Here is a 288,358-nt window from a genome sequence, read left to right as displayed (position 1 = left end):
CTCTGTGTTAATTTAAAAAGAAATCCTGCAATTCTCCCCCCTGATGAATGAGATTTTCAGTCGGTGTTGAACTATCACTGCTGAATGATAGCTTGTCTGTGCTTGCTTGACATAAGGAATTCTTCCAGTTCCAGAGGTGGAAGTCATGTTTAGGCTGAAGAGCACCTTAGAAAATAAGCTGCTTCATGTTACCAGTCAGTAGGAGGAGTCATTTGGATTTGATGTGGAGGTGGGTTCTAGATGAACCTGCTTTAGCAGGGGTGTTGCATTTGATGATCTTCAGAGGTACTTTACAACCACAACCATTCTGTGAAAAGAACCTGCTTGCCTCAGTTTCTTGTGGTGCTACTAGATTCTTTTATTGTTGTCAGTTATAACTAAAGGCAGGAAAAAGAAACCTTTTCCCTTCCCTTCCCTTCCCTTCCCTTCCCTTCCTTCCCTTCCCTTCCCTTCCCTTCCTTCCCTTCCCTTCCCACTGGTTTTTGTACTCTAAAATACTGAATTATAACATAGAAAGGATCACCAGTGACTTCTGAAAACTGACAGGTCTTAGTTTTCCTCCAGCCAAGTTAGCATATGCCTTACTGCAGCAGGCAAACCTTAATTCAGTTGGCAGTAGGATTATAGCAGGTATATTTACCCTCAAGAACACTAATTTTCTATTTATAATTATCTTCTCTGCTGAGTAAGGATGAAAACCAAAGTTATCCCCTGTTTTATATTATGTTTTCCTTGGACTGATGTGAAAATTCTGGGTGACATTGTCAAAAGCATCCAATTTATGTAGGATCAAAAGACTGGGGCTTTCAAGATCATCTGCTCCTCAGATGTAAAAGGAACATGAGAAAACAGTTCCCTTGGTTTCTAATGTTGAAGATGGAGACATAGATAGAAGGTTGCTGCTTCTGTTGCTGTTAGTATGGGATAAGATCATAATTTATGTTTTCAGATGAGGCTTTGAATATGATGACCTTATGTGTTCTAACTAGAAGCCAAGTTGTCCCTGGGGCAGGTTTCAAAAGTGTACGAATATGCACTAATAGTTCCACTGTATTTTTTTTCTTTGTCCCTCTGCAATATGTATTTCTGGCAGCCACAATCCACTCCAGAGGATGAAGAAGACGGTAGGAGGCTTTGTGGATGCATGTGAGAAAAAGTATTTTTTCTGGGAGAAGTTGAAGTTTGGGCTTTTGGTTTTTTTTTTTTTTGGTTTTTTTTTTTTTTTTTTTTTTTTTTTTTTTTTTTCTGTAACGTTCTTCTCATCTGCAAATTACTACTTCCTGTTTGAAAACTGTGTGTAAACAAGATGCTTTTATGCCTCCTTCATCATTGTGTTTCACTTCCCCTACAAGCAGATTCAGACAGAGGATGTCCCTCATTCCAAGGAGTTTGTATGCCATCAATATCCATGCCTCAGTGACCGAGAAATATTATGCTAACCCACTCAAAAGCCAAAGCTGTTTAGAGCAGTTGTACCTACAGACATGCAGTAGAGGTCCTTTTCTTTTCCAGTTCTGTTCCCTCATCCCTATTTAAGAAAAGCAGAATTCTGTGAACAACTATGACAGCCAGCAACCTGTCTCATCATCTGACTGCATGAAGCTATATCAGCAATTTGTCCCAGCATCTAACCCAACACCTCATGAATCTCACCAAAATAGAAGATAGCAATACAGATGGAGTAAAATAACAATACAGATGGAAGCAGTATATGTATGTAATTTGGGTTGATAAATGTTGCAAAAGTTTGGAGCACTATTTAGTCTCACGCTCACATAAATGTACATTCCTTGGCTTTGTGTTTTGTTGTGTGGATTAAGTTATAGCAGATCTGTCTGGAACACCCGTTGAGGCTAAACAGTGGTGCTTCATTGTTTAATATCAGCTGCTTTATTATGGGAATTCAAATAAAATTTGACCTAAACACAGCAGGCCTTCCCACTATTTTTAGAATGTTATGCCATATCCTATGTCCATGTTTCACAGGCCTGTGTGTAATTAATGATGTGTGTCCTTCCTTCTCTCATTAATTGATGCACAGGCTTTTAGGAGGTTTAAAATCATGCAGAAATGTGAAAAGTGGAGAAGGGAAGAAAAGAAGAAAAAAATCTGCTTGTCTTGATACCACAGTTGAAATGGGAGCAGGGGTGGGTTGCTCTAGGCAAGTTCAAAACTGCACTGCCTCACAGCATTGCTGGGATCCATGACTTTGAACATTGTCTGGTTCCAATGCCTCCATGATTCTGTTCAGAGAAGTTGCTTCAAATGTGTCTTTTCCTTCTGTTGCCCCTTGCCCTGGCGTCTGGCAAGAGGGCAGAGGAGCCTCTCCTTCAATTTTCTCCTGAGTGATCTCTGTCTCACCGTTCGCTTTCAGGTTGGAGGCAGGTGTGCAGGAGACCATAGGTTCCTTTAATCCCTATTAAGAACAGCAGATCACAGTTGCCCCTCTGGCCTTGTTCCCTATGACTATGAAACTAGCTTTAGCAGCAGAGAGATTTAATCTTTCTAGTGGAAATGTAGTGCTGGTCAAAGGTCTGCACTGCATCTTTTAGGACAGTTTCTTAGCTGTGTGAAGTTAATTGTGAGGCAGTGTCCATTCCAAGGCACAGATTTTGGCAGAAGACTTGAGCTACACTCTTGCCTTTCTGCAGCTCCGCTCCCTTCCCTGGGTGAGATCTCAAAGAGGAAAGCCACAAACTATGCTAGACGTGCAAAGAGGCCTCCAGCCCCTCTTAGAGGTTCCTTTATTTGCCTGCATCCTCTTCCATTACCTGTCTGGTGAGCAGAGGGAGGGAATGAGCAGTTCAGGATGCACCGCAATGAGCAGCATGAGGATGATATGCAGCTCTGTTTTTCTTTGTTATCTCTAAAACCTACCTGGTGCAGTCTGTCAGCTGCTTCAGGTGCTCTCTGAGAGCATGGACGAGGATGAGCCAAGGTGTCTATGCTACATAGTACTCTGGCTGTACCCTTGCTAGTGCCTGCAGCAGATAGGACAGGCTGATACAAAGCAGCCAGTCACTCCTTCAGCAGTTGCTGCCCAGTTTTGTTCCGCCATCTCCAGTTAATTTAGATCATACCTTAAGTGCGTCCACAACTATGTTTAAGCAAAAGCTGTTACCATAGTAACACTGGAGATTTTCTAAATGCAGTCTATGATGTAAACAACTAAAATGACTGTCACCTCAAATAGTTTATTTCTTCTGTGTAGTTTATCGAATATTTAAATATGTTTTGGCACACACAGATTTACCACTTCTAAGTATAACTTGGAGGAGTAACACATCTTTTCTTACTGCTTCCATTTCAGCAGATCTGTTTCCATGTCAACAGCTCACATTGATAAAGAATTGACATTCTGACTGCATTTGGCAGTGTAGGCTAGAAGGTGACAATTAAAATAAATCAATGTTTCTAATGATGCTGATGTTAAAACCATGCCAAAATACTGAGATTCCCATGCACAGTAGGCAGAGATTGCTTCTTTTAATCTGCAGAGAGTGAGGCAGGAATTCTCATGGGAACAGACTTTCTTTGCAAGGTTTTTAAGCCTTCCTGCTTACAGATGCAGAAAGTCTGTAAAAGCAAACTCTCTCTCATACACAGAAAAATGCACCTAGCACTCTGTGTGTATGTGCACATGTGTTTGATTTGGCTCATCCACTTCTAATCCAGGTGAGGTCTAGGAATGCATAAAGCATGTAATAAAAAATAGAATGCAATTCTTGGATTAGAAACCTGTTTTGAGCCGAGTTTCTTGCAAAAACTGTGGAGCAGGTGCCCCTTCTTTCCACTCCTGATTTCCTTGTAGTGTATATATGTGTTGAAATTACTAAGGGACAAGAAGAATGAGGGCCCAGAGGGGCATTTCTTAAGCTTCCATGCCTGTTCAACAGACTGGCACTTGAAACTGTGTATTTTGGGGAGGTTTTTCTCTGTCTGTGTGAGTAGCATGTAGATACATAGTAGTCACTGTTGAGGTGTCCTCACTGTGCTTGTTCTCCCTTCATTCATAAGGGCTGAGATTAGTGTCCCAATGCATTAAGCACCCCAATTATATATGATATGAGAGACAGAAACATGACCCCCATTTTACAGGGGCAGAGAGGGATTGAAAGAAGTTTTTCAAAGCTGCAGGTTGGATTGGATGCTTCCAGGTGGTGCACGCTCCCTACCTGTGGTTGGGATGCCAGAAAATCCTTTATATGGTATTGGCTTGGGGTCATACTGAAGTGTCATGGCAGATGAGACTTGGAAGATGGAAATCCAGCTTAGCTCTCCTGATTTATAATGTACTTGCCTTCAAGGGTGAGCAGAATTTGGGAAACTATTTCCATGGAGGCATTCAACTTGTCTGAAGGTACTCTGTCTAGTTTGAAGTAGGTTTAAATCTATAACTTCTGTTGCATCTGGGGACTATAAATGCCTTCTAATGTTAAGCATGTAGGTGATGTGCCTAGTGATCTTAGTTGCTGTGGATTCTCCTGCAATCCAATGAAAAGAAATAGTTGTGTCCAAGCAACAATATCACCTTCAACACGTGTCTAGCAGTGCCTGATACTGCTTTGTGAATGTGTAAATTCACTTGTTACATCTTTCATATTATGGAGTTATATAATTTTTGTGGGTTTGACAAGTGCACAAATTTACTTTGCCTAGTGAGGCAAATAGATTTATGAATGAAATTCTTAGGTGTTGTTTTAAAGAAAAGAATATAAAAGCAGAAATACTGGTTAGAGTAATGTGGTTCCTGATATTATGGAAGTATACCAAAAGCTGGTGAAATTTGCTCTCATACACAGAATCAGTCATTTGCGTAATGGAGAATATAGATGAATATAATAAATCTCTCACGTGTACTAATGACAATTTTATTTTCAAATTGCATTCTTTGGAGGATCTCTGGGCACTTCAGAAGAATTAGTTGAATATGTATCACAGCAGCCCATAAGATGGTAAGTATTATTACTGTATTTTGTAAATGTGAAAGAATTGTGTTTTATTAATAAACAGAGAACTTGCAAAATTAGTCAAGTCCGTGGCAAATAACTTTTCCCTATAGAAAAATCCCACTCTTCCAAGTACAAGACATGCAATGTTTATATTTCAGCAAACAAGCCATTGCTGAATGACTTTAATTTGATTGTGCAGGAGAGAGACACTTTTAGGACATATCCTGTGAATGTCACTGAAGTGCTGTAGCATCAAAAATAGATTGCAGCCGAGATAGGATGTGTAATCTCTGTTCTTTGGTCTTGACTATTGGCTGTAGCTGACAGCAGAATAACAGCTGGTTAGATGGGGCTGCACAATAATTAGGGCTAAGAAGATCCAGCACTCTCTGTTGAACTGCTGTTGGCCTTCCTTACTGTATGACCTCATTTCCTGGCTGCAGGGATTGGCAATCCTTCAAGGGGGTGTGCACAATATTGTTTTTCCCCACCTTGAGTTAGAGGTATAAAAGTAGCACAAGGCTGTATGTGCTGCTTCTCAGAGATTGGGCTGAATGAGAGGTCTTGTGAGGGGGTAACCTCCAACACCTGTGGGAATTGGTTTTGAAGGGCACCAGGGTCAGGCAGGTGTCCCTCCTGGTGCCACAGCATTCCATAACTGGCTCTGCCTGAGTTCTGATGTCTCTGGATGCTGGAAGACTTTACCACACACTTGCGGCTGTTCATTCTCAAGCTAAGTTTCAGTACCTATAGCCATTGTTCCATAGAGACATGACTAGCCATATGGTAGTGCTGCCTCTACCCATTTTATTACCTAAATTTAATTAACAGGCAATTATAATATCTAGACAGACAAATATAATAATGTACTGTCATGCTTCATTGTAAATAATGTCTGTAGTAGCCAAAGGAATGTTATTTGATTTAATATGAATGTGCTTGACATATGCCATCTAGAGTGAGATGAACAGGATGCCTAAGACAAACTCTGAAGTAACATGTGGTCCCTATTGTTCAAAAGCTCTGGAAACCTGTCCATAATCAATAACAGTAAAATTCTAAAGAATGAAAGGGTGGCCATAATCATTTATATATCTGAGTTAATGCAAACCAGAAGAAATGCATAACCAAACACAGACTGGAATTGAAGAACAGCTATAACTTAGTCCAAGAAATTCTGTACTAAAGACCCTGACTTTAACAAGACTGTAATGCCTAAGACACAGCTGAGAAACCTTTGTGCAAAACAGAAGGAATATATGAATTAAAGATGTTAAATGGTGCTTGCCTGTAATTAGATACAGCATAAAAACCCTGAAAATGTTAACCTAATTCTGTCAAAATCTGAAAATAAAGTTTGTTCTTTCCACCCAAAATTTCTTCTAATTTTGCAGAGGTGCATTTGTGGACCACTAATTGAAAAAAAGCTATAATTCTAATAGTTGAGCAAACCCTGTTCCAATCCAACTCTAGAAAGTGGAGGAGGAAAGAAATTAGTTACAACCCCTCATGTAAGAAAAAAAAAAGGTGGGAAATAATAAAGAAAATTTGTTTTCCTAATAAATCAAATATATTACACTTTTGGCTTCTGCCCTTCTAAAATAAAAGAAAGCAAGAAGTTGTCAATGGCAAAATACTACATTACTGGATTTTAATAGAATTGTAAAACCCATTCCTCAGCCTTTGTGAGGATGTAGTGGAAATGCAAGATGCTACTCACAGTTCTGCTTGGTTTCATTCAGTGTCAGACTTGCCTTTTGTTGTCAGTGGGGTGCAGTTCCTATGGAGTGAAAGAGCGCATACAGCATGGACTAAAGTGCCTCAAAACAGCTGTGTGCTGCCTTAGGCAGTACCTCAGTGGTTAACAGGGATAATGAATGTGCACACTAACAACAGTGAACATAGCCAGTTTAAGGATCAAGACCAAAGATTATTTTTGGATAAAAGAGAGAAGAAGGTGAAAATACACAGGTGTGCAGGAATAGTGTTGTAAGCAGATTTAGGGCCTTGGTAAAAACCAAAAACTTCTTACTCTGCTGTTACTTTGCAACAAAGATTTTTAACCTGAAACATAGATAGCTAAAATATTGCTTCAAGCTGCCTTAAGCTTCACAGAGGCTCTCTTCTGCTGAGGGCTGGGCAGAGCAGAAGGGAAGGGTAGTAACTAGGGCTTACTGAGACCTAGTGGGGCTTTCTGCTGGGGCACACATTCCTGAGCAGTCACTTTGCTACCTTCTGAAAGGATAGGGATGTTCCTCCTAGACTCTTCATGCTGGTGCTGGTAGGTGTGCTGGCACAGAAACCTCATACCGGAGAGAATGCTGCAGTTTCAGTAGTAATAGTGTTTTGGCCAAAAAGAGAATGGAAGAGCATACAGTGATACATGCAATACCCCTATGTACTTCTGCTGTCCTGGGTGTGCCAAATCTTCCTTCTCTTTTTCTAGTCCACAGCAGAGGAGCAATACAGCAAATTGACTGCTTGCTCTGTTCTCTCACCTGTAGCTGTAAGATGACGAGCTGTTGCTACCACTGGAAGAGTGGCACTGGGTCTCTGATGACAAAGTAAGCAGGTACCAGTGACTGGCAAGTGCACACTGCAGCAAAAGGTAGATTCCAGGGTGTCAGAAATGTCTCACCTTGGCTCTGTGTTTGCATGTTTAAACACTGAGTCAGCATCCCAATGTACCATGTTATTCTAAAAGAAAGTTACTCCATTTACTCCTCAGGTTCCTAATTGCTGGGGTCAGAGACTGGCCTATAATTGCAGCTGTCAGCTCACTGTTAAATAGAGAGATGTAAAATACCTCCTTGCACATCATTTATTAACATTAAAACCCATCAGGGGACATATAAAGCATTCCTTTTTTTGTAACATTTATAAACTACTGAGGAGTGCAGAAATATTCCCCTGTATTAATTATGGTAATTTAGGCACTGTCCATGGATGGCTGGTGAGCACAGCAGCTATGATTCTCCCCTACAGTTCTTTTATTTCCAGGCACTGGGGTTCCCCTGAGCCCCTTCCAGCTGCAAATTCTCATGGCATGAAGCAGGGTAATGCTGGAGAGTGAATGTATTTTCAGAGCATGTGTACATGAGGGAGTTGCACAAAGATTACTGGTAAGCCTGCTTAGTTAAACCAATGGAAAATGTGGCATGGACAGTCTTATTTCACCTGGTCACTTTTAGATTTGGATTAGGTTTGAAATCAAGTAAACTCCTCTTTAACATCTTTAAATAAAGATGTATGAAGGCATTCATATCCATTTAACTTGAATTGTTTCAGTCAGATTTAAATGAAACTGGTGAAGCTTTCTTGTACTGAGGTGACCTCAGTAAACACAAATTTCTGTCTCTATTCTACGGAACAAAGGAGCTGCATCTCTTCTGGGTTTTCTCAAGGTATAATTTTAGTCACCTATGCCAGTAGCCAGTGGGAATTATAAGCTTTGCTGGATGAGGGTAAATCAAGTGAGGGACATTTAGTGGTCAGGAAAGGAACATGAAGGAAGGCAGCTCTACTTGTCACTCAATGAAAATGAGCACAGCAGCTTATTTGAACTTCTCCAGGTCTAGTGCTGTGAATGGTTGGACCTGTCATAGGCCCTCTGTGTCCTGTATTGTTGGAGTATTGTTGGTGGGGCTAGCACAGGCACACCTGGGGTAATCCAAGTGATGCATCTGACTGGGGAAGGGTCAGCCTGGAACATGTGTAGATGGCAAATTCCCTTTAGATCATTCACTCATCTGCTGGGACAATACAGAGCTCTTGGTATCTGTGTCTGAGGGCAAGACAATGGGCAGGTACCTATTCCCATTGGGTTATTTCAGCCAGCTGATGGAAAGTAAGAAATGCAGTTACTTTCAGCTCATGAAACCTTGGTGGTGGGCATGTTTTCCTGCAGTAGTGTGACATTTGGAAAATAGAGTATGTTATGCTGAATGTAATCTTGAGTTTCCCCCATGAAATAATTTGAAGAATGTTCCCCAGCTGCACATGCTGAACTGTGAGAATTGTTGCTGAAAGCACATAATGTGGTGTATTCTTAATTTTAAATGACTCCATCATGGAGAAGCATTAAAGAATTGCTGGTTTTGAAGGGTACAGGTGCGTGATTTTCTTCATCAGAGGTGAGGCCATATAAACACTGCTTGTCACTTTCTTGTTATGCACTTGCTGTGTCACCTGTGTTTCAGTGGGTGTCCCAAAACAGTGATGGAAAAGCACTGGATCTAAAATAGTAGGGTTCTTGAGCCAGAGGGAAGCTGATTAGATCCAGTGTCTGAAGGGGAATTCTTCTGCAGAGGTATTCTTCTCATTCCTGTGCCACTAGGCCATATATCATTGGAGGGCTGAAATTTGTTTTTATCAATTCAGGAACAAGATCCTACATCTGTTCCTAATTACAGGTAGGTGTCTCAGAGGAGGTCTGAGTTACCGTGTATGGGGATATCAAAATGCCTAGCTCTCATTACTTGAATAGGTAAATAATTTTATTCATCATCTGTGCAGGGACATAGGAAGCGTAGCCGAGGAGATGTTAACAATTAACAGCAATCTCATCTGCATTACTGGCTATCAATATCTTCAGCTCTTCTGCTCAGTAGTTTAATATTGACCGTGTAAACCCTCTGAAAAGGGATAATTTTCTTTTTTTCATGTGAATTGGATATTTACAAATTTATTTCTGGCTTTGTTCAGATTGAATTTACATTGTATTTTTCTACAGAGGATATGATTTATGGGTTTTGTTCTCTGTGGAGGAATGAGGGACCAAGTGTCTTCTGTAAAATGTGTGCTACCACAGCTTGTGACTGGCTTCCATTCAGGTAATAGTGCTTAACTGTCGTGCAGGACTGCTTCCTGTGCCTGAAGTGGATAATTTCTCTAGACCCAAAATTTTACTTTTGACAGAGCTCATATTGTTGCTTTTCATTTTGAAGGCATCTGTCCTGCTCCATACAGTGTACAGTTTTTCCTTCCAGTAAGTGCAAGGATTTGTTGTAAGTTTTTAAAAGGCCTTGTCCTCACTGTACAGTTACTCTGGTTGCTTGCAAAAAGGTCATGTGTAAGAAATGTACCAGCCTGTATTGATACAATTTACTGCTATAGATTCAAACAGACATGAGAGAAAAATAACAAAAAAAAATGTAGTGATTTGCAAGTAAATACACTACTATTAATATTTTTAATTTGACATGGCTTACCTGAAGCACACTGGTGCCTTTTACTGAAGTCATCCGCATAGCCAGAGAGTATGGGCAAGAAATAGAGTTGGTACTACATACCAAATGCTGTTATGACTCGTCTGTATAGTTTTACCATGACACTACAAGGTGGCTCTCCTCCCTGTAGAAACTGTAACTCAAGGGTTGTTAACTCAACCCCTGTAAAACTGTAACTGCTGGGAAACTTTTTTTTCTGTTAGAAATTCAACTGTAATCCAGGCAGTACGAAATACTGCTGACAGATTTGTTCTGCCCTCTGCTAATTGTGGTAGCAAAAACGCTTTGATGGTTTCTATGTATGAGGCTGGGAAATCCCTCTGAGAAACTTAACACATGCAGTAATGTAAAATACACTGACGCTGTTAGTTGAATTTTTCAGTTTGTTGAGGTGAACATCAGTTACCTACCAATGGGATCAGGAGACAATCTGGTGATTTCAAATCGATGCATTTAATTTGAATTCAGTACCAAGCACATTCCTGGAGTTATTAGTAAAGCAATCAGTTTGGAAGCAACTACAGCAATATGGGTGGTAAATAGATGGCAGCATGGATTTATTAAAAGTAAGTCATACAAACTAATTTCTTTCTCTGATATGATAAAAAGCTTAATTAATAAGGTAAATCCATCAGAATTATATATCTCCATTTCATGGACATTTTTCTTACAGTTCCATACAACAGTCTCATAAGAAAATTAGAAGCATGGATAAGATACAGTATGTTATAAGATATGATGGATTGTGAGTCATTTTGAGTGACAGTAAATATATATGTCATGGTATATCTGAAATGCTTGTCACATTAGTACTTATATATGTATTAATAACTCACTTTTGAGAGAGGAGAGTGCTATCTTCTAGGAATCAATTCTGACTCAAATACTAAGTTAATGTGCTTTATTTCCATTAATTGCTTTGATGGTAGGATTAAGACTTCATTGTTTCTATGTGTGAATGATATTAGTCTTCTTGGGACTGCAAATACCATGCAGAGAGTAGTCATTAAAATATCCCCTTCTCTGTATGTGTTCCTGGCATACACACTAGCATCTTGGACAGGAAATATGTGCATAGTTGCCACTTTGCCTATAAAGAAAAACTCCTTCTGTCCTACCTGTGATAAAGAAATTGACTTCCTATCTGCAATTACTCTAAAAAACCCAAACCCCAAAAAAAACTCACATTGAAAACTTACATTAAAAGAACACTGAGGTTGTAAAGCCAACCACTGAGTAATTAGGAAATAATAGAATTCAAGTGGCCTGTATAATTTTATTTCAGCTTCCTAATGCATATTTATTATGAAGCAGTCTTTAATTCCAGGAATTCACACTATTTTTGACTCAGGATTCTCCCTTGGTAGCTGTCTACAAAGGGAGGAATTTCATCTGGACAGCTTTTGGCTTCATGCAATTTCATGAAAAATTCCTCAGAACTTTATTGCAGGCCAGTTTGCAGCCCACCATTCCTAATTATATTCTTGCAAAATGGAGATGTGCAGGCAGACATTGAAGCACTTCAGAAAAATGTTTCAGAAGCGCTACAAAGAAACATGTAGTTCTGAAGAGCAACAATGATTTAAGAAATTGGTGAAATCTGACTTTAAAAAAAAAACTTCAAAAATCCTTCGAAATTCAAGTTTCAGTGCAGATATTTTGTAAGGTCTGTAATTAAAGTCATAATATGATCTCTATGTACACTGAATCTTTGTGTCTGAAGGTTTGCACTGTTGCCTTAGATGCATGACAAGTAGGTATTTTCTGTTGGATGCTCTGGATAATACCATTAGATGCACAATAATTAGGTATTTTCATCTCATTAATATTCATTTTCATACATTTAAATGCCTCTCTTATAGCATTTGTTAATTAAGATACATTTACAATGGTATATTCCTCTTCCCCATTCACCCATTCTAACTAATTTAATGAGCTGACATATCAGATGACTTCTCATACAGGATTCTGCTGTTGTATCTTTGGTGGGAACAAAGGAGTGGCTATTGTGCTGCTTGCAAGCAGTATTAGCACAGCTATTTTTTTCTCATAAGGAATCTGGGCCATGGAGAGTTTGTTCTCAGTAATGCTATTGCAAAATAGAGGGCTCCTTACTGTCTATTTCCTTTTATTTATATTGTTAAAACCTGCATTGCAGAAGCAAAGTTTGTGCCGTAATGAATTATTCAAATTGAAAGCAAATACAGTTTGTACCCTTAAAAGTTTATGTTTTGTGCATCTCAGAGAGTAGGGTGCAGCCTGTGAGACTGTAGTGAGGGACACATCAACATTAACAGCAGAAAGCCCTTTAAACATTCTTGTAAGTAGGGCTAATTTGAAAGGTAAACTAAAACATTCAGAGAGTTGAAGGAAATCCCCATTTCCTGATATTGTCTGTAAGGAGGTGAAATAGTAACTGAAATGCTGCTGTATAATTACACCTGCTGGGGATATTCATTATGATTCTTTGGTTTCTCTGGAGTCTGACTATTAGTAGTAAGTTAGACAGCTTGCCTGTGTATCATACAAATATTTTAACAGACCATGCCCAGCACCTCCCACAATGAAGTCTGTGGTTTCTGTTCCTGTGTTGCTGCTGAAGGAAATAATAATAATAATAATAATAATAATAATAATAATAATAATAATAATAATAGCAGCAGCAAAACACAGACAGAAAATAAACATAGTTCCTTCTGTAGGTTTAGCAGATAAAGTTTTTGTGACACTACAGTTTTTTGAGTCTCATTTCACCAAAAATTAAGGTGAAAAACTCCTGTAAAATTCTTCATACTGATACATCAAAAAGCAATCTCAGCAGTTAAGAGATTATTCAAATTCAAAGGGAGAAAACACACCTGGAGGGGAATTTTCAAAAAGGCTCAATGTCAACTTAATTCTGTTCCCACTGAAGTCAATGGGAGTTAAGCCAGTACAGAGCATTTTTCAAAATCTTAACCCTGGGATCTGCATACCCATCTAAGTTCATTGAGGTTTACTCTTTAGGAGATTCCAAGTTATTAAGGGAGAGATTTTCAGTAGCACCTGAGGGATTTAGAAACACAGTTCAATTAGTCTTTCAGTGCAATTTGTGCTTCTAAATACCTGAGACAGGTTTGAAAATCTCACGCTAAAACCCTGTCTCAGCTGTTGGTTAAAGCCTCAGTGCACATGTCTATTCTGATAAAAATAGGATTGCAGTGTGAGGCACATGCGGAATTTTGCGTGTGGTTGGATAGTACGCAGGGAGAATAGGCTGTCACATCCTCGTTAACTATAAATGAAGGGCACTGTCAAGTGAGGAGCGTTTGAACAACACTGCAAACACTGCTGCCGCCGTCCTGTGCTGGGTTCTGCTAATACCGAGGAGTCACGTTCCGTGACCTGTGTTAAACTGAGAGGCACAAAACTCCCTGAAGAGGCAAGGAGGGTAAGTTAGTATTCATTTTGAGCATGGTAGAAGGATCTAGTGCCCCACTTTTTGGATTGGCATATCACTTAGGAGTGATGGATGTGGTTATACGTCAGTGAACATGATTTACATGGGTTTAAATGGCTCCTTTTGACATGGTTTTTATACTGCAGCCACCCAACAAAACCTTGCCCTGCTAGTGCACTTGAAGCTGATCAGATTTAGGTGTCTTGACAGTCCTCACTTTTTCTGCTGGCAAGAAGAGACATACCCCTCCTTTCCCAAATTTCATGGAAGAGAAAACACACTTCCTTTTAAATGTCTGAAAGAGAAAAGAGTAGACAATTCTGTCAGTGTGTTAGAAGCTGGGAGATTCAGCTGTGGCTTTTAGGAGAAAGGTTTCAAAGTCCAGTGTTCCTTCATTTTAAGGGCAGCTTGGCTGGTAATGCCAAGTTAACTCCCTCACTGTTTGGAAGGTATGAGATGCCAGTGGTTCTAAGATTAGTCTGTCTTCTTCTTCTTTGCTCATAGGATGCATTGTATGTTTCACACAGAAATGGGCAGTATGCCTTTTTCAGAGGTCAAATTCTCCTTGAGATACATCTAAACACTCCCACTGATGGGAAGTAGCTGGATGGCTACTGAACAACATTACTGCCAGAATGATGTTTTGAACCATACAGTCCTCCTCAAGACCTCTTGTGTAAGTGCCTTGATTTACATTTTAACTCTGCTGTGGTATACTTGAACAGGAATTTGGGGATCAGGAAGGAAGAAATGGGAGTAATAAGCTGATAAAGAAGTTGTTTTCCTTTAAAAATGATGGCTAAAAGGAAGATACTAAATTTGAATTAGTTCAGTGTGCAGTACACCACACAAAAATGAAGAGGAAACTTGTAATTTTTTGCAGGGGCTGTCCTAGTCACTCTGAAATTGAGCTTAATAGAAAAATCAGTCTTAGTCTTTACTTGGGTAGGCAGATGGGTGAAAGAAAGTAAGTCTGTTTTTGTACCATCTCTTCTTCTCAGCAAGCCTTGTACTCATGTCATAGGGAGGAGCAGCAGGAACATTACAGCAGCAGACCTAGAGAAATGCCAGATGCTCTTCTGTGAGCAAAGGGGGATGAAGCAGCAGGAAATGAAAGGAGCCTCATCCTGATGAATGCATAGAGGTAGCAAGCTCTGCAAAGCAGGGTGAAATAGCTCCCCACTCTGTAAAAGGAAGGAGTCTGGGAGGTGAAGTAGCGGTAATTCACACAACCCATGCCAGCCTATTCAAGGGACTACTGTGTAATTCAATACAGAATGAAGAATTACCATCTTTATACCTAAACCAAGCCCACAGACAAACTATTTCAAGGGAAAGCATTTGCACTTGTACTGGAAATAACAGTTAATGAATGGCTGTAGAAGCTTCAGATTACATTAAGAGTTGAGATTTACTGTCTGAGTAGGATATCTCTTATGACAGTACTTTTGTTTAAATATAGCTCTTTGGAGCTGCTTGATAAAGGAAAATACGACCAACAGTGTTATGGAGCTCACATTTCAGGGAGAAGAATTCTGCAGAGAACTGCTGCTTCTGAGGCCTTCTGAGTACACTAAAATAGGAAAGCTCTGAATGTCAGAAGGGTGGAAGAGGATTTGTAATAGGCAGTTCCTAAACTGAATAAGGCAAGGCAGCGTGTGGCTGGCTTATCATCAGGACAAAAAAATGGTTGCATTATGGGGAGGCTAATCTCATGCAACCTAGGATAGGTCAGGAAGCAACTGAATTAGAGGTGAGAAAAGTGAATCACAGAACGGTTTGGATTTGAAGGCCGTATAGATCAACACCCCTGTAGTAAGCAGGTGCATTTTCAACTGTACCAAGTTGCTCAGAGCCCTGTCTAACCTGACCTTCAATAGTTCCACAGATGAGGGATCTACAGCTTCTCTGGGCAGCAAGAGAAGTCCAGTGTTTCACCACCCTCACAGTAAAAAATTTCTTCTGATATATCTAGTCTGAATCTACCCTTTTTTGGTTTAAACCCATTCCCCTTGGTCCTATTACTACTATAAAAATTTGAAAGGCTCTATTAAAAATTCTGTCCCTACCTTTCTTATAAGACCCTTTCACACACTCTAAGGCTGCTGGAAGGTCTCCCCAGAGCCTTTTCTTTTCCAAGCTGAACAACCCCAAGTCATGCAGCATGTATTCATAAGAGAGGTGCTCCAACCCTCTGATCATTTTGATGGCCCTACTCCACACTCACATCAGGGATGTGTCTTTCCTGTACTCACCTGGATGGACTTCAGGTAGGATCTCACCAGAGAGAGTGATGGGGAGAATCAGCCCCCTTGACCTGCTAGCCATGCTCCTTTTGGTGCAGCCCAGGATATGGTTGTCTTCCTGGCCTGCCAGCACTCATTCCCATGTCGAGGTTCTCATCAACCAACACTCTCAAGTGTTTCTCCTCAGGATTGCTCTCAATCCATTCTCTCCCCAGTCTGTATTTGTGTTTGGTATCACTTGAAACCACATGCAGGATTTTACATTAAGCCTTGTTAAACTCTATGAGATTCCTATGGGCCCATTTCTCAAGTGTGTCCAGTTCCCTCTGGATGGCATCCCATCCCTCAGGTGTTTCAGCTGCACCACATAGCTTGGGTGTCACATGCAAACTTGCTGAGGGTGCACTGTCTCTTTTTCTCTGTCATTGCTGAAGGTATTAAACAGTACTGGTCCCGGTACAGACCCCTGAGGGACACGACTTTTCACCAGTCTTCATTCAGACACCAAATCCTCTTTGAGTGTGACCCTTCAGCTAATTCCTTATCCATAGAATAGTCCATCATCAAATCTGTATGTCTCCAATTTAGAGAGGAGGATGTTGTGGGGGACTGTCAAAGGCCTTGCAGAGTTCCAGATGGATGACATCTGTAGCTCTTGCCTTGTCCACTGAATGGATGAGCTGTTGGAGTAGTCACAGGAAAATGCAGCATGAAGAAAAGGATGTAAAGAAGTGAGGAGAAGACAAAAGTATCCCCTCGACCCAGATAAAAGACTGAAGAGCTCTGGGTAACTTTTCTGATTTAGTCTGCAAAAGTGTCTGATACACAGAGACTCCTATGTGGTGGTAAGTTGCTGAACTCTCTTAATGCAGTCTTATTTTAGTTTCAATTTTGTGAAAAACTGCAGCTCCTGATAATCAAACACTGGAGATATCCTTTTGATTCTGCATGGCTTGCCCAGCCTGGAGGCTAGACCCAGAGTGATGGGGAATGGGAGCTTTGACAGGAGCGCTGCACAGATTGGTGATTTGGACAGCAGCATTTTCTTCACTCGTGGTCTAATCTTGGAGGAAGTGAGTCACTGCTATCCTTTTTCCATTTGCTTGGAAGTTGTGCTGGTAGCAAGAACACATTATAGAAGAGTCAAATTTGCTATCCTTCCTTCCTATACTTGTGTCTCTCTTGCACTAACTTATCCCACTTAATGCAGAAGAAACCACTCATCTTGAACTAGGGTCCATAAACAAGTGGCTCTAAAAGGGACAGACAAGCTATTTAATTAATGGCTTCTATTCATCCCTGCCACCCAGCCTAGCCTACTCCTGCCTTTACATGGCTCAAGGGGAACAGATGACAGGGCAGTAGTGCTGCAGTGTTCCCTTCCTCGCAGAGCCTGAGACCTGTTCAGCTTCATGGGGAAACAGTGACCCTGCAGCAGGAAGCCCTCTGCAAGATGTTCATCCTGCTGTGAGGATGATAGTGGCGCAAAGCTGTCGTAATGGCAGCATTACCAGGATGGACAGGTGAGATGTAGAAAGAGCTGATACAAGAATTTTGAGAGATTCCTTGAGGCCATCCATAAGATTGTGCAAATCCATGTTCTCTAAAGATGCTTCTCCTCCCTGGCCCTCAGATGAGCTGTTCTCATGATGCTGAGGCTGAAGGTTGGGACAGAGTGCATATCCTAAGGTAAAGTGGAAATAGAAACATATAACCACAATTTGTGCCACGCTCCTTGCTGAGTAATCAAGTACTGTAAGTTTTACACACCAGTGCACAGATTAGTGGCATTTACTAGGAAGAATGAGGAGCAGGCTGGCAACTGCTTGGAGGCACATGGAATATACAGGCAATTGCTCTGGAGCATGGGGAACACACAGGCAATTCAATTCCCAACTGGTTTCTAGGCAGGAGCTACCAATTAAAATTAAAAGAATAAAAGACCGCAAGCTTGGGACTGATGATATGCTCTGGAGAGTGGAGTTGCCAACAGCTTGTGCTACAAAGATGCCTCTCTTTCAATGGATTTCAAATGGTGAAAGAAACTCAGGTAACAGATCATTCTTTTCTTCTGGCTTTCCTGATTTTCATGTACTCAGTCATACAGCCAAAATTCCTATAAAGACAGACGGGGCTGCTCCCCATGAATTCCAAACAGCGAGCCAGCCATTTGAGAGCTGATGCAGTGAATATGCCAGCAGTCAGCTATGCCTAGGAAGTGAGATCTTAAAACCGGGCATCAGGTACCTGAGCAGAGAATGTTGAATGATGAGGCTCAGGTAATCCACTAATGATAGTGTGCTATATCTATCTATCTATCTATCTATCTATCTATGGAATTATTTAGGAATAAAAAAAATCCATCTGACATATCTTTCACATTAATTGTTCATGAGTCTCTGAAGCAAACCTCCCCTTCTGATGAAGGGAACTGAAGCCTGACTAGATGAGGTTATTAGACATATGTAGGATCTGCAAAGCTGGGATTTATGCTGTGTCCACCACAGTAGTCTCTGAGGATCTTGTGGAAAGTGTGTAAGTTTTAACTGTAATTACCAAACTGCAGCTATCATGGGGCAGATGAAGTTGTGAATTATAATCTTTCATTGGTTAAGAAGTCAAAACATGTTTTCCTTGCCTCTCTGAGAAATCATGGGAATGTTGATTAACTAGTCAGGTAGGTAGCTGGATAAGAGAATTTTCACAAAAAGCAGTGAGTTTACTCAATTTTTAAAATGTTTTGCATGAAAAATGATAACACAAAGACTATTAAGACTATTAGTGCTTCAGGATATGGAAGTCCTCATGGTGGTGCAAGGCAAGACTTGTGCTCTTACCTGAACTCCCTGCCAGCCAGAGAAAAAGCTGTGCCCACCAGCCACTGAAAAATGGTGGCAACTAATCCAGTCTAAATGTCTGGAGGAAGTGTATGCATTGTTTAAAGATGCATTTTGTCACAGGTGGCCTTTGCTTGGGAATCAGAGTAAGAAAGTGAAAACCTCTCTGGCACTTCACCTCTGTTGGGTAACTTAGGAATGACCAGACTCCACAGCACAGTACTTCAAAGTCATTGTGGTTCCTCATGTCAACACAATTCTGCTATAGTGAGGTTTGCTTTCTGAAGGATAAACTCAGTTGCTTTTGGATTTCTCTTTCGGAGAGCTTAATGCAGAAACTGATCCACCAGCAGGTGCAGGATGGAATCATTAATTATTGCTTAGCTTAACAAACTGCATCTTAAATTATGATATCGATTACAATGCTGGATGAAAAGGCTGAGCTGGCATTACAGTATTTGACACAAGCAGCATTTTAAAGTGTTCACACTGATTGCATGATGCACCAGTATTGTTTTTGGGAAGCAATAGACTTAAAATATGGCATTGCATAAAGTGCTAGGTGCTTCTGAATTCATTTACTTAAAGTTTGATTAAAAAAAATTGTATGGCAAAAGGTGCTCACCCAGAGTTCTTGTTCTCCTTAACAAGTACAAGCCAATGTTTGCTGTATCAATTCACCAAATAAATGACATTAAAGCACAGCAAATATACATTTGCAGCATCCCTAGTAAGTTCTGTAGGATCTCCTGGCAGGATAAACATGTCTTTTCTGCCCTCCTTTTTTTCCCTCCCCCCAAAACAAGCAATAAAAACATTTTGCATAAACAAATTCCAAATTACAACTAATCATAGGAAAGCTGACAAATGTATGCTATGCTAGTCTGTGAAAATACTAATCAAAGCAGTCTGTCAATTGTTAAAGTTAATGATTTAGATATGCAAAACTCTGACTAAATTTTTGTGGATAATTACATAATTACGCCTGGGTTAACACAATCAGAAATAGCAATTGCATGCTCCATCTTGAAACCACCACAGCAGTTTCCTACTATCTTTTAAAGGCCTCTTTACCCTTGTTCACCCTGCACACAAAGTGCAGTAGGAAAATAAAATACTGGGAATCAGCCGGCAAGGAAAAGGAACTGTGGTAGGTGTCTCCTGCCTATTCCAGTCACTCTTTGCCCTCTGCAAAAACAATCCACTGGAGAACAAAGAGCCTCCTAGCGTGGGTGGAGGTGTGGGAAAAGACAGGCACATAATGGAGGATTGGAAACAGGAGAGTTATCTGCTGTAACAAGCTGAAAGAGCAGCACCTCCACCCATGGATTAAAATGTGTGTGACAGTGAGCTTTTCCTGTGGGAGGCATTGCAGATTGAAGGGGAGGGAGTTTATACTTCGTTTTAAAGGTCTTGTGGTCACGCAGGACCTTAGGACTGGCGAGGCTTACCTAGGTCATTCATTTTTTCATTTAATTATCAAATCACTCCAAGGTTCCTTTTGAACCCAGACAGTCCCCTGACAGGTGTTTTCCCTAGAAGGTTCTATCAAGCTCTTCCATCCAAACCCCACCCCCTTGAGCTATGAAATGACCCCTCCACCTGAGCACGTGCTTAAAGGCCTTGCTGAGGTGCTAGAGGAAGGGAGACTTTTGGAGAAGGGGAAACAAAAGCAGGTAAGCAGACCAGGTCTTTGTGGGCGCTGGTCTTTCTTTGTCGCCTTTGAAAACAGCTCTGAATTTATTCTAGGTACCTTTGAAAAGCCTAGTCCTTGGAAATCTTTAAATTCTCATGTTTCTTTTTCCTTCTTATGTGGGCTTCTTGCTCTCTTTTTATACTAGGTCTAACTAATACTGCATAGAGATCCCAGTTGTCTGGAATCTCAGGAAGGTGACAGAGTATAAATAAAAGTAATATTGGGCTCTTTGCTGAATGTCACATTGGCTGGGATGGGGTAATGATAGTGATGGGCATTTAAAAAGTAATCTATCTCTTGTGTGATTTTTTGTCATAATTTTTCTATAGAGTTTCCATTAAATAGATGAATGACCTAAATGAAAAAGAGAAATAAAGCGAAAGTATAAAATCAGTTCTTGTCAAGAGCTACATAAAAAGAGCCAGCCTTCTGAAACTGGCTGCCTAAACTCCAGAATCTGCAATTAGGTGTTCAGGTGAATTGACTGGCTTTTTACTAGTGGCTTATTACTAACAGGGATCCAACATATAAGGGAAGCAAATGCTTATTGACACAGATGTATTCACAGCACCAGCCCTCTGCCCAGAATATGCTATCAAAGTCAGCTTTAGGTCATTGATGTTATGGAGCACATTACTGGTTTTGTTATGTTCTCAAGTGTAACTATTAGAAAAGCACTCAGTGAGTTGCTCAGTCTGGATTAAGGGTGTGAAGTTAAATAGTAGTGCAATTGGATGTCTGAATGAAACCCAAAATGTTGTTTTGGAAATCTCGCAAGCACCTGGAGCAATATCAGAACTCTGAGGCACTATTCACCAGTCTTACACTGCTTACTTCTGCTGCACTGATGAGGCAAAAATAAACTTCCTGTACTCAGACAGATTTTAAACATTTTTCTACAAGACAGAAACCAGATGGAATATTTTCACAGCTGACACCAAAATTCACAGCTTTCGTGACTTCTGTAATATTGTGATTTATACAGGGACTTTCTGTATCAGCAGCCCTGAGCAGACAGCGCCTTGCCATTCAAGCTTTTAAACGCTATTTGGATTGGTAGGTCAAAGGATTGTATTAGCTGTGTGAAACATGAAGTATCAGTGGATTTAAATGATAGTTCTGTGAGCTGTTCTGTTTTCACATCTTGACTATAAGTCATAATAATAAAATATGTTGAAAGTACACTGCTCCAAAATGGATAGCAAACCCTTAAGCTATTTCTAGAAGCAAATAAGAAATTCTTATGTCAGGGCATGAGCACAAGGCAGGCAATTGCTTTAAGCATTTGTTAGATCTTTTCAAGGGGGCCATGAGTGGCAGAAGGTTTTCTGCATGGGTCTGCATGTTTCAAAGGTAATATTTTCAGATAAACCTGACAAAAAAAGTGTTGAACGTTGTTTCGGCATTTTGAGGAGGTGGATTTTTTGTTTGATTGATTTTTTTCCCCTGCTGGGAATTAGGAAGCAAAGTCAAAATTCCTGATAGACCAGTTGGAAGGAACAGGTAGTTTATGTGCCAGAGCTTAATGCAGGCAGGGATTTTTCTCCACGTCCTATTTCATTTGCTCTCCATTTGTGTCTGGATTAGCTTCTTGTTCTTTGCAGTCCAGATTTTTCCCATCTTTGTTGGAATTCATGGTTTCATGGGAAACTTGTCTTGACCTGTACCTGAAAAAAAATTCAGAAATGCATTAGTTTTTCTGGTTTTACAAGACTTTCTCTACACATGAGAGCAATAGTTTGGCAAACCTGGTGGCTTCCTGGCTGTTTCCAGATGCAGTTCCAGATTTTATGTTTTCCTTTCACAGTTGTAGCTGATGTGACTTTTGGCTGTGTGGTATCCTTCCTAATCTGGAGCAGCGTGTTGGTGGTTTTAGTTCTAACCATACTCAAAGAATTCAGTCTGCTGAAGGAGGCAGTACGTATTTATAGGATCTGATACTCTGAAAATCCACTTAGCCACTTTTCTCCCGATGCAAGAGAGCTGGTTTGCATAGGGCTCCAGAAGTCAGAGAATTGTCTTTTCTTTAATCAGGTGTTTGTTTAGGAAGGGTTGTGTTATTGCTAAGGAATGTAATTTCATAGAATCATAGAATGGCTTGGGTTGGAAGGGACCTTAAAGACCATCTTATTCCAACCCCCACTATGGACCGGGACACCTTCAACTAGACCAGGTTACTCAAAGCCCCAGCCAACCTGGCCTTGAACACTTCCAGGGATGAGTCATCCACAGCTTCTCTGGGCACCTTCTGGTGGGCACCTGTTCCAGTGCCTCACCACCCTCATAGTGAAGAATTTCTTCCTAATATCTACTCTAAACCTGCCCTCCATCAGTTTGAGGCCATTCCCCCTTGTCCTATCCTTACATGGCTGGGAGCTCCAGAGCTGGATGCAGTGTTCCAGGTGGGGTCTCATGAGAGTAGAAGGGCTGGACTCCCTCCCTTGCCTTGATGGCTGCACTGCTTTTGATGCAGCCCAGGATGGAGTTGGCTTTCTGGGCTGCAGGTACACATTGATGGTTCATGTTGAATTTCTCATCAACCAACATCCTCAAACCTTTGTCCTCAGGGCTGCTCTCAATCCATTCTCCACCCAGCCTGTACACCCAGTGGGTGTTGCACTGACCCTGGTGCAGGACATGGCACCTGGCCTTGTTGAACTTCATGAGGTCTGCACAGGCCACCTCTAAAGCCTGTCCGAGACCCTCTGCATGGCATCCCTTCCCAGTGATTCCAAACAGCACTGCTTCCAATACCAAATCCGGCGAACACTGCTCATCACTGCTCTCCACTTGGACATCAAATCATGGACCACAACTCTTTGAGTGTGATCATCCATCCAGTTCCTTATCCATCAAGTGGTCCATCCATCAAATCCATGTCTTTACAGTTTAGAGACAAGGATATCAAACAGGACAGCACCAAGTTTTGTACAAGCTGAGGTAGATGGTGTAAGTCCCTCTTCTGTCATCTACCAATGCTGTAACCCTATTATGGAAGGTCACCAAATTTGTCAGCCATGATTTGCCCTTAGTGAAGCCATGTTGGTTGTCACTAATCACCTCCTTATTTTCCATGTGCCTTAGCATAGTTTCCAGAAGGATCTGCTCCATGATGTATTGGACACAGTTGTGAAACTGACCAGCCTGTAGTTCCCTAGGTCTTACTTTCCTTTTTAATAATGGGGTAATGTTTCCCTTTTTCCATTTTCTAGTTTCTCGACAACTCTGAGAAAGATGGAGCTACATATAATTGTAGGTGCTTCTAATAAGTGTACATTATAGAAGGATTTATTGTGTAAATAAAGGGCAAAATAAATGGTTAGCAGGTAATATGCAGCAAGAGTAAGGCTAAGGCTCAGTCTCCAATGTGTTTTTCCTGCCCAACCAGTTCTTAAGACATGCCCAAGTATCCTTCAGTCTTCTGGAATGAATGTGCCAGTCTCAACTCCAATGCAATGGTGAAATGAAGTAGCATTGAACCACACTTATCTCTGTGGTGAAATGGCACTTGATTTTGTTGGACTCTTGCACACCATCCTCCCCCCAGAAAAAAGATACAAATATGGTAGAGACAGAGGGAGAGGATGGTTAATAATTTACAGCAGATCTTACTGAATTTTGTGCAAAGTAAATATTGTTTCCAATGATGTCTGCTGAAAATTGGCATACAATAAAACATTTGGTGATAACATATGGAAGGAGGTGTGAGAGACAGTTGAAGAAGCTTTTCTCTTTTCTATACATGTTTATAATCTAGTGTCCTCAACATTATAGATACTACATATTGAAACTGTCTGTATGCAACCTGGCTTATCAAAAAAAAAAAAAAAAAAAAAGCACTGTTATGAGCAGAAAATACTGGCATTCTCAACATGTTATTTCCCTGTTTGGACCTTTTATGCCTGTTTCTTTTCTTTTTTCACTGCCATCCATCTTCAATGAATATAGACACTGTTTAACAAGGTTCATGCTAACGAACAATTTTTTAAAAGGCTGTAGCACAAATCCATGGTGTTCTTCTATAGACAGTGTGTGAAATCCAGGAAACCACATTTTAAATATAATGCTGATATATATCTAGGGCAGTTTAAACAAATGCAGTCACTTTTGCAAGATACTTCCTTTGGCAACTCTCATCTGGCAAGTTATGCATATATATATATATATGTATGTATGTGTATATATATATATGCTTAAATCCCATGTGTACTTGCTTTGAAGTCAGTGGGATTACTTATGTGTTTATATACTCTGGTGGTTTGAGGCTTTAAAACATAGGAGGACATTTGACATTTAGAAAAGTCGGGCTGGAAGGAGCCTCAAGAAGTCATCCTTCTGTAGAATTGGTTATATTTATGTAATTCCTTAAAAATTGATGTGTTTTTTCTAGGCTGTTCTTAAAAACATCTGGTGATAGAGATTCCAGATTTCATAGTTTTTCCAGGCTCCATCCCAGTACTTCACTATCTTTGTTATTATAAATGTTTTTCTCTAATGTCTGACCTGCATCTGTCTTACTGGAAATTAAAGCTGCTATTCGTCAAACTTTGTAACATGCAAGAACAAGTTTGTGTGTAACAAACTCTTGCACAAAGTCTTAAAATTGCCTTCCCAAAAAATTTCTTCTCTGAAGACTCTAGAATTTTCAAATCTTTTCACCTGGATACATTTTCTAGACCTCTGGTTGCTTCCACTGCTTTTCTTCTAGGGCTTTCCAATTAGATCATCTCTGCCTTGCAGACTCTTCTTTCCCATGTCCCATTAAGTGTTACTGCTTTTCTTGACACCATGGTTATTCCTCAGCATCTCTTTAAACTCTGAGCTTCTGCACTTGTAGTTGTCCTGTGTGTGACATTTGTATAGACAGTAAGTATGCTGTGTCATGGCCAGATGATTTATGGAAGTACTAAAACACAATAATATCCACAGCAGAGTTTTTTAATCCTCCTGTCCCCCGAGATGGCTTTGACTACGGGCAAATGATCGCTTTCTCCACACATTATGCCCAACCACTTTCGTACCTGTCTTGCAATTTTGTTCAGACCATGTTTTGTTAGTGTGCGTGAGAGTGACATTTGAGACAGCACCGCAAGCTTTACTAAATCAGGAAACGTGACGTCTCCTGCTCTGCTTCTGCCACAAGGCTTGTTCCCATATGGCAGAAGGAAATTACATTGATTTGACAGGATTTATGCTCTAGAAATCCATACTAGCTGCTATTCATTTCCATGTTATCTTCTAGGAACTTAAAAGTTGTTTGAATACTTGTTCTGGTGTTTTTCTGAGGATTGAAGACAAATTGGCTGGCTTGCAACTGCTTAGTTCTGCTTCCCCTGCTTTGTAAAGCTGGATATTCTGTTTACTTTTTCCCAGTCTTTTACTACCTCATCTTCTATTCTTGCATTCCCAGAGGTGACTGTCCAGTGATTCAGAGTGCTCTTAAAGTGGCCATGTAAGATTCCTGATACATTGCACCCAATCAATTTGAAGATCTCTGATTTATTTAAGGGCATATTAATTTGCTCTTTTTAGGCCATTATCTTCCTGCTACTATGTCTTCTGTTCCTTGTCTTCATTGGCATCTGTGTGTCCTGTAGAAGTTTCTCAGCAGCACTATCAATTCTCCTAAATTGCTTATTTTGCCCTGTATGAAATCTCTTGAGTTTAGATCCTGCTGATATCAATGATTGTGTTGCTTTTGGATCTAGGCTTAATTGTAGACCATGGAAAGAACCTTGCTTTTTGGTTCCTTCTTGTACAGTAGTCTTGCTGAAGACTGAATGGAACTAACTGCAATAATGGGACCTGAGGTGGACTGTGATTTGGGATCCTTGCTGACCAACTTCTGTACAGGAGGGTTTGAGCTGTTGTATTGACTTGTTTTCAACCAGAACAATTGGCTCAGCTGTCACTCTGGGGGCTTAATGAACATTTATGCCACAGCATCTGCTCCTCTTTGTTAGATCTGAAAATTTATTTAAGCAAATATATAGTATGTTTAGAGAATAAATTGACCACATTGTATTTACCTCCTGAAGTTTCTTGTTTGTGGTGGCACTTCCTCATTTGCTGTTCTTCACTGCCGCTGGTCAGAATATTGCAGTTTCTTCTTGCAGCAGTACCAGAATGGTCACTTCATCCTTTATCTGCTTCCCTAAAAAAAGTAAAGTAGGGAGCACGCTACTTTAGTTAGAAACTTGAGTACATTTCTGTACATAACAGTTTCTGTAATGTCAATTTTTCCATAGTCAAAAGAGGAATGTTCAGTTGAGGTTGCTCTTGAGCTGGTAAGAATTCACTGTATATAAATTAAAACTTCCAGTGATAATTATAATACATTTATGAGGGCTTCTGGTTTCCTTCCTATAGGAGGATATTTTCATACCTATTATATTTTGGCATAATCTGTTTTTCTGAAAGGGAGAAATGTAAAAAGTCAGTAGCTAAGGTTGTAATTTTAAGAGGTACAATGAGAGACTAGGCTAAAAGAAACTGCAATATTCTATATAAATTCATGGAGTGTTTTAAGAAAATGTGTCAATTTTATGAGGGCTCTTATGGAAAAATTCTGATTTTGTGTGGATTCAGGTGAAAAGGTAAATTTCATGGGATTTCTGAAAATGGCTGGATGTCACTGGTTCCATGAAATCTCTGACAGCCATGGAAAAATGCACAGTTCTTGTCATGGAGGAAATTTTTATTGCAGTTTGCAGAACTTTTATTTTCTGTGTACATCTGTTCCTCTGACACATTATGCATTCTGGACCTCTTCCTCATCTTGTAGTCTCTTCCTGTGAATATTTTACCCTTCTTGATGGATGCACAGTGCTCTGATCCTCAGATGATAGAAATCCATGACTGCCTATAAAGGAGGTTCAGTGTGCGAATGTGGGTGGGGGAAGGGCATGAAAAGTATGAAATACTAAATACAGTCCTGGGGATTTTGTATTTTATGGTAATGCCAGCTTATTTCATGCAATATAGGACAGAAAATAATCAGGACTAAGGAATAGGAATGATTTATCATATTCAACATGAGATCTAAGCAATGTAGCATCAAAAGCCACCTACCTGCAATCTGTAAAATCTGGGCTTGTGTGGAGGGTCCAGCACAAGACCACCCGAGGAGCATCTAAAACTTCAGAGGAGAACAAGTGTATTGTGGCATCTCAATTTATCCTCTAAGCAATGCCCTCGTTGGCTAGGACACAAGTGTGACTCTAGCATGCTCATGTTGTTCCCTGTCTTCATAGAGGCAGCAGAGCTGAAATAGAACTTGCTTTTCAAGGAAAGAAATTAAGACAGAGGAGAAAAGGAGTGCATCCTCAGACAGGGCTTGAAAATCAATGGTGAGGTGAGGTGAAAACTTACATGAAGGCTGTGTCAGAAGGGCATGGGAAATGACAAGGAAAAAGCGATATTAGATAAGTAGAGGAATTAGAAAAGAAAGAGTTGTGAAGCAGATTGAGTTGAATCTATGAAGGGTTTTAAATGAAGAAGTCTGAACAGTGTCTTGAGACAAAGAGAGAGCCATCTGATTAGCTTTGATTTAATGATATTTTTTAACATCTTTGTGTGCCTGAGCAGCCAGAACTGAGAACATTCCTGAGAGAAGCCTCTTCTGGGGAATGCCTTCCCCTTAGCTGAGGGAAGATGTGGAGTGTCCTGGTTTTGGCTGGGATAGACCTAATTTTCTTCTTAGTAGCTGCTGCAGTGCTGTGTTTTGGATTTAGTGTGAGAATATTTAGTGTGTTGATGGAAACAGGCATGTTTTTGTTACTGTTGAGCAGTGCTTATATAGAGTCTCAAGGCCTTTTCTGTGCCTCAACCTACCCCACCAGCGAGGAGGCTGAGGCTGCACAAGGAGTTAGGAAGGGACACAGCCAGGATAGCTGACCCCAACTGACCCAAGGGATATCGCACACCAAAGGGTGTCATCATGGTCAGCATATAGAGCTGTGGGAATAAGGAGGAAGATGGGGTCATTTGGAGTGATGATGTTTGTCTTCCCCAATAACTGCCATGTTTGAAGGAGCGCTGCTCTCCTGGGGTGGCCGAACACCTGCCTGCGCAATGGAAGTGATGAGTTAATTCCTTGCTTTGCTTTCTGGCACATGGCTTTTGCTTTGGCTCTTAAACATCATCACCTTTTGCTATATTCTTTTCAAGGAGATTTTGGTCTGCTGAGACCTAGAATGGTTTTTCCCACTTGACCATCAAAAAACCTACAGTCCAGCTCTTCTTCGCATTTGTGCTGCATGTTCAAGGCCAGGTTGGATGGGGCTTTGAGCAACCTGGTCTAGTGAAAGTGTCCTTGCCCATGGCAGGGGGGTTGCAGTAGGTGATACTTAGGGTTCCTTCCAACACAAAGCATTCTATAAATGGGTGAATACTCCATGAATTTTCTCGCTTTTATCTTTTGATTCTCTTTCCCCATTGCTGCCAGTGGGGAGAAAACTACTGGCTGCATGGGGCTTAGTTGCCATGACAGGGAGAACCATAACAAAACACAGCAGAGGTGATGGTACTATGGGTTATTACTCATACAGGAAACAGAGAGGACATGAATATTGGGGTCCTGGATGATGTCATGTACCACTCCCACACTGCCATGAGAAATGGGAAGGAGAAAGCTGACCCTAACACTGGCTATTGATTCACACAAAGAATTACCTATATTTAGCAAAGCCAAGGGGAGGTTCTGAGGGGTAAAAGGAACAAATGGAAAGCAATGGCTGAGGTATGAGAGAGTTGTTTGTATTTGTGGACAGAGGTATTTGTGCTGCATGTACACTGTTGATTATTGACTGCTATCCACTCTCTCCACTGAACCTAATAAGTTCCTAGGACCTGTATTCCCTTTTTCTCAGTTTCTGTAAACTGCTAAATAGATTTTTGCCATGTATAATGCTTTCCAGAGAAAACATCATCACCTATTGTTATATTATTTTGAAGGAGTTTTTGGTCTGCTGGGACCGAGAACTGCTTTTCCCACTTGCCCATCAAACAACTTGCAATCCATCTCTCCTTTGCATAATCCTATTTCAAATATGAATAATATGAATCCTCCAGTTTATACTAGCAAGGAAATTTGCGTGGTTATATTTCATCATTGCCTTAGAGAAGAAGGGCAGGGCAGCTGCCAGGCTGTCTGTACAGATTTTCTCTGCTCAAATCTAGTGAATAAGCTGTAGTTGTCTTGTTCACATATTCAAGATCTTTTCCCCCCTCTTTTGCTAGCTCACAATGCCAGGAAGGTGTGGCTGTTCACTTTTCACTTGCAGTAGATAACAGCCTGCCCACCTCATCCTCAAAGTGTACAGGTCAGACAAGGTCCTACTGTCTCTTTTTCTGGCTGAAACATCTTGACATAGCTGGCTCTGTCTTGGTGACACTCAGATCTCTCAAGTGATGCCTAAGTCATCTCTAGTTTTAGTGAGCTTTTCAACATAAAAAAGGGGCGTTCAGCTCCAAGACAGCAAAGCCTGGAAGCAGATGTTTGCAGCAGTATTGACCAAGACAAGCCTGTAGTTCAGGGAGTCTGCACAAGGAGCTGTGGAAGGTTGGAGTAAAGTGGTTTGCATCGGGCCTGTGTTGTGGTGCCCTCTCTTTTGCCAGGAAGCTAACACATGCTCTGCAGGTCTGATTACCAGCAGAGCTTCTCCACTTCCACTCTTTATGTATGGCAGGGCAGGGTTGGAGTTTGTAGCTCACTGGGATGCCTGTCCTGCACCTGGTCCCTGTGGTGTAGCAATCAAAGCCCAGTGTGATGTCTTGTGGGGTCAGAACAGGATGCGTTGGTCTTCTAGTTAAGAAGACAAATCAGTTTTGTTTTCTGAAACTTCCCAGTTGCTCCTTTTCCTTACACCTAGTGTCTGCTTGTATGTTTTGTCAAGTCAGGTAGGAAGAAAATGTCCACTTGGTATAATATGTTTTGGCAGACTTTTTCCCCAGAAACAACTTGTGCCAGTATTCTATCTATTCTATCAACTAAATATACATGGCTAACATCTACAAATTTATTCATGCTGATGGGCCCCATTTGTTAAAAGTGTGCTGTTCACAGCAGATGCTGCTACCTTGACCACTTGTGGATTGGTACACTTGATATGAGTACAGAACTGGAGGTCACAGTGCAAGGGTATGGGCTATCTCAGCCTTTAATCACAAATGTACCCTATGGTAAGGTAGATGGATTAGTACCTTCACAGGTAATCATATAATTTTACCTCTCAACCTCATTGGTTGTCTCCACCTTGGGAATCTCCAAAGACCCATGGGGAGATGTGACACCTGCATTCACATAAGCAGAGATCCACATTGCCTGTGGTGGTTTCTTTCCACCAAGGAAGAACTAGAGGACAACCCAGATATTTCCGTTTGAGTGTTTCCTTTCAAAACAGAGGCAGTGGGACTGGGAGTGCCTGACACCCTGCTTTTTGCATGTATCTGACATAATAATGTATTCCCCAGAGTAAGCTGGTTAAATTGATTTGATTTTAAAAAGTGAAGCACTGAGACTGTGCCTGACATTTTCAGAATTCCAGGACTCTGTGTTCCCAAATCAGTATGCTGATTTAGTAACATAACTTATGCTCAAGAAGGCCATGTGACTCTCTCAGACCCATCTATCTCAGCTGAGCATTTCTATTAGAGCTATGCAAATCCTTTCCAGGACTGCAAGTGAGATTTTACAAGTTTCCCAGTAGAAGGGGGTTGTGTGGAATTACAAACCTCACGCTATCCCCTGCACCAAACACCAGATTTGAATATACCCCTTTTCTTGTTTGAGTCTCAAGCAGGTCCTGACATGGGACCATCTCTGCATTGCTAGCAGTCAAATAGACAGGTGCACACACCCATAGATGTGCAGATATAGCAGCAGTAGCCTACTCCCATAAAATATGCACTTTCATATGCAGATAAAGATCCATTTTTAAGTGGGCACTTTAGGGAATCAAAAGATGCACTTGAAAAGGTAACAGGGTACCTCAAGAGACATTTAAGTTTTTCACAGATTTAAATAGAATCAGAATAGTGTGCAAATGTAGTCTGTGTCTGTCTATGTGGAAACAAACCCAATACAATTTGGCCATGCAGCTTATTTAGTATATATCAAAAGTGTTTGGCTGTAGGCCATTCATGTTTATGATACCCCTGGAAACAACATGCTAGAAGCTGCAATGGCTGAGTCACTCAAAAAGTGACTTTAGGACAAGGATAATGTGAGTGAGCTTCTTATTCTGGCAAAAGTGTTGATAAAAGTATATCAGAAAAAATGCTACTTTCCTTTTCTTTGTTAAACATCAGATGGTGCAGCCTTCTTACATGACACAATGCAAGGTACTGGCAGCTGAATCTCCTAATAGTGCTAGAAAAATCTTTATGTGTTATTTCAAGGTGCACAGAAACTCTGTGTTTTAAATTGTGAGACTGTAGCAGTGAACTTGCCTACCTTCTAAACTGATACCACTTGTTTCTGTGTAGGCCCAGCTTTGACTGAGGGTATTTCAGTACCAACCTGTTTACCTGTAGGGACATTTGTCTGACTACAACTTTTAAGAACAGGCTTAAATTTATGCTGGAAAGTGTCTGCACCTTACCAAAAGACAAAAATTTTCTTCTCAGTGCCTTTTCTTACTCCAAGAAGCCCAAATACTCCTGAACGCATCACATCTTTTATGCCCTATGCTGTGGCTGGCAGAGCCCAGCACATCAGAATCCTTTGTGCTCACCAGGGAACCAGGATTTGAAGGATCACTAAACTTAACCATTTTGTATATCAATCCACGAGGCAACACTTTAATAATGTATTTTCAAGGTTAGAGTGTTCATTTTGGCCTCATACTTGCCAAGTGGTACAGAGATGTTATGCACGGTACATGGTAATGCTATAATTTATTGCTTTCTAAAAGCCAGCCAAAGTACTGCACTGTAATCAAATAGCACTTCCTGATGACATTGTGTGCTCCAAATATAGCCTGAAACAGACTGACACAAATAAGTCATTTAAAGGTGCACAGCCAATCAGAAATTCTTGCCAAATTGAAGATTTGTGAATAAGCAGTTTCCTGGTTTTAAATTATGGCTTTGTATTAATGAGACATTTGCTAACAATGAACCTATGTACACGCAGTTGGTCTGTCCCTGCTACTCTAAACAAGGTAACTGACGCGGCCATATTCTGATCTGCAATGTGGGACCAAACTGAGCTTAGTTTGTCTTTATGAGACGAAAATATTTCTGTCATTCCTATTCCTTACTTGACTTTGGTTACTGACCAAAAAACCACAGTTTTCATACTGGGGAAGAAATCAGAAGTCTTGGACAGAAGATGAAAGTTGCACTCAAAGTGGCTTTTTATAAGTAGGCATGCTTTTTTTTTTTTTTTTTTTTTTTTTAACTGTAGAACTGTGAATCTCCCACAATCTAATTTCTGCTTCATTTGGTTCTTACAAACATTTTCAGGATACTTTAGATAGTATGGAAGGCATTAGTTTTTATCAGGCGTGTATAATTTAAAATCTCTGTCTTTTGTTACACTTTGAAAGTCACTGTAGACAGTCTTCCTCCTGAATTCCCCTTTTTTTTGCTGAGGACCATCCAGTGACCACTTCCTCCCATGTTTCTCCAGGAAGCCTGGAGGAGCAAGCTCACATTTTGTAATGCTTCACCTCTTACCTTTGCAGAGGTGCTTCTGACTCTTTGAGTGGCCAGGCTTCTGCCTGTGCTACTTTCTTGGCTCTACCAGACATCTGTGCTCATGTCTGCATGTTTACTGGGCTGTTGTGGAGCCCAGGGCAGGCATCATTTCTGCCACACTGTCATGCTGTCATTTGCCCACCAGTTACAGGAGCTGCTTTTCCCTGCCTCAAGGTACCTTGTCCAGCACCTTCAGATACAGAAAACAGCCTCAATTTCTAGTGACTGGGGGAGATGGGTAGCCCACCTCTTTACTGTATTTTTGAGACTGTTGAAGAGCTATTTATAGGGGTAGGTCAGCTACCACATCTGTGTGAGGCCAGATAACATTTACGAAATGTCTGCTGGATTTTTAGAGCTCTCAGGGACAGGCATCATTACTTCATTGCCAATCATTATTGACAACAAGTAAACAAAGTTCATAGTATGTTCAATATTAAATCTAATTCTCAGTATAATGTTGCTCTGTGTCTTTGTGGAAAATGTAACCTGTATCCCAGGAAACAATGGACCACATTTGACATCGGGAATGTGTGCAACAACATAAATACATTTTGGCACCTTAATTTGCAGAAATGTAATATTTAGCTAATGTAATATTTAGCTGGTATATTTTTAAATGCTTTTCAGCACAATTCACCTGAAGATAATTTGTTCTGTAAGACAACTTCGTCAACACTGTGGTTCTTGGAGTCCTGTGTTCTATAGCAGAAAGAGAACCTGGTGTATTTATGCCTTGTGAAGACAGTGGAAGTCTGTCTGTTGACTTTCATGGGGCTCTGGATTAGATCTTTAATGAACATCTCCTGATATCATTATGGGAGCAAGTATTGGAGCAGCATAATGAAAACTTCAGATTTAGTCAATAGGAAGGATTTATTAAATTTTTTTTGAACATACAGTAGTTTGAAAATTGTTTCTTCACCTGCTGCTTTGTTCATGGTTATCCCACAGTGACCTGAGCCACCCAAAAGATTATTTTTTCAGAAAGAAGCTAAGGCCAAGATTAGGGCAAATTAAGAAACTATGCAAAATCAAAGCAACTGGTTGTTTTGAAACAAATAGACAAGGTGCAAATCCAAAAATCAAATGCACCCAGAGAGATGTGGAGAGAACTTTTTGAACCTGTTAATTTCAGAAATGTGGCATTTGGGTTGCAGAGAACCTAGTAGGTTTGAAATGTGAACACATGGTATGTAAAACATAAACCACAGAATTAATGAATCATGTTAATTTCACACTGCCCCTGCTTTGGACTAATTAGTGCAAATTAAATGTTGCACTTGTCAAGCAGAACAGTTTGTGCACCATGTATTGCACTAAGAATTATTTTTGGATCCATTTGCACAATGTGAAAATAGTGTGAAAATATTTTTATTTCAATGAGTGGTAGTTTTACAGTCATTAGAAGATTTCTTTAATAGGCTTAGACTCCCATGGCCTCACAGCTGCATGAGGTCTGGTTTGCATTTAAAGGTGGGAAAAGATGTAGTGGGAAGGAGGACGTTTAGCTGACTGGATTTACTTAATTACCCCCCACCCCATTCTAAAATGCCAGACCAGGCTGGTCAATTATCTATCCCTTCATCAGAGGCCAATTGCTTAATTGCAAATTATCCGTAATAATTACACAGCCAAATAACTACTGGATTTATTTTTAATGATTGTGGAAGCCCTTAACAAGGATTTAAATGTACCCACCAGGATTAGTCAAAATCGACAGCTATCAAAGGGCTGGAATCTGCCACTCTCACTTCTGTGGAGGAGAGCATCACTCTGCTAATTTTCTGTTCATTTTCCGTAAGATTCAGAGAAGTGAGGATGTTGTGTCCCTCCTCTGTAATGTTTTCCGGGTCTAATATTTCCATTGTTTCAGTGAGACAGACTGAAAAAGAGGGATTACTGAAAATGGAAAAGGCTGTCAGAACGTGGGATGTTGTGAAGCCAGGGCAGAATATAGGACAGAGCGGAAATACTGCCTTTGCTGAAATGAGATGGAGCTCTGCCAGGCAGCAAAAAAAGGGATTGTCAAAACAGCAGCGCACTCCCCCTCGGAGGCATTCCTGGTGCGGGAGAGGAGGGTCTGCCCACTGCAGGGAGATGGAGGCCTTCCCTCTCGGTGGGATGCAGCGCTCGGAACTGGCCGGCAGCAGCAGGGATGTAATTAGTGCTGACACAAAACACAAGGCAAGGCTTTTGACGCTTGTTTTTCAGTTTTGACAGAGAGGAAAATCATAAGAAAGGTGGCTTTTTTTTTTTTGTTTTGGTTTGGTTTTTTGCCTTTTGCTTTTTCCTTTCTCTCCCTCTCCCCCCTTAAATAGCTTTCTCTCTTCAAATTACCTGAAATCACTGGGTGCGTGGGCCACGTTCCATGGTGCTGCCCACTCCTCCACACTTGTCAGCCTGGAAAAAAAAAAAAAAGGTGTACTTTATTGAGATACTAAACGAAATGACAACAGGAATTTAAATATAATGTTCTGTCTGCTCACAGGCAAACGAAGAAGATTCAGTAGTTGAAGATGTAACAGAAAATTTGGAGTGTGAAAGAGGAAATAAACTGAAGGCAAAGGAGCATGCAGAGGGGAACAAAACTATATAACATGGTGCAGGTGAATTAAAGAGGCTGAACTGTTTTTGAAATAGAAACTTGGCATCTGTCTGTTCTCCATCTTGCCTATATTGGTGTCCAGAGGTCCAGCTCAGAAATCTGTGCCCCACTGTGCTAACCTCAGTAAAAACGCTGTAACTCAGTGTCTCCCACCACTATTGCCCAGCATCTAAGCAAAAGCATTCTCTCAGTTCTAATTTACTTTTTCACTTTTATGTTGCCTGCTCTTTGTAGGTCATGTGTAAGCAATTTTTTCTGCTGCTTTTTCTGGGAGGTTAAGTAATTAACTTGGAGGAGAATGGGAAGCTGTGATCTTGCCTCACTTTGAAAGGCCATTTCCTGGGATTTCTGCAGCATGCTTCTTCTTCCTCTGAAATTTCTTACACTGAATTCTTGCATGGCAAGTTGATATTCTCGACATAAAAGCCCCAGCTGGGATCTCTTTTTGATTGTGAAGCATCCTATGGAATATTATACTTCTAAAGGGATTTAACAATGATAGAGTGAGGCATGATAAAATATTGGACTGTTTTTTTTCAAGGCTTGGTTTTTTTAATGACTGAGCCCTGTCTACTTGTACCCTGCTGTGATGGGTGTCAAAGTTTGCTAATGCAAACACAGCCTGAAAATTTCAGATTCTGCTTAATGGCTCAGTGGTTAGAGGATGTAGTCCTGAAGTTCCTGAAATGTGTCTGGATCTTCTGGATGTTACCACATGAAATAGTGACCCCATAACTGGAAGAAACTTGACTTGTCATCTAAAATCTGGATTTACTTAAGATGTAGTTGATCCCCCAAACATAAATTCAGTACCATTCATCATTTTCATCTATGACTTTGAATAGCTTCTCTAGTCTGTCTCTGCTGTTGTCAGTCTGACAGGTTTGTTCCTTACAGGGTTAATTAAAAATACACTCTGGTTCCTACACATGGAATCTATGTTAAAATCAGTGTGGGTTTCTACCTACACTTCTTGTTCACAGAAAGGAAACAAAGACCCTACACTATGAAAACAGTTGCTGCATTTATTCTTTGTACCAGATGCCAGTAATGAGGTGGGGAGGAGGAATCATCCATCCATTCTTTTAAATTGAGCAGGTATTTTCTTTCCTATTTTTCTAATTGATATACCTAGCCCTTCAATGTCTTTATTATCATTTTATCATTCCATCCTCCTTGGTTTCTTTTCACCTTAAATATGCATCCCAGTCTGTACTGCTGTTTGCTCTTCTTAAGTCATGGTGTAGTTTTGACTCTTAGTCACATGAAGAATATCTGTTTCCAGTATTTCCAGCCCTGAAATAAATGCCTGTAATCATTAGGGGTGGGTGCCAGAAAATTACAGCGCTGTTGTTTTTTCTTATATTTTTATTTTTAATCTGGAAGCAGTGCATCTTGCAGCTTTCTCAATTCCTTTGTAATTTGTTTAACATGAACACTTTTCTGAGAGCAATACTAGGTACAGGCACCTTGTGCCTCTTTTTTTTTTTTTTTTTTTTTTTAAGATTTCTCTTTTCCATCTCTAATGTGGATTTTTATGCACCAGAAATTATTGCAAAGCAACCTTTTCCTCAGCCCGTGTTTCTCAATTAATCTTCCCTTCCCATGTTCTTTGTCTTGTCACAGTAAACAATCAACAGTTCCAAATAATGTTGTAATTAAAATTTCCTCAATGAGTAGTTGTTCAGTATACTGAGAACTGTCGGGGGGTTACTGGGAAAGAGGAAATAGAGGAATTAGAAGCAATAGACGGTAATAACCTAGCCCGCCGCCCCCGGGAGGGCGGGTCCTTGTGACGCGGCCCGGCGGAGCGCGGCCCTGGGCTCCGCCCGCAGCGTGGCCGGAGAAGTGCGGCTCCGCGGGCTCCCCGCGTCCGCTCTCGCCGTCTGCATCGGTTCGTGCTCCAGCCTGCCAGTGCCGGCCGGCCCGGGCTCCTTGGCTTGCCGGGGTGGCAGTCTGTGTGTGCTAGGGTGTTCTCTGCTTGCCCTGCCTGGCAGCCTCATAGGGGACTGGCAGATCAGAGTGGAGCTCCCCCTTCCCTTCCCCACAGCCCGAGCTTCAACTGCTATTGCCTGTGATAAAGTAAGGCTCTGCGGGCACTCTTATAAATTTACTTTAGCATGTTTGTTTTGTAAAAAAAGTAATGAAAATTTGGTAAAAAATAATGTATTTATGTCTGCTTTAACTCCTTAATGCCTCTTTTTTTAATTTTTTTTTTATTTTTTATTTTTAGTATCATTTAATCCAACCCATCCACTTCATTAATTTGGCCTGGTACCCTGTGTTTTTCCTCCTCCTAAATGAAAAGTAAAGCATGGCACAACAGCAGTCTCTGTTGTGAGTATACATTCAGGGAATTCAGAGAATCTCTTTGGAAAATAGATGCTAGCTCACCCAAGATAGAAACTGTGGCTTTGCTTCAACACCCTATTGCAACAATGCCAGTGCTGCTGGCATTGCCCACTAGGAAGGACAGTGGTCTGCCCCAAGAGCTCTTTAAAATGCATAAAATCAGTTTGGAGGGAAAAGAGCAAGTTACCCTTGGTCATCCTGGCAAGCCCTGGAAAGTCCTACAAACAAAAGTAAGGAAGATCTAGAATGAGCTAAAGGAAAGATGAAACTTAAGAGAGGGAAAGCACAGAATGGCCTCTCAAGTGATGGGAAGGCCTCTTGTATTTGAATACCTCATTAGGAAGTTGCGTGGGAACAAGGCACCTTAATATCTTAAAATATGGTCCCAAACAAGTAAGATTTTAAGCTGTCTGAATAGGAAGGTGATCTTCTGTTTCAGGATATGAAAATGTGGGATGAACAGTTTCCACTCCATGTGTTTAAGATTTGTCTCATCAATCACAAACCTAGGAAATAATAGTAAAGATTTATATTCTGTATGGCTCTCTACTGGTTTATTCTGAGAAATACATAATGAGAAGGGATGTTAGAGGTCCTACTTTATGAATTAAATGTCTTGTAAGTGGAAGTTGTATCCTGTGAAGTGATTGACCCTGAACGTGTGTAGTGCTCTATATGGGACTACCCCAATGCTTGAATGGGTGGATATGTGTGTGTCCCTTGTGAAGTCAAGGCACATCCTAGTTCAGCCTGAAAAGCTCAGAGGCTGGGGCAGAAGCATTCAAGGTGTACAGAAATACTCTTTCCTGGTGCAGATATTTCAATCTTTTGTTCCTTTAAAAAGACAAACCCAAGCTTTTTCATTCCATCTTAGGCATGACAAATTTGAAGTTTTAGAAGAAAATGGCTTTTGATTTATGATGCTGAGCTAAATTCCTCCCCACCTAAAATGGTGGGGAAGAAAAAAAGGCATTCCAAAGGTAAAATTTGGAGTTAATGCTAAAAAAATTCAGTATCTAGACAAAATTATAAGTAGCTAAGAATAGGAATTCAAAAACTACTCTGCCCTCTCGGTACGTTGCTACCATGACACTACAGTAATTTATTGCTGCAGAACATTCCCTTCTAGAACTCTAAATATTTTAAGGAATTTCAATTACATATTGCACGGGAAGATCTTTAAAAGCGTTCAGGTTTGCTAGCTTTAAGGACCTTAGAGGAATCCATATGCAGAAAAGCAAACAAACCAGTGAGAAATGTACACTGTTTAATTAAAATACTAGGGTTTGGTACATTCTTTTTCTTACTATGACTTATTAAGGAAAAATTCCCTGCATAAAATCCCTTAAGTGTAGAGAAAGATTTTTTTTTCTTTTGAGCTTTGTACAAATGGCTTGTATTGTCGCCAAAAAAGTCATAGACTTGGGTGTATATTTTGTACTTTTCATATGGATTTATGGACTGTTGCACCATTTACACAATCAACAGTTAGCTAAATGCTCATTGTCCTGAGAAGTGTTGAATTCATTATGAGGGAGATGAGTAACAGATTCCCTATCTGCATCTCAGTAATCAGTTGTTATGATAGATGCTCAGTTGCTGTGGATGCAGGCAGACAGAAGAGCTGCTCAGGAAGAGAATTGCCACCCTCAGTGCCAGTCAGAACTCACTGGCTCTCAAGTTTCTTACAGAAACATGCATTTTTGCTACACAAATGTATGTAACGAGGAGGTGTAGTTTCCAGGCTGTTACAATTACACAGTAGGTATTTTCAACACAAAACAGCTCTCCTCCTTGGTTTTCATCTTTAAAAGAGTATGATGAAGAAGGGGAGGAAGGCTTGGATGCTTCAGTAACTTGGTACGGGCTCAGTTATAGCTATCAGTCCTGTACTGCCTGTTTCTGCAGTGCAATGCATGGTACCTCACTGCTGTGTAAAGCTATGTAAGGCATAGCATTCAAAATTTTCGTTTGGGAGGCAGTAAATAATGTTTCTAACTGGCATTTACTTGGGAGTTGGACTTTTCCTGTGCTATTCTGCACTTCACTTTGATGCTGGACTCTGCTTTTGCCTGCTTTGCGAAGCTACATAATGTAAGTAGGATCAATCTTTAGAAATAGATATTTTCTTCCTTTCAAAGTCTAAACTGAGCCTACTGCTGGTAGATTAAGGTTAAAAGGAGTTGTGAGAGGGTTAAGCCTCTACCATGATGATAAGTAACAGAGCCCTTTTTGGGAATAATGCAGAAGTCTTGGTGCATCAGGAAGTTCATTCCTTCTCATGTCAGGAATCAGCACTGCAAAGGAAGGAAAATCCTGGGCATGATTCTGAGCCTTGTGGACTAGACTTGCCCATACAGCTCAGTGAAGTACTCCATCTCTGCTTGAACCAACCTAGCTTCTTCCAGTAAGGACAGTGAGGGATATGCACTGCAGGAGCTGGTGAGGAGCTGTGCCTATCTCTTACATAGGTATGATCACTATTAAAAATGTGTTCCAAGTTTTGGTCTTGCTGGTATCAGTGCTCTCCTAAAATCAGCGAGCAAAGAAAATGTAACTGAGAGGAGTGTGGCTATTTATTTTTACAATCTCTTGTTTTTGTGGTCTCAGTGGTGGGACCTGATGGTATCAGTACCCTAACTCAGAACAACTCTCAGCAGGCACTCAGCTCACCAGCCCAGCCTGGCTGTATGGTACTAATTAATTTTAAAGAAGGCTAGGTGGATTTCAGGTATGATAATATTGGTACTGAGGTAACTGAATGACATACCAAAAGAATTTCAAATTGCTAGCTCAGTTGTGAGCATAAAGGACTTTGGCTTGTTCTTGCTTAAATACGCTCTTTCTATATTCCCTTGGCTGCAACTAAACTGCAGAATATTTACCTGGTTGATTGTTGTTTGTAAATCTAGGCTCTTCCCTCCCCCCCATCCCCTAAATCTTCCTTAGATGCCGAGAGGAAAAAATAGCATACAAGAAAGTGGCTGTAAAGCATTTCTTTTCTGTTCTGCCGCTCTGTGTAGAGCTTTTTGTGGGGCTCAGGGGTGCAGTAGGGCTTGAACAGTCCAGACAGTGTGCCAAGGCATATTCCTGTAGGACATTGCTAGAGATCCCTGCTCGTAAATGCTGCCTGCAGAGCTGTAACTGGAGAGAGAAAGAGAGAGAGAGGGAAAGAGAAAGGGAAAGAGGTGAAACAGGGAGGACACAGAGGTGTGATTAAGGACTTACATAGAAGACAGAGAGAGAAAACTGAGAGAGAGTACATAGTGAACAGATTAGTAAATGGAGAACAACCACCCAGGGCCAGGCTGAAGACAGAGAGTAAAGGAAAAAAGGTAATTGCAATTTTGGGGTATTATATTAAGATGAAAAGCTGGGCCAGTCCCAACCAACCTATGTGGAAAGTCCAAGAGCTGGCTGGAAATCAGGAGGCAGAGGCTGTTAAAAAAATTGAGAGGTGGTAGAAAGGAAGGTTGGTCTTGAGAGCAATAAAATGTGCTGTGCTTTGTGCAGGATTGAAAATTGTTCAGCTGGGAAGATGCGTTTGGTTGTGGACAAAATGCTCAAAAATCTACAGGGAGAGATGGAAAAGGCCTTTTGCAAAGAGGCAGTGTGAAGAGCTTTGCATAGAGATAATTTTTAACAAAGTAAAAAGGGTGGTGACTACATTAAAAAGTGTTTGATGGTTACCACAGTTTAATCTCAGGCCACTTGTCTGGGTATCTAAACACAGATTCAAGGGCACAATTTTACATGTGTGAAAGAAAAAGAAGTGGAGTAGAGGGCTTGGTCTACCTTCTTAGCTGGTGTAAATGTCTGGAAATCAGACTTACCTGGATGTCAGATTACTGCTGTTATAGCAGATTGTTACTAACTCAGGTTTTCACTCTTAAAACCAGGAGAGTCTGAGGAAATGGAAAGAGAAGTCAGTGGAGCTCTTGCAAGCCTTGCTAGTGCAAAATCTTCCTGGATGTTTTTAGCTATGAATCAGCTTCATCTTGGTTTCTAATGAGTGATTTGGAAGCTGGTGCCCATTTGTGAGAAGCACTTTTATAACAGTAATATTGTCATGTGTTGTTAGTCTCATCATTTATTTCTGTGTTTGGCTAGCTATTCTCAGACATGTACAGTCTAAAATTGAACATAAATTCCATACCACCTATGGTGTTAAATACCAATTTTAATGCAGATTTTTATTGTATTTGGCTGTGACTGAACAGAAACTAAAGAATACAGGCAACATTAAGAGACTCTCTAGAATTTCAGCCAGTCCCCTCATTCTGACTAGGGACACCATGAGAAACTGGAATTGGGATAAGTGAATGGGGCTGGTTAGGGGAGTTCAAGAGTTCCTTTTCTTCCCTTCTTCAATTCCTTGAAACTTTCATTGAATTATGGATAAACGTTCAATAAGAACAAAAGAGTAAAAGAATGACATCTGAATTTTTAGACTCTGACCTAAATAATTGCTTTGCAGACATAAAGAAACATAAAGGATTGAAATGTATGACTGTAAACATCCAGACATTGTACTGTCTTTTTTCAGATTCAGCTTCTGATATTCATGTTCATGAATAGCCTGTTTCAGTGACATTACTGGGACAAAATCCCTGTGGGTATAATTCCTGTTACTTCACTAACATCAGTTAAAGTCAGCATCTCTACACAGATTTGAACGTGCTTGATGAATTTGGTGAGGTTTGTGTTGTACATGCAACAAGATGTGTCTGTTGTCACTGTGTGTATTGGAATACACACAGTGTATTCCAATACGCACAGTGTATTGGATATATATTGGAATCTGGCGGCAAGTCCCGTCAGCTCTGTGGGGAGATAGCTGCAAAGGGCAGAGTAGAGCTGGACCAAGTAGCAAAGGACTCTATGAGGTGTCCTCTGTGGGGAGCAGTGGGGAGGGAGTTTGTGAGTAGAGATGTTGCAGAACAGCAGCTAAGGACTCCCAAGGAACAGGTACTTTGAAGAGCACTGTATGCCTAAAAGCAGTTCAGCAAATAGTCTTCTATGAATTTGAAAGGGACTGTGAGCACCAGACAGGTAGCTTTATTTAATATGGCTTGTTCAGCAAACTAATTTAAGTGAGGGAGTAAGAAACAGTTAACAAACTGCTGCAAAAATGAGAGATTTATTACAGTTGGAAAGCATGAAACTCTGCAACTACAGTATCAGTTTTCTATTTAAAATGTTAAGATTTAAAATTTAGGAGTTGCACAGGTAATTTGGAATCTTTCCTTCAGAACCAGATTGTAATGGGCATCAGAGACCCAAACTGTGAACAAAGATGTTTGAATATCCTGAGTTAACCTTAGAAAAACAGTAAGGACGGAGGAGGCCACAGCACAGAGGCAGACCAGACTGCAGGTGCTGGAAGAAAAACCAAGGTGATGATCTCTGATTCAGGGCCACAACCTATCACAAGCCCGTGGGAGCACAGGAGGCAGAGCAAAACCGATGACTCCAAGGGGAAATGTGCCAACCTGCACAGAGCTCTCTTTAAATGCTGCCCCAGCACACCATGCTATCTGCATGTGATGGCTTTCAGCAGCTGTGTGAAATGATTTGGTAGCCTTAGCTGAGTCCCACCACAGAAATGCCAAGCTTCTTAAGCTGCTTAACAGGCTTGGCGAAGAGGATAATGATTAACCGTTTATTAAAGTCAGCCCCTCCAGGTCAGAATGAGGGATATTGGTAGTGAGAAAGCTCGTGCTGCTCTTGCCTTCCCAGTGCCTTTTATGCAGATAGAGGACTTTAGCCTTTGGGGATACAGTCAGTGGTATTAAATTTACTTAAAAGTATGAAGTGCCTTCATTTCAGTGCTGAATACCACTGTGGGCCATTGTAAACTTCCCCCGTGCAGTGTGAATCTCCTTAGAGGCAGACATGCACTGGTTTCTCAGGAAAGCTCTACTGAGAGCATGCAGTGTACATGTCAACTTAATTAAATGAATTTGTTTAAAATATGATCAATGGTGTGTGAAATTATATAATTATTCCATAAATAGACGTTGTTAATTAATTAATATTTTAATTAAAGACTAATTGGAAACTCATTGCAATGCTACCTTTTTTGAAAGACATGAATGTGTCTTTACCTCATATTCACTGATTAGACCAAAAACTACCTTTTTAAAAAGAGGGTATTGAGCTGGAAGCCCAGGAGATTAAAAAAAAAGGAAAGAAAAAAATGGCACACTGTGACAGCTATGTCCCAGTTTGCCATAGGAAGGAATTTGGCTGCCCTTTAAAATCTTCACTTTCAATCAGCCTTCAGTTTTTCTAATATCCTTCATGTCTCTTATTCTGAGAGAGTGATTGTCTCTCTGGGAGTTTTGCCTTGAAATGTCTCTCTGGAAAAAGAACTTGGAATAAAGTGCTGTGGACTAGTTGTTGGTTGAGAGAGGTTGGTATTAGCAGTTTGTCAGAGCAAGACATAAATCCCTCTTTTCCCCTCATAATAATTTTCCTCCTTCAGTTTACCTGTTTATTTTGAAGACTATCCATATTAACAAACCCAGACTCCCTATTACTCACTGCCAGAACAGCACACCAATCCCCAGACCACTTTTTGTAACTGCTGGTGTGGAATAAATGAAAAGAAATGACTGGAAACCAAGAGAGAAATGACTGTGGCCCTTATCTTGCCCCTGGAAATTCATATATAATTCATACTGAAGCCAATAGGCTAGGAAGGACAAATTTGAGGCCTGCCTGTGAAAAATGATCAAGGGCTCACAAATTAAGGCCCTAATTTTGCCAACTTGCACAATTAAATGCGAATGCCTTCTGTGAAGGCAGTGGAAAGGGTGCTGCTTACAGGTCTAAACTGAGCTCATGCTCTTGTTTGAAGCTTTGGGATGTAGACAAATATGAACCAGGGAATTCTGGACAGTAGATAGTAATTCTGCATATTTAGATTGTCTGCTTACCTGGCAAAGTTAAACTGGTAAGTTTCTGCAGCTGTTAACTACTCTGCAGCTGCCCTCTGCTGCAGATACATCAAGAGCTAGTAAGTGTTGTTCGGCTGTGACTGGTCTGAAATGTTGGTGGTTTTTGATTTCTAACCTGTCCTGCAGTACTGTACCACTGTAGACTGTAAGAGAAATCATAAGTTCATCACAGGGACTGCTCTTTAGTGTGTGACATAAGATTGTATGAGGTTAGCATAGAAAGAGCAAGGAATACCATAATTAGCAGAGGGACAAGTAAAATCTAAGTCACTCAGGAGTAGATTACAGCACATTGAGGAATGGTAAAGGACCCATTGTGCATCTGTTTGCACAGGAAAACGTACACAGCTTTTCAGTGATTCATAGATTTTTTTAATACAAAATCTGAGATTTAAAATATTTTTTTAAATTCCTAATTGCAAAACTGAGCTCCCTGTGTTGCATTCTCATAAAAAAGCTACCCTTATTTGTCTTTAAACCCAACAGTGAATCACAAGGCATGCCTGACTTATTCATGTGTGACATGTCAGGTGCATGAGAGCTTACATCACATGCTATGCCGATGCATAAAAATTTTAAGCCTGTCCTTGACAACTGAACAATTCAGCAACCTGGACAGAAGCTGCAAGGATCAAAAAGTAGGACAAAATTACAACTGTTTATACAGCTTTGCACAATGCCATGGCAATGCGGTTTGCAAGAAGAAATATTTACTGAGAGCAAACACAGTTTAGAATGAGACTTAGTGTCTGTGTCTTCTCTGTGGAGGTGCTCACACAGAATGCTGGGTTTAATGCTGCTTGAAGAGCCTGAACTTTTTCCTTGGTGAATCCTCTGTTTTTCAAAGGTACAGGAACATTTGGGGTAAGAGGAAGTGTCCATGACATGAAGAAATACTTGCATAAGCAAAAGGGAAATTTAATGTAAGTTCTACTTCTTTTTTTGCCATACTGCAGATTGTTTGACAAGAGTGATACCAATTAGTGCCAACGATAGCATACTTTATGATACCGACATCTGTCCAAGAGAAACTGGCCCAAAAACATCAAACTTATTTTGCAGATGTCACTGAATAATCATTAGGTGGTGATAATTTTCAGTTGCCCAGTGGGGAAAGGTTCCAGCATATTAAATGGTTGAAGTTTCTGAATTTCAAAAATATTGCAGTGAGAATTTTCGCTTGAGACAGCAGGCTGAGGGTTTGCAATCCATCTTTTGCTGCCTTGCAAAGCATAGAAGCAGAGGGAATGGTTTTTTTCAGCAAGGCTGAAGAAAGTCTGAAATATTTGTAGGGTTCTGTGTTCTGACTGGATTTACAGGTCGAAATTTTTCTTGGGGCTAGTTACACTGGCATCTCTGAAGTTGTGTTTGTTTATCTCCACGCTGAATTTGCATCAACAAAAAATGATCACTGAGTAATGGACATATTTATTACATTCAGCAGCTAGGTAAATGCTGGGGTGATTTTAGCTGTTATCTGTTTCACATATTTTTATACCATCTGCAAATGTTCAAACTTGCAAAACTGAAAATACAAACATCCATTTATAAGGAGTTACCTAAATAAATGGCTTGATTTTTTTCTGCTCCCAGGAATGTTGTCAACAGACAGGGCTCAGTGGAAGCTGTAGCCACACGGCAGCTCTGGTCATTGAGCTTCAAATTTAAGTGAATAAAAAATGAAGTTAGGTGTCCCTGGACATTCATGTGGCTTGCATTTAAAGATCCAAGGATATCCTAAGTTATACTGGGGGCTGTATGTCTTTATATATCCTTTTGTGTTTTTTGTTTAATTCCAGAATTATCTCCCTAAGAGAGAACATCTCTCACAATTTCCAGACAAAGCATTAAATTTGGAAGGGACAAGTCTGTGCAATACTCATATCAGACTCAAACTAAGAAATGAGTCTGAATAAATCTAAGCTGCTATTTTGTGTATTTCTAGCTTCCTCAGCCTCTTCCTGGCAGTGATAAAGGGATTGGGATTCCTTCCTCTGTAAATCCAGGAGGAGGACAAAGCCTTGAGGGAAAATCTTGTCCCTTCTCACACCCCAGTGTAGAATTTACACCTTCTTACACATCCGCTCTGAAATTAATCCTCTTGGTCTAACTGAATCTGCAATAATCTAACATGGAATAATTTACCTGGATGAGGGTCTGAAAAGAGATGTGTACCAAGAAAGACAGCAATCAGAAGGATATAAGAAGATAGAAACTAAAGTAAGGGGTAGTTTATTTATAATTCAGATTCACTTAGATTTGTATGTGAATTTGGCCCTTACTCTGTGAGGGAGAAAGCAAGACCTCATTGTTATTTCCTGTTGCTAGATGAGACAGTTGTAACAATATCAATATTTTTAAATTCACATGTACCTGGTTTTAGAAGGGAATTATTAAATGGATATGATTCTTCCTTTATTTTTGAGTTGCATGCTGGGAAAACAATGCAGTCGTGTAGATATGAACAGAAATCATTGCTGCCTGTTAAAACAAATTAGGAAACATGCTTTCAAATCTTAATGTAATTTCTAGAGGAAGGAGCCTCTTGACTTGAATGGTAAAGGTCTGAAAATGGTCAGAAAGAGTTACAGAGCTAAGTGGGGATCCCAATTACAGATTAACAGTAATGCAAATGTTGCTGCAGAGGGACCACTCAGCTTCTGCAGCTCAGGATCTGTGTCTGTGCCTAGAGTGCAGGCACAGAAAACCTCCCTTTCATTATTGTTTTTAATTATCTGCGCACTGACAGAGCTGGAATAATACCTGCTGCACACTGAGGCCCTTTGTGCAAACCAATCAGCAGAGACTCTGTAGCCAAAACCCATATTTTTTGCCTTTTGCAGGTCTTTCAGCTGAATTTTGCTTTCATGCAGATGCCTTTCTTTCCCATTTACTCCTTATCCTCACTGGCTATTTCCCCTGCTCCACTGAACATACGCAACACATGCAGCTTTATATGATGACACCAGGTTTTGGCTACCCAGCTATGATCCTGAAGTTCTCATGTGCAACTGTAAGACTCTGGTGGTACTGTGAGGAAGTGAGGGTGTGCTGCACAAGTGTGGCCCTGGGGCACAGATGCCTTGGTGGTGAGCAGTGTGTGTCTAGCTCCCTCCCCCTTTCTAAAGGAGCTTGCAGGTTTGGACAAAGAGCAAGAAGCTGACAAGCTCTTTCTTAAACTCAGAAAAGAGGTGTTAGTCTATTCTCTGGTCTTCTCATGTTAGACTTATATTCAGCGTCCCCTTGTTCTTGTTGCTTATCCCTGTGTTTTTCCTGTGTACTTAGCAGGCATGATACACCTTCCAGGGAGGGCAAAGCATCCAGGAAAACAAAGAGGAAGAGCTGGCAAAGGGCAGTTCACTTTTTTGTAGACAGTCATAGAAACTAATCGCCTCTGAGAAAATACTGCCAAAGTTATATTTCGAGTTGTGTTTCCAACTAGAGGCTGCATAGTTTGAGACCATGTGAAAACATAAAAGACTGCTGGTGTACCTTTGATTTGGACCCACTTGGTCATGTATGGGACATGCTGTGCCTGTAGCACTGGGAGAATAAAAGGAACTTGCTGAGCAATCTCTGTGTTCTGGGGCAGAAGAGTCCAGGCCAAAGCATAGGGACAGGTGAGCACAGGCAAAATGAATACTCACTGAGCAAGAGTAAGGAGTGTTAACTGGAACTAGTCAGAAACAGGGAAGTGCAAGGAAACTTTGCCCAGGTTTTTGGCCTCTTGGCAGTGCTGAGCTGTTCTAACATGACAGGAAAGAGGCAAAAACAAGGTAGCTCAGCCCCTCTTCACATGAGAACCTTCTCCCCATTGCAGAGCCCTTGCCTCCAACTCAGCCTCATTGTGAGGAGTCTCAGGAATGATTAATAGCAAAGGATGCAGGCAACTTCTGATGGATGCTCTTGAGGTATCAGGGGTTGTGATAATGCAGATCCTTGTTCACCTTACCTGCTTTCCTGATGGCTCTGTGCCAAAGATTCATGTGGCAGCAAATTTCTACCTGTTGTAGACACATGAAGGATGACTTGTGTATATGAGGGCATAAGGTACCCTTTTGTCAACAGAGAAGCAGGCAAGAGTACAGCCTGGAAAAAGCTGTGTGAGTGAGGATGGAGGGAAGCAGCAAAGTTGGTTAAAGCTGGTCTGGGAAATGAGAACTGACTGCACAAATGCATCAGCAGGAAGATAAATGCTTACAGAGAGCATGTCCATTAATAAGTGAGGAGAAGGAGAAAAGGAATGATGAGGAAAGTCATAGCAACACTATACTTCTTTTAAAATAAAGGAAGATTGGAAAGTAATACAGATCTCAGGAAGATAGCTCTTTGAAAGCATCGAGGGGATAGAGGGAATAAATGCAAATCAGCTGGCCTACATCATGTGTACCCACACAAAGGCACGTAGATACATACAATTCAGCATCATAAAGTCACTCCAGGACAGCAATAAAGGGACAAACTTAGTGAATTGCTAATCGCTGTTCCCCAGAAATCACCGAGAGCTGTGGCAGCTCCAGAGGGCAAGGGAGGGGGAGAAGAGAAGGTGAAATTCCACCCTGAGCCTGGCAGGGCTGAGCAATTAAAGCCCAGTCAATCCAGGAGCAGTCCTCTGGGAAATAATGCAGCAAGTGAACGGAGCAAAGAAAAATCTTTCAGAAAAAAGGAAATGATGAATGGTGGCAGGTGGCCTGGTGCAGCTCTTCTCAAGGTGATAGGAGCAGTGCAAAGTGAATTCCTGGAAGTTAAGCTTTGAACCCTGTGTTGTTATTTGGGTCTCCATGTTGTTCTCTGGGCAATTCAGAAGGGCAGTGTAGGGGGAAGCTTTACATGGCTATATCTGCAAGGCACTTCTAGTTTTTGTTGTGGGAAGGGAGTCCAGCAGGGGGAAGGCAAATTCTACTTGAGGGTTAATAAGATGTTTAAACATTAATAGTACTAAATACCATAATGACATATACTGTGTAAACTCATACCAGTAGCACTGTGCCATTTAGGATCTAAATGAATACAGGAAAAAAAGGAACACGGAATTCAGGGGACAAAGCATGTGGTAAGGGTTTAAAATGTACTTTAATTTCCTATTGCAGTTAGCCCATTTTTCAAGTGTTACTTCCTCCCAAATCGTCTGCTTTACACAGCAAGGACTATGTTTTCAATTGGAGTCTTTCTCTAAGTGACCTAAGATTTCTTCCCTGAACCCCAGAAACCTTAGCAGCTTAAACACTGCCAAAATCTGGAATATCTCTGCAGGGCTTCTAAGCTTTGTCAAGGTTTCCCCAGGTTTTTTTTTTTTACTGAAATGCTGATTCCTGGTTATCTATGACTGAGAATACATTTATAGTTAGACCTATAGCACAGTAAGAATTGGATTATGGCTGGAAATAGGTGGCAGGTTTGGTTGTAGTCAGGTTTGGTTTTAAGCTTAATCCAGTTCTGGAACAGGATTTGGGCTTATTTGTACCACTGCATGCATGTTGGTCCCAGAGAGAGGGATCAAGAAGGTACCATGGATGGGACAGGGTATTATTGCCCCGATGGCAGCAGCAAGGACCCCCAGTTACCACTGTGGGATGTGCTTTCAGGATTCATCATGTTGATAAGTCAGACAGGCCAGACAACAATTTCAGTTTGCTTGTCTTTCACTGTTTGCTCTTGCAGGGTTTTAGCATTTTATTTTTTTCTGGGAAGCAAGGGGATGGAGGGAAAAAGGAAGAAGAACTGGGATTTTTTAGGCATTTTTAAAATTTTTGTCCATCAATGTGGCTCTGAATGGCTATGATTCATATGCAGTGATACAGCAAACGTAACAAAGAAAGAGATACCAGGAAAGCTGGATAGCTGGAAAGTGAGAGTGGAGTAAGTAATAAAATGAGGATCAGATTGGAAAAAGAATGCAAAATACTTGATGTGAGGACAGAGTGCTTGGAAAGGGTGGAAAGGCACAGAGAGCTCAGAGATTTCTAGCAGGTGTTGAGCCTGATGTGCACATCCTTTGCACAACAGCAAGTAGCTAGGCAGGGAGAATACAAAGAAGCATGACTGACATAAGCACAGTCACCATGCCAATGAGCAGAAGTGGCTGTATATATTAATAGGCCAGAAGGAAGATGTGAATGCAACAGGAGTGCAAGCTACTGAAGGTGAGCTCTATCATCAGCAATATGTGGAAGTAGGGTGAGAATTTGACATCTGGTTGCACTGCTCGCTCTCTCTGAGGAAAGAGAGCTGTTTAGGTATTTTGGAAATGTGCCTCCTAAAGACAGCCCAGGTATTCTGAGGTTGGAGCAGGGGATGGTGATGATGGGACTAGGTAACATGCAGCTAACAGTGCAAAATTACCCAGTGGAGCTGTGCCTCTGCAGCAACTGGGGACAGATGTTATATCATCAGGATGGCCTTTATTGGCTGGGGTTAGAAAGCAGCCTGCAGCCAGTGACCCCAGTGCTCCAGCTGCTCTCCAGGGCACCATAGCAAGGAGTTACCCCTGCCTCTGGTGAACAAACCTGGGCTGCTGTGGCCCCTGGAGGGGCTGAGCCCAGACAGCTAGTCTCAGCTCATATGACACAGCTCAGGCTTCCAGAATTTAAATTCCCTGCTTTGTGCTTTTCCTTATTTCTAAAACATAGGGACAGACAGGAAGGCACTCCCTATTTCCTGTCCTGATCTGAGCACCTTGGTACCCTTCCCCATCTCTCTGGCAGTGTAGCTGTTCTCTTTCTGTGGATTATCCTGGCTCTGTCACCCTTTCAGTGTGTTAATCACTGAGCACAGTAAACATGCAAATGGCCTGGGATGTTTTAACACTGGGGACAGCTATTCTCCGTGCTGATTGACAGCCGGGCCTCCACTGGCACATTGGTTTTTGTCGTGAGAGGGTGAATGGATATGTAGATAAACAGTGGAGCTTTCATCAATATTTCGGGAGCTATTGTGTGTCTCTGTATATGTACCCACACATGGACTTCTTGCTCCATGTGAGAGACCACTTTGCCCTCTGAAAGAGGATGTTTTCTTCTTTCACCGTGGCTCTTTGTTTTTTGCTGTGGCTTCTCATCACTTCCCTCCAGCATTAGAGCCACCTTCCACAGAATTTGCTCTTGCTCAGTAAGCAGATCCCCAGTTTTGTGCTACACACCTGTGCCATTTCTTTGCTTTGTGGACAATTGGCAAGCCATTTGCCTATTGTGTTTGTATTTGAAGCATCTCACCTAATTTCATCTTTTTTATTCAGTTCTTCTACCTGCCAGTGGCTGCTCCTTGTTGAGAGACATCTGCCTTCTAGGTTTTTTTTCTCCCCAGTCAGGTTTCTAGCCCTTTTATTTCCTTGCAAATGGCTCTCTTATGTTTGCACACATATTACATAGCACTTGGTGGTTGTAACCAATCTAACAGATGCAAATGTGCAAACAAAATAGTTTCTGAGGTATTTAAGAGCAAACCCAGTAATTTTGTCCACTTTTAATATTTGTGTTTCTTTGAGGGAATTCCTTTCTTTTGTTACAAACACCTGAAGACATCCTTGGCTGAATTTTTAGTTGTTCATTTTTTAGCAGGTTTCTACAGGTCTCTGTGATTCCTATCTTCATTCTCTTTTCCATGTAGAGATGGATAAGGAAAACTTGCAGGAATGTGCTAACATGCATGCCAAAAAAAAAAAAAAAAAAGTTATATATGCTAGCATAATAGCAAGTAGTGAAGAGGGTATTTAGTAGGCTGGAGGAGTTTTCTAAAGCCCTACTCCACATTTAATTTTATGATTCTTAATGACAAATGGTGATTGTGAATATTCATGAATTTTTCCCTGGGTTAATGTCATAACCTTTGCAGTAAAAAGGCTGTTTTCACTGGTAATAACTACCTTTCAATTTATTTATGCTCGTTTTTTTTTCTTTTTTTACAGAAATAGATCCCAAATTAACATTCAAAATGCAGGAAAGTAATTTTGCATGTTTGTTTGCTGGGGGGAGGGGACAGTGTATTTTATAAATCTTATCATGTTGTGTCTTTATTGAGACAATGCAGTTCTTTACTTTCAAACTCTTGAATTTTTATCTCAGCATTATTAGAGTGCTGGAAAAGATGTCTCAATTCAGCTTTACTGAAGAGACAACTCAGTGTGTAGTATGAAGAATTTGTTTGTCTTTTTAAGCATGAAGAATTTGCCTGTCTTTTTTTTTTTTTCCTCCCAGTTATTCTAAGCATTCATTTACTATTTGATCAGTAATTGCCTTATATGCTTTCCCCTGGACAGTATTCCCTCTTCTCCTTCCTTTTTCCTGCCTATGATTATATTTGGTGCCTTGCAGTCATTATGTCTTATTCTGCTGCACTGAACTGGATGTGCCCTTTATCTGTCCATAAGCCTAATTTATTCAAATCATTTTATATTTGCTTGCTCTGTGCATGATTTTACACTTACGTGCTATCAGCAAAAAAATTCCACTTTAAAAATTATATCCCCTGTGGGTCATTTATATAAAAGTTGAATAAAAATGGGTCGGGTGCTTAAATCTGGGAGTACTGCCTTGTTCCTGTCCCTCTAGTCACCCTGAACTGTGCTGTTTTGCTGACACCTTGCTTCTTGTCCCACAGATAATTTGGAAGGCATTTGCTGTTGTGCTTTTTCTGTGCTGTGCTTTACTGATTCTACCGAACAATCTCACTATGTCGGATGCAGCACCAAATGAATCTCTTCCATCTGGATAAATTTTGCCCATCACTTCACTTTTGACTCTCTGTTGAGAAATGTATTGAAAGAACTTACAGCACATTTGAGAGACATGACATGAATCCAGCTGCCTCTCCTTTCCTGGCTGGCCATTTCTACATGTTGCATAACCCCATCCTGTATTAATGTTTCCAATATCCGTTCTGTGGCTGCAGCTGGGATTACTGGTGAATGGACTCCTAAATCCTCCCTTGACTTAAAAAAGAAAAAATCTTTTCTGTTTTGTTTTGGTTTTAGATAGTATTATTTTTAAAAGGTAAAGCTGGAGTAGTTACTTTCTAGGCATCTCCAGATACACCATCCTCAGGAAGCTATCAAGCAGTATTACTAAAGGTTTGCCAATTTCCCTTGCTATTTCCTTCCAAATTCAGAGATGCAGTTAATCTAAGTCTCAGGTCCTGTCAACTTTTAATAGTTCTAATTAACTAACTACCTGTCCAGATTGGATGATAAAGCCTTTTAACATTTCATTTTTTCCCTGTTTCCGGGATGTGACCTTCAACTTCTTCTGTAAATACTCAGGCAAAGGATATTAATTCAGGCTCAGTGCAGCATCAGTCTCATCTGTCACTGACTTCTCACTCATTCCCTTTCATGGCCTCACTGATTCCACCCCAGTCATCTGCTTTTCATATATCAGATGAAAGATCTCCATTGAGTTTCTTCACATCCTTGCCATTTTTAAAAAAAACATTTACTACTCCAGCATTTCCTGCCAGTGTTTATAATTGCTCCATTTTGAATGCAATGTCATTGGCAGACCTGCTAAGTAATATAATAACAGTGCAGTAGAGGAAACTGAAAGCGTGGTTGGGGTCTGGGTGGCCAACTTCTCTGGATCTGGATATATTGAAGTGGAAGTGGCGCTACTTTTACAGTGTGTAGTGCAAGACCAGAATCTGGCCGTGTACGTGAAATAGCTCATAAATTACCCAAGGCTTTTTAGCACGGCAAAGTGGTGATGCTGCCTCATGTTAAGGGCTCTAAACAATGTTTTTTAGGGTAATCACATAGAAATGTGGAACTCACCAGAACACCTTTTGGAAGAAAGCTTATATTTCCTCATGAAGAAAAATATCTGACCTGGTTCTGAAGTAAATCCCTTTTTCTTCCCAGAAGGTTATAACTGCCGTATGTCTATGCTAGGTTTTTTTTTTTTTGTTTTTTTTTTTTTTTGTGGTACCTCTGTACATTTTTGTGTTTGATTACATGGCTGTGTTTGATTTACTGTGTTGTGTTCCATCCCACTGTCATTACAAGCTCAAGTCCCCTTCTGATAAACTTCTTCCTTTTCACACATGAATATGTTACACACCAGAGACCTGCTGTGAGGTTCTCCATATGCAGAGAGGGATGTTTCTGGTGTGAAACTGAGGTGACTCCTGACAGCTCTGTGACCCAGAAAGCACCTTCGAGAGGCAGCTAAAACATAAGCAGGCCCCCAAGCCTGCAGGCATCGCTCACCTGCTTTTGCAGATTATTAAGCAGACCATGAGAGGGCAGAGGTGATGTAAAACGACCATAGTTTATCTAGGAGGTCTCTGTAGCCTGCTTGAGAGATGGCAGGTTTGCCAGTGGGCTGTGGAGGGCACACTGCTTGTACCAGCACTTTGCACTGGAGCAGAGCTGTGTAGTGGGGTGAGGGTGTTTTTTTTTGTAGGACCTACTATTGCTCCAGCAAGGATGTGTAGCCACAGCAGCCTGTACCTCTGCCCTCCATTTTGGAGGGTATGTAAACCTTGTAGCTGGCATAGAGAATGCTGCTGCAGAAGCTCTTTTAGCTCAGCAGTCACTGCACCTTCTACCTTTCTTTATTTGGTTTTGTACCTTTGTCCTAAATCATATTCCCTGTGTTGCTTAATACCACATCTGGCATTCTTCCCTTCCTTGCTGGTTTATGTACACATTAAATTAGAAAGCAGTCCTCTACCAGATCAAGCTTTGCTTCCTCCCCTTAATCTACTCTGAGGTGTAGATAATTAAACTCTCCCACTATCACTGCCAATGGTCTTTCACATGTTTTGCTTCTTATATGCCATGCTTCACACCTCCTTCCCAGTCAAACTGTGAACGACACATTCATTTTAGTACATCTCCAGTGTAGGTAGAATCCTTAGTGCTCTGCTACAACCTAGTTTATTCCAGGCTTCAATTTTCAAGATGGGCCAGACTCTCTTTTGGAAACATTAGAAGCCTCAAGAGATGAAAAAGGAAGGGAGGGAAAACCAGAAATATTTCTTTGATTCTTTGTGCACAAGGCACAGTCAGCTCTAGCCAAGCCTTCAGTAATTTAAATTCAAAATAGTTCCAACTTTTTTTCGAAATACAAATAAGGTGTTGTACTTCTGTACACGGTTGTTTTCCCAGTTAAACTTTTTCAGTCAGCAAAAGCATAAATAATGTAAAATGTGACATCATTGGAGGGAAAAAATTCTTGTGCTCTTTGTCATGTTCTGTAGTGGAAATACCACTGGATAGCATTATAGATTTAAATATGTTGGTGTATCCCAGGATATGACCCGCTTGCTACTTTTTCTGAAGAAGACAAACAGAAATTCTCATTTCAGTTGTTTTCATTTTACTGTCTGTGTTTTTCTCTGATTTGATATGTGATCATCAAAAGTCTTTCTGCCAACCAGTGTAGGTAGTTTTTAGTGCTTACAGGGTACTAAATATTGGTATTTATGTTAAAGTTCAAGCAGTACATGGCTGTACTTTTGCACAGCACTTGCTGTTTCTTTCCCACATGGGAAGACATACAACTTCATTGGTGGTTTGGTTTGATGAAGGTGGGTAAGGGGCCTGTGTAAGCAATAGCAGTGCCTTCAGACCTGATAGTATTTAGAGGCTAAAATAGCAAGACAAATTCCCTGAGATCTGAACATATTGTGTTTGGTCAGGATTACCAAGGAAGGCAGTACTTTGAATGTTTGTGTAGAAATGACATTGGAAATTTGCATGCAGCAGACTCACACTGAAATCCTAGGTAGAGGAGAGATCCACACCACTGCCTGCCCATGTACCTGCCACCACCATAGCCAGAAAGACTCCTGAGGGTCATGGATGTCTTTTACTACTCAGCTCAACACTGAGGTTGGAAGAGGTGGCTTTTTCTTTTTTTATTTCCAGCTGAAGGGCCTTCTCAAGGAGTCCTCTTTGTTGTTCTCCAGCAGCAGCCAGCGCATCAAATCACAGCCTGCATCTTTCCACCCCTCTCTTGTTGCAGAAGAGGGCCAGCTGCCTCCATACCCTTTCCTCCCCAGGCAGGGAAGTGACTGTTACTGTTACATTTGCCAGCCCCCCTGGGACACCAACAAATGAGGCTGAGCTCCTGAGACCTGAACATATAATTTGCAACACGCAATTTATGTCACATCATACCTAGCTGGAGTTCTAGTGCCTGGAGTACCCAAAATACATCTACAAATAGATCATGTCATGTCAAAAAAGAAATGGAAGGTGATAGTAATTGTGGACTATATAATTAGAAAGCGAGAGTGTCTAACTAATGGCAACACCTGGAATACCTGCACAAAAAGCTAATCAAAAGTCAACTTGAAATCCAGGGAAAGCCTATATATGGTTGTTTTTGCCCCTTAAAAAAAAAAACAAAAAACTGTTCAGAACATTGAAAATTACACTCTGATCACACTTTTGCTGGTGTGAACAACATGGAAATAAAGCCTTAAACAATAATCTGACTTTTCAAGACAATTACATCCACATAAATGTACAAAGCTGGACATGGTAAGTTTTTCTAGATGTAGAATCTATCTAGAAAATCATGGTGATTCCAAATCTAATAAAGTTTCCTTGATGTTATGGAGTGTAAAATTCTGTTAGAAGTACAGGGTAGGAGGAGAAGGAGGAGGGGGAAGCAGCTTTAGGGCCATGTGAAAACAAAGCCTTTCTTCTCCTTTTAAATATTTCTGCTGAGCCTGATTGAACACAGGATGAAAAGCTGCTGTCTTGAGATTTGAGGAAAGCAAAGGATTTCTGTTTCCACTATTACATTGAAAAGTTCTTTACTGCATGAAAGGTCATCTCTTCTAAACGTCCTCAGACTTGAGGCTTAAGTTTTGGGGGAACAGAGCTGCTGATACCACAGAAGTCTATTATCAATAGGATGTGATATCTCTGAGTAGTCCACATGGTCAGGAACATTAGCTCTCTATTCTTTATATTAATTTTACATTGAGCCTTAGCTTAGGTACTTTGAGAATGAGGTTTTTACTAGTAAAAGTGGCATAGAGAGGTGGTTTGTTTTGACAAAAACTCTCTGTTGTACCATGGTAAGAATGGCAGAGTAATGATCTGAGGTGTCGTACTGAGACTGGCAATCACAGTGTCAGTATGAGTAGTGGGGTCTTACAGAATTGGGCCTAAATATTTGATGTTGTATTTGAGCTGATGTTTCTCTCTGTTATCTAGATTGTCAAAACCACACCTAGAATGCATTAGAGCCTTGTCATGACAATTGTTTGGGAAAAAAAAAAACAAAATCCTTCTAGAAAACATTCTCCTGTCAAAATACAGCATTTTACAGAAATACAAAATGTTTCATGGAAGTGTTTGTTTCAATGAAAATTTCTTGGGGAAAACTTTCCAGGGCTAGACTGAAATTCTTAGGGGAAAAAAAGAAAAGAGAAGAAAAAATTACTCCCTGGGAAATAGTGTGACCACCTGGGTCGTGATGACCTCGTATTTGTCCAGCCTGGGTGCAGAAGTGATTTGTACTGCATGTCTGCCTATTTATCTGCCTCTCCAATTTCTCTGAGCCTTGTCAGAGGTATTTTGTGGTGTGAATGGTTCACCGTTCTCTGGTCCAAAGAGTTACTCTGAAAGTCAGGAGTTAGATTCCTGGTATCCACCACAGTGGCCAGAGTTCCTGTAGGGATAAAGCAGGACAAAAATTTAAACTCAACTTTTCCACTTCTAAGCAAGTTGGTCACCTTGTTATTACTCCTGTGGTGGATGTGGGTCCAAATGTCCCTATTAACTTTTCCACTTTTAAAAAGGTTTTCCTTCAAAGCTGAAGTAAAAGTCAGCTCTGAAACTGAGCTTTCCCTCCTGTCCCTGAAATAAATTTGTTACATTCCTGTTTGCCTCTCAAGTACGTTGTCCACCAGATAAACCCACCATGAAACAGGCTGTAGTCCAGTAGATGCTAGACCAGTCATGTGTGGTTGATATGCAGGCCTTACTAGCAGTCAGGGGGAAGGTTTTACGTGTTTGGGTGAGCAGAAGGGGAAATCCTGCCTTCCAACCAGTCTTCATCTGTGCTCACGTAATCTCCACAGTTTGAATATGGTGCAGGCTCTCCTACGAGCAGTAGCTGCTATTGTGATGTTTGTAGTACAAGCCAAAAGTTAGCTTCACTTTGAAGACAGGAGAGGATTGAAGTCAGGTTCTGGTTGCTGCTATGTCTGAGTTGTGTAGTATGCTAATGAAAATAGAGTTGGCATGAACAATGCACAGTTGTGCTTTCAGCCGTATTTTCAGGTCAAGAGCACCCTCCTGCATTCTCAATCAGTTAGGTATCAAAGTGGGGGGAAGCACGATTGTAGTCTGCTTCCTTCTTGCCTCATTTCATGCTATTTATTGTTTGAAGCAGGTGGGAAGAGGCAAGCAGGCTCATCTTGGACCCTGCTGTTGTAAGAGACTGGTTCGGGTACAGCTCAAACAAGAGCTATGATCTCATTTTTTTCTTCTTCTTCCTCGCTTCATGACCAACCACAGCCTATCCCATAGGAAGTATTTCCAAGAGAATCGTGTATCACTGACATCTTCATCATAAACCACTTAAACACAGAATCAAAGACTCACCTTTAGACATTTCCACTGAAGTTGTTTTCAAAGAAAAATGTGAAGAGGAAAACTCTGCTCTCCCTGATACGCTTATAAATCTGGTGCAACTCTACTGAAATCAAGAGCTAAAACTGAAATAAGGCCTGGAAATTTTATCTTCTGGCTCAGAAAACAAGATTCTACAATGGGCCTCATTCATTGTGGAGGAAAGCCAAGTCCACACCAAATGTTCATATTAATTGGATTATTTGATTTAGGACTTGACTGGTGAGGCAAGGTGACCCCCTAAAGCATTGAGTTCAGTCAACTTGAGCTATTCTTAAAATGTTGTAAGATATTATTGAAGACAGGCACTGCTCTTAACTGCAGAGGGGCACAAGTTTGAAATGTATTATTATCAAGTGACTGTGCAGCCTAGTCCCAGACTGTGATGCAAGAATGATGGGTGCTGAAAAAAATGGACATTAAGGACAGTAAGTCCCACATACTTTTCCAAGTGCAGGGGAGACATATAATATTCACTATTACAATACTTGTAGGAGATCTTTGTTCTGTGTCTTGTTGTCCATGCCCAGTAACATGCAGATCTTCCAAGTATCTAGTCTCGGAAAACTGACCCTCAAAAAAGGCACTCTTTCAAATGTCCTGCTGTGAATGGCAGCCTGGCCCCAAACCCAGTTGATCTGATCCACATGAAGAAGTGATTGGAATTATATGCACAGGTTAGTTGCTTGAATGGCTTTGGAATACAAGTGAAAATTGCAGTCTTGCATATTGTGTGCTTTAAGCTACAGGGGAACTAATGTCACATTTCCTATTATAACTTCACATTGCAGATATAGCCTTATTTGTAGGAAAAATATGGGAGATACTGGTTTTTATTTACAAATTATTTCTTTGTAGTAATTATATGAATTCCAACACAATGATACAGGGTTTTTATCTATTTGAAATTTTAAAAAAGAATAAATAGAATTGTTGTGTTCCATCCAACTCAAAATTTCCAATAATCTATTATTAAATCATTAAAATATTTTAAACTAAATTGGCTGTAATATTTTTACAAGCAGTTAGCTTATGAAGGTGGTAGTTTCCTTCCATATGCAATAAAAAGCATTTCACATGCATGAAAAACTAGTGCACCAAATTCCAGGCTATAAATAAGGCAATTGTAAAATGTAAATGCTTAGAAACACTAGCAAACTTCAGCCAACAAAGCAGGGATCAGAAATTTATACCCTCGTTACTGGTAATTACAGTCGCATTCTTTACTGATCTGTATTCCCAGCCAAAACATAAAAGTGTCCTGGTGCATTACCTGCTTGGAACTAAGTCACCCCGAGCACACATGTTCCAGAAAGCCAATCTGTGGCCAGGCTAGCACATGGAGCTCTGCGTGTGCTGCTGTAAATGTACCTGTCTACCTTTTAAGCAAAATAACTGAAAGCCCCTCAGGGTGTTCTTACGAAATGTAAATTCACTGACTTGGAGACCTCAGCATAAAATCGCTGCTTTTAGTGGATGGCAGTTTAACCCCCTCCTTCCCCTAATAAAATGAGGAAAAAGAAATTCAGTCCCATGGTTATTTTTACACACATGCAGCATTTGTCTTTTTTCTTATTATTATTTGACAAAATAAGTAATTTAGGCATCTAAAAGTAGCTGGTTTTTTTTTTTTTAACAGCAATCAGCAATAAATTCTTAATGCTCTTGTGACAGATTAATCTCAACCTGTCAATAATTCATATTTGAAGCTTCTGCTATTCAAGAATGAATTGTGAGGAAAGATGAGCCTTCTTTTGGGTTCATACTGACGTCTCCTGCCAAATATTATTAATATGCTTAAGAAAAAAACCACATGGGAACTTAAATTCATTAGCAGTCATCTTGTAAATATTTTGACAATGCTGCATGAATCACAGAGTTTTCTTTGAATGATGCGCAAACACACATGATTAATGTGTCTTAAACAGTCCAACTAACTAGTCTTGGTTACGTAAAATTACCCATCCAGAGTGGCAGGCACCTACATATTTGACTTCAGGGGAACTGTTGCAGTTCCTTCGTAGCTGATAACTGGGCCCTTTTCTGTGTGAAGTGGGGTGCCAAGCACTGCCTGTCCAGTTCTAAGGCCACTAAACTGTAGCCATGAAGCAGAGCAAAACACAGGGGATGCACTAGGGATGTGAGCTTGTTGCCTGGAAGGCTGCTGTGACTTGAGCACGTTCAAGAGTCAGTCATTCAAATCTAAAAGTAATTTTGTAGTAAGATGGCTTTCTGGACAGGACAGAAATTTCAGGACATGTTAGAGAAGTCCTTAGTACTGTTAGCCAAATTCTGATCCTCTTAATTTGAAAAAGGGGGATCTAAGAAATTATGGAAGTCAGAACCAAAATTTCTCACTGAATGACAGAATGGTTTGGGTTGGAAGGAACTTGAAAAATCATGTAGTTACAATACCAGATCCCCATCCAACCTGGCCTTGAACACTTCCAGGGATGGGGCATCCACAGCTTCTTCAAGCAATCTTTTCTCGTGCCTTGCCACCCTCACGGTAAGGAATTTCTTCGTACTATCTAATCTAAACCTACTCTCTTTCAGCTGGAGAATTCCCCATTGTCCTGTCACTACATGCCTCTGTAAATAGTGTCTCCCCATCTTTCTTGTAGACTCCCTAATTCTTGTGGGTACTGGGAGGCCGCAATGAGGCCTCCCCGTAGCCTTCTCTAGGCTGAACAGACACAATTGTCTCAGCCCTTCCTTGTAGGAGAGGTTCTCCATCCATTTCATCATTTTGGTGACCTCCTCTGGACTCACTCCAGCAGGTCCTTGCCCTTACTGTGCTGGGCACCCCAGAGCTGGATGTAGCCCTGCAGGTGGGGTCTCACCAGAGCAGAGCAGAGGAGCAGAGGAGCAGAATCCCCTCGCTGTCCCTGCTGCCCACGCTGCTCTGGATGCAGCCCAGGACAGGTTTGGCTCCCTGGGCTGTGAGTGCCCATTGCTGGGTGATGTCCATCCTGTCACCACCAGCAGCCCCACGTCCTTCGCCTGTTCATCTCCCAGCCTGTACTGATAAGGTGTAAACTTCCTCACAAAAGGCTTCTTTTTTTCTGTTACTTTTTCATCCTATTGAAGCAGTTAATGGAAAGTCACCAGTCTTAGTGCATTTCAATAAGCTGAATCGCTTTGGGATCTTTCAAAGGCAATGATAAAACAACCTTGAGTTTTAAAGCATAGTGACACTTTATGTAAAAATGTTCTCCAGGAGATTTTCTGTATGTTGCTAATGATGTAAACAATAAGCTTTCTTCCATTTAAAAGTTAAAATGCTAGTTTTCCTTGTCCGGTTCTCCAAATTTCTTTGGGCTTTAGTCATCGTGTCTCTGTTCTTTTTGTTTTCATCGCCATCTTTTTTTTTTCTTCTTTTTCAGATGAAGTAAACTTATTTCAAAGACTTGCGAATTAATACTGGTTGTCTCCTGTCCTAAGTGCTATACAAACATAGAGAAAGCAACGGTCCCTTCCCTGAAGGTCTTCCCTGATGATCTGAAACAAGGAGCTGATGGAGATGTACTAAAATAGGCCTTGCAGGTCAGCGATGTTGGCTGGTAGGCTTGATTGAACAAGCTAGAAAAAAATGTCATTGGCAGTACACAAATTGCAGAGTTCTTTTCAGTGCCAGATCAGAGCCAGATCAGAGATGTGTGCAGAAGCCAGGGAGACCTTTATCATGATATACTAAGGGAACAGGTCTCACTCATTCTGTTCTCAGGGCTATGTATGAGCTGCTAGACAAAGCCTAAAGGGTACCTCATAGGGGCTACAAGAAAGGGTGCAGGCAGGACTGCACCCCAGGGAATAAGTAAGAGGAAAGCCACCTGAGCCCTCCTGTTATATCATGCATTGTTCCTGATGTGCTTAATTTATTTCTCTGAGCCAGTGTGGTTCTGCCACTGTCTCTGAATTAATCACAGCTGGTTTCTCAACCCAAGCAAATTCTTACAGAAACTTGTTTCTGTCTCCTGTGCATGCATGCAAGAAAGAAAATGCTATTTTTTAAATGTAGTCACACTTTAGATTAGAACTCGATGATATAAGCACAAGACACATCATTAACTACAGCAATCTGTTAATACTCATAATCAATAAATGGCTACAGGACTGTTTCTTGTATTACAGACACAAAGCGATGCATAGTGTTTGCTAACTGCTGTTCACTTCTAAATACTGCATGTTACTCACTCATTAATTACTGCCACAATTTTCAGGAATTATCCCATAATTAATTGGCCTCTAAAACACTCCACTATATCTCTTCCACATTTGGGAAGTGCTATTCAACATCCGGTTTTTCATACAAGTTCTCCGTACAAGCTTTGCTAAAGCTCTTTGAACATGTCATCTTGGCAGATAAAAACATGACATGGGAATGGCTGCAAGAAATGGGAATGACTACAAGAAATGAGATAGTGTGAAAAGTTTGGAAACAGTGAAATGTCACCATTAAATGTAAAATTATTGTGGCATTCCTACATTGTGAAATTCTTCCTTCAAACTGTGAACCAGGCAATACTGTAAAAAGTTTGAATGCAGAGTACTTAAGAATTTATCTAATTCAGGAATTGGTTCAAATTTTAGAAAAACTAATTTATTTGAATGTATTTGAGCAATATGAGTGACATAATGGCATAAATAATAACCTATACAGACTCGGCATCCTTCACTAGCATGGATCCCAAAGTAAAGCATCAGTTGTGGAAATGAAGCCACTGCTTCAAGCATCTCTGCCAGCTGTGTTATAGATCCAGTCTTCCCCACTACCTCTGGTGAGCCCTTTATGAGTTGCAGGGATTCAGCATCACAGATGAGTGAGCCAGTCTCTGTTAGGAAAGAAGTATCTTCTGTACAGAGAGTTGCAGAGCGAGAGGGGCAGGCAGAGATGTAATTATTTATGTGGCATATAGCTCCTTATGATCTCTAATGACTGAAAATACTGGGAATGATTTTAAGTCTCATTTTAAAAAGCACCATAAATAGTAAGTAGCACAATCCCCACTTCACAGGACTCTTTCAAGAGCCAATCTCATAGTGCCAGTCCACACAGCACTGAACATGTAGAGCTCTGGGAAAATCTTGACATTTATTTAGGTGCTTACAAGGGAGAAGAAATCTTCTGAAAATTTAGTCCCAGCTGCAGGGGGTGCAAGGCCTTCGGTAAATTCCTATCAATAGTCAGATTGTAAAGCTGGAGATCACACAACAGCCTTGGAGTAAATCAGTATTATGCACTGTTAATCCACACCCACTCTCCAGCCAAAACAAATAAAATAAAAGCTCTTAGTGCATTACAGTAATGCAAAGCCCAAGATAATACAGGGAACGTTCTCCCATGAGCCAGAATGCCTGTTCAGCTGAGGTTCTGAGCAGTGGTGATCACAGCATGGCCAAGCACACCCAGGAAGAAGTGTCGGGGACAGAAAGGGAGGCAGAACAGGAAAAGTACCCTACCAGGGACTGGAGGACGGTGTCACTCCATCTGTCACACCACATATGCCAAAACCTAGTAACTTCTGCCTGCTCTGTACTGGTTGCAGCATTCATGGTATCCTGACCATTGCCTGCTCTGGCAAATACGGTCTCATCCAGACAAAACAACTAAATGACATTTCATCTTCCTGTGCTGCTCTCCCTAAAAGCCTTTATTATGAAGCTTTTGGGCTGCTCCTCTTTGGCTCTGGTTAGATCAAATGGCAATTTGAGATATTTGCTGTTCTATTAAACCCTTTTGCATTTATCACCTCTGTTTCCTTATCACAGTCTGTTTTGTCTGTGCGCTGAAGCCATACTCAGAAGAAAAACTCTTAAAGGAGAACAAAATCTTCCCAGGCACAAATTTCTACAGTGCATAGTGAGGAGGGTTGCAAAGTGCTTCAGTGAAATGAGCTCTTAAGCTATGTAGTAGATGAAGTTGTGGGTTTTTATAAGAGAAAAATTATTCTGATCTATATATTAATTTAAAAAGCAGATGGTGGTTGTGAAGATGGAGGAGGTCAGTATTGTCGTGGCTCCCTTTAGTAGTAACTGAAGATTGATACAGTTTGATGTGGTTTGGGTGCATTGATAGGGGTTGAAGATGAATAGGTATATACAAAATGAAACAAAATCATAACCATAGCTAGCACATGATCTGCTATCTGGACTGAAAAGGACTAAATGGGTACTGGCACTGAAGGACTGACCTGCAAAAGAGGGCTTCCAGAATAAAAAGTTATACACATTACACAGCTAAATATGGTCAAAGATTGTACGGTTTCATGTTCAGCTTCTGTAAATACATTAGTGTACTTTGATCTCCAGGGCTGCCAAGCCAGCTTCCACTTTTGTTAAATCAGATGGGTTTTTTGATGAATCTGCAGTGGATGTGGTGGTTTGTTGAGTATTACATGGAGCTAAAACTACTGAGACAAGCAATTGGGGACCATCTAAGATGAAGAGTATTAACAATTAAGCTTTGGTGGCAGTATTTGATAAAAGAAAGATACATTACCTTAACTTTGCTGAAAGGACTGTTAATGTTGTGAAGTGTTGGACATGACTCTTGAGGAGGGTATGAATGTGAACTTGGACTAAATGAGTAAAATATGAAGAAGGTTAGTTTTCAATTAAATATGAAAACGGTTCAACTGTAGATTTAGCCTGAAAGTTACTTAGAAAACTTAGCCTGTTTTTTTGCATAGTAACAGAAATGTTAGCAGCTATTTGATGAATGTATCATTGCATATGAAAATATTTGATTAGAAACCAGTGACCAACAATGATACAGAGAGCAAGAGATTACACAGAAATGTACTGAGGAATGCAGAAACAACTGGCTTGTATTAATACTGTGACAGCAAATACAGCTAAGCTATCAAGATAGTAGAAAGGCTTTCTAGCTTTAATACAAATTCCCAAATTGTTTTGGCACTGAACTCAGAATTGCACAGGCAGACACATAGGATGACTCTGAACATCATAGGAACGCAAATAGCTGCTTTTGCTGAAACATGGAAATGCTAACCTTAGTACTAAATGGAAAAACACATGATTTGGGGAGACATCAGTAAAAAAGCCAAGTGTTGTCAGGTGAGAAAATGAGGTCAAAGAAAAAGAAATGTACTTTCTTCTAATGTTTAAGGAGGCAGAACCAAAGCTGAGTTTCAAACTGGCACAAAAAAATTGAGGGAGATAAAATGATGCAGGAATCTGACTGAGAGGGCCACTAAATCAAAGAGGTAAGAATTAATGATCTACCCTGAGGTATAATACACATGGCACAGTTTAGGTAGCCCAACAGAAGCAGCAAATCAAGCTTAGTGAGAGGTTTGGCATCAAAAAAAACTGAAAAGAAAAAAAAAAGAATCAATTTATTGCAGAGGGAGAGAAATTTATAATAAATGGGAAGCAAGGTATAATGCAAAGTGAATACGTGGGATTAGCTAGGTGTATTGTTTTCTTCTTGAGCAATATGACTGAACATTAATACAGCTTCTATATGTGGAAAAAGTAGCTAGGTTTTGCAGGGAAAGCTTTAATGTCTTATTAAGATATGGTTCTCAACCGAGAACTTAAGGAGAAACACTGCACTTGTCACCCCCCTGACCAAAATGATACCAGGGAGACTGAGTTAGACGGGCTGATAGACTGCACACACAACACACAAACACCTAAATCAAAACCTTTATCTGTCTAATTATCTGCTATGGCTGGTCTAAATGCTACCCCAAACCATAGCTGTACAATAATGTCACTAGATCCTCCTAGTCCTTAGTCTGCCATATGCATATGGCACTTGAGGGCAAAAATGAGTTTAGGTTGAATGGGGAAGTAATCCGTTCCCTTTACTGATGTATGCTAAGGCTGTTAGAGTGTACACAGACAATACCATATTCTGCTTATCTACCTGACTTCATCTCAAGTGCTTTAAAGGATGGTCAGAGTGAAAAAAAACATCAAACAAGAAGCTTTAACTGAGATGAGAGTATGACTGAAGGGGAAAATGCAGATTAAAATTGTTGATGCTTTTTACAAATTACAGCAACTGAATCATCTATTCCCTTTCCTACTACTGCCAAGTCAAACAATGTACAGCTGGAACTGAGAGAACTGTCCTTGTGAGAGAAACAGACTGTGATCATTAATACATAGCTTATGTTTTCTATACTGTGTCAAGCCTTATATCCACTTTTCCTGGGTCATAACCAGCCACAACTAGGAGATAGATAGCTTCCTAATGAAATGGAAGCATTATGATATCTAACTTTTATTGCTGTTATTGAGCCAGCAGACTTCTCTGCTTGCTAGGTCTATTTCACAGCCTACAAGATAAATCCTTTTGGGTAAAAAAGACCAGAGGAATTAGTGTTATTAGAGACATGTGTGTATATGCATATTCCTGTGTATTCTAAGACTCTTCCTAGCAATTTAAAAAGCCCTTTTAAAAGATATACCCAGTGTACAACAATGATCTCCATAAATCCCTTATTGAGCAGTCTTTAATAGTACCTCTTAAGGCAATTCCCCTTCCAAGATGGAGACTGCAGTGGGTGCTCAAAACTTGATTGTCTTTGACTTAAATGTGTTTGGACTTTCCAGCAATGCAAGAGGTAACACTCTTTCCTTCCTACAACACACATACAGTACTAGATGCTTCTGTTCTGAGAGCTCTGAATAGATTATCCTTAACAAAGAGAGAAAAGGTGAGAGCTTCAGCCCTTTTGCTCCTTTACACTAGATAAAAGGGCAAGAGTAAATTAGAGCCACCCTCAGTATCCTTTGTCCAGCTAACAGAGATTTCTGGGAGCACAGCAGAAACCATCTGTGAGGGTTCCATTTTCCCTGTGGCATTTACGGGCAAGTACAGGGCTTGGAGTGGAAAGGCAAGGAAAAAAACACCAGTCTGGGGAGAATAACCTTGGAATGCTTATGAAGACTGCAGGACCTTCTTAATTATATCATTGACTTCTCCAGCACCTCAAATCAGGGTGATGTAAAGCTCTAGAACAGCTTCTCACTCTGGAATAACTGTGATTTTTGTCTTTTTAATTACATTATTGGCAAAGTATATAATCAATTAAAATCACATAAAACAGGGAGGAAACATCCTGTCATTTAAGTTACTTGGAGACAAGAGAGATTTCCTAAATATAATGGTACATATGAAATTTAAAGTATAATATTTATTTTTAGTTCAGTAAGTGGAAACATAGTAGAGGAACTCTTGACTTGTTGAATGACCTGAACTGCGAAAACCAAAAAGCTACGGAGAAAATAAACAGCAAACAGAAAAAATGCAATTGGACCAGAGGAAACTGTTACAGTAGGAAAACTATCTCTTTGAGTTATTTTTCTGGAGCCTATCTGCTTTTTATGACCAACATATATTTCTGCATGTTCCCTCTTTCCATTTCTTTCTTCCTTCTAAATATTGTGAGTGAGGAACATGTGAGTGTTGGTGGAAAATACAACATACTGTGGCTGTCCATGAATGGACTGTGAAACTTCCTGAAGTGTCCAGGCTAGGCTGGAGTACTTGCAAGAACAATACATTACTCAATATATTTATTCACGTTAGTGACAAGATTTACTTTGAGGGAAATGTTAACAGGTGTTTGATGGAGGAAGAGAGTAAGATTGAAATTAGAAATTCCTGGAAATGGCTAATATGGTCAAATCTCACAACTGGAGCAGGCTCTTCTAAAGTGACAGATGTGATGTCTCCACTAGACAGAAGGAAGACCAGTGAGTCAAATCATGTCCACCTTTCCTTCCCATGACAAGATTAATTTTCTTTCTTTCCATAAGGATCTCTAATCCATGCCAGCTGCGTCTACCTTTTAAATTCCTCTTCAAAACAAACTTTTCACTGCAATGCCTGAAGGAAACACCTTGCCAAAGGAACCTAGCTTGATAGGTAATTTGAGAGATGACCTTATTTATAGTTAAAGAGATCATACATGAACCAGACCTAGTAGTAACCTTGATTTGATCAAAGTAGTAGTAGTAGTAGTAGTAACTTTGATTTGCTACTTCCCCACTGAGCATAGTTGCTGTTAACATATGATTGTCCTGCTAATGCTCATATCTTCTTCTCTCTTCCTGTTATCATTGCTTGCCACCTTAATAATTGTATTGCTTCTTAAATTAAATCTGCCAGAAATCTGATCAGTATTTTAGTTTTGGGTCTTCTCTGAATCAGTCTTAGATTGCACTTTGGAAACCTGTTGTTTCCCTGCACATCTTACAGCACTTGATGTTTGAGCCGTATTATTGCAAATGGACATTTCAGCAGTATGGGTTGGACTCATCTCACCTGTCTTCACCTCCTAAAATATAAATCTGAGTCGAGAGAGAGAGATAAAAATCATTAAGATGCCAGTCAGACTTATCTGTGACTTGTACTCTAAAGTAGGTTACATTATTGATAGCTCAGGTCTGGTCTTCCCAAGGATCATAGCACAAGCAAATGGCCATTGTATATATGTAAATGTACATACATACATACGGACATTTGTTGCAAGCAAAAATAATTCATAAACTTCCAGTGTTTTGTTAGGAAGAATAGATGGGTTTGTTGAGTTGGATCAAAATCAGAGGAAATTCAGGTGAACTGGTGGTGCTGAAGGAATTGCTGTGGGGTGCAGTGGTCAAGGAAGAATATCAGACAAAGAGAACAGTGAACTCAATTCTGGATGCTTCTATGGGTTTAAGCATGGGGTGCATATATTATCTGTAGATTCATACATCACACTGGAATGAGCAGGATGCAGACAGATATTTGAAATACAGATTTGATAACAGAAATGAAAGATGAATGACCCTAAAATTCCTAAATATTAAAGGACATTTGTCATGGCTGCAGCAGGAAGTGAACCACAGGAATGTAGATAGAATTATACACAGTGACAAATTTCATATGGTAGGAAAACATGGGAGTTTAGTACCCCTGTCAATGTGTGAAAACATATATTTCTTAAAGATTCATTTCTTTTACATACTCTACATGTATGCTGCAACTCCATTGTTTTACAGACACAGCATGGCACAAACAGAAAGCTCAAGTGTTCCTGTTTCATTGAACTTTCTCTTTTGTCCACAGTTTGCAGCAGATTTGGCAGTGGTGGCTTTTAGCAGCTGAGAATCTCCAGAAAGGAGAAGGAATTATGTGGGGGAGGGGGAGCAACAGAAAGCTAATTCTGAGGCTGACTTCAAGAAAAAGAAAGGCTAAAATGTTCCAGTCATTAAAGTCAAGATATTTAGAAGCCTTCCTGAATGACACATTTAATTCCTGATTCAGAACAAGACTATTCTACCATTTAACCTACAGGTTTACACGAGACTTAAATGATGCACAGTATGTCCAAAGAGTTACAACTTGCAGCATGCATTGAATGGTGCATAAAGACATTGATATTTCTGAGGTAAACAAATAATTGGCTTTCTCAGTATCTTGCTTTTATGGATGCAAAATCAATACCTATTTTAGGCATACTGCTACTTTTACAATAACAGACATTTAAAGAATCATAAGATAACACTTGCAGTATGCCTAGAAGGACTAAAGGAAAATAATGTATTGTTAAACAAAATTATCAGGGTTTGAGACATTTGACAACTGTAAAAACAACACTCTTTCACAGGCAGAACCTGTGTAAATTAAATAATTTTAATCTGCAATAATAGTGGGGTTCGGGTTCTCTAATGTGAAACATTAGAGACCTGTGAAAACATCTACAAAAATATCAAGAGAACATTTATTTTGTGGCAATACTAATCCTAGGTGACAGACAGTGTTCTCAAGGCTTTTTTGATGACAAAGACAGCAATAATGCTTCTTCATAAATAGCTGTATAATGACAACAATCTGCAAAATCCAAAGTCATTTGGAAAAATCTACATTCAGAGAACACAGTCCTCACCTTTTTTGAAAGATAGTTTCTTTATTGTGACTTCTTCTGTTTTGATTGAGCCAGATGCCAACAAATTTTTTGGGGGGATCTATTCTTTAAAACCCGAGAACAAATTATTAGCAGAAGCCAGCAGCAAAATCACAACAGTGTACAGTTTGCCATAACAAACTTGAGAAATAATTACCAGACCCCCTACGCATCTTTATTTTCTCCATGTTTTTTCTCCTGAAGAGCAGGATCATCACTTCCATGTAGATGCCAGGGCACAGCTCCTTTCTCATAGCAGGACTCAGTTCAGCACAGCTGCAATAGAGAACATGGATTTACACTGTCTTAATGGGCCAACCAGCAATCCCTGGAACCGGAGAAGACCAACACAGCCTCTATATTAATCTTGAATAGCATCATCTTGCCCTCAGGACATCAAATACTGCTGACCTCACATAAGTCTGACCCACATCATGTGATCAGGGCCAAGAAATACACATCAGTCTCAAATTAGCATTTTTCAGTGTCACAACCCCATTAGAACTGGCATAAACAAAAGCAAGGAGCACTACTTTCCCCTTCCCACCTCCTGGCTTCCTCCTAGGATGGCTGTGGGCATAAAATTAAGATCATTAAAAAGGACTTTTTTATTAATGATTGAGTGTATGTTACAGTAATCAGATAATGGCTATATCAGCTTTCATTAGAAGTCTCAAGAAACCCATCTTTGCTATGCATGATAAACTAATTTTTTCTAGATACTTTGAAAACATTGTTGATTAAAGCCTTAATGTTCACTTTATATCTATAAGGCCAGTTGTTTTTTGGTCAGTTTATTGCTTTGTGTAACAGCAAACCTGAATAGTAAATGGGCTTGAGAAGTGTTAAGGAAAACTCAGTATGTGTACTGAGTATGTGGAGTTCTACCCTAAAGTATTTGCATGGGTGTTACAGATCAATAGACAGACTTACATACAAAAATATTGAGAGAACATTTATTTTGTGGCAAAATACAGTCCAGGTATAAAAGAAATAACCCTGTTACTTGATTTCAATTATCACCCAAAATGTCTTGGGCCATTAAAAACCAAGAGTAGTAAAATAATAACATTAATCAACAATGGGCATTTCTGTCATCTGCCTAGAGTAATGCTTTTACAACTTGGAATCAAGCAGATTCAGCAGAGCAGTGATAACAAACAAATGTTCAAGAGTGAAGGTATATTGGTCCTTGTTCAATTGGCTGATAAAATCTCCTGGTCTGCCTATAGCATGTTTTAACAAGATTTCTGGGCTCAGGGCTTTGTTTCTTCTGTTCTGCAGATGCAGTGTAAAGCAGGTATGTGACTCCTCAAGGGGGCTAAAGTTACACCCAGAAAGGGTTGGAGCACTCAGTGAAACGTGCCCGCCATTCCGAGCACGTAGGACGGTGTGCCAGGAGTCGCAGGGAATCACACCGGCACACCAGCGCGGGAGTGAGAGGCGAGAGGGCTTTCTCTGGGGGCTCATCTCAGCAGCACAGCACTGGCTGCCATGATAACAACTCTTGCTGGCAGGAGAGAGCAGCTTAAAATATTTGTGTGACAGCACATTTGGACAGGATTGCACATGCGTGAGAAAGGATAGCTATCTTGTTGAAACAAGAAAGTTTGCTCATATCCCTTGTGGTGCCTTCTGTGTTTTGTTCTGCCCTGATTTTCCTGTTAAATCATCACAATACTTTTTAATCCATATTTCTTTGACTCTTACCAGTTTGTGGGGGGGGGGTTTGTGTTTGCTTTTCAATGTGCTCATTCTTGTTCTTCCCAAGTCCAGTAGCTTACATTTTGTTGCCATTTTTGGGATTGTAGTTTATTCTTCTGACCACGAACTGGCATCTGGAATATCATTTCCCTTTCCCAGCATCCTCTTTCTTGAACCTCTGGGTCCACAGCTGTAAGTAGGTGACTATTCAAAAGCACTCAGGGAATTGGGGTAACAGTGGTAAAATTATGGAAACTGGTATTATCTAAACTTCAGCAATGACTTTCTCTGTGAGACAATGCCTGCTGCTGAATGTCCTGCCTTACAAAGGAGGTGCTTAGTTGTGGTCATCTAAATGCCAGACACTGTGCTGTCAGCATCCAGCTACTTGCAGCACCTTCAAAACCACCTGATGTGTGGAGAAGCCAGCTGGTCTCTGCACCCCTATTCATTTGTAGAATACCTCTGAAATCAGAGAAAGAAGCAGGTTCTGGGGACATCAACAGTACTCTCTGGGGTCGTCTGTCAGTCCTACACTGTGCAGCAGTGGAGTCCCATTTTTATGCCTTCTGACAGTAAAACTGAAGGATGATTAACATGACCTCAGGGAACAGTAAGGAAAATGGCCATCCACTGCCTGCTGGTGCCTATTGTAAGTCAGAATGATGGCCTATAGAAGGATACAAAGTGCTTCTGGCACTGAGACCATCTTTGAGTCATGAGTGATTATCATTCTTCCCAAGGAAGCCTTCACCATAAATAGTAGCAGTATGTGAAATCAAGTATTTAAAAACATAAGCTTATTTCAGACTAGTCTTAACAGTGAAAGTGTGACAACAGATGAGGGGAGCTAAGCATTAACAAAACTGGATAGTAAAATATACATGTCTTTTGTCAGAGTGTGAGAACTGAGATGAAAGCAGAATCTTGGGCTATTTCAATTAGAAGGTAGCCAAACCTGTGGAACATCACAACTACAGAGAAAATACTTTTCTCTAAAGAAAAACCCTACTCAAATTTCCCTTCCTATAGAAATTACCTGAAGCAGACACTGCTTTTTCTTTTGTTGTTTTATGAGATACTGAAAAAGTTTGAGGTACTTACTACTTTGCTTTCAGATGCCCTTCCAGACCAGCAGAACCTGGAATATTTTGATGTAGCTATCCTGGGCATCCCAGGGCCAAAGTCACAGCTCAATGATATGAGCTTGATTTTTCATTGCTGTATTTTACCAGAGTTGTTTGATCACAGTGATATTAAAACCTGACATGAGATGGCTGTCATTCATCTGAAGATGGTGAAGATGGTCTGTAAAACCAGACAAAACTCTGCTTTTTAATTAATTCTTTACTCTCCCTGATTTATTAAATGTGAAAGTGGAACTAGCTCATCAAAAACTTATGCACAAGGGTAAAGCAAAACCTGTCACTTCCAAGACAGGTACCAAAATTTAAAAGGCAGCCAAGCCAAGGAGGTAGAACCTCCAGAATATTTGCAAAGGTCACAGACTAAAGTGCTGGAAATCTAGAAGATGGCTGAGTTGAGCTTATCCATTAAATCCTTACTGTACCAGTTCTGTACATATGTCTGATTGCATACTAGTCTCCCCCCAGGATTGTTTCTAGGATTTAGTCTCTAGTCCATTCTCAGCGTCAGTCTTTTCTTCCTTCACACATTTGCCCCAGTTCCACACAACCATATTCCAAACCTGGAATTGCAAATTCCCCATTTGTACAGGTTCTCTCTGTGATACCTATGTGCTTCTCAAGCATCAATGAGTTGGTCTCCATTTTCTGGGATATCTTCCTTGCTTTGATAATCTGATAAAAGAGATCACTAAATTTGAATACTCTATGGGTGATGCTGACCTTTTGCTACTGTCACACCACTTAGCACTTCCAGTGCAGGTAATGTATCTACAGAAGGACTCTTATTCAAAGATCAGCCAGAATTAGACACTTCAGAGAATTTTTCCCTATTGCACTTCTAGCAATTTTCTTGTGTGTGAACTAAGATTTCTTTCTTAAAACTCAGAAATATGTGCAATTTGGCCAAATGAGGTATGTTCATGATGACCAAATTTCAAACTTTTTCCTTCTAAGTGCAAAGGCATTACAGCTCCTTAGAAAAGTAGTTCTTAGATAGCTATTATTTTAGGACAGAAATGTGTTAGTTAAGAATTAACTCTGGAAACCAGCTGAATGGTTTTATAGACTGCATACTTCTCAAACAGGAAACTTTTAGATCAAAGAGGTAAAACTTGACAAATGGAGAAGTATCTGAAAATAGGGTCCAAAAGGAAAGAAAAACTGTCAGGCATCCTGAACTAGCAGCAGTGATTCAAACCTTTCTCACAGGGTTTTTTTTTGTTTTTTTTGTTGGGTTTTTTTTGTTTGTTTGTTTTTGTTTTGTTGTTTTTTGGTTTGTTTTTGGTTTTTTTTGGTTGTTTTTTTTTTTGTTTGGTTTGGTTTTTTTGGGGTTTGTTTTTTTTTTTTTGGGGGGGACATGCAAACCCTGAAAGAACAAATACACTAACAAATACACTTTCTGAGTAGCTGCCCCAGAAGAGTGTTGGTGCAATGCCATTTGAAAAAACCAGAATGCAGCCTTAGCACTGAAGAGCCCAAAAGCTGATTAGGTGAATGAGCCCATGCTTACGATGCGCTCACCAGGGAATTCTTATTCTAAAGCTCCTTGTTAGTTGCTGGCATGACATCTCTGGCTTGACATTTAGATTCATACAGCATCCACAGGGTAAAAGTCACTCAAGTTCCCCTCCAATAATGGGTGGTTCTTAAGGACCATAAAGAAATTAAACTGTAGGACTGACATGGACTGTCGGTCACAGGGGAGAGACACCTGGAGGTACTGAGTTGATCTAAGCAAATCCAGGTTGTTCTAGTAGCCGGCTCTTTGGACACAGGTTTCAGAGCTCTCCATCTCTGTCCTGTCAGAGTCCCAGTACTGAGACAATAAGGATCCCTGTGTGCTTTCTTTTTCCTGGGCACTGCTGTTTCTCATCTGGCAGCATCCTATCAAATGCAGAGCTGCATTGTTGACTTGCATCAGTGATGGATCAAGCCCTCTGGGAGTTGGCATAATTGGGGATCAGCAATCTGGATTCCTGCCTAGGAAGCATCAGGAAAATGTCTGTACCTGAAGCAGAATCAAACCATATTCAAAGTAATGGGTATGTTTAAGCTGTGATAACTTTCAAAAAAATCCCACTGCTACATTATTTTAGTAAATATTTGTAGGTGTCTATTATAGGGGGTAATCACTGCATTTCCTTTCAAACTAAAGGAGAGTAGTTTTCAGTAATATTGGATGAAAGCAAGGAACTTTAATGGATGGATTTACTCTGATTTTTGCTGGCAGATAGCGCTTTTCAGCAGTTCTCAGGTGTCTTTTCTTGCAGCACAAAAAAAAAAAAAAAACTAGTTTGTGCCTGGTCTTTCCCTTTACTGATACAAGAATTCCACAGTAGCTGGCAAGCAGTGAAGCATCCCCCTTTGTCAGGGAGCTGTGATGAGTCACATGTGTGGAAATCAAGAGGGGCAGGTATGAGGGAGGTGAATAGGATGTGTCTGGCTGTAACTATGAGAAGGAGGAATGGAACATAGGTGCCAGCAGTAAGGTGAGCATCTACAGAGGAAGGAAGGAAGGAGAGTGCCTAACACTGCTGTGAGTCACAGAGATGGCCCCAGCAGAAGGGAACCCAAACACAGCAACATGGTCAGAGTCTAGCCCTGACAGTGGATCCATGAGCTTTAAGAGGCCTAGGAAAAGAGCACAAGAAATGAAAGAGTAATGATATTAGAAAAAAAAAAAAAAAACAAAACTCCAGCTCGCAGTCTAATGAACTGCTGAATTCCCCAAGGGCTTGCTTCACCTCCTTTTTCTGTTTCTGGTACAATGCTTATAATACTTGATGGATCTGGGTAGATTTATAGTGGTCACTTTGTAGATACACACTGGAGTCAGTAACAAAATGAACAAGAACTGAATGTGATTTTGTTTCTCTTTTTTTGCAACTTTCTTTCAGAACAACGTCAATATTTACAAAGGCAGGGCAGCACCCATGTTTCCATGTCACGACATACTGCTCTAGCTGCATTCCTGCTAAAAAGGAAATAGGAATGGTTTCTGAAAAATCAGGGCCTGTGATTTTTAACTTTCTGTCCCTCCCATGAAAGCACAGATTATTGTGAAAAGGATAATCTGGAATAGCTTTCCTGGGACTCCATCATGAGACAGTTGTAGCTACCTCATCAATAGACTCCTGAACATAACAGTCCTCCTCAACTCCCCGGCTGAGGGCAAGATGCAAGATAAAACAGATTTGTGTCCAAAACCAAAACAAAAACCAGAAATTCCCCTCTTCCCCAACCCCTACCCCCCCCCAAAACAAAACAAAACAAAACAAAAAAAACCCAAAACAAACAAACAAAAACCCCCACATTCTACTAAACAAAAGGTTTCAGAAAAAAAAAATCTGAACTGGATACCACACTTCTTCCCCAGCACCAAAAAAGTGTACAACTTTACAGGCTGGAGTAGAAAGGTTATATATAGCACGGCAATTTAATTCACATGACAATTAAAAAATACATGAAATGGTCTTCCTTATGCATGAGAAAAGATTATCAGAGTTTTCCCCTTTTCCTCTTTTAGCTTATTAAAAATGTAACTCCTTCAAGAGTAATAAATTAACTCGGAAAGGATTGCTTAAGTGAGACACAAGTTGTGATTAAAGGAAGTTTGGAGTTCAGGAGAAGTCTCTGTTTGAAAAACGTCCTCAGTGTTTGGAGTATTGCATATGGCTTTTGACACTAATTTGGGAGAAAAGTGGTAGGGAATGAACCTCAACAGGAAAAGCTCTTGTTTTTTGTCACTTTGTGACATTACTGAAACACCGTTTCCCCTCATTTGTATTTCCCCCCCCCCCGCCCTAGAAGTTTGTGTTAAAATGTATCAAAACAGAAAAAGACTTTGAAAAAGGTGGCAGAACTGTCATAAAGGATGATGCCAGCTTGTTGGGAGGTTATGCTTTATTATGTAAATCCATGTTTGGGGGTATTTTAAAATGCATATCATATGGTTAGAGGCAGCTAATTACCTAGATAAACTATACTGCTTCCAAATAAAGTGTACAAATCCATAACATAAGTGCCAGGGGCACGACTTCTTGCAGATCTGCAACCTACCTGATTGACCAAAACTGTCCCTCATCTGTACCAGTCAGTCTCACTTGATGGAGAACTGACCACGAGGCTGCTGGTCCTTGCCAAACCCCACTGCTCAAATCCACCTTGTCTTGCTGCTCCTGGGAAAAGGTTCCTGCAGCTCTCCCTTGGGTAATTCTGTAGAGTTGAATACCCCGAGCTTGAATTCAGCTTGGAGCAGAAGGAAATAAAAGTTCAGTTTGCACATAAATCCTTCATTTACTTACATATAGAACCAAAGAAACAGTGCAATTTTCCTTTCTTTTTCTGTAATTTACAAACAGTTAAAAGTATTTTCTTGGCAGAAACATCCATTTCTTAACTGCTTAGTGCCCACGCTGGCAGCACCAAGCTGCAGCAATGGCTCTGTAAGTACCAGCGCTCACTCTGGAAGTACCAAGAGGGGCTGGATGAAGAACTTGCAATGCATAATTTATTCAGTGAATATAGGCCCTTTTTGTGCTTTCAAGAACTCCGGGGAAGGCAGGTGGGCTTGGCTGGCTTTTTTTCATAGTTTGCTGAAATTCTTGAAGGAACTGTACTGTGCATGCCGTACCTGTATGTCAGCGGCTTGTTAAGAGATGCATTTTAATGTTGGCATTTCAGGTGTGGGGTTCACATGGACTGCCCGGACAGGTACCATGCACCTCCTGGGCTCTGGCACCTGCAAAGGGCAAATGTTGGGGAAGAACTTCTAGTGAGTGCCGAGACACTTTGTGTAACATCCACGGTTCAGCTGGCACAATTTCGCCTAAATATGCCTGAAATCTGCAGCACCTCACGCGTCTGAAAAAAAAAAAAATCATAGCGTACGCGGGGGTTGGTAGTCATTAGAGATCTGCGAACGCGTGTGAAAAATGACAGGCTGCGTGGCCGTGCGCTGACCGGGGCACCGGCTTGCCGCTCCAGCCGGGCGGGGCCAGGCCGGGCGGGGGTACCGCCGCTCCCCTCCGCAAACTTCCCGGAGCACAAAGTTTGCCGGCAGTTCCGCGCCCGCCCGCGGGGAGGGAGACAGGGCGCAGCGCGGGGGGCGCGCCCTCCCCGCCGCCCCCTCCCCTCCCCTCTGCGGCGCGGCGCGGCCCCGCCCCGCCGGCAGCCCCGCACCGGGCGGCCGCGGCCGCAGCGCCCCCGCCGCGGGAGGGGAGCGCAGGGGGCGGCGGCGGGGGCGGCCCCGGCGCTGCGCCGCGGCCCGTGCGCGCCGCTCGGTGGCGGCCCCGCCAGCGCTCGGCGGCGGCAGCGGCGGGTGTCCGCATCCCTGCGTCCTCCCGGCGCGCTCCCTCACCTCGGCGGCGATCGCCTCCCGCCCGCCCCCGCCCTCCCCTCCCCCGCACCGCCACACGCACACGCACTCCCGGCGCTGTGTGCGAGGGCGGGCGCCGGGAGACGGGCGGCGAGCAGCGCGCCGGCAGAGGAGACCACCGCGCACACGCACACACACACTCCCTCCCGCCCGCCCTCCCTCTGTGCCTGCTCCTTCCTCGCCCCCCGCCGCCTCCCCTGCTCCCCCCTCCTCCTCCTTTCTCTGCAACGAGCTAGAGAGAGAGAGAGGGGGGAAAAAAGCCACTTACAGGTATTTGTTTAGTGGATCGGCGGCTTAATTTATCCCCCCCGCCCCCCCCCCCACCTTCCCCACCGCCCCTCGCAGTTTGTTTACAAGTATCAAAGTTGTAATTGAGGAGCTGCCAAGGCACATCTGGATATTTTTCTTCTTCTTCTTCTTCTTCTTCTTTGTGTTAGGGACTGATGTGCAACTAATTAAAGGCAGGCAGGCTGGTAGCGTCTGCACACTCAAGCCCCCCCAAATAAAGAGCCTGGTAAGTGACTGGTTTGCTTTCCCCCCTCATCTTTTCCCCCCTTATTCTTCGCCGTTTTTTTTTTTTCTTTTGTTGGTTTTTTTTTTTGTTTTTTTTTTTTTTTTTTTGGTTTTTTTTTTTTTTTTGTGTGTGTGGTTTCGGGTTTTAGTTGTTGGGTTTTTTTTAGAGGGGTGGGTTGTTTGGTTTTTTTTTTTAATATTGTGGGTTTGTCGGGGGATCTTTTTTTTCTGTTGTTCTTGTTATCTGGGATCGTAAAAGTAGATTAATGCTAGACTTGGGCAATAAAAGGCGTCGCTATATTAATTTATTAATTAATCTGCACCCGCCCCTCCTCCTGAATCTTAAATATGACCTTTGATCTCTCTGTCTTTGGCAGAGCAGACATGCAATATTGAACATGCACGGTCACGTTTAGCTTAAGCAGGGACAGAATCGCAAAGCCCGGCTAGCAATTTCTATTTATTTATTTCATTCGTGGAAAAGAGGGCGATAGTTCGAGGGGGAGGGAAATCAATAACTGCGTCTCGGGTACCCTTTTCATGCTCCGGAGATGCATCGATTAAACAATAATGACCCGGTTGGTGGGCACCATCATTTTCTCGCTGCTGGTGGCAATAAAGCCTGAGAGGGGATCGCGGGGAGAGAAAAGGTAGCCAGCGAGGGAAGGTTTTGTGGAGAGAAGCCAGTTTAATGCTGGGGGAAATAGGGCAAGAAAATGCATATGACTTCTGGCATAAAGGGCTGAACGCTAACATTTCATTCCTTACCAGATGCGTGGCTTTTGTACACATGGCTGGCAAACTAGTTTCATTGAGTAGTTGTTATCGAGGACATGCAGCTAGGTTTTCCTTTCTGGAAACGGGAGAGGTTTTTGGTTTTTTTTGCTGTAAGCAAATCCTTTGCATCCCTCCACAAGACGACGCTTAGCCTAGAGCTTTCCGGGGCAGCCTTTGTATTGCCACGAGACCTCTGAAGGCAGTGAGAGTCTGGGTTTTTCCCTGACGTGGAAACACAGAGGTGGCTCCTGCGAGCTCGGGGTCTTTTTTTTTTTTTTTTTTTTTTTCCCCGACGGAAGGACGCCCGCCAGTCCCCAATACAGCCGGGGGTGAGGTTCCTTCTGTAGATTTGCGCTCTCTTCATCTGGATTTGTTTACATAAAGCCCGCTTTCAGTGCACGACGTTGGGAGAAGACGAAGTTTTTGCACTCGGTAGGTTGGGCTGCAAATGGTTCATTAATCTAATTATGATCGTAATTACCGTAATTGATAACCATTTTGAACTAAACATACCAGAGTCTGGAAACTAGACGTAGCCCCACGAGTGCCTCACGAGTGAGCGTTTCTGATAGCCCTGCATGAGAAAAGATGCTGGAAATATCTGAACTATTCAGGTAGAGCATCTGGAAAACAAAGAGGCAGTGTTCATAAACTGAGGGCTTTTTAAGTTATGTTTTGCTTTAGTTCGCGCAGGCTGCCATAATATACTTTCCTCATTGCCATGAACTAAAATACCCCCATTCACCTCCCTGGGGGAGAAAGGGGGCGGTAGGAAATAAAACGGATCCCGTGTCCTTAGCCCCCTCCTAAAGTTTCCTAGCCTGGAGCAGAAAGCCATCTTTCCCCGATGAGGGCTAGTTCAGCAGGTACAGCGACGTGCCCTCCCGAGCGTTCCCGGGCTGTCTCTCGATGAAGCCCCCTGCCCCGCGGCGCCCACAGAGGGGCTGTCCCCGTCTCGCTGTGTGTGTCCCCAGCCCTCCCTGCGCAGCCCCCGGCGGCGGTGACGGGGAATCCTCCCCGAGAGGCTGGGATAAATACTCCGTCGTTAGTACAGCTGCAGGCGCCGGGATCACAAGCTGTGAAATTGCTTAAGTTTTTTTGTTTGGGTTTTTTTTTTTTTGTTGTTTTTTTTTTTTTTTTTTTACTAGCCCCGTGCCCCCCGCAGCCTGCGGGCAGCCCCCCCCCCCCCCCCCCCCCTGTACCCAGAGGCGGCCGGGGAAGCCGGTGCCGCCGCAACCAGCGCCCGGCGGAGCCAGCTGTGCCGGCAGGCAGCTAATGACCGCCGGGCTCAGAAGGACACCGTGGCAGCTGGCGTCTCCCTCCCCCACCTCCCTCTTTTTTCTTTTTTTCTAATTCCTTTTATTTATTCCCCCCCCCCCCCCCCCCGCTCTTTCTCCCTGCCTTTTCATTTTTCCCGGTGCTGGTAGGTGGGCAGCTCCCGGCCCCCGTGTCGTGTCCCCCGCCCCCCACCTTGTCCCGGGACCGGGCTTGCTCCACCCGGGCCGGCGCTTCGAGCCCTCTGCCCGCGGGTACGGCGACGTGTGCCCCCCACCCGTGTGTGCTCTCCCCTCCCCCGGGGTGGCCGTGGGCGGCCGTCAGCGCCCCCCGCGCGCGCGCACCCCCTCGGAAATGACTTTTTGTGTTTCAGCTGCGGCAGCTCCCGTGAGGATGCCGGAGGAACGGCTGCCCGGCCAAGCACCGACCGCGGGGATGCGTCCGGAGGAGGAAGAGGATTAAGCGACCCCCCCCGCCCCGTCCCTCTCCCCCCGGCCCCCAGCCCCCCCGTCCCGTCCCTTCCCGCCGCCCCCCCCGCCCCGGCCATCATGAACACCAACGTGTGCGTGGAGAGCGGCCCCAACCCCGAGGCGCCGGGGCTGCCCAAGGACAGCCACCTGCCCGAGGGGGCCCTCAACAGCCTTGTGGATTACAACTCGGAGATGGAGAGATACCGCTCCTTCGCCACCTTCTACAAGACCAACGGCGGCGCCTTCCCCCAGGCGGCCAAGATCGCCCGCATCACCACCCCCATCTTCCCCAGTGCGGCCGCCGCCGCCGCCGCCCGCATCGGCATGTCCCCCTGGAACTGCGACACCGCCACGGCCGCCGCCGCCACCGCCATGCTCTGGGGCAGCGGCGGCGGCGGCGGCGCGGCGGGCGGCGCGAGGAAACCCTCCTCCTCCTCCTCCGCCGCCGCCGCCGCCGCCGCCTCCGCGGCCGCCGCCGCCGCCTCCTCGCTGCACGCCGGCAGGGGCGGCATGCACCACCGGAGCGACTCGCAGCGGCTGGGCAAGCCCGGCTGCCCGCCGGCCGAGCAGCCCGCCCTGCCCATGGCCAACGGCAACTTCCTGTCCACCCTCGCCCCCGAGCACTGCCGGCCGCTGGCCGGCGAGTGCATGAACAAGCTCAAGTGCGGCGCCGCCGAAGCCGAGATCATGAACCTCCCCGACCGCGTCGGCACCTTCTCGGCCATCCCGGCGCTGGGCGGCCTCTCCCTGCCCCCCGGTGTCATCGTCATGACGGCCCTGCACTCCCCCGCCGCGGCCTCGGCCGCCGTCACAGACAGCGCCTTCCAGATCGCCAACCTGGCGGACTGCCCGCAGAGCCACGCCTCGGCCTCGCCCGCCTCCGCCCTGGGCGCCGCCGCCGGCGCGGGGGGCGGCGGAGGCGGCGGCGGTGGCGGCGGAGGCGGAGGGGGGGCCGGCGGCACCGGCGGCGGGGCCGGGGCCGGGGCGGGCAACCCCGCCAAGAAGAAGCGGAAACGCTGCGGGGTGTGCGTGCCCTGCAAGCGGCTCATCAACTGTGGAGTCTGCAGCAGTTGCAGGAACCGCAAAACGGGACACCAGATCTGCAAATTTAGGAAATGTGAAGAGCTTAAGAAAAAACCGGGCACTTCGTTAGAGGTCAGAGGAGATGATTTCTTTTTCCCCAGCCTCCCGCCGTCCCTCCTCAACCCCCTGCCCCCGCCCCTCCAGTGCTTCTTGTCTAGCTTCAAGATGCAGCATCCCTTCTCCGAGGCCTCCTTCAGGCTCTGAGGGAGCCCCCGCCGCGGGCGCGGCTCCCCGCGGCGCGGCCCCGCCGCCCGCCCCTCTCCGCCCCGCAGGAAAGAGAAACGCCGCCTCCCGCGGCGCCCCGCCGAGCCGGCCGCTGGCCCCCGGCCCCGGGCCGAGGAGGGACGGCCGGGAGGCGCTGGCCCCCGCCCCGCCAGCTCGTGGCCGTTACGGAACGATGCTAACCTGGTTTACCTGCCGTGCTGTTTCCATAAGACTTCTGGCTCTTTGGGTCCTTTTTCTTTTTCTTCTTCCTTTTTTTTTTTTTTTTTTTAATTTCTCTCTCTCCCTTTTTTTTTTTTTTTTTTTGTTTTTCTTTTTTAATTAATGGCAATCATGACGATTCGGGGTGGTTTGTAGGAGCAGGGAGGTGGGAAAGGGAAAATTTTAGCTGAACACCAGGCTCTCACTGTCAGAAGTTCAGGGAAAGCAATGGCAAGTTCATCTCCAGGTTGGCTGGTAGCAGTGTGTCCCAGACAGACAATGGGCCACGGAGCCCAGTAGTAGGTGAAATGCACCCAAGTGATCTCTTTGGCAATGTCTTTAATGAAATAACCTGCTCATGGTGTATTAAACCCAATGGAAGAATAGCACAGGTATGACTGAACTGATTTCTTACTGAACTGTATGTACGGTTATTTTTACAACATTTCCTCGGAACTGACAATGTATTGTGTTCCCCAAAGCTGTAACAACAGGTTTTCAGATTTGCTAGACGTGCGAGAGACAGGCAGATCCCGTGTCGCAGACATTTCAGTTATTGTATTGGGTACGACAGACAATGGGAACCAAAATACACAACCGCAAGGAAAATGGCAATTGGATGATATCGTTAGGGGAAGGAAACAAGTGAGAGGAAAGACTAGTAATCATACTTAATTCCTTGTCATTATAAAAATTACAGTGTTGCTGGTTTGACACACGTCTCAGATGCGTCTGAAGGTGTCGAGGATGATGGATTTAGTACAGAGGAGTAGTGTGTGAAGGGTGACACCAAGATTTGTAGTCACAGAAATCAGCAACTAAGTGAGAAATTGCAACTTCCCTCTCTGTGTGTGTGTGTGTGCCTGTGTGTGTTTGCATAGCAGTTTATTCCCTTGCTCATTGCTCACAGGAGCTCTCTCCAAGAAGAGATGGGATGAGGGATTCCAGGGAAAAAGCAACACTTAGAGCCAATTAATTTGTTCTGTGTTAAATAAATTGAGATAATAGTGTTGGTATTGACACTGTCATGGGACGAAAGCAACATTTGGGGGTTCACTGACATTTGGCTGATAGCATTAACTCTTTCCTAACCAGCCTCATCAAAACAACTAATTAATTTCTTCTTGCAAGAGTGAACTGTCCTTGCTGAAAGTTTAATTCGTAGCTCTGCATCCTTTTAGCTCTTTTTTTGTGAATGGTGACCCAGCATTGCTAACACAAAAATCAGGATGGACTTTCCGGGGGATAGAAACTAGACTGGGCTTTCAGCTCTTGCTTTTCTCAATAATATGCCTTTGTTGGTTTTGTGGCAAGTTTGCAAAAAGGATAGTTAACACCCTGGTCTGTTAGGCTGAGTACAGCCTAAAAGAGACTCCCTGAACCAGAGGCATGGAGAATTCCCCTCACACTACCCAGCACTGAGAGTGCCTTTGTGTGCCAAGTTCCCTCATTAGGCTTGCAAACCAGGGTGCTGCTGGGATTTAATGTTTGTGATAAATGATAGGTTCTGATGGTTTATCGATTTGTGCAGAAAGTGAGCTATCTCTGGAAGAAACACATTTGTACGTTATCAGATCTTCCTATAGGTTTGTGTGCATCTCTGAGCACATTTCCAGAAGTTCCTTGCTCCTGACAAAGGTGTTCAGTAGTGTTAAAAACTTTTCAGGTGTGCTAAGAGAATGCCTCCCGTTAAAATCATTTAACCACTGTGACTAATAAACCCCATGGTTTAATTAGCCACTTGTGTGCTCTCATAACCACCTGCCTTCACTTCTTTTCTTTATTCTCTCTTTCCCCCACTTGCTCTCTCCTGTTTGTGCTCCGTCAGATACGTAAACACAACAGCTCCTCTGCTGCTGTACTGTGACTCGAAGGAAACGGGTTTCTCTTTCCAGCTGTGGAGATGTCAGTAATGCATCACTTCTCTGCAGGTCATGGCCCATCACAAAGTTTTGTCACAGGATGTGGCTAATTTCTTTACAGAAGTGTGGTTTTTAAGTAGGAGAGGAAGAATAACTTATTTACATGGTTGTTTTCTGTATATCTTCTTTCTTCTTTATAAAAAAATAAAACTAATACAGTGACAGAAGGGCTGCCTACAGCACAGGTGCAGCAGCAGTGCTCTGGCTGTTCGGCCACCAGCTGGAAGGGTGGCAGAGGGTGACAGGGCCTCCACAAGGGCCCTGCAGCAGCGGTATTAGTGTTGGGAGTGGGCAAGCGCAGCCTCCCTGCAGAGTGAGTGGCTGGAGTGACTCATTTGGCCTGTGCTCCTGGGGAATCCACCACTCTGTGTGGATGGTCCCCTGGCACCTCGCTTGGCACCCTCCCATGGATATGCATCAGGGATGAGGGGCTCATATTCCACTACACACTTAGATGATTCGTGAGTTGTGCTCGACAGTGGCTGCAAAGTGCAGGGGTGATTTACAGCAGGGGGGTTGGAACCATGTTTAAAAATAAATGAAAACTTAGAAAAATACCAATAAACCATAAACTGGCTGACCCCACAGAAACCATTTCTCTCGTTTTGCTTTAAATCTCTTCTACTGATGCAATGAAGGCATAGGATATAACTCTCAAAGATAGTATATGGAGTTGAAGACAGATTCACGTGAATGCTTTCCAGTTTCTGACCCTTGCATTTTTCATGGAATGCTTCTCACCCAGCATTTTTTTTAAAACACTTGAATTATTTTTTCCTATTTGTACTGTTTTCACATTAAAAGTGTCCCAATACTCTAGTATTTTTCATAGAATGTTATTATTACTAGGAAATTTTATGTACGGCAAAAATAAATCTATAAAAATCAGATTGTCGTCACGTTGCACGCTGTCCTACTTGTGTATGTATATTCTGTGTTCATTCAGATTTACAATTGGTTTAAAGAGACATAATCTTTATTTACCCATAGAGACTACTTATTTTCCTCTGATTGGGGCACATGTCTGTAACTTCTGCTGCAGGTTATGAAGATTAGGTGCCTGATGGTAGTTCACATCCTTCTCTCTTTTAAACAAACCCCATTCAGTGTATGAATCTCAGTTGCCCCCAGTGCTCACTTTCATTAGCATGACAGCAAGTTCAGGCAGAGAGGCTGACTTGCATTGGCAGGGGCTGAAGGGTCCTGCCAAATGTGAAATATCAGCTGTTTAGGCATGCTGTCATCGTAGCGGGCACCACTTGCTCCCTTTGTAACAGCCCAGCTAATTGATATGTGCGCTATTAAAGTGAGCGTTTGCATACCAACCTGATTGAGTCAATACCAGCCTCCAAATCCGAGGCACTTGGCTGAGCTGCGCTTCAAGGCAGTGGGATTTTGAGATGGCCTTCTCCAGGGATAGGTTGTGATGATTGATTTCAGCAGGAGCGGCGTCTGATCCTGGAAGTCTTAACACCATATGGCATTGCCACGGGGGAGAGAGGCTGCACTGGCAACCTCCGAACTTGCACTTCGTGTTGCGGTAGCGCGTGCGAGCGCTGTTAAGGGAAGACTGCTGAGCTCTGTGGATAGGGGTCAATTAGTAGGGGCCTCAGAGGAAGCAATTTCCCCGCTGTCTATCTGGCTTTAAATTACATGCACAAGTTAAGTGACGGCATGATGGAATTGAGCAGTGGTGAGGGGGAGCTGTAAAGTCTGATAAGAAGCAGGCGGCTAACACGATCCAGCGGGCTAACTGGAAGGTGGAAAGAAAGACCACCTTGTAGCTCGTGTTGCCGTTCATCCCTAAACATCAGCAGTGCTGCTGTATGACAGGCTTTCTCTCCTGCGTGCCACTGTCTCGTAGCCCTCCATCTGGCCGAGGCTCCCTGTGTGCAGGTGTTAAACACTTTGCAAAAGGGAAAAAAAGCAGTCCTTGTTCCTGGGCGTTTACAGCTGGAGCAAGGACTGCCATCTGCCCCGAGCACAATTTACATTGGCGTTGGCTGCAAAGCCCTGATCAGCCCTGAGAGCTGTTTTTATCCCTTTTTCCTCCTTGTTTGTGACCCTGGTGGTCTGCCAGAGTTCTCTTGTTCTGTTCCCAGGCCTGAGCCTGCAGGGAGTGTGGCTGGTGCTGGAACTGGCTGCTAGCACCATAAGAGAGCCCTCACTGGGTGACTGTGATGCTCATGCCAGGGGCTTCCAACATGGTGCATGATCCTGCTGTGACAGTGTGAGCAGGGAGGGGAGGAAGTAAGAGGCAGGGCTAAATCTGACCTTTGTTAAACATTTTACCATGAGGTTTTGTCACTTTCATTCAGATACTCCATGTCTGGGATAAACATGCATTCAATGATGAGTTTTCCTTTTGACCTCTGGAGGTTCTTGGGGACAGCACCAGGCCTCCTACTGCCACATCCAGCAGAGACCAGAGCAGCTACATCTTTGCTCACCAGTGCCTGATTGCTGCTCAGAAATCTCCTTGAAGGGAGTTGACCTTCTGTGTTAGGTTCATGTCTTGCAGGGGAAGGAATGTGCTGCAGTTGGTGGGAGTCATGGGGTGGAGGGATATGTTTGGAGCCTAGAGGTGACAAACTTTTTTGTCACCTTGCAGTTCTGGCAGATGACTGAGTGCAAGTGATTTCCTCTGAAATGTGGTTGGATGGTGCCTGGTTTACCATTTCATATGTTGTTGTTTCCCTTTCCTCGTGTGATGCTTGCAAAGCAGAGGAAGTGCCCAAACCCCATGACATTACTGTTCAGTTTAGAGTATAAATGGCCGCTTGATACACTGTGCAGACTGTCGTTAAGGGGGGTGGGGGGGGTGGGGCAAAAATGAAGTTACTCCTGCCTAAGGAAATCTCTTAGTGGTGGGATTTGGTACTGAACTGAACAGAATTTCAAGAAATTCTGCAAAATTGTAGGCTAGTCAGGGACTTCAGCTTCTTTCATACAAACACTGCTTTCTACTTGCATTAAATCATTTGCTTTAAATCATTGAACTATGATTGTTTGCCAGTGAAATTGTCTGTACGGTAAGAGAGGTTAACTGGTTGTGGTGGTTGTGAATTTTGACTGCACTCAGTAGTTCTTTGCATGGTTTCCTAAATACTAGTATAGTTTATGCACTTGGAACATCAAGATTCTGTGCCAGACTCTGGATTTCAGTGTTGTGACTGTTTAATCTATTTTTTAAGCTGACATAATGAAATCTCTATGTACTGTTTAGGCTGGGCAAGCTACATGTGTCTTGAGAAAGATGATGAATGAGGGTGGTTTGAGATTTTTTTTCAGCAGTAATTAGCATAAGTGTCTTTTTTTTTTTTTTTCCCCTTTTTTTCCCCCCAAATCATCTAGGTCACTTTGAACAAGATATTTCAGTTAGAGGTACATAAAACCATCATGACTTGGAGTCTTATGCCAGCTACAGGATGTTTGGAAAACCTTTTCCAATTCTGTGTTTGTACAAATTGTTGTAGACTATACACATCATGCCTGATTCATATAAGGAGACTTTGTTTAACTTGGTAGATATGTGAATGTCATGCTTCATACCACTGATTAGGGGTGGGTAACCATAAGGAACAGTCTCAATTTTTGTCTGCTTATTCATGTTTGTTCATATTATTGGATATTGGGGTCACTTTCCATGCAATTCTCTTTGTTAAGTGCACACCTAACACCTTTACAGAAGTCAGAGAAGACCTTGCTCACTTGAAGAATGGATTAGGATGTCAGCAAGCAATCCCTTGGTACTGGGGAAAGAAAAGGAACAGAATCTTTTTTTTTTTTTTGTCAGAAAACAACATCCTGGTACTGCTTTTTGGTTTTTTTTTTTTTAAAGTTCCCTAAATAATTGAAAAAAAGGTTGATATTAATTTCTGTATGCTGTGTCATGCATTTATGCATGGCAATGAATAAGAACACGTATTTTCCAAATATCCTAAAAATTTGTATTGTTAAAAAGAAAAATAGTTGTCTTACAACTCTTAACATGCATATATTTTAAGGGTTAGGCTTGGTGAAATAATTCTAAGTAGGCAAACCTAGAATGTACACCTTAAGACTCATCAAATACAGCATAATCCTTTTGATCACTGGTTGCAATGGGAAATGGCTGCTGCTTGCATAGGGATAAGCTTTTTGGATGTACCAAGCAAGCTGGGAGCAGTAAGTAACTTGTGTCACTGTAGCATTGGTGGCTAATAATTCCTAAGCCACCAACTACGGGCTTAAAAACTGGCAGCAGACACCATGTCCCCTGAGGAGTGCCACCACCCAGGGAAAGCATTTCTCTGCTTCTGTAGTGTCTGTGTTTTTGATAGCTCGTCTGGATGATTGTACTGAACCACAATGTCTTCAAGCATGCAGCTTCCTTTGACACCTTTTTTGCTATTTGAGAGCCCTGACTACATGTCTGCCTTCTCTCTTCTTTTGGGTACTTTTGTTGTTTTCCACAGTTGTATCTTGTTCAGTCACATGCAAACACCTGTCCTGAAATTGAATTAGTCTGTGGTGTAATCTAAAGTCATCCCCCATTTCAGCATCCTGTGCTTTCTGTTGTGTCTTGAGTTATGTTGCACTGTACTTTGGATGCGACAGCCATTTAATAATGTTGAAGCCTTAGCTCTGCAGGGGCTAAAAAGATCCCAGCAGGCTTGTTAACTTCTACTCTCAGACATTATGGGAAATATTTTCTCCTCCCTGGAACTCTTTGGCATCCTCTTAATTAACACTATAAAAATCCATAGCCAGGTATGCTTGAAGCCTGTTTAATTCTTTTGCAGTTTTCCAGAGTTTCTCTGTTCCTTCCTATTTAACCAGACAGTGGTGCCAAGTGAGGTACGAGAACATAAAAGGAATATAGGCAGCCTGGGTCATGCCAGATACTGTGTTCTTGTCAGGCAGCATACTCATCAAGTGCCTTTCCCATACTCACCATAGGATCTTATTTTTCCCTGCTCTACTCAGTATTTTTCTTTATCTCAATCTCTGAAGTGTTGAGCATTTTAAAACTTTGCACCTCTCCTTTCTCAGGACAGGATTCTTTTCGGCTTCAGACTGCTGTGGTCATGTAGGATTCCCACTAGCTGGTATCAGACTTCATTTGACTAGAAGTTATCTTTCTATGTATTTGACTAAGAAGCTGTCTGTGACAGAGATGAGAGAGATTATTCACGGGTGTAGGAAGTGGAGAAGCAGTATTAAAATTTAAGGTGGAGAGAAGAACTTAATAAATACTAGAAAATGGGGTAAATCCAAGGGTGTTCAGGATGGATATAATTTAAGATGAGGGCAGAGGAGGAGAAAAGAAAAGCTGCAAAGTGCTCAAACAGAGGAGAATTCCAGAGTGGCTGAGTTTTGGTTATACTGGTCTGAAGCCTCAGTGAGGAGGTGCCTGCTCCTCCACAGGGGTGATTCGGTTACCTTGGGACAGATTGAGCACTGAAGGGTGCAGTGGTAGGGCTGAGATACAGTGACATTTCCCTCGCTGAGAAGAGCATGAGGTGTATTTGCTGCTATGAGTAATAAGTTAGTATTCAGGTGAGGCAGTTGAAGAGCTCACCAGTAACCATCTTCCTGAAACTTCTGTAGGGGAAGGCCAAGATTTCACAGAGCTGAAGGGTACCTTGATGAGAGTAACCAGGGCTTTCCCCATGTCCTTGTTGATATCATAAACCAGTTTTTAAAATTAATTCTTAAAAATTGACTGGAGTTTGTGGAAAGAATTTTGATATCAGGGTGAGCATTTGATATGCGTGGAGTCTTGTCATCCAAACAAGTTATTCAAGGGGTAAGAAAATGATAAAGGCATACATACAGAAAAGCCAACAGATGTGAAAGAGAGAGGGGAAGCTTGCAAAGGAGAGGCTGAAAATGATTTCTTGCACGAGGACTTCTTGGTCTTAAAGGTTTCTTTGGTGGTGTGTACTGTGTTTCCTAGGAAAGCTGGAGCAAGCTGACAGCATATCAGTCTGGCACTGTGTTAACCCAAAGAATTTGCCCCATTGTCATGAAAAAAATACCCCAAAACAACTGCAGTTCAGTGACATCTGTCCTACACATCTGACTGTGATGGGGGATTGGAGATTGGGTGCAGCAGCCTTGGCAGTTACAGGCTTGGAAGAGAACTGAAGAGCTCTCAGAGTCTGTGTAGAAGCTACAAGGAGGACAGAGCGAGAGTAATTAAAGATGTTGGAAACAGAAAAGGAGAGGCAAGGAATACACATTCTTAAATATGTGATTTCCAAAGTGAGTAGTATTAGTAAAAAAAGACTTTTAGTTTTAGAGCGAACAAAACAAATTTGGAAGGGTTGTGGGACCCACATGGCAGGGGGTGAGAGAGGACTCGATCACACCATTTTAGTAATGATGTAAAACCCATTCCCTCTACATCACCATTTCCTCTACATCACCAGTTCATCTGAGCTCTGGGAGGTGGTGAAATGGTTGGCTGGTTGCTTGGAAGCTGATGTAGAGTATATTGGAGGTCAAAGTCCAGTGGAGGTCACAGTGTCATGAAAATAATTACTAAGATGGGTCTTAATTGTCATCCTTGCAAATTTCAGAAGACACACCTGGGAAAAATGGAATTCAAAACCATTTACAATGTATTAACATTTCCCTCACCAGTCAGGAATTGTGGTGACCTGTTGTATGAGAGCGTGTTGCTGCTCCTCTTCCTGCATTGAGTTAGACAATACATGGTGCTCACCTTGATACTTGGCTACAAGAGAGCCAAACTGGCACCTGTGATGGGTCTTAGGCATTGGCTGGTTATAATCCCTCAGCTCAGATATCAAGTGCTGCATTTGAGTGATGTATTTTTTTTTTTTTTTTTTTTTTTTGCAAGCTTTGCAGAAAAAGAAACAAGCAGAGACCAAGAATTTAATGGATATATTTTTCACTGGCTCTTTTATCAACAGCATATGAAAAATCCCAAAGGACAGAAGCAGTTAGCTAACCAATGAGGCATCATAGCTGATTTTAGGTTCCATGCAGGAGAAAAAGATACTGAAACCCCAGCAACTCAAGGGGAAAGAGATTTAAATTTAGGTTTGGTACTAAGAAACGTGCCTCTCCTCTGCTTGGAGACCAGTCTGTAAGAGATTACTGTACCCCAAGGCAGCAGTTTGGAGGATGATAAAGATGTCAGCCTGTGAGTGCAAAGACTTGTACCACTGGATGATGAACCAGCAGGGATTTCTCATTAATGGAATGAATGTTAACAAGAATAATTCTGTTTTGTGAGCTGGTGTGTGTGGGAAGGATAAATGATAGGGGCTGATGGATGGTCTTCACAGAGATTTGATTAGGGAGAAGGTGAATGGCAGCGTGTGAGAGAGGGGGAGGTGTATGCACATGGTATATCCATTGCAGTAGGCAGACACACTTCCACAGAAGTCAGCAGAAGTAACCAGACAGGTCCTAGGCAAAAGCAGAAGCTGAGCATTGGTGTGGATATTTGATTTTTGGTGTCTTGTGCATTGTAGAGTCTTGGGTTTTATGTTGCATGGTGGTAACAAACCTGTATCCAAGAAATTCTCTATAAAACTTTAGTCAGTACAAGAGCTTTCTGCTTTCTGCTAATAAAGCACTTGACTACTGATATTAATTCCTATAGTCAGTATGGGAGCACCGAATTACCCCTTTTCTGACCTGCTTAGCATCATCTTTGGCTCTGAAGTAACACTCCTAAAGCTTATATGAGCCCTTCCTGAAAAACAGGAGACAGGCCAGACCTATTGGTTGAGAGGCCAGGCAGGCAGATCCAACAGAAACAATCTCTCATCCTGCCTGAGGCCTTCATATGCTGCTGGAATGCAAATAATAAATGAAAAAAGGCAAAATAGTCACATAAGCTGAGTAGGCACTCCAGCAGACTTAGCAGCTCCACCCTCAGCTACAGGGGCAGCTGAAAAGTGAAGGAACTTTCGCATGAACTGCTCGAGAGAGATGCAGAAATAGGGAAAGAAACGTGAATCCCTTTGACAGTGAGATGTGGGAGACCCCTAACCCGAAAAGCCAAACCTCTGATATCTTCCCCGCTGCCTTTGGCAGGAAGGCATTAGGAGCCCCGGCTGAGGCCGGAGTGTGGCCAGCTGGAGCTCAGCGGCAGGGTGCAGGTGGCAGGAGGAGTCCCGGCCCGGCTGCGCGCCGCTGCCAGCCCCGCGTGCGGGATGCCAGGCTCGGGGAAGCCGGCGGCCAAGCCGTGCTCCCTCGGGAGCGACAGAGACGGCAGAGGTGGAGACTTGGCTCCGTCCCTCCTCTCGCTGGCCAAAAGGGCTGCACTGGCACAAGGGAGGGAGCGTGCTAGAAGGCGTCCCCGCCTGGGAGGGGATGGGCAGAGGAGGTGTGTTCCTTCCCAGGGCTCTGCCTGCATCCGTGTGCCGGTACCCTCTGCGCGCTGCTGCGGTGCTTTAGTGACTCGAGCTGGCCCCTGGGGCTGTTGAGGCCGATGGCGGAGCATAGGAGCTGCTCTCCTCAGACCTGAAGGAGATGCTCACCGGCACAGAGTGGGGCTCCAGGGGCTCCGTCACTAACATTTCCTGGGACTGAGCTGTTCTTTCTTTGACAGCATTAGTCTGGATTCCTTATGATTTCTGATCTGTAGTTGCCGTCTGTTTTCCCCAGTGGCATTACGCATTTTTTCAGATCAGGACCCCATTCCCCCAAATTTGATCTCATCTATATAGTGAAAAAAAAGTTAATATATCAAATAAACTGTGGTGTGCAGTGAATGTAAATGAGGGATACCTTTGCTCCTTTTTTCTCCTGTGGAGAAACACATTATTTCTCTGACTAATCCTATTGATTTGGCTGAGGAGCTATGGCCTGCTGCTGATGTCAAGTCCAAGTGGCAGGATCCGGCTGTACAGTGGCAGGTCTCCATGACCGTTGGCACAAATGCTTTATTCCCCAGCTGACTCCTCTGAAATCTCCTGAGGTTACCTCTGAGCTATTTGAGAAGAGCTGGGTTTTCAAACCATGACCCTGACTTAGGAGTACATTTTAAAAATTTCTACTTGCAATGTCCTGTGGCAAAGGTTTACTTTTCACTCGGTGGAGCTGGCGGCAGAGAAAGTCAAATGAGTTGTCCTAATCTGGTATGTTCTAAATCTGGTTTGTCTCAAATACAGCCTGAGAGATATACAGCGCAAGTGGAAAAATAACTGCCAGCGCGCAGATACGTGTCCTCTAGGAGCAAATAAAGCTGACTTTTAAAATAAGTGTTAAATCTCATCCTTGGTATGAAGGGAGACAGGCCTGTAGCTCAGGTATGGGGAGAGATATTTTAAGGTGGGCTGTGGAAGAAAGCTTACCACCAAACTTCTGACCCAGTGTACATATCCCTTTTATCTGCTAAGTCCAATAATAAGCTTGTTATTAGAGGGCATCTGTTACTGCCTGATAACTCGTACAGAAAGCAGGAGCACAGCATTGGTGGGCAGCCAGGGATTTTGGCAGCTGTGGGGAGCGGCAGCTTCGTGGACTGTTTCACACCTCACCCAGAGCTGGGGCAGCACATCCCTCCCGTGGGCCTGCGGCTGGGTGGGAAGATGCCAGGAGTTTGAGGCGAGGGCTATTCCTGCACGGAGGTCCCCTGTGCCAGCTGGTGTGCACGTATGCCAAAGCCTCATCCACTCATCCTCCTGCAGCCACAGCTGGCCCCCTCGGTGCTGGGTCAGCGAGGTGGGTCTCCTGGCATACCTCCAGGGCAGGCAGCAGAGCAGCTGGGAGAAACATGCCACACACTGGGTTCTGCTTTTTCCTTCTGCATTTCCAGGGGATGCAGTTCACACACTAGTTTCTTGCCCCCAAGCCTCCTTGCTTGAAGAAAAACATTCAAGGAGACTGTGTGAGCTGAATCTGAGCGTCATGAGGTTTTCCCCAATGTCATTGCTGTAGGTAATGTATATTTATGAGCGGAACAAAGTGGGCTGCAGATACTTTTGAAAGGCTGCTTTCCTCTCAGGATGGCTTAGCATTTAGGTAAGTAAGGAGATGCTGTCCAGGCTGCTGCTGCCAGTGTCAGAACAGGCTGGTGCAGGACACATGGCATCTTCCACCCACCTTCCTGTGTGTCAGGAGATGCTGGTGCTCCGTGGTTCAGGAGATGGTTATCCTTCTAGTACCTAGAGGGAGCCTATAAGAAAACTGGAGAGGGACTTTCTACAGGGGCACGTAGTGGTAGGAAAAGGAGAAATGGCTTTAGACTGAAAGAGGATAGGTTTAGATTACACATTAGGAAGAAATGCCTTATACTCAGCGTGGTGGGGCACTGGAACAGGCTGCCCAGGGAAGCTATGGATGCCTCATCCCTGGCAATGTTCAAAGCTGAGCTGGATGGGGATCTGAGCAACCTGGTGCAGGGTGTGGTGACCCTGCCCATGGCAGGTGAGTTGGAGGTGATCTATAAGGGCCCTTCCAATCCAAATCATTCTATGATCTTACAGTGCTCTGCAGGTCAGGAGACTGCATCCCTGTGCTGGGCTTTAGCCCATCACAGTGTAATGAGACTGTGCCTGTACCACCCTGTATGCCCTGAGCCCAGCTCTTGTCTGGGGAAGGGTCTTTCCAGAGAGGGAAATTGGGGATGGAAAGTGAGTTTTGAACTTGCACCAGAGTCTGCACTGTTTATGTATGAACAATGCTGATGTCATTTCCAGGGTGACTGTTGGACACCTGAATTAGCTTGTGGCACTAGAAATACAAGGTGTGGCATAAAGTAAAGGCTGGTTTGCTTTCCTGCTGGCGATCATGTGGGCTCTGTGAGACTGATGAGGTGCATAGCCTGCATTCACACAGTGTAGGGAAAGCAAACAGGCACTGGTTTATGGCCAGTGGTGGTCAGTATTTGCTGGGCTGGGCTGCTGATTGATTCAAATTGCATTTCATGCAGAGGCCAGGACTTTCCAGCTGAATTGTTTTGGCCACCATAAAGCACCAGATTTCTCTATATGTGACCATATATCTCCTTCTCAATATATATAGATATATTGAGATATATGTAGATACACACACACACACACACATATATATGTATATAACTTACTGGGCCAAACTGCTCCTCTTATGCAAGGCATTTCAAGGAGGGATTCTTCTCCAACTTGAGAAGTTCATGTTGGATTATCTGCAGATCTTGATACGCTCAGTTTTTTCTGTGTTGCTAGCACCAGTCCCACTGCTTTGGGAAATCCACCAGATTCATGTCATTTGCCATGTGAATTTGAGATTCATTAATGCATTGTCTATTTCTGTGGTTGTATAGGTCTCTATAAAGACCACCAGGTAGCCCAGGTTTTGTTGGACATAGCTCAGTTGCCGTATACTTCCCAAAGAGTCTCTGTTGAGCTGGATTGATTCCAGGGCTCCTCAAGAGGAATGAGGAGTGCCACATCTGGCTAATAATTTGCTGTAGCCAACATATGAGTTTACTTCAATGAGAGCAGGATTTTTGCTCATGGATCAAACATCAAAGGATTCTTACATAATGCAATATCTTTTAACATTGGTAAAGTATTAGGTCATAATCATGTAGTGCTCTGATATATTTTATTATTCTATTTTATTTCTGAATGCAGTTCACCTCAACTCAAACGATTCCCTAGCCTTGTAGAAAACAGTAATACAGGTGACTTACAGTGAGTCTTGTTTGGATAGCTCTGAATTTTTCCTGCACCCTAAGCAGCAGCAGCATCCCAAGAAGGTGCAGCCAACTTTCTTGATTCCTTGTCTCTGTATCACATCTTTCATGTGGCTGTGAGACTCTGAGAGCCAAGGAGAGACGATTCTCTGGCAGGTGGGGTAGGCTTGAGCTTGCCAAGGGCTGGGCTGGGCAAGCAGGCGGGCCTTGGATGAGCAAATCCCACTGTCTGGCATCCCATGCCTCCTTCTGTCGGTCACCCCAAAGGGCAGTGGGAGGCATCATTCTTTACTGAGTGCTTTTGCTGTGAAAATGCAAGTGTTGAAACAGACTTTGGTGAGAAATTTACAGCTCCTGCCAGCATGCCATTTTTCAGTGTTGTGTACAGCAAGGGTCTGCTTTTACATTTCCCTGTGGGGCGTCCAGGACAGATACATAGGTATCATTTTTCTGCTTAATTGAGGAGATTTTCTATTGGTTTCTGTTGCCTGCTTTTTACCTCCTTCTCCAAAAATGTAGCATGCTTGGTTCCCTATATGAAGCTAATTTTTCTAGGCAATAATTAGATTTTTGGATTTCAAATATTTGAGCTACTTTTTCTACAGTGAAAGCTGGCATATAGGGAGCAGAATAGAAAGTTTGAAAGTCTGGAGGACATTTCATCCTGGGTTTATGTAGGGATAAATCCTCTCCAGCTCCATGCTTTATGGCATTACCCGCTTGGAGAAGCCAGGGCTGCAGGTTTCTGAGCATCCTCCTGAGAGCAAGGCTGCCATTTGTCAGCATTTGCACCAGCACGAGCAGTGAAGGCTTTTACAGCAAAAACGCACTGATCAGCTCTGGTTCTGCTCCTCACCACCCCTCCCTAGGCTTCCAGGGGGATCTGTCTTTCCTGTCACTCAGGATAACCATTCCCCACTGGCAGCACAGAGATCCACAAATGCGCTGTAATCTCAACGAGAGTTTGATTCCCTAGCTGGGAGTGCTGGGTTTATACAGCCAAGTAGTAGATGGTCATTGCACTTAAAACTTGTGTGTTGGTCTGCTAAACCTCTAAATGGGCTGAAGGGTCTCTCTTTGTCTGGAAATAACCTTGATTCTTGGAGTGGTGAAATCTATAGATTTCATTGCATATACTGGTTAAGATTTAACTTGATCTAGCTGTACAGTTGTAAAAGATTTTTTTGTTTGTTTGTTTAAGAGTGGATTAATAATTCATTCCCAAATTGGTAGCTCATGCAATGGATATTTAATTGTAATTGTATATCTTTAATTAGAACTTGGTACACAGATGCAAAAATTCCTTATCTTGCAATTTTTCAAAAGCACACATATTAAACCATAGCCTTGCCCTTCAAAATTACTGTTCTGTGTATTTAAAGGTCTGAATGACCTTTTAATCAGACGATACACCTTTACTTCCAGCTGATATGACAACGTCTGACAGTAACTCAGCCTGATGTGGCAAGAAAATAAATAAAAGCCGTCTCAGTCACTACGTCTTTAAATCTCTCTGTCTAGCTGTGATTTTGTATTCAGGCAGATGGACCCACAGCAGAATATTACATTTAGTTTTCAAGTGAAGAGAATGTATTGAGTTTAATATGTTTGCATGTTTGACTGTTCTTTTGAGGTCAATTTAGTCATGTGATTGTTTCCTGCCATTCCGAACTCCAGCCTCTTCTGCAGCCAAGCTCTTTATAAATTATAAATCTGTAAACCTCGCTCTCAGCAGCCATCTTACAGCCCACACAGACCGCTGTGGATGGTCTAGAAATTGCAATAGCTCTCCTCAGCGTACCTGGGTGCGAGGGCTGCCGTGCTCTGTCACTATTTGTGCTCATGCTCACCTCATGTAAATGGGCAGAACAGGGACTGGTAAAGGTGGATATGAGCAATTCCTACTTTTGCACCACCAACACAAAGAGAACTCACATTAGTCAGGGTGATTGTATTCAACACACCAGCTCATTGTCCTTGGAGGTTAATTTTCAGATGATTTACTGAAGTGTAACATTTGTGGAGGGGGAGTAGATATTGAATTGACAACAGGTCAGAGTTCTGATAATACAGCAGAATTATTTTGATCTCTGGTATTTCCAAGTGCTGAAGCAATAAACATAACAATAACAGCTCCCCTTTCATATGGCTGTGAGAGAAGAGAAGCTGTGTACTGCTTGAGCCTGTTTATCACAAACTGGGCTAATTATTCAACAAAAAATACATGCCATACTAATGAGCAGTTCCCTGGAATTCAGAAAGTAATATTGTGACACCAAGTACAATGCACGTGTACACTGCAGGGTCCATGGTTTGTTGGGTTTTTATGGAAAAACTAGGAAAACATTAAAAGGGTCTTCCCTGAAATAAAAATGAAATAATTCTTTCAAAAAGAGACATGTGAATGAGACATGAGACATTTAAATGTGGCACCAGCAACATCCATGAGAACTTCTTTGTTACAAGTATTTATTTGCAAATTTCCAGAGTTTTGATTTTAGGAGAATTTTTTTCAGAGATAACACTACTGTTTTGTGGGTAGTGCTTAATGAAACAAGTACTTGTGAACTGGGACAGACTGATAGAGTGTCATATTTGGGCTCACTCTCCCTTCCCTGGACAGTGCAGTCATTAATTCTGGAGGTTGCATGAGTTCAAGGGCACTTTCATCATCTTTTGACTGAAGGAAATTGAGGACAAGAAGTACCTGACAGAAATGGCACAGCCCTTGCAGGCTAAGCCCCTTCAGCTTCTCATGTAGATTGTACTATAAAGCTGTGAAGGGAATTTGCTGCTACTCAAATGTGTATGGAGGCACCTGGATGCAAGTGGATATCATTTTCAGGTTGCGGCAGATGGGGGAAAGAGGGGGTAGTAGCTCTGTTTACACAGGACTGTTTCTTTGTAAGCCAAGGTCCTGCATGTGTGTGAAAGAAAGGACAGGGGCAGTCTGGGCAGCACCCCTAAGTCAGCAGGGTGATTCGCTCACTGGAACAAAGTCATGGATGTGTTTTCAGTTCTTTCTGCATTGCAACCTAAATGTGGAACAAGGTGAGGTTTGAAAATGCCAGCCTCTCCTCCTAAGGTGTCTGAAGACACAGCACGCTTTCCGAGTGACAGAGCAGGGCCTTTGCTACTCCCTGTCATGAGCATGGTCTTGCCAAAGTGCCTGTTTAACCCACAACCCCACCAAGCCATAACTGCATGCCCAGTATGCCGGGTCAAGGCATAAACCATTGTACAACCATGTGGTTATTCTAAAAGCACTGTCTGTTTTCCAGATATTTTTCTAGCAATGTTTACATTTCCATGACTACCTTGTTAACAAACTAAGGAGAAGACAGCGTGTTAGGTGTGTTACATACTGAGTACAATGTATTGCGTGTGATCCTAAAAGGGTGTGTGTTTGGAGAAGGATGTTTCTATTAATTGTCAAGCAATGGGAGGCATCGTGTTGTTCCTAGATAACTGAAAGTATGCCTAAAATGTAAAGGAAAAGAACAACTAGAACTCGAGTATGCCAATGCCACAAAAGAAAGCTTAACTTGTTTTCTTGCTTTTTTTTTAGAGAACACCTGTTCCCAGCGCTGAAGCATTCCGATGGTTCTTTTAAGCAGTAGTGTATCTTATTTTCGAGGCAGTCCGAAGTGAATGGCAAGCTAAAGTCTTGTTTTAAGAAACTGCTTAGTCCACCATTGAAGAATATACTCAGATACTATTTTCCTTTATGTATAGGGGTTTCCTCAAAAGCAAAAGACAAAAATCTGTGAGCCTGGGGAATTGGCCAGCTTCTTCACATTCAGTACACCAATTCTTTCTTTGATGTAACTTAGCTATACTAGTGAAGTTGTTGTCTATTTTTAAAGTGGCTGTAAAAAAAAAAAAAGTTTGGGTAAACCCCTGCTATAAAGTCATGTATCTTTGAAAAGTAACATATCTATACTTCATTTTCAAATATATGTGTTTCAGTACTGTAAACTGTACAGATAGCCGCTTGTATTTTGTGTGTTTAGACACAAGGAGACAATCATGTCTGAGCATCAATGGAGATAAACGGTTTATACACAACAGTGTGGTTCTGCAAATTAAATCTGGAGCAATAAATTCTAGCTTTAACTATTATTTTGCTAGTTGTTTAGCAGCAGCAGCAACAGCAGCACTGTTTTACCATGCATCCTTCCATAGAAACTTGATGCCAAGTTTTCCAAGATAAAAAGATTGTGATGCATCTAGCAATTACCTTCTGTTGTGGTGTTGTGAGAGGGGAAGACGTAACACTTAAAATTAGTCTTTCAAGCACTATATTAGAATAGTGGTTTGTGCACTTGCATTGCTTCCAAAGGAGCTTTACAGAGGAGTATCTCTCCAAAAATGCTGTCTGGTGTCTCGCTTATTTTTCACTGTGCCCAGCATAGACAAATGTGCAAAACTAGTCATTTAAATAAAGTCTGTTCTAGGATACAAACCAGAGTATGAGACCTTCGGAAAAATGGTGACTCAGCTTAATTACCCTTCACCTACAAGATCTTATGTAACATTTTCAGTCAACGGAGTAAATATTTTATAAAGTAGAATGCCATATTTTTGGTTCAGGTGGAGCTCTTCACAGTTAAGTGAGTTTTGACAGTTGGACTGGTTTAGGTCTCACTTGCACTTGTGCTCATTTGAGAGCCTGGATATTTTTGCGGTATAAAACTATTTTTTTTTAAATGCTTTTAGGAAAAGACCATTTCTCCCCACATGTTTCTTGGTCCACTGATCTCGGCTTTGCCGAATTACTGATCCCTTAAGCCCTTACAAAAATGCTTTGCTGTTCTTCTTCCTGTTTTAGCTGTATGGAAGAAATTTCTGCTCCATGGAAAGGCGGCACACAGAGGGATATAGCTGACATGCCATAAAAAATATGGAGGATTCTTAACTTAGGGATACTTATTATCAGTTGATCATCACTTTTTATCACTTGGCTTTGTCATACCACTCACGAGTGAGAAGGCCATGCCACCAAAGTAAGTGAATGCTGTTGTGCCATGTATTTGATAGATTTATGATTTTATACAAAATATGCCTACCAACTGTTTGTAGTTTCACAAACAAGGTGCTGGACATGGAAATAACCAGTTAATGTTGCACAGCACATGTAAATCTCTTACTGTTTCAGCACTTTCTTCCAGTTTTTGCTAAGTACTTCAGCCTTTGGCACCTGGTCACACTTACTTGGTGAAGCATGAGGGATAGGTTGGGAATGCTCCAGTGTGGGACCTGTGCAAGCGGGGAAGATGCCAGCTTTGGCAAGTGAGGGCTGGCAGGTGTTGGGAACAGCCCAGAAAGTAAAGACCAAGGAATGGAGGCAGAGAAACCTCCTGAAGTCACATGTGTGTGTCAGCTGGACCAGGCAGAGCGTGGGTGACCCAGGGTAACTGGAGGGCACAGTTGGGCTGGGCTTACACCTGCATCCTCAGCTCAGGGTCAGTGCATGTGTCTGTGTCCTTGTGTTGTATGACATCACATACATGCCTTCAGAGATGGAATGTCACACTTAAAATGCTTCTATTGTGGTGCCCCTCTTACAGTTTGTGAGATCCAATGCCCATTCAATGAGCTTTGTGTCTGTTTGTAGGGCAGCCGTGTATGGATTTCTTTTGTGTTGGAGACTTTTTGGTTAGGGGCCTCTGTTACTGATTGCTAGACCAATACGAGCTCTGCAAGGTCTTCTCTACCAAAGTGCTGATTGACTTACAAACTGAAGCCTTATTTGCACATCTCGCTGGTAAGCTTGCCTTGCTCTTCAGAAAACTCATTGCTCTTACAGAAGCAGAGGCAAAGTTAAGTTCAGGCTACATTAGGTGTACAAAGATACTCATAGCAATGTACTTACTGTCTAATACCCTAATGTTGCATGTCTTGTTGTGGTTCCTCTTTTTGTTTTGTTGTTTTGTTTTAAAGAACTGATGGATCTGTATATTGTAATTGTGGTGTTTTACATGTCAATCCAAAATTGTTAAACACACAAACAAGCATACCTGTTAATTATTGAAAATGAAGAAGAAGTGATTTTTCTTTGATTTACCCTTATGATTTTCATTTCAGATGTTGTTCCTTTGCACCATCAGGCTGCTGAAACAGTATTTAATATGATGTAGTGTGCATAGAGCATTTTAATTAGTGGTGTTTGAAGAAGGAAATCCATTTTTTGGCCTGTCTCTCCCCACTGCCCTCCCCACCCCTCCCCATTTATATACATATTTGTCAGTCAGATTATTGTCAAGTTCTAATTAACAAATTTGTGCTTTTCACAAGGTCCAAGACTGTTTTCCAGTGTGAAAATTTGTATTCTTCTCCGTTCTTCATTCTCACAATGAAAAGTAAAAAAAAAAAAAAAAAAAAAAAAAGGGGGTGTGGGCAAAAAAAAAAAAAAAAAGCAGAACTCTTTCTGTCTTCTAGGTGTGAGCGCTAAGCCTAGTGGAAGCATTTTTGGCATACCCCAGATAAACTTATGAAAAATGGTAAGCTTGAAAGGGAGGCACACATACCCATTCTGTCAATTAATAACAGACCCTCCCTATGAGGGAAATACTCCCTTTTGTACAGACCCCCTGGTATGTAACTCCTACAATTAATGTTGAAGAATGTAAAGTCTTTAAACGGGCTATATCTGTAATCAAATAATGAAGAAAGAAAGTAGTTAAATGAACATACCATTCAGGGTCGAATGCATTCAGCAAAAAGCAGTAGTGGGTCTTTGATCATGGTTAGATGCATAGTGATATCAAACAGTGGGTTCTCATGTAACAGCTAAATGTTTCAGATTTTGTTTTTATTAAATTTGGCAGTTTCACGCTGAGCTCTACTGTATTCTTAGTGAACAAAAGACAGCTCCTATGTTAGAAAGTACTCCATTTTCACAATTGCAGGGAACTAGGAGGGTATTTTCAGAAACATGGGCCACAGAAATGTACTCCTTTCACAGTGTTCTCCTATTTCTGAACTGTGCAGTTATCTATTAAATTTTCTAATAGATATTTGTGTAAGGTGTATGTATGCTTGTGCAATTATGGAAAAAAAAAACAGTTTTGGAAAACAGTGTATTTATGAAAAAATAATCACTTATGGGGCATGTACAAAACTGTATAAAAACATTCAATTTGCCCAGTAAAGTTGTTTTTGTGATATTTCTGTGTTGTTGAATAAAGGACTTTAGTATTCAAAATATCTCTCTTTTTCCATAAACAGGTCCTGTTTGTGGGATCTTAAACAAAGAAAACCTTGTACAAAAGAACCCTCAAAATAAGCGAGAAGGTCCAAATGCTGACCTCAGTGTTGCGTATGGGAATGAATGCTTATGAAGTGATGGTACAATAGCCACGGAGCTTATTCCTTCTCAATTGGCAGTTGATGTTTGATGAACCCCATAAGTTGTATAACTGAAGGTAACATTGTACTCTGGATTTTTTTAAATAGCAGAAAAAATACTGCCTTTTCTTCTACTAGGAACGTTACTTTGAGATTTTGAGGCTATGAAAGGTTAGCGAAGTAAGAGCAAGACTGATTACAGAACAGCCTTAAACCCATTCATGCAGACCTGTGTTGTATAAAAAGAGTGGACTAGTGAGGGTGATGTGATAAATTAGCAGTTAGCTTTGTATGAAGAAGTATGCAAAGGTGAAATCCCATCTGTAGCTCTTGCAACAAACAGTAGTCCTGAGGATAGATCATCCCGTTGCTGTTGAAGTACTTGGAATTACAAATATGGTTTGTGAGAGAACGACAACATTGTCTTCCTTTGTGTTTTACTGCTTCTCAGTTCAAAGTTCAGCTCTCTACCTGTCTCAAAAAGTATACATAGCTAAGGAAATGTTTTCTTCTTGACATTTTGTTTCCCCATACTACTTGCCGGCATTGAAGCAACTTCAGATAGGTGGGAAGGTTCATGACGGGCACGTCGTCTGATTTTGGTGAAATTTGGAATGTCATTTTTCTGCGAATATTCCTTTAATCAACAGAAAGTCTGCTCTTAGGTGCCAAAAGAGAATTTTGAACGAGTTTGAAAAATGAGGTAGGTCCTTTAGTCTGTGAGATGCCTTCAATGCCAGCTGATTTTCCAGGGGGAGTCTTGGTGTATCCTTTTGTTTTTTCAAGAAAGCAACAAAAGGAAAAGGAACAGAAGTGGATTTTCCACTGATCCTGTCTGCTCTCATCAAAATCCATAAGGATATATGTTCTTGGGAGACGTAGACCGCTCATTAGACAAGAGTGAATCTTGAGGTCTCTTTGAAGAGGAGGAAAAGGGCTGCCAGGTTGCTCAGGCATACTCAATGATCTCTCTGGATTAAATATAGAATTCACAGGGAGGAAACACACTCATTTCATGAGACGGTCGATTTGGAAGCAGGAAGAGGTCTCTGAGTTCCTATTCTTTTAATGCTTTCTCTTTCAACATTTTTTTCCCCTCAAGTATTGTTTTATACTGGTCTGAATGAAAAATGTCCCTCAGCTCTGAAGAAATACTTGCCCCAGATATGAACCTTACAGTTTAAAACTATCTCTAGTTTTTTATAGCTTTTATTTTTTAATTAAAAAAAGCAAAACAACAAAACCAAGCAACTAAAAGTAAAAACCCAGTCAAGAAGCAGGTAATTCTTCAAAGCCAAAACTGACAAACTTATTACTCAGCCTATTAAAGGAAGGAAAAATACCCTTTTGTGTGCAAACTCAATTCTTCTAGGCTGTGTTGGGCTCAATTTGGTATTGCCACTAGCCATGTCAATGCTGTCTTATATATTTCCAAGGAACAAGTCTGAAATTACGAACAGTCTAGTGATACAGGGCAGTGTGCCTTCTGGGAGGCTCCAGTCTTCCCCACGTTCCCATGGGTTTTACCAGATAGCTCATGGAATTGGAGGATATTATATAGGTGGCTTGGTTATAAGTTTGATCTTACTTCACTGTACGGATCTATTCAGTTACCAGTGTGCACTGAGCATGGATAGATGGCCCCAAAATCTATAAAGGAAAGAAATTCTTCTTCTCAGTAATAACTGCAGAACATACAATGATCTTTGAAACAACTGTATCTATCTGAGGAAAGAAAGATGAAGTGCTGCAGGATCTGCTCCCCCTGTGGGTTTGTCTTGGTTTGCCTTTTGGTTTTTAGGGTGGATACACTCAGCTGGGTTGCTGGGTGCTTCAGCAGAGCCATTTTACCCAAGGCAGGCAGAATGAAGGAAACGCAGGTAGCAAAATGTTATTCTTGCAAGACAAGGATCTAGATTGCCTAAAGAAGCTGTGATGTTCTGGAAGATTTCCACGGCTCTTCTAAGTTCTCAGATGATATTAAAGGATTGTTACATTATTAGTGATGTAATAATCAGGAAGAATTTGTCATGCTACCACCCATTCCTGAAAAACAGGTTTTAGAAGTCCGCCTTAATGGGTTAATTTCCCAACCAACTCTGAAGGTGCTTCTTAGTGTAATGTGACTTCCCTATAACAGAAGATGCTGTGACAGTGGGTTGATTGGCCTATATAGGGCCTTGACTTGCAGAGTCAAGGATCTTTGATAGAAAATAATTCAGAATTCTGGTAGAAGGATCTGCAGGTGTCATGATGTCAGCCAGAGCCTGGATTAATTATTCGGTGCAGTTCTCCCCAGCTTGGTTTATGATGTGTATAAGCATCCTACATTTGAGATGAAAGCACCTTTCTTCCTTTGCTCCTTTAAGTCTGCTCTCTTTACAGAGTTAATAAGACTAACCCTCTGCACTTCTTCAGGAAAGCCCAAAGCATTAAAAGAAATACATCTCTTTTTGGCTAGACATTTTCCTTTGGGAAGAGACAGAAGTGTTAGTCTAGGTCAGAAGCTCCTGGTGCTTACTCAAATCTCCTAACAGGGGTTTCTCTGCTTTGGATGTGCAGAGTCCATACATCAGCTTGGCAATTGGTCACAATCCTACAGAACATCAGCACTAAAGCAGACAGGAGCCAGTGGGGGATGTTCCCACTGCCCTCTCCCTGGTACATGTGACACACAAGCTTATGCACCCTTTCTGTGCAGGGGGTCAGGTTTGCTGTGCCCAGCAGAGAGGTGAACTTCCCCAGAACTGAGCAGCCTGTAGCATGCTGGAGGCTTTTAAGAAGAGAGAAGGTTTTTACATGTCCAGACAGGGACTAGAAAAAACATCTCAACCCACTTGTCTCACGTTAGGTTTTGATTTATAGCTGTGAATGTTGGTGGCTACCAGTCTGTAGGAGAAGGAGCTGGGTTATTGAGTATACCTAGTCTCTTACATGCCTACATTTTAATGGTCATACCTAGAGATAGGTAGTGAATTTGAGCAGCTGATATGTTGACCGAGATTAATGCAAAATTATTACAACTGGTTTTCCACCTTTTGTTGGAGAATTAGTGAGTAAATAACATGATCTAGCAAAATTTGTCATCCACATTAGGAACTGTGAACTAATTATTGCTTTCTGATACTCTGCTCTTACTTGTTTTGCCTTTTTGTCCTGATTGTTTGCATTCCTAGGACTGATTTGCCTTTCTGATGCAATGCCATGTGATCTGCTGATTAATTTTTGTGAGCAATCATAAATTCCAACCTATGGCTGACTCCATATATTTTTATGCTATGCTCCATAAACATTCATTCATTTATTATGATGACTGTGTGGAAACAGACTTTTACAGGCTAATAAACTTGGATTTGAACTGGATGAAGCGTTTTCTGGCGTAACTTCTTTCCTCTTTTTTCAAGAAAAAAACCCAAAACCACACACAACAAAACAGAAGAAATAAAGGTGCAAACCTTGGCTTGATTTAACCAGGTCTCTGTAACGATCTCCACAAATGCTGTCAGTACTAGACATGGAAATACCAACAGCAAAACCTTATTCTCAAGTTGATTTCATTAACAGTGAGAAACACTTCTTCTTAAAAATAAAACAAACTTCCAGGGCTTAGGGCTGGGAAAGAGGGGGAAGGGAAACAGTTTTTTTTTTTCTTTAATTGGTAACTCTGGTGTCTTCTCTTCTGTAGACCTGCTTTCTTAAACACGCTGACATGCACAGGGCAGCTTCCAGCTGAGACCAATTAAGCAGAGCATTTGCCTCCAGTGTGGCTCACTGGCTGTGGCCGGGTGATGCTCATTGCAGGCTGTGTGTCAGCCCAGGCACAGCTGGAGCACGCGCGGGCAGGCGACCTCTCAGCACACACAGGTCCAGGGCCAGCATCTTCTCACGCTCCTGGGGTCTGATGCTCCCTGACCTGCTGTGCCTGGCAAATGTCTGGTCAGAAATGACTCTGCAGGTGGTGGAGTGTTTTCTTTTTTAGGTGGCTAGTTCAAACTCAACAGCTTGGCAATACTAAGTGTAGTACACAGAAGGAGCATGAATTCTCATGTCGTAGCTGTTTAAGACATCTCAGTAGATGAAGAAGCTGGCAGTAATTGATAACCCTTTACATGGTCTCTGCAAGGAGGCTGTTTGGATGGAATGGCACTTTGTGCAAAGAGCTAAAATAGGTTGGCCTGATGTCTGTACACAAGTACATGTAGTCCTCTGTGTAAAGAAGTTGTCATCCTTTCCATATGTTCATCTGAAGTGTGTCACAAACATTATGCATAAAAATGGTATTTTTCAGTCCTCTGGAGGCCCAGTCACATAGGTAATCTTAATCTCATCAAAGAGGAAAAGGGAATTTAAGAGCAGAAGGATGGCTCATGTTTTGTCAGCTTTCAGGCCTTGAATGCAAGCAGTGAGATCAAGTGTCACTGAATGGTGCAGCTGGACTGGACAGGACCCAGCCTCCGTGTACGGTGACCCTGCCGGTGGCACAGCTGTCCTAGACAGGGATCTTTGGGGACCCCTGCTCTGGTCCCTGCCTTTCCTAGTTCTGCTGGAAAGTGTGACTTTTAGAAGATGGGGATGATCCTGAGGCAGTCTCACCACAGAGATGAAGCACAGGCAGGATTATTAGCTGATGATTTTCTTTTTCCTGTTGTGACCCAGCACATCTTACTTCAATAACATTGGCTAGAATTGCAGCAGCCAGAGAAAACTGCAGCTCCCCAGCAAGGCAGAGGAAGAAGCTCATTTGCTCACTCTCGCTTTCTCATTCTTTATTCCCCTTTCCCCTGTATTTCCTTCCTTTAACTCCTCTCTTCCCTAGAGGAAGGCAGATATGGCAGATGCTGTGTCTCCTGCCAGCAGTCCCCAGCTCCATGCTTTGTGTCCTGGGAAGGTACTGTGGCTGCAGCTGCACAGAGGCTTGAGCTTCTGGAGGCTGGAGCACCTGCAAGGTAGGTGCTTGGTGTGTGGAGTGGTGCCCCAGCAAGTGTGTGGGCTGCTGCTCTTCTGCTTGTGCCACTGGGTTCCATGGGGAAATGGTGGCAGATACTGGGCTGAAGCAGTCAATGTTGGACTTTTAACATCCCCAGCGTGGCAGGATCAGGAAGCTGATGCAGATTGCAATGATAGCAGTGAATGTGTAGGTTACATGTGCCCTAAAATGCTGGTGCTGAGAAAATCTAGGGGGACTCCTGAGGGGCAGAGAGTAAGACATGTGCTTGATCCATCACTGGCATGTCCTAAACTTTCTCTGGCCACAGCGAGGGTTCTGGAAAAGTGGTTAAAGAAAGCCAGGTCTTAGCCTTTTTTTTTTTTTCTGTAGTAATTTTCTTGGAAACAGCTGAGTTGGTTTTGCTAGGAATTTGAAAGCACACCTAGCTCAAGGCAGGCACTGAGCTGGAGGCAGATGTCTTGCCTGAAAGGTTTCAGCCTGCAGGATTAAAGGTCTGAGTAAAGCTACGAACTGCCAAAAATGGGATCTTGTAATAGGCACTTTAGGTGATGTAAACTGCAGATGTTGCCACCAGCTTTGCTAGGAGTAAAGGAGGGAGTGAGAAGGCCGTTAATTCTGCAGCGCTGTGTGGGGAGACTCAGTCTGCTTTTCTACCAGCAAGGCTGGAAGCAGCTGGAGTGCGTCAGGGATTTTTGGGTGGGCATCCCCTCAGTATAAAATGCCACTAGTATGATGGCAAGGAAAAGCTGGGCAAGGAAAGCAGATGGCTGTGGCACTGCCAGCCAAAATGCTTCCCAGAGATGCCAAACTGTGCCCCAAGGAGCAGGCAGAAGAGATGCTCCCCTGGCACAAGCACTGCAAGGGCTGCAATTTCTGTCTCTGGCTCCACTGAAAAGAACAAGCAACTCAGCTTGTCAGCTTCCTGGCCCGGTGTGCTGAGCACAGAGGCAGGTTATATCCAGGGTGGTTGTTCACAGGAATGTGCTGGGAGTGACAGTTGTGCCCTGGCAGTGCCACTCCGGGGGGTGGGGTGGCCCCCTCCCTGCTCCCTGCTGATGGGGTGCGAGCCTCCGCTGTGTTTTGATCCAACACTCCACGCTGCTGTACTGACACTTCGCCGCTCCCACTGCGATTGCTGCATTTCTCTTCTGCTTTATGTTAAAACAAGGGAGGTGTTTAAATATTTATTATCGCTAGAAACTCCAGAAGCCAACGTTCATTTGTATAAGCCACTGGGATTTTTTTTTTCCAATTGTCAGTAATAATTCATTAATTATTATTTTAAAGTTGTTGTTCTGCCTGGGATGTGTCACCTTCCCACCAATTTGGCAGCAATCTGCACAAGATGTGGGATGTACAGCACCGTGGTTCTTCCTCCTGTGGGTTGTTGCTGCTCCTTCGAATATCTTCCCCTTAAACAAAGTGGGTGTTGGAGTTCCTGGTGTCTGTTCAACTAAAGGGAGATTTTTTTCCTCACTGTTCCTCCACATTATTTTTTGGGGGGGTCAAGTGCCTTCTGTTACCATTACCACACCTGTGGAACTGGGGTCTGCTCCTGCCCCTCTGCAGGTGCAGGAGACAAAACTCGTGGCACCAGGGGATGCTGCATTTGGCTGGACAAGCATTTCTGCGTGCTGCAGTGGCTGCACTGAGCTGTGCCAAGCCTCAGTGGTCCTTCAGGCTCTGAGCATCGAATTGGCACAGTCTGGAATCCAGAGCCATGAAAAAGCAACCGTGGCAGGTTGGCATTTTTCTTAGATTACTCTAAAGGCAGAGTGTTGCTTGCTTTCCCCTGCTTCTGCCTGCAAATGAGTGGGGAGGTGGCTGGGAAGTGGCAGACTTCATCTGTGGGGAGATGGGAATGGGGAACTTGCACTGGGAACTGCTTTTTGTTTTCAACCCAGAACATGATATTTGTCTTCTGAATTCCCTTTTTGCAACACCTTTCCCTCGAACACAAGTGGTAACTTTTGTTACCACTTGTGTGTTTGCCACTTTTGCAGGAGAGGACAGTCTCAGGGAGCAAAGCCATTCCCCATCTGAGCCTACCAGGGACGTGTCTGAGCCTAATAGCATCACTGCCACATTCCCATAGCTCACGGCTGAGCTGGGTACCAGAGCTGTCAATAGCCATGGAAAACAGCAGCAGGCTGCTCAAGGCTGTGTCCTAACTGGGCTGCCCAAAACCTCTTACGGGAACTGGGGAGGAGATGGGGGAAAAGTTGCTGGGGTTGGTAATTTTGCTTTCACCTGAGATAACCACAGAAGCTGAGCATCCCTGGTGCAGCCCATGGGGCTGAAAGGAGAAACTGCCCCTCTGGGCTGAGACATGCCCAGGAGGACTGCCTTAGGGTGTCACCAAATGCAGCTGGCTGGCTCCTGGCGTGCCTGGGAAGGGCAGCAGCTGCTCTGCTGGGCTGTTCTGGTCTGTACAGATGGGACTTCTCTGCTTCTGGGGCTTGGGGCCAGGGACACCTCCAAGCAGAGAATCAGGGGTGGGACTGTGGGCATGTGTTGTTGCACACGACTGCAGGTACGCCTGCAGCTGCCTCTGTGTCCCAGCCCAGCCAAAGCACACCAGGCATAGCCCAAAGACTATCTCTGCTGTTGGACCTAGGCAGTGCTGGCCTGGAAATTAGGTTTGTTAGTCTTTTTACTACTTTTTACTTCTTTAAAGACATGCCATGCGATTTGGCTCTGTTCCCACTCCTCTTTTTCTCCCCTCCTTCCCCTTCCTTTCTGCCCTTGCCACTGAATAGTTCCATAACCCCCATTTCCTTATGGGGAGAAAAAGAAGGAAAACAGACCTTGATTAGTGCAGCTCCATGAGATCTGGCCTCGCTCTTCCTGGAAACCCATGCACCAATAGGGCAGCAATGCAGGGAGTCCCTTCCTGGGGTATTTCAGCTGGCACCTCCAGCTTGCAGCTGGAGCAGCTGGGAGTGAATGCAAGCGTGGCAGCACCTGCGCTCATAATTTTTTGGGGGAGTTGGGAGATGTAAAGCTTTGCCTGCTTTCCACTGGATGGAGTTTCGCCTTTGCCACAGTAGCAGCTCTTGGGAGCTGCCTTCTGGGAGGCAAGGCGAGCTGCGGGAGCGCGGCTGAGATGCCAGGCTCAGCGGGATTCACCGTCTCGATAATGCACGGCCAGGGTTCAGCCTGAATGGCCGGCTCGCGTTGTGTGGTCACAAGAGTAATTTGCCGAGAAGGGCTGAAATGAATTGCTTTGGCTCCCGAGAGGCCCAGGAGCAGGGGGAGCCCAGCCCCGGCGCAGCGGTGCCTGCGGCTCCCGCCAGGGTTCTGCCCTGGGAGGAGCTGCTCCCAGGAGGTTTTGAATGGGAAACCACGTTCGGGTCAGGATCGCCAGCGCTGCCAGAGCTGTGACAGGGATAGAGAGCTTTTGGTGAGGGTGCTTTAGTCAGAGAAGGAGTGCTGAAACACTGTTTAAAACACGCACTTCCACAAATAAAGGTGCTACAGCTCTGGAGGGGTAGACAGATATTAAAAAAAATTAACCCTGAGAACATCCCTTATCAAATGCATGCATCACTTGCGGTGCTGGGAAATGTGCTGTCAGTCAGTCCCCCACCCCTTCATTGGAGGAAGGTGGCAGCACTGCAAGGAGAGGAAATAGGAGAGGGAAAAAGCCCAACAGGTGCTCTGTGTGCTTGTGTAGAGGAAGCAAGCATGGCTGTGACCCCGTAGGTGCACCTGGGCTCTTGGCCTTGCCCGTGGCCCCTGCTGGTCTCTCCTCCAGTGCTGCATCAGAGCATTTGCCTCTCCCTGGCCCCTCAAGAGAGGAACTCGTTCCTCATAGCCCTTCCCAGTGTCTGAGGAGCCTGGAAGTGTAAGGCACGTGGCCACATTTCCAGGAAATGCCCTGCAGGGACACCCTGCTCTGGCTGTGGGCCTGGCACAGGAGAGATGCGGTGTGACACAATGCCTGCGCTGACCCCAAGGCTCTGCACTATCTGGTGCTGCTCTGGGCTCTTTGTTTCAAGTTTGGATGAGACTTCTGTTTCATTCGTACTCTAATGGACACCTGTCACAAGCAGCTTTCAAGCCCGTTTTTACTCTGGCTCTTACTTGGCCCACAGAGGTGTAGGCAGCACCTTGGTAGGACACCAGAGGAGGAATTCAGGGAGCTGCCGTGGTGTTTAAGTGATGTGGTGGGAACTCCCTGGAACAGGGTGGAAAAGGGGATCTCAGCATTCACCAGGAAGTGGTAGCTTTTATCCCCAGGACATGCAAGGAAAGCCCAAAGCTGTGCCACAATAAATGGGGGTTGCTCTGGGTAGTGGCAGCCTCCTACACTGATGCCTCATCTACAACATGGGCTTGACTTCCAGCTTCATTGCCAGATCAGGATCCAAACAGGAATTGCTATCTTTGCACAGGCCACGGTCACAGACCAGCACACCTCTCCTGCTCCCTTCCCAGACCCTTGGGCACTGGTTGCTGTGGTTGCCAGCTGAGCTGCAGGTGGCAGTGTGCCTGTGTCCCTCTCTGCAGTGGAAGGGGCCATAAACACTCCTGGTGTGGAACTATCAACACATGTGGAGAGAGAGCACCAGTGGGCTGATCTGCCTGCACTGGTGTGACTTTCCTTACAGCCACCAGCTGGTTTCTACCAAGCTGATTTAACTGTGTTTCCCTTCACAGCATGGCTGTGGAATGCCCACCTTCAAAAAGGTCGTGCTTACTGCAAAAGTGATTTTTTTACTTGGGTGCTGACGGTATTTTGCATGGATCATTGCATAAGAGTATAGCACAGTGGACCTGTAGTCTGGGTTTTCTGCTGGTTCTGCCTTTATTCAGAGTGTCTCCAAACCAACTGCATTGACGATGCTGGCAGCAACTAGGGTAGGAGTAATTTGCTGGGCTGAGGTGTCACTCAGCCGTGAGTGGCATGTGACAGCATGATCGAAAGGGACGTTTATTTGCCTTTAGGATGGAAGAGACATGACACTTCTTGTCCAATCCCATCTTTGCAGATGTGGTTTGTGAGGCAATAAGGCAGAGGTCGTGGCAAAAGGTCAGACAAAGCAGCACTCTGCCTCAGCGGGCGTTTGTCCTGGTGTTGCAATGGTGTGAACACGGCACGGGATAGTGGCAAGTGTGAGGAGCAGCTGGTCCACCTTCTGCAGGCTGCTGCCCCTAACAGCTCCACTGGTTTTGTCAGTAATGGCTCACTTGCTGTTTTGATATGTGCACACGTGATTTTACATGTTGATGTTATTTTACACTACGAGAGTTACTCAGAAGACCAAGGGGTGCTTCATGTGTCACTTGCTGGCTTGGTGGAGCCTCACAGGGATTTCTGCTGCTTAGGAGGCCTCTTTGAGAACTGGAGGTGTGCAACCTCTCTGAAGTATAGGTGTAAGTGTGGATTTAAAAAATGTATTAAAGGAATCCTTTTGTTTAAATATGGACTCAGGTCTGTAGTTGAGTTCTGGTGGTCAGCATGGACTAAAGCAAAGCAAACTAGAAGTGACCATCAGCTGTGCACCATAATGGACTCCCATGGCCTACTCTGCTGCCATGAATATAAAGACAGGAGACTAAATGGATCAGGAAAACAGCGATGAGGGATTTCCACACCCAGGGAGGGGAATTTTTATGGGCTACAGCCTGATGCCTGCTACATCTGGGGCATCAGGGTTATGTTCTGGATCTCATCCCACCATTCCTGCTATTGGCAACACCATGGCCACTCTGCAAAGCTGTGGCATGCATGCAATCCCTGCTTTTTCCTTCTCCAGCACTGCCTGTGCTGCTGAAAGCTGCTCTTTTGCAGCATTCATGGAAAAACCAAACCTACCATTTACAAAGATCCTCTCTGCTCCCCTTTTCCCATTAGTAAATGCACATAACCAGCACTTTGCACCATTACACCTCCTTAGAGATGCAGAAAGCACATAGGTTGTTTGTTTTCACATATACCTACCTAATTGATGGGTTGGGAAAGGGGAGGCGGGAAGGGAACTTCAGCCCTATTAAACTGCTGGGAATTGTGTTCCTTAGATTAGAAGTGTTTGTATTATAAATACTGTGAGAAGCTGAGGCAGTGTGAGCTGGATCTCAGCATCTGGGATAAAACCACCAGCCATGGTGGAGATGGTGCATTTTCCCAGATGCAAGGGATAGTTAATCCAAACTACACACCTGGAATTCAGTTCCCGTGGCTGTCAACAGTGTTGCCTCCATGCTGGACCGGGACCTTAGGCAGCAGAGCCAAGATCTGCACACATCCCTGCCTGGTCCTGTTTTCCAGAGGAGCTGCTGGAAAGCCATTCCCTGGGTGTAAATACCTGCAATCTTTGCAGGTGGATTTTTAAATCTAGAATTGAGCTTTGCTACTCTGATCTATTTATATACAGTGTGTGGGGCAGAAGTATATTCGGGTGAAATTTTTCAGAAACTAGAGAGATTTGTGGCTCATCTATGGCTGAGCATAAGAAAAGAAAACAAACAAAACAATAAGCTCCAAAAACCACCTTGAGTATTTTTTTTTGGTTGGTTGTTGTTTTTTTTTTTTTTTTACTTTGTATCTGTGCACCACACTAATGCTTAACCAGAAACTGAAGCAGACCCAGAAAAGTGTCAGAAAAGCCGTGTTCATATTTCTCAGGTAACACTGATGGTTTTGTGTTTCTGGGAGCAAGGCTGCATCCTGCAGGGTCATGGCGCCTGTGGAGAAAAGCACAGTTATTACGTAAAACAGAACGAAACGGATCCAATTCCATCTTCCTCTCATTTCAAGGGGTTGCTGTGAAATTTGAATGCGTAAAACCTCCTTTTGGAGCCTTTTGCTTTTATCCTGATGGACAGGTCTGACACAGTGTGAGCACTCCTAGGTTAGAGATTTCTCCCTATGCTTCTCCCCAGACCCACATCCTTAATGGTGGGCTGCTGCCCTGCCCCCCGTTGCCTCCAGCTCAAGCCAGACAAGCAGTCGAGGGCACTTTGGAGAGTTGTCAGGTGGATTGGGCCATGCTAAGTGAAGTGTGCAAGGAGGAGAGAGGGGGAAAGAAAAATACCAGGGCTGTGTGCCAGTTCTTCAACCTCTGGTAGGGTGACAACCTCGCAAGGGCAGCAGAGCTAAACATGACTAAAACGGATCCTCTGGGGTGGTGACTCTCCACTTGTCATCTCCAGCACAGAGCTGAACTCAGCCTGGCCACATGTAAAGCTGGGGGAGCAGATGCATGGATTAATGATTACCTCTCCCCTAATAAAAAGGGAAAAAAGGGGAGAGTGAGCGGTCCTTTAGCAAGTTATTGCTTTTATAGCCGCACCTCTGTGCACTGAGCTGAGACAGCTTCCTCTGTGCATTCAACTGAAAACAAAGAGTGAGAAGGAGAATGAAAGAGCAGGATGCAGCCTTCCCCTCAGCTGGCTCCCGGACCTGAGCCTCACTCTGCTGCCTGCTTGCACCGGGGGACACCCTGCCCTGGGTGTGGGGGCTGCGGGGGGCACCCCTCAACCTGTGCACTCCTGCCCACCTTCAGCATCCTCAGAAGACTCAGGGAAAACCACAGCCTGGGGCAAGAATGCAAGTAATTGAGAAAGGCTCCCCCCCCATCATCAAAAAAAACCCCAACCCCCCAAAAACCCACGCAGGATCACTCAGGCAACAACTGCACTGTGCACAAACCAGTCTAAAATGGAGAGCATTGCAGAGCCACAGCCTGGTGTCGCTTAGGTAAAATGGGTGCATTATCTGCAGTAATACAGCGATCTCGCTCTTTCACCTCCACGGCTCCGCCGGCATGGAGGCAATTGCACAGACAATGTGCCATCCCTTATTCCCTCCACTTTTAATTCCTGCCCCCTCCTCCCGTGAATCTATGCAATTTTCCGTTAATAAAAAAATAAGAAAGAAACTAAAGCTTTTCCTCAGAAATCTAGACATTAGCATACTCGCCCGAATACTTTAATCCCCATCATTGTTTATAATCGGGCAACACACAAGGTTACGCACAATGCTGACTGATTTATCTAAATATATATTTTTTTGTTTTGTTTTAATTGAAACGGCAACATTTAGGTTCCACCTTAACAGTGCACCTTAAAAGATTATCTCGGTTATTTCACAGGCACCGAGCCGGCACTAATAGTCCAAGGCAGATATTGAAAAGCAGCACAGGGCCAGGCAGATCTATTAGAAATTCCCATCCACGCGCCTCATACATATTGATTTCTGACACCAAGCAGCAGTGAAAGCCCCCGTGGGAATAATATATTTAGCAGGGTTCGCTGCGAGGAGGTCACAGAGTGCATACAGATTAGCTACAGAGGACCAAGGCACTAGTGTTGGAGCCAAATGCTAGATTTTATATCATTTTAATCTGAACTTTTATAATCCTTTTAGTTCTTCTTTCTCTGGATGGCAGAGGAAAGGCTTCTCCGCATGTATCATGCATCTTTTTTCTTTTCCTTCTTTACTCCTCCTATAAATGTGCAAATGCTGTTGTAATGGGGAGGAATGTACCCTTAGCATTAGCAGGAATAGGCACAAACAGATTTAGGGTTTATATATAGGTATGTGTGCATGTGTATATATGCATTTGTATATGTGTGTGTGTGCGTATATATCTACATATGCCTGCTTGTGGATAATAATGGTCATTTCAGCTGGAGACATCTTTATTTGAAGATTTATTTGAAGGTTTCCTTCAATGAGGGTGGTGGGAGGGGGTCTCAGTAAATCCCAGGCTCCAGTTTTAATGTGCAGAAATAAAAAACTGCTCTAAGACCTTCTTTTCTTTTATTTTTATACCAGACCTTAATTGAGCAGAAGTCACATTTACATTGTTGAGCCTCAGAAAGCAAGAGAAAAAACAACAACAAAAATACCTAAACAGTTTTAATTACCTTTCTGCCTGTGCTGAGGGGGAGGAGGTGCCTGCTCGCCGTGGGGGGGTGTTGTGGCTGGCTGAGGCAGCGGGGTCGGGGGGCTGGAGGGGCGCCAGCATTGCGGAGGGAAAGGTTAGAGTTGACACACTTTGACACGAGAGTGAAATGCGCTCCGACAACAAAGAAACCAGGAGATTGCATCTAAACAGACACAAAAGCTCACAGGCATTTTGCAGGTGAGAGAAACACACTGACTCCCATGTTTTTCCTTTTTTTTTTTTTAATTCATTTTAAAAAAATTTCTCAATTCTTCCCAATAAGCAGTATTCCCATACTGATCAAGCCCACCTGTCTCTGACAGGAAAGTCATTCCTAAAAGCTGCATGACATGCAGACCCACTGCTTTCAATGTTCTTGATCCTGGCATGGGGCAATGAGAGTCGCCCACCCACTCAGACCCTAACCTGCCAGTTCTAGATGCTGCAGGATGAGTATGGGTCACTGAGTATGGGTCACTTCCTGCCTGGGAGGCAAAAAAATAATTTGAGTCTTGTTTTCTAATTTTTAAAATGAAAGGGAAGAGCAGCTTTTGGCACTTCTTTTTTCCCTCAAGCCAATGAGGTGCTCAACTTTAGGCTAGGAGAGGCTGTGAGAACTGCTTGAGAGACATGAGTTGTCTTTTCCTCACTCTTTAGCTCTCTGAATGATGGTTTCCCTGCCAGAGGTGCCCCCCTGTACCTCAGACAGTAGCAGCAGTCAAGTTGTCATGAGAGAGGAAACCCATAAGCCTGCAAGAGGTGCTGGGGAAACGAGAGAAGGAAACTGGCTCACCGTGCTTGGGGGTGGGGTCCCTGCTGTCCTTGACCACGCTGGGGCAGGGTGGGGTGGCTCTGCATGGCCCCAGGCTCTCAGTTACCTGTGGGGGCTGCCTGGCTGGGTCCCAGACCTCCACTGGGGGATCTGTGGTGGCACAGTCAGGGTGTCCTTGGGACATCCCAGATAAGGGGAGAGGTGGTTGGTGCTGCAGAGGGGTCAGGTGTGGGTTTGGTGCAGGGCCAGGCACCACTTTCCAGCTCGTGCGCTGTCTCCATGGGCTCTCTGCCGGTGTCATCATGCCCGGCCATCCAGTCATGGCTCCAGTGCGAATGGCCAGAGCTGGCTGGGCATCCTCCCAGCTTCAGCACAAAGAGCAGATCAGTCTTTCCCACCCACAACCTGAACTTACATACACGTCAGTCATCCACATGAATTTGGACACTCTTTGCAAAGCATTTCTAATTTGAAAAGCAAGTAGCAGTACAGTCCTACCTACCTTCAGAGCTGACTGCTTGAACATAGGATTTATTTCCAAGATCTGAGTGTCTGCTCTATTCTTGATAGGTGGCACTATTCACCCCTTTGTTGCCCTCCTGCAGTCTCCACAGGCACCCGGCTACAAACTCTTTGGCAATGGGTGCTCCTGATTCCAGTGGGTGCTCACTGTGGACTCCTTGCTGGCTCACTTTCTGTTGGTCTTGTCTTTGGGTGCCTCCTAAAAGCAAAGATAAAACTGCTTCTTCCTTCATTTCTGCAGTCAGAAGAATCATACGCTACAAGGAATGTGCAGTGTCACTAGAGAGAGCAAGGCTCTTTGCTTGCCTTTCAAAAGTGCAATGGTCTTGAGCATCACAGCACCAGGCTTTTGTCTTCTTCCCGTACATCAGCCTTATGGCCCTCCCAGGGACTGATGGCTATCACCTCTGTTGGCACAAGCACCCATTCCAAAGTGTGGGCTGTGCTGAGCCTGGCTTTCACCAGAGGTGTGAAGGTACAGTGGCACACATCTCCCAGCTTGCACAGGTGCACTCTCTTGAAAAATCCCTTTCCATCACACTTGTGCTTTCCAGGGGCACAAATCCTGTCACAAACTCTGTGGCAATGGGTACTCCCAGTCCCAAGGCTGCTGTGCTTCAGTTAATGCACCTACCTGTCCTAAAGGCAAGCCTTAAAAAAATTACATCAATGGTCAGGCCAAGAAGGTTGTCCACTTAATCATCAGGTTATGAACTTGAGGCTGCTTTCCAAAGGCTATGGATAATGTCTCATATCAGTGTTGCTCTGTGATCCCAGACCAGGGCTTAGGCTGATGCCAATGCTTCTTGGGGAATATGGGACCCATCTTCCCACCAATGCACTTCATGGGCTGCTGGTGGTGGCCACTTGCAGCTCACCACCTTCTTGTGAGAGCTTTGGGGGCATTAATAATTGCTTTGCTGTGGCTCTAGTAAAACACTGAAGTACTGCACAGAAAAGAGGTCTCTTCATAACTCTCAGCCTTCCATTCCATAAACATCAGCATTTCTCACGGCTTGTGCTGGCTGGGCCAAGTGCTGGCATTTCGCAGAAGGGTTTGGTGGGAGCTGTCCAGCCCAGTCCTCTGACATTTGAAAAATGGTAGGTCCATGTTACATCTGCACTGCTGGTGAGGTTATTCAATTGAGCAGCTGCCTGGAGTCAAGTCCCACCCACAAATTCTTTGTCTGAGTGGGAATTCAATGCTCGGGCACAATGCAGGTCTTGCCAAGGACCTCACTTGTCAACTGAAATATTTACAAACCCCTTATTATTTTTGCCAAGATAAAAGGTTGGTGTTTATACTCTGTTGTTCATTACTCTATACTTTAAATTAAATTGAGTTATAGGTGAAAAAACTCCATGTTTGTTGACCTTAAAAATACAGGGTAAAGAGTGCCTGATGCAAAGCTTTACAGCAACCAGAGCTTGATCTGTATCAATAATGACACTGAACAGAAAAACATATTTTAGGTTTATATGGTTTATATGCCACCTCAAGTACCTGGCTGCACTTCTTGTTTTACCCAGGATTCTAGTCCAACACTCAGCATTTAAATAAGTTTGCTACTGAGAACATGAGACCTACCTTTTCAGATTTTGATTTTTTTTCTTTGTTCATATTTGAAGATCTCCATCTCAGTGATAAATACACCCAATATACCGAAGTGAGGTCATTGCTGGCCCTTGGCCAGTCTCTTCCACACAAGTGCCCTGTTTCCTTCTGTGTCTGGAGGAAACGGCTTTGTTCCTATGTTTTGGTTGACAGCCTCCATGCTTTATCCTCCTGCCTTGATGCTCTCTTGGAGCACTCTTTGTGGCTCCTTAGAAAGAACCACACAAATCCTTGAGGGTGGCAGCTGTCTCATCTCCTGCAAACTTTCTGCCTCTCTGAGGGCACAAGTCCTATGCAATACCTCCCCAAGGCTGCTCTGTAACTAGCAGCACACATGGAGAGGTTCCTCAGGAATGCAGGTGAAAGGTAAAGGCTGATGGTGGTGGGTATGATCTGGAAGCCCCTGCTACTGTGGCTGGGAATAGGTCCTTGTCAGAAATGAGAAAATCTGTATTCAGACCCATTATGAGATCTGATTTGGGAACTGAAGGCTGCCAAGGAAAAGAGACTGCTGAGGTCTAAGCACGGTGGGAAGGCTGTGTACATGCAGGGTGTTTGGAGAGAAATGGGCAATTTGGATGATGTTTATTCTTGTTGTGTCACTGGTGCCTGCACAGCTGGTGGGTCAGAGGCAGGCACTGGCTTTGGTATGTGCTGGTGCAGCCAGTTCTGCTGTGGGGGCTGATAAGTCACCAAAGGAGCCAGAACTGCTGGGCTCAAGGCCAGGTTAGATGGGGCTTTGAGCAAATTAGTCAAGTGGAAGGTGTCCCTGTCTATAGCAGGGGACCTGGAAACAAAGTCTTTGAGGTCCCATCTGATACAAACCATTCTCTGATTCTATGAACTGGAGTATGTGGTTTTGAGATAATTTCTGTCAGCAGCCTTCACACAGCTGTGCCACGTGACGTGAGGTCACTTTTCCCCTGATTGCCAGCAGCAGACCAAGGACCAGAATACGTGGTTCTGAGGTACCTTCTGTCGGAGCAGCTCGTGGGACACCTGATGGCAGGGTGTGAGCTGTGAAGTTGGGAAGTCACTCTTCCCCAAGTCTTCCTCACTGGCACGTGCCTGGAGTTCATGACCTTACTCGTGACAGCAGCACCAGTGGACTGCCAGCTGCAGCACTGTAGGTCCCAGGGTCTGCACTGGCTGCCTGCAGTTGTAGAGGGTCATTTCTGGCACTGCAGTTGCTCTTGACGTGCAGGCCAGTTTGGGACGATTGTCTGTCCTCTGTCCCTTGCCAGGGCCTCTCTGTGAACCCAGACATGCCAGCAGCAAAGAGGTCACTCTGAAATTCGGCTTTTTGATGCTGCTATGCTTGGGGTGTGTCCATAGGCTGCAATACGTCTCTTCTTCCTCTCTCCTGTTCTCTTCTCCTTCCCCCCAGTTGCTAGAACCCAGAGGCCTGTGGGCTGTGCTGAGTGATGGATGGTTATGAGTGACACTTCAGGATGTACCCAGGCCCTGGCGATGCAAAACAGGGACCAGATGTGGCATTGCCCTTTGGAGAGCAAGGCCAAGAGAAAATGGCAATAATTGGCAGATGCAAACTAAACTTATGCTCTCAGAGGTCTTTTCCCAGTGAGGGAATTAATAAATCCTTCTTCATCTTTTCTGACATGGCGGGAGTTTAATGGCTACTTCCTTAGACCAGTTTTTGGGGGACTGGTTTCAACTAAGATGGACAAAATTGCCTCCACACTTGCACCGAGGCAACATTTATTTCCTATCCAGTACTGTAATTGATCTCAGACACAAGGGGCCTAAGCTTTTCTGACATATAGATAGGATCTTTTAAGCACCACATTCCTGAAAGATGCTTTTAATTATCAGGGATATCCAATATTATCTAACAAAACCAGTCAGGTCACGGCTCAGGTCTTTGAGGGGCTGCATGGTTTTTGTTGGAGTTTTGTGGGGTTTGAGGGTTTTATTTTTGTATTTTTGATTTTTATAGTGCAGAATACTGCTTGTATTATTTCCAACTAAACAAAATATTTTATTTTTCAAAAGAGTAGTCTCCACTTGCAATTTCCCCCTCTTGGAGAGGAAGTCTCCAGCAAATACCATCAAAGTCTGTCAAACTGATTTTTAATTTCAAAGTCTTAGGATAATGGAGAGATGCTCCTTCTTAATGCAGAGCAGTGTTAGTTGACAGGAGCACAGCAGCCCGAGTTTCTGTGTTGAAACATACAGGGCATACAGGGCTGTGTAAGTCCCTGCTCCTCAGATCCTGGCTTTGGAAGGGATGCACCACGGCTGGATTCACATCTGGCTTACACTTAAAAGACTGCTCACACGCCAGCTTCCTCCTGTTTATACAGCTGAGTTTTAAGACACTAAGTTTGTTCTGGGCTTTTGTTTCATCATGTGGTAAAAAGCAGCAGCTTGGTGGTATTTCTTTTGGCAAGCTACCTCACAGGCTGGGATATTTGAAAATGAGCAGCATTGGTGCTGGGGGAATGCCCTGTCCACATGGCCATCCTGCCCCTTCTGGTAGCAAAGCAGCAGCTTGTTTTATACCCATACTTTTATATTTGTTATGTATTTATATACAACCATACATTTTTATACATCCATATATATATATCTTCTAAGAGAGGACAAGGAGACATCTCATTCTGATGCAGATATGTTCCACAGGTATCTTAGTTCTCATGATGACCAGGAAAGGGTTACCCACTGTTAAATGAGGTGGGAAAGCCAGCAATAGGTGATGTCAGGAAGACAAAAGCACTCCATACCTTTCTTATTTTTTCTCCAGCTTTACCCATTTATTCGCCAATGAACTTTTTTTAGGTTGACAGTGTTCATCTTAGCAACAAGGAGGTAGAATTTAGGGTGGAAGAAGAATAGAGCAGGATATTTTCCACAAGAACAGATCCAAGAGAGCTCACAGAAAGAGTCATTTAGTAGTTGGCAATTTTATTTTTTTAGAACTGGTGGCAACAAGGGGAGGTTTCTGTAGCCTGGGAGAGGGTAACAGGAATGCCCATCTTGGAAAAAGGCAAAGCAAGGGGACTAAGGAGCCATAGACCAGTCAGCCTACTTAGTACATGGAAAAGTGTTGGAAGAAGTAATCAAGCAAATTATTTATGAGCCTATAGAATATAGCATGGAGATAAGTAACAGCCAACAGGGATTTGTCAGGAACAAATCATGTCAAACTCACCTTATTTCCTCCTATGACAGGGCAATAAGCCATGTGGAGAGGCAATGAATATCATATATCTTCACTCTGCAAGGCTTCTGATGTCTCAAGCCACACTCTTCTGTAGATGCCACAGGGATGTAGACCATGGAGTGGGAAAAAACCACTGACAATGAACCATCACATCTGTGCCCCATCCCTATGGTGGGACACATGGCAACAGGGACATGTGGAGAAAAAGTGAGATGCTTCAATAAGGACAAGTGCAAAGGGCTGGTTTTAGGTAAGATTAAATGGTGCACATCCCTGGTCAGGAACGTTTAGCAAAACAGCAGATCAACAGGCAGAAAGGATCTGCTGGGGGTGGAGAGCATCACAAGCTAAGCATGAAGCACAGCTGTAGAAAAGCAGATGCCTCACTGGGTGAAACAAGGGGCAAATCTCAGGTGAGAGAGACTTTCTGCACCCAGTGTTAGTAAGGGCTCAGGTGGCATTGTCTGCTCCAGTTTGAGCACTGCTGTTGGAGAAAAATATGGATTAATTGGCAAGAGTTCACCCGAGAGCTCTGAGGATGGTGTGTGCATGTCCTGCACAGGAGAGTGGAAAGAGCAGGATTTATGCTTAAGCATAATGGTAGGTGCAGGAAGGTGAGGGGCAAGGTGGACACAGCTACATGCTGTGTAGCAGAAAGGGACAGGAGGTTGGAAGCGAGTGAGATTGGTGGTAAAGGTGGAAAAGCACTGGGAAGAAAGTGTGTGACCTGGACGGTGGTGGGCTTGCTGCCGCAGGGAAAAGTTTGGGCACAGCTGATCCCACAAGTGAGCAGACAGGGTGGTCCCTCTGGCTCCTTCCAGCCCTCATTTCAGAGGGAGGGAGCTAGGGAGGGGTGTGGTTTTGTTTTCCTGGGCTTTGTGCCTGCACGGGGATGCTCTCCTGAAATCAGAGCAGGCTACTGCTGCCTCGTCAGCATTCGGGATATTCGCCGAAACGAGACCTGAGTTAATCAGCACAACGGGGACATAATTAATTATTCTCTGCACCTTCTCAATGGAAACGTTAGAAAGGAGGGCTAAGCTGTCCCCGCTGCCCCCCTGTAATCCTGTGCCACGGCTGGCTTTATTGGCTCTAAGGGGAAAAGAGGCACATTTGCTTTCCCGCTGATACGGCGTTAAGCATGCTCACTTCACAGGCGCGTGCAGATGAAAGTGTAATTGCATGGAAGGTGAATTGATTGCAATTAACCTCGGGACTTGGCCTCGGGCTGGGGTGTCCCACCTTCCTCCCTGGGAAAGTGCCATCAGGGGCAGAGTGCGCGGCTGATGAATACGTATATCATGGCACGAAACGCACACGTTACAGGTGAAAGTACATAAATCATCTAGGAAAACACGTATTATACCGAAATGATCAAATTATAAATGAAGCACATAAATCATGAGATTACACCATTGGATTTTACCAGAGACCATAAATTATATAGTGAAGCCTGAGGTTCACCGAGAGGTTCACGGAATAATGAAATGGGACTCGTATAACTTAAGGAAAATATCGTTATCTCCATGAAATGGAAACGCAAATATCCAGCCCGACCTCCATGTATTTTTACAACATCTTCTATCAGGAAGGCTCACAACAATAGGGCCAGTTAAGCACAATAAGCCCCAAGGAAGCCTCCCCTGCCGAAGAAAACAACGATTATACATTAAAAAGCATGTTCGAAAGATAAGTTTGTAAGGAAGATAAAAAGTCTCCAGCAGGGCTGATAGTTGGGCGGCGAAGCTGCTCCGAGGGTTGGTGACATGCGAGCAGGCTGAAAAAGCTTGGCTGCTAAGTGCGAAAAGTAGGAAGGGTTATTCTGTGAGCAGCCGCTTGATTTACTATTGATGGAGAGCGCGGAGTCCTGGGGATGGTGGGGAGCTCAGGATGGCGGCTGGAAATGGGCTCAGCAAGGCACTGCCTGGCAGCTGTAGCAAGGCAATTAAAAGTTAACATGAAAAAAAATTCAAATCGATATGCTCTACAATTGGAAACCAATGGTGTTCAGGGGAAGAAAGGGGGAAAGGATATTGAGTGCAGTCATTTCATACCTGATCTTCTGCTGGTTTGTGCTTTTATTGGTCTATTTTTCCTTCCTTGCTCCCTCCAAAAAGCAATTTGCTTTTTTGCCCCCCTCCCCTAGATTGGTTTTTCAAACAGATACAATTCAGCAGAGGAAAGGCCAGTCCAATAAAATAGAAACCCCTCATTTATATTTTTCAAAGCACAGCTTTGTTGTTAATCAAGCCAGCCATCGAGAAAGAGTCCGGCTGTCCTTTGGCTGCTGCCGGGATTCCATGTAACGGAATGGGTCAGGTATTTTCCCAGTCGGTCAAAGTGTCAGTGATGTCAGTGCCATAGTGTAACTCTGGGATTTACATCCATTCCCAGCATTGCTGAGCTGGGGATATGGGTGGCACATGTATACCCGGGGATTCCTTAGTTGTAAACAAAGTGTTTGACCTGTTTCATTCCTCGGGGCACGAGCTGGAGCCAACTGAATTTATGTACTGGGAATGGCTGGCTTATGGCCAACCCTGGAGGGGCACTGACTCAACCTATTTCTGGCTGAAGATGTTAATAAGGATGCAGAAGATGTCTCAAATCGGCAGCAAAACTAACATTTAAGGGAGAATGCCTAAAATGTTTTGTAGAACACAGACATAATTTTTAATTAGCAGGCACACCAGATACGGTATCCACTAATACTCAGTAGTAAAATCCATCTTCAATAGCAAAACTGTCTTCAGCTTGGATGCTCAGCTCCTGTAAGAGAGGGCTCCACTCTAATTTATTTTTCAGTGAGCTTGGGATGGAAACCTGGGTTTGTATGATGGGAAAATAAATACACTTCTGAAGAAAAAAATGGGGTTTGGGCTGCTAATCCCTGGGAGGGGGAGGCCCATGCTGAGCCTCCTAACCAAAATAAGTTGGTTAAAAATAAATAAATGGTTGAGCCTGCTAGGTGTGAGCATAATCATTTTACTATATGATCTATGCGTTTCATTAGTTGAGGTACACATTTTGCTATAATAAATGTGCTTCAGCAAATGATCTATGCATTTCTTTCTGGAATGTATGTGTTTCACTGGGAAAGGTATGTGTTCATCAGCTGTGAGTAATGCTCCTGATGGTGCTGCATTACATTGCCCAGCTGGTATCAGCTCAGCACTGCACATCCATTCCCCCACAGCCGCAGATGCCGATCCAGCAGGACGGCACCGGCCGGGCCTGGGCTGGAGGGCCCCGGGTGGGGGGAGCAGAGGAGGGAATCTGGAGGGTCTGTATGCGATGCCCGCCTGCTGGGCACACAGTAGAGGTGCGAAAAGCAAGGGAGGTTGTTGGTGCGGGCAGGCCAGGCTTTGGCAGTGCACGCAAGGGCCCATCGGGAATGCAGCGGGGGATGCAGCCGGAGGTTTGCCCATCCACTCTGTCCTCAAGTCCTCAGCCGTCCTTTCTAGTCACCTAGCTAAGAGTTGGGTGATTCTTTTGCTTCCAAAGATCACCCAACGCGGAAACATCCCCCCAGATTTCAGTGGGCCAGCCCTGCAGAGGCATCCCCATCACCACTCCAAATGTTGAATTTCCTCCTTGTCTTCCTTGGCATTGCCACTGTGTTTTGGAAATTGCCCCTGCCAGCACCTGAGGCAACTAAAGCTAAGTGGGCAATTGAGAAAAGGTTTCCTAACTGCTTGATAATCAGTCCCCTCCCCCAGCAAGGCTCCTTGCCCATTACAGCATTGTTATTCACTTGTAATGACATCGCTTATTACCACAGAATACATATTAGTCTTGGCCACGGGACTAATGATTTGTATCTGAGCCTTCATTTTAAAATCACTTTTCATCAATACATCCATTTTTATAGATACAGCTTTATATAATTCATTACACATATTTCCCTTTACTGACCTATTTTGCTGTACCCTGCATCTATCACTGTAGATGCTATTCTGCTCTTCTGAAAAATTCCTGCCTTTTCTACATTTCTCTTCATTAATATGCTCAGGAGCTGTGGTCACATGTATTTTTGTATTATCTTATAGTTTCCTCCCCTCTGTCAGAACAAAAATGGTGATTCTGAAAAGGGCTGTAAAATCTGAATGAATCTGAATTAATTAGGAACTCTATTGATGTTACATAATGCCCATTTCAGTTTACCCAGTATATATTTTCTGATTAGTTCCACTCGCTTTCTCTTTCTCTCTTTCTCAAAAAAAAAAAAAAAAAAAAAAATCTAAACATTTTCAGTGTGTCATTTGGTGGAGGCAGTTTTAAAGGAAGCCATTTCTGAAGGAACTAGCTCAGTGCTGAAATAGGGCTGAGTGTAGCTCAGGCTCCAAACTGGGTCAGCCAGGAACACTGGAGACCATTAGGAGACCTGAAGTATCTGTTTTCCACGAGGGAATAAATATTTTGGGTCAGGTCCTCAGCAAGTCTAAGTTGGAATAGGTCGCAGATTTATAAGCAGCTCTGGCTGTGTGTTGTTATATGCACCTGTCGGTAATGCGCCAGTCACTGAGCAACAGGATCATCATTAAGGGCCTCGTTAAGAGTGGATAATGATAGTCCCTTTTGCCTGTGAGTTTGAGAAGTGGAAATGTCATGGATGAGCCCACTGCTCAGGATGCTTTCATCACTCCTTGGTGTCTGTGTTGGTGTAGTGCCTGCAGGCTCATGGGAGGGAAAGAATGCCACATGCTGGGCTCTGTGTATGGTTCTGAAGGACCCAAACGAGCCATCCTTCAGGGCTTACAGGGGGTTGGGAGCGTGTGCCCAGGGCTGGAGCAATGAGCTTGGAGGCACAGTGGGGTGTCCCACAGGGTCTTCCATCACTTTTGCCCATCAGCTCATGCCGATGCAGCTGCCCCAGCAGGAATTTCTCCAGGCTCTGCAGGTCTGTGCTGGTCTCCCTGGTGGAGTGGACCCAGCTGGAGCAGAGCAGGCTTCCTCCATGCCACTGTAGTTTCTGAATGGTGCCTGAGGGTAGGACATGGCCATGCCTAGGGGTGTCCTCAGGTCCCACACAACAGATTTGGGCCCGTGGCTGCAGAGCTCACTTTGGGTGTGAGGGGAGAGCAGGGCTGAAGGTGCTGCTGCTGCTGCTGAACATTGCAGTGATGGACATGCAACAGGATGCTGCTAGTGTGCAGCACCCACCTTCCCGCTCAAAAAAATGGTGCACGATGCCCTTGCTTCCTCCTCAACACCACAACTCCTGTCTTATCTCTTCCTTCAGCTTTTTTCTCGGTCCTATTTTATTCTGGGCTTGTGGGGCACGTCAGGATACCTGCCAAATATTTGCTGAATCAAGGCTATGATTAGTCTGTGATTCTCCATACTCATTTGCTGACTGTAAATTTTTGCTTGGACTCTGGGACACACTTTTTAATTTGCTGCGAATTGCTGTGTCCTTTTCGGATGTTTTTGCTACCATAGCATTATGGTTATGAAATGAAGTTCAAAAAATGCCGGTGGGAGGAAGATAGACTGAAGCATTACTTTGGCTTGTAAAATAAGGGGGGAAAGAATGCGGTTATACAGACGACCACAAATCTTAAATTACTCTGATGTTTTGGTCATCACCGGCAGCCCCGGTGGGGAGATAAATCAATTTTCGGCAGCTGCCGACAGCAATCTGACTCAGGGCCAGAACAGCCTGAGTGGAGAAACACAGTACAAGTTAGTGGGCTGCTATCACAGGAGGTTTCATGAAGGTGCGGAGGGATGAGGAAGGACAGGGAGGAAAATAATCCATAAAACAATATTCCAGGTTAGCCTGTCATTTTCATGAATTCAAACATATATGCAGAGTCTGATATTTGCAAACTTGATGTGATCCTGCCTGTTTCCGATCTCTAAAATAAACATAGCATGAAGGAGGTTGTAGTAGTCTGAATCCACTGTTTGTTGCAGTCAGCTGCTTTTTATTAGAAAATGATTTAATGTGCATGGCAGGAGTAAAAACTGCTAGTTTCATATTCTTTTAATCTCAACTGGAAGCTAAACTTGGTTTTCTAAAATGCTAAAAGCAGCAGTGGTCGAATACAAGATTCTTTAAGGCTGTAATGTTGGGTTCTTGTCAAGGTAGAAAATCTTTGGTAATGGTATCCCAGATTGTCAGGCTAAAGTGTTTATAATGACAATTTATTTTGCTTTTTAAATCATGGTAAAAATATTGTGCAAACTATAGCTCATCTGCTTCTTTCTGCAGTTTCTTTTTTACCTTATATGCTGTTAATTTTGGAACATATCGTCAGTGATTATCAAAATAGTCTGAATTACTAGTGTGTTGCTCTTACCTTTGTTTCTTTGAATCTGCAAGGAACTGCCTCAAATGGTGAATGATTATATAATATGTGTCACAGGCCATCTTTCCTGCAAATCCATTTTCCATGTGTGATAATCACAGCCCGTCGCAGACCTATAGCCACAAAAGTGTTGAACATACTCAACACATCCATGTAATGGGTGATATTCTCATGCCAAACAATTTCAGACTACTGTCCTGCCAAATATATTCCTGGCCTTAAATGCTGTTTCCCACCTTGTTGCACATATAATCTCTGCTTTCCCTGCCATAACTCCCTGCCACACTTGGAGTGGCTAATGACAGCTGATGATGGTGATGATGCATTTTAATATTGTCTAGCAGGCCAGTACATGTAAAAGATTCTGCCTGCTTCCTATTCTTTCCTCCACATCAAACAGAGTGTAGGCAAAGTCAGTGCTGCATTTTTATATTTTTTTATCTCAGGATCAGTGACACAATATCAGACATTGATGGGGTTAATTGCAGTAAACCTGTTGGGAGAATTTGTTTCTTGTGGAAATGTCAACGGAGCTCCTTTCCAGATACTTATTTCCAGGCATTCCCAGTGGGTTGATGTGTCTCAGCAGAATTTTGGATCTTGAATCCTGTAAAACAAAAACCAAGTGAAAATCTTGGAAATAGCATCAGCTGTAGGACAGTTTCCATGTGGTATTTTTGAAACACAAGTACAGGCTGACCGTCCTATACTTCAGTCATATGGGAGTGAGTGGAGGGAGGAAGGGAGATGAAGAGACTAGAACAGTTCACCAGTCAAATCCACCATATCCCTGCTGATATTACTGGTTTCTCTATTTTCTTTTACACTTAATATTATGGAAAATACGAGGTATTTCAGACCTCCTTTGTGAACTGTTCTAATGCATCATTTATAAGGACTGCTTAGTAAAACGTTATTGATTGCACCTCAGATTTTGATAGACTAATATCACAGCTGAAAACTGTGATTTATGAAAATTTTTGAATAGTAAGTAATACTAATAGGACAGGGGACTGGGGGAACAAGCCCACAGAGGAGTAGGGGAAAAAAAAAATTTTTTTGGCCTGAATCAAGAATATGTAGGAAAAACATGCAGTTGTGATCTTTGTCACCAGAAGAGATTTGGCAGAGATTTGACAAGCACACATCCTGGGCTATTGTAAGTGCTCATTTGGGCTTCTCCACTACAGAAAAAGCCTCCATGTACAAACTCTCTGCTTGCTGTTAGAGCGCAACAGTGTCTGAACAAGGAAGCACCTGTGCGGGGGAACTGCGCCCCTTTGAACTCCAGAGAGGGGTCCTATTGGGAAACCAGTCTATGCCCTCTCCTGGTAGTCTGCTGGATGGCTTCCCAAAGGAAAAATTGCTGGCAGATCACACAAGTTTGGGGGCAAATGTCTGGAAACAGGTCATCCTGACAAAGAGTATTCCAGAAGTTCATGTTTTCTGGAGGGCAATGATGATTCCAGAGGGCTGAAGTGGGGGAGCTAAAGGGATTCAGAGAGCAGCAGTTATGTCTTCACAGCTTAAGTTTCACCATTATCCTAATTATCATCACTAAGGGATTACTCAAGCAAAACTTTATTATTATTATTATTATCATCATCATCATTAATTTTGAGGCAGGAATTGTAGACATTATGTGTATGTACCCTGCAATTAGGATTTTTATAAGATTTAAGCCCTCATCAAGAGGACAAAGCAGAAAAATGTATTGGGTTGCTAATCTATAAACCCTTTGGGACCTCATATTTGAAAGTTCTCTTGCACGTGATAACCAAGAGTCTTTAATTTCACAGATTTTTTTAGCGGTAGAAAAAAATCCCAACACTCCACAAAGTCTGGTCAAAACCTTCAGGCTGCATATTCATGCCAGCACAAGAGAGTTCTTACAACACCCCACTTGGTGTCTGAAATACTCTTTGGAGCATGGAGCTGCTTCAAAAACATATGGTTATGTCATAGTAATCAAGTACAATGAAATCCAAGCTTCTACCTGCAGTTTGCCATTGCATTTGGATGGGGTTTTGTATAAGCAATTGTGTCATACCAGTAACGTGGATTGATTAATTCAGGGAACAACATGATGCTTCCTTAGCCTTACAGCACTGTTGCTGCCTAGGTTTGCTCCAAGAGAAACCCCACATAATTAAATGACTCTCACCCTTTCACTTTTAACATGCTTCCTAATTAAGCTCTCCAGGATCTGAACTTCACCTTCTGGCTGCAGTGGCTGCAAAATGATTTATCCCCCATGATGGTCACTAGCGCCAACCTTGCTGTCAGGAAAGCATGCCAAAGCATTTAACACTTTGAATTATTTTATTCCTTCTCCTCTCCTCTTTCAGTAGGGAGGGCTGGTGCAAAACCTTGCATTTCAAAGCCAGCTCATCAATGTGCAAATATATCCATAGGGCATCTCCTGCCGGTTTTTGTATAATGGACATATATACATAAGGGATGATAAGGGTGCATATAAAAAGCCTTTGACCTGTAATTAGCCTATCTTGCTTTTTAAAAAAAAAATCTTTATGTCACTCCATTTGCAGATTAATTAAACCTAATAGATGTAATGAAACGCAAAGGGAGCCGATCGCTTTGTAGAGATTTAATATTGATTTGTACGCTAAACTGGCTTTAGTGTATTTTAAACAATTATTGCCAATAGATAAATTTCTGCAACAACTCTGTTATGTAGAAACAGGTCCTGTTGAGGTACAAAGTCTACCTATGCTTATAGTTGATATCTACCCCCCCACCCCTATTTGTATTTGCACAGCACCTCCAGCTCCTTAGCTGAAAGGTGCTGTTTACACAATATTATTTTAATTTCACATGACAAATGTGCTACCATGAAGCTAAACATTCATCATTACCCAGGCGTGCTTTCCCCCTCTGTGGGGAGAAGCAGTGTCAACTGCTGGCGCAGCCTCTCAGCAGATAACACCAGCTGGGGAATAGCAGTCGTGTTCCACAGAAATCCCATTGCTGAAAAAAATTCATAGTGGATGTGCCCAGGGGCCAGAGGGACCTCAGGTACCATAGCTCCTGAATTGGGCTGGGATTCTGCCTTCCAAAGCCGCGATTCCCTGACTGGTTCAAATCTCCGTCGCAGTGCCAAAATGGGAAGGACGTGGAGCCGGCAATGATGATGAGAGCTCACATGAATCCCCCGGGCCTGCAAGCAGGGTTTCCTAATTGTCAGCTGTGCTGCGCCAGGCTTGTTTAAAATAATTAGAGTGCAGCGGCTTAAACAGACCGGGGAGGGTCGGGGTGGGCTTTTTTTTTTTTTTTTTTTTTTTAATCCCTCCATATGGGTTTTTATCAGTTGCTATCAGCTCCCTGCTCATTTCTGACACCATCACTCTGTCAGGCAGGCGGATGGGGAGGGGGGAGGGGGAAGCAAGGTATTATATTTTAAGTATACGAACGCATTCAGAAAGAAAGAGGACGAACCAGCCCCAATGTATGCGATGGATGGAAACAATGCAGCCAGCACACCCAAACTATATTATTAAAAAAAGGGGGGGGAGGGAGGGGAAGAAAAATCTGTTTGCTCCCCTTCCTCCTCTCTTTCCTCCAAGAGGGCTAGCTGAAATCTTTCTTAATTACCGCTTATTTCAATGACAGAATTGTAATTTATCATTTAGTTGTAATTTGACATATGTTCACACCTTTGCCATTTCCAATTTCCTCCTTCACTCTAATTGTCTGCCTGGCTCGCCTGTCACGCGCGCCTCCCGGGATTAATTCGAGCTGTCTGTCTGCGGCGGGCTGGCGGCGCGCTCGGGGCTGGCGGCGCGGTGACAGTGTCACTGCGCGCACCGTTTAGCCCAGGCACTGCCCGCCCGTCACGCTCCCGCCCCGCCCCAGCCCACGGTGTTTATTGTTTAGCCCGCTCTCGCATTTCTGACTTTTCGGGGTTTTATGAGACGCTAATTACGCTCCCCGGCTGTCAGCTGAAAGGAGAGGAAACCGTGCCGTAATTAGTGGGAGGGGGCCCCGGCGGCGGGGATGCGGGAGCCGGTAGATGTCTCTCGCTCTGCCTCGAAAATGCACACCGGCTTTAAATGCTCTGCCTTCATTTTCCTCCGCGGCTGTTTACGCACCCCTGTCTCGCTGATGTGGCCTCAATAGAGCAATTGTAGCCTCCTTCCCCGGCTTTTGGGCTCCCCGACCCTGCTCTTCCCCTTTAACACGCCGCATTCAGCTTCAGCATCCTCTTGAAATGTCCTTCCCACGGCCAGGTGCTGCTCCACCCGGGTGCAACTCCACGCACGGGGATGGATTTGGCTCAGGGTGTGTTTGCTTGCCGAGGATGGCAAATAGCGGGAAGGGCCCTGTGTGCCCAACATGAGTGTACACCGTGGCTAACAATTAACCTGCCAGAGGCTGCTTTGGCCAGCAAGGAGATGTTTGGGCTCCTTTCCCCATGGCTGGTCCCACTGTGCTTATGCTGACCCTATCCCCTTGTCCATGTACATCCGGAACCGTGAGGCTGCCGCTGCCAGGCCAGAGAGGCTGCTTCTTTTCATCATAGAAGAGATATTTCACCAGTGTTGTGAAGTAACACCTAGACTTAGATTCTCAGCCACGCTTTTCATGGGCAACAGCTGAATTCACGCTGTGACTTGTTACCTGGCCCCCTTTTCTCTGTCCCACCCAGATTCCTCCCAGAGGCTGTCCTGGGGCCTCCAAAGCACATGTGGATGCTCTTTGCATCCATACATGGATGTGACATGCATCTTGCTCTGGCAGAGGATCTGATGCAGCAGCAGCACCTAAGGGGGACCACCCTCAGAGTTCCTCTTACAGATAAAAATGACTGGAGAAAGCCGTTTGGTGTACTGCTGCTATGGGGGTTTTTAAAATTCTTTCAGCCTTTGCCTGAAGGGACAGAAAACATCCATTTTTTCCCCATTTTCCTAGGAGATTTTTTGCTTTCTTCTTTCCTTCTTCTTATTTTTTCCTAGAAGAAACATATGTGCATGGTCTGGTTTTGCAGATGTTTCACTTACTCCTGACCCCTGTCGGGATTGTCTATAGAATTGGATGGGTAAAAGTGAGACAACTCATGGGTTGGGATAAAGACAGATTAATAGGGAAAGCAAAAGCTGTGCATGCAAGGAAGGCAAAACAAGGAACTCATTCACCACTTCCCACTGGAAGTTCAGCCATCCCCAGGAAAGCAGGACTCCCTCACATGTAATGGTTACTTGGGTAGACAAATGTCATCACTCCAAATGTCCCCCAATACTCCTTCTTCCCTCTGTTTAGGTGCCAACACTGACACCATTTGGTGTGGGATATCCCCTGGGTCAGTTGGGGTCAGCTGTCCCAGCTGTGTCCCCTCCCAGATCCTTGAGCACCCTTCGCCTCCTCGCTGGTGGGGTGGAGTGAGGAGCAGAAAAGAGCTTAACTCTGTGCAAGTTCTGCTCAGGAGTAGCAAAAATATTGCTGTGCTACCAAGACTCTTTCCAGCACTAACCCAAAATGCAGCCCCATACCAGCTACCGTGAAGACAACTAACTCCAAGCCAAAACCAGTATGCCATCCACTGTTTCATCCACATTTCCTTTTCCTCCACGTGCAACTCCAGTAAAGATACATAAATCAAGGCAAAGAGATAAACAGCCTATTCCAGCTGTTAGACGAAGCCTAAAAATGCTGAATAAAACTGTTTCAGACAGAAAAAAACCCCTCGCATATTTATTAATTTAATAATTTTTGAATTATTTTAAATGTCCCACCCATCAGTATCTGCATGAAAGAGAAACCCACAGAAGCGAGAGTAAGTTGGCCACCATTGTCCCCTGCATTGGAAGTGTGGATGCTGATGGAGGTAAATTTTGGAGCAGGCTCCTCTGCACTACATCCTGCATGCCCTGTCCCCACACACAGCCTCTAAGAATAGTGAGCTCCATCACAACCTTTATTTCTACCTGCTCCTGTCAATGGTGTAGCCTTAGGTAAGTGCTTTCAGCCCAGTCTTGATAGTTCAGGTGCCTTAGCAGATCCTTTAAGTGTTTAAAATTGAGCTAATGCCCTGAAAACACAAAGCTATCCAACTGACACAGTTCCTCCCTCCCTAAAATTAGCCTGAACCCCTTGCTCTGAGCCTTTCCAGGCACCAGCTTGGCAACACACCACTAAAACCAACCCAAGCAGAGAGTGCAAGCTAGAGGTCAGTGCATGTTGGCACTTTCATATCCCAAAGGAATTAATTTCAGAGCCAAGGGACACTGGGGAAAAACCCAATCTAAACCACCACTCCAGTTTAGCTGGGGGCAAAAAAAGCAGTGGTTGGCAGCCCTGTGAGAGGCTGGCAAAATGCTGCTGTTTGGAAATCCCTGGCTCAGGGCCATTTGCCTTCCCACAGTGGCGTGAGCGGGCAGAAATGCTCCTCCAAGCCCAAGTACACAGAGCAGCTAGCACAGCACTGCTGGGAAATATTTAATGACTTGTAGGAGGCAAGACTGAATGGATTTACATTTATTTAGTTTTTTTTTCTCCCTTTCGATGTCTGCTTCCAACACCACTGACCTTTTAAAATTATTTCACTACTTACTGACTTGGTTTTCTGTGTATTGCCATTTTTACCTTCCAGCTTCCTGCCTTTTGCCATCTAGGATGACCAGCATTCTCCTGCAGTGTTGTTTGAATACCAGGATTTTTCTGATGTGCCTGCAAACTTTTAAGAGACAGCATTTCTGGCTGCCTTAGCTGCCAAATTGTGAGAAAACACAAAGTGCCTCAAGCTGAATCCTAAAAAAGATTTTCCAAATACTTATTCACATGCCCCAGCCTTGGTCTGAAGACCAGGGTATGAGGTACTTATGATTTAGTATTAGAGCTTCTCCATATTTATGGCCTATTTCATATATCAGAGCTATTTAACTGGAAATGGTGTTGGAAATCAATGTACTCATTAGAAGTCAATGCTAAGTGCTTTTGAAAATTCACTTTCTTTTGCATTTCTCCTAGATATCAATTTTGCTGTTGTTTTAAACCTGACTTCCTGAGGCCTTATTCATTAATAGATAAGCAGTCATAAGTAGATTATGAGCATATAGGAGGCTCATCTTCCACACTGGCATACCCAGTGCACTTCCCACCTAGAAATACATCTGATTTTTCAAGGATGGCCATCTCCTTCAGCTCACAGAGGGTCTCTGGAAACAGCACACTTTTGCTGTATCAGTGGTGAGAATGTCAGAGTCCAAGAGGAGAGGAAGGAGTCAGTTCAGACCCCAGCTGGAAAACAACCTTACAAGTAGTTGTCCTCTACAGTACAGGCTGCAGTGCTCTGTACTGTCAGTGGGGAGGGTTAAGGGGATAAAACAGACAGGCTGAAACATGAAATTCCGGGGGAGCAGAAGGAGTAGCTGGCTTTTGTAGATGGATTTTTTTCTTTTTTAATTATTACCCTACTCTTTGGGCATGTATTGTCTCAGCAGTGCTAGTCGCTCCCTTGTGTCCCAGAAACACGTGGAAGCTGCAGCACTGATTGGTCCTACATGGTCTGTCCCACACACTCACTGCTAATTCAGGCCCCAAACCTTGCTGGTCATTTACAGTTCCTGTATGGCTGAGAGTGTAGTTATATCTGCTACACCCCATAAACATTCCCAGAGCTGGCAGGAGCAGGCTGTGCTTGAGCAGTGCTCCCCAAGTGCATGGGGTGGCACCAGGTCCCCTGGTCTCTCAGGACCAGTTCAGGTGCCATCTGAAGGACTTCCCCAGAACTGTGCAGGAAGTTTAGTAGCAGTGGAGGGCTACTGAAACAGTAGTGGCTGGCTTTTCTTTGGTGCTCCCTCAAGCTTCTCTTTAGATTTCAACAAAAACCTCTGCAAATCCTGATGCTACTAATGAAACAAAAGAAAGAGGAGGAGACCCCAATAATGCTTGCCTGAGAGGCCTTACAAGCCCTTTGCTGTACCCTTCCTGAGCTGGTAGTAGTTTAGTATTGCTCTAGCTCCTACTTGAACATGTTATAGTGCTCTTCTTATAGATGCTTTATCAATTAGAGATGAGGAAACTCCTTGTCTGTCCTCAGTATGCAGGTTTAACTTGTTGCATCTCTAAAAATCAAATCTGCTTCTGTTTAAAAATAAAATCTTCAACTCAAGCAAACATAATAGCTGTCTGCAAAAGTATGAAATACTTGCAAATAACAGAGAAAAGAGTTCATTCATTCATTTATGGAAAAAGAGATGAATTAATTTTTCTTTGAAGAAAGCACTCTTGTCTGTCCCTTAACTTTCATATAGAGAACATATATCAATATCTTGACCCCTAAATGTAATGCTCTGGGAAACTGTAAGTGGGAAAAATCAAGGCGGTGCCCTCATGTAAATTTTTTTTGTGCAGTAAAATACAGTGGTTGCCACTAGTGCCTGCTATAATATTTTTATATGTAGAAAGTGGCAGGCTATGACACTTTTAATATATGCATATATAAAAGCGGCTGGCAGAGGAATAGGATGCCTGAAGGTGTAAGATATGAGTGTCATAGGCCACAATCCTTTTATTTTTATTGTTTTTATCTCAGTAGGAAAAGTCTTCTGACATTAACTTAAAAATGCAATACAGATGTTCTCTTGAGGCCTGAACACACAGAGGAAGCTTTCTGCTTTCACATCCAGGTATTTAGCACTGCTGCTTTCTGCTTGTTAGCATTTCAGGGGGAGTTATGGCAAGCTGTGGGACTGGTTCTAGCTGCTGGGGCCACATGTTCCTGCTGTACGGCTCAAGCACCACAGGCAGGAGGGTGGTCACAAGAACGTGCCAGGTAAAGCTCTGCAATATTTGAGAGCTGGCTGGAATGCTGTTTCTAGCTTTGTAGTTTCTGTTCCTCGGCATCTTTCAAAACTTTGAGAAGGAATGAAGAAATAGAGGAGGTAAAAGGAAGCAATACACCGAGGGAAGCAGAAGCAGCACCAGCTGTCCTTCTTGTCCAGAACAGTATCTCTGGCAGCAGAAGCATTGGACGCTTTGGGAGAATGAATGGAAATGCCTCACATAGGGAAACCTGCTGTACAAGTTCACCACCCGCCTTCAAAGACAGCCATATTCCCAGCCACCTTAAATCTAGCATTTGCCCATGGCTAACGTGATGGTTGAAATTTCTGTGGCAGTCCTCATATCCAAAAGGTCTTTGCTCCTGTTCACCTCAGAGCTTGCAAGTGACTGTGGCTGTTACAATCATAAACTCATTTATGTTGGAAGAGACTTCTAAGATCATCAAGTCCAACCACAAACCTAACACTGCCAAGCCCACCACTAAACCTCATCCCTCAGTGCCACATCTACACCACCTTATAAATAGCTCCAGGGCTGGTGACCACACCACTGCCCTGGGCAGCCTGTCAGCGTGCTGCAACACGTTTCCCTGGTGTGGCAGTGACGGACTGCCATGTGCTGTCAGGGTACGATGTCACGGGGAGAAGGAGGTATTTCCCGATGTAGAGCTACTGAGCTTTGTCCGATTTGTCCTTTGGACCTGGAAATTATACCTGCATGGAAATTGAGTATTGCAGGCCAGAGGCAAAGGGGTTTAGGTTAGAGGAGACATCCCAGGGGTCCCACAGCCCAGCTGCAAACATTTTACTGATGTTTCTGGGATGTGCTGGATTTGCTTTTGTGTGTTGTTCATACATTTCCTTGTCTGGGATACCCTAGTTAGAAATATGGGGGGTCTGCATGTGTGTTCCTGTCTGAGAGCATGGAAATAAATATCCCTTTACACACACACTCAAATTGAAATGGTTTCCAGCCACCCTCAAATGCTGTGAGCTGCAGCTCCACATCTCACCTTAGACAGCCACTCATGACCTGCATCAGTTCATCCCCTGTCTGACAGGACCCTGCCCTCGAGCCCACCATGGGACAGATTCTGCTGGATGGGAAAAGCCTGCCAGGTCAACAAAGGAAAGAAATGTCTGGGGGACAAACAAGGAAAGAAACTCTGCACGTTTCCTTCAAGGGGGATCAAACATGGAGGATCTGCAAGGAGCATTCAGTTCCTCTGACATCTGTCACTGTAAGCGCTGGATTTACATCTTGGAATTTGTTTGGGGAAAAAAAGTTAGGGAGCAATAAAATAATAACCTAAGCAGAAAAAGAATTGTTATCAGAAAATTATTTGTAATGCTGCCCTTAAAATAAATATCACAGCTATTCCTGTACTTTACAGTGTCACTTCTAACTCTAAAAAATCAGTGTGTAAATCTAATGGAGTAGCTATTCATAAAAGTTCAGCTTGAGTAATAAAAGTAACAATTTTCTGTAATGGTATTTTATAGATTTGAATAAGATGTAGAAAATATTTTTGCTTTTACAGCATATATAAACAGCATATATAAACATGCCTATAAAACAGGGATTACTTTTAAATTCTTAAAATATTTCTAGAACAAAGTAAATAATACTCATAATTTTTTCCTGAAAGACTGGTGAAAAGCCACATAGCAAACTTTCCAAATATTTTATATGGAAACAATTCCCCTGCAGCTTCAGAGAAGACATAACACACTTAACTCTCATCTTTTAATAAAGAAAATTCACAGGCGCTTTCCCCTTCCTATTGCATATCCTTTCCTCTGAGCCCTTCAGCCCAGTTCTTTGCCAGTGTGAGTATGTTACACATGAAGAGAAGGTGGGATTTTATCCCTGTGGTGTAGTTTTCACAAATGCCAATGAACATTGCAAAAAAGAGATATTTCATCGAAGTGTGGAGGAGGAGGAAAAACACAAGTCTGAAAGGTAGGAGGCCTGAACTTGTGCTTTACTTTGTACAGAGTCTGGGAGGAAAAATACCAGGTTTTAATGTGGTACTGTGGATTGTACACAAAGGTAGGTGAGATCAGAGCTTACCCCTCAGACCTGACAGTCCATCAGAGCAGGGCAGTGTTCAGAGGAACAGCGGTGGGTGTTGCCATCCTGCATCCTCCAGGATCCACACTGGCACGGGCCCCTGGCACCCCGCAGTGGCAGTGTCTCGAGGCAGTTCTGTTACGTTCAGTGGTGGGGCCATGTAGCACCACTGTGGTCAGTGTCCAGTCAAGCCACACGTCCGGCAGGGTGGGACACTGGGAAGATGGGATTTGCAAAGCGAGGGTGCCCATGCAAGGGGAATGGGTGGGCAGCAGGGCACACCACTGCTTGACAGCGAAGGGGGAGTCATGCCCAGCATAGAGCTGAAAGTGTAACCTGTAATCCTGGGAAAATGCAAAGCCTAGTTAATGCAAATATCTCTAGTTAGAAAAGCCTTATGAAAGAGACCAGAAAATGTGTGGCATGCATGTGATTATTCCTAAACCTACTTCTATTGGGCTTCTCTCAATAAAATATGTTTCCAAATTATGTTTTGAAATTGCTTTGTCTAAATGTGATTTGGGCTACCTTCAGTGAAAAGCTGAGGACTGCAATTTGATGAAGTGGTTAAAATAAGCCACAAAAGGATGGCCCCGTGTGGGGCTGCAGCCTCATGGCCTGGGTTGATGCTGGCTCCCAGGTGCTGCCCAGCACACAGGTGCACAGCCAGCCACATCCCCTGCCGCTCCAGCCTCACCACAGGGAACCACGTCCTGTGTGCTTTCAATCACACCCAGCAGGAGCTGAACAAGGCAGCCAGCAGGCTTGGCCTCGCCACCCACCAGTGCCTACCCCGACAGCCTCTCTGCTGCGTTGATTTGCCCATTCCCTGCCCAGTCGCTGCCTGTGGAGCCAGCAGCTCCAGGCACAGCTCAGAATGGCACCCAGCTGCACGGACACACCCTTGCTGTTACCATCCAAAATGTGGAATTGTGTGTTGTCTGCTCCCCTGCTCCGACATCCCTGTGTGCACACTGTTGGGTGTGCCAGCGGGAACGCACAAACACCCCTGTGGCCACACACACACACACACTTTCAGATCTATTTGCTTCCTACAAGTCCTTGTAGAGCATGTTTAAAAAGAAGACCTAAGAAAAACTAACATATATATCTTTTCATTCATCTGCTAACATAGATATGCCCAGTGGAGATGGTGTGCAGCTATGTCCATTTGCACACATCCACTTGATAGTAAATCTTTGGGTGCACAGTACATAGTACAGACATAAATACATATATCTATAGGAAAATGAAACATAATATGACTCAACACAGAGAGTTTACACATATTTCTGTTGACTTGTCAATGTATCTACATTTATAGCTTGGCTTCTATCACAAGCACAAAATAGAGTCCTTCCTGCTGGATGTCTCTATACATATGGCCAGGTCATTATACAACCAAAGCTATGATTTTTGAAAGCTTTTTGAATATGAGAACCTATAAAAACCTTATATAGGACCCATTCAAGGACTGCTGGAGTGTATCAGCAGTAGGCTGGCAACAGACAATAACAAAAAGCAAACCATCTTTTGGGTTAAGCACCAGGACATATTTTTGGGGTAAATTGTGAATAGTAAATACTGGGCAAGCTTCTGTGCTGTGACAGAGGCTTCAGTTCAGAGTTGGTGCTATTGAGGACTTCATGGCCTAAATATTGGCTAGGTCTGATTTTTAATTTTATTTTTTTATTTGACAGTTGGCATATTTCTGAAAAGTCAGTGCACATTTTGGAAATTTCATTGCACATCCATGCATCATTACCTGTTTTCTTAGAGCTCGAGGGAGACGATATTATTGGGGGTTTTATCTCATGTGGGGAGGCGAGACAACGAGGCATAACAGAAGTAAAGGATGGCCTTTGGGAGAGCAGCATTGCTTTTCTAAAGCACAAGTCTTTGGTCCAACTGAAAGTTCAAAACAAAGGAGAATCTGTGTCTCCTTTCCAGCTGTACCTTGGTAATGAAAAGGAAACAGCAAGGAAAGGGGGAAAAAAAGCTAAAAAAAAAAAAAGTTAAAAAATAAAAAGTAAAAAAAAAAAAAAGTTTAAGCTTACTATTTTTAAAATCTGGTCCAAAGTTGAAGATTCTGCTGAACTGAAGCAAATACTTTTCAGAAATGCCTGACTGCAGAGCCAAGCTGAAATGTTCCAGGAAAACAAGATAGAGGAATATTTTTACCAGTAAATACTGGAGTTAAATGAGACTGGCTCATCTCAAAGAAAATGATGGACAAATGCTGCAGGGCATGCTTAAGAAAATAAAATACTTATCCTTTTTCCCAAACCCATTCAGCTAGGGACCATTTTGTGAGCTGATGGCAGTTCTCTGAGGTTTTTCCTTTGCCCTTGTTCTTTCTTCTTTTCAATAGCAAACCAAAAACATGTTAGTGTCTCTGTTGATGGCTCTTTCTTGCACTGAGAACTGTAGGTCTGGAAGACATCAGCTTTTCTCTTTTTTCTTAAGACTGAGCTTTATTATGTCAAGGAGTGAAGATGGTACCAAGCTTGAGCTTTCATCAGTGATGGGCCTTAAAAGGTCATCAGTGACTGGGCCTAAAGGTGGGGAGACAGGGGAAAGCCCACTAAGCTGGGACCTGCAGGCAACTCTTGCAATTCCTTCTCCCAAGGCAGCTATTCCTGAAAACTGGTTCTAATTTAGTTGAGAGTTTGGCAGTATTCTTTCTCTTTAGGCAAGACTGCGTTAGGTATGGGAGGTCTGGGTACAGGTTCAGACTCTAAACCAGGGTGGAGTTTTGAGGGGGCAGGGGAGTGTCATGTTAGCCAGCTTTTCTCTAACCTATTTTCTTGTTCTGTGGTCTGGCCCCACATCCCCTACTCCTGACAAGGACAAAAGGCACAATGGTAGATGATAAAAGACATCCTGCAGTATTTTACAACTAGGAAATACTTTTGCCACATTCTTCTGAGTTCTCCAGACTTCAGGAAAGCTTAGCATACCTTTTTTTTTTTTCCTTTTGCACATCTGGGCTGAGAAGACACCATTGACCCTTTGAGATCTCCCCTTGCTGCCAATTGAGGGGAAAACAAATGATTCCTTCCCACCTGCTCCTGCATCCAGGTGTTTCCACTTGTGCATTGCAGGCAGAAAGCGGAGCAGGCATCAGGTGGGGTGGTTCTCACCTGCTCCTCGCGGCTTTCCCGAGGACATGGCAGACAGGTGGCAGATGCCCGGCAGCTTGGGAGGCCGCTGCTGCTGCCCTGCTGAGGGAGGCTCAGAGAGCGCAGGCTCCACGTGCCGCTGCCTACGTGAAGGTTAGCACAAAGCCGCGAGGTGCCCGAGCGCATCTGGCCCTCGTGTGCGCACATCTGTCTTGCCAGCCTCCGATTTCCCTGCCGGTGGCAGGAGCAGCCGCCCTGACGTGCCCGCGCTCCCCCGGGGCACGGAGGTGCTGCAGGAGTTATGTCGCGCACATGCCGAAAGCCATTAATTAAATTAGAGCTCTCCGGCAGGGGTTGCAGAAGCAGCTGTGTCATCAATCATCGCGCCGCGGGCTGACACGCACGCAACATCACATGGAGGGACATTTTTTCTTTCTAAAGGCAGCTGAGGGCTGTAACCAGGGGTCCCGTGCAGGAAGGTGGCACCATGGGGACCAAAGACCCGCCTCATGGACCCCCACCAGCGGCCCTGATAGCGTGCTATGAAATGGAGATTGGTGGATCCCAACCACGTGCAGAAAAAGCAAATTCCTGTTATTTACAGACTCTGGGCCACCCAATGAGGAACTTCCCACCTGCCCCCAAAGAGCTGGCTTTTAGACAGTTAATCAAATGAGAATGGCTAAGGGTACTCACTGCACCCTTTGCAAATAGCAGTCCAGACACAAGAGCAAATAATTTGTGTCAGCGTGACAAGAGAAAATGGAATGTAAACTTGCTAAACAGCCAACATATACTGGCTTTTATTTATATGTGTATATACACACACACACACACACACATGTATGTTCTTCTGCCTCAGACCAAAGAAAGAACTCCAGCAGGCTTAAATTTGGGATCCATTTATAATACCAAGTGCTCCCCCCTTTCTTGCCCCATACTGGTGGGGAGAAACAGCCTTGCAATATCAATATTCCCCATGCCAGCTTTTCCACATCCACCTCTCAGAATGCTACCTATAGAGGAAAGACAAAGCTTCAGCAATTTTATTCAGGCCTGTTTCACAGTGTAGGTCATCTCAGCAGAGTGTGGAAACAATAGCACATGCCAATCTCACAGCACAAATACTGACCCACGAATAATGAACGCTCCTAGCAACCGTGTACAGAAACAGCAGAACTTGTAACAAATTTTTGTAAAAAATAATAATAAAAATAATTCATTTTTCCCCAGAGAAGGAATTCTGCATGTCGATTATCTGCAAAGAGAAAATTGTTAGATAAATTATTTGCATTGAGTAATTTGATCGTCTCTCCTTGGAAGCCTAATGAATAGGTTATTTTCTGCAACAGCTGCTGTTCAAACTCTCAAGCTTGAGCCCACGTGGTCTGGCTGTTCAAAGGGTATTACTGTGCTGGCTTTTTAAAAGTAACTTTTAAAAAAGGAAAACTAGGCACAATCCATTTGTTGACAGGGAGGAAAGATGGACAGGAGAAGATTTAAGCAGGTGGTAAAACTATTGTGAAGGCCTGAAAATTATTAGCAGAAAGGATAATTGTGTGAAGCTGCAAATAACCCGCCTGTCACTGGGACTGTGAGAGACCAAACCTTCATGGCTGTAATTCAGACACATCATCTGCATTTTACATATGCTGCTGTGGAGAGGAAATGCCTCCCAGATGGGCTGTGAGGCTGGATGGCCCCCGGAACTCTGATGCTGGGTGGGCTACGGCCATGGAGGCACCTTGGTCTGGGGCTACTCCTCTCTGGTTGCCTACTTCATTTATACAGGTCCAAACACAACAGGCAGACATGTGCCAGTGGAGGAGTCTTGGAAAAGTAAAAGATCTTGAAATGGCTTTTGGGGCTGTTTGGAAAGGGTTAAATGCATTTTGCACTCATGCAGCAATTTGCCAGGCATGACATTTATTCCACGGTCCGAATTTGTCCAGAGGGAGCCAGATTTCCTTCTGCATTTGTTAGTGCATACTTGTCTGCAGTAGGCAAAGGCTGACCTGAACCTCTTATATGGGTGATATTTGCTTGCGTTTTCCTCTGACTAGGTCTAAGCAGGGTCCAGTGGGATCTGCCAACTATAAAACCTGAATTCTTCCACCAGCGGAGTGAAATAAAGGCAGAGCTCTGTGTGCCTCCCTTGCTCCTTTGCCCTGTCCTTCTGTTGCCTGGGTCTGCCTTGCCCCATTCCTTTGGGGCACTTTGCTGAGATAATCTTGCAGTTCAGCACTCAGCTTCCACACACTGCACCTTTTTACACTCGAAAACTTAGACTGGAGTTTATTTCATTGTTGTCTGAATAATCTATTCAGAAACTCAGCGTTTTGCTCTTTTTTCCCCTCTTCTTGCCAATGTAATCAAAAAGGGACTTGTTAGGCGTTATGTTAACAATGATAAGTATGGAGCACATGTTGAGGTGAAGTGAATGGTGCCTTAGGTAGGATTTCGCTGTGAGTTGTCTTTGCCTTGTGTTCCGTAGAAGTATATTTAAGCAAGCTGCTGCAATTGAAGAGACTGAGGGTGGATGCATGCAGGCATGCATAGTTAAGGGAAAGAAATCTATACTGAAAAACCAGAGAAAGCAGCCAAGGACACATTTTATAATGAAGGATTTGCTGGCTAGCCCTCTGAGCGGTGCTCAGTGCTGTGAAGACCAGCTCGGGTAGGATGCTTCAGCACTGAGTCCAAGGCGGATGCTGCCCCTTTGCCAGGTCATCTCAATTTCCGCAGGTGGTTGAAGGAGCTGGCGGGGTTAGGAGTGCAGGGAGGGAGCCTGTTGGAACAATGAAGTCCTCCCTCGTGTCCCAGGCTGTAATCCTAGACTGTGGTGTCACCTTTCTTTTGGGACAGCGGCCAGGTCCCTGGCACTGTGCAAACGGAGGTGAACACGCCGGCTTTGTGCCTGCTGCCACTGAGTACCGGCTCTGACCTCTCGTGGCTCAGTGTGCTTAGATAATAACTCCTATTCTGTGGGACATGACAAGTCCATCCCTCTTCTCACCTGCCCTGTGGGGACAAGCCCCCAAACAGCTGCCAAATGGAGCTTACATGTATTTTGCTTTTGTGGCTTCTTGTATTGTTTAGGCTGAGCTGTGGAGAAAGCCGTGTGTTTCCCAACTAACTGGCTGTAGAGTGAAACCCTGTAATTTTGGGGGCAGAATCTACTTTGTTTCTCATGAAGGTAATCTGGCATTTTGCAGGAGTGTACAGAATAGTTCATGTTTCATCTGAATTAATGAAGCGTGCCCATTGATTTCATGTATATTTCTACTGAAAGCTTTCTTAATTATGAAAAACCCTAAATCTTTCATTTTTTTCTAAAAAGACATGAATGCTAAGGGTTTTTAATGATGAATTTTGAGAACCTTAATCTCAAGAAAAATGCATTTTTTGATGTCACTTGCAATTGTCTTCCTGCCAGTATCAGTGAGTGCATTTTGGTTGAGCACAGCCTGCCATCAACAGCCGAGGCTCTCCAAAGTCAGTGAGGAGCACAAGTCCTGCCCTACCTTTCCACTACATTATTTCCAGAAATAATATTTTTGGAAAAACAAACTCGCAACCGATTTTTTTTTTTTTGGTGCTTCTTCTGTTAAGTTGCTGCAGAAAGATAGCAAGGAAGGGCTTTGTGACCAGCAAACCAAGTCTCGATACCACCCCACCAGTCTGTGTAGGTTAACCATGAGCCACAGCACAGAAAATACTGCAGCAGTGGCTTGGCTTTTTAATGAGGTTAATACAAGCTCAGAAACCATCCTTAAAGATGCTCCATGCTCAGATGGCTCTGCTGTGACACACTGCCAATCCAGGTATCGGTAAATCTTAAGGCTGAAGGCACAGGTGCTTAAAATTTGAAGCAGGGCACCATTGTGTCCCTTGAGAGCAGATGTTGCCACAGATAGTGGTCCTTGTCACCACCACCAATTGATGTATCTAGCCATGAAAAGGTGAGCTTCTGGGCAGCAGGCTAGGATAGGCAGTTGTAATCAATGTCAGGTGGCATCCTTGGTTCCTGTTTGGAACCAAACAGGATGCATGAGGTGCCCTCACAGATGGTGTATTTAAATGGGTATTCATAAACAGGCTTCAACATGGATTTTGGAGCTACTGTCCCTATTTGCTATCCACTAATACCTGCCCTCCAACTGACTGCAAGTGTAACGTGCTGAATTTGAGATTCACATGACTGAGTCACCAGTTGTGGGTTGAAACAATATTCAGATCCAGAGGTCATTTATCCAAAATGAGCACCTGGATATTAAAGCATCATATGCATGTTATATTTATCATCACCGTTGGCACACGTGTGTGACACATCATAATAGCCAAAGCAGGTTGTAACAGCAGGTGGCACCTGGCATACTCTGTCACATCAGTCACATTTTTGTTTTTTCTGTGCATTTGGATTGATAGATATATTTTCTAAGTAATTGGCACACTCTTTTTCAGAGAGGAAGCAATTTTTGTAATACCTTTCCTAACCTGGTCTCTCTACAGTTCCTCTCTTTATCTAGGATGATTAAGATTCATGTTTCCTTCTTCCAAAAGTGCTTTCTAAGGTCCCTATTTACACATGATACAAGATCAATGGGCTAATAATTAAGGCAATTGGTGTGATGTTATTTCAGGTCTGTTACCTATTTATTTGAAGCAGCTGTCTACAAATGTGGGCTGCATGGTACAGAGGTTGCCATGGTTAAAAACCATGTTTACTGATTGCTCAGTAAATAGTTACACAACTTTCTGTGCAAATGCCAGATAGCACACCAGAATTTCCATGAGCAGTTTCACTTAGGCACAAGCCTTCTCCCCAATTCCTGTAACTGTACTGATCTTGTTTGCTTGCACACACCTTTATGGAGTGAGGCGTGAAGAGAAGGAAATGTGCCACCAAGAAAGGACTGAGTTTGTGTTTAGTCCAGAGAGATGAGGACTGAGAGGAGGTGTGAAGCCAATCTCTGCAGAGATGAAAGGCCACTGCAAGGTAGCTGGGAATAATCTCCGTCTCCCTCTCGTCTCCGATGGCTAGGAGAGGAGCACCGGTCTTCAATCGCTGCCAGGAAGAATCAAGTTAGGCGTCAAAGAGAGACTTTGTAATGGTAATGATGGCGAGGCTACAGCCTTCACAGGCTGTCAAATCCCCATTGCTGAAGATCTTGAAGAGCAGATTAGATCTAGCTTTGGCAGGAATGATATACTGTAACTAATCCAGCTTTAAATCAAGGAAATGGGCTGGATGAACTCTTGAAGTACTTTGTAGCCCATAAGTCTCTTTATGCCATTAATACTTGGAGGCAGAGTCTGATTAAACTGCGGTATACACCAAATGCTGGAGCAGCTGCTGTTTCTTCCACTTCTAACATTGTGAGAGGACCTAGCAGGCCTCTGTGGGAAACAGGTTGCTCTGAAGGAGGGTGGTGCCTATGCTACACAAATCTCAGCTTGGCTCTTCAGAGATGGCCAACAAGTCAGCAAGGAATGGCTTGGCTTTCCTAAAGTTGTATCCAAGTGTCCACTGGAAAACCCCTCTCCTGTCATCTACAGCAAGTCTACACTTCTTTGCAGAGCACTGGGTACCTGGCCAGTGCCAGCAGCACATTCATATCCTCGTCCTCCCCAGGGGACTGCAGGTGCCCTGCATCCTGCTTTGTGTTCCTTGTCCTGCACATCTCATCAAGAAGCAGGGAGAGTCTGGTCCTTAGCATGGCCATTCTTTGTTTTCCATGAACCCACTGAATAATTTATTAAGAAATGTAAAAGTGTTAACGTGAAAAAAGGTGTCTTTTTTTCCACTTTCTTCCAAATGACATACGCTTCCATTTTCAGACGTGTCTTATTTGTGTTTGGATCTCCAGATGTAAAACAGATCCAATGGGTCAGGCAGTAGAGGTTTTCTATTTTTCACATCACTGCACCCACAGAAGGACAGAATTTGGTATCACTCACATTATGTGGGAGAAGAGCCTTCCTATTCATGCTGTTTTCAAGAGTGTAGACTTTTCTTGCAGGAATACTAAGAAACCCCTCTCATTTTTTTCTGGAAAGAGCTGCTGCAAGCTGGGGTAAAGCCGCAGACTGTGAATGGACACACTTCGCCATAACACGTTCTTCTCTTAAAAACGAGAAAGCTGTGAAAAGCAAAAGTAACCAGTCAAGATTGCACACTGTAAAATGAATTAGCAGATAGCTGACTTCTTGAAATGGAAAGGGCTTGCTTTTCACAGGGCCTAGATTTACTTATCTGCCATGCAAGTACTTGCATAATAATAGCCAATCTGCATATGATAAATGAATAAAATGCATCTAAGTGTTGAGGGTGCAAAGAAAAACACTAAGCACTAGATATTTGGCTCTCTTTTATTTATCTCAATTGAAAACACCAGTGGAGGATCTGTGAGGAAATTAGTAACACTTACTGCAAGAGAAGTTTTTGCATGTGTGATGGCTTCCCAGATCCTTCCTGTGGCAGCCACATTCTAGCGTTATGTCTCCTGAAATGAGAGCCTGTCCTGCTTCCAGTACTTTGCAGAGCTGGCTTTATATGCAGCCACCTTCCTTTCAAAATAATAATCCAAAGCTTACAGAGCTGCAAATAAAACAGCAACCTGTGTAAGCCAGCATAGAATTTTTTTCCTGAGTCCACAGATGATCAAAATGATATTATTTAAGCTCCTTCCTGTCAGCAGTTACTGTAATACTCAGGAGCTGTGGTGTAAAATAGTTTGGGTAGATGTGTGGGCCATGGCACCGATGAGCTCATTTGTGTGGCATGGGGAGAAGGGCAGCAGGGCAGCCAGGCGAGTCTGGGGAAAAATCCATGCCCATTCCTATCTCTGTGTTTCCCAGCTTCCCACAGCAAAGATTTTGATATTGCAGTCAGTGCTGGGCCACCAGATCTGACATCTCAGCTGGCTATTTTTGCAGTTGCACTCATTATGGCAGTGACTAGAGGCTTGTGGTTGGTTATATTCCCTGTTTTTACTAAGTCTCTGTTGGGTTTTGGAATCTTTTTTTAAGTCCTTGCTACAAAGTGTGGCCGAGCTGCTCTCTGCATCGCAGCCACATAGATTGGATAGATCCATCTCTAACACTGCAGCCACTGCAGAGAAAGCTGAGCAGGAAAACACTGGGTCTTTGTTTCTGTCATGGTGAGAGCCTCACCACCGGCTGGCTGCCCATTTCTAATCAAGCAGTAGACATGACAACATGACATTTTTTGCCTTACTTAACTCCAGCTCTCATTCCACTCAGAAAACACCTCAAAATGTGGATTATTCATACACTGATCTTGAAAGATGCAGCAATAATTATGTAAACTTCGTATCAGCTGTACATGGTATTGACTTTGTAGCAAAACAAAAGCAGAAAGGAGGTAGATTTGTGGGATTCTTTCCCCTCATGTCACTAGCCAATATCACAGGCTGGCCTGATAGTCCTAACTGAGGATGGTGTTTTGTTTTGAGAGGCTATGAAATTCTGGCTCTGAAGATCATAAAGAAGAGCAGATAGAGGCAAGTGAAGGACAGAAAAGAAAATCTTAGCAATGAACTCTTGTAAATATGGTACCTGAAAAAGCTGTGCTCTCCCAGTCAGGGAACTGACAAACCAGGTGAGCTATGGGCCCAAGGAAAATCAGTTCAATATTTAGTATCAAATACTTGAAGTAGTAAATTAATAGTTTACCAGCAACTCAGTCTGGAATATGTTTGCATTGCTTTTTAGATAATTTTGAACTGTGGATGTATTAATGGAAGTTGTGATCTGTTTCAGGGCAATTTACAAGCAGGCAAAAAGACTAAATTCAACAAATTGATTCTTCATTACAAACAGTCCAACCAGAACTAGTTCTTCAAGATAAGGTTTTCAGCATTTCTCATTTCTGACTTAAATAAATGTGCTAGTGCACTACCACATTGTTTATCACCAGAAAGTTTGACTTCATAAATACTGAATCACAAAACTGAGATTGCATAAAATTTTATGCATGTGCAAAAAAGAAGCACGCATCACCTGGACCCCCTCCTGTACTGCTCTTACAGGGTGCCACACTCTTCCCTGGGAAGGGAACAAGGCTAGGTGAGCTCATCATAATTGAAACTATATTCCACTTGGACTTCTTGCCAATAACGTAAATACTGACATTCATTGTATGTCCCCTACTTTAATACTATGACAAAATTATTTTTTAAAATTCTGATTACTTTGAGAAGCCTGGGGGGTTGGATTTTTGCCCTACATGCACACTGAACCCTGCTGTACCACTGCTGGCACCCAAGGGGTAATAGATTAACCAAACGCTTATTCTGGGCTCACTGTCTCACAAGTCTGTAAGGACAGATGGCTTTTGCAGAAGGGGTTCCATGTGTGGTGTCACTCACCTAGTCTGTGATGACTTGCACCACACTGGATCCATTGTTTTTTTCTGCTCAGCAGGCAGTTTTGCCTTGAAGCTTTAAGGAATAAGATCATTTATTGGAGGGCAGTTGAGTAGTATTTGCTTGAGGTGAAAGCCTGGTTTGGGGAAATGTAGCTGGTTTGGTCAAAAGCGTGAAGAATTGTTCTTCCCTGCAGTGGAGAGAAATGAGCATTTAGAGCCTGAAAGGGACAAAAGGTGCAGCCACTGAAGCCATGTATTTGTGCATCTAGAACAGTCACAAAGTCATAGATTCAGGTCCCAAGTTCAGGAATCAAAACATGGATGGTATGTCCATGACACATCCTTTTTTATCATATAATGTCAAAATTTCAACCCCCTTCAGACAATTTCAGCTTGATGGCAACATACTGTCTGACTTCTGTTGAACTGGATTTTAATCAAGGAACATTATGTTTAGATAGAACAATGACAATAATTGTCTTGGCTGGGTTGGTAGTTACATATACATGCATTCTCTCATGCTCCTGTAATATTTGCATGTCTCTGCACTGCTGGCTGTGTTCAAAGAGACCTTAGGGCTGCAGTACTGTGGGGAGGAATAGACCAGCCAGTTCTTACTCAAAGGTCAAGCTTAAGTCATGAAGGACTATGATTTTCACTAACTTTATCCCACTTGCTGTTCCTTTTTAGAAGCCTGTGCCCAGAACCAGGCCTGCTGATGTTCTGTGGGCCTGCTCTCAGCCCCAGAATCAGTTTTGGAAATAGTTCACCTCCCTACAGAAGTGTCATTTGGTGTTGGTTTGGGTTTTTTTCCCGTAGGCTCTCCAAACATTAACTAAAGTGTCATTAAGACAAATGGCAAACATTTCTCCTTTTCTCACATCTGTCAAAACTTCAAAATCTTCTTTCATGACATTTCACATAGCATTTTTTTACATACCACTCAAAGGACATGGAATCCTAATGAATCTTGCTTCCATCATTTTCATCTGCCATGTTCTGCTGTCCCAGTATAATAAATTAACAAAAGCAGGGTGGGGGTGGGGGGGTGGTATGCAACAAGTGATATAAACAGTTGTGGAGTGGAAGGAGAGGGAAACAGAATTAGGCTGGTATCCACATACTGTTTGAAGATGCTTCTTGGAGGAAATAACTATACATTCCTACCAGGAGGGCATGGACCTGAGCCCCTGAGCAGAGTCTTTCCTCAACCCACCACTGAGGAGGTTGAGTTGCTCAATAGTAGAGAAACCATGTAAGACTGAGGAGAAGCTTTGCATTTCCAGTGTTAGGAATTGAAAGGGGACTTTGTTTTTGGTCATTAATTTAAAAAGTAATTTGTTGCTTCTGCAGTTACAGACTTGGTTTGCAAATGTTAACTGATGCGCTTGCTTTCACTATTCGTAAATGTGTTAATGGGAGATTGAGGGTACTGCTTTTTCACATTAAACACAAAAGGAAAAATATACCAAAATTAGCTTAAGTGCCTCCTTTATGGAGGAAAAAAAGTAGACAGTCATTTTTTTTAAATTCAAGGCTATGAAGTCAGTAGTGCTGGCAGCTCAAATTCTTCCTTGTTAACCACTACAATGCAACAAATAGTAGTCACCTCCTCCCCCATCTTCTGGACTGGGGAAGGACATCTTCAGATGGACTGGCTGACCTGAAATAGCTTGGATAACAGCAATGTAGTTAACAAGGCTCTGAGCAAATCTCTATCAGTTTGCTAAAAGCCACCCATGAGCAAACGACTGAATTTCAATATGAAGCTCTCCTAGCAGCATTCTAAAGCACTCAGGAATTATATGGGATTTCTGTTGCCAGGAATTTTATCTTGGTTACAGGATACCAGCACCAGCAGCTATAGTTGTTGTACAATGGTTGTGTTTCCATCTTCAGGATACAAATTAGTCCATTTGGATACAGACTGCATTGTTAATTTTGCAGAAAACATGAACTCAGGGTTGGTACTACCCAAATTAACAGAAATAAACTGATAGTGTTTGTATCCAGGATAGAACACACAATCATTGAAATGCCCAGGGAATGGCATTTAGGCACTGGTCAGTTGTGTAGTGTTTCTGCTTTAGACCAGAAGTATTATCAGAAAAAATCAGAACTACCACTACTGTCCATGCTACCAAACCAGCCAATAAGGAAGACTACATCTTTTTAGGTCCTTGTAAACTTGTTTCAGTTTTAACCTGGTGTGTCAGGACCTTTACACACACACGCACACACACACTTCTATACACTCGTTTGTTATAGTTCTAATGCATCATGTCCACCTGAGCAGTGCAATGTGCTGAGTGGCAACAAGGCACTTCCCCTTTGTGCTCCTTCACAGTAGGGCAGGAGGCCATCACCTCCAGTGACTTCCAGCCTTGTGGGACTGCTGCTGCCTCACAGTCCCTGCCTGAACCACCAGAGCCATTGTACATGGCCTCACAGGTCTGCTTTATATGAGACCTGCAGCCTTCTTCCTGCTTGAGATTTGATACATAGACCAAATTACCTTTCACTGCCTACCCTGAAGTCAAAGTTCAGCCTTCTCCCGCAGCATCAGCCAGCGGGAAGCCTGGATAATAGTTTGACATGGTAGGTGTCAGCACAGAGAAATGTGCTTCTGCCTCAGTACAGAGCCTTATACAGGTTTTCTAATATATTTTCAGAAAGTTTCCAGATGAAGCAGATATGGCAAAAACTGATGAAAATTTTATTCCACTTGCAGGAGGGGAACAGGAAGAGGAAGATGGGTTAATGTGCTTCAGAGAAGAAGATTGTCCAGGAGGAATGCTGATGGGTAGTCACCTGCCCTACTTTTACCTTTCATGTTGGATGCTATCTTTTACTAGATTGCCAAAATCTTCATTCATGAAAATAGGAGCCTCAGAGCACTCAGACTTCAGCAAATCAGTGTCTATTTGGGGAGCCTAAATCTGAACTAAGAAGAATAATTCTGTGCTTTTCATACCACTGGCAAAATGTAAATTTCATTGGTGCAACGTTCACTCATTATCGCTGAATCAAAGAGCAGTCTCAGTTCCTGCTGGCATCCTATTTAGCAGAAAAATAAAAGTCTCTTCTGTAGCAGACATACATTGCTGTGTGAATGGATGATGCTGCCTCAGTCTTCATGTCTCATGTTCGTGTTGATTAGCTGCCCTATTTTAGGACTGTTTGCATTATGCAATAGGCTAGTAAAATCATTAGTGTGCAAATAAAAGTAGGTTTTTACCTTAAGAATTAAACACGTAAAACACATGATTAAAGTGACAGAGGTTTATAGGAAAGGGGAAAACTGCATGAACTAGGTGAGACACCAGGCTTTGAGGTAGATGAGCTACACTGGCAATAAATGACAGGCTGAAGCACACAAATGAAAATAATCAGAACTCCTGTGTAAAGTGACGCTGATATATTCTGAATGTCACATTGCACTGCACAGTGCTACACTCATTCCAAAAAGGCTCTTTAATTATAGTTGCTCAAGCCTTACAATCACAAAACTCAAGTATAGAGGTGGGCACTGTTTAAGCTACATAAATCTTGTTACTGAAGATGCAAATGGGAAGTTCAGCTCCTAGATAATTAGCAAGACTCACCTCTGATATTTAATTATCTATGCATCTATGTAAGGCTAAGAGTTTATTAAACAATTATCCTTTTAAAATACTACTTTCTGTTTTTTCTTGCCTTTCCAATGCTTGTAATATCAAATTGCTTTTGGTTGCTTTTTAGCTTATAAGCCAGTTACCTGTTCTTCCCATGTTGCTGTCAAGGGTGGCAACCTGTTCTAGAAATCTCCTCCTAATTATCAGCCCTTCCCAAGGATCTGCAAATGAGGGCAACACCTGCTAAATGAGTTCAGCAGTCCCGGTGGAGTGGGAGCACCTCACATGGGGTCGAGGAGGCAGGAATGAGGGCACTTCGGAGGTTTTGCCACAGGGGTTGGGATGGCAGCATATCAGCTGTCCATTGTAATTTGGCTGGCAAAAATGACTTTGGCAGCTTCGGCCTCTCCTTCCTGTTGCCTGTCAGAAAGGGGACCCATCCCCTCAGGCATCACTAGAGAAATTCCTTATTTGGATATGGATAAACAGGGGAAATGTTCAAGGCAAAACTCAGTTCCTGAATTAAATGAGGGAACTCTGCCTATGGTAGTTTGAGTGTCCTGAAGAGTGCAACCTGGGCCTTTCTTGGTTTTGTAAACTGCTGGCCTAGCCTCTTTAGCTAAAAGTAAATCTTTCCTTGAGAGCCTTTCTCCCACACCTTTCTTTTCAGTGAATAATTATTCACTGAATAAAGTAAGAAAGAAAACAAACCAAAATGGGGCAGAGTTTCAAGCGGAAAAACTGAAAAGCCCTCTTGAGCTTTTGTGGCCACACACAGTCACACGCTCTCAGCTGTCCTGGGATCCTGCCCCTGCCAAGTCTGCTGCCCACTTTGCTGTGGATGTTTTCTTTATTTTAGACAATATTGATGCATTCATTAGTAGACCCCTGAAGAATGATTTTTAGATCTGATATCACTTCAGTCGCCAGTTTTCTTTCACACCCTCCTACGCTTTTTCTATGCCAGGCATTCCCAAAGGAAATGGGTTAGTTGGTGTAGGGCTGCAGAGACTTTGCTGTGCTGCCAAAAGTGCTTTGGTACTTTGCAGACAGAATCTCCAGGACCATCTGTCTAGGCTGCTCTCCCAGGATGCCTCCTTGGTCATTCTGCAATTCCCTGTTTTTCCACCATTCTTCAAAAGGCAACTCACCTCTGTGCAGTCGAGTTCTAAAAATCCGTTGCCATTTTGACGAATGGCCAAATTACTGTTGTCTTCAGCAAAACTCATCATCTGCTTAGGAAAGTTCAAGGGATGAGTATGTTGATTTAGAGGCATTGTGGTTTTACAAAACATGTTTTGCAGTTATGAAGAAATTAATAGCTGCCACAAGTGATGACTTGGCCAACAAAAAGGTCCAATTTCCTTAAATAAACTATGAGCAACAAAAATCTGTGATTGGCTCAATTCTGTGGTTTCCCTCAATATTTACTGAGGGAAAAGCATGAATTAAAAATGAAAATAATTTAGTGCTAAATGAAACTAAACTAAACTATTTTCTTGGCAGATCAATGTGAACAGATTTAAAAAATGGCAAAAATTGAAGTGGCAAGTTAGTATTAGGAATTAGTAATTTTTCCTAAACACAAATAAGATATTGAATAGTATGTGAAATGTGAGGAAAGAAATGTTTCTTTAGTATTTTGGTACCCTACCACCTTAGAAACATTCCTACCATACCCTACCATTCCTTAGAAACAGGATGGGGTTGTCAAAGGCCTTCAGACTTACATTCTCAAGAACAGCTTAATGTGTATGCTATAGTTTACTATTAATGAGCAAAAATGTGGTATTTGAGATGTATTATGTTACAGAGAGGTAGATGTTTTGAAAAGTGTGTGGTAGCTATTCAAAAGTGGATGGCTGTCCCCCTGCACAAGGTATAGTAACTGAACGGCTTGCTCCCATATTCCTTTACAGTGACATCCACTTCTTTGTGGCTTCTGACTTTTAGATGAGACAGTTCTTTCATGTAGAGGGAAAAAAACGAAAAACTCTTCTTTGAATGTCTGCTTTGGTAAAGTATTGGCTTTACTTGTCACCAGTGATAGGTGTTAAAAATTCAGGGGAATCATTTCGGATGATCAGCATCCCAGGATTCGTCCACATTTCTGGCTCTGTGACCAATGCATGGTATTTTTTAAAATTATTTTTATTTAATTTTATTTAGCTAAAAACCTTCTCTGCACCCACACTTGGAGTACTGTGCAGCAGAGTAACACAAGAAATGGCTTTTCTCCTGGATAACCAACAATTCCTTTTAGCTGAGAAACCTGCAGCCATGCATGAGCTTATGTTCTCTCCGTCTCACTTCCTCTTTTTAAAATTTAAATACCTTTCTTCTCTTATAGTGCCAAAAGAAAAATTCAGTCAGAGCTGAGTCTCCACACAAAATACAAGAGGTTTGCTGGAGTCTCCTACTGTGCAGGGAAGAAGCATCAGCTGATTGATCCGCCACGTCATTTTACCTTCTCCCAAGATTTCACAACATTAAATGTCTTTTGTCTGTAAAGATCCTAAAGCAGGGGTAAATATGATGGAAGAGAGAAGAAAAAATAAGCTTTAACAGAAAGCTGTGTGTGTGTGAAGGAACCATTAGCTGGATTCATAGGTGTCATTTTTGGATTTGAGAACATACTAGCAATTCTGGAGGCCTGGGGGTGAGAGGATTTGCATGTCTTCCCCCTTCTTTCCGATGAGTCTCAATTTACCACGTTTATGTCCTTTTTATTTGGAAAATGCTTGCTGCTGTGTATGTTGCACATGCCACGCTGCATCCTTGCAGCCACGGTTCTTTGTGCTCGGCGTTTGCAGATGGATGGCTTTTTCCATCATATATCATGGCTGTGACAGCAGACTGATGATCTACAACTCCAAGTGCTGTAGCTCTGATGATGTGGCTGTGGCTGTAGTAATAATGTGGGCCCACTCCTGGGACAGCAATGCTGCATGGGTTTTTTTTAAAGGTGAGGCAAAAGGCTTAAATCCCTTCTTGTTTCCTATCTATCTCCCTCCCTAAAGCTGTTTCAAGTCCCATATCAATGGGAAAAAAAATAAAATTAATCTATCTTCCACGGAAATATCACTGGTATGATATTTCCAGTGATATGATATCACTGGTATGAGAGAGCTCACTGATTCAGATGCGGGAGAGGATATCACAAAAGCAAGCTTTGTAAATACAGATTTGGGCAGAAACGCAAAGGAAAGCCTGACTTTCGGATTTCTTACCATGGCAGGTAAATATTGTCATATTTGAAACAGAACAAACTGTTCTTTTATGTAGCTGCAGTTTGATTGACCCTTGCAGCTTTTCCATAGGCTCATATCTCTAGTGTTCATTAAAACTCCAGCTCCTGGAAGCCAGTGAGTTCCACATCTTCCCTAAGTAAATAAACATTATTTCTTCAAAAGGAAAAGTAAATTCTTCAAATTGTGACATCAGTTACTCATGGAGGTTCAGAAATAAAAAGGTCATAGAAAAAAAGCACATTTTATTATTACAATATTTCCTGGGTTTTAAACAATTCTGTGATTTAGGTTTGAGTCATGATGCTTGATCGCTTGGGGGTAGCAATAAAACTGAATTTAAATCCTCACCTGGCACTGGCTCTCTGTCTCATTGTGGGCTGGCACCTGGTGGTGCCAAACTGGAAGCCAAACTCCTTTCTCTCCATCTCCCAAGTGCATTAACCTGTTTTTAGCAGGCTGGATGGCCCCAGCTCTAGGTCTGCCTGTGTGCATACAGACCCCTGTCCCCACTGCTCTCCCTGCCAGCCAGGCTACATGTGCCTGTCAAAAACTCCACCTTCATCCATAGTTCAGAGAAGTGAAAGAAGACATATATTGACTTCAGCAAGGTTCAATTCAAACCCAAGCTTCATCCATCACATGAAAGTTGAGAGTACTGCCTGTGCACACTGATCGAAACAGTGCAATGTGCTTTTCTGTTTAGTTGTTATTATTGTTTTATTTGTTATTATTTATGCTTTATAAAGCATAGATTTCAGCTAACGCTGAAAAAAAAAAGTGGATTTTAAAAAGTGAGTTTTAAAAAGTGAATTAATAATTGATCTCTGAATCAGTAAAGTTATTTCATCTTCTCCCTGGGATATGAAACAAAAACTGCACTGGTAGATATATTTGCTAGTGTTAATCAAGTGACAACTGTTTGCAGAGGACCTTATGCACATGTGGCACTGAAAAGGAAAAATCATCTCTGATGATGTGGCACTGAAAAGGAAAGATCACAGGTGATCTGACTCCCAGCTCTGGCTGAAGGAGAGGGGAACTCCTGGCATGTCCTATACACAAGCTCCTTCCTTTGGGAAGTTCCTGTCCTAATAACCATAGCAGGAGTACAGAAAAGATAAAAGATGGAGTTTATTTGCCAATGAAGCAAATTGCATCTTGTGATAACTTACTTCAATAAACAGGGAGAGTTCACTGAACACCATTGCATTGGTTGCCTATGGTCAAGATGAAATCTGCTGTGTTGTGTGTCTGCTCCAGAGGAGTCAGATTTCTTCTGATCTATCTGGTTTACAGCCCCAAGGCTACCTCCCTGTTGCCCACAGCTGGTGCAGGTTAAGCCTTGTCCAAAATGTCCATGCACAGCCTCCGAGAGTAATTTGGGATGCATAGCAGCCATATTATTTCCATGTGTCATCTGAGGACTGGGCAGAAAGACTATAAACTTCCCAAGTCTGGCAATGGTCCCCAAGTGCATGGCACAGCCAGACATGAGGGGGACCAGCTGCAAGGCTGTCACTTTCCATCCCTGGTGAGAAAATGCAGTTGGGAACCAAGTTCAGAGTGCTTGGCAATACCCATCAACACTGACCTTGCTGCAGCAAAAACTCTGCCCTATCACTGAGATACTCATGCCTGAATAGTTTCTAGCCCTCCCATGTAGTCTGTTCTTTCTGGGGTGCCTTGTTGTACCCATGAACCTTTCAGGAGAGAGGAGATCCCCACTGGGTTATCCATGGTCTCTAGCCTGGCTACCAGAGGATTTCTTGGGTGGTTTCCCCACTGCCTCTGGGGGCCTGGTCACTCCTGGCATCTCTGCAGTGGTGGCCACTGTCTGTGCTTCTTTGGCAGATTGCTCCATTTCCTGTTTTATCGTGGTGAGTTTTCCTTAATCTTTGACTACTGGACTTAAAATCCATTCCTTAACATTCTGTCCTCTCTGACTAATGAGAATTAGTCCCAGTCTTCTTTATAATGTCCTTTAACATGATTCTGGACAGTTATGTGTCCCCTCAGCCCTCTCTTCTGCATCCTGGACATGCCTTTCTCTCACAGGTCTTATTTTCCAAATCCTTTATCACCTCTGTTACTTTCCTGTGAGCTCTTTTGGATTATTCTTTAAAAATAAAATGCTCCCTGCAGCAAAGGCAGTGCTCTATTGCTGTGTGCCATTGCCTCTGTTGCTGAAGGAGAGCAGCACAAGCAGCATTACCATCTCACCTGGTTTTCCCACAGCTCTGCTATTAACCATTTTATTGCTGGGGCAGTTTGTCCAGCTGGCAGCTTGTTCCACATGCAGGTTCCTGTAGTGTTTGGCTGGCTGGGTGTTCAGCCAGGAGTCATATTTATGAGTTCCTGCAAGGCAGATACTGCTTTGCAGGCAGAGCCCAGTCCCTGCCTTCAGGCTTTGGAGAGCACTAGGGAAAGTACTGCAATCCAGGAAAAGCACTGCCCCAAAGAGGCTCAAGGCAGCAGGTGGCTCCAGGAGCTGGTGGCCCTGCTCCTGCAGGGGGGATGCTGGCCACATTGGATGCTAGCCAGGGCAAACCTGGCAGCTGTGCCAATGCCTCCCTGGCACGTCTCCAAGGTGGCAGGGCTGCAAGGCATGACAAAACTTTCTGCCTGTGGCTGCTGGCAGGGAAGTTGGCTCCAAAAAAGCAGCGCCTGCAAGGAGAGTTCCCATGCTTCACAAAGCACTGCCACCCAGTCGCGGACGTGATGCCCAGCAAAGCCCATCTTGGCTGCCTGGATGTTGTGTCTGTCAAAGAGCAGTGCTGCTGGCACCTCTCTCAGGGGCTTACTGGTGACCTCTGGATACCAGAGCAAAACAACACTCTTCCCAGAATTTTCTATTGCCATGCTACAGTGGTGCATTTCATTATTCCCTGTGCAGAACATTGACTTTGTTGACTCTCAGCATATTTCTTCAATTTATCTCCTAAACAGTATTGTTATACTTTAATCCTGCCCTTACTGATATTTGCATATCTTCCTTGGTTTGAAGGATACCTAAATGGGAGCTTGCTCTTAAAAACACAGACAGATTTGCATGTCTGAATATGCCAAGAGCTGCTAATGAAAAGACCATGAGCATGGGGGAATAAACTTGCCACCTGTGGAGTCTTGTTTGGCATCCTCATTCAGCCTAATAAAGAATCATTCATGTTTAATTGCTACATTTGATTGTTTAATTACAGTTATTTTACATGCCATCATGTAGTTTTGTCTTGGCTTGAGACACTATCTGCCACCTTACTCTTTTTAAATAGTGAATTATACTATAATAGAAAATTGTTTTGGTCAAATAATTAGAACTAGGCCTTTAAATTTAATCAGGATGTTTTAAAAAAATATGTTCATAAAATTCTTTCTGGTTGATGTTGTAGTATAGATTCAAATTCGGGGGTTTTTTATGTGCAGCAGGAATTATATTAATAACTCTCTCAAATGCTCTTGCATGGCCACAATATGAGTAGTCTCATCTTCTCACTGAAGTTTTATCAAATTATGTTTACTTTGTTTAAATGCCAATTCATTTTAACCACTGCAAGATGTTTCTGTACAGGCTTAACTTGGCATAAAATTAGTTTATTGCAGGTTCACTTAGCTGGACAAAGTTCTGACTTCAAATCAATACAAATCTGTCTGAAACTTCAATAAGATGTTCTGCTTGCAAACCTGGTACCTGTATAACTAAATGAATGGAAAGAAAACCAGGAAAGCTCTTCTGCTTCTTCAGCTGTGCCTTTTTGATGCTCTCATCCTGTAATTAAACAGAAAGGAGGTACCTCCCATTGCAGAACCTCAGGGCAGACCCTTGCCTTGGTGGCTGGTGGGTTTCTTTCTGCAAGACAGCCTCCCTGAACTTTGTTGCCAGAGTTGATGACTTTTTTGGGTTAACTCGTCCTGGGCAAACCTTCTTCATGCACTTCCCAAAGGCAGTCAGGAAACCACCTACCCCTGCCTTTCTCTTACCTTTGAATAGGATGAGCTCCATTTTAACTAATGTGCTTAAGGACTTCTTTCAGGAGCAAACACCTCCAGTTTATTTCTTTTGTTTCTGCAAACTGTACTGTGTTCCCCACAGGGCAGACATGACCAAATGGTGAGCAACCCCCAGCTCCCCTCTTTGCTATCCAAGCAGGGAGAGGTGCTACTACCCTGCCCTGAGCTCCTCAGGTTTTCTTTCTGATCTTGTGCCTTGGCACGTGTAGGCTACCTGCTCTCAGACCACCACCCATCTTGCTGGTACATACACAGTTGTCCTTTTTGGTCTTTTTATGCTAAACTGCCTGGCATTTAGTCAGTCACCCCTCCCACTGGTCTCTGAAAACTTTCTGTAGAAGTAGCTGAAGAGATGCCCAGGCTATTTGAAGGTCTATGTTTTCTATTACCTTCGTCTTGAACCTTATGCTCTTTCCAAATCTTCACCCCAGCAGCTGACATCCTCACACTTTCCAGACTCTCTTGCCTTGGGCAGCAGCATTCCTCTGTGTGGCACCATCTTGTGTGCCACAGAATGTAACCACACAGTGCTCCTCCCCTCCCACATTCAAAAATAAAAGACCAGGTGACTGCAAGTACCACACATTGTGTCTTGTTCACCAGACAGCGATTTCCTCAATGCTTAAACTCCCCTCTTGCACAAGTAAAGAAAAGTGGCTCTTTGTATGCCCAAGCAGCAGCAATGGCAAAGGCTGCACTGATCCCTCTTGGATTGAGCTACAATGAAACATGGCAGCTTGGGGAAAGCTGCCCATCACAGTACTCTGCCTTTTGATGCTTATGTCTCTTAATTTAAGGCACCAGTGTGAATTCTTTTTACCTTGGCCATTTCTATGTGACCAATATAGGCACAAGAGGAGGGAAGTTTCCCTTTTACCCTGCTTTTATTCCTGTTTTTCTGTTGCTTGAATCTGTCTTTGTGCTGGTTGCCCAGGTGCTATGCCCATCAAGAAGGGAGGCAACTTTCTCAGACTGGCCTTTGAATGTATTGCTTAATATGAGAGAACTTTAGAATGACAACATTGGTGCCCAGAACTTAGTGGAAAAAAAATGGAAAAGTCAACTATCAAAATGCATAAAGAATGAATAAATTCAAGGCACTGCACTGTCTGAGGGTTCTCCAGAAGAAAGAAAGAAAATAAATAAAAAGGAAGGTAAGGGAGCCAAAGAACTGCAGGATGGTTTAATGATAGTTGTTTACCTCCTTGGAGGCCCTAAGGGATTTCCCTTTGGACACATCTTGAGCTTGTTCCCAAGAAATTCTTCCCCTACTTTTTTTCACCACTGTCTTGCCTTTCCCCTTCTCACCTCATACAGTTAAGAAATGATGAGCCACCTGAGTGCCTTTTTTCAGGATAATTTCAGCTACTTCTTTCTCAGTTAAGATTTTTGAAAAGATCAGGCTCATGTACTCAAATCAGTTTGAAGTGCTTCGCAAGGATGTGGCACAGGAATACTAAATCATTATTCAACATTTGACCAGACATGAAAATAATCCGCATTTATAACTAGTTTCTTAAAACGGCCAGTGTAATTGCTGAAATACAGAATAAGAAGGTAGGAAACAACTGCTATTTCCACAGACAAGAAGCATCTTTACTGAGACAAAGCTACACTGAAACAGGCAATTTTCAGTTTTTTTCAGCAAGCTTTCTACATCCTTTCTTGCCTTTGCACACACAGAAAGCCAATTTTCCATGTCCCTACTACAGGCAAAATGGGGCAAGATTTTAAAGATACAGCTCTACTCCATTTGACTGCAGCAGACGAAAAGAAAAATGAAGTTCAGCACTTAACTGATCCCTCCGCAATATTTCAGAGTAAATTAAAAATCAAAATGTCAAGAGGTTCAATATGTCAGTGGGCCTTTTGACAGAGCAGCCACTTTGAAGCCTAAATGCGAAATGTGCTCTTTTTGAAAACTAAAACCAAATGTGTAAAGCTGCTGCTCTGTTTCAAAATTTGTGGCCTTCATCTTTGTATTTCTCTTGCACTAATATCAGCAAAATATTCTGGCTGCTATTTTACTTATTCTCAGAGCAGAAAGACTCCATTTCAAAGAACTGCTGTTTATTAGGATGGCCATTCTTCATTATCTGCATTAAGGTAAAATCTGGGAATCTCACAGTCTGCCTTCTTTCACTTTCACTATATTTACTGCCCACGATGTGTTTATCTTTGCCTGGCCATCAGCAAATCATTTTTTTGTTTTGCCATCTCGGTTTGTATTTGTAGAACAGGAAAGATAATAAATGATAATACTTACCTTCTTCACAAAGATGTGGTGAAGATTAATTAGCTCTTGTTCATACAAAGATTGGCAATAGTGATCTGCAGGTTTGCAAAACCTGAAGTGATTGCTATCGCTGCTGTGCTTGACAAAGAAGCACAGTCAAGGACAGAAGCTAGTGCAACTGCAATCATTTACAGGACAGATGATATATGTGGCCTTGAAGAAAACTCCCCAAAAACATCTGCATCTGTACCTAAAACTGGAAGGAAATGCATATGAGGACATGCAGAAGTTGGGTTTGCAGCACGACGCTTGCAGGATAGCAACGTGGCAGCCCTATCCCTTTGCATCGCAACAAGAGCAGCATTACCATCTAGTTGTAAGGTCTCCTTAGAGCCTGCTAGTGCAGTTAGCTGACACAAGCAAGGGTGTCTGGGTGTCATGAAGACATTTGCCATCCTGCAGAGCTCCCAGCCCCATCACTGAGGCCAAAGACATGGGGCTCAGCCCAGCATTAGGCTGGTGCTCTGCCCTGAGGCAGAATTTGGTGAAGCTCAGAACTTGCTCAGAACAATGCTGGGAGCAAAAAGCTGAATTTGAAGATGCTTCCTCCTGCCCAACAGTCTGCTCCTCACCTGGCCACATGCCCTCTGCTCTCAGCCAGGCAGTGTGGGCTGACATGGACCTCACACTGGAACCCACCTCAAGCAAGGTGCTCCTTTGCCAATTTGACCATGGCAGTCCATACTGGGTCTCCATTACCCAGCAGCTGGAACCCACTGCCCCTCACTGCAAACACTTCAGTCTGCTAGAAAAGACATGTGGGCAAGCAATCCAAATTGTACATTCAGTAACCTCCTGGAGTGCATTAAACTCCTCCCTCCTGAACTTTGCATTGGAGGCAGTGATGGACTCAACTTCTCCCACTCACAAACATCTTCCCTGCTGGTCTCTGCGTACATGTGCTGTGCTCTGGTAAACTAACACCTTTGTTGCTCAGCCTGCTGCATTAGTGAGATCTGGGCAGGCTGTCCAGTCAGCAGGTTGGGCTATTTTTATAGTGATGTATCTGCTGTGGAAAGCATTTTTCTCCACAGCTGCCCATTTGGTTCTCTAGGTGCTGTGGAGCACGGCAGGCTTTCAGTCTGAGCTTGCTGCAGAAGGGGCTGTCTCTCTACGAAGTGGCTGAAGGCCTTGTCCCCCCATTCCCTACAGCTTTCCATAGGCTCCAGCTGTCACTTTTTGCTTTCCTCAGCTGTTCTTTGCCACCCTGATAGCTGCCTCTGCCCTTCTGGGCCACTGCAGTACCTGTGGCAAGGAGACGTGTCCAAAATGCAATGAGATTATGCAAAAAATCTGGAATTCCCCCTAGTCAAAGTGTGGGCTGTGGCTGCTGATGGCAGTGACCAGCAGCTAGTGATGGCCAGGTTTAGGCACTGCAGGTTTCTGACAATCCCAGCAGATGGGATTTCTGTGGCTGAAGCTTCATTCCTTCTGCAGTCAAAGTGGCATAAGCCATCAGTTAGAGACAGCTGTGGAAGATGCTGGGCCTTGCATAACTGGTCACTGCTTTTGTCAAGTCATCTGGTGACACCTAGGTAAGTTTTGGAGGGTAATTTTTCTGATTTGCCTGAGATCAGAGCATTCTGTTCAGGAGAGGCGAATTTAGCAGAACATGTGTGAGATCTGGGATAATGATACCACAGTTACCAATGCTGACCAACAGGTCCCCAGAGCAGATGGCTGGCCCATCCCTGAACGACTGGGTATTACAGAGCCCCTCAAATCCCAAGACTTTGCTCTGTGCTTCTTTACTTACAGCCCTTACTGCATAGCTATGTCAGCAGTGCACTTGGTCCTCTGTCAGCCCTGCACAGACTACAGCCACCTGAAAAAAAAAATGCAGCCAATACTGACTGGTTAGCAATTCCTTCCAGATGGTAACAAAAGCAGCACTGATAAAACTTCCATGTTCTGTAAATACATAATTCCTAGCAAGGTTTTTTCAACAGCAGAGATTCAGCTACTATGGTGGACTTGAGGTCAAACTCTACAGGTTAGATTCTGCAAAGCCAAAAAATTCAAGCTGTAGGATTTTACCTCCATTTAGTGGTGTGGGCTGAAAAGAGGGATGTGTTTTGGGCAATTTGCATTGTAAAGTATATGCAAGTGGCAGTGCAATATGTTATTACTGAGATTAGAATTTACACTTATACCCCAAATTGAGATTGTATTTGTCTGAGAAGTGATGGTACCCTGGAAAAAAATGCTAAACATCTGCTAATTTAATATAGACTGCGTCCAGTAAATAGCCTTTTGGTTTCCTATTTCCAACTAAGATTCATTTTCTGATCAAAGAAAATTTGATCAGAACTGCATAGACAGCGCAATAGCAGTGATATTACATGGCTTGAGGATATGTGTTGTACCTTTGAATCTCTACAGGAAAGGCAGCCAGGAGGGGATGATGATGGCTTCTGGTAGAAGCTCTGCAAGAAATAATAACTCCTCTTTGGTTTTGGAAAGGAGTTATTTTAAAGTATTTCTTTCCTGCTGTCAATCAGAGAAATCCTTTCCTCACTTTGAAAGCACAGACAGTTTTATGCCTGTAAAACTCTTGGGATGCCTTGGTTGAACCCTGTGCTAGTTACAATTATTACTATTTTGGTTTCTTTTGTAAGGTCCAATAGGGATGAGCAGTACCACACCATCATTTTGGTGTTAACAAGATTAATCTCCATTCTCCCATGTTTCTGCCAAAGGATAGTCTCCTTCTCCTTCCCCTCCCACTTTCACCTATTCCTGATGGATCAGCTTTTGCCATCACAGGTAGCATCCCACCCACATAAGTTCTGAGTGGTTTCTGGTTAGCCTTTACCAGTCATTTTACAGTATTGCCTTCCTCGCTCTTCTACTACCATACATTAAATATTCACTGCTCCACAATGCTTGTTAACTCCATGGTTTGTTACTAATATCTGTGTCTGAATGGAGATATCTTACTCTGAGTATTCCCAGTACCATCTGCTGCCTTTCTTTATTTCCATTTCTAGAAAGGGTTTTTTTGCTGATATCTGAGAAGCAGGGGAGGAATCTGGACACGGTTGACATAAATCCCAGAAAACATTTGTCTGTTTGTCTTGTGCACTAATTAGCGCAGACTTGGTCAAAAGCGTTCTGGACTTTTAAAATTTTTTTTACTCATTTCTATAGCATCTATCACCATGACAGCAATGTGCTTCAATGGCAGGAAATTAAAACACATAATGCAGGCAGCTAATCAAATGCAGAAGCAAACAGAAGAATTTTGCACAGAGTCCTCAGTGTCACTACGGTCCTGCTTTGACAGACAGTTTCTCTTTCTGCAGGGAAAAAAAAGATGTTTTGTTTGTTTCAAATCCCCTTTTCCCTTGCAAGCATAAACATGAAATTATCTTCTTCTGTTGGGATGTCTTATTTATTGTCCTGCTAGTGGCTGCTAAAGTAGATGATGTTTAATTATTTGGAGGTTTTCATTCATGGCTTGGACAGTTCAGCATGGGGATTATCGGAGGACTGGTGCAGACTGACCTGTGCTCTTGAGGTGCAGCCTAGTCTTAGTAGGTCAGTGCCCCCATGGCCAGACTCTGCCCCCCCACAGCTTCCCAGGCTCCGCCAGATCTCCCGTGCTGTGTCAACAGCATCTTGATTCATCTTGATTCGCTTTGTCCTCTGGGGCTGTGCTGGAGTTAGGAGGTCTCTGCACATGGGCAAGGGGCACAATGCCATCTCAAGGCTCCTGGGGTGCAGTACACTTCTCTGGCAGGAGCAGGTGGAAGGGCAGCTGTCCAGCTTGTTCCCATGCACCAGGCTGCCTGCTCGGTCAGGCAGGAGGGCTGGTAAGAGGTTTCAGCAGCCAGGAAAACCTGCTGAGCAGAGAAGCTAAACCTGCCCAGTTAAAGGGGGATGCCAAGCTGGCAAGGCTGTGCTTTATTGCTTTGCCTTTGGGGCAGCAGGCACCAGCAGGGAAGGACTGGAAGCTTGTTTTGCTGGATAGGAGTCACTGAGCTGGTGAGCTCTTAAGATTAAATAATTCACTTGATGAGGAAAGACTGAGGGACTGAACCAGGACAAAAACAGGAGGGTTGTGCAATGGGACCCAATTGAATGGATGGATGATTGGCACACCTTGTGGGGTGGGGTGAGGACAGGTGCAAGGAAAAGCCCAATAGGTAAACAATTCCATGCAAATCTCTCAAGTCTTGGGAAAATGGGGTCTTTTTTCAGGATCCAAACTAGATCTCTTGTCTGAGCTTCATTAAGCTTTTTTATTTTAGCAGTGTTTGAACACAAGTGTTATTGTAGTTCACAGCCTCTCATGATTTTTCTCTGCTTCTCCCTTTTCAGGCTGCAGCCAATTCATGACTCTGCATGTTGCAACCCTTTGCCATGGGCATCGTTCACATGCAAACCTAAATCCCTCCAACCCAAGCTTGTGGCACCAATGAGTCCGGAATCATCAGCTCAGGTGGTCAATGGCAACATGTGAGTAGCAGAATTAGGGATAAAACTCTGCTCATCTGATGTTCTTCATTCTGGATGTTGGGCTGTGTGGTGTGATGCTCACCTCTCTCTTCAGCACATGAGGTTTTCCTGGTGCAAAGTAGCTAGCCTGTAGTTAGGGCATATGTTTATGACTACCTACATGCTGGGGTGAGAAGCACAGTCATGTGATGGGAGTAGTGTTTTGGGCTTCAGGTGATCAGATAATGGCCACACTTAAAATTATTGTTTAAAAAAAAAGCTTTTTAAGAAAAACATGAAAAAGAATGTATTTCAAGTAAGTGTAACATGGTTTATTTGTAGTAACAAATAAAATTATTTTGGGCTGGTTTTAACTTTGACAGGAAACCTTTGAGCTGTTCACATTAGGTATTGCATGTGTCAATCACAGCCTGGCTGCTAGGGGAGACTTCAATTTGAACTCTGCTCACTTCTCTTTTACACTTCCATCAAATCATCATCTATACTGGAGTTTACAGATGATTTATTTTGGGGGTAACAGAATTTTACCAAATCCAATATTTGTATTATTCCCCTTGCACCTAAATTAGTTTTTATTGTATTCTTTTGAGTCAAAAGTTCAAACAGCTACCAAACCTACAAAGGAGCATCCTAATGGAAAGCTTTTCTAATAAAATTTCTTTAGTGTTAAAAATTGAAATGTATTTTTTTTCTTGACCAGCACAGATAAAATGTCTGCCACATTATTTGCATGTATCATGCAAAGCTTGAGTTCTTCCCTGAACCTAGTTTATTTGTTTTGCTCCTGCAAGCTAAGTCTGGATTTCATGGAGCTATTGAGAAACTCATCTCTTAAATCCACATACTAGCATTAGCAGTCTAACTTACCTCAAAATAATTACCTTGCTTCTACCTCAGGTTGTAAACTTGGGTGTATTGTTAAACAGCTGTTGGGTTTCATTGTTCAAATTAACAGAATGATGCAATGTGCACAGCAATCAGGTCTTTTCCCCGGTGTGAGATGCTCCACAAATCTAAGAGACTCATTATTTGCCCATCCATTCAGATACATATAGAAGAAAATAATTTACCATACTAATGAATACATCAGTCTCTTTTCTACTTCTCCATCCAGCTTTTTTGAGTTATTTACTTGATACTAATTACTGGAAAACACTCATGATTTTGTGGAGCTGTTTTACCCAAGTAGCATTATTTCCTGCTGTAAAGGGCACATCAAGGTTAAATACCAAATGCCACTTGATTGATTTTTGCAGAGATTTTGGGCATATGGAGCCACGAAAGTGCCTGAGGCCATCATCAGCTCCTCTTGGCATCTATAACCAGGAGGAGTGAGCTGATTGTCTTTCCTTTCCATAGCCCTGTGTTTGAGTAGGAACTCTCCAAACTATTTTATGCAATAATGTCTTGGTGAAACTTTCATTTTGTGTACATAGCCAGACAGTGTCTCCTTGTTTTGAAAACTGATTTTATATCATAGCATTTTTCTCTTGTCTCTGTTTCATATTTCAAGTGTCAGTCTAGAGGCTGCTATTTTAGAGTTTTTTCTTTTCTTTGCATGCTTGCTTTAAAACAATTTGTGGATATTGAGTATTATGTGGTTTAAATGGCTAAAAACAGAGTACATTGATGTAGATTAAACAGAAATGGATTTGAGACTGCAGCAACCATGGTAGCTTCACATGCTAACATTGGAAGGTATCATAGTTTCTGAAGCAGCCAATGTTAGCACCCGAGTAGTACTCACTATCGGTCAGGTCCAGACTAAATTCTGCTTTAGTTTTCTTCTTCATTCTCTTGGCTGCAGATACATACAATTTTCCGTTCTTGGAAACAAATCAAAGTTTGTCTTCCAGTTATCCGAGGAGAATAGCTTTATGAACCCTACAGTAAACCTGTATGAACATAATCACACAGCACTTTTTAAAAATTAAAGCAATCCCCAAAAGCTTTTTGCTTCATAAGGAATGGGTGGAGCTCACAAGTGCCTACTAAGGGTAATGGGCTCTAAATTTCATCTCTATTCTTTGATCCACAGGGGCAATTCCTCTCAACCTGATCCCAAACTCTGCAGCAAACTGTTGTATTTCAAAGCCCTTGGGAGAGTATTTCATGGAATGGAGATTAGAAAGCAAGAACTGAAAACTGGAAAGTGCTTCGTGGTGTCTCTTTAACAGCTTAGGATTGATTCATTTTAGCATTTGTGTCTGGGTTGTATTCACTGCTGCCTCATAGATCAATGGCACGACGAAGTCCCAGCTCTTGTTGATGCAGCATATGGGAATGGGATCCATTATCTTTAGTTCCCAAGACTATAAAACGTCTAATAAACTCAGCAGCCAGAGTGCCAGATTTGTGCAACACTGCCAGCTGCTCTAGCCTTGTTGTCTATTAAGCTATGTCTTTGGTTTCATTATTGATGGGGAATGCTGATTGTCAAGCAAATTATGTCACTTGCAGATTTGAGGCACTTCACCAATGCATCAATGATATTGGAGGGTTGAACAAGGTTAAAGGTAAGGGAAAACAAGTCAGAAAAGAGTCCCTGTCACTTATAGGGTGAATTCATGGTTCACCTGGCTTCTCCTTTGGAAACTAGGAGGCCTTCAAAGTTGTGCCTGTGAGAATTTTAAATTAATGCTTGCTGCAGCAGAGGGGGTGAAATAAAAACTGTGCATATTAGAGCAAGAAGGCGACCCAGCTGTGAGAGACTAGAGCGCATAGCAGCCGCCACTTGGAATCCCATTCACCCTAGTGCTCTCCTTCCCCATCCAAGTCCTGCCTCCTTCTTTCTCTTCTGCCAGCCATGATCTGGAGCAGAAAACAGGAGAAACACTCAGTTCACCACTAATTAAAAAATATTTGCTCATTATCCCATAAGCCTCTTTCTCCCATTTAGCTTCTTTCTCCCATGTCACCATGCCTTGTAAAGTGATTTCAGCTGCTGTACCTTCTCTTGCAGGGAGGAAGGGAAGGAGGGACGGATTCATGCTGAAATGAGAAATCAATTTAAATTCACATGGGCACAGTCAATCCTTAATCAAATCAGCAAACTCAGGCTGGCTGCAGGAATCTGAGTAGGAAGTTCAAATATCTCAGTCCCAAATGTTCATTCTCTACCACAGAACTCACGTCAGGGTGTCCCTGAGCATTAATCTGCTGCTCCAGCACTTTTCTCAGTCTTTTCCCTAGCTACATTATAATTTGTTCCCTAGTTTACATTATAATTTGTCTCTCCCCTATTTTTCACACTCACCATTCTGTAGCGCTTGCTATATCTTTAGAATAAATTCCATAGTCACTCTAAAAATGGTGCAAAACATGATATTGCACATGAACATTACTATGGTGGGCTGGGGGAACAGCTTCCTACTCTGCTTTTCTTGCTCCCTGTGCATTGTCACTAGGGGCATGTTGCAGTTCCTGACAGAATTAGTTTTCATTGCTTTCTTTACTCCTCTAGGACATGGAGATCAAGCATAGCTAGGCAACATTTTCAGTCTCTAGTGTCTTTAGTTTAGGCACTTCAAAATCAGCAGCAGACACTCAATTGGAACTTAATACAAGCCAGCATCCACAGCTCCCATTTAATCCACTGACTATGGATGCCTTTGATCATTGTCTAGATATTATTTCTTGAAAAGAGAATCCTGTATCCCACAGGCAGGATCAGTTACTGTATCTTGGATATCTTGGACAAGGGAAACCAAAAGTTGTTGTATTAATGCTAGCATAAAAGCAGAAGGAAATGTTCCTTTGAGTCTTACCTGGGCTAAGGTCTGTAGGAGTGGTGATTAGAGCAGCTATCACACAAGTTGGCAGGGAGGCTGTTCTTGGCTTGTAAGTCTGCTGTCACTGCCCAATGCCCACTGGCTCCTGACAGCCTTCCTAGGGCATTTCCAAAGCCTCAGTCTTTGCCATCAAGAGCTGCAGCACTGGAAAAAACCTGCTAAACGCTGTTGTGTTCCTGCCAATGATTCTGCAAGGAGCAGAAAGAAAGAAGCTTGTGAGCCAGGAATTTCTTTTAAGGAATGCAGATCAGAGGTTTTGTGCAAACTACTCTCTTCAATTATTTAATACTTCCTGTAATTACTGAGTACTTTAAAATATTCTGGGGAATAATTTCTGGGCCCTTCTGTTGCTCCCTTCTGAGACAAAAGGTCTCAGCCATTAGAAATGCTAAAGGATGACTTTCATAAAAATGAGGGACATAGCAATGGTGTGTTTGACAAAAACATGAATTCTGCTTGAAGTGCAGCTGTATGTCCTGATCAGAAGACAATAAGAGGTGGAGGATTCGTTACTTCCATTGATACCTTGATCACAGCTTTAGACCCTTCTTCTTAAAAATGTATTCTTACCATGTCATTTTGTCTTCCCTGAGATTCCAGTTACTCGGTCTTGTTACCTCTCATGCTAAAACCCAGAATGGGTTTTGCAAAGGTAATAGCACATTGTAATCAAGTCACCTTTCAATCTTTTTTTTTTTTTTTTTAGATAGGCTAAACAGGTTGTGCTCCTTTTTTTACTCTAGAGCACTTTCTTCAGCTCTTAAACCATTTTTGTGGCACTTGCTGTGATTTTTTTTTTTTCCTGTGCAGTCACCAATTTTGCTACACCCTTATTAAAAAAAGATAAATTCTGGAGCTGAGCACTATCAGGAACTGGTCTCATCTCAACTATATACAATCTAAGAAGCCCATGCCTGAATCTGCTCATGTTCTTTTTATATAGAAATTATTTTACCTCCTTTTAGTGCAGCTTTGCCCTCACAACCCATGTTCAGCTGCTTCTCCGTTATGACCTTAAAGCCTTTGCTGTTATTGTGGGATTACCCTGCTAGCCCATTTCCAGGAGTGGCTTCCACTCTGCATCCTTACCCTTCACACAGGCCTGTATTTAGATACAATTTGTTTGAGTGAGCCTACCTTACCAAATGTTGCACCATCTTCTACGTGATTCACAGTTTCTCTGAAGCACTTTTTTTCACTATCACCAAATACAGGATGCTGATCTAGTGCCTCTTGTTCTGGCTCCACAGCAGATCTGCTCTGGGAAGGGACTGTTGTCTGTGGGAAATCAGAGAGTGAATCCTCAGGGCCTGTGGCTTTCAGCCAATAAAATGGGGAAACATTTACTCCTCAGCTTCATCAGCATATTTGGTGCTGTTTGCCCCCTTTAGGCAGACCTGTTGCTACCTGTCACATCATTTAGGTGCATCTTGGGTAGAAAATGCTTTCGATGTCTTGGTCACTTCTGACTTGTAGTGGAAACATCTCGGTTTGAATCCTACTAAAAACACCTCACTTCTTAATTTAATGCAATTTTTACTGATATTGTGGAGTGCTTATTTTTTAACTACCTTGCTGTACAGTATTAAGTGAAGCACCTGACAAGGAAAGGAAGATTGTTGTATCACCAAATCCATCATCAAAAAGAGGAATACTTTTTGAGACAGGATTTCTATTTATAAGAATGCTGACTGATATAAATTATAATTTAAAATCTGTGTCAGCATTTCCATTTGGCATAAGAATTATGCCAGACATCACCTTCAGCAGTAAGAAAAATGCAATGCAATCTCCATGTTAGCTCCCCAGTGGTTGCTCAGGTGTTATCCACAACCATACGTGGGTGTTGGCCTGTGACAGAAATGGAAGGTATTGCCCTCCCTGTTAGAATCCCTTGATTTTCCAATTGGGTTTGCATGCTCAGGCCTTTGCTTTGCTGCTCAACTCCACTTTATGAGCATGGCAGGATGATTTATTAGGGACTTCAAGAGGGAGACACAAGGGTCACAAGCCTGGGGTAGGGCTGGCCAAGCCCCCTCCCCGTCTGCTCTGAAGCCACGAAGCCGCAATTTGTACAACACGTGGTGGTGGTGCAGGAAGGCACTCACCCATTAAAATGCTTTCAGTGCTTGTCCCTGTGACTTAAATACAGGCTTTTCATTTTCCAGGCAAGGGGTTTAGAGATGTCCCTCTCTTCCTCTGTTGGTTTGGTTTGGTTTTTCCTCCTTTGTGCATTGTTATTCCTTACATTTCTTAAAGCTCCACAAATTGTAAGCTTACAGTGAAGGCATGCTGGTAAATGATTTATAGAGGGTCCTACAAATCATGTCATAGAGAGTGCAACCCCTTCCCCCACAGCAACAGTCATCATTTCAGAGCAGCACAGTCTTCAAGGGAGCTAAGCTGTCCTTTCCCTGCTGAGATTTAGGAAGCCAAACAGTAAAATGCTGCTAGAAGTGAGAATAAACAAGCCACAATAACAACCTGGCATTTAAATTTCAGCAGGGTTTAAGGTGGCCTCAGAGAAGCTCTTGGTTATCACTGGGATTCTATTATATCACTGGGATTCTATATATAATATTCTATTATATTCTATTCTAACCTATCTGTAGGTTGTTTTACTGTTTTTACGGATACATAAATATATAAATCCCCAATATGGATATATATCAGCAAGGAGTTAAAGTTACTTCAAGGATTAAAAGGCAAGCAGAAATTTCTACCAGTTAAATAAACTGCAAAAATCCTCATTTTTAATTGTGGTCTTGGCTATATCCACCCAGTCAAACCTCAGAATGGTTGGAGCAGACCTGAGAGAACAGTTTGGCTCTGTGATACCAACCTCAAGACTTTTCAGCCAGAGAGCTCTCAGCATCACTCCACAAAGACATCATATATGAGGCCCCAAAGGCCATGTGGCAATGCCCACGGGTACAAAAAATGTTTAAAAAAGCCCTCAACCCCCTGGCTCCCAAACATGGAGAAAGAATGCTCTTACCCCGCTGCCCCCTTCAACAGCTGGTGCAGCTCCCAGGCATCCACATGTGCTTTGGTAGAGGCCATCAGTGTAGGAAGGTTGAGGATCCAGCTTGATCTTCTCTGGCTCTAGAGTGTGGTGAATATTAAGAGCTTGTAAAATTGCCTCTGCTGCTATCCCCTTTCCTTTGTTCTCTGTGTTGATGACAAAATCACAGAATAATTCAGGCTGGGAGGTACTTAAGGATCATGTAGGGCAACACCTGCACAAAGCAGCACCAATTAAATGAGGCTGTGCCTAGCCTCGTCCATATGGAGTCCTTACACTGCTGAGGATGGAAACCACAGGTTCTGTGGGCTCTTGATCCAGTGTTTTGACTTCCCTTCCTGTGGAAAAAAAAAAAATTCAAATATCTAATTCAAATTTCCTGCATACCAAATTGTATCAATTGTTGCTTCTCTTACCCCCCTGTACCTCTCAGAAGAGTCCAGTTCAGACTTTATTTTGGCCACCTTCAGACAGTGCTCCAGGTGAAAAAAAGCAAAGACCCATACCTTGACAGCTCTGTTGATTTGGGGGCTCTCAAAGTGTTAATGCAATAAAGCCTCACAAGGAAACCAGTTCTGGTGCCTAGAAAGGAACAATTTTTGTGCACTGAAATGACTGGATTAACACTGTGATTTAGACAAAATATTTTACCAAGGCAGTTGCCAAACAGTAGAAATGAAAGGTTTTTTTGTTTTTTTACTAAATTAAAAGTTCCTCTGGAGCTGGGAGAGTGAATGTTTGTCACCAAGCTCTGCCCTCTTTAAAAAATCAGAACATTGCTGAGCTACAGACTAATGTCTTAGCAAGATGCACAATCTCCCTAATGGAAAAGTGAATTCTAGCCACTGTGATGCTCCATCTGATGAGGATACTTAGCTGTGATGGTGTGGAATAAAGTGCTTTATTATACTACAGTGAACCACACTGCTAGTGCTGGGGATATGGTTAATGCAAGTACAGAGAAATTACACAGTGTCTGTTTTGACTTTGTGATTTCCTCTAATGGACACACAGCCTCCAGGCCAAGCGCTTGGAGAGTTTTGGGTCATGCCATTTTCTCCAATTATTAGCTACGCTTTTCTTCCAAAGTACCTGGTGGCAGTGGCTCATTCACAAACCCAGCATTTGCAGCAAGGAATTCAAGGGGCTTGCCTCCCCCATCCAGAATCCTTCATTTCAATCCCATTTTCCTTTAATGACACATTAGCCATTTTAACACATTAACTGATGTCACCAGCAAATGCAGGAAACCGCAAAGTCAACACCTCCCGGCACGGGATTGCCTCTGGGTTTTGTTAGCTCAGCGTTCATCCTCCAGCCGTGGCTCCTTTTCCCTGGTTAAGGTCCTCCTCAGCTCCTTGTGCAGACGCTTTGCCAGTGAAGGCAGGGCATGGTGCCGCAGAGGGCAGGGCAGCACGGGCAGGGCCAGGCTGCTCCTGCTTTCCCCGTGTCAAAGGCTGCTGCGGGAGGAGCGGGAGAGGCAAATTCCCCAGGGAAGCACACAGCGCAGCCCCATGCATTCAATTACAGGGCCCTTGAACGGCAGTTTATAAGAAAGCCTTGCTGTTTCTGTACTGCTGATGCTGACTTGGGGTTGGCGTGCCTTTTTGCTTGTTTTTGCAGTGGGACTGCCTGGGACAAAGGTATCTGAGGGAGCAGAGGGACTGTCAGGGGTAAAGTCTTGGATTCCAGTTATACACCTGTGCATTTTACACATTGAATAAGAGGGGTTAATCTAAATATTCAACATACATTCGTATGTACATACATATGTATGTACATACATATGGGTATGTACATACGCACATACCCATAGAAAGGGACTGCTTTGTGCCACAGCCCCTCCTCCTGCTACGTTGAAAACCCACTGAAGGCCCAGACAGAGTACAATGCTCTACTTCACCATTTAAATCTCTCCTCCTGTCAATCCACAGTCTGTTTGTTTTCCCCACCCTTACTGCACCTGGCTTGTTATGTGGAGCTGAGTTATTGCAACGGTCTGACTTCAAATCTGTCTTGGTTTTGTCCAGGCAATGAGGAAATGCATGCAAAAATAGTGTCCTAGGAAAACTGACCATGGAAAATTCAGCTTAAGGAGCATTAAAAGAATTTACTGCTGTCACATGGAAACCAACAGGAGAAATTACATCTCCCACAGCAAGCTCCTTCTGGAGGCATTTCCATTCTGGTGAAGGGAAGGAGTGTCCACCCGAGTGAGACCACCTCAGAAGCCAGGAGCTCCCTGCAGCATGTGGCCATCCTTGCCCATCCATCCAGCCTTTGCTGAGCCCACTTGAGCACTGTGGAAATTCAGTTGAGGCAATCCAGCTTTGGGAGGAAAGTCAGCAGCTGCTCTTTGCTAGCAGCTGTCATCTCCCAGCTGGTGTGAGGGACATTTCCCTGGAAGGTAGGGTGTTTTGCCCTGACCCCACCCCTGTGTCTCCTGCAGCCACAAGCACTCTGCCTCCAGGGCTTTCTCAGTGTCCCCTCTGCCTCCTGGTAGTTTTCTGGTTGTTGCCCTTGGTCAGGCAGAACACAGGATTCACACTCCTCATTGACCCAGAGAAGGTCTCAGGGGGCTATTTTGTCTTCTTTCATCCAGGCACTTCTGTTCCCTAGCTCCCAGCCCAAAACTCAAGGGTAAACCAACGCTCAGGAACACTGCCTTTGAGAACTGCCTGAGAGACCTGATCTGGCCTGCTCTGTGTTGGCAAGGGGTCTGGGCAGGATGGTGGGCAGGCAGCCTCTGCCAGCTGCAGCCTCTCATGGCTGTGTCCATGCTCTTTGAGCTGAGGTGGGGGGAAGACAGATTGGTATTCCTACAAGGGTTTTTTTGGCAGGGTTTTCCTAAGAAGGTTATTCCGGTATGCATGATTCTGGGACTGTGCATTTGCTCCTTGCAGAGCTGGCCAGGGGCAGAGAGTGGTACACAGCCCTGAACACTTACTGCTCCCTCTGGCTGGCATATATAGGTACCCTGAAGACTTGACAAGTTTGGATGCAGCCATCTTTTCCTGCTCCCCATTTCCCCAAAATCAGTCTTTGCAATTTTCATTTTGACTTTTTTCAGTCTCGAGCTCTTTTTCTAGCTTTACGTCATGCTTTCCATTTTGGAGATGTCAGATGATCTGTGATAAACTGACAGTATGTGCAGGAGCAGTGAGGAGATGAGGTCCATTTTAATGAGACTAACTCTACTGGGGAGTGAAAACAGTGCCTCAACAAGCCTCTAGATCTTGTTTCTCTTTGCAAAGTGTCTTAATGGCACAAAAGGATTTTTATACAAGTAAGGAAAGGCAATTCCCAAAACAGATTTTTTTCAGTAGCCATTGAAATGGAAAGTTACCACAGAGATTTGCATGCTCCCCTTTAAGAGGTAAGCACAATCAGAAATCAGTACTCTCTTGGCTCCTGCAAACAGCCTGAAATATTTCTGAATAAACAGTGTGTTTGCTTGGGGTTCATTTACCCAGCAGATCCTGCATGCACTCTCCATTTCCTCTGTGGTCATCTGTAAGAGTCTGAACCACCAAACGCAGGGGGGTGAGAAGGGAGCAAAAAGAGATAGAGCCGGTGAGGGAGGACTAAACAGTGGCTGGACTTCAGTAAACAGAACACCAGTAATAAATACAGAATTAAATTCTCAATATTATCATGCCGGTTCCCTGACTTAGTTACTGTGCTTTTACTATCTCTTGAGAAGGCTATTGGTACAAACCCTGCCCACTGGCACTGAGATTTAATCCCATGAGCACTCCTCCGGTGGCAAGGGCAGAGTTTGGATGCTCATGAGGCAGGATGTGTGGGGACACAGCACGGCTCAAGGCAAAGCCTGAGCACCACAGTGCTTTCCAGCCCACTGTCATTTCATGAAAGGACTAAGGTGCCTTTCATCAACTATGTAGCATCGTTACTCCCCACAGATGAAGAGGTCAAGTTGAAACAAAGTTTTTGGTACTGTTACCATCCTGTATCTAGCATATAGGTAGCTAACTAAGTGCAAAGGCTATTTGGTGTGCATTTCAAGGCTGTATTAATTTTCTAACTCCCTGTGGAAATCACTGGTCATTTTTAACTTCAAGAGAGACTCGATTAACATGGCACGTGAAGCCAATCTTCATGGCTAAGTTATTAGTCTTTAGGACAGACTGGGCTCATACTTCATGCTGGTTGCCAATACAATCTGGGTGAATTCTGGAGAAGTAATCACAGTTCAAGCAGGGGCAGCTGTACAAGGCCAAGGCTATTGATGGCTATTTTCTGAGGCTTGCTGTGGTCAGGAATGCCAGTGATACCTATTTCAGTTCAGAATCCTGCAGAAATCAGAAAGACATCCTCACTTAGGTCTTTACTTAAGGAATTTCCTACCATAGGATAGAATCATGAACTGCAAAATGATTATGTACAAACCTTCAGCAATTAAGCAATACACAAAATAATTTATGCATACTGGCTAAATGCAAAAAATCAGCTAGTCCTGCTCCAAGTGGCAGATAAAAGCACTCTTTCAATGGTTTATTTTTGACCTAGACACCACTAACTTAATATGTTCTGCAGCATCTACAGAGAAAAATTCTTATGGAATATTTTTTAAATCTTGCTTTCCAGGGAAGTACTTTTTTTTTTTTTTTATCTAGTACTCTTTCCTAAGCTCTTTTTGGACCCCAGTGCATGAATTCTAAGATAGCTGGGCAACATTGGAAAAGAGTGAATAGATGAATAGGAGATGTAAAATATCCCAGCCTGCATAAGAGTTACCCAGTCTAGTTTTCCTGTTCTCTGTTGAATTGTGGATTTGGTGATTATTTGTTCAAGCCTGCGGGAAAGCTTATTTAGTTATGTATTAAAAAAATAAAATCAAATGTTCTAATCTTAAGTCATATTTCTGACTACAAATGACTCCTGTATTTTTTCAGCTTTGTCTGGAATATCTCTCCAAGGTAACTATGGTCTGTTCCTGAGCTTGCTTTTTATTTGTAAAAGTTTGGTTTGTTTAAATAGCTGTAGGAAATTTCATGTAATCAGTGGTGAGAGGATATTCACAAAGTTTTAAAGGCCTGATTAGAATAACACCAGGAAAATGGTCAACATAATTTGATGGTCATTCCAAGTATTAATTTTGACTTCAGCAGTAGTAGATACTACCAGAAAAACATTGTAAATCTTTCATTTAAGAAAAAGAAAGCATGTCCCTAGAAAACAGAAGCAGATTTCTCCACATCTCTGCGAGTGTCCAATGTTTACACATCTGATTGATAGCTTTAGCAGTGGCACACATGCGTGATTTATTCACTTTCAGATCTTTAAGTAAGACCACAAAACAACACTAAAATCTCCTGTTTCTCATCAGTGAGTAGGTGGTATCCATCATGGTGAGGGTGGCCTGCAAAGGCACAGACAGCTGTAGGGACAGGTACCTTTTCAGACTGAGGTGAATGGAGTAAGGTGACAACAAAAGCTTATATTTCCATCCATTTGGACAGCAGACAAACAGAGCAGGTGGGCACACACAATGATACCAAGACAGGCCAGGGCAGTATCAGATCAGTGCCTCACCAAAGCAATTGCACGGTAGCAGCAGTGGGATGGATGTGTTCCTTCAGCGCTCTGCGGTGAGACCTCACACTCCTCTCCAGACAGCTCACACAGAAAGCTGCAACAAGGGCTTCTTCTGCACTACGGAGCCCCCTTGTTGCTCCTTTAACGACCCTAACTGTTGCTAGTAGCAGCTTGAGGGCAAAAAAGCCCAAGGCCTTTGGGTGCCATAGATTTTCTCTTCATCCGTGAAACAGACAGAAAATGCTAGAGGCCATATGGAGTACAGCCAGTGAGAGCTACTGCCAAGGCCCCTAAAAACAGCTGGGTAAATGAGTTAACAGCATCACAGCAAACACCTGCTTGTGCTTTCTGTGTCTCAGTGTGGGCACTGCATCTACGTTTGTGCCACCTTGTACAATCAGGCACCAGAGACTGCAGTATAACCAGCTATTTGTCACCTCTTGCCTTACCTTGTTTGCCTCACCAAAGCAGCAGAGCAGCCTGGACTGGCTCCCCAGCCCCCACTTCCAGGGGGGAGCCTCTGCCATTTGCCCCCACACCAATAGCCAACAAGAAATGCAAAAAAGCACCAGCAGCACAGAGATTAGAAAGAGGTGTCAAAAAAAGCTTCCCTGTCTGTCTCCCGCACAGTGGACCCGGCAGATCTTTGCTGGGTTTGAAACCCTAAAAGGAGTTCTCTGTGTTCTGGTACTGCTTGAGCCTCCAACAAAGGAGATGAAAAGGAGGAATAAAACATCTGAACAGCCCAATCTTGTCTGAACTGCATGCATTCATTACAGCAAAGACAGATTTCTTCTGGTTCCTCCTCCGTATCCTCCTCCTCAGTGGTGGCAGCGAGAAGCTTGACACTCCAATTACAGGATATTCAGATTAAACAGAAAAGAGGGACAGCTAGATGGTGGCAGACATTTAGGATATGCCATCCAAGGCTCCATGCAGCCAGCAGAACCCTGAAGGAACAGATTGAAACTACTCTAATGGCCCAGCTCCTCACAATGGTTTGTTATAGATTTAAATTAGCTCTGAACCATCAGTGTTACCCATGACTTAAATCAGGATCCAAATGTACTCACTTCACCAAAGCTACTGTAAAACAGGACCAGTGTTCTGGAGACTGGAAGGGGCCCTGTTCTGTGGGGCTGCTGTTGAAGTGTAAAGCATTGGGAAATGCTTTCTCCATGCTTTTTTTTCCCTCCAGGTTTGCCATTTGGCTGTACCTCATCTCTGAGTCCCTCAGCACAGGGTTTCAGGCCAGAAGTGGATGCTCACTCTACTCATTTACAAAACCATGTGGATGAAATCCATTCAAAGGCTTGTGCAAAAGCATTTGATGTTTGTGGCTCAGAGACCGCTTTTTCCTTTCAAACTTGAGAAAAGTTTTTGTCTTTTTTCGCCTCCAATGGAAATGGTAATGCAGGCTAAGAAAAATGACATTAATAATACAAACTGGGGGCCTTTGGGAGGAAATTTTAGTTTTGAAAAGTGACTACTCTGCATGAATATGTCATGCCATCAGAAGTTTATCTGCATTGTCTTGACTCTTCACATATGTATATATTTCTCTTCTGCCAGACATGGTCTGTATCCTTATTTAAATAGGGTGTAATTATAGATGCCTACTTAAATTACAAGAAATAAATAGAAATTCATCTATTCAATGGGCATTTTCCTAGGAAAAAATGTTTTCCTTCAGATATTGGTTTTCTTCAGGGTTTTTCTCTCTATTTTTAATTTAAAGCTACTTCTCTTATGTTTTATTCACTTGTTTTCATTAGGTAAAGGAATGCCTTGGCATGAAAACCTGTCCTGAATCCACCGCCTGCTTGACAGATAGATATAAAGACTTGAAACATGAGAGGAAAAGCAGATGGTTGCAAGGGAAAAAAAAAAAAAAACTTAAACAAAAGAAAGGAATTAAACCTAGCATAGGCACATGCATTAATACTTTGTGAGTGCCATTGCATATGCTGGTAAGACTGACAGATCTCGACAATGGATCTCTACCACCTTCTAAAAAGGCAGAACCCGCCTTTTTATCTCCAGACTGATCTTGACCAGTTTGTTGCAAGTAGCTACTGCTTGAATTTCAAATATTGAGTGCTGGTGTTTGCCATTGGTCCCGCAGTGTAAATCACATGCTAATGTTTCTCTGTCTTGACTGGATGAGAATAAACATAATAATAAGGAAGAAGAAGCCACTGTGGCTTTAAATCTCTCAGGGAGCAGCAGCAGTTTAGGGAACAGTGACTGATAAAGAGGATTAGGGAGTTCTAGAAAATTTAAAGCCCGTTCCTTTCTAGCCCACACAGGCTCTGCCCAAGGCATAATTGCTAGGAAAATTAGGCTGCTGTGAAATTTATTGCCAGGGTGCAGAATTTACATTTCAATTTCTCCTATCACAGCTTGGGCTGTGGTCAGATCCCCTCTGCCTGCTTCCCCTGCTGCTGCACCCTGCACCCCTCACCCTGGCACAGGCCATGGCTCCCCGCTTCCCCCACGCTCTTTGCAGGGGCTGGAGACAACTGCAAAGCCCTTTTCCTAAAGTTTGAGGAGAGCAAGACTGGCCAGGAGGCATTGCAGAGGATGGCTGCTGTTGCTTTTCACCACATTGTTGCCCTCATGGCCAAACAAGGGCTTATTTTCTTGCCCCTACAGAAATTCAATGGAGTTGAATGTTTGCATTGTCAATAAACTGGTGTCAGGGATTACCTGTGAAGAGGTAGTCACAAGCCAAGGCAGGTGATGACTGTCTCTAGATTTGTGGGAAAGGACCCATAATCCTCTTCCATCTGTGGGGCTCTGCTGGGCTCTACACTGAAGTATGGCTCAGGTGATACCAAAATGCTTCCATCCTGTGAGGAGGGACTGGGGGCACAGCAAGTCGTGAAGGCATCATCTGAGAAACTGAAGAAGAAAAAGAAAAGGAAATAGAACACTTGGAGGGAGAAGAAGAGAAATAGTGAGAAATGGCAGAGTGCAAAATAGTAAGATTGCTGAAGATAAATCAATTCTGGAGAGTATTTGGTTGAACTTTTTAACAGGGCACTCACTGCCCCTTTGTGGTATATGTTATTCTCCTTGTCAAAGAGGTCACTAGCTGGAAGGTTTGCAGAAATGATGATCATTATCTGGATATTCATAAACATCCAATATGCTGCCAATCACAGGACAGAAACAGGCTGTATCACCTCTGGGTCTGAATGGAATTAGCCAAGAAAGCTTGAAATTAGCAATGTGTTCCTTTGTGGCAAAGTCTAAGTCCTAACACTGATGTCATGACTAGCTGAAATTATGTCTAAATTAGAGAGGAAAAAAAAGCTCAACTTCCTCAGAGCTGTTTTGCAACTGTAAATGAGGCATAATTGTATCACCTAGGAACAATGATAAACTGTTATTAGCATTTGAGTTGTATTTCCCCGTAGAAATCCAGGAGGGCTTTTTACCCTGGATTAAGGGTCCCTCCTGACACTTAAAGAGGAAGTGCATATGGAAATGGAGTTGTCCGGGTGTTACCACCTTGAGGTGAAGGATAGCCTGAGGTGCAAGGGTGGAGAATAGATGTTACTGCAAGAAAAGCTGCTGAATTTCGTTTTGAGAGACTGATAATCCCACAGGCTTCTGCAGAAGCAGCTTTTGATTATCATTGCTGATGATATTAAAGGACATCTCTGGAGTCTGTCCTTTAAAAAATGTTTCCCCAGTGCTACTTGAAAACATATGGGTGGGGAACTGAAGTGAAAAACTGATGTTTTACTAACTCTCTTGGCATGATAGAGGCTTAGAAAATGATGTGCCTGATACTGGGGATGCATTTTTAACAGTAAATGAAACCAGACTGCATAAAATTTCAAAATACTAGACCGATAAATGTAGATGAGAAAAGAAGTTGGAACAAGAAAAAGGGACTGTCTAAAGAACCAAATGAGAAAAGATGGCGCAGACCTAGAGCTGGGGTGAATTGGAGCAGCTCCACTAGCTTTAGTGGGTCTATTCTGAGTTGCATGGACTCAGAGAAGATCTAGATGTACACTGGCAGTTTATATACAGGGTTGGAGTAAACCAGGTTATTTTCAAGTGCAGCAACATCCTGAGTGCTTTACCAAGTAATAGGATGGGCAAGCAATTTGGAAAGTAACAAATCTGAGGGGAAAGGAGCAGAGAGATGGAGTCAGTGCCAGTGTATTTTCCTAACTTCAGTAACTGCACCAGCAATGCCTGGCTTCAAAGGAGGCACATCTCCATGGGTTACTGTTAGCTATCAGGAAAGAAAAAAAGGGCAGGGGAAAAAAGGAGAGGAAAGAGGAAGGCTTCATGTCCTAGCTGACCAGGCCTTATCAGTCTGGTATCTTGGGAAACTGGCCTATAGTTACATTATTTAAAACAGAACAGAACACCTGGAGAGAAGTTCATGCTCTTGTTCCAGTGGCTCTTCTCTGGACAACTTAAATTTCTTTCCAAACAACATGCATGCACTATCCTCCAGAAGATGTTTTATACTAGAACAAGTGTGCTCTGTGCTTGAGTTGGATTAGGTTACTTTCACTGGTTTAGCAGGGTATTTTAAAAAATAAAATTAAAAGGTGTTACTCTGCTACTGCTTCAGAGGATACATCAGGCAAACTGCTGGCCTTAAACAAGGTAGAAAACTTCACCCCTTCAGCTCCACAATCTGTGAAAAAACTAATACATTTTGATTGCTGCAGAAGAGCTCTTTTTACTCTTTGATAAAGTGTAGAATCTCTTGACTGGGCTTGTGGATTTGAGCTCCCCCCAGAAATTATTGATTTTGTAAATTTACTGAAGTAAAAAAGCATCCCATTTCAGTGTCTTTCCCCTCTACTTCTCAGTCTCTTTTAGTCATCATGCACATACCCACAGGAAAAGTCAGATGACCAGCAGATTTTTTGCCAGACAGGTGCTACGAAATTCCTGGTGAACTTCAGGAGGTTTTGGTGCGCTCTTAAGAAAAAAGTAAACTCTGCGGAGTATGGCATCCTCCTGCACCAGAACAGGCAAGCTATCAATCTGCTCCTTTTCTGTAAATAGGTCAGATATTTTGACCCCTAGAAAAGATTTTTTAAATGTCAGAACTTATATTTTTGCCTTATGGTGGCTAGAGTGTCTGTTGACACTGTGAGATTCTGCAGTACCCTAAAGAAATGTTAAATCCTAAAGACAGCTTTCATCCTTAGCCACAATCAGTTAACATAATCTATTTTTCAGTTTTCCCGGGCCCTCTTTACACCTTAACCTCTTTTCCAAAAACCAACATGGCTAAAAAACACTTAATATCACTCTCAGTTCTTATAGAAACCTATCTATAGGACAGGTTTTGCATTTGTCTACACAAAGAAGTTTTATTTCAGTGACTTGAGGTGCTAGGGTTTTTCTGGATGTGACTCAAGCCATGATTTCCCATTGAAATAAGCTTTTATCCTTTTTCCAAGAGAAAGATTGTGTTATGAGAAAAATTATTTTATTCTAGAAGCTGTCTAATTAAATTGAACAATAAAAATTGTTATCCTTTATGACCATCAAGCAATTAAGTGACCTGGTGATAGGGAATTATGTCAGTCTTCTTCCTCTGAAATGACAGCTGAAATAGGAGAGGCACTGCTCTTTGTCTACCGCATGTGTGCTGGAGAGGAGGCAGAGGGGGAAGGATGGAATGGAATAATACACAATCAGAAAAATTCTATCCCTGTTGCAACTGCAGAATTGTTTCCCATTAACTTTCTTAAAGGCAGAATTTTCCTCATTGTGTCTCATCTTCTAGGATAGCCTCATAAACAAACAAATATGAAAAAGACCCAACAAACCTCCTTGCATCTACCACAATTTATATTATTCCCCAAACTGTTAATCTAAAATGCTTATTGAGTATATTGTGGTGCCTTTCTCTTTTTTTCTTCTTTGATATCACTTGGTGTAAATGACAGTATAGCAGGAAAAGTCCATGCTAACTTATTGAAGGTGTATGCCAATTAACTTGTAATTCCAAAATGACACAGTGGGAAGTGGATTGGAGACACTGGGTTTAAAAACAGAAGCATCTAAAGTACCAGAGCTGTGGTAAATTCACCAAAATTACAGACCACAGCCTCTCCATCAAAGACATGAGATACCGCCTCAGGGCCTGGTGACAATGTGGCTGAATAAAAAGTTTTCCCTTTTACATCACTACAATTATCTTAATTATAGGAACTTAATTCAACTGGCATACAGTTGCTTTCATTCAGTGATAAAAGCATCCAAGGTGACACAATCCAAGATGAAAAAGGGACATGCATAGGGAAATTAGTGATTCTGTTTGGGACATTATATTGGCGTGACTATTTTTTTAGAAGAATTGTGCCCCATCTAATGATTTTTCCAGGTCATTCAGTCCTTGGGTGGCTCTTGATTATACAGCACTGTGTGATAGGACCATTGTGTATTAAGCATCAGTGAGTGCTTGCCTATCTGATAAAAGTATATACAAAAATCAATTCTATACAAATTATCTCAATAAATTGGCTGAAAGCTTGTAAGATGTAACAAAAGGATTTTAAAAAAAGCAATTATTTTGGTGTCACTTACCAGTTAGGGTAAGATATTTGTCACAAGATATCTCATTGCATGGTGGTTTTGTTTCCTTCTCCCCAAACTGCCATAACTGTGATCTTCCACTGGACACCCTTTGGTAAGGAAAAAAAAAAAAATCATTACCAACTGCCCCTTGTTATATGGCAGGGTCCATCTGGAACAAAGGTTCTGTCAGCCTGCATAAATTTGGTCTAACTAATAATTACTGTAATAAATTAATCTCTATGAGTGGAAAAATATGAAAACAAGCTAAATAACAAAATTGTTTCATGCCAAAGATGTTTCTACAGCAGCTGAATACTGTGCTTTCACACCACAGTTGTAAAAGTTCCTGGGTTTGTAGATTTCCTTGTTGATGGTGGCATTAATAATTTCCAACAGTGAAAGATTTCAGAGTGTCAAAAGAATTAGGGCTGTAGTGTCAGAAAATAGGAACATAAGCCACACAGCACAAATGCAGAGCTTTTTAAATGTGTTTAGATTTTAAATCCTTTTAAGGGATAGCATTGCAGGCTTCAAGTGCCCTAGCAAATCATTAATGATAATATGAAATCCCAGCAGAATTATAGCAGCTATTTCACCATGAACTTGGCCATCCAACCATGTAAAAAGAGTCCTTTCCACCTCTGAGTCATTACTCATTACAAAAAAAGCCCATCATCTTTCCACCAATTTAGCAGGGTACCTGGAGAGACTAAAACTGAAACTAGAAGAGTGATCCATATTGGCTGTATATCTTAACAAAAAGAAAGACTGGACAAATTCACACAAGAAAGAATCTTCAAGTACTATTAAATGCCTCAAGAAGTTGGTGAGATGCAAGTAGCTGCAATCTGGAAAAGTCCTTGGAGGGAGGATCTCTGTGTTTTTCATAGGCATCCATTGTTGGCTGCTCTCAATTTCTTTTCAAATTATGTTCAAGACAGCAACTTTGGGGGGAAATTGTAATTACTGGTCTATAAGTAGATACTGTAATTTTGCCAGAAGGCCAAAAGTTGCAATACATCAGCTTTAGTACTATCTGTTGTCTCCAAACATAGAAAAGGGCCATGAATTCAGTAGAGGGACAGATAATATAGTAATATTAGAATACATTATTATCCAAAGTGTTGCCTATTGACAGTTTAATTTTTATTGCATGGCAAAGGTTAACATCTTTAGATAGTTCAAAGGACCCAAAGGGTAAAAAATTACCAAGAATTCATCTATTCAGCATAGATATGAAACTATGAGAAAAGACAGTCAGTGTGGTGCTAGCACCCTCTGATCTAGATGATAAATTTGATTTGGCAAAAATTTGGCTGTCATTAATGGTGGACAGACACTGAGGGCTGAAAAAAGGTGCCAGCTTATTATTCTGCAGCTGAAATGTAGCTCTTGGTAACAAGATTCACGAGTCTCAGATTCCTGCTGGAAACCGAGCTGTGATTCATTTTGGGAAACTGTGAGAATATTTTTATTTCAGGTTATCTTACTGTTTTACCTATAAATAATCTACCCAGATGTCTTTTCAATTAAACAGAGGAAAAAAATTGATTGAAAATAACAATTGATAAGGAGAAAAAAATGGGACATTCTTCCACAGCTTTTTCTTACAGGTACAGATGGCTCTTATGGGCATCAGACTTGACAGTCTGTGCTGGATCCTTCAGGACAATTTAATCTCAGAGGAAAGTGCACCTACCCCCTTACCTAGTGATGCTTAAGTGAGCAAACTATTTCACTAGAACTGCAGTACGTTTGCTTTTGATTGGTCTCCAGGATTATTTAAAGCACTTTGGGTATGTTTTAGACCACCTTCATTTCTAGATCCGAGATAACTTGATGTCTGTCGCATGATGGGAAAAGAGGAAAAGATACACCATATCAGACAAACAGTTCCAATACTGTGAGTTTTCAGATAATGGTGCTCTGTCATTTTGGCCCTAAAGTTTTACTCTGACTAGGCTGATGTTCTATGATGTCATCACTATTTAGTGTTTTATTCTTCATAAGGGTCAGTGATATTCCATCACTGCCCATTCCCCAGCTTGGTTCTGCACTCTGCAGAAAAGTGTTTTAAGTCCACCACCATTTAAATATATTGAAGCTTCCTCTTCTTGTGGGATGAGAAGTGGTGGCTAGAAATATCCAGCTGACCTTCTCTTTTGCCTCTCTCACTTCTCATCTAATTCCTTTTCTGCATTGGTCTGACAGAGCCTGAGATAGTGGCACTTCAGGCCACATTGCAAGACCGATCTATTATTATGCCTTTTACCAAAGAGGCTGATTTGAAGGGGCATGAAGTTTTGTGAGGCTTCTGAAGTGTTGAATTGACTTTTCTGTCACTTTTGCTTTAAAACATTTTAGTTTCCATGAGTTACAGCACTGATGGAAATATCCTTATAGTCTATGATAGGCAGATTCTATAAATAGCAAGTTAAAGAAATTGAAATATTTTTTAAAACTAACAATCATTCCAAAGTTTTTAAAAAACAGACAATCTATGTAATAACAAAAACCTACTGCAGTTTTCTTTTTGGCAAAAGATATGTAGCAAGAAGGGAAACTATGCAGTTTAATTTTCTCCTTGGTATTAGCTCTCATAGTATTTGCCAGTAATGGCAACATTATAATTTGTAGAATTAATTAATGATCTGGCATCTGATTTTGATTCATTACTGCTTAAGCCAGCTAAGTCTCAATTATCCTCTGGACTATTTATTCCTTAACAAGCTTTTAGCTAATGTGATTTTAAAAATATGAAAATAGGTTTTAACTTGCCTTTAAGACACAGCAATATTTTAACACTCCTCTGTAAAATAAAGGAACCTTCATAGTTCTTATTCTATTATAGTTACATTCAAAATTAGACTAGGGGATTTGCAATGTATTCACTAAATATATATTATATTCATATGTACCTGGAACCTGACTTCAATTTAGTCTTGATTAAAAAATGTACTGAATTGGAAAGTGTGTAATAAAGGATGCCTAAATCATACTGACCCAGAATATCTCACTCAGTCAGACAGTTAGCAAATAAGTGCACAAGCAAGCAGATGATACAAGAATTCAAAATTAATTCTATTCTCAGAGGATGCATAGACTAGAAGATAGCATCTGATTTTATCTGCAGAGGTGTAAATCCAGAGTAACACCTTGGTTAAAGTCTCCTTACCCTGAACTTGATTGCTTATCCTGCAAAAGATCAGAATTGGACTCTCCTGTGTCCAAGGCTAGGTTAAAGTACCTGAAATATCCAGTTCTACTTCATAATATTTTTGTGATGCAACTAAACGTATCAAACAATTTCCAGGTATTTATTATTTATAACTATTTCATTTACCAGATGTAAGGACTTCTGGTATTTTCTCCAAATGACTGATATTTTTAAAAGTGCACATCGTTTAGGAAAGTCTGCCCAATGCAGTTGTGACTTGCGTTGCAATTCTGTTATGATAGGGGGCATTCAGAAACTGCATACCTTTGATTTGGGATTGTCAGGCAGCACTTCAGAGCTGAGTTGAACTGATCTTGAGAAGATGCTTCAGTTGCTGGGCTCTGAGATGATGGTCCTGCCTGTCATCGCTGCACCTTGTCCTTGCTCATACCAAAGCTGAAATGCATAATTACAAAGATGGGTAAATAAGTGAATTATGTGTGTTTTAACCAAATAATCATAGTTGATTACTTTAGTTACTGAGATTTGTTTTCAAAGTACCTTCTAAAAAATTTCAGGCATTATGCAAACAGTAGAAAATACCATTTTCTAAGCTATCAGTGTTGCAGTACATTAAAAAACCCACTTTCTCCTGAAACTGTGCTTCCTTCTCCTAAGAAGTCATTCAGTGGCTTCCCAATACTTGCAAGTCAATGTAGTACCATTGGTGTCAATGTGCTTTTTCTTAGTTCATACTGCTGGGACAGCTAGAGCCTTCCCCACCCTTCTCATCAAAAAACACCTGAGATAAACATCCAAGAGTATCTTCCTTCCCATTTTCAGATAAGTAAGTCTGGCTCCTTTCAGTCCAAGATGGGAAGTCAGTCTCAACTTTTACTGCATGAGCTGTAATGCCATCTCCCTTGAAACCCAAGGAATCCTCAGCTCAGCCAGTTCCCACATGGCTATCCCAAAACTACTGAGTAGGGGGACTGCTGTCTGTGGGTTTAAAAATCAAAACCCTTTTGCTGAGTTAGATCCTCTGGCCCACTGAATCCATGCTGCAATACTCCAGGGACACAAAGCAGCTTAGAAAAAAATAAATCCAGCTTATATGGCCAGCACAGAACTCCTGGGTGGTCACAAAACCAGCTACCAGAGTCATACCAGAGGCAACAAACAAAGGAATCAATCTCCAGTTACTGCTGCACGAGGAAAAGTCCAAGGTACCTGCGTTGTTATGGCAAGAGTTCATTTGGGTTAAGAGGTAAACAGACACGGCTGAGCTTCATCTCTAAAGCTGGGGCTGGATGGCTGGAAGCACCAGCTTTCTCAATTGCTTAGAGTAAAGGATTGAGTTGATAAATCAGAGCAGCCCTGATCGCTTTTAATCAACTGAATGAGGAGGAAGGAGGGGAGGTGGAGGCTTGGGAAGAAAAATATGTAAAGCTTAAAAAGTTCCAGCTGCTGTTCTCTAATGGAGTCTCGTTCCTCATGAACGGTGGAATGGTTAGGCCACCTGGTGGCAAATAGCAAACCAACAACCTTTGCAATCTCCAAGCTACAATACATGTCCAAAGGATCAGAGAGCTCTGGGAACTGTCAAACTCTGGGAGCTTTTCACACCCAGGTGACTGCTACGCAGCCACTGCTGGGAGACAGAGGAGCCAGCAAAGGCTGCCATCAGCCATTCCACAGGTGCAACACAGAACAGCTGACCTGGTGTATGGCCAGTTTCTGCCAGACAGCTGCCTCCATCACCAGATCTTCCACCACAGCCAGCCTCTCCTTCACCTCAGGATGGAGGCAAAGGAGAAAGGAGCCCAGGAGAAAGGAGCTGAACTTAGCTTATAGCTTGTGAAGAAGTAGTCAATGGCTCAGTGTTCCAGTGCACACTGGTGAAAAGTGGTGTCCTTCAAGGGTCTATACTGGGACCAGTACTGTTCAATAGCTTCATCAGCAACAAGGACAGGAGGGTTCGAGTGCACCCTCAGCAAGTTTGCCAATGACACCACACTTAGTGCTGTGGCTGACACACCTGAAGGACAAGATGCCATCCACATGGATCTTGACAAGTTTGAGAAGTGGACACATGGGAATCTCACCTGATTTAGCAAGACCAAGTGCAAGGTATTGCACTTAGGGCAACTCCTGGTATCAACACAGACTGAGGGATGAACAGATTGAGAGCCGAGAAGGACTTGGTGCTGTTGGATGAAAAGCTTAACATAACCCAGTAATGTGCACTCACAGCCCAGAAAGTCAAATGTGTCCTGGCCTGCATCCAGAGCAGTATGGTCAGCAGGGTTAGGGAGGGCATTCTGTCGCTCTGCTCTTCTCTGGTGAGACCACACCTGGAGTGCTGTGTCCAGCTCTGGAGTAAAGACGTGGACGTGTTGGGGTGAGTTCAGCAGAGGGACATAAAAATTATCAGAATGCTGGAGCATCTCTCATAGAAGGAAAGGCTGAGAGTTGGAATTGTTCAGCTCTGTGGAGACCTTGTTGTGGCTCATGAGTACTTAAAGTGGCCCTATAAAAGGCTGGGGATAAGCTTCTTACCAAGGTCTGTTGTGACAGGATAAGGGGTAACAGTTTTAAACTAAAAACCAGTAGATTTATACTAGCTATAAGGAAGAAGTGTTTTACAATGAGGGTGGTAAAACACTGGAACAGGTTGCCAAGAGAGGTGATGGACGCTCCTTTCCTGGAAACACTTAAGTTCAGGTTGGACCAGGCTTTGAGCAACCTGATCCAGAAGAACATGTCCTTACTCATTTCTGAGAGTTGGATTAGATGACCTTTAAAGATAACCTTCCAACACAAATCATTCAATGATTCTATGATTCTAAGTAGGAGCCTGACATGATGTTTGTTAAGAGTCTGAATGAGGAGTCTGTCCCTACGTGTAGCATCAGGTCTATGCAGGTAAATCAAGTGAGGCTCATGTGAAAGGCTGCAATTATATATTTCAGAGGGCTGTGCAGCCCTTCAGAAAGACCTTGGCAACCTGAAGAGATGGACAGAGAAGAAGCATCTGAAATTCAACAAAGGCAAATGCAGGGTCCTGCACTTGGAAAAGAATAACCCCATGCACCTGAACAGGCTGGGGGTTGATCTTATGGGAAGCAGCTCTGCAGGGAAAGACCTGAGTGTCCTGGTGGAGAATAAACTGTCCATGAGCCAGCAGTGTCCTTGTGGCCAAGGAGGCCATTGGCATCCTGGGGTGCATTGGGAAGAGCATTGCCAGCTGGTTGAGGGATGTGATCCTGCCCCTCTGCTCAGCCCTGGTGAGGCACATCTGGAGTGCTGTGTCCAGTTTTGGGCTTCTCAGCACAAAAGGGACATGGAGCTCCTGGGGTGGGTCCAGCAGAGGCCACAAGGGTGATGAGGGGATTGGAGCATCTCTTAGGGGGAAAGGCTGAGGGAGCTGGGTCTGTTCAGCCTCGAGAAGAGACAACAGAGAAGGAAACTCATCAATGTCTGTGAGTATCTGAAGGAAGGGTGTCAAGGGGATGGAGCCAGGCTCTGCTCAGTGATGCCCAGCAATAGGACAAGAGACAACAGGCAGAAACCGATGCACAGGAAGTTCCAGCTGAGCATGAGGAAGAACTTTTTTACTGTGCAGGTGACCGAGCACTGGAATAGATTGCCCAGAGAGATTGTGTAGTCTCCCTCACTGGAGATAATTCAAAACCTGTCTGGATGCAATTCCTGTGATGTTTGCCTAGGATGACCGTGCTTGAGCAGGGAGGTTGGACCAGATGAGCCATTGGGGTCCCTTCCAGCATGACCCATTCAGTGATTCTGTTATCTGGAATTCATATTTTAACAAATATGCTACAATATAGTTTTCATTTCTGTGTGCAAACTATTTCTTCCAGCAAATCTACTCACCTGAAGTATTGCAAAGTATTGAACATAAAAAGCGAGTACATGGAAGATGCCAAACCTCTTGAAGGTTTCTTCTCCAGAAGCACTTCTAAGTATTCATGTTTAGTATCCAAGAATTTAGCCAAGCTGGACAGTGGTTTACTGCTAGAGGGCAGTCACAGATGGGTTCAGTACAGGAAAAAATATATAAATTAAAATCTGCTTGAAAATGTAATAATTCTTAAATAAAGAACTGTCAGTTGTTTTCTCCAGTTTTGTCCACTGCACTTTTAGTATAAGCCTAGTGAAAACAAGCATGTAAGTCTAGCAGCTGCTGCTCTACTGAGCATTGCTTCTAGTAGCTCTCTCTTTGCTGCTCTTCCCTCATTCCTTCACTGCATTCCCTGACAGTTGAAAACTCACCAGACTTGTGACTCACATTTTAATCTTATCTAAGTCACAATGTTTATTTCACAGGATGTCCAATTAAACGTCAATTCGATCTGCTCTGGAGTTGTTTCCTTCCCCTCTGGTGATTAGTATAACCTGAATAACGTAGGAAATACAGAAAGAAAAGGGCAGTAAACAACTCCAGTGACATCAAAAAACCAAGCTGAAACTTTTCCCACAGAAGACAAAGGAGGAAGGTGATGCATAAGAATGTTAACATGGGTCATACTTTCTAATGTTCTGACTGTGAAGAATGGAAGGGAAAATTTTGCTACCTTAAGGTGAGTTATGGGCCTCTTTTAAGCCTGGGGAAACATGAGTATGTGTGGGGCTACAAAGTGAGGTAAAATCTCTGTCCACATTTTCCCTGTGCTTTGAAGTGCCCACTGTTGCCCTTCATTGAAGCCAGCGTGAGTACACCACTTCCCTGCATCCTGCCTCCAGTGCAGTACTGAAGCTCTGAGGTCTCAAAGTGAAGAAGCAGACCCCCACCTACCAGGTGCTGCACACTACTGTCCAGAAGCCCTAAAAAACTACCATCCATCACCTCAGTGATTGACTGAAGGGGAATCTTATCATGACAGAGACCTGCACACTTTTGCCGGGCTTTCTTTTCATCTTCATTCAGGCATGTCAAGTGCCACATGATGCACATAAATGTAATTCTACTTGTTGTCTGCTCCAGAAGTAGCCTTCTGCAGAATAACAGGCTTACACTGGAGGCTTGGAAATGGAGGTAGGGCTCTGCATAAAACAAGGGGCTGCTTTTCAAAATAAGAAAGAAAATTGAACTAAACTTTCAAATGTTACCTGGTCTTTGAAAAGCCACCAATGGAAAACCTCTTGAGAAACCCCAAATTTTGGTGAAGCTGTGCAAGAATGGAGCTCAGAGTCATCTTTCTTGCCAACTTGTCCAGCTTCTAAGTCAATGTCATCTGGGAGTTAAATATCACCAGTTACTCAGGGGAAATACCCTGGTTTCAGGATGAAACTTTGCTCACTGGAGGACACAACATAAATGCAAGCATGCACAACTCTATTGGAGAGATCTCCTCCCAACACAAGTATTTGAAACAAAAAGTGCTGCTGGTTCCTCACTCTACAGAAGCTTCCTGTGTTAGTTCCCAAGGAGAGGCCATGCTGTGTCTCTGGCTTTTCTGTGTATGCACCAGGACAAACTGAGAGCAGGAACTCACAAGGGTAGCTGAGGGGTGCTGGGGGTCCTGCAGATCAAAGCAAAACTGTGCCAAGGATCCCAAGTCCATGGGCACATTGCGAGGCAGCTCTCTCAAGAAGCCAGATGTTCTCTTCAGTTTGCAAAGGGAGCAGTTTTGTGACTTAGGGAGAAATATTTCCATTTGAGCTCCTGCTGTGACAGTGCTCATTACTGTGAGCTGTGTCTAAGTGGCAATACAAGGTGCTCCTCACAAAACATGCCCCGTGCCTGCCCACTTTTTTTTTTTTTTTAACCTATGAGAGGTTTGGCACTTGACTTTTTTTGGCGATAACATTGTAAAATTCTTTCCAAAGAAATTTTCAGTGTGCCTTGCTGGGACTTTCTAAAAAATATAGATTAATTGTGATAATTAAATTTCCCTCTGAGTGATTTCTTTGATAAATGGGTCTAGTTAGGACTTTCAATTAAGCACCAAGCCCTGCTGTGAAGTCAGACTGAGCTTCATGTCGCAGGCATTTATTGCCTCATTTACACAGAGACAATCTGAATTATTTTACATTACACTGTTTTCTTTATCTGTCTTTTTTTACACAGGTATTAGAATTCCTATTAACCCTTCTAGCAGGGAGCCAATTAAAAAGGTATTGTCAAGCAACTTTTAATTATTTTGTTATAGTTTAAATAAGCCTCCTGGAAGCAGGGCACTTAAAATCTTTCTCTTGTCCATACTGCAATGCATAAACCTATTGGTTTGTTAGTGTGCAGATTCTGAGTCTCCAAATGATAAAAAAATATTAAAATAATATAAAGTAGGGAAGAATAGACAACTACCACAATGTTTTGATGAATGGTGGTAATGTGCAACAATCCTGGGAAGAGAAGCTTTTATGTTTTTGCATTGTCCAAAATTGTGAGTAAATGGTAACCACAGCTTGGAGAATTTCAGTTACTAGGTGTGCACTCCACCTTTAAGGTCTGTGTTTTAAGTTATATCCAGGCACTCAAGCAGCATGGTCATTTTGAAAGTGGATTGAAGTATTTAAGATACAGAATTTCTACTTTTTATTATGCAGTTGGGATTATTTGCTTGTTTTTCTAGTCACTGGTACTGATGGCTACAGAAAAAACATCCATGTACTGTCAATCACTACTGTCAATCATGAAGAATGAAAGGTCCACCGATTTAACAAAATCAAACCCCCAAACTGAACCAAAAGAAGGTGTATTAAAAAAAAAAAAAAAAAACAAAAACAAAAAACCACCAAAATGCACATCCATATACAGGATTCACTGTCATTGATAATAAAGAAGTCTACCAGCCCTAGAAAATGGTTTTAATTTTTTATGGGTTTTCTGTAAAGCTATCCACAGCTGTGCTAGCTAAGATGAAATTGCAAGGTTTAACAACTGGTGTGCTTAAGATATTAATCAGAAACTAATTATCTGACATTAGGAAAAAATATGCTTCCTCTTCTCCCACACTACCCAACAAAATAATATTTCTGTTTCTTTTATACATATAGCATGTTGGAATCTATGTAATGAGACTGTATACATTTCTGAATACACTTTTGAGCTTGGTTTTGATACAACCAGTGAATTGGTATGCTTCTCAAATGACAGTTAGTCACAGGCACATTTTAATTCACATCAAACGGAACTTTTTCCAGGAGGCAGAAGGATTTCCAGGGATTCACCACAATCTACAGAAATTATTCTGTCTGTCCATATATGAATTTAATCAAAGTCAGATCTCATATCATCTATTTGATGCAATAAATGAGTTGTGACTACTCAGAGTTTAAATAATTGACAGAAATTTCAATGCAATTAATGTAAATCAAGGAAACAGACTCACTGATGAGAAATTAGGGTCTGTAGATTATTAAGGGCTGACAGTAAATCCAAATGTCAGCCCCCGCTCCCTTTCTTTTCTCCAATATAAACCACCAAACCCCATGCTTCTAATGCAGATTTGTTCTGCTCTGGCATATCTAATTTCTTAAACTGGGAAGACAAAGATGAATGATACCAAATAATATAAGTGTACATTTTAAAAATCCAAATGCTATTTTAAATGCAAGTTTAAATGAGAACACTATGTGCATGATGTGGTTAATATTTATCTAGCATCCTCTGTCTTTGAGGCACATTTCATCATATAAGACTGTGCTGTTAAAGCAGTTCATGGGAATGATGTGCATGACTCCTTTTGCTAATGGGAGCTGGTTGCACAGAACAATCTAGCTGTTAGTGCTCTGAGGAGAAGGGAACTTGAATAGCAGGGGCTTGGAGAGCAAAATAAAAAGAAAGCTGCTAAGGGCATTTGAAAATACACTCGCTATTCTTTTCCCTCCTAAGCATTGCTCCAGTAAACAACAGCTTCAAGACTCCTCTTTAAATAAGTGACATGAAAATGAAAAGAGCACGACTTTGTATCAACAGCCATTCAAAATGCATCCAGGATCCCAAACTAACCTTGGGGATAGGAAAGGCTTGCAGGGGGAGGGTACTGCTAGGATGGTTGATTGGGCTTGTTTCTTTCTTTTCTGGCCAGTTGTTTAAAAAAATTATCCCTGGTGGGAGCATTCTGCCCCAAAACCAGGGATGCTGTGTTTACTACGGGCAGTGTATTTAGGCCCAGATTTTAAAAATACAACTGCCTAAAATTAGACTCCCAAATCGATGTAAAGTGTTGAAGAAATGCCCTGGTTTTCAAAAGAATCAAACATCCACAGTCTCCAGGTCAAGGTCCTGACCCAGGAAAGCAGATGAATATTCTCCCCAACCCCCCACCCCGAGGCAACGTGATTGCTCAAGCATTTACGGCTGAAGTGCTTAAGTGCTCCCGTAGGTAGGGGTTAGAGAACTTAAACATGGAGGGAGAATCGACTGGGCGCCGTCCACCCTTTTAGATCTTGGCCAGAGGGAAGCTTTTTCATTTGATTGGTTTTTTATCACTTTGCCTGTGTAGAATTTTCCCAACCAAGCCATAAGCAGCAAAGTGCTTTTTAAACACACTGCAAACCTTGGTGCCAAACCATGCTGGGACAATTTCCTTTGGGACATGGGCTACAAATACACAATTTGTTGTAGGGTTGTGTACAACCCCTAAAGTTAGGACAAATGTACACCATGCTGGAGAGCAGCTTCTTTCAAAGGCTAAGCTAACAGCAAACTCTTTCTGATGATTAGTCAGGACTAGAAGGACCTGGGAGATTAAAAAGGCCAATGAGCATTGTGCATCACATGGCCCTTTCTTAAATGCTGTGATGCTGATCTGTGAGTGGGTGAAAAGATGGCTCAAGGTACTGGACCATCATACAGAAAACGTGACTCAAGTCCCACTTCCAGAAGAAATAAATATGACCTTAGGCAAGTCCCTGACTATTCACTTCTTACACTGTAAAAGGGCAATGTACTTTTTTGCCTTTGGAGTGAAGGGAGACTAAAATCCATTAGTGATTGTGAGGTGCTCAGATACTAAATTCTTAAGTGCTGAGAAACATCAGGAGAGGAATTTCCCAAAGAGATATTATTGAACAGGTCTGTGCATGCTTTTTGGTACTATCTGTCATAATGTGTTGTTGTATGTTTTTATTCCTGATGTTTTATTTATCATGAAGTATTAAAGGCTGGGTTTCTTTACTATAGAGGATTGACTTGGAGGAGCTCCATGGGGAAACAAAATGTTTTCCATGTTGCAAGACTAATAACATAAGGGGGAAAAGAATAACCTTATGTTGCCATTTGATTGAAACAATAAATAAATGCTTTCATTTTGGCCCATACCATCTAACTACTATGTTCTTATGCCTGTTCAGTCTCATTAACTGTCTGCTTTTCACCTACTGTGTTTCCTTCTCCTTCCTATCCTAAAACTTCCTATCAGTTTTACTAGACATTGAAAAAAACCCAAAACCCACCCAACACAAAAAAATACCTTCCAAAATAGTTGAGGTCATAACAAAAATATTTTCATGCTTCCCAAATTGAATGCCTCTGTAGGATGTCCCCATGACATCAACAGAAATGCCCTATTACTGTTTAATTGTCAAGTTCTGACTCAGTCTGTCTGTGAGTGACAGTAATAAGGACAAAAAATGGAGCCAGCTTGCAGACACCAGGATCAGCTTAAAGCTGAGGAAAGATGGGCATGGGACAGGAAAAAGAATTTAAAAGAGCGACTTAATGGAAGGTTAATGTTCTTCATCTAAGTCTGTATCGAAATGTTACACTTAAGATCTCACAGAAAGATGATTTTTCTCTATTTTCTGTTTTCCCATGCATTTGTGTTCTTTCAGGCATGTAACTTTTGATCATACTCTGGCAATCAACACAAACCTACTGATTCTCTTAAGCCTTAGCTCAGAATAGGTGACAGAAGTTGCATTGCTTTCAGGTCTTTAATAATCTGGGTCCTGTTTCTCAGTATGACACCTTCCTTGGACTGCTGGCTCCGCAGGGATCGGTGCCAACGAGCGAAGCATTCCCACTGAGGACAAGCATGACTTTGCAACCCAGCATCTCATGCTACAGCTGTCTACTGCGTCATGCTGTATGTCCCATTACACAGCTTGGCTTCTCTTATGTTCATCAATGCTTGTTCCCTTTGGTCTTCTTTTGGGGCTCTTCTTGTCTACAACAGAATATCTTAATTTTCTCAATCAGTACCCTGAAAATGTATGGGGAACTTCCAGATCAAAAGACACCAAACACTGGGCTCTACTACCACCCTAAGCATAGCTCAGACTATTTCACCTTTCTGTGGGTTTCATACAGTTCCTTTATACCCCACTTGATGCTTGTTCTTTTTATCCAATACTTTGATACAGAATCAGCACTGAACTATGATTTATTACACTAAGTAATTCTTTTTTGTCTGCTCTTAGCTGGCATTGCAAACTATATGGGCTGGGGTCCTATACTGTACTTGTATTGAGAAGGTACTTTAACTCACTTTTGCACCATTTGGATTCAGATCTGATCCCAAAGATTGCTCATTTTATGATTTATATCAGCCTAAAGAGAGCTCTCTATGGATAACTTTGCAGTTCGGAGCCACAGAGAATTTTTTTGGAATGTTTTGCAATACAACCATATCCCCTGCACTCTCTAGAAAGCCGTGGGCATTTCTGAAGGTTGGTAGAGCTCCAGAGCAGGCAGTAAAATCAAATAGTATTTAAACCCATTTTGCTAATAAAACCAAATTCAAGTTATCATAGAATAATAACAATTCATTTTATCTCCCTATCAATCATCAAAAGACTTACAAAAATAGGGTTATGGCCTCTATGTTAGTTAAAGCAAGAGAAGCTCAATTTAAAAATTAAGAAACTCAGGCAAAGACACAGTTTACTACTGGTTATGAAAATAGTTGAGGATTAGAGTATTGAAGTAGTTGTACAGCAACTAAAAAGGGCAAAAGGTGAGGTCTAAAGATCTTAAAATGTCTGAATTTTTTTCTTTCTCCTGACGTTTATAGCCCTTCTGTTTTATTTTTCAGAAACAAAAGCCTGTAAATTTTGCCTTCTCCTCTCCTGCCCTTTTCTAGAAAGAAATTACATGAAGCTAAATGGTTGTCCCTGGATCTGGTCTACATTGCCCTGGGAAAAAAAAAAAAAAAAAAAAAAAAAAAAAAAAAAAAAAAAAAAAAAAAAAAAGAGGGGGAAGGAATTTGATTTGAGGCATTTTGGCCAACATTTAGAATGGAACACACAGCACACAGCACTGTTCTGTTTCTGCCCTTTTCTCAGTTACCCACAAGACCTAAGCCACATTCATGCAATTTGCTCAGCCCACAGCCTGAAATCAATGAGGTCTATGCAAGAAGAGAGCACCTGCCACAGGCTGTTACAGTTTTTATTTATTTTCTGTACTATTGGACCACACAGGAACCCCAACAACAAATACTGTCTGGAGCACTGTGTAAACATTGACCAAAATGATGGCCCTGTCCCAAAGTGGTTACAAACTAAACAGAGGACAAGAGACCACAGATGGATAGAAACAGACAGAGGGAGAATAAAGGAAATGCATGCTCAGTGACAGCAGTATTACCTCACTAGCAGTCTAAGGGCAATCAAAGCTTTCGTAGACCTCATGGCAAAGGAGACTTTTAAGGAGATTCTAGAGAGCTACCAACAGAAATCTGAGAGTGTTTATTTGGGGTACTCTCCAAGTATGACAGATACCACAGAGGAGAAAACAAGAATGGGCTTGCGTGGAGATGAACACAGGAGGATGGTAACTCCAAACAAAAGGAGACAAATCATTTTAAGGTTTTAACAGCATTTAAACATGGCAGTTGTCTTCATTCCTGGCTGCCTTTAATAGTCACCCCCTTTTTTGCCCCGACCAATCGTATTCACCCACATCCTCCTCCAAAAAGGAATGTAAGGACCAAGCATGGCAGAGCTGGAAGTCTGCTCACATAGGGCAGTCCCTGCCTCTTGACAATGAGAGATGATAGGTGGAGTCCCAGGGGACCCTGGAAATGAAGACAGGCAGCTTATGTTGATGTGAGATAGGGGAGGGGGGAGGTAGCACAGTGCTGCCAAGAGAAAAGTGACATGTTCAAAGAGACAGGCCAGAGAAATGATCTTTGAAGCAAGAGCAGCCACATGCAGTATGATTAGGCAAAGGCAAGCCTGCATGTGTCAAGGCCAGAGAAAGGGAGGCTGCACCGACTCAGCTGCTAAATAATGTGACCTTAAGCAAGAATTTAGCTGCATGAAGAGTAAGAAAGATGATTTTAAAAGCTAGAAGATTTAGGAATTGGAGATGGGGTGGTATAAGCAGCTGAAAGGCTGTACCTGTATGTAAGAGAAGTCAGAGCCGATGCTCACACACAGCCGTGAGTGACAGACAGCATGGCACGCTGTGCACAAGCACAAGTGCAAGGAATGGCAGCAAGCAAGAAGTCGAGGTGTTTCCTCCCTCTCACCTCCTGTTCCACTTTTTCCTCTGCAGCTATTGAATACAGGCAACTACAGAGTAGATGCTTAGGATAAGCCAACAATTCAGCAAATAATTTCAGTCCCATCAATAATTATTTTCTCGTGTGGTCCAGATTCTGTTCAATATACCCATGAGGTTGTGTCTCTCATCTAACTCAGAAAAAATATGAATCCTTTCCTCCATGCTCAGTAATAAACTGCACAGCCCTTGTGCAGTTTTCTGCTGTACTCCTGGAATAAGATTACCAGCAAGATTAAGGCCTCTGGTTGTGAGAAGGGAGATTTCACAGGATTAAATGTTATCCAGTCTACTTCTTAAACAGAGGATAAAATACAAGAAAGGACTACGAATTATATTACTGAAAATATCACAGACCATGATGGTGGTAAAAGGGATAATGAAAGATCGAAATTTTAAATTATATTCATAAATAAAAAAATAAAAAGCAACAGGGGAAAGTACTGCAGGGACTACAGTTGTCATCTATTGCCAGAAGAGGGCACTCCCGGCTTTTTTTTTTTTTTTTTTTTTTTCTTTTTTTTTTTTTTTATGACTTGCGAGATTTAAATCAAGATTTCCCTTGGTAGCATTTCCCAGGCATAAATCAAGCACAAATGAATAACCTTTGATTTATCATTCCTAATGGAGATGTACATCATATTGGCGTGTCATCACATTTCAACATTGGCCATTATGATGCCAATCATATAGTAATTTTCTTCTGTGTCATAATCAGTGATGAAGATGTACGTTTCCATTCAGTACAATTAGATTTTCATGTTTCTTAATGGTAGCTGAGGGCATTAGGCAGAATACCTGCTTTTGCTCTAACTCTTTTGTACTCATATTTTTCTGAAATTGTATCCAAACCATTACCCAATCACTACTCTTCACTAGTTAAATGCCACCCGTGCTCATATGGGAAAAGGTGAGAAAGATTTAAACAATCATTCCAAGCAGCAGAGGAACAGCCATTAAAATCCTGGGCAAATACATGGTGTTGAAAAATACCTGGCCTTAATTATTTGAGAGTTTCTTTGTATACTCCATGACATCAGCTTGGGCTTGTCACTAGTGACCTAACCCAGACCACAAACCGCAGTGAAGGTGCTCGGCTGGGCCTGATGCCCAGCTGGCCATGTCCAGTGGTATTGTTAGGAATAACTTCCCTGGGAAAACCCGAGCTACAGCTGTTGGCACTGAAACTGTTCTGTGAGCAGAGGCATCCTACTGGTTGGTTGGATGAATGGATAGATGGACAGGTAAAATGTGTTACTGTCATTTAGAACAACTCCTGGCTCTCCTGTAAGGGGCCAGTGTATGATGAGTTTGTACAACCTAAACAAGAGAAACAGAAGTCACAGCATTTTCAAAAGCACCTGAGCCTGTCTAAAAAAAAATCCCATTATACATCTGTAGTGGATATTTTGCCAGTCAAACATTTTACTAAAACGACGCCTTAGTTTTTGTCACCTTTGCTTTCTGCCCAGATGCAGAGGGGTGACGCTTGATCTCGGGGCAGACCGACACGCTGGGGCTCAGGATGGAGAAGCTGAGCGGCATCGCTCCAGCCTTGTCACTACACGGCGACATTCCCAAGCTCGCGAAGTGAGCAAGCACAGCGCAGCCCACGAGAAGGACGCCCGTGCCTCAGAGCCAGGCGCTCCGGGTGCCTCAGCGCAGAGCCCGGGCGGGACGTGGCACCGAGGCCCGCCGGTGGCCGCGGAGCGCCCGGATCAGCAGCATCCCCACGGAGAGCTCCAGTGTCACCTGCCGCCACCTCTTGCTGCCGGCTGTGAGCGAAGGGAGCCCCGCTGCCCCGCACACGCCGGGAAGGCCGAATGAAGCGCCCGGGAAAGATGGCTTCGGCGGGCCGCAGGGGCACTGCGGCAGGGGACGAGCGCTCCCCGCGGCGCCGCCGGCAGGGACAGGGACGAGGCGCCTCGGGGGACGACCCCGCCCGCGGGAGCCGGAGTCGCGCCACCTCCGCCTGTCGCGCCGCCTTCCCCCTCCCCTCAGCAGCGCACTCGGCTCCCCCCAGGCCCTCCCGCGGGGGCGTTCGCGGCCGCCGGAGCTGCTCGGGGTGGAGGGATGAGCGCCGGCAGCGAGGGATGAGCGCCGGGCCGGTGCGCCCTCTTGCGGCCATGGCCGGGAGAGCCGCGGGGTGCCCTGCCGCTGGCCCTCTGGCGCTGAGCTGTCACCATACCAACAGGAATTGTGTTACAAACCTGGCCTGCACCCCGCTGAAAACCAGCCCGTGTGTGCCCAGGTGGCCAAGGCGGCCAGTGGCATCCTGGCCTGGATCAGCAATAGTGTGGCCAGCAGGAGCAGGATTGTCCCGCTGTACTCGGCACTGGTGAGGCCACACCTTGAGTCCTGTGTCCAATTCTGGCCCTCACTGCAAGAAAGGCATTGCAGTGCTAGAGTGTGTCCAGAGAAGGGCAACAGAGCTGGAGAAGGGTCTGGGGCACAAATCTGATGAGAAGCAGCTGAGGGAGCTGTTTATCCTGAAGGAAAGGAAGCTCAGGGGAGACCTTGTCACTTCCTACAACTACCTGAAAGGAGGTTGTAGCCAGGTGGAACTCAGCCTCTTCTCCCAGGTAACAAGAAGACAGAATGAGAGGACATTGCACCAGAGGGGTTTATGTTGGATATTAGGAAAAGTTTCCTCCCCAAAAGGGTAGTCTAGCATTGGAAAAGGAAGCCCAGGGAAGTGGTAGGATTACCACCCCTGGAAACATTCAAAAAACATGTAGATGTGGTGCTTAGGGAGATGTTTTCAGGTGGACCTGGCAGTGTTAGGTTAATAGTTGTAACCAAGGGCCTTGGAGGTCTTCTCCAGCCTCGATGATTCTATGATTGGGTTGTCTCATCTCTCTTGTAAGATAACTTCTTTCTCAAAAAGGTTAAGGGCAAATAATTTTCTGGGATAAGAAAACTGATCAAAAAAAAAAAAAAAAAAAAAAAAAAAGAATCTCACCTTTAAATGGGAGCTGCGGAAAGACCAAGCAGCCCCTTCTGGTGCACACCAAAGACAGTCCTTTCCCACAACGGTAACTCACTGTTGCCAGGAGGCACCTAGAACACATTGGCACTGTGAGGGCACCGAGCCTTTGTGCTAATAACAGCAACGTTCTAAACATAGAAAGCCTGAATTCCTGTCAAAGAAATCAGTTTGCATCCCAGCAAAACAAAATGTGAGTTTCCTGCTAGGAATGGGAAAAGTTCCCAATTATGCTGATGTCAGGCAAGCCTGGAGGTTTTATCTAGGTACAAAGTCAGAGAACTGCTTTCTTCCCAGGTATAGCAGAACTAAACTGTAAACCTGTGTTTAACTGAGAAGTTACTGGTTTGTGCCTGAATTTAAATTACTGTTTCAAAATGCATTTGTTGATGTGATGCAATATGGTTTTTAAATGTATGTGTTGATGTTGATATGGCAAACATCTCTACCTTTTCTATCTTTCTGTCCATAAGCTGTGCATGTTTGTAGCCTTCCCTCACAGCAGACCAACCCAGGCACCCCAGCTGCAAATCCACCTACCTGAGTCAGATGAGAACTTCTAATTGCCCATATGCTGTGGCTGGCTGCAGAGTCACATTGGACCTGTTTGTGGATGAAAGAAGCTTTATTTAGTGAACTTAAAAATGTGCTCAATTTCAAACTGAATCACGGCAATGTCTAAAAGTTCTGATGGTAATCCTGTTTCATTTCCTAGTAAAAAATGTTCTACAAAACCAAGATGACTTATGATGGTAAATATAAACCAGAAAATGTACTCAGTAACCAAAAACCCAGTCCTCGTTGAGGATGATTTGGGCAAATAATTATTTTAGGATAAAGCTTGGGAAGAAATAAAAAGTACCTTTCTTTCAAAGAACAGATAGCAAATGAAAATTAATGCTGCCTACATAAGGCCATGTTGGTTCCCCTTTTGAAGATGAAACCTTTTTCCACTTATATGGGGGTGAGTTAGGGATAACTCCACTGAAATTAGTAGTCACAATAGTGCAGAAGCAAACTGAGGAAAAAATGAGGTTCTTGAAATGTCTACTTGATTGTTACTAATGGGTGGCAGTAGCTGGCAAATGTTACTCTTAGCTTCCCATTTTCACTTTCAAATTTGTCAGTAGTGTCCTTGTTAAAATTGTACAGTTCTGTAGCTGAGGCTTGGATTAAGTTAAAATTATTAGGATTAGAAATGGTGCAAAACCAGAACCTTAGATCTGATCCTCTTTGAATCTCTATGGAAAGGAGTTTGAATTTAAATCCCCAGATGTGAACCTGCTTGCATGTTTAATTCTGGGTCAGTAGGAGTCTAAATTCCTCATCTGGTTTTGTGTGGGTGTAATCCTGCAGGAGCATTTGATTGTGGGATTTTGTGGGGTTTATGAATGAAAGTGAGAGAAAAGAGATATTTCATGACTGGTGATGAGACTAGTTTCCTATTCAATGATATGAGGAAATAAAAGACAATTACTACACTAGTTTTTATAATTTGTTGGGAATACAAGACACGGGAGGAAAAGTGGAATAAGGTTTCTGTAAAGTCAGCACAATGGAACTTCACTTTTGGTTAGTTTCAGTCATATGATTAATAGTGAAATCATAAGTCAGAGTTTTGAGGGTTAACTGCTTTAGTTCTCACTGTTCAAATCTAAACAAAATACCAACATAAATTAATTTCAATTTTGTTACATTACCCAAATACAGAATTTGGCCTACTATGGCATGGTGCATTTAATTCAGCTGGAGAAGATGAAGAGTCCAGTCTCTTTAATTAGTTTACACTGGAGAAAGCATCTGGTCTGCTGACCTAGGAGTATTCTGGGCACAAAAGTATTACCTTGTGTAAGATACAGCTACTATGCTCAGCATGTCAGCTGGTCCTAAATTACTAAACCCTTATTCAGCTTTTCCTTTGTGCATGTAGAATTGCTTTTTCAAGAAGTGAAGTTGGAGATCGCTTAGTTGATACTGTCGATACTGCATTTGTGTGATTCTGCAAGAACATCTCTGTTGTGTGGTGAGTAAAATTATTGTGCATTCTCTTTTTCACAATTTTGGAAGTCTGCATTTTCTTCTTGATGGGATAAAGCACATCTAGAAGCATTCCTTTCCCTCACTGCATCTCCCATCACTGACTAAAAACACTGCCATTATCCTGGAGCAGGAAGAATATTGGGTTGGACCAGCCATTTCACTGCCTGTGTGTGTCTGTGAGATAAGGACACAGTATTCAGCCTTTGAAAAGATGTTCTTCCAAGTAGCTTCTGTCTGTGTCTCTGTGCCTTTCATTTATTAACCCTCACATGTGACACGTATGTCTAAAAGCCTATATGCTGTATTAGGGCTCAATCCCACACCACTGACGTCAGGGAGAGTTTTATCAATTACTTTAATGAGCATAGGATTAGGCCTTTGTGATTATACAAAGAACCAATTATTGGATTTTTCTATGAACCTACATTAAAACCTCCTTACAAATGTGACTTGCAGGGTGGGAATCAGAGAAAACATTGCTTTTCTGTTTCAGTTTAAGCTCTACTTCAGTACTAAGCATATTGTATCTAGGTTTGAAATGCAGTGCATTGGCAGAAACAGACACATTTTGCCCCCTACTCCATCTCCCAGTAATAAGCCACTGCATGGTTTAATCTCTTCCTAGGCATGTCTTGCCGAAGGATCCAGTATTTTCACAGTCTCTATATTAAAAAAAGACTTCTAGCATCATGTAGAGTGAGACACTCCTCCCAATATATTTTGTTTGATCTTTCCATAATTCCACTGTCAAACAAGAAAGCAAACAATTTTTAAAAAACAACCACCAAAAAAAAAAAAAAACCAAACCACAAACCAAACAAAAACCCAACCAACCAAAAAACAAAAAAATCCCATACCAAACCAAAATATGAACCAAATCTAAGCTAGAAAAAGACCTGAGCCTGTAATTTATTGGTCTTGGTTTCATTCACAGTCTTGCAAGTATGCCAGCTGTGCTGTAATGACCTGGCCTACATTTTGCCCAACACAATGCTGCAGATCTTTTTATTTTCCTTTTGTTCCTAATCATTATTTATTATTTGAAATTATTATCAATCACTTCTTGTACAACCCCGAAGAGAGCAAGCACATCCTCCAAGCCTCATGATCTTTTATATCTGAATCTCAAAGAGTACCTGACTTAATTTTAAGTTTCTGAAATCCATTAATCCACAGTGCAAGTGAATGTAATTTTCAAATAACTATGGTCTCTGCATCAGTAATTTAGGCTTAAAATCAGAAACACTGAAAGCAAACAGCTGCCTCTGAGGCACAACTTGTGATGGAGTTGGTGCACAGCTAATGTTTTATCTGTTACTCCACCATAAATTCACCCTGGCATTTCACTATGTTCTTGCACATCCACATAAAAAGATGGTTATAATGGTCATTACTTTTGTCTTGTCTTTGGAAGTGCTCTGCACAAGGTAGACAGAAGCTCCATCATGTTTTCTTGGAATAAAAGTTTATAGTATTATTATGCTGGAGTGATTGGAACTGAACCTTCCTGAGGCAGGCTATCTTTTATTTATTGGCATGATAAGAAAATACTATTTACAAGTTATAAAAATCACTAAAAGATGCAGTAACAGAATCTTACTGTTTCCTAGAGCATCCAATCTGTGCTTGATGGGGAACATATAGATCTTGTTTTAAGCTGAGGAAACATTAAATAAAAATGGCTTTGTATTTGGGGTTATTAGGATTCAGTGCAAAGCTCCAGAGTAATCTCATGAAACTAATGGTATGATCTAGGGGAGAGACCCTGGCTTAGGAATCAGGAAGCTTGTGTTTCATTCTTAGCTATCTATCTTGCTTGATAGTTCAGGCCTCTTCATCTCAGCTCTTAGTAATGCAATTTTTCACTTGTTGTTGGTCTTCACTATGTAAACTGTAAAATTCTTGTGACTGGCATTATTCTTTGTTGGGCGTTTTTAAGGCACTTAGTGCAGTGGAGCTCTGTGGAGTAGATCAGGCATTTTTAGATCTGTTCTACCACAAAAATAAAAGAGCCTCCTTTTTAACTGGACAAAAGGAACAACGTGATGATGTCAGAAAAATACAGGAAGGAAACTCATACTGAATTTGCGATACAAATCTTAAATAGAACAAAGTTTTCTTTATTAACCTAGGTGGTTCTAACGGAGGGATTAGACAGAAATTATTCATGAAGTAAATGAAGCCAATTTATCATAGCTCAGAATATCCATAAGTCTATTTGTGCTTTTCTCTAGCTGCTGAAATATGTTACTTAGGTTTACACCTGTTGTTCATCTATGGATTAATGAGAAATTAGCCCAAATGAAAAATAAGCCCAAATAATTTGGGGTTTTGGCTGCAAGAGATCAGACAGGATTCCTGATACCACCTCAGTTCTTTTCTCCAGCAAGCCCACCAGCCCCTCTGGTGTCAGTATGCTGTCCTTCACAGACAAAATCTGGTGCCCTGAAATACCTCAAGCTGCTATTGAAGAATTGCTTTTGTATTTTTTTTCCAAAAGTAGTTTCATGTAGCAAATAGTTTTGATCACATACAAAAATGAGGCAGAAATGTAGCTGAAGGTGATTGACTTGGGACTGTTACTATTCAAATGAAAGCATTCTTCATTGTTTTGAGACCTCTAGATTTGACAATTTCACAATATCTTAGCTGAAGAACTTGTTCCACTGACAAACAAGTAGAGTTACTTGTGTCCTCCTGTGATTTAGTGATGTCTTGTTCCTTCTCTTTATTTGTATTCATTTTTCCTTTGATTATCTCAGTTTATTTTTGTTTTGGTATTCTTGCAATTTCCTTCATAACATCAATTTGTGCCTTTATAAATTTTAGCATTAATCTCTGGTCTTAAGACATCAGTGTTTTTCAGAAGGAGGGCTAGATCTACTTGTACTTTTAGCTACTTTGTGCTATTCAGCTGATGCAAAGCATCAACAAAGCCATCTTAATCATTTAAGCCTGATTTATGATAATGAGAACTTGGCCTCTATGCTTCTTTTCTTGTTTCCCTTCTTTTTTAGTATTCTTGTTTTCTGTTTTTCTTGAGAAGATTCCCTTATTGTTCCATAAAATGTAGCCAAGTGATTAAGGAGTATTCATGAGTTTGAAATAATTTCTACAGTTAATCAATAATGTATTAAATTAATATTTCTCTTCATTACTCAAGCATCCCAATTACTACTGTATTCTTTTCTCTAAGATTCTCTTGTCATATTCCACAAATTCTTTTCTTACCTTCTTTCATAAAAATCTTCTTACTCTTTAAAACCACTAATGTAGAAGCAAAAACTATTCCAATAATCATAATCCCAGTAAGTCAATATAGATCCTCTATTTGCCAAATTAACAACTGATTTCTTACTCTCTGCAGTATAAAAATACTTATGGCAGAAATCTTTGCTTCCTATTTAAAAGCCAGTGCTAGCTAAATCCAGATCTTCAGAGCCCAAAGAGCTGACACAAAATCTTGGAAGTGCCTGAACTTGGTCTCAGATTTTGGTCAGTGAGAACCTGCTGGGGTGAGTGTTTGTGTGTGCGTTCTGTGGGCACTCAAGCCACGAGGCACTCTCAAAATCCCACTGGAGGCCAGGCAGTGCACCTCTGGTGGAGATGCCACCACCAGCAGTTGATGCCACCTCAGTGATGCCTTCAATCCCAGCCCACAGAGCATTTAACCAACACCTGGGATACCTCCATGCAGTGCTCTTCAGGGATCTCAACCACTGCAAGGACTATGTAAGAATACTGATGTGCAAAGCACGTTGGGATAAAAGAGAAGGGACAATCTTCTTCAAAAGGCTCTCAGACTTCGGAATAATTATACAGAAACACTGATGACAGTAAAAGCCTAATGGATTGAATACGTAAATGAGAGACAGCAATGTGAGCTCCTAGCTCTGCTCCACTGCGTATTTTTTATATTAGATTTTCAGCACAGCAAGGAAAACTAAATCTTCCCTCTTCAGCCAAGCACACGAACCTTTCATTATATTATTATATACTCTTATTCTACAGTTATACTCAGCCCATAACAGGTGGAATACCTTCAAAAGGCACGTTAAAAATGGTTCTTTTCTAAATCTGGAAAAACACACGATCTTATAGGAGAAGTATTCCTGTGCAAACCATAGGATTCAGCATACATCTAGTGAATCTAGCCTTAATTCTCTTAATTTTCAGTGGTACTTGGTTTTAAAGAACCACCAAGTTTAAAGAAGAAAGGGACCTAGCTCTAGACTATGCTGTGGGTATAAGAACATCAAGAAGGAATCACCTTCACAGATCATGAAGATTACTGGTGTAATGAACATTAGTGGTTCCTGAATTATTTCTTCAAGGATGTTTTCCTTAGTGGTCAAGGTTGGATTCAGTAAAAATTTATTTCTTGGTGACTTCTTGAAAATAGGAATCTTTTCCAAAGTGCACTGATAAACATTCTTCCTTGTATGGATAACAGATGCCATTATAGGGACAATGATTCCATTATACTTATTTTTCTGCAACACCATCAGCTCTGATACCTTTTTTCCAACACAGTTTATAAGCCTCTTTATTCCAAGCCAATGATCTATATCTGGAGCTATCTGAATGTTTCTTTTTATATTGTTTCTTTCTCATCATGACTCAAAAAAATCACCATTACCATTTCTTTCATTATCCACCTATGCTGTGCAGCTTGCACACAAGATTTTGATGTACAGTGCAACCTTTTCTCATTTTTTTCTCTTTGTCCTTTCTGCACAGATTGCATCCATCAATATTAACATTTCAGGTCTCTGATTTATCTCATTACAGTTCTACATTACCAGCTAAGCCATAATTTCCTTCCTGTAATGTCACTTCAAGCTCATTTCCCATACACTCTGCATGTGTATATAGACAATTATGGGGTTTATTGCTTCCTTCCTACTGGCCTTGGATTTTCTCCTTTGTCTTCATTTTCCATCATTCAATATTTATAGAAAGAGCTCTGCACTAAGTTGTAACATCCCAGTCTAAATTCACAGCTCCCTGAAATAGCATGGCAGCACTAGTGTCCTGTGTTTCCTTGTTCTCAGGTGGATGTTTTTTAAATATTAATTGAACTGCCCACCCTTTCCACAAATATCAGGATGTGGCCATACTTCCAGTCCCACTGGAGTCCTGTATGTGAGTGAAAACTATGGCCCACCAGTTTAAGGCTCACTCGTTTTGCAAAGCAGGAACAAGGGGGTTTGCACTGACTTTGCACTGACAGTTTGTGAGCAGAAATTCCTCATAAACAGTGACTTCCCAGTGGTTTGAAAGGAACCAGGTTGCAAGAAGGACACCTTTCCTGCTGACCCAGGACAGCAAACCTTTCACAAACCTATTTTCACAAACCACATGCCCGACTGAGGCTTCCTGTGAGAAGATCATTCTCAGAACCTTATGACTAGAAGGGCTAATGTGGCCCAACACCAGCTGGAGGCAGTGCCTAAGGGAATGAACAGCTCTCTCATGCCTGGAGGCCTGGCATGGATAGACACACACAAAAGAGGCCAGGTTATACTGGAGGACTCCATTTCTATCCTCCAGCCATGCAGCTGGAGTAACACACGTGTCCAGACTGCCCTGACAAGGATGGCCTTTTAAACCTTGTCTTTATACTTTGTCTTTATAAAACTTGGGGCCTTCACATTGTCCCCATCTTCAGCTGAACCACCCCCCGCAAACTGCATTGCCGTAGCTCCACTCAATGAAAATAGAGGCTGAAAACTCTTGCAGACCCTCTCTTCTCCAAAAAGTGGAGGTGTTTGTATGTATTTCTTTGTCCGCTGGAGGGCAACATTGGCTTAAAAAAAAAAAAAAAGAAAAAAGTTTCTCCTGGTTACACGGTGAATGAGGTGACACAGACACACACAGAGAAAACACATAAGAAATTCCCAGGATGCTGCTTCACGGGCAGAAAAAATAAAATGCCTACTGCAATGCTAAGGAAGTATCTCAGATTGCAACAGAAATCAGTAACTATGGAATGGAGATGACAGGTGAAAAAAAGTTTGTAGAAACTTTTGTTCCCTCTCTAGAAATTCATTCACAGAGGGATTTAAATGTGCTTTATTAATCTGAAGCAGGGCATTAGCTCTGTTGTCCTCAATCAGACTAGACCTTATATAGCCAGCATTTTAGATATATAGTATTAAAACTTTGCTGAAGGCTAAGGACTCAGAAATGGTTCCATCCCTGAGACAAGCCATTAAAATCAAAGGGAAACTGTAGATGGGCTGCTACTATTCCTGGGAGAACCAAGAGGGAAAGGAGGGATATATGGCAGGCCCTGAAGAAGTAGACTCTTAGGATAGCAACCTTAAAAATGGAAAAGAGAGACTGTAGAAAATCCAGTGACAAGAAGAGCTAAGCAAGAGTTTCTTGCTAAGACGAAATTTGCACATGTGAGTAGAGCCAGTAGCGGTCAGGAGTCCTCCTTGGATTGATGCAACAACTAGCACAGAAAGGAATTTCTTCTGCTTTTGTCTGTCACTTTTTTCTTATCTCTTATCCCTGCTGAGGGAGACGGCTTCTCTCATTTATTACCTCTGCTGCCACAGTAGGATTGTTATCCCTCTCCCTCCTGACGGTGATGTAATGATGTCCCCAGAGAGCCGTGCCTGCAGGCAGCAGTGCGAGCCTGCTGAGCCTCTGCCGGTCGGGCTGTGCGCTCTGGGGTTGCAAACTGTGCTGCTGCCCATTCAGTACCTATATTTCAGATATTCCTGCAGGGGCCCAAAGGGGAAACAACAGGCTGCATGCCCACTTAGCAGCTGCATGCTGGTAAATGAATTGGTGTTAGAAGTACCTGAAGACTTTTGCTAACAATAGCATGGCTTGTCAGAGGTTTATAATATGGTTTTATAATTGGATTTGAAAAAATAGTCTAGATTCACACTGTGCTCTGTGGGGAGCATCCCTTTGTGCTAGTCTTGGGCTGCTGAAGAGGAGTGGGATGTGTGTGCACACTGGTTCAGGTGGCATTGGTTAGATAAGCAGCAGTTGTGCCTCATCTGCAGCCTCATTGATCCTGCTGCAGGGCTGCAGTGACTGTGATGAGCACTGCTCAGGAGCCCAGAGACAAGGTGAGTATGTCAAGTCTCACATATGCTGTGTGAAAAGTCATACTTGGCCTCTGCCTCCCTGTGCCTCATCTCACACTGGTTCTCTCGCCTGCTACAACCTGCAAGGCTCAGAGCTGATTAGAGCCTTCCCAGAGGTGCTCAGAGGTGCTGTGCTTCCTCTGCGAGGGCTGTGCATGCAGGGGCCTGCTGCTGCTTCCCTGCTACACGGGCCCATGCATGCCCTGTCTGCAGCGCTGCATTGCCACATGCCTCAAACACCTCCCTGCATAGCCCCTGGCACTCAGAAATGGCAATATTTGGGGAAGGGTAAAACTATAAACATTTCTGAGTGTGATGCTGGCTTAGCTGCTAAGCTAACATTCCCATTTACTTTGTCTAAAGAGCCCCTAATATCAGAAGTGCCCAAACCTTTTGAATCTGTAAAAGCCGCTCCCTTTCCTTAAGAATATCTAGCCATGTATCCTTCCACAAACAGCTCAGAAATTCTGTATTGGCAAGTGTTTTGCACAGTCAAAGCATGCCTTGTCCCATATAGAAACCAGAAAAGGCCCCCAAAATAATACAAATATATTTATCAAAAATCTGACTATATCCTTTATTGACTCTTTACTCCATCAGTACTCCCTTGCATTCTTTATCTTTCATTTTGCAGACTGGAAAATATAGAAATATATACCTTAAAGCTAAAAGCTCATGGTTTTCCCACTGATGAGGAAAGATCAATACACAGATCTAACAACTACCCTGCTGTTTTGGCTGTTCTGGAAAAATAAAGTGAGCAAATTGCTCTGCCAAGAGAGGTGTCAGGACTCAAGTCTGTGGGAACTCCAACATCCAGGAGTAGCATATTTGATAGGAAAATGTAGCAAAGAAACTGGTTTTGGGACAAACAGATTTGGCACTTGAAAGGCTGAGTTCCCATTTGCTTGCCTGTTAGCAATTCACAACCTGTATAGGATTCTGAATGCTAAGTACGTGCTTATCATCTCAGGACTGCCAGCAAGATATTCAGTCAATAAACACATCTGAATACAGACTGTCAGGCCAGATCTTCCCAGGACAGAAATCTCGTTGGAGGTTGCTGCTTGCTACAGGTGTCCATAGCCTTGTGCTCTGCAGAAATGTCATCAAAAGGGACATCCTCAAAGGCAGGTTTGGCTTCTCCCACTGCCACTGGGGACTGAAGGTGCAAAGGGTGCTGCCACAGAAGTGTGACTGCTGTTGCACTTCATTAAAAGCCCAGAGTTTGAGCAGCCAATAATACTGTTTTCAAAGGAACCCTGAGAAAAATAACATTTGCTCTGATGCTTTTTTTAAAAGGAGGGAGTAGCAAGCAACCCAAGTCATTCCCCATGCCCTGCTTATAAGCAGTGTGGGAATGGCACAACATATACAGCTGATTTATGCTATCTGCTATCAAACTGTTGTGGCTAATATTGAGCACTTCCAGAGTATAATTTATGGGTCACTTATGGTCGGGCTCTTTAATAGCCTATCCATAATGTTTGATCACGTCATCAATGCTTAGAGAGACTAATGCGCAGAGATTTTGTTTCTGGAGCCAATACATTGGGCTCTTCAGATTTGCATGCATAATAATTCTCTGGGCTAATAGCTGCCAACATATATTTATTCCAATAATACTGTCTGTTTACTGTTCTGCAGTTCCACAGCAATACAAAGATTGATTGACCTGTTCAACTACTGTGGTGATTTCCTCAAAAATCAGAAGCCTGAAAACAAATGTTATCATAAACAGGACCAGGATCTTTAGTTAATAGCAGACTACTGTGAAATAGCACCTTAATTTATTATACTTCTCAATTTCTTCTTACTAATACTCTTTTGCTTATGGCTGAAGTAAAATCATACCATCGGGAGTCTGAAATCTGCTCTTTTGCTCCCCTCAAAGGCCAGTGTACATCACATAGTGCAAGTGCCCAAGAAGAGTTCCCAAAGCTAACTGAAAATAAGACCCAGGGCTGTCAGGGCCAGGATTCATCTGGGAAGGAGGGAGCAGCTAGTGAGATGCTCCCTCCACATTCCTCTTCCTCCCCACCTCCATAATCACTCTTCTTTCCAGCATAACCTTTTTGTTATCTGCCTTGGATGTAGCAAAGCTTTGTAGTTTCAGCCAACTCTTTCAAGGGGGCTCAGGGGGACAGAAACCAGTGAAGCCAAAAGGAGGGCAGCACCTATGGCAACCAAAGAGACAGCTGCCGCAGCCTTTCATGTCACAGTTTTACAGACTCCAGAGGGGAAACATCTCATAAAAGATAACCATGCATGTATATGTCCAGAAGGTTTGGGGCTGTTTGTGCTCCAGGCAAGATATTCTCATCTTCTTTAGCAACAGATGAAAACAGAAAGAATTTACAGAAGCTGTAATAAACAGAAAGTCATCTCATACTTTGCTCTGGTGCCAAAATGAGTGACAAGGCCAGTAAGGGATAAAGACACACACCCCTGTTCCAGAAGGAAGTCAGTTTCAATTAACACTGGTTCTTATTTCAGGTCTGCACAGATGCCTCATGAAATTATATGCAATTCCTTTAAAAAATAGAACTTATGCTGCATGTGATCAAAGAAGCAATTTAAAAATGCTATGTGTACTCTGGGAGGAATTCCTTACTTTCCATTTGAAACTTACTTCTTGTTGGAACTCTTCCCCATACGGGCCACCAATTGCTGGCATCGGTGCTTGGCACCAATCAGCAGTGGATGGGAACTGACTGTCACTGTTGGTTTATTATCTTACTGTAAGACTTTCATACCTTCTCTCTGTGAGCTCTCACAGGCAGCTCTCACAGCACTGACTCCTTTTCTCTTTCTTCCACACAGCTGGCTGATTCCTACCTGTCCCTATCACAACTGCCTGACCCTCTCTGTCCCTAGCAGACATACTAACCCTTACTGTCCCTAACATGAACACCTGACCCTTTCTGTCCCTAACAGCACATACTAACCCTTACTGTCCCTAACATGAACACCTGACCCTTTCTGTCCCTAACAGCACATACTAACCCTTACTGTCCCTAACATGAACACCTGACCCTTTCTGTCCCTAACAGCACATACTAACCCTTACTGTCCCTAACATGAACACCTGACCCTTTCTGTCCCTAACAGCACATGCTAACCCTTACTGTCCCTAACACGAACACCTGACCCTTGCTCCTTGCAGCAGCAGAGCCAACTGACTTCAACTCTCCTCTCAACCAGCTAACCCACTCTTCTATAGCACCCATCCTTACTGGACCATCCTTATTGGATGCAGCTGTGCCCTATTAAGGGCAGGGTTGTTCCTACTCTTTGGTAATTAGTACAGCTGCAACTCCTCAGGGGTGAGATTGCCTTCAGCACTATCTCTATCCTCTCACAATCCATCCTCCCACAACTTCTGTCCAGTTCAGATATGGTGGATGCATGTCACTTACAGAACAAAACCTTTTTCATTTTTAGTTTTCACTGGAAAAATGAGAAGATTTTTAAAAAGGACACAGAGCTATTTTTTTGTATTAATTTCACACAGAACAAATCTGTTTGCCATAATGCCTACTTCTTTTTCACATCATTTATTACACAGTGGGACAACAATGACTGAAGTGTCCCCTGCCTCAGGCAGAAATTGACAAGGCATATATCTGCTGAAGCCAAGCAAAGAATAATCCTCAAAAGTCCTCACTAGTAGAAACACTAATTCTATGTGCAATATAATCAATTTCTGTATTTGAAACTAGACTCAGACATTTTGTCAACTACCACACTGGAGGTCTCTTTAGCTGTTTTGTCTATAAGCCTCAGTTTCTGAGTGTACCTTTGTCTGGATGGTGCATTTAAACTTTTTTTTTTTCCTTTTAATCAGTTGTTAGGTATTCAAGGCAAGAGTTATTAAGAGGATAAACTGATTGTATCTTTCCTAACATCCTGTGGCTGTCACCAGTGACCACAATGCTGAACCAGAGGGCTTTGAGTCAATTCTGCACAACAGACCACTGTGTGCCTGACAACCATAGTAGGTGTACCTAAGTGGGGATATGATATAGATTGAAATATTTTTACATTTCCAAGTGCACTGTCTTTTACAGATAACTTAACATTGGCATTTCATCCCCAAGGTTACGTGCAGGCAGAGGGAAAGCTTTGTGGACAGCAAGGTACTGGCAAGGATGCACTGTGTGCCCTCCAAGGCTTTCCCATTTGCTTGCCTTGGAGTTCCTTTTGTGTGACCCTTTCCTTTATGACTGAAATGAAACGAATTTATTTGTGAGAGTCAAAAAACATAGGAGAAGGAACCTGGTTTTTGAAGAAGCATATACATTTCAAACATACATTTCTCCATCAGCATCAGAGGAAAAATTAAACATAAAAGCTGACTTCTTTTTCTGAAGCTTCATTTTGCTGTGAAAGCCTATTTAAAAAGTAAGTGCTAGGCTACATTCATGGAGCAGGGAGGAGAGATTGAACATACTGTTTTCTGCTCCTTCTAACAGGTTTTGGTTTTTTTTTTTTTGGTGATATAGTGAGTAGGGTGATGGGTTTCAGAAGGTTTCTAGCTGCTTCTGCACTTCCTTCTGTCTGAGCCTAGTGTCCTTCTTGGAGGCACCCCAAGTGTTCCCCAAGTGGTCTTTCAGGCCCCATGCTCTCACTGCCACCCTGGCTCATTTGTGAAAAACACAACCCTTCCCAGCCACCATGGGGATGTCCCTGAACCTCCATCCTGCTCAGCGTGCCATCTCTCCCATGGCCTGAGGGGCAGGATAACAAACCTGATGTATTTTGAAGCACGGTTATTAGGACCTCTGATCTTTACAACACACCTTTTAAAATGCACCAGAAGATCTAAACTCTACAGGACAAAATCAGGGGGTTTCCTTGATGTTTGCTTTCCCAGGCAAACACAGCCTGTTGAATCTCCCTCTCAACAGTGGCTTTAGTGGAGCAATGACTGTGATGGATTATTACAGAGTAATGGGATTGTACTGCCCCTGCAGAGAGCTCCATCGCACCTTCACTGCTGATTTGGAACAAGTGAAACAAGATTTTCCTGGGCTGTAGCTCACTCAGCACGAAATCACCCACCAAGTTCAACAAGCAACAGCCAGCAAGACTTTCTGCACCCTCATCAAAGCTCTTCCTGGTTCTTCATTGTCCAACAGATTCTCCATGCAGAATACAGCTAGTATTTTTTGGAACTAATTTTATGAATTTAAGTACACTTACAAAATACATTCACATACAAAACAAAACCCACCACACTGACCTATGCCAACTTATGATGCCTACTTTGTACAAAGAAAACCCCAAAAAGTAGATGCTTTCCTCTTTGTCTCATTATTTATCTATGCAAGTATTTAGTTAGAATAAAAATGTTTTGTTAGAATAAACATAACAAAAATGAATTAAATAGAGTTTTGGGAAATACACTGGTATTTATCACTACTAAGAGTTTTCTGGATGCTGTGTAGGGAGTTTGTATGAAATTACCATTATCCTCCCCTCCCGAGACTAAAATTTTGAGTAACTTATTTTTTGGATCCAAGAGGAATAAAGGACACTCAGGCAGAAGTAGTCATGAAGCAGACTAATTCTATTCCCTCCATGAGTAATACACTCAACTTCAAAATGATTGCTAATATTTTGTATTTCAGAGATTTGTATTTCCCTCCCAAATGAAATCATTACTAGATTTAAGAACAACACAAATATATTTTCTTAAATGTTCAGCTATCATTGTAGCAACTTTTAAAAAAAATGGTACTTAGTCATCAGCTGAATTCAGTTAGCAGTATTAATTGGAAGTGTCACTGATTTTTCTCACTTACACAGTCAAATGACAGGAGTGAAAAAACACCTAGGAGGCCTTGCAAGACTGAAGGTGCCATTTCAGATCAGAAATGATGGAAACACAACATTGGGGTTTGAATTTCACTTGGCAAATGTTTGATGTACACTACAGTCTTGCTCAAAGCGAGACATCTAAGAGAAATAATGGTAATAACTAAAGCAAAATATCTTCTGCAAATGCTTGTGCCGAAGTTTTGCCCCGACTCTCAGAGATGGTCTACCAAGGGTACAGGGTGAGCCAGTCTTGGTTTGATGGTTCCAGTTCTCTGTGGGAATCAACTACAGGATGCATAGCAGAACACAAAAAGAGTTTCCTGAAGTGGGGAGGGCTGTGTGATGCCAAACACACCCTCCTGTTCTGTCAGTGTGAGAGATCCCCTTCTCCACACCAGGCTGGCTCCCCACTGCTCCCACTGGTCGCTGCTCGGGAATCAAGGCAGCACACCCTCGGCTAATGACAGCCGTAAGTCTCCACTGAGTGCAGAGATGCTGGGAAAAAGGGCAGCAATGAATAAATGCCTGAAGTCCAAGGGAACACAAACACTGCGCTTTCCTCACAATAACTGCCCTGGCTGTTCCTGATGGGCGCCAGGCTGCCAGTTCTGCAGAGCAGCCTGGCCAGAGCCCTGCCTCAGGGCAGTGGCCACACAGCCCTGACCCAGGCCATTTCCTAAACCCTCCGTCTTTCCCCTGCTGCTCTGGTGCCATGTGAGTGGGCTCAGGGTAAGCACAGGCAGCAACGCCTCTGTCTTCTGCCCGAAGAGGTGGGGAGAAGGCCCTGCTTGATGGGGACAGCCAGTGCCAGTGTTCCCCTGCCTACAGGGCTGGGGTTTTTAAAATCAGAGACAGTGAAGGCAAAGCAGGGGTCTAAACAAAAGTGTTTGCTCTCTGTCTGGAGTTCCAGAAATAATTTAGGGCAATAAACATGGCCACAGAAGTTGCAGTTTCTGAATATAATTTTTTTAAAATATTCATGGCTCTATTCACAATGTATTCATGCACCCACAGATCTTGAGTGGTACCAAAACAGGATTTTACTTTGCTTGTCATGTTGATGCAGACATGCAAGCAGATAAAAAGCAAAATGAAACTAAGCTGTCAGTAGATGACCAGCTCTGTTTATCTTTGTCTGTTACTCAGAATTATAGGGAAATATCTTGCATTTAGAATGTTTTCACTACTTTTAGTTAGCAGAAAACAAAGGTGGGAGACTTTAACTGCTTTGAAAGGCAAAAAGCAAGTCTTTAAGCACTGTGCTATACTTGCCAGGAATCTGTGTTGCCTGCTTTGAAATTATATACTCCTCCACTGTTTTCTTAATTTTAATCATAATGTTAAGAAACATTTTTCCCAGATCTTATTAAATACATATCAGTAAGTCCCTGCACATATTTGACAAGCATATTGGAAGATTAGATTTACAGGACTTCACTCTCACTGCACTTATATCTCTCTTACTCCACTCCTAACACTGGGTGCACAGTGTATTCCTCAGGCATTTATTTCCTTAGGGCTCAGGCAGTACACACAGGACAATAATTCCTTCAGCAAGTGCTGGGGTAAGGGTAGATGTCCTGTGCCCAGCTGCACTGGGCTGCAAAGTCCTTGTACTAGAGGAATTGCAGTCACTTAATTTAGCTTGAGCTATTCAAGCGAGCGTATACTGAATCCCTGCACTATGGTGGCCCATGCTCTGACCCAGCAGCTTTGTCTCTGCTGAGCTGCAGGAACAGATCCCATCCCATAGAATCAATGGTTAAAGTCCCAGCAGAGGATTTTCAGGAAAAGCCATCCCTACCCTGTTTATTTATACCACAACTACTTCCACTGACCACCTGTAGCCAGGTGAGTGAGAGCAGAACCCAACTCTTTAACAGCATTTGTTACCATCAGCAAAGCAAGTAAACAAGAAGTGTTTTCTTGTAAACAAGAGTTGCCAAATCACTCTTCCTATCTTAATGTCACCCTAGATTAATTAAATTATAACTACCCCTCTTCTACTGAAATTCCTAAAGACAAAAAGTACTCAATTTGTTCCTGCTCTGTTGACTGTGAAGGAAGGAAAAACTTCAAGAGAGTTAAATACCAGATATGGAGCAGTGACCCATTGTTATGATCGATGAGATCTGTGACGGGTTTATAAATACGTTTAAAATAACACATGCATTATAGAAACGGAATGTACAAAATAAGTCAACTTGTATGTTCGACTGTCTTTACTCTTTGAAAATAGTGCTACTGGGGTTTTTTTTGAGTGTTTTTCTTCATTTGGTTCTGTTTTACAAATTTAGTTCTTGAAAGTTTGAAAACTGTGGGAAACCTATGAAAGGCCACACTGAACTACCCAGGAGGCTGGAGGACAAAAAAGAAAGGAAAAGCTTCCAAGGTATATAATCAAAATATATTGTGTAAAGCATTTTGTTAATACCAACAAATAACAGACAATAGAAATAGACTAAAACTTCAGTACTTCAGTTAGGAGATCATAATGCACATGCTCAGCAGTATCCAAATGGTCTTCCAGAAAGAAACTGCAAATTACCAGCAGTGATATTTTAATGTCCAACTGGACAATCAGGGGCAACAAATCCCTTTTTAAGATACTTTTTATACACTGTGAAGCAACTAATTCAGTGACAGGTTCAATTAATCAGAAGTCTTTGCAAATCAACTCACATTATATTTCAGTGTTCATGCTATTTGTTCAATCATGTCACAAAACAATTAGGACAAGTAGAACAGAAGTCCAGGCTTAGCCTCCTTTACTACACCTTATGCATTTTTAATTTTCCTTGGCAAGGAAAAAATAAAACTGAATTGGTGGGCTTAAAAATATCAGAAAGAAGCATATGGCTATAAAGTGACCAGAAATACATTTAAACTGGGAGATCATATAATTTCTAAGTACAAGAACTGTGAAGTTATGGAGCAGTGTTCCCAGACAAGTAGAGAGGGTAAAGAGCCAAAGTGTCTTAAGGGGATGGTTAGCTGGCTTGTGAAGAAGATGATGTGTCAGGCTTGCCTGTTAGGGACAGGGACAGGACTTGATAATTCAGGAGATTCCTACAGTGAGTGATTATTGTCTTTCTGTCTGCCAGCCAGCTGTTCAGTCTGCTATCTCCACATGACAACTACTGCCAGAAACAGCCAGCTTCCTTTCATGAGCAGAGGGGTGGGAAACATGGCAAGAGAAAGGACTTCAGATGCTGGCCAGGTCCAGAAGAGCCCTGCTGAGCTTTGCCACGAGAAACAATGTAAGGCTTGTCACAGAGTGAAGTGCCCAACACCAGGGAAGAAATGGAAAACGTTCCCTGCTTAATTTGGCCACATAACACTCCAATACACGCCAAAAGGGTTGGAAAGCACTCAGTGTCACAGCTCTTATTCAAATAAATGGACTTTTCTTTCTGTAGGCTTGGTATTTTCAGTTTTCTTCATGCTGAATAGCTCCTTAGGGTCAGCTCTTGACCTTTTTACTGTATCTGAATATTATTTCCCTGCAGAAGCAGCTTTACCACATCATTGAGCTGCTTCTGTCCCATGCAGAGAGACCTAGGGAGCACACAGATACTAATGTCCAACTCAAAGGCAAGTGTCAGAACAACCCTCTCATATTTAATCTGATTGACCAAGGACCAAAATCTGCCAAAGTAAATGCAGACATACCAGTCTGCCCCAGAGGGAAGAGAGTTAAGTGAGTTTCTGAACCACAACAAAATTAATCTCAGAGTACTGTGCTAAGAGAAGTAGCAAGAGATAACACTGAAATACATTCCATATACTGTGAAATACTTCAGGATCAAGTACTAAACAGTGTGCTAAACTAGAATACACTATGATTTTGCTTGAGGCTGATTTATCTGCTAGTTGCATTAGATTGCCAAAGTCTGGTTTACCTCATAACCAGTCCTGGGGAGGTATTCAGCCATAAAAGCAGTGATTAAAAAAAGAGTCAGATAATATAAACATGTATTTTTCAGGCGAGAAACAATAATATACACACTTTCCTTAATATTACTTAGTTAGGGCCTTTGTCTTCCTGATTTCCAAAGAAGTTCATGCAATTACATTAGTCCAAGGTTATATCCTGGGATCCTCAGTTACCAAAGATGATGTAAAGGGACCATCAATCCTGATAACTTGGGCCTGGCTAATTTACAAGCTTGGCTTCTGTTCATGAGGCTTTTTTTATACAACCTGGATGCTAAAATGTCATTTTTCCTCTCCTGCCTCCTTAATTCATGGTGAAATTTGAACGTTTGAGGACTCAAGTTAGGGAAAGCTAATTACAAAGCTTGAGTGCTCAGCTTTATTTAGGGTTTGGTATGGATCATAGTCCACATGTACACTTCTGCAAAGGCACATTTTATATTCTAGTCCTGTAACCCAGAGTTTAGAGCTAGAAAGTTTCTTTAGCATTACCCAGTTAGGCTTTAAGTCTAATGATGTCTCAGCTATGGATATTAACCATAACATCCCACACTTTATTCCAGCTCTTTTTAATTAGAAATGGATTATTTCTTCAAGTGGAGCTACTAAGAGAAATCTGTTTTCACTTAGCACTTAGGCCAGAAATGTTATTGCCACTCCTGCTGTAATTGTCTGCTAGCCTTTATTAGTTTGCATTGATCTGAGAATCCACATTTTTGGATGCTTTCTAAATCTTTCTGTGTGAATTCAGCCTAATGTGAAGCAAATGAAATAGATTTTACCCCATCTATTTTTCCTCCAGTACACTTCTGAACCATATAAAAATAGCTTCAGCTCTTTTACAGTTCAGATTTCTAACTTTAACAGACCAAATACCAGCTCACTGCCACACACCTCCAGAGCCAAGCCCCTGCAGCACAGCTCAACAGAATAATAAATACTGGGGGAATGAAAAATAATCATAGTATAGCTACAACTGCTCATTACAAATTTATCTCTGGTGCTGTTTGTCTACTGGTTCCAGCCTTCTTCCCCATCCCAGCCAAACCTTCTGCATGCATAACAGAAATCACCCCAAACCCTTGGCTGCTGTGACTGCTGTGATGAGCTCTGAACCACACACTCCTACATCACACCTCAGAATCAGTGGCCACCTTGCTTTACAGACTGCTTGCTTTCCTCCCCAGTAGTCTTCAAGGGGATAAACAGGCAACTGGCAAACTACAGGGCAGCTAGAGGCTGTGCTCAGTTAGCAAACTCCCTTAGGCTTTTGACTACTGCTGCTTTGCTATCCCTTTCAGAGATGTCAGTGGCATACATCTACAGGCACAGCACAAAGCTGGAAATCAGGGGACATCAGCTTTGCCAGCAGTCTGCTGCACGACCTTGGGGAGCCACTTCAGCTTATTCAACTTTTATTTCTACTTCTGCCCTTTGTTGATTCTGTTTTTGATAAGAATATAAATCTGGGACAGACATAGTCTCCTACTATACTGATAAATGGCATAAAGTACAAACATGACCAGCTCTTTCTTGTGTTTCTAGATGATAATGTAATATAAAAAAGGAGTAACTAAATTAATCTTCTGTTCTATCAGTACCATTAGCTCCCTTAAATCAAGAAATGGTTGGTGGCCTGATGATGATGTGTTTGATATCCAGCCTAAGGTCATTATCCTCACAATAGGCTGAACTGCACAGAATCATCTGAAGTCAGAAGTACTTTTAACTTCTAGGAGCTTGAGCCAACAGAACTGGACACCACTTAGTGCTTCTCAAGAGACCTTCAATGCTATTCAATGACTGGTTCTCTCAAGAAGCATTACTAGACAAGAAGAAAATTACTTATGGCCTACTAGGAGAGAGGTATAGTTGAGCTTTCTGGAGCCATTTCATAGCACAGTGTCTCAGCCACCTGGGCTTCAACAGTGATGGATCAACCATGACTGCTGCCTTGCACAGCATTTCCCTTTCTCAGTTCCTTGCAGAGACAGCGGATTGCCAAGCCCACCTCTGAGGCAAGCTGGCTTCTTTGGCTGACCCAGAAAACAAGTGCAGAGCATAAATGCTTAGCTACATAGGTTTTTACAGAAAACATCTCATAATTTGTCTCTCTTAACCCTCTAAGCCCCAAATGCTGAGGCCATCCACTCTGTAGGACTCAGTGGGTAACCAACCCTGGGCAAACTGAGGGCTGTTAAATCATTTCCAGCTGAAAGGCTTTTCCAGACAGTCAGGAAAGAAGCAGTACATGCTAATTTCTACCAGCAGGCTCCTGGTATAGTTAATTCAACAATCTGTGTGTTTGCCCAGGGCTCACACATGCTGTGCTGTCTATATGACTTCATATGGGCTTGGTTTTGTGCACATATGAGGTTGACAATTATGTTATGTCTTGGGTTTTGGGGTTTGGGTTTTTTCTTTTTTTTTTTTTTCCTGAAAACCTACTTGTTTTATTTTGGTTTTTTTCTGTTCTATCTAAATTGCCTTTGCTAATTGCAAGTGCACAACATGCATTATATTTGGGCTCATTTAGTTATAGGCTTAACTTAGATTCTTCCATTCAGCAGCTTGTCCCAGATTCCAGGTATTTATGAAGGAGGCCAAAGACCACTGGCACACCACTGTCAATGCCCAATTGCCTAAAAAATAAATTTTTCTTTTTAAAAGGAAAAATCTTTCGAAGTGCTAACATTTAAGGATGGGTATTATCAAGTGTAAAAACTCATTCCTTCTATAGAAAGGCTACTCAGTCCACAAGAGCATCAATGAAAAAAAATGCTTTATGGAGCTGTTCCCCAGAAAAACTGGCTCATAAAGCCTCCATGCCAGTCTCCTGCCATCAGCAGGTTCCCCAGCCTGCGTAGGGTTGATTTGCTCATTTCATGTGAGTTCTCTGCCCAGCCTCTCACATCTTGTTTCAGTGCTGGTGCATGAAGGCAAAGCAGAAGGCAGTACTCCCTGGCTTCTTCTCCCAGCCTAATAGCAGTGAGCTGCTGGACACAGCTGTGAGAGTGGAGCTGGGAGTTCACTCTGTACCTGGGAGCTGGCAGATGTGCCAGCCAAGCTTTAATCCAAAAGCAGCTGGGTACATATTTCACTGAAAGAAAGTTATTCTAAGAAAAAGCATGAGAGGTAATACTGAAGCGAGGTTCCTCACTCAGATTTAAGTTTTGCATTTGCCTGGGGGCCTTTTGTGTCAGAGAAGCACAATTCTTCAAAAAAGCAACAACATATATAGAAGGTGATTTCAGCTATTATGGCTTTAGTATTGCAAAGGTGTCTTAGCAACATGCAACAAGTTCTGAGCAAAAATGTTGTGCTGATCTCTCTCTGCCTTCTTTTTTCTGCTGTATTTGCAACTTAGTGGCTGAACTGCAATGTCCAGGCTCAGAAACAAGGCTGCTTTCGTTTTTCTGCCTGTTGAATGAGGGTAAAGACTCGAGCTTTTTCTGTGCAGATTTCTTCCACATAGTGTTAAGTAAAAAATATTGGCATAACTTGTGTCACGTATGCAATAAACTAGAAAGGTTGATAGGACATAGTAAGAGAGCACATAGTTGCTCAGTATATTTTAACTTGACAGTGTCAGGAATGGACTCCAGGGACCATTAGCCCCCATTGACCTCACACAAAAAATATTACTAATGCACACTTCCACCCCTGAACTATGCTGGGTTCAGTAGCAGAAACATAAGCACTTCGTGTTCAAGTCAACCAAAGTGGAGACAGAGGTTTTGCCAAATGAACTTACAAGGCACAGCAGAAAATGCAAACTGGCTGTGAGGTAGGAGCAGAGACAGACACCAAAAATGAGGGGAGAAAATTAAGAATAGATTCCTGACAACAGAGCTGGATGTAGTGCTCTGAGAGCTTTGCAAGTGTAATTGCTTGTGTGCCATTTGGACCATCCCACCCCTCTTTAAAGAGGTCATGTGTACACTGTGGACACATTATCCTAGATATGTGCTGGGTCATCTCTCAGGCCAATTGCAAAAAGAGCCATCTGCCAAGCATCTTTCTGCTTGACAAAGACGGGATTTGTTTCTGCTACAGGTAGTAATGTATTACCCACAGTATTATTACACAGTAATTAGGAATCCAGAAACAGCAGCTGAGATGGAGCCCTATTGTGCTAGCTGTTTTCCAGAGCACAAACCAAGAGAAAGTCACCCTTTTGATGAGTTTAGATTAGCAAGTGCATCCTTGTGTTTGCAAAAAAAAACCCCACAAACCAAGCAAAAAACTCCCAAGCAACAACAACAAAACAAAAATAAATCCCCAACCAAACAACAAAAAAATAAAATAAAAAACAACCCACACCAAACCTCAAAGTAAGAGAGGTTCAAGCTGCATTTAAAAAAAAAACACCTCAGATAGAAAACCATCTAATCAACTTGCTCAGAGGTACCCAGGCAAAGCAGTTAGAAACTGGAGACAGTCCTATTGCAGTTCTTAACCTGATGTCTTATTTCCACACTTTTTTTATAAACTTTTGACTTCATTTGTACAAAGGAAATCTTTTGTTGCCTCAGCTCTATGGACAAGGCCGTTTACAATCACATGCTATCTGCTGCTGTGCCTTCTGTTTGCTGACAGGAGCAGACCTGGCACCTTGCTCTAGATTTTTACCCTCTCTGGGTATCACAGCAATTAAGTGCTGCCTGTGGAACAAGCACACAAACTGCAAACTCTGTTTCAAGCTACTGTCCTTTAATTTAACTTGAATTGTATACCTGTAACTTCAGAAAATGTTTCCAATAAGGCAGCTAGTAAAATCCACTCTCCAGGAATCAGCTGTTTTTTCTATATTTTTTAGTTTACACAAATGCTGAACTCTGTACAGTTTACTTCTAAACCCATATTTTCATGAGTCATCTGTTAGGAATAAGAGTCTCACATAACCAATTCTACTTATATTCTTAATGTAGATGTCAAAATTATTGATCATTTTATGATTATATGATTAAAAGTTTTTGCCTTTCAAAACTTCTGAATCTTTATAGAGTAAGTGTGATCTACATTTAAAAGCTGAAATGGAATAACATAGGGTGCAAGTGTAAAATATAACAGCTATTCCTAAAGTAATGCATTTGGATTTTCAGTTTGGAAATTTTACTAAAAGCTGAAATAGAATAACATGGGATGCAATTGTAAAATACAACAGCTATTCCTAAAGTAATGCATTTGGATTTTCCAGTTTGGAATTTTTATTGCAGGATAACTTACTCTGGTATAATTAGGAAGCAGGTTGAATTAAATCAAACTAGCATGAACTGGCAAAAATTATGAAGTAGAAGTGTGTATACATTATGTGAATTATTCAGAAACTTCTGAACAGCAATTCCCAACTACTTCCAATGTCCCTAGCTGGTGTCTAAATGAGCTCACTCACTGGGGCCAAAGAACACAGCTAAGTAACCCATCTGAGCAGCAGAGCACTGTATCAACACAGCATTAACAAAGTGCTGCTTTTAGAACCAAAGCAAGCTCGGGTATTTCTGTTTCCAGACATTACTCCATGAAGGGAAGCACTTCATAGCCTCTGAACAAAGATAAACCCAAGCATCAAAGCAGTGAAAAGCCTTAGGAGTGCCCCAGCTGGGAGGTCACTGTATCCCTGGGTAAGGCAAGGGAACTGGCTTCACCTGCACCTCTCATCTCTACAGGGCTAAGTAAGACAGGTGAGTATAGCCACCATCACTCCAAAGAAAAGTTGCTTTGCTGCTGTTTGTGTGGTCCACCCTACATAAAGCTCCAGATATCAAGATCCTGTAACCTAACATCAGACTTTCCTGACATGGCTTTTGCAAATCATCTTCTATCACAGCCAGTGGTCAATGGCGTGAATCCATTCTGTTTTGCATTGCAACAGATTAAGATTGTACACAAACAGAGTGAGCTAATTTCCACAGAGGGATCGACAGCAGGATAATGAATTGCTAAATTACCACAAAGAACTCTCTAGTGCTTAATAACTGTGGCACATCTATGCTGTGGATCCAAATACTTGGCAGAAGTTTTATATCAGAAATGAGCAACTTAAATTGCTTCTAAAGAAAGGCATTTCTAGATGCTATTTCAAGGGGAATTTTAAACACCTGCCAGATTCTGGTTTTAATTGTCCTGCTCAAATCTCCTTAATTAGCAGTTAGTTGCAAAATATCAGACTGGGTGATAGAATTATTTAGTGCTTAGATTCTGAACGCTGACTAAGCAGTACTAGAATAAAATCTACTCTTTTCTTTTGAATTATAAATCCATAAACCTTTCACACATCCGTAACTTTCTGTTTAATATTTATTTTCCTGATTATTCCATCAGCACAAACACTCTATCACTTTATCTATTTTTAGAAATAAGGAAGTGGCAATTGCCACTTTGGGTTTCTTTCACCTCTAAAAAGATTCGCTTGTCATACAAAGGAACAAGAGGAGGAGTTTGGGAATGGGCAAGGGGTGTGGTGTATTAACCAGAACCCAGAAGAACTGAACATTTAGTGACTGGTTACTGAACAACAACCATCTCAGATTTAACTCTGTGAACTTCACCCTCTGAAGCCCAGAAGTTGTAACCCACAAACAACAGTGGAAGAAAGATAGGAAACTAAATATATCCCATCTAAATTTTAGTATCAGTAACATCCCACTGGATAAAAGGATAAGCTGTGAGAGTCACAACATCATCTCCAGTCAGTGCTAACTCTTGCTGGTTTCTGCAACATCAGCTGTTAACAGACCAATCTCATTTTGCCTCAGAGCTAACCAAAATTTGGAATATCAACTAGTGTTTTGAAGTATAAAAAATGCTTTACTACTCAATAGTTAGTGCTAGAAATAATTTGTTCCTATACAAAAGCTTAAAATTATTTGAGCCCAGTTTCCAATTACTGGAAGATTCAAATATAGCTTAAATTCCTGCTTAAAAAAATTATTAACAGCTGCTCTCTAATTATATTTATTTCCTTTTGGAACTAACAGACTGTGGGCATTGATGAATTGGTATTAGTTAATCACACCTCATGAAAATCCCATGCAACACAAATTCCTCCTGATGTTTGGTTGGTAATAAATTAGACCAAGGTTGCCATCAATAAATTAATTTTGTGTCATCATCCAAATTTCACAACAACAAATAAGTACTCTATGAGTTACAATTTAGTAATTGTAAACTTTGGAGAAAAGCTTCTAAGCAGAAGTGCTAATTTAGAAATTAGCCTTTTATAAATTTTATAAATTTCTTTATTAGCACAGAAATGGGTTTGCTGATGGAAAAAGTGGTTATCCTATAACACTATATATGAAAAGTAAAGGACCTTACAGACACAACTAGTTTTTTTTCAGATTCACAATTAATTCAGTAGATCCTTGGTAAACAGACTGCTGATTACTCATACATTCAAAAGGCTTTAATGAGACCCAGAATAAAGATAATGTTTATTAAACAAAGCAAACCAAAATTTTTGGCTAAGACACTTGCCCCTTTCAAGTAATATAAAGTATCTCATACAACTTTGAAAACTCTTGTCCTCATATAATGAAAAAAACCCAGAAAATATCCAATGCTATTAGACAGACAAACTAGCAATTTAGCACCTCAAAACACACAAACACTGGGTTGGGCTCACAAAGCCCACTGCTGATCTGTTGTCACATACACCATACCCTGCTCTGCCTCCTCCACTGTCACAGCACTTTGCAAAGGCTCAGGAAAAACAGCCCAGGCAAGGCGGAAAAATGCTGCTCACCGTAGTGAAAAACTGTAGTTACAGACTCTCCACTTGTACAAAGGATGAGCAACAGGTAGATGTATTTCCATACTTCCATGTGCTGGCTAAAGAATAAAAGGTTTTAATTCTCCCGAAACAAAACCATTCAGCTGATTAGAAAGTAATGTTACAATAGGAGCTTTTAGTGTAGGCATATCTTTCCTCAGTGACTTTCCTAGGCCCTTGCATTGTAGTGTTTTCCTCTGAGTCCCATTTTGTCTTGCAGAAGGGGAGGCCATTTCTATAAACCTTGTAATTGAGATGACAAAAAAAAAGCACTTGGGTATTTTCTTCCTCATTGTAGATGACTGATGCACACTACCAAGGGTTGCTTGTCCTCTGCCTTCTGAAGCTATAAATCAGCTGAAGAGATAACCCAGAAAATCTACCTGAAAGGTTTAAGTAGGGCAATCATTTTTCTCAGCTGCATTATTGCAGAACATTCACCAAACCCAAGTGTCTGCTTTAGGACAGTGTTCTGCCTCTAAGAGCAGAATTACACTAGACACACACATAATTGCACTGATAATTGATAATTACAGGGTAATTACTCTTTTGGCTTTTCAAATTACATTCAATTCTCATCAAGTGAGAAAATATTAGCAACCTAGTCCAATCTGATCTGGTTTCTACTGACATAAAATTCACCTCAGCATTGTATCTGTGATGGTTTAACCCCAGCCCTCAACTAAGCACCAAACAGCCACTTCCTCACTGCCAGTGGCTGGGCAGAAGAAGCAGATAAAAGGTGAAATCTGTGGGTTGAGATAAGAACAAATTAATAATTGAAATAAAATAATAAATAAGCAACATTATTAAGGGGAAAAAAGAGAAACAAAACCCAAGAAATACTAGTGATGCCCAATACAATTGCTCACCACCCACTGACCAATAGCCAACTTTTTCCTGGGCCACAGTCAGCACTTCCTGGCCAACTCTCTCCAGTTTATACACCAACCAGGATGCTCCATGGCATGGAATATCCCTTTTGCCAGTTGTCCTGATCATACTTCCTCCCAGCTTCTTGGGCAGCTGCTCACTGCCAGAGCACAGGGAACTGCTAAGTCCTTGACTTATGGTAAGCACTCCTGAGTAACAGCCAAAACACCAGTGTGGTATCTACATTACTCTCAGACTAAACTCAAAACACAGCACTGTGCCAGCTATAGGAGGGGAATTAACTCTATCCCAGGTGAAACCAGGAGAGTGACCGACCAAAACAAAGGCCCATCTCATCACAAAATACAGCATCATTCAGACCTAATTTTCCCATTTAGTAAACTCTCTTATACCTATTGACATAGAATATAAAACAAACAAACAGTGCTCTGACATATTCAAAATAACTGGGTACATAACATAATGCAAAAGAAATCATATTGTTAAGTGTTGCACAAAAAAAACCCATATCTGGTCTTGCACAGGATATCTTCTGCAGATTTATACACCTGTAACTTCCTAGGCATTTCTAGGCATGTGCTTCAGGATTTGGCAAGTTCTAGGATTGGTAGATTTTATAAGCTCTCAACCTTGTTAGCAAGGAAAACAGTTTTCCACATGATGAATTTAAGACTTAGGCAATTTCATTTATACCTGAAAATGACCTGCTGTTGCCTCTCTTGCTCACCTGTCTCACCCAAGTCATGCTCCTTTACCTTGTACATTTGAAATTGGTTATTTTGGGTCTCTGACACATTTGTTGCTGCTCAAGGCAGATCAGCCCTTTCTTCACTGCTCCTTGAGCTCATAGTTTCAGGTGGACAGTCAGCTATTGGCCCTACCGGGGTTTCATGAACTGTCAGGCAGCCACTGGCAGCAAGTGGGAGCACTTTGGATATTGTGGCCTGTGACAGCATAGGCAAACCAAAAAATGCAAGGCCAAGTAAAAATACCTTTGAAGATACCATGCATGTAAAGAGTCAAAGGGAAGATGGCAGAGGGCAGCCAACTCTTTGCTACTGCAGTCAATCACACCAGGAAATCCAGTTCTGCCTCTGTTCTAAACCTACTGCAAATTGTTGCTGCATTCACCTTGGGCATCAAATCAAACTGCTTTAATGAGAGAAGATGGCTTCTGACTGAGTGTGGCCAATTTATGCATATTTGTTGTTGTGAAGTATTATCTTTAATACAGAGTGTTGTTCTTGCACTCCAGCAGTCATACAGGTCTCCTTTCAGCCACAGGGACAGACTTATACATCATTTCCAACAGATGGCACTTTTTAGCCTCTTCATGTGCGCAGGTGAGTGCGTGTGTACAAACATGTTTCCATAGTAACTGGAAACTGCTTTTACAGAGCACTGCCTACCATAAAGCAGAGAAATTATAGCTGAGCTGAAATGACATCATCTTGGATTTTAGACACTTTTTTTTAAAGCCACAGTGAAAATAACATGATAATTTCCTTTTCTTTATTACCTTGTGGTAAGAAACGCATCCTCGTGCAGAAAGAAAAACACTTAAGGGTAAATATAAAATCCATCCAGTATAGGGAGTTTGGGGGAGAAAAAAAATCAATACGACCTTTCTGATAAAATTCTGAAGGAAGCCTTTATCATAGATGAATATAGCCTTCCTACAAGTACAAATTGAAGTTATCAAAAGCTAATTCCTGTTTTCTTGGAAGGTACTGCAAAGGGCATGTAGCACAATTCTCAGGGGACAGGCAGGGCAGGGCAGCAAGGCTGTGCAGTCCTTCCTCACAGCATCCAAGATGAAAAGACCGAGACCTTTACTTCTCTAATAAAGCTTCTGGAATGGAAAGGCTGTAAATTCAAGCCACTGGGTAATCAAGGTCTAAAATACTCCTCCTGCATCTGGGTTCCAAAACATTTACGTCAGTTTCTTTTTCTGTAGTGAAATTGCTGTCTCATCTTTGTGGTAAATTTTGAGGGTTTTTTTCCCAGGCCTCTTGTATTTATATTAAGCTTGTTTTTCTTCTAAGGAAACGATCTGCTATGTAATTGGAAGATTTGGGTTGCTGTTTGTTATTCAGTAGTCCCCTTTGGTTCATTGGGCCACTATAGAGTTCTCCAAGTCTTCTCCATGCTCTGGACATCAATTCTATGGCAGTTCCAATTATGTAGGCATAAAAAAGGACAGAATGTAACTTCTCTGTTATTTTTGTTCACATTTTCTGCTGATGACATTCCTCAGCTGCCCCTACCTCAACTTAAGTCATTATCTTTGGTTTCTCCCTCTCACTCAGCTCTAAGCCAATGTATCTTGTCTTCTAGTCTTTCCTACTCTTGCTTTATTCCCTCTCTCACCCTGCCATTGTCAAGATTTCCTTGGGCGAAACTAGAATGCACTAAGAACATAAAGAAAATATTAATTTGTATTCATTTCTAATGTCATGGCAACAGCAATGGCTATTCCTCGGGTAATCTTTACTCCCTGATTTCAAGGAGGGAATACTGAAAGAGGTTGCCCTTTACTTCTGTGAGCAATATGCAGTGTGTGCTGTGCTTCGAGAATTAATATTCAGTCATCAGAACCCCAGTATTTTAGATTTCCAAAGTCAGCAACTTTTGAGTTGTTTCACCTGAAGCAATGCACTGTATTTGGAGTTGATAGAATGAAGTGCACCTGCTGCCTACTATAAAACATCTCTGCTCCTAATGAAAAAACCAAACATTGGAGAGAGTCAGTCTTACTGTTCACTCAGCAGAGCTCACTCTGACCTGGTACAAGGGGATAAGCCTGGCCCTCTGGCAAGAATGAGGAAGCTACTTAGGTGCAGGAAAGGGAGGAGCACACGGTGTTCTGCTACAGACTGCCCACAGCTCAATCCTGAAAAGCTGGAATGCAGCAACACGAAAATATGATCTATGAAAATCAAGATGTCATCACTACCTTATTCTCTGCTGAAAATCTTGGTTGGCAGGTTTTGTCAGAGGACAACCTCCACATTTCTTATCTCTGTTATTTCAGCACATGCACCAAGATAACGCAGACCTTGGTGTCTTCTGGCAAAAATACATCACTAAATAATGCTTGCCAATGTGTTTTAAATTGTACAATGAGCAAAGAAAGGAGCAACTAGATTTGTTAAATTACTGTTATACTGTTAATCAACTACTTATTTAGAGTCTTCATAACTCAGCTCTCCACCATATGGGCAACTTCTAGAATATTTTACAATCAGTGTTTTCTTAAATGTGAGATTGAAGGATCAAAAAGAAAATGGTCAAGTAATCAAACTGAAGAACAGGGTGCAAGCTTCAAGTTCTGAACCAGAAATGAAACAGTCTTGAAGATGAGATATAAGACAGATTCATAGAATGGTTTGGGTCGGAAGGGACCTTAAAGATCACCTACTTTCAACCCTCCACCATGGGCAGGAACACCTTCCACTAGACCAGGTTGCTCAAAGCCCCATCCAACCTGGCCTTGAGCACTTCCAGAGATGGGGCAGCCAGAGCTTCTCTGGGCAACCCGTTCCAGTGAATTACCACCCTCCCAGCAAAGAATTTCTTCTAATATCTGATCTAAACCTGCCCTCTTTCAGTTTAAAGCCATTCCTCATGGTCCTGTCTCTACATGTCCTAGTAAAGAAATCCCTCTCCAGCTTGGCCCCCTTTAGCTACTGGAAGGCTGCCAGTATGACCCTAATACGACTCCATTTAGTGGGAAAGACAGCTATTAACAGGTGGAGGTCAAAAGAGATGCCAGACTAAGTGCTGTACTTCCTATTATCAAAGGAGTTAGCCTCATCTTTTCAGTGGTTCTTGCAGTTGTTAAGGAGGTACGCAAGTGTTTTTTCTTCTTAAATGTTGTGAATTTCACATCCTTAGGACACCTCTAATAATTTGGAAGCATGTATCTAACCATTGTACTAGGTCTCATCCTTACACTTTACAACTCTTTTCAGAGAAACCCTGAGATATTCCACCTCTTCAAATTTATTATTTTCTTCTTCAAACAAGTCTCACAAATACAGCAGTTTGGCTCAGGCTGGTATTAGCAAAGTGTCTTACGGAAGTTATTGCCAAGGAATTAGGGTGCACTAGCACACCTCTCCAAAATAACTGTTCATGGAAAATTAATTCATAAATACAGACATTTATCTAAATATATATTAACATTCAATATAAATATTGCATGCTGTTGTTCAGAACTTATTTTCATACATTTATAACTTCTGTTTAGACTCATATGTTAAAAAATTCCCAGTGGTCAGGCAGTAGTTTCCTACTGTACTGTAGGACACCACCGTATTTTGCTCTCTACCAGCCCAAATTACCCTGTAAAACTGCAACTAAGGACTCTTTTCAGAGAATCTCCATTGCATCCAATTTGCTAAAATACCTCCAACCCTTTTTACAACAAACTAGAAGAATGCTTAGGTGCACCACACTGTCATTTCTCTTAAGGTAAATGAGGATACTTCTTTCCTGCTTATTATAAACCCCCTTAGAGTCAGAAATTCCATGTGGTCCTAAAGAAAACTGCCTGGAGACTCTTGACCTCTGAACAGCAGCACAGCAATAGCATCTCAAAATCTCTTAACATAACTGCATTTTAAATGAACAAGAAACACTCAGAAACAAACAGCATTTCAAGAATATTTGGTGAGTGAAACCAGGTGCTATCCAAACTAATGGTGTTCCTGAATTCCTGAAACCTTTCTAGAAAAAGTGTCCAAGCTCTGGCTGGCTCCCAAAAGGCAAATGCCCTTGTGCCTGGGCAGTACTCACAGTTCAACTATGGTTTTTGCCTTCAGAGAAGCTGTGCTGTCAGCAAAGAAGAATCAAATGTTTAAGCACTTCATGCAGTCATAAGATCTGCCATCTTCACACAAGACTTATACACAATATCATATTCCCAAAAGACATGATTCAAGTTTAAATTCACTGATTTTGGCTTTGCCACTTCCACAGCCTAACAAACTCTGAAAACATAATTACATCTTTTTCTTCCATCATTAAAAGTCTCACCTTCTAAGCATGACCTGTCCACATTACTGTATTTGGAAGGAAATATACCAGCTCTATTTATCTACATGCCTACTTGAATGTAGAAACCCTAATATTCCTCCTGAAACAGTACTTCTCTTCAATGAAAGCATCATATCCTAAATATTAAAGTACTTTTTTTTTTTTTAACGGTCTAAATGGACCATATATCCTTTCACTATTCCCCAGGAATGTGAGAGAGGAAAAGAATATGCAAGGCAAAACCATGAAGGGAACACTGCCAGTTCAGCATTCAAAAAGGAGTTGCCAAGAGCATTAATAACCATCTCTATTAAGTGCTATCCAAAGTGGGACCTATTGAAGTGAGGAAATTAAAGGCCCTGAATAAAACACACTGACCAACTTGAACAACAGAAGTTCTGCATTACAGAGCTCTAAATAAAGTGCTGTCAAGGTGTGGGATAAATTGTTAGCACACATGTTAAATCTGTTTGGACAAAACTTTTTTTTTTTTTTTTTTTACTGTATTATTAATCTCTATGATAGATTTCCACAAAAGACAGGATCAAGCTCTCAAAAGTTACCATAGATGTCACTTCAGAAGTAAGATATTACATATCAGCTCTGTTGTACTAGTTTGTAAGCAAGTTCATAAATACACCAACAGTTTTTTGAAATGGTTTGTTGGTTTTTTCCATTAATTTTAATGACAGCACCACTTCATTCTGTGCTATAGGGAGACAGCTGCTGGTAGATTGAGTGTGAAGAGGACAAAACACTATGATTTCCAGCATATCTCTAGCATCTGTTTTGTCACAAGCTACCTTACAATATTTCACAGAAGTTTCTATTGGCTTTAAATATCAGAAAAAAACAAACAAGAAACAAAGGTGATCTTTCACCCAGCAATTTTCAGACTACATAAGGATGTCCTTGTCAGTGGTGCCACCACAGGAATCTTGATGGACCCCAGGTTTAAGAGATCTATCTGTAAAAATGCACAGATAGGCAGATAAAAAGCCAGGCATCTTTCTGTGACCCTTTCACCACTTAAGGGTCAAAACACTTTGTCAACAGCTTTGAACAACAACAGAGGGGCTGTTTCCCCAGTAAAAGGGCTGTGGAAACTCCACAGGCTGAGCTGCCAAGTTCCAGCTGTCCTGAGAGAGAGGAAGGCAACAGCAGTGCTGAAACTTTACTCTTCTGGCAGGAACCTGAGCCAGTTTCTGTCTCTGCAGGCTATGAGTTTTTTGGTTCAGTAGCAATGCAACTATACCTGCAGCTTTGGGTTTTCCTGCAATTCCAATGGCGTGATGCAAAGGGCAAATGGCTCCAGCTACCAATTATTTCCCTTAATTTGCCAAGCACAAGGGTACATCAAATTGTAATTGGGGCACCAAGGGGAGGGGGGGCATAAATCCTAAGAAGGTGTACTCAACACCCTTGTCCAAACTAGCAATGGTGTGGAGCAGGCTCTAAAGGAGATACAGCTTGAGCTGTAGCTGGGCCAAGAACTCCTCCAGAAAACTCACAAAGGGCAGCGTAACCCAGTGAGCATCAATGCATGTGAGCTTGGAACACCAATCATTGATTAATACATGAATAGTGTTTTTTCCAGGACTGTTTTTCATGGACCTTACTGTGGTCAGGATAGAAATTTATGGATGAATAACTCCAATCATCCTGTGATTTTATAAACAATGGTCCTAAGTGAGGCCTTTTGAGCTCTCCTGAACTGCAGAGGGCTGTGCCAGCACCTCCCTCTGAGCAGGATGTCTCTCACCATTTGTGTTCTATATCCAAAACCTCACAAATTCTCACTTTTAAGAAGTTAAGAGGACCATTGCCAAAATCTGACAATGGAGTTTGGCCTGTGATTTTTAGTCATTATACTTGAGATATTTCAAGTTTAAAAGAGTGAGTTTTAGGACAATTCCCTTTCAGTCACTCATCTCAAGTTAGATGCGCTGCTTTGACCTTTGATGGAGGGTCTCATAAGGAATTAAGAGTTACAGCATCTTCTGAGAGCCCTGGTAATACAAGCGGCAAGGAGCATTGACTACCTGGTGAATGTCTTCTGACGATATTACAGAAATATTAATATTTGTCTAGTTCTTCCTACATGGAAGCCTCATGTTTTTTGGAAGCCTTCCTTTGGCTCAAGTAATCCCAGTGAGTATACTCCCTGTGGAAATGCTGCAAATTTTTCCTCTCATATAGACTGCTCATCATTACTTCCATTTCAATGCTTTATCTCTGGATTGGACTAGAGAAGTAATTTTACATCAAAAAAGATCTGCAGGAAAAGCAGATAGTAGAAGGAAAATACCACTTAGCCCTTTTAAGAAGGAATCCAAGTACACACAGTACAATGGAAAATTATCATTTTTTAGATCACTCTGCTTGAGAAGCAACGGGAGAGATCATTAAAATCACCTCTGTAGTTCTTTGAACACGGGTACTATTTGCATTTCAAAGGAGCAAGTTTGACAGAGTTTATGGCAATTCTCTACTCCAACCTTGTAGCAGTCTGGTTCCCTGTTATCACACTGCCTCCTTCCTGACCCTTCCCAAAGCCACAGATTTCTCCTTTTGGACAATAAAAACTAACCTCCAAAAGTGAAGCACATTTATAATTAGGATTGCTTAAGAGCAAGTTGAGTTGGCTCAGTACTTCAGTATCAGGCCCTAGTTGTTGCCCATGCTCTATTTCAGTGCTGTCATTGTGCTCTCCTAGATTGAGCTGACCACCACTGAATACAGAGTTCAAAACGAGATCATGATGTGTAACTTAATATTCTGTGTGCATCTTCCCCTCTCCCATACACACCAGAATTTATTCCTAGGGCAGGAAGCAAGAGTTTAAATTGATCTGCTCACACTTGTACCTCTCTGGGCTTCCTGTTCTATTATTAAAAAATAAAAAAATCCAAACAATTCAGTACCTTGCCTGCAAGTTCAAACAATTCTTGCATTTATTCCACTGAATTTCATCAACAGGTGAGGGCAGCTTGTCGACAGCATTATGTGTCTTTCTCATTCCTCTTGTTTCTCCTCTAGTGTCTTAATGAAGCACTGCTGCAGTCACATTGTGAAAGTCTTAGCACGGAAATGGGAGAGAAGGAAGATGCTCACACAAAGATCCATGTCTGCTGTGGTTCTCAGTCTCTGCTTCAGGATGCAAAAATTCCTAACAAAGGAAAGGGCCAAGAGGGCTGACCTGGGCTAGAGAGACAGGCTGACAACCTGTTAGCTGGACTCTTACAAGGACATAAGCTAATGGGACCAAAGAGAACACTATTTTTGACCCTAGAATAACAGCTCCACCATCAACAATACTCAATGCATTGAGGTGGTAACTTCTGGGGAACAAGAGTGGGAGGGGAAGGAGTTTTAAACTATGAGTTAAACTGGGACCCAGTTTAACTCCAGACAGATCTGGAATATCTGAGAGCTGCTACCCACATGGTCCTTTCCCTAAACTAGGCAGAACTTGGCTCTGCTTGTAGAGGCCACAAAGGCTGCACCTTCAGTCAGTCTGCTACAGGAGTAGCTGATGTGCCCTGCTTTGTTTTCTTTCCTTACTATGGACACTGATTCCTGCCAAGGACACCCTCCTCACTCTATCCAGATGTACATGGCATGCCCTAGAGGCACCAAGACATTTAACTCCAGAAAAACCCATGCTTTGCTCTAAGGTAGATGAAGTCCAGACAGCAAGAACCACTGGGTTATAATGATGGCTAAGCTTTATCTCCCAAAAATGTTTAATTTGATTAATTGCTTTCTGAAGAGAGTAGCAAGGAGTGGAAGTGACAGCATTAGGGAAGACTTTCATACCAATACAAGAGATAGTAACTAATGTTGTCAAGAACAATTTTTTGAAGTTATCTTTTTCAAATCATGACTTTATTAATCAGATAATACATTGACAGATATATGAGAGAACTCAGAGAGTCACAGGTGTTACATGAAAGGTTCATCTCCAATAGTTTTCCTAGTTACAAGAGCAGCTGAATCATTCATCTTATTACATATAAGACCCTTGGTTTTTTTAGGGCTGCTCTAACTAGGTGGAAGAGGGAAAAAAAAAAAACGCTGTAGCAAGCTGGTTAAGCTTAAATCCAAGTAAAATGGTGGATTTAAAATTAATGTGCACTGTGTAGCTAAATTCCTTTATTAATAAAACTGCATATTTTCTTTAAATCTGCTACTCAATGCCCTTAACTTTCAGCACTGTATTTCTATGGGGGCTCCTCCCATATAGCTTGACATTTAAAAGGACCTCAGTAGTAAGTGGTTTTTGCTGCTAATTTCTAACTGGGTATTTACATTAAACTGTCAGTGCTTTTCAGTACAGTTAAACCTTACCCCAGGCGGTCCTGTGGATTCATTCCTAGTAATTCCGCAGAGCACTGAGGTGCCCAGATCAGGTTCTCCAATCCAACCATAGCAGAATTTTCAAGACACACTACTTCAAGACACAGCTACTTCAGCCTACTTCATAGCAGCATTTTAAAGACATGCAACACATTTTACGACAAGGATGTGAACAGAGGAGTGCCAGAAGGTTGAGAGACTTGCCCAAGGTCAAAGGACAACCTGGGCACAGAGCTGATCTGCAGACTGCCCACGCAAGTTCATCTCAGGCAAGCCTTTGGGAAAGGAGTGCTTCCCAAAGTGGCACTGCTCACATGCATGAGGCCTTTCCTGCACTTAGGCTGGAGAGGCAGGAATGCTGGTGGCAGGATGTTAAACTGTTTGGGTCCTGGCCTGCCACAATGGTAAGCTGTGATTAGCCCCAGCAGTATAAGCAGAGCCAGGTCTCTTTCCTGAGCAAAACCCACAGAGAAAAAAAGGAGCAGCCCTCCTAGTGCCAGCCTGGCCAAGAAGACAAATGGCCCTGTGCTTGAGGAGGGAGCTTGCCAGGCTGTTGGAAAGGGCTCCTCTTCAGAAAAAAACCCTGGCAGTCTGAAAAGGTGTTTCCTCTTCCTCTCATAGAACATACCAAACCAGCTTTTTTAAAAACACCAACTCTATAATAAATTCCCATCCAGAAGCCAAGTTCCTTTTCCTGAGTGCCTCATTCATAGTGAACAACAGCACAGCAGCAGACAGAGGCCATTAGAGAGCTATTATATTTTACTGCTAGGCAATCACTGATTGCACACAGGAAAAAGTAATATCAAAAAAGTTCCTACCAACAGCTGTTGGAAGGAAACATTGCAGTCGTGGTGTCTAGACATTGTCAGGATGCCCTAAATCAGACTGCAAATGCAGGTCAGTGTCGCTGTCAAGCAGGACGGGAACAGAGAACTCCAGATCAGAAGGCAAAGAAAAGAGCTCTGATTTATTTCAAATATACTGCTCTATATATAGAGAACATCGAGAAGATTAATTTCATTTGTCTTAGAGTAAAAACATCTCACACCATTGGTGGGCAGTGAATGACGCACAGTGGCAGAGCATATCTATAAACAATGTGAATAACAAGATAGATCAGATAATTATTTACATTCTTTCCCAACTGTTTCCCAGGCTCTTGCCTGGTTAGAAAATCTTTCTCTTTCTCTCTGACTGAGCTGAGAATATTCACAGGTCAGCACTACACTAATAAAGGTCTTACCAAAGTGGCTAGAATGTTGGCTTGCTGTTAAAGGGGCTTCAGCAACAGCCAGTCTGCCAACACTCTAAGCACAGCTCCGGCCACATGGCTTTGGGGATTGCCACCAGAAAAGGCAGATTGAAAAACTCAAGAGCAGAACAGGAGCTCCATGGCTTCAGTGGTAGGCATCTTACTCTGGCCTTGGCATGGGCACAGAGAGGGTGATCTGAAAGGCTGAGAGTTTGCCTCCTTCTTGTCCCTGTGAAACAAGGGCTTCCTTGTGGAAGGAAACTACTGCCATCACTGCACCTCCAAGCAGATTTCCACCCTTCGTCCTCATGGGCCCTAAAGCCAACCGAGGTAGACTGTTAAAAGGAGAGGACAGCCCTGGCAACAGGTGCTGCTGAGTGTGGGTAAGATCCACCAAGCTGCTTCCATGCCTGCTTACTGCAGGAGTCGTCCTGACTCACAGCTCCCCTTCATTCAATCTGACAAAGGGTGCTGGAAAGAGGCAAGGTGGCACTAGGACAACACAAGTGAGAACAAACTGTTGTAACAGGCATGGATAAAAAGAGAGGTTTAAAAGGTTTCCTGAGCTGATTAACAGTGCAAACAACTCCCTTTCTCTCCTGCTGTGCCACCTGTGGGGCTGCCAGCCAAACAGTGGCTCCCCAGGGGCTGGGAGCAAACCACAGTGTGGCATGAAGACAGCTGCTGGCACCACATGGCTCAGCAGAGACCAGACATCTGCACACAGAGAGGCAGCAACTGAAATCTTGTAATAGCTACCTGCAGGGAGGGATTTTCCTCCAGGGAATTTGTCTTGCAGTCTGCTTTAGAAGCCTTACCTGCAGTAGGAAGCAAACATACTGAAATATTTCAGACAGCTGTGGGGAATTAATAGGTGTCAGAGCTTGCCAAGTCTTTGCTTATTACAGGAGCAGTGAGCTCCTCCCTCTGCCAGCTGAAAACGTAGTGATGCTAAGCACTAGTGATGCTCAGAAAGCACACCTACACATCAGCCCAGAGCCACACAAAGCCCTTTCACAGGGTTTGGAGGTTCAACAGGACCTATGGACTCACTGCTTAATTCATTTTTCAACCATTGTAACCATGTAAAACTGCACCTCAGTGCACAGCAAAAGTCATCCTGTGCACATTATGTCTTTTTCTAAAATGTAGCACTTGAGCACCATCCTGTTGTGCTCGGTGGGCTACATAAATACAGCTTAGAATAAGCCAAAGGAGAACAGTGGTCCTTAACAGAGAAGCTTTATGATATTTAAACTCCTTTTCACATGTTACACAAATGTTATAAAGAAAAGGACAGCACTTCTAATATCAGTGATCTTTAATTTAAGCCAAGAACCCACTTGCAGGCCTCTAATACCTGGTCTCATAGTGCTACGTACAAGAACTGCAGATGAATGAAATCACTGTATGATGCTTCATATCAACAAATCTAAAGGAACATCTGGAGTGCACCTATGTAGTTGTTCCTATTCCACAACCCCAATCTTAACACCTTTTCAGTTTTCCTTATTTAAATAAATAAATAACCCTCCAAAATTGCAGTGGGTCAACTCAAAACAGGCTGTATACAAACTTAACTAACAAGTCACATTGGCAACCTGAAATTCAACTGCAACAGCAATACATAAAAAAACGGTTCCTGACAGCTAAAACTTCTACAGCAGCTATGAAAACCATCAGCTGCTGCAGCTGCATTTCCAGATCACTGAAGTCCACAATTTCATCATAAATTAAATGTCACCAAATAATGAAAATCATTATAATCAGCTGTCCTGGGCCTGTTGCTTATTAATTGTGCTTTTGTTGCACACAACACATAATAAGCTGGTTTTCTCTGCTATGGATCCACATAATTTCTACCTATAAGTCAAAGTTCCAGCATTAGCATGGGCTCCTGTTTTCTACACCTATGGAATCAGCCATTAAGAATTTCATTTATTTAGTCTCCTGGCACATCAACATGACTTCCTTCAGTAACTTCTCCCTGAAAGTACCACCCACAGCAATGATTAAAACCCACTGAACACAGAAGTTTTGGAAAAACCAGGGTTGCAGGAAGAAGATACCAAGGACTGTTGTGTTTTATTACCATTCAGAGAGAGGAAGGAAGAAAGTTTTTTGACAGAAATAAATAGAGTTGTAAGAGGACATTACAGGACATGACAAAAAATAGTTTGCCTCCCATCCCCATCAAGTCACCTGAATATCTGGCTTCTTTCTGCAATATGAACTTCTGTTAGCAGAATGCTACTGTTCTGGGAAGTCAACCTCATGCTCACCTATGCCAGAAAGGCAGAAAGGCTGACAATTTGTGACAGACAGAGCTGATGATCATTTAAAAAGAAAGTAGGATTTGGGGGTTTTTCCTATTTCTGAAAGGTAGCAAAAGAGAACAGTTCAAGGACCCTTATGATGTTTTTTTATCTTCTGCTGGTGAGGAAATTACCTAAAATCCTGGAATAACATTTTAATAAGAAGAAATGCAGTCAAGTGTCAGAGGGAGTAGTGAACTGTGCTCTCTCGAAAGACATGCTGGCATCTGAAACGATCTCTGAATACCTTCAAAATAGATGTACTTTAGTTTTACCTTTAGATTGTCAGGTGAGATGAGGAAATTTAAGCCCTTATTAATAAAATAGAAATAAAAAGGGGTTTATTGCTGTTTGATTAAATAAAATTCAATTCTCTAGAGGCTATCTGGTTACTTTTGAAGAATCAGTCATACATAATTGTAATTAAAGACTATACACAAGTGGGGTTGATTAAGGTCAAGGATCATGACCATTTCCTAACTTCTGAGAATGTGATTTTTTACACTTAGTCATCTTTTATTTTGGGGCATTATATATATGTACATACATATATATATACATACATACATATATGCACACAGACATATCATTATTTCCTCACAGCTTTCTTTTAGTTTACCTATGTGAACAACTATAACAAAAAAACCCTTAGAAAGCCAGAGTCAGTAGTAGGTAAATAATAGTCTGCCTCCTTTTCTAAGCATTTTGTCCCATCCTCTATGCTCTCCCGCACTCTTTCCATATATTCGTGGTTATTTTCTGTTCACATTTTTATCCTCTTCTTCCCTCTTGCTTTCTAATAATAGCTTCTTATTTCTCTTTCTGTACATCCTATTCTCCTTTCCTCATTCAGTCAAGATTTCACACCCCCCTTCTGAAACATGCAGACTTCTTCACCTTTTCCACCAGGCCAGGTACCCACATTTATACAACAATTTATGAAACCCACAATTATGCAACCTAGTTCAAAACATGGTTTCTGTCTGATGGTACCACTGGACATCAGATTGTATCATCTGCCTTGTCATAGTTTGACACAGAAGTGAATTTTTTTCAGGAAGTTGGGTTAAACTAATTAGTAGTCAGGTCTAGATATTGGTACTTGGAATGACCACTGAAAGTATGGACACGCCTCTGAGAACACAGGGGGTTAAAAGCAAGAACTCCTAGAAGAACTGTCTCTTTTGGTTCCGGTCGTCAGAGAGTGCAGACTCTCCCCTGCCCAGCCTCAGGCTGGGTGGAAGAGGGGAAGCCACGCGGCCTTGTCCAGGTAAGCCGAGGGGCTGAGGGTCTAGAACTGAGCCAGCTCCTGTGGACGGAAGAGTGGAGAGAAGTGGAGATGCCTTTGCCTCCCCCCACCAAGAGGGAAAGAGACAGAGAGCCTGGCGGCACCTGGAAATTTGCCGGCAGAGGAGAAGGAGAAGGAGGGAGATGTCCAGCGTGGGAGACGGAACACCGGATTGAGATATCAGCCGTCCAGGGAGTCTGAACGTTTAACTCTTTCTAAGAAAAGAGGGCTTTTTAAAAGTATTACTCCTCCTTAATTTGTAGTAGAAGAAAGATAGTCCAGGACCTGAAATGTCAGAAGAAGAAATATTTAAGTAAGAAGAGATGATGAAGTAGCTTTTAACTAGACTTTTCTTGTTAGCCATAGCCTAAACCAAAATCTCCTACAATAAAGACTGCATTTTAAAGGGATGCAGTAGTGACCTAGGGAGACCTGTTTCAGCTTCGAACAGCACAAGAATAGCGAGAAACGAAGAAAGCTGAAGAGGGAATGGTGATACCCTCTGTCTTCAGGAAAAAGATAAGTCCTGTTTTTAGACCCCTCAGCCCCAAAAGAAAATAGGGGGGACTGTAGTCCCAAGATAAGAAGCTGAACTGTTGTATCTTTGAGTCCGTGGCAAAGCATCTTTAAAGGAGCCCTATGAGCAGTCTGTCCATGCACAGTGGTGAGAGCACTGTGACATGGAATGGAGAGTGTTACACTAGCAGATTTTTTTTTTTCCGGGCAGTTACCATGTGTGACAGAGAAACACAGGGTGGCAGCTGTGTTTCCTAGAAGGTCTGTGGTGCAAGAAAGACTTCTCTCTCCCTTGATAGTTTGAGTATAGATTACCTGAAAAGTAGTAATTTGATCAGGAATCCCGGGTGATGTTTCATGGCTGAGTGTTTTTAGAAATTGAGAGGAAGAGGGGTGTTTTAAAAGGTCTTCATCCTAGATTTAGTTTATGTGTTTTCTATATTAGTAGTAGTTTAATAAAGTTTTTTTTTTTCCTTTGTTATTAAGCTTGGGCCTGCTCTGCTCTGTTCCTGATAACATCTCACAGCATTTATTTAAGGAAGGTGCATTTTCATGGGGACGCTAGCATTGCGCCAGTGTCCAACTATGACATGCCTATATATGCACAGTAAACTCTATATATTCAGTCTCCATTTAATCTGTGGCATACATTGCTAAGGTCCCTTGTACAGCCATGGCATTGGCAGTATCAAATTTTTAGGATTGAGATATTTACACAAAGAGAATCCCAGTAAAGAAAAAAAAAAAAAGCTTTTCTGCAGTAATACATGATTAAATACATGATTATAACTGATACAAAACACACACCCCATTAATTAAAGCATTAGTTATGCTGAACAATGAAAGCCCAATTATTTATTTTCTAGCTATACCTCCTCCTGAAGTGACTCCAAAATCCACTACAAAGGTAATTTCAGCAGAAGTGGGAATTATACTTGAAAATGAAGGCTCCAAAGCAGCAACTTTTGATCACTCACACACATAGACTGTTAAATTAGCTACACAATTTTGAAAAATGTCTACTCCATCTTATTCATTAAATTAATGCCAAAGGAGCTAGGCTGTGCGAGAGGTGATTACACAGTGGAAGACACAATGTTCAACAATATTGAAAATGTTATTACAAAATGATTACAATACCAACAGGTTGAAACAACCCTACAGGAAGAAATACATGACATCTTGACACAGTTTAACCATAAAGTCACTTCTTATACCAGAGGAAAATGACAAGCAATGATGGTTACAAAAGCAAAAACCAAACAAAAAAACCCCAAAAAACCCAAAAACAAAACAAAAAACAAACAAAACAAAAAAAAAACACCACCCCAAAAATCCAGACAACCACTTTTACTTCCAAAACCCAATCCATTATAAGATTCAGAAAGAGAAAGAGTTTGTGAAATAGAGAGGCAACTTGAAACTTGCATTTAATAAAATCATGACTCATTTGACACACATGTTTGAGTGCAGACTTTAAAAGTAGTTTCCAAGCAAAAAGACTTGGGGGAGATCAATAGCAAAGGCCTAGTCTCAATTTGCCTTTTTTTTTCCCCACTAGTTGCAGGGACTTGAAATGAGAATAAAGTTGGGGAACTAAGGAAACATTGTCACTTAGGAAAATAGCTTCTGAAAATAGATGGTGCATTTTTATTTACTTATTTTTAAAAGGATTGCTCAGTGTTTTAGTATTCATAGCTGCATAACTGGATCATCCCTATATAACAACACAGCTGAGCACAGTCCTGGGAACAAAGTCCTGATCAATAATCTCAGTTTTCTGCTGATTTCCCCTGTAGGAAGACATTTCTTCTGCAATGATTTTCATATCCACAAAAAGCAGACACAAAACACAGATCCATGGGTAGGCAAAGCCTTTTCCAGTGGTTCTTTAATTAGTGTTTGTGAAGTGCTCCGAAGGCAAGCTCTCAGGGAGAAAACCATTAGCAGCAGCAGCGTCTTTCATGTGGCATGCTCATTTAGCTCACTAAAAACTACAGAACAGCACTGCTGCAGCTGACCCCAAAGGCAGGGCTGAAGGTGGATGTTCCTCAGTCCACCTATCTTTCTCTCAGTATAATTAATTGCCATCTGGTCTGATACCAGTAAAGAGCCAGCTAGGAGCTATTTGCATTAATCACAGTTAATATAATCATACCTGCATGATTAGAAAGTTAAATCAAGTACAAAGAAAAACAAGATTTAACTTGTAAAGAGGTTTTATCACACATTTTAAGTGTCAAGCAGCCTGATCAGAAACAATGCAATGCCCACAGTGAGTCAACAGTGTACATATCAGCCAGGCACAGGACTGGCCAGTGTTCATTGCTTAGTAGCTCTCTGTAGTCTGGATTTATGTTTGTTTACGGTACAGAGAGGCAGCAGCAGTTAACAGCTTGGCAGGAGCAATGCTTCACACTTTTCACATTTGTATTTTGGGCTGCTGAGAAGGCACTAAGAACTGAACACCACAAGGCACTGAAGTACCCCAACACCCAGTAGAACAGTGTGAATAAAACCTGGAAGTGTAGTGTGAGGTAATGACTGGTATCTTCTGCCAAGAATCCCAGAAAATTGCATCAGTTGGTACTAATGAGCCAAACATGTAAGTAACACAAATTCAGATATGTACAACTTTCCTCCTCCATCTCTCCTTGCTTTTCCATTGGAACAGACACCTTAGGCAGGTTGTACGTTCCCAACTTTTCTTTTTCCATGCTCAGACAACGGGTACTTTGTTAAAACACTTCCTGAAGTTTGTTCTCATTAAGTTACCAGCAGAAGCACTGACCAAAATGTAGCACTACAAGGTAACACCTCTAAGAACACTCCACAGTTTAGGAAAGAAGTGAAACAAGTACTAGTGAAGTTTAAAAAATACTTTAACACCTTTTCCCCACACTTTTTGCAGCATCCTTTGCATGATCAAATATACTTTGAACCTGAAGAAGTCTATAACACAGCTCTGAGATCTCCCATATATAATTTCCTGTGATCATAATTTCATCTAGATGTATAAAGGCAACTTGTCATTGATAAATTACGTGTAAGAATTTCTGTTAATTACTACACAAACCCTGTGTAAATTTAAAAAAACAAACAAAAAAAAAAAACCCCAAAAAAAAAAAAAAAAAAAAAACCAAAGATTGTGAACTTAATCATCACAAAGGCCCATAGCTACAGTAATAATTAGTACAACTGAAGAGTAAACAATTGATAGCTATTGGTTTGATTGGGACACAAAACTCCATAGCAACAGTAGGAAAACTTAAAAGTTTTTACATGTAGAAGACAGCATAGTTGGCACCAAACCTCTGCAATCAAGATTCCACAGCATAACTTGTAAGTCATCAGTCCACTGGGACACCACTGCAGCACTGACATTATTCAAGGGAGCAGCAGAATTCAGCTGCAGGTAGTTTAACTTGTGCATTTCTAGACCTGACCGCAACCACATTCTGAGCTACAGAGACGTTTCAGCAAAGAACTTCCTTAAACTCTCTAATTACCACCAATAGTTGATTAGTATCAAACCAAAGTGGTTCAGCCAGAAAAAGGAAGCTTTAAAAAAAAAAAAGCTGCTTTAATAGCTTTAATAGAGCATAATACTGGGACAGTTAAGTTTCCTGTAGTTTTACAGTTTTCCCCATTTTGTTTTCTCTTTGGATTACATTTATTTGTAATGTAAATACAAAAGTCTAGGACACAGTTTACTGCAAGTTCTAATTGTTTTTAACAAGTTTATTTCCTAATTGATAAGAGTATTTTAAATGCAGTCATGCAGAGGGTAAAGTTAATTTTACTTTTACATGTAAAACATAACCAGTATTTTCCAGCAATGTACATAGAACAGCTTAAACAGATATGAATTACACAGGATGTGCAATGAGTCTGTTCTAAATGTCAGAAGTGTGTTAACTTCAAAGAATGTATTTCTAATCTCTCCATTCTGAAGCTATGCTTTCACTACTGAGTGCTTTAAGAACTCTATTTTTTTCAAACCTACTTTAAAAGCTCTTGTCAGCCAGAACATTAACAAGAGCAGGCTACCCCAACTTTTAATTGTACCCTCTAAATGCTTTATTCTCCTTCAAAGGCCACACTTACCACTGACAGGAAGAAAACTGTTCAGAGCTGCTGTGGTCCTTCACAATCATCAGAAGAAGTCATGAAAATAAGAAGGTCATTATTGACTCAGAACCTTTAATGCCAGATAGGAACATGACTCTTTTCTCCATATGCTTCTTGCATAAATAGCATTTAAAGCATTTCCTTGGCACAGTAGTCCTACTTCTTCAAGCTTTTTATTACTGATTTACCACTCTGCTGGCACCCCAAGGCAGGTTACTTGAACCATACACCCTGCACCAAGCAATGCCTGCTCACCCTTGCCCCTCTCAGGGCCATCCCATCTGATCCCAGCAGCAGTCCCTCCAGGTGCACCCAGTAACCTTCACCCATGCAGCCCAGATTGCTGTTAGTCCTGCTCAACATCCCAGTACATTTTACTGAAGTCCACAGGAAGCTAAAGGTGAAGAGAATGCTTTTTGGTTTTGTTAAAATAAAGCTCCTGCTTTTACCAGCTCAGAGCTGACAATGCTCAGGTCAGATTCCCTGCTCCTTGCAAAATTTTCATTACTCTGAATGCTATTCCTTTTCTTTTAAGATTGCATTGAGGAATTACATTTTGTCATAAAGAGAGAAAAGGAACCTTCAATTGGCTTCATTTATTGGCTTCATTGGCTTCATTTATTATTCTCACTATTCAACTACTAGCAAATGAATTTGCAGTGTTTCAATTAATACAGTCTATGAAGGGATGGGAGATGAGAGTCATACACAGCCAAATTTGTGTTACTCACATTTTTGGCTCATAAGTACCAACTAATAAGCAAGTTTCCAGGCTTCTAGCCCAGCTGTAAAACCTATCACATAATCACAGAATGGACTGGAAGGGAATTGGCTTGGAAAGGACCACAATGGTCTAACAACCCTGCTCAATCCAGGGTCACCAGAATTGCATCCAGATGGTTCTTGAATATCTCCAGTGAGAAGAGATCCCTAGGTATGCCAGAGTTATCATCCCCAGTTTGGTTACTCATATTCAGGTGACACTTCCTGTGTATCAGTATCTGCCTGTTGCCTTTTGTCCTATTGTCTGGCACTACTGAGAAGAGCCAGTGAGGGACACTCCACAGCATCTCTGGGTGATCTGTTCCAGTGCTCAGCCACCTGCATAGCTAATGAAAAACTTGCATAAGAAAAATCAAACCCAGGTGATTAAGTTTGTAACTGATGATCTTAAAAGTGTTTGCCTTTTCATGTTCTTTCTCTCTCACTCTCCTCTCTTCTCCAGCAACTTCCTATCCAGATGTGTCTAGATTTTCTGTGCTCCTGTTTCACATGATAAAAGAGGGCCTTGGTTAAAGAGAAACCTCCAGCAAAACAGCAGTTTGTATTTTGCACTATGCCTCTCTGCCCTTCTCCACACTGCCACTGGATCAAAGCAAGTCACCTAGTTTTGGGTCACTTTCAAAAGCAAGACAGGTTTCTCCTTCTTTACTGATATCCTTCTCAAGTATTATTTGCTTGCTCCCCAGGTTTAACTGTGAGTTCCACATTATCTCCTCCATCCTCTCACACCCTCAGTGTGCCATTATTATAGAGGGTCACCATGGAAATAGCTTGCAGGGAGATCCCTGTGGTAATTGTTATTCTGACGTTTATTAATCTCATACAATCATTTGGCACTTCAAAATTTATCAACAACACACTACCCTACAGCAAGAACTCCAGTGCTCTGTCCCACTTCAGTTTGTACTCACACAACTCCAGCATCCTCAAGAAATACACTGATTTGGTTTTGAAAGATTAGGGGACACTTTGGCAGTTGAGGAGTCACCACCAGTGGGAGAAATGCTGAGATAAATGAGCTGACAAGAGCTCTGTATGGCTACCAGCTAGGTCTCAACACTGAGGAAGAGGTACTTTGTGTTTGAGCTACTTCTTCAGCAGAGGAACCTAACTTTCCTCTAGATATAGCAATTTGATATGCTATACTTTTAGTCATATATTTCCACTTAACAAAGAGAAAAAAAATAGACATTTACATGATGTTAAATATAGAGAACAAAATGTGAACAAAATTCAATATTTTTCTACCTACAATTCCAGTTTATCCTTCCACATTCATTCATTTCATACTAGTAGCTGACAAATACCCAACAATGACATGGTGACTGCTTTATATTTATTGCAGACTTTCACAGTGATGGACAGCTGTGGCAGCAGCCCTCTGGCCACAGAGAGCAGGCACAGAATTTCCCAAGCATTTCCCCAGGGAAGGCTGTGAGAATATCAGAGAAAAGTATGAGAAACAATTCTTATCTCCACTTGTTGCACCTGCTGTTGTGCACATGTGGAATATGTCATGGAGATTTGTTTACCAAAGGGTGATTTCTTAATTGGACACTGGATAGTGTTTAGATTGATTGACCAACTGGGTTAAATCTGTATTGGACTGGCTGTAAGGGTTACTGAGTTTCTTAACAAATATAGTATAATAACATAGTATAAGATAATAATAAAGCAATCAATCAGCCTTCTGCAATCATGGAGTCAATACCAATTATTACGCAGCTTGAGGCCTGCGGCGAAAGACAGCCACACCAGGTACACGGGAGAGAAAAGTGACAGCCTAGGGATTCTCTAGTACTGCACTGAAAACAGTGTGTAAAAGTTATCTTCCACCTACTATTTATTCTGTATTTGATTCCACATATTCCCAAGAATTTTTAATGGTTTCCAAGAATTTTTAATGTCACATAAAAGATTAACTTATTAGTTAACAATATAATCTTTCAATGACAGCTCTGTGCTTCCAGATGCTCTGGCCACATGACAAGAAAAGCTCTGGAAGTCAGAAGGCCACATTCAGATTGTAGATCAACACAACACACGTGAGTGTATTCCAGTCATTCAAATCTTTGGCAATTTGTTTTTCCTCTGACATAATGGAAATCCTAACTGATCACTTATCATTGCAAAATTATTCTATGCATTATTGCAAAACTATTCTATGTATTATGTATGCTTTAGGTTTGAATAAATGTGAATTAAATGTTGTAAGATCAATTACTACTCCTCATACAAAAAAAAAAATCATTTTGCCCTTTTCTGAAATTAAAAATAACTTCCCTTCAACTAATCACCATTCTGCAGTTTTCAAAATCTGTTACTCTTATTATTATTTTTGACTTGTTATTACGTACTGATGGTGGCACTAAGAGATGTTGCAGGCAGAAAGTCCATTGTCATTTATCTTGTGCACTGCTTGGAGACAGCTACATTTCTTACTGAACTAGTGAATATAAATGGCACTATAAATAGACAGCAAAACCTTTAAATATTTTACTGCTTTTGGGCAGTCTAATAGAAAGCCAAATGCTTTTGTTCTTTTTGTCACTTCATTGTTGTCTTAGGAAGCTTTTCCATCAGATCATGCAGTAACTGTCACAGAGGGGAAATATTTCCTTCAAAGATTTTAATCTCAACTATACTAAAAGAATGGTGACAATGACCTGCAAAGCCTACACAAATCTTTATCCAAAGAAATGGGAATATTACATATTTATTTTCTGTAAAGAGGAAGTCAAATCTACACATACTTTGTCCCATGTTTCTCACAAATATCAGCACAGCAGTATGTCTGACTACATGGTGAAGCAGTCTGCATCTGATTTATGGTCACAGGAAAGTAAAGAAGAATTTATTCAACTTCTGTAACTGCTTGTTGTCAGGGATAGCTTTCCATCTAGGAGGACAGACCTGCTCAGCATCTACAGCCATCTTCTAGATCCACTCCCAGTGGCAGGAGAAGGGGCAGTTAGGTTTAACATGTTTTGACTGTGGAGGAAATCAGTGTCTAGGTTCATGCATTCATCTGTCCCAGCATCCACCCTAGGAAGCAGGAAATTTTGTTCCTGTCATCAGATGTGTTCCACAGCAGCTGCTCTCTCCTCTGTGCACAGTCCATATGAAACATGGCTCTGGGTGGAGCTGTAGCCTGCAGGGTCAGTCCCATTTGCCTCTTGCCCAGTGCTCCTGCAACATCTCATGCCACTCTGTTCCTGTCCCTCTGGCCACCTTCTCCTCCTTCCCCTGCCCAGAAGCTGGGGAGCACCTTGCAACTCTCATTGGACAGGAAAGAGAAGCTTTTCCTGAGAAAGGCAGGCAGAGGTTGTCTCCAGGAAATAACAAGGTGCAACACACTAATTAGTCAATGGAATTGCAAATAGAAGGGATGGCAGAGGAGACCATTCAGGTGACAGGCCTTGCCTAGCTGGTAAGTACTTAATTTATTTGCATATACACTGACTTTATTATTATTATACTACTATTACTGATATCTTCTTAATGAAAAAATAGTAGAATTTTACTAGAATTAGGAATTCAGCAATTGAGAGATTCCAAGAGTTGGTTTTGAGAGCTTTTCTATTAATATTGTAATAATCCTAACAATGTTACAAATTCTACAGGTTCTATCAATGCTGATTATTGTAATTATTTGATAAAATATATGAACTGAAATAATAAAATCGAAGCATGTGGTTTAGCTTCTTTTTGAAGTAAAAGCTCCAGGTGACTGCAAATGAAGCAAGAAACAGAAGTGTTCCACTACACGTTACAGCAAAGCAAGGAAAAAACTCCAGACCCTTGAGATAAGCTCCCTCCCCTCTTGTGCTCTTTATTTAGACTGGTAAATTCTCACTCAAGCTCTCTGTTTTAAGTTGGACACAAATATTCACCAAGTTTAGTGGGAGTAGAATCTTATTTCAGCTTTGCTGAACAGGTGACCCTTTTTATAGTGTCCTGTGCTTGGGACGTGCAGATACTATTTGAAAAGACACTGAAAAAATGGGTGAATATATTGTTATCCATAATGGGAAGCCAAGACATAAAAGAAACCTAAGCAGCTACCAAAGAACACAATACATCTTTAATTGGGACAGCAACAAGGACAGCTTTTCAAAACTCCTGTGAGTCAGTGGTCTATTTTCCTTCATAGTTACATAAACCATAGTGATTTAATCCCATGCAATCAAGTAAAAACCTTTTTCTATTTTAATTGTTCTCCCTATGGAAGAGGTTAAAATTAAGCTGTTTTGGCGGATGTCAAAGAGCAACTAAAAAGTACACAATCTTATTTTTTCATCATGACGATGGCTATTATTACTAATTGGCAATATTTGAGATAGAAAGCTGTTTTATCACCACTATATTCCCATTTATATTTGGTAACTTTATTGAAAAACACTAACATTCCCCAGCAATTTAAGCTCTCATTCTTGTACTTGGGGGAGCAATTGTTATAGGTTTCACTTGGTGTTGTCAGTATTTCGAGGTCAAAGATGTTAAGCAACATTCTATTTTTACATTCCTATGTTTTTATCCTTATGCAATTTTACTTTATGTAAAAAACCAAGTTGCCTCTCAAGGAGGAGCTGTAAAGCTACTTCCATATCTTGCAAGTATGGTAAAAGTCTTTTTTTCTTTAGGAATGGTACATCTTGCTCTCATGAACATACTTGTTGAATAAGTAATTTTCAGCTCAAGGAGAACAAGTGAAAGCAATTTAAAGTCAGGCACCCACACTATGGTAAAATACACTCATGTGGCTAGACTGTAACAAGGACTGAAAAGATTACAACTGTTTCTGACTAGTTAGGAGACCTGGGTATCAGTTTGGACTTGTCTGTCTGAGACATTTAGGGTATATTTGGAATTTTTTTAAATTGAATGGGAGGTAGTGCAGAGAAAAGCTGCAGAGGAACCTCATCTCTTGCTGCTTGCAAATTAAACTTCTCTAGAAAAAAATTGCAGGGCAGGATTGGACCCCAGAGTATTTATACCAAAAAATAAACAGGAAAAGCCTGAGCTAAAGGTAACTTTACTTCTTTTCAGAACAGTTCAAACAGTTGTGTAGTTAGAGTCTGCTTTCACACACACACAAAAAAACCACACAAGAATTTCTGTTTGTCCTCCTCTTGTGTATGCAATAGACATTTTAATACAACCCCTAAATAAAAGTGGGAAAAACTACCTTACAACACCTTAATCATTATATATCAGAAATCTAATAGAGTATATATTTTAAAAGGACATTTACTTTAGATATTGGAGGAAGAAAATATAGTGGGGAATATATTGATTGAAAAAGTTGACTGATAATGCTGACCAAATTTCAATTAAATAAGTATTGAAAATATAGCACTCCACATATAGATAAAAAATACTGGAGTCATTAGTATTATCTCATCCACTGTTTTGTAAGCAGTACTTCTCAAAGCTGTGGTGAGGAATGAAGCAGGATTTGACAACTATATTTATATTCTGAGACTACATTATTGATTATAGATAAGACTGGGACATTATGTACCTTCACAAGAAAGGGACAAGGAAAAATATTCAAAATTTTAAGCAAGGGAAATTCTGCCTGCATAAATAGAAAAACAAAATTCATTTTTATAATGGTCGGGCTCTGGATTAGAGCCCAGAGAAACTGCATCCAACACTCAACCAGACAAAGCTCTGGGCACTTCCCTTGTAATTTAAAGTTTGCCGTGGATTGCACAGGGGGTTAGACTAGATGCTTAAAAATTCTAATCTACCAAAGTATGTCCTAGTGCTAAATACTAATTTTTACATTCCGAAAAATAACTGAATGTTTCTTACATGTACACCCACAGACACAATTTCTCAGTCCTATCCCAGAGACTGACAAGTTAAATTAAATTATAAATGCAAAGCAAAGAAAAACTTTTGTACTTGGAAACAAATACATACAATTTTAAAAGCAGAGCAAAGATAAGTGTGGCAAAAACTACACAGCATTCATTTCTGTCTTTACATAACTATTTGGATTAAATCCAGTGGGGTTTTTTCTCAGATTAACAAAAATACAGACCTGAGGAAACATGAAACAGCACATTTCAATATTTTCCTCTCTGTCTTTTCTAATTCACAATTATTATTAAAAAAGTCACAGAAGATGATATAAAAACTATAGGCAAGAAAAATAATTTCTACCAGTTCTGAATATTTTAAAGTAAAGCAAAACAAACCAGGAGAGAACACAAATAATACATTTGCAAATAAGTCAGTTACAGTGTATTTTAGGTCTTTCCGCAGAATGTTTTTAGAATGGGCTCTCTCTGAGATAATGTCAGCTGTGCAGAAGCATCCTTTCTAGACAGCCTTACACTGAAATTTATTGTTTCCTAAACTATATAAACCAGTGAAACTAAACTTCTCCCTTCACTGGACATTGATAAATCCTGCTGCCTAGGTGTAAGTAAGTTTTTATGGGAATAACAGATATTCTTAACTAAGGGTGGCCACGCTTTAGTCCCTCACGTAAACTACGGTAAAGATTTATTGCTTTTATAGCTATAGGTGTTTAAAAAATCAGCACAAGTAGCAAAATCTAGTTTAGAAACTGTATGACATGTAAAAGAAAAATCCTCCCAGGGTAAAAACAGTAGGATTACATTATGCAAGGCAGAATGGATCAACACCGGGGAAGGAGGAAAGAAAGAAGTAGCTGCAAATTAAAGCTATGTCACACATAAAATTAATCTTCCTTTTTCTTATAAGAAGCCTTCATATTTACAGCTACAGATGCAAAATGAAAGAAGATAATACTAAAGCAAAACATTTCTACCAAATTAAATATACAACATGAAAAGAGTCCACAAGTATTTATGAATGTTTACGTAAATAACACATGAAAATGGCAAAGCAAGCAATAAGAATGATTAATAGCACAATCAACTAATTCTAAAAAAATCACCTGGACTTTTGGTCCTCTCAGTTCCTTTCATCATTAAAACAACTGAAATTATATTGCTTTCAAAAACTAATGCAAGAATATAGTTTGAATAAGAATATAGTCTGAATTATCTCTGAATGTGGTATGGTTTTTATTATTTTCAGAATTAAATCATGTACATGGTATATAAATCACTTGAGTTATTAGTAAAAAAAAAAAAAGGGAAGGTATTATACTTTTTAAATGAAGAATTGTTCTCACATTCTAGACCTTCCTATATTGCCCAGAATGCATAATCTTGCTAATAGGTTTTGCTACCATACATCTCTCCATTCATTTAAAGTTCCACAATAAAAAAAAAAAAAAAAAAAAAAAAAAAAAACCAAACTTTGGTATTATCTAAATAAGTATTGTGCACATGACTGAGTTATTGCAAAACTAGGACAATACAACAAACTTGAGCAATGAGGTAGAAGACTCCCTTCTGTCAGAGGAATACAAACTATATATTTGAATTCAGTTCATTAACCCCACCTGACTGTAGCTGTTTCCAAAGATGCTCATCAAAACTCTCTGGAATCAGACTGAAGCAACAGGATCTTCCTGAGGATGATTCAGCTTCACTGAAGCACCACAGCCTGGAAGTGCTAACTCTGATTTGGCTGCACAGCAAACTTAGACAACCAGCTTAGATGTAGAAATCCACCTTTCAGGTATCCAAATTCAAATGAGATTGTCTTTGCTACAGCTACATAAATGAGCAGAGTATCTGTTTACATCTTATTCTGTAACAGGCAATTATGTTTTTTACCATGTATATGTAAGATTGCACATGAGTAAGGTATGTCCTCCTTCCTGTGCTACATGATCTACCATTAAGCAAGCATTCCTGAGAGACATTTCTGCCACCAGCTACCTCTGTGATAGTTTTATTTTTGATTGAAAATTGGCTATTGGTATTGACACCTCGCACCACATGACTTGTGCCTAATGAGTCACAGAGAAAACATAAGGAAAGCATTAATATAAAGTTTAGCACCTGAATCACTGACAGCACTCAATATATCACTCTGTTAAAGTGTCAAGAACCAGCTAAGTGCAGCTTAAGGCTCTGATCATGTCAATTCTTTTACTCCCACCACACAGAATCTTATCGGTCATTCCGTACTGTGCCCCGTTTTCCAACCAGACATAAAGGAAAAGCATGAAAAAAAAAAAAAAAGCCAGAATCAAATGTCTCCAATTTTGCTTTCCTGCTAAACTCCCTTAATGCCCCTCCCTAGGTCATCTATTTGGAGTTGCGTGGGTGAATTGCACTGCAGAGCTGATGAGGACAAAAGGTTTTAATATGGCATTCTGTATAGTTTGTCTCCTACAGTTTGCAAGGAGCTGGAAAGGACTGACCAGAGTGTTTATGCATGACTGGTAAAGTGCTTTCATGCCAATGTGTGTTACAATGTTTGCATAAACATTTTACCTCTCAAAAGTAGAAGAAGGTGAGCCCCTCTCCAGCCCAAACACAGTTGTGTTTGCACACTTATTTTCCATTGTGTATTTCACAAGATCATTAGCAGGCAATGCACAGAAACAATTAATGAACTTATTATGAAATTCGGTTTCAGTAACTAAGTTCATGACAAAAAATCCTTCTGTTTAGGAACTAGACATCTGTTATTTCTGTTTGAATTGGATAAAGGCAAGGTTGGAACTTGGACAATCTTTGAAGTCCCTTCCAACCCAAAACATTTTATGATTCTTTGAAATGTTTCAACAGCAGAAATATTTTATGGTATTTTCATTTTTTTCCTTTTAGGAAATAAAAATGCTATAAACATTTGAAATTAATTCCCTTCATTGGATGCAGAATACAGGACATCATCCTGTAAGCTGTTAAAATAAAAGTTACTTTTGAGTAGATTATAGCACAATTGTGCTCATTTCAAGCTTTATTGAACAATGGTTCATATAATAGTATTTGCAACTAAGAGATGACTTATTTTTCGTATACAGTTGATCTAGAGATACTGCAGATGGATTAAGTTGGTTTAGATTTATACCAAAATAATAAAGTAGCTTACATGAATTCAGTATTATAAAAGCTCCAGCCAAATCTTCTGGTGTTAATTAGACACAATCAGTTAAAAACACCTTCGTAATTACATCTAAAATTAGCTCAGATCCTGCAGGGAGTCTTGTAAACTTGTCACTGTGTCAAGTCGAAAACATTTACAGCATTCAGAATTTCACTCAGTTCTTCTGTGATTACTTTAGGAATGTCAGATTTGAACACAAGAGAAGAATGGAATCAATCTGAACCTGCCAAACTTCATTTCTCAAGATCTTCATCAGTATAAAAATTGTTTTAGAAAAATAGTTCGGAATATCAAGGATATTTGCTCCTTCCAATAACTCTGCAGTGGACCCAATTTTAAGCTGGGATACCTACTGGAGACCAGTATACTGAAATAATATTACAATTCCATTTATCTGTAATGCTTGGAAGGTACTTAGGCATTCTTAGAAACCACTGCAAGAGAGCACAATTTTGATTAGACCATGTGAAACTTTGTTCAATTCACCCTTAAACTTTGTTTTTTGAAGTGCAGATGCTAGAGGCTGACAGCACAGTCGGGAAAAGCATTTTAAAAGGAGTTATCTTACTTTTAGCAATAACTGCACAGTTATTCAAACATGAATTTACATGAGCAGATAGAGTGTATTTGCAACAGCAGCTTCAACCTTAAGAAACAAATAAAAGGTGAGTGCAGAAAAGAGAACTACTAAGTGATTTTATTACTACTTATTCATATTACAGTATGTTTTTCTTCATGCCTAGTACCAAAGTTAACTGTATTATTGAACTGTGTGCAGCATTTGCATAACTGTTTACATCTGTAGGTCCAAGATAGCCAGAATATTCTCCTGGGAAAAAATATAAATGTGACTTTAGTTAGACAACTTTCTCTCCCTGAACACTCTTCCATTTTCTAATGGAGACAAATAGTGGTGAATAACTGAAATCTTCTGAACAACACCGTAGTGTATTAATGGAGGAAAAAAATGAAATCATTATTTCTCAATTTTAACATTGATTACCTGAGGAAATTACAAAATGTGTACCTATGATATAAATTAAAAAAAGGGGTTACATATATCTGAAAAATGGTTTCATTAAGTGCTCTGTATGTGCAAAGCACAAATGGCCTCTGCCATTAGTGGAAATCAAATTCAGAGATCTCCGTTTCTCTTCCCTTTTACAGTGTACCATCTACTTTTGTAGCAACCCAGCCCTGCAGATTGCTGGGTTTCATACTGCAGGCATGATTGCACATAGCTATCAGAAGTGGACTGTGATGTACATTTTACAGCAGGTAACAGAAAAGGAGAGGGGTAAGATAAGCTATTTAGAGATCATAGGCATGACCAAAATTTGTGTGACAAGTGTTCATCTGAGTTATCTAATTCCCTCCACCATGTTGGTTCAAGAAATCTATCTTTTCTTGATATAAACATGTGCAAGGCAGTTTGAAATGAAACAGTTTCCTGTACCTTTGCATAGAAATGCAAACAGAAGGGAAAACTTCCTAATTCAAAGCTAGCAAATACTCTCAGCTTTGCAACATAGCCAAGTTTAGAATAAATGTAACACCTAGAGTATCAACAGTACTGCTAAGGCACAGGTGGTGAGCAATTTTTCTAACAGGAAGAAAAGTAGCAATCAGTGCAGCAGAAATCAAAATCAGATTTCTCCAACAATTAGCTGGAAAGCTGGTAGGTGTCTGTATGCGGCTTATTACTTTGTGACTTGGGATGTTGCATGTCTAATAAATGTACTGAATTAAAAGTTCATCAAAATATTTGTCTACCTAAAAACAGAAGATGCCAGCCTTGGAGGCTTTAGACAGAAATTTTACTGGCAGCTTTCTAGAATCTTGACACATATGAATGAAGTCAAACCAGAGGAAAAAAGCAACAGCTGAGCTTTCTGTTTAAGCAGCAGCAAGCTTACTGACCTTGCAAAATGTCAGTAAGTGCAGAGATTACTTCATGCACTAGTGGTCCCATAATTTTGTTTTCACTCCCTCCTTGCTAAAGTTCACATCTCCTCTTAATGCCCTCCCAAGATCCCACATGCATGATCTAAGGGGCTGCAGTTACAGACATGCCAGGACAGAAGTACAGCTACTGCCATGTCAATCACAGCAACTACAGTGAATATTCTCATTACATTTGTTACAGTTTAGAGATCTGAGTTCACCATAAGAAATCTGTATCAGGGAAGGGCTTAGCTTGCACAGTGACAGACTCACCCAACCTCCAACTGGTCCGACAGCAGGCAACAGCACATGCCTAAGAAAGACTGTAAGAAAACAAAGGTATTTATCCTTCCCCATATAGTCATCTGGTCACATAAATCACTTGTGGTGCAAGAAATTAATACAGTCACAGAAAGACTTGGGTTGGAAGGGGCCTGAAAGATCATCTAGTGAACTTCATTGATACATTCTGGGGTTTGAGGTAATATCTTTATCATGTATCAGCTCTTGACAAGAGGTTAGCACCTCTTTTTCATCTACGAAGCTTTCTAGTTGCTTTTCTGCATCCATGTAAACACTGGTCTTTACAGCACATTGCAGCAGAGCTCCCCAGTTTCACTATATAAGGCACAAAGAAATTTCTGGGTTTTTTTAAATCTATCTCTTTGTAGTTTCGTTTTATAACCCTGATTTCTTGGATGAAAAACTAATACTTGAATGACAAACCCTAAAGGAATTATTCCCTCTTCATCTTTTCCATGCATTCTTATTAACTTTCCCTTCTGTTTTCCGTTTTCCAGACAGAAAATTCCTAGCTTTTTGTTCTTCCTTTCATTCCCATAGTACTTAAATGGTCTTTGTATCCCAGACACATGGAGTGAGGAGGTCCTATCTGTACTGTAGCACAGGATCCTTAGTTAAGATGGTAAACTCAGAGGAAATCAGGCACAATTTCACTAGCACACCATGTCCTTTTGTTAGAAGTATCCCTAGGGTGTAACCATTTCTGGTTCGCTCAAATAAAAGTCTTCTGATTAAGCAAACACTGGGCCTGTAGCACCTTCAGGGCTGGATGATGTCTTTACCTGCTACGCAGGATAAATTTCAACTTTTCAGCACAGACAGAACAAACATTTATGAATGGCAGATAACCATCCGACAACAGTGCTGCTTGTTAACTTTCCATGATTGTTTCCATCCTGAGACCAGTGGTGAAGGAAAGTGCTTGGGATGATGTTTGTTCCTAAGCACAAAGGAACTAGGAAGTCTTCATTTCCCCTCTTACATATTCAGCTCTTTTCTGTGCTCCGTTCTTTGGCAAATCAATGCACAGTTCACTCCACACTGAGGAATGCACTCCTCGGTACTCAGCAGGACCTACCTCCTGGGTCACTCACAGCGGGCATTCATAAGCAGTTACCTTGGCAAGGGAGAGAGGAAAGATTCTGACAACGAATGGAAAGAATAATTTCCTCTAACAGCTCAGCTTTTGACAGCCCATGTGTGTTTTCTTATCACTGGTAATTTTCTACTAAATATACAACTCACGGTGCATATTCTCTACTGACTACTACTACTGACTAGACTGAAAAGCTACAGATAGAATGTACCCACCACACTCAGGCAGATCTCTTGGTTGTCTGACCCAAGAGGACTGTCCTTAAAAAATCAATCAGATCTTTAGGGATTTTATTCCAATCTCCCCATGGATCTTTAATAGACACTTGAGATATCTTTAGGGATTTGGACTCATTTCTCCCCCCTTTCCCCTATGCCCAATCTTTGTTTGGAACACCTGACTGTAGAGACTTATTTTTGCAGTGTTTCAAAGGATTGGAATGTCACAAACCCTGCTCTAGTACACAACAATAAGGAGGTGGGAGTGTAGAATGCCAGATCAGAATACTGATCCCTCTAAACCTCTGCCCTTTCTCTGGTTAACATCAGATTTTTGTTTGTCTGTGTGAAAACTTCCCTACTTGGATAGAAATGGGTTTTTTATCCACTAACTGGAAAGTGAGGTATACCCTAATGAATTGCTGCCTACAGCAAACAAAAAATATTTTCACCCTCAACTCTTTCAACTGTCTCACTACTGGACTGATTTTTAAATACATATTCTTTTATATTTGATGCTAGTATTCATTAATTTTCTGTACATATACTTCAGTCTAGATTTCACTTAAATTTAATTGCAGAGTATCATATAAAAGGCGAATACTATTTTTTTCCTGATGATTTTGGAAGTAATCCTACCACTAAACTATTAAAAATTAGTGAATCTCCTATTCAGATAAAAGTTAACCTCATAATAGGAAATGGTAAAATTTGTGTCTTAAGCCGAAAGTATACTGAGGCAATCACTGTTTCAGCAACATATTTCTTTTCAGGAAATTCAGTCTGATTATCAATGAAAATATAGCAGATCACAGCCCTTTTTATCCACTCCAATATAGCCTTTTCATCCTTTCTATTTCAGAAAGAAACAGAAGCTTTGCAAACACACAGCAGTTTAGGCTAAGAAATTTGAGAAAACACACACACGAAAAGGACATGACATTTTAGCATAGAATTTACAGTCTATCATTTGCACCACTAAGTGTGCCATTTCTATCAGATGAGTCACCACTAAGTGTTCAGTTCAGCTCACTCTAGTGCAGTTAATTTTTGTAAATTAAGATCATATTATATTAAGAAACCAGGAAGGCAGGTCACTGGTAAGATCACATACAATAATATTTCGCATAATTTCAGGAAGGACTATCAGAGTTAACCTAAAGTTTACCAGCTTTATTTTTTGTTTTGAAAATCCTGGGGACATAATGCCACAAGCTTTTCTCACTGTAGCAATACAGATGGAATTTGTGAAAAATAAGCCTATGAACAGCAACAAAGTAAGTACTGTCTATGCAATAATTCTGCCAGAGATCACAGGACACTTGTGCTGTACCACAGGACTAAAAAGAAATTTGTTTTCCTAGGAAATTGTCTACATGAGATACTTTTAAATTCATCCAGAAAAGCAGAATGTTCCTTGCATGACAAGAATTTATAGGCATTCATCACAGCTATGCTATTTTATTCAAAATAAAGCACACTATTCCTCAAGGAATATTGAGGGCCTATAAACCTGAAGCTTTTCTCTAAGTTTAATAATTCATAGAATCACAGAATCACACAGAATCACAGAATCTCTAGGTTGGAAGATACCTTCAAGATCATCGAGTCCAACCCATGCCCTAAAACCTCAACTAAACCATGGCACCAAGTGCCACATCCAATCTCTTTTTGAACACATCCAGAGATGGTGACTCCACCACCTCCCCAGGCAGACCATTCCAGTACTTTATCACTCTTTCTGTGAAAACTTTTTCCTAATATCCAACCTATATTTCCCTTGGCACAGCTTAAGGCTGTGTCCTCTAGTTCTGTCAGTTGTTTCCTGTGAGAAGAGACCAACCCCACCTGACTACAGCCACCTTTCAGGAAGTTGTAGAGAGTGATAAGGTCACCTCTGAGTCTCCTTTTCTCCAGGCCAAGCACCCCCAGCCCCCTCAGTTGTTCCTCACAGGGTTTGTGTTCCAAGCCCCTCACCAGCCTCGTTGTCTCCTCTGGATGTGCTCCAGCATCTCAACGTCCTTCCCGAACTGAGGGGCCCAGAACTGGACACAGCACTCAAGGTGTGGCCTCAGCAGTGCCGAGTACAGGGGGAGAATGACCTCCCTGCTCCTGCTGGCCACACTATCCCTGACACAGACCAGGATGCCCTTGGCCTTCTTGGCCACCAGGGCACACCGCTGGCTCATGTTCAGCTGGCTGTCAACCAGAACCCCCAGGTCCATTTCTGCCTGGGCACTGCCCAGCCACACCGTCCCCAGCCTGTAACGCTGCAGGGGGTTATTGTGGCCAAAATGCAGCACTCGGCACTTGGACTTATTAAACTCCATCCTATTGGACTCTGCCCATCCATCCAGCCCTTCCAGGTCTCTCTGCAGAGCCCTCCTACCCTCCAACAGATAGACACATGCTCCCAGCTTAGTGTCATCCCCAAATTTACTAATGAAAGACCCAATACCTGTGGGAAAGACATTTCTGTGCTGTTCTTGTGAGCCAGCAAAGGCTTCCTGAAGATAAGGAAGGCCTCATATCTCTCTCAAGGAATTTACCAAGGCTATCACCATGACAACTAAAGGAATGAGAGAGAGAAAAGTGTAAGCAAAAAGATCTGGACTTTGATTGACTTAGTAGCATAGCTCCTTTCACCTATTGAAAGTTTTGTTTTTTCTTTATGACCAATGGGCAGTGTATGTGTTCGTTAAGTAAATGTAAACATCTTGTAAGACTATAAAAGCAACATGTTGCTTTAATAAGTAAGTCTAAACAGGCTTCTGACTGAGCCCTGGTGCTTTGCACTGTGTGGGGCTCAATGGCGACATCTGGTGACCGTCCACCGTGATTACAACTGGGCTGTAAAAAAAGGGGTGGGAAATAAGAGAGAAAAAAGTTGAAGGGTACAACCAAGCACCCTAATGAGTGAAGGCAGCAAGGAGGTCTGGACCTAATTCAGATATCTGATTCGAGGTGAGCAACTGGGAAAAAATAATGGAAAATAATTTATCAAATGAAGAAAAGACTCTTTTGTCCATGTGGAAAGCCTTCTTGAAAAGGAAAAATGTTCGAGCTTTTGATTATGCCCTTCGTAGTTTACTGATATCATGTAAATCAAAGGACTTTGAAGCTGATGCCAACACTGCCTTTAGTGTCAGGGCATGGAAAAATGTTGGGAAGAGACTATGGGAAGTGATATCAAAGGGGGATAAGACGGTTGTCAATTTGGCTACTACCTGGAGACTGTTGTATGAGGTGTTGAAGGAATGGAAAGCAGAACAAGATAGAAGGCAGGAATTGCAGGAAGAGGAATTAGAGCAAGAAACTGAAGTGAAGGAAGAGGAGGAAGATGGGGCTGAGCCTGTCAATGTATCTCCCCCTAAGGAGTCTGCTGCAGTTGCTGTGGAGGCTCCCCCAGGGTTTGCTATCATGAGAATCAAATGGCAGGCTGCGACTGCTCCTCAGTATTCATCTCCAAAAAACTATATTAAACCTGTGTATATTTTGCCTGCTCAGTAGTTAGTTGAACTGAGTACTAAATCAAAGTACCTTACACCTGCACAGAAATTAGCTGAAATGAAGTTACAGAAGAAGCAAAGTGAAGAACAGACTGGGTCATCAGCCCTTCTATCTCCCCCTCTGCCATCTCATGGGTCGCTTGCTCTTCCCCCGGCCTCCCGTGGTTCGGTCGTTCTGCCTCCGCTTTCCCTTGAGCCGTCCGCCTCCTCTCCACTTCCCCTTGAGCCGTCCATCCTCCTTTGCCCCCCTTCGAGTTGTCTGCCTCCGCTCCATCCCCTGTTAATGTCATCCAGAAATCACAACAATATCAGGTTTACTTGACACGGGAGCAGATGTAACTATAATTTCACTGTTTTTTTGGCCCCTAAAATGGCCCCTCACTCAATCAACCTTTGGAGTTATTGGGTTAGGTGGGTCACCTGTTGGTGCTTTACCTGCTATTGCAATCACTGCAACACATCCTGAAGGCCAACAAGCTAACATCAGACCTTATTTCACTAATGCTCAACTTAATTTATGGGGACACGATTGTTTAACCCAATGGGGTGTTAAAATTACAATGGATTTTTAGTGGGGGCCACTGAGATGCAGGGCCTTGAACATCCAGTTGTATCATTGACATGGCTGACAGATAAGCCTGTCTGGATTGATCAGTGGCCCCTGTCTACTGAAAAGCTTGTTGCCCTGCGAGGCTTAGTAGCAGAACAATTGCAAGCTGGGCATATTGAAGAATCATTCAGCCCATGGAATACTTCTGTGTTTGTAATAAAAAAGAAATCAGATAAATGGAGACTTTTGCATGATTTGTGGCAGATAAACACTATGATGGCCACAATGGGTGCTTTACAATCGGGTCTTCCAACACCCACAATGATTCCACAAGGATGGGAAATAATTATCATTGATTTGAAAGATTGCTTTTTTACAATTCCATTGGCTGATCAGGATAAGGAAATATTCGCCTTTACTGTGCCTTTAAATCATGATGAACCAGGCCAAAGATATCAGTGGACGGATCTGCCTCAAGGAATGAGAAATTCTCCAACTATTTGTCAATGGTGTGTGGCACAGGCTTTACCTAAGGTCCGAGAGCAATTTAGCAAATGTTATTGCTATCATTATATAGATGATATCTTGTTGGCATCCAAAAGTAAACAACAATTATTGTTGTTTACAATCACATCTTGAACAATGTGCTGTGACAAATTTAGAAGCCTTTGGTTTGGTTATCGCCTCAGAGAAAGTTCAGAAACAGATGCTTTGGAAATACTTGGGGTTGATAATCACCAATACGCAAAATGTGCCTCAACCTGTAAAATTGGAAATTGAAGTTAAAACTGTTGCTGATGTACAGAAATTGGCTGGTGTAATAGGTTGGCTTAGGCCATACTTGGGGATAACTAATCATCAACCGCAATCTTTGTCTGACTTATTGTCAGGAATTACTTCCTCTACCAATGAGAGACGTTTGACTGCTGCAGCAAAAAAGGCTGTAGAAGTTGTTGAATTGGCCTTGACATCTAAATTTGTTACCAGGATAGATGTTTCTGTTGATGTGCAATTATTTCTTTTGAGAGATGATGAAATACCATGCAGATGGTTGGTTGTGTCAATGGAGTGATAAATGGGAAGACAAATTGCATATTTTTGAATGGATATTTCTATCTTTCAGGTCCTGAAAAACAGCTCCAGGTCTTTATGAGCTTTTTGCAGACATCATTATCAAAAGTTGCAGATGCTGCCATGAAATTTTAGGCCGGGATCCTGTAACTATTGTCATACCTGTACAGCCGTGGGTTGTCAGCTTTTCCAGGAGTGTGCTGTGGGAGACAGTGCCAAAGGCCCTGCTGAAGTCCAAACAGACAACAACCACAGCCTTTCCTGCATCCACCAGGCAGGTCACCTGGTCATAGAAGGAGACCAGGTTGATCAAACACGACCTACCCCTCCTAAAGCCATGCTGATACCCTGGCAATCCTGTAAGTGCTGTGTGATGACACTCAATATAAACTGATCCATGACCTTACTGGGTACTGAGGTCAGGCTAACTGGTCTGTAATTACCAGGATCCTCCTTCCCACCCTTTTTGTGAATGGGTGTCACACTGGCCAGCTTCCCATCATCTGGAACCTCACCAGTGAGCCAGGACTGTTGGTAAATGATGGAGACCTTCACAAGCTCATCTGCCAGCTCCCTCATCACCCTGGGATGGATCCCATCTGGTCCCATGGATTTATGAACATAGAACATAGAAGCGGCCCAGCAGGTCTCTGACTGCCTCCTCCTGGATAACAGGGGGACCATTCTGCTCCCTGACACCATCTACCAACCCAGGAGGACAGTTAGGGTGAGGGTTAGGGCTTGTCCTGAGGATAAGCCATCTTCCCACTAAAGACTGAGGCAAAGAAGGCATTAAGCACTTCTGCCTTCAGCTCTTCTGCACTTCCAGTACATCACTTTATATCAATTTTTAAGAGATCAGAAGCATAGGAAAACAGAAACTTGGAAGGAAGGGATGTGTGACATAGTAGAATAATACATTTTTTCCCAATTGTAGCAAAAAAATGCATATTAAAGTAAGTCTCATTCTTCCCAGAAAATGTCTTCCTTTTAAATGGAACCATTTAGTGAAAAACTGGTGTCTCACATGAACCACATGGACTCAGAAACCACTTATATGAACCCTGGAATGTAAAGAGAAAGATTTGTAATGGTGAGGATTACTTACTGAGTTTAGATGAAGCACAGTTTTAGGTTTAAGAAGATTTAGTGAGAAAATGGAACCAACCAACCAACCACAAAATGTCAGACAAAAGGTCTGTCTAGGTCAGTATACCATACTTGGTAACACCAGCAGAGGATTCCTAAGGAAAATTAGAAAGAAAATGAGAAATATATTTCCCAAGAATTGACACCCAGCTTTTAGTTTTTTACTCTAAAATTTCCTGACCACAGTTGACATCTTTCTTTTAATAGCCTAGATAATTTTTTCTTCCATTAATGTACCCAATCAGTTCTGATCACCAGAAAACTTTTAGTGTCTGCAATATCCTGGAAAGAAATTACATAGCTTAGTGCTGTGTATGGGTTTTTTTCCTTTGTTTATTTTCAACCTGCCATAAGCAATTTCAACACATGTACGTCAGTATTAGAGAAGCTATGGAGAACAGTCCTGACAGCTTTTTTTTTTTTTTTTTTCCTTCTTCCAAAATTCACCTTTATTTTATGCAGTCTTGACTTTACTAGCATAGAAAGAAGCAGCACAGGATGGTTTCCAGAGGCTTTGAAATACCCATATTTTGTTATTTCTCTGATAATAAATTGTTCTGAGTTGTCATATTAGTGCCATACAGAGTTCCCTACCTTGGATGCTGTTGGACAGCAAGTCAGGTTTGAGTGGGTTATCTTTGCAGCATCACTATAAGCCATCATTGTATTCGACCACATTTCTGTCACCTGAGATCTCCTTTCTTTAACTATTTTTCATGTGAATCTCTTCCCACTCACGTATGTGAGTTTTTGTAAGGCATTGCTGAGATCCTCCTCAGCTATATAATTTGTATTTTCCTAAAATTAGCATTTTATTATCTGCTTCAAATACTGTGAGCACCTCTTTCATAATTTCAGTACTACCTTCAGATTTCATTAAGTTATTAATACCCTCTCTGAGTGCTTACATAAGGAAACATTCAATAAAACTGCTCCTAATACTTCCTAATACTAATTTCCAGACAGACTGATGTTACTTGTTGCCTGTTACATTAACTGTTCTGGCTAGCTTATTAGTGTAGCCCTATTCAAGCAAGCTCAAACTCAGATTCAGCTAGGATTTTATAGGAATTTCAATAAAATACCAAGCAGTGCTTTTTTTTTTTTTTTTAATCTCTACTTTCTCTCCATCTTTTTTATTTTTATCAAGAAGTAATAGAATTTCTATTGGCAAGGTACAATCCTATTTATGAAAAGATCCAAAACAATGGTTATTTATAGATTACAGAAGAACTATTAGACATATCCTCTGATATTTTTCACATGCTGAAACACACTGAAAATCAGTACCACAGAAAATTTATTGGAAGGTAAGGTTTCATTCCTGTCTAGATCTTGAAATACCTTGCCTGAGCCTAAATGTTAGACCAACTAAACCTAAATCAGCCTTAAAGCTAGTTTAGTTGAAACAATATATACTATTGTCTACCAGCCTTAAGCATCAATTGCAAATGAATTGCAATTTCACATTTATCTCCTAACAAATAAACTGATACAGAACAGAATTGAACCATAGTAGGTAACCTGTGTGGCTTTGAACCCATTTCATGACAGTACTTTAAAATTCTGTTGTGATATTAATAATGTTATCAGCTACTCGTTCCACTTTCCCATCTCTATTGTGCATAGATATCTATTCCTTCCCTTCCTCTCCTAGAATCAACTATCTGATTTGTGCACTCTTGGATCAGACACCAGCTGCCTGATGTCCATTCATCTGAATGCTCTTCTTTCCTGGCAGATGGATTCAGTCAACCTGTTTAGTGGAAGGGAACCCACTACCACTGATAAATCAACTCATTTTCTTGTCAGTTTTGATTCCATATACCAGATTCCACTGTCTTCCAATAGTTGGGTCTCCTCACTATGTGGACATATCCACATAGTCATATAAAACCTCTTTCTACCTTCAGAGTGGATGTTCAAACAAAGGAGAATTATCTACAGGGAATTTTGTGTAAAAAGGTTCCACTCACTGTTGATAGTTCAGAAGTTCTCAGGTTCCTTCAGAGCATCAAATTGGTGATTCAGTATATGAAAAAAATCATGGGGATTTGAGTCATCAGGGCAGTAGATTCAGATGGTGATTGCAGACCACTTCAGTTGGGCTTCAACCCTTATCTCTAAGCCTACACTCCACACTAGTCCCTCAACCCAATTCTTTTCACTAATCCCTGAAGCAAGTCCCCTACATCTTGGAACTCCTAAACCATATTCCCATGCACTAACCTCCTAGCTATGACCCAATTCTGACCCAGTAGCTCTAACTCCAGCCTGTTTGGCCATTGGGAGGCAGAAGCTGTGCAGGAATTTTGAGGTCATGGGGAAATCCCTGTTGCCCAATTTTAATTTTTACACAAAATGTCTTTATTCTCTTTGGATGTGTGATGTAGGGTTCAGGTCACTTTTCTTACATTGCAGAAGAAGTGGGATCCTGTTGCATCCCGGAGTTTGGGTTTAGATTAGGGTTTTTAATTTATGTTAAAATAAGTCAAGTTCTGTAATCCTGTGTTTCCCCCGTGTTGTCCCCCCCCGCAGTTTCTGGCCCCATGTTGCCTGTTGCCGGATTCTTACCCCTGTGCCGCTCCTGTAACCACCCTGCCGTCCGGCCCCGGGAAACCTCGTGCTGGCCACCCCAAGCCACAGGATCCCGCTCAGCCCGCAGCTCGGTGCCCGCCCCTGCGGGGTTCTCTGGTTGGTCGCTGTTGCTGGCGTCACCGCCACGGCAACCGCCCCTATTGGCCGGCAGGCCGCGGATCCTCTCGCCCCGCCCCTCCATAAAACCCTATCCCACCGGCAGCCAGGCACCATTTTCTCCCATGCGAGTGCCGGGAGCAGTCGCATCTTTCCATCGACCCGCGCCATGTGTGACCAATAAACCGTTCCTGCCACGCACGGAGTAAATGGACAAATTCCTTACCTCTTTGCCGGGTCCCTAGCGCACGGTAACAGAGGCTGGCCAGCCCACACGCCCGAGACACGGAGCCGTGTCCGGGAACCCGCGGCAGCAAACCCCGGCAGCACGTGGAAGCTACGCCACAGCCGGGCTCACAAGAGCCGCGTGCAGCCGGGGAGAGCAAAAACCCATGCCGCAGGATCCCAGCACACAATTTCTCAAACTGAAGTGAATGTTTCCCGATTCCTTAACTTTCAGTCTGTCACATGGGACTATACTATCTCTACTTATTCACTGTTGGTGGAAAAGAAGGCATGACTGAGTTCAGTGTTACAGAAAAAGCAGTATTGTTTGGGAAATAGCTGCTAATCCCTCTATAATACACTCAGCTTGCAGTCAGTGATTAACACAGATGTGGATGAAGTGATCTCTAATGTTATATATTAAATTAATACAGCTTCTTTTTTAACTTCTTTACACCTATATATGGTCTGACTTGTGATGTGAAATTATTAGAAAGAAACAGTTGTTCTTTCCAAACCCCTGCATCTATTTCAATGTCTAAAATATTCTTTTCCCCTTCTAAGGTATTTGAACTTCAAAGCATAATTTCAAAATATAACTAAGTTAATGGACAATGGTCTTAACACAGCTATTTATATTATATGAAATAGCCAAGTCATGGGAGATCTGTCAAGAGAGTAGGTCAAGAGTCCTCATAGAAAGTTGACATTCTTGTTATTTATAGTAATAAGCAAACTTTTCTTCGCTCTTTTTTTTTTTTAATCCACTGGATCATTAATCCAAGCAGAATTTCTAATACTGCTCCTATAACTCTAAGTGTATGTTCTTTCAGTGGCTACAACTTTAAAAGACAAGAAAAATCTGAAGGGGCATATAGGAGTTATGGTGCTTAGGGACATGGTTTAGCAGCAAAACTGGAAGTTACGGTTAAAGGGTTAAATTCAATGTTCTTAAAGGTCTTTTCCAACCTAAACAATTCTATGTTCTCACTAGCAAAGTTAGATTACTTTCATAGTAACTTTCATATTGATTTTGAGAGTTGCAGGGTTCACAAGGGAAATTTTCAGATGTTCTGCAGAAGATGGCTTTGGAAAATATATCATTTTGTCTAAGCTGTTTACTAAAAATCTCTAGCGTGTCATGATGCAGAACAATGCTGTGAAATTCAGCAGCATTTGTGGCTTGCTATAGCTCCTCAGGGTCACAGGTCCCACATGCTCCTTAAACACTTGACTGAATTTGACAACAAATGTATCCAAATATTGTCCCAGAACTTTTCAGGTGTTACTCCTGGCTGCATCAAATTGATGCTTGAGACTAATGATACAATAACTGAGAAGAAAGCTCTCATTTCTCATACAGGAAACAACATAATGCAAATGCAAATGAGCCATACAATAGAAGAGGCAACCAGACAGATAGGAATCAGGCTACAAGTCAGAGAAGAATCAAAGATTTCAGTCTGAAAGGACTAAAGTCACTAAAATTTTGAAATTTTGAAAATCTGTCTATAGGCTTTGAGAATGGTAATAAAAGAAGGAACAGTTTGATCAGGCAGGGAACAAATCAAAGACAAAATGAGGGACATTAAGAGGGATGCTGTGGATTTAATAATCTCACAGATGACTGTTGGTAAAGGATACTACAAATTGCAATCCTGACTGGAAGACAGGAACAGACTTTTTTGAGAGGGTATACCTAGGTAATGGGACCACCTAATAGAAATGGTCAAGGAAACAAATATTTGTAGTAGGTTACCTGAGAATGCAGTTGGACTTGGAGTTACTGGAGTGAAACTGAATATTTTTCAAAAACATGTGGTCCTGTCTTGGAGGGAGCTCATCTCCTTTCTTGAATGAATTCATGGGTAGAACTGAGTCATTTGAGATATTTTGAAAAAGAATAGACCACTTAATCACAACTCTTCCATCTGGCCTACTGGTTATTAGGAAGAAAAAAAAAACTGAGTGGATAGGTGGCAGTAAGAATTTAGGCATTTTTTTCAAAGCATTGCAAGGAACAGCAAAAGGCTGAAACATACTTAGAAAGCAAAAAAAAACTCCTAAATGGTTCATTGGGAACATCAGTTAACACCACCCTTTGAACATGCTTTTGGCTTTATTTGTAAAAGTACCACCAAATACATTTTAACAGCAATATGGAGCATTACCAAAATATTAACATCTAATAAATACTGATCACAGCAGGAATTTTCTATTGCCATAATTACTCAAGTAAAGACTATTAGCACTGCTTCCTCCCAGCTAAAACATCAAGCATCTTTTACTTAATTTCATTTGCTTCAGACACTACTAAGTGTCAACATCTTAATGAATGTATCCTTTTCTTTGTCCAATTTTAAATTGTTCTTTCTTCCCTCAAATTAATGCCATATCATCCTAACTACCCTTGTTGTTAAATCTCAGAATAGCAATGCATGCAGCTGTGGAATGCTAAAGACAGAAACTGCGGGAGAATACTCAAAGTACAAACATCAGAATTTCATTCTTTCACAGTCTCTCTGGGCCACCTGTCAACCACTGTCATTTTCCCCTCTTTTATCAAGTCGGTTTTAGATCCAAAGATTGTTTTGGTTCTTGAAGTCTTAAAGACACAAATTTGTAGTCAGTATTAGTGTCATGGATTGATGATAGAATTGAAACTGTAGTTTATTTGAACTCTGGGTGAGGCCAAAAATTTTTTTGTAAAAAACATTATTTTCCCTGTCTTGAAGGCAGTGGTGTTAGTTTACTCCAGGACCAACTATGTAAATATGTTTTGAGCTTTTCAGCAAGTGACATCTTTGGAGGAATTATTCTGTCTTGACACTTGCAAGGGTTCAGTTGTATGCTTACTTAAAAGAAAGAAAAATCCCTAGTGCTGCTACAGACCAGGCCCGAAGCAGGGAAAAAAAAGGATTAGTGAGTAATGGCACTCATTTTTTCCTTCCTATTCTAACTCATCTTTTTTGAAAGAAAAAATGTGTTTGTTTGTGTAAAATCTGTTATCATACCTAAATACCTGGACATCCATGAAATCCCAGAAATTGCTGCTAGTCTTTCAGGGTTGTCAAGGGTGGTAAAGACTTACTCCTCTCAATGGTCACGTACAACGAATTACTGTCTACAGTTGGGATTACACAGAATAAAACAAAACATAAGCTAACTTTCTTGATTTGAAAGAAAGTCAGTTCTAACAACAAACTAGTTCTCACACATAGGCAGCATGGCAAATACAAGGTGAGCAGTGTAATTTATGAATGGAATTTACAAATTCTTCAAAATCCTTTTTGTCTTCAAGGTAGTGATCGTGCACAGTAATTCGTTGAGAACATACATAAGGCACAAGAACAAGAAGGTGTCAGAAGAAACGAGGTGCATCTTTAATGAACTTTGCATGGCTTTCTGTGCATCCACATCACTTTCTACAACCCCAGTCCTCAGTTTTGCATAGAAATATGTATGTAACTAGGTGTTTTATCAACTCTTACCACATGCTTTCATTCTTGCTCAGTCATGTTCTAGTCCTAGGGAGCAAACACTTTAAAAGGTGCATTCTGCAACCACCAAAATATATATTCGTTACATCCAGGGCTGACCATTCTCTTTCATGACCTCAACATATACTAAGACACTAACCTGCTGCATTGCAACCTCTTCCATCCCAAGCAACACTTGTTTCTGTGATACATATTCAATTTAGCATTTAATGAAATACAGAGATGAACACTGAGGTGTCTGACACAGATCATTCAAACAAGTGCTCTTATCTCTGGGCCACAAACCCACCCTGTTCCAGCTTTGCTTTTTCTTCAGTCCTTTAGGGGACACTGGCCCAGTTTCAACAGAAGAGTGGAAATCCAGAGCAGCACCATGATTCAGACTTTTAGGAAGCTGGAGACAGGCTCAATTCACTACAGTTCCCAGCAAGATACAGGATTTCACAGCAATTGCACTCTGTGTAGATTAGGACTCTTAGCCGGCTGGCTAGTACATGACCAGCATGAACAGCAATGAGACTGACTGAAAAGCATCAATTCTGTTACAGAATTAGAATATAGAAACATTGTTTATCATACACTAGCTCTTAGGGCAGTAATTTAGGTTGTAGATCTAAGTAGAAAAGGTTATTATATAAAGTAGTTGTATAATTCCTACAGAGACACAATTCCACACTCTCCCTACTTACAGCTCTTAGAATTACTTTTATGCCCTCCCTCCTCTTATTAACAACTTTCTAGATCTATTTGTATTTTTAACCACAAATCACATTTGCATTTGATGCACATGATATTTGCATCATGTACTGCTTTTGTTGACCCTTGTAATAGTGTCATGGAAATGCACAAGAAATCTTTAAAATCACACTGGCAGTAATTTTGGATTAGTTACAGTAGGAGTCTCCTAGTCTTCCCAACTGGAGAAGTAGAAGAAATAACCACCTTATCTTTACTAGTATGAAGAGCATTACAAATGCAGTACCTTTTGTTACAGAAACTACTTCTAAATCTAGTCAAACCAATATCAAAGCATTGTAGAAATTACCAGACACACTCACTTTAAAAAGCTCACCATCTATTGCCTTTGACCCTTCAAAATGAGTATATAAAACTGAGACACAGATGCAGACATAAATTAAGAGACCAATTAAATTTTTACAGCACCTAAAAGGTAAGAAGGGATAAACTGAATTCAGATATCCTCTGAATGGAAAATAAAAATGTTCCCATTCAGGGAATATCTACATTCAATATTTTTTAAGAATAAATACTGTAACTAATCATCATAAATAGAATAAAAAGATATTATAAAGTAAACTGAACAGAAAGGTCTCAGCACCAGAAAGGAAACATTTCTGGTGCAATTTTTTGCAGAAAAATCTGTAGAATAAGAAAGGATTCAGTTAATATATTATTTTAAATTTCACTTAGTTTTTCCCTTTAAGAGACAAAAATGCAAGCACTGTGTAGTCATCAGACAAAACCAGCTAGTACACACGAGCATTTAGTTCATGCAGAAAATTACTTTTGTCTGCAGCAGGCATGGCAGTACAGTGCACATCACACTCTATTCTAGGAACTGTTACAACTGTGCCTCCAAGGTGAGTTGGTGCTGATGTAACTCTTTTAACAGAATACATCAGGAATAGCGTTAATTTTTTTTTTTTTTTTTTTTTTTTTTTTTTTTTTTTTTGGTAGTCCAGCTTTGATACTGAGCATAGACAAAGAAAAGTGTCAAAGAGAAGTAAGTGGTGAAGTTTTCAGTACTACACTGGGCTCCCAGCTCTACCTAGTCAGCAAATTTGGGGCCATTCTATTCTTACATACTTGCTTAATGTGGATGGTTTCCACTCTTGCCCCTCTTCTTGAACACCAAGTTGCTCAGCTGATGCCCATTTACTTCCCTGGCAGCTGTTAAATCTTACAGCCCTTTTCCACTGGAGTCATTACTATTTCTTACCTCCAGAGCAGAGCTAAGGACCTATCAAGGCTTCCACTGACAAAAGCAGCAAAACTCATCCTGATCTTTGCCAGAATAAGAGCTGGATGCTAATTACAGACAGTTATTCTGCTGTAGTTCATTCCACAGAACTACATGAAAAATGGTACTGAACAGAAGAGAAACTAGGTCTTATAATAACGATGTACTCTCAAGAGCTTAGTAGGGCACTCAGGAATCAGAAGACCACTGATTGCAGCTATTTTTCTTTTCACTTATCCCTCACAACCATCTTCCCTCCATCCCTATTGCTGTTCAGAAGGCTGTGGTGTAGAGAGTGGATTGGTGCCAAGGGTTAAGCAGGACGCATAAGGTAGAACCTCTGAATTATCTCCAGGCTGTGATTCTTTAACTCCTTAGCAGCACTGACAGCTGTCTTGTGCTGTGCTTCAAGTTCTCCTGTTTCTTTTTCAAGTTCTTATTTACTGGGAACTTCTCAGCCAATCAACTGAAGGAATGAAAGCTGTGGAAAGCCTGTCACTTCAGCCCACTGTGTTGTTTCCATTGGCCAACAAGAACAGGGATGGAAATCAATTTAAATTCTGTTTATTTCTTAAATTATAAAGAGGTATTTTATTGTCTGTTCCACTTTCATTGCAAGTTTCCAAATACTGCCTCAAGTATTTGTTGCTAGTTGTGTTTCACATCTTACAAGAATTTCTGCAAGTAGTTGTGTAAGCTGTGTTTGCACAGATCCCCATCCAAGAAACTAAACACAAGTGATCATCTTTGGTGCTGAAATAAGGGCCAATTCTAATGATGTATTTGATAACTTATAACCATAGCATGGCAGAAACAAGGTGAACAGCTACCATCATTTCATCCCCTTGAAGAAAAAGAGCTTCATAAATTATTCTTCAACTCCTATCTTCAAACCAGAAAATTTTATTAATAATTTATACAGCTATGTATGGTTGCCATAGTTGGCAGTTCAGCATGACTTAATTTGCATTAGTTACCAAATATTAAATATTATTTTTTCTGTACAATAGTTTACCTCATTGCTTTTCTGCACTGCCCTCTATTTCTCCCTAATTATGTAACTATGGAGACAGAAATAACATCTCCCATTTGATCCTGTGATATCCTGTATTTGGTCTGCAATGTGTGGCTTCAAATGCAAGACACAAGCTCTCTTCATTTTAAAAACAAATGTATCTTCTGAAATTTTTTATCTTGAACGTTAAAGGGAGCAAAACACTGCCCAAGCAATCAATGACTGCTAAAAGTCTATGGTCCTGTTATGTTGACTGGACAGATACATGGATAGGTGCTATTCCAGAAAAGATAATTCTTTCAAAAATTTTTGAGAGAGTCTGTATTCTAAAAAATTATAAGAATTCTTTAAAAACAAATACGTTTCATCTACAAGAAATTATTACAACTTTTAAGAATTCAAACTAAAAAAAATAGGTTTTACTTTAATTTCCTGCCATTTTCTGTGGATTAAATTAAGAAAATGTAAAGCCCTACATATTCAGTGTCAAGCTTTTTATGGTCCAGAAATTAAGGGGGTTTAGTGTTCTTCCATGATCTTTGCTTTGCTTAGAGCAAACTGAAGTAAAAACTAGGTTTCACAGACAATAGAGATAGAAGTGGATTCAGATATTGTATGGATCTCATAATTAGAATTTTATGCCTTCCATGTCATGCACAGAGATGTGGAGAGAAGCCTGAGGAGAGATAAATGAATCGTACAGTAAAAATTGAAATAAAATTTCTATCACCACTGCCACCAGCCAAGGTCTCAGTTTTCCAAGCTGATGTTTCTGTATGGTGTCCCCATTGTTTTCTAACATGGGGCTGTTCCAGGCAACAATGGTACAAGAAAGCTGAGCAAGGGACAGACTTCAACACTGCACACAACAAAACATGTCATATAAGTAACTTGAGACAAGCAAGGCAAATGTTCCCATGTGCACACACAAAGATTCTTCACTCAGCCCACAGCTCTCTGTGCCACATGCCTGAATCTCCTGCTCAGTTCCCCCAAGTTTCACAAAAAGGCTCTGGGTGCTCATTGACATTGTTGCACTTGAGTAAAACAGGCAGCTGAGTATTCTTAATACTTTTGTACTGTAACACCATGAGGGCAAGACACCTTGAAGCACATGTCTAGGTCACAGCCATTTTGCGTGGTTTTGACATAGGGCTGAATTAATGCTACTAAACTTTCCTGTATATGAATACTAAAAATGCTGGAACTAAGAACTTCGTCTCTTAGTATATCTATACTATGAGGGTATATCTATACAGGAAAAATAACGTCTGCTAAGAAAATTACAGAGGAAGAAAAATTTACATAGAACAGTAGATCCAGCCTCATTCAATAAAAAGTTGCTACACATAACACATTGGTAAAGTTAGAGAGGTACTCTGCTAGCTTTGGTAGAACAAATACAAGGGATGTCAGTGTAGCCAGAATGTAACACTTTTAAAAGCCTCTTTAAAGCAGTGTTTTTTTTAATTAAACATTAAATGCTGTGTAATAAAATTCTGAAACAAAGTGACTAAAACGAAATGGATTGGGATGAAAGGAGGAGCAGTGAAATGGAGTGAACCTTGCCAAATTGATCCTCATTGAAGTCACAGGATGCAGCCTATCAAACCCAGAGTGAGATGGATTGGCTCCATGCCCGAGACAAGTCATTGCTTCTGTTAATACAATGATTCATGTGTAATAATAACAGTGAGCACTTGCACACTGTTTATATTCATATTTTCCAAAAAGCTTTATAAACATTAGTCATTTATGTTACAAAACAAGCATCCAAAGGAAGTGATTATTAGATAAATGCCTGAAGAACACAACCTAGAGGTATTTTCATTAACCTTTTCTCATGCTCTGACTTTCACATACTTCTTAGTTAATCTCTACTGGAAAACCATTCAGAAAATTACTGTGAATCACTGTTTACAAATTTATTTTTCTACTTCAGAGGTGCTGCAGAGGACAGTCTGTCTTACCCCTTTTAAAAAAATCTTCCTATGAACCAGAGTCATTGCATTTAAACAGCAACAAAGGACAAGCAGTGGGTGACTCTGTGAAAGGTGGCTTCATTCAGAATGCTGTTGCTGTCCTAGATGGCCTATACATCTCCAAGCACAGCCATTTAGACACCATGGTAAGCTTCATTAACAAGAAAGGATGTTTCTGCTCTATTTTCTCACTACTCTCAGGCAGTATGAATATTTTTCAAAATATTCATATTTAGAGAAAAAAAATATACTGCCAGTTTTACAGAAGAGAATAAGTAGCTTGACTACTATTAATAAGAGCTTGGTGGTGGAAGGTCCTTCTTTGAAATTAATTCTGCTACTTTTCCAGAGGCTTTCTTTAGTGGACAGCAGCTACACAGTGAGTTCTATCCTTTGTGCTTCCATATATCCATCAGCTGCTTCTTCCTCAAGCTTAGCACCTTTGCATTTCTTCAGCTCTCCTTCTTTCTCATTAGTACCAATCTTACAGGTGTCTGGAAGGAGCTGGAAGTGCTGCCTTCAGCAAGGAGGTGCTACACACAAGTCACTACAAGAGCAATGGGGAACCCAGGCTGCACAATTTATTCACAGATGTCCATATCAGAGGCTTTGAAAAGAATGACTAAGGTGCAAAAACAGACTAAGAAAACCAAAACATTTCATCAACTGCCAAAAATGCAGTACTCTCTTCAAAGAAGTCCCTGTAGCTCAGTTTAGATGCTTTTGAGATTATCTGAATAACTGCTAATGATTTTGTTAATTCCAGGCTCACAAGAGCTCCTGAGCAGTTCCTTACACAGTTTTGTTAGCTTCCACTGGACTAGCTGGGCTGATAAAGGGCTCACTTCAGCTGCTCTAAATCAAAATTCAGAACCAAATGCCTGAAATGAATACCATTGCTGAACTGCAAATACTGTCACTCTCCTGAAAATATCACTAACTCTTACTAATGTTTGAAAATACATGATTTCCCCTCTTCAGTGTTTCCCACTGACTGCTCCAACATCTCTTGCAAAATGTCAGCATTCTTCTTCAATGACAGCATATATTTTTTACAGTGTTTGATGTCTTATTGCTATATTACTTAATTGATTGTTTTCTTAAAAAGAAACTGTATTGACCTTTAAGAATTAGGTATGACAGACATAAATGTAAACAGCCTCCTGCCCTTCTGAAGTAAATTGTATTTTTTCCCCTTGTCATTTAGTCTGTCTTCAGTTTTCTCTTGTCAATGTAATTCTTAGATTCTTATACCAAGGGAATAACCGTTATGCAGTCAAGGTGTTTCTGGCACAGACTTTGTTTTTCAGATACAAGGCAGATTAAAAGATGAAATTAATCAACCAGCCTAATTATCATAGAATCATAAAGTTGGAAAATACCTCCAATATGAAGTCCAACCATTAACCCAGCACCACTAAGTCACCACTAACCCATGTCACCAAGTGCCACATCTACCTGTCTTGCAAATACTTCCAGAGTAAGCAGCTAGCAATTCTACCACTTCCCTGGGCAACCAGTTCTAATGCTTGAAGAATTTTTTCTTAATATCAAACCTAAAACTCCCCTTGTTCAAGTTGAGGCTACATCCTCTTGTCAAGTCGCTTGTTACTTGGGAGAAGATAATGACCCCCACCTATCTACAACCTCTTTTAGGCAGCAGTAGAGTAGTATGAAGGTTCCCTCTACCTAAGCCTCTTTTTCTCCAGGCTAAACGCTCCTCCAGCTCCCTCAGCTGCTCATCACAGAACTTGTGCTCCAGACCCGTCCCCAGCTCCGCTGCCCTTCTCTGGACA

At 42.1% G+C, this 288,358-nt stretch overlaps 1 protein-coding gene and 5 long non-coding RNA genes across 16 annotated transcripts; 2 read left to right on the top strand and 4 right to left on the bottom strand.

Moving 5' to 3' along the window:
- Nucleotides 1–82,878: 82,878 nt before the first annotated feature.
- On the top strand, nucleotides 82,879–157,144 carry CXXC4 (CXXC finger protein 4). Its single transcript, XM_053941141.1, has 3 exons — nucleotides 82,879–83,684; nucleotides 83,772–83,955; nucleotides 156,595–157,144. Exons 1-3 carry the CDS (start codon nucleotides 82,879–82,881, stop codon nucleotides 156,622–156,624), a joined length of 1,020 nt encoding a protein of 339 aa, XP_053797116.1. The 3' UTR covers nucleotides 156,625–157,144.
- On the bottom strand, nucleotides 101,581–103,176 carry LOC128787172 (uncharacterized). The gene is made up of 2 exons (XR_008430595.1): nucleotides 103,087–103,176; nucleotides 101,581–101,741 (listed from the first exon to the last, which is right to left on the bottom strand). It is a non-coding gene; the product is annotated as an uncharacterized LOC128787172 (long non-coding RNA).
- Nucleotides 157,145–164,168: 7,024 nt separating the features above from the next.
- Nucleotides 164,169–173,979, bottom strand: LOC128787344 (uncharacterized). Its single transcript, XR_008430687.1, has 4 exons — nucleotides 173,238–173,979; nucleotides 168,786–168,854; nucleotides 167,000–167,225; nucleotides 164,169–164,491 (listed from the first exon to the last, which is right to left on the bottom strand). It is a non-coding gene; the product is annotated as an uncharacterized LOC128787344 (long non-coding RNA).
- Nucleotides 173,980–175,263: 1,284 nt separating this feature from the next.
- On the bottom strand, nucleotides 175,264–178,874 carry LOC128787343 (uncharacterized). The gene is made up of 5 exons (XR_008430686.1): nucleotides 178,813–178,874; nucleotides 178,583–178,644; nucleotides 178,280–178,452; nucleotides 176,419–176,559; nucleotides 175,264–175,469 (listed from the first exon to the last, which is right to left on the bottom strand). It is a non-coding gene; the product is annotated as an uncharacterized LOC128787343 (long non-coding RNA).
- Nucleotides 178,875–182,321: 3,447 nt separating this feature from the next.
- On the bottom strand, nucleotides 182,322–209,656 carry LOC128787342 (uncharacterized). 2 transcript variants are annotated; one of them, XR_008430684.1, is made up of 7 exons: nucleotides 209,594–209,656; nucleotides 209,030–209,127; nucleotides 193,917–194,048; nucleotides 190,445–190,542; nucleotides 188,738–188,928; nucleotides 186,575–186,769; nucleotides 182,322–182,619 (listed from the first exon to the last, which is right to left on the bottom strand). It is a non-coding gene; the product is annotated as an uncharacterized LOC128787342 (long non-coding RNA). The 2 variants fall into 2 exon arrangements; XR_008430685.1 differs by lacking the exon at nucleotides 188,738–188,928.
- On the top strand, nucleotides 208,322–227,443 carry LOC128787341 (uncharacterized). 10 transcript variants are annotated; one of them, XR_008430678.1, is made up of 6 exons: nucleotides 208,322–208,405; nucleotides 209,527–209,746; nucleotides 210,764–210,901; nucleotides 210,984–211,076; nucleotides 226,323–226,417; nucleotides 227,130–227,443. It is a non-coding gene; the product is annotated as an uncharacterized LOC128787341 (long non-coding RNA). The 10 variants fall into 10 exon arrangements; XR_008430677.1 differs by lacking the exon at nucleotides 208,322–208,405 and adding an exon at nucleotides 208,419–208,649; XR_008430680.1 differs by lacking the exon at nucleotides 208,322–208,405 and adding an exon at nucleotides 209,124–209,246.
- Nucleotides 227,444–288,358: the final 60,915 nt, after the last annotated feature.

Source organism: Vidua chalybeata, chromosome 4 (genome assembly GCF_026979565.1).
Source record: "Vidua chalybeata isolate OUT-0048 chromosome 4, bVidCha1 merged haplotype, whole genome shotgun sequence".
Lineage (NCBI taxonomy): Eukaryota > Metazoa > Chordata > Aves > Passeriformes > Viduidae > Vidua > Vidua chalybeata.
The sequence above is the reverse complement of the archived record's forward strand: the minus strand, read 5'-3'. Positions and strand labels throughout refer to the sequence as shown.

Coding starts and splice junctions, on each gene's coding strand:
- CXXC4 (XM_053941141.1), top strand. CDS start 82,879: ATGAACACCAACGTGTGCGTGGAGAGCGGCCCCAACCCCGAGGCGCCG. Junction 83,685..83,771: donor TCGGCCTCGCCCGCCTCCGC/CCTGGGCGCCGC, acceptor CACCGGCGGCGG/GGCCGGGGCCGGGGCGGGCA. Junction 83,956..156,594: donor AACCGGGCACTTCGTTAGAG/GTCAGAGGAGAT, acceptor TTCCACTTGCAG/GAGGGGAACAGGAAGAGGAA.